General features: G+C 43.6%; 29 protein-coding genes, 1 non-coding gene and 3 pseudogenes across 38 annotated transcripts in view; 17 read left to right on the forward strand and 16 right to left on the reverse strand.

The window, feature by feature from the left end:
• Positions 1–5,943: 5,943 nt before the first annotated feature.
• LOC133901139 (cysteine-rich and transmembrane domain-containing protein WIH2-like) lies at positions 5,944–9,221 on the reverse strand. The gene is made up of 3 exons (XM_062342404.1): positions 9,067–9,221; positions 8,621–8,852; positions 5,944–6,171 (listed from the first exon to the last, which is right to left on the reverse strand). The coding sequence occupies exons 1-3, from the start codon at positions 9,104–9,106 to the stop codon at positions 6,111–6,113; spliced, it is 333 nt and encodes a 110-aa protein (XP_062198388.1). The 5' UTR covers positions 9,107–9,221; the 3' UTR covers positions 5,944–6,110.
• A 222-nt stretch (positions 9,222–9,443) lies between these two features.
• On the forward strand, positions 9,444–9,517 carry TRNAN-GUU (transfer RNA asparagine (anticodon GUU)). Its single transcript has one exon. It is a non-coding gene; the product is annotated as a tRNA-Asn (tRNA).
• Positions 9,518–19,691: 10,174 nt separating this feature from the next.
• LOC133902038 (phytyl ester synthase 1, chloroplastic-like) lies at positions 19,692–25,445 on the forward strand. The gene is made up of 14 exons (XM_062343611.1): positions 19,692–20,187; positions 21,290–21,341; positions 21,422–21,477; positions 21,694–21,852; positions 21,946–22,050; positions 22,335–22,441; positions 22,657–22,778; positions 22,984–23,092; positions 23,394–23,524; positions 23,789–24,158; positions 24,282–24,395; positions 24,581–24,666; positions 24,770–24,879; positions 25,079–25,445. The coding sequence occupies exons 1-14, from the start codon at positions 19,896–19,898 to the stop codon at positions 25,264–25,266; spliced, it is 2,001 nt and encodes a 666-aa protein (XP_062199595.1). The 5' UTR covers positions 19,692–19,895; the 3' UTR covers positions 25,267–25,445.
• Positions 25,446–25,698: 253 nt separating this feature from the next.
• Positions 25,699–31,181, reverse strand: LOC133901176 (uncharacterized). The gene is made up of 7 exons (XM_062342453.1): positions 31,096–31,181; positions 28,944–30,518; positions 28,599–28,850; positions 27,751–27,831; positions 26,865–27,006; positions 26,347–26,786; positions 25,699–26,001 (listed from the first exon to the last, which is right to left on the reverse strand). Exons 2-7 carry the CDS (start codon positions 30,180–30,182, stop codon positions 25,945–25,947), a joined length of 2,211 nt encoding a protein of 736 aa, XP_062198437.1. The 5' UTR covers positions 30,183–30,518; positions 31,096–31,181; the 3' UTR covers positions 25,699–25,944.
• Positions 31,182–36,736: 5,555 nt separating this feature from the next.
• Positions 36,737–37,856, forward strand: LOC133902106 (uncharacterized). The gene is made up of 3 exons (XM_062343690.1): positions 36,737–36,793; positions 36,872–37,276; positions 37,352–37,856. Exons 2-3 carry the CDS (start codon positions 36,913–36,915, stop codon positions 37,459–37,461), a joined length of 474 nt encoding a protein of 157 aa, XP_062199674.1. The 5' UTR covers positions 36,737–36,793; positions 36,872–36,912; the 3' UTR covers positions 37,462–37,856.
• Positions 37,857–38,003: 147 nt separating this feature from the next.
• On the reverse strand, positions 38,004–50,169 carry LOC133902428 (uncharacterized). 4 transcript variants are annotated; one of them, XM_062344012.1, is made up of 9 exons: positions 49,802–50,169; positions 48,887–49,065; positions 48,727–48,801; positions 48,452–48,514; positions 40,911–41,002; positions 40,771–40,817; positions 40,640–40,695; positions 38,866–39,205; positions 38,004–38,733 (listed from the first exon to the last, which is right to left on the reverse strand). In XM_062344012.1, the coding sequence occupies exons 1-8, from the start codon at positions 49,818–49,820 to the stop codon at positions 38,885–38,887; spliced, it is 852 nt and encodes a 283-aa protein (XP_062199996.1). In that variant the 5' UTR covers positions 49,821–50,169; the 3' UTR covers positions 38,004–38,733; positions 38,866–38,884. The 4 variants fall into 4 exon arrangements, with proteins under 4 accessions (XP_062199996.1, XP_062199998.1, XP_062199997.1 ...); XM_062344014.1 differs by lacking the exon at positions 38,004–38,733 and adding an exon at positions 49,533–49,662 and having other exon boundaries at positions 38,746–39,205; positions 49,805–50,169; XM_062344013.1 differs by lacking the exon at positions 38,004–38,733 and having other exon boundaries at positions 38,746–39,205; positions 49,805–50,169.
• A 121-nt stretch (positions 50,170–50,290) lies between these two features.
• Positions 50,291–58,787, reverse strand: LOC133902426 (uncharacterized protein At2g33490-like). Of its 3 annotated transcripts, none has more exons than XM_062344008.1 (10): positions 58,404–58,787; positions 57,403–57,475; positions 56,784–56,858; positions 53,670–53,731; positions 53,517–53,585; positions 52,893–52,921; positions 52,606–52,813; positions 52,268–52,504; positions 50,877–51,882; positions 50,291–50,693 (listed from the first exon to the last, which is right to left on the reverse strand). In XM_062344008.1, the coding sequence occupies exons 1-9, from the start codon at positions 58,533–58,535 to the stop codon at positions 50,878–50,880; spliced, it is 1,890 nt and encodes a 629-aa protein (XP_062199992.1). In that variant the 5' UTR covers positions 58,536–58,787; the 3' UTR covers positions 50,291–50,693; position 50,877. The 3 variants fall into 3 exon arrangements, with proteins under 3 accessions (XP_062199992.1, XP_062199993.1, XP_062199994.1); XM_062344009.1 differs by lacking the exon at positions 58,404–58,787 and adding an exon at positions 58,075–58,301; XM_062344010.1 differs by lacking the exons at positions 53,670–53,731; positions 57,403–57,475; positions 58,404–58,787 and having other exon boundaries at positions 56,784–56,846.
• Positions 58,788–60,652: 1,865 nt separating this feature from the next.
• LOC133901325 (pyruvate dehydrogenase E1 component subunit beta-1, mitochondrial) lies at positions 60,653–71,437 on the reverse strand. Of its 3 annotated transcripts, XM_062342651.1 has the most exons (14): positions 71,185–71,437; positions 70,986–71,066; positions 68,546–68,626; positions 68,429–68,455; positions 68,256–68,318; positions 68,071–68,157; positions 63,836–63,961; positions 63,245–63,378; positions 63,092–63,164; positions 62,780–62,845; positions 62,402–62,440; positions 62,151–62,275; positions 61,908–62,022; positions 60,653–61,037 (listed from the first exon to the last, which is right to left on the reverse strand). In XM_062342651.1, exons 1-14 carry the CDS (start codon positions 71,221–71,223, stop codon positions 60,969–60,971), a joined length of 1,125 nt encoding a protein of 374 aa, XP_062198635.1. In that variant the 5' UTR covers positions 71,224–71,437; the 3' UTR covers positions 60,653–60,968. The 3 variants fall into 3 exon arrangements, with proteins under 3 accessions (XP_062198635.1, XP_062198633.1, XP_062198634.1); XM_062342649.1 differs by lacking the exons at positions 68,071–68,157; positions 68,256–68,318; positions 68,429–68,455; ... (1 more) ...; positions 70,986–71,066; positions 71,185–71,437 and adding exons at positions 65,147–65,233; positions 65,332–65,394; positions 65,505–65,531; positions 65,622–65,702; positions 67,453–67,479; XM_062342650.1 differs by lacking the exons at positions 68,071–68,157; positions 68,256–68,318; positions 68,429–68,455; ... (1 more) ...; positions 70,986–71,066; positions 71,185–71,437 and adding exons at positions 65,147–65,233; positions 65,332–65,394; positions 65,505–65,531; positions 65,622–65,998.
• An 887-nt stretch (positions 71,438–72,324) lies between these two features.
• LOC133901326 (NAC domain-containing protein 83-like) lies at positions 72,325–74,341 on the reverse strand. The gene is made up of 3 exons (XM_062342653.1): positions 73,823–74,341; positions 73,391–73,686; positions 72,325–72,846 (listed from the first exon to the last, which is right to left on the reverse strand). The coding sequence occupies exons 1-3, from the start codon at positions 73,995–73,997 to the stop codon at positions 72,553–72,555; spliced, it is 765 nt and encodes a 254-aa protein (XP_062198637.1). The 5' UTR covers positions 73,998–74,341; the 3' UTR covers positions 72,325–72,552.
• Positions 74,342–86,300: 11,959 nt separating this feature from the next.
• On the forward strand, positions 86,301–89,500 carry LOC133902464 (multiple organellar RNA editing factor 8, chloroplastic/mitochondrial-like; annotated as a pseudogene).
• Positions 89,501–93,927: 4,427 nt separating this feature from the next.
• On the reverse strand, positions 93,928–95,555 carry LOC133902156 (double-stranded RNA-binding protein 3-like). The gene is made up of 3 exons (XM_062343757.1): positions 95,012–95,555; positions 94,709–94,928; positions 93,928–94,621 (listed from the first exon to the last, which is right to left on the reverse strand). Exons 1-3 carry the CDS (start codon positions 95,255–95,257, stop codon positions 94,068–94,070), a joined length of 1,020 nt encoding a protein of 339 aa, XP_062199741.1. The 5' UTR covers positions 95,258–95,555; the 3' UTR covers positions 93,928–94,067.
• A 4,206-nt stretch (positions 95,556–99,761) lies between these two features.
• LOC133901621 (probable protein S-acyltransferase 7) lies at positions 99,762–105,083 on the forward strand. The gene is made up of 5 exons (XM_062343042.1): positions 99,762–100,180; positions 102,294–102,476; positions 103,409–103,708; positions 103,872–104,105; positions 104,187–105,083. Exons 1-5 carry the CDS (start codon positions 100,094–100,096, stop codon positions 104,712–104,714), a joined length of 1,332 nt encoding a protein of 443 aa, XP_062199026.1. The 5' UTR covers positions 99,762–100,093; the 3' UTR covers positions 104,715–105,083.
• Positions 105,084–108,306: 3,223 nt separating this feature from the next.
• Positions 108,307–114,084, forward strand: LOC133902053 (uncharacterized). Its single transcript, XM_062343632.1, has 2 exons — positions 108,307–108,638; positions 112,369–114,084. Exons 1-2 carry the CDS (start codon positions 108,461–108,463, stop codon positions 112,983–112,985), a joined length of 795 nt encoding a protein of 264 aa, XP_062199616.1. The 5' UTR covers positions 108,307–108,460; the 3' UTR covers positions 112,986–114,084.
• Positions 114,085–114,468: 384 nt separating this feature from the next.
• LOC133901982 (protein SMALL AUXIN UP-REGULATED RNA 51-like) lies at positions 114,469–115,373 on the forward strand. Its single transcript, XM_062343546.1, has one exon. The coding sequence runs from the start codon at positions 114,578–114,580 to the stop codon at positions 114,959–114,961; it is 384 nt and encodes a 127-aa protein (XP_062199530.1). The 5' UTR covers positions 114,469–114,577; the 3' UTR covers positions 114,962–115,373.
• A 2,560-nt stretch (positions 115,374–117,933) lies between these two features.
• On the forward strand, positions 117,934–120,278 carry LOC133902205 (large ribosomal subunit protein eL8y-like). Its single transcript, XM_062343802.1, has 7 exons — positions 117,934–118,040; positions 118,287–118,334; positions 118,421–118,622; positions 119,302–119,471; positions 119,577–119,705; positions 119,801–119,893; positions 119,960–120,278. The coding sequence occupies exons 1-7, from the start codon at positions 118,038–118,040 to the stop codon at positions 120,089–120,091; spliced, it is 777 nt and encodes a 258-aa protein (XP_062199786.1). The 5' UTR covers positions 117,934–118,037; the 3' UTR covers positions 120,092–120,278.
• Positions 120,279–126,502: 6,224 nt separating this feature from the next.
• On the forward strand, positions 126,503–129,140 carry LOC133902350 (transmembrane emp24 domain-containing protein p24beta2-like; the record flags this gene model as incomplete). Its single annotated transcript, XM_062343942.1, has 5 exons — positions 126,503–126,695; positions 126,849–127,081; positions 127,856–128,042; positions 128,125–128,232; positions 128,802–129,140. Coding segments are annotated over 5 exons (855 nt in total), but the record flags the coding sequence as incomplete, so codon positions are not given.
• Positions 129,141–130,288: 1,148 nt separating this feature from the next.
• On the forward strand, positions 130,289–132,361 carry LOC133901871 (peroxidase 73-like). Its single transcript, XM_062343406.1, has 3 exons — positions 130,289–130,640; positions 131,373–131,564; positions 131,641–132,361. Exons 1-3 carry the CDS (start codon positions 130,413–130,415, stop codon positions 132,217–132,219), a joined length of 999 nt encoding a protein of 332 aa, XP_062199390.1. The 5' UTR covers positions 130,289–130,412; the 3' UTR covers positions 132,220–132,361.
• Positions 132,362–133,326: 965 nt separating this feature from the next.
• LOC133901892 (uncharacterized) lies at positions 133,327–135,583 on the reverse strand. Its single transcript, XM_062343427.1, has 2 exons — positions 135,035–135,583; positions 133,327–133,739 (listed from the first exon to the last, which is right to left on the reverse strand). The coding sequence occupies exons 1-2, from the start codon at positions 135,390–135,392 to the stop codon at positions 133,702–133,704; spliced, it is 396 nt and encodes a 131-aa protein (XP_062199411.1). The 5' UTR covers positions 135,393–135,583; the 3' UTR covers positions 133,327–133,701.
• Positions 135,584–139,208: 3,625 nt separating this feature from the next.
• On the reverse strand, positions 139,209–145,396 carry LOC133901890 (MADS-box transcription factor 8). The gene is made up of 8 exons (XM_062343426.1): positions 145,212–145,396; positions 142,302–142,380; positions 141,448–141,509; positions 140,896–140,995; positions 140,535–140,576; positions 140,394–140,435; positions 139,701–139,855; positions 139,209–139,257 (listed from the first exon to the last, which is right to left on the reverse strand). The coding sequence occupies exons 1-8, from the start codon at positions 145,394–145,396 to the stop codon at positions 139,209–139,211; spliced, it is 714 nt and encodes a 237-aa protein (XP_062199410.1).
• Positions 145,397–149,314: 3,918 nt separating this feature from the next.
• LOC133902413 (squamosa promoter-binding-like protein 18) lies at positions 149,315–154,214 on the reverse strand. 2 transcript variants are annotated; one of them, XM_062343997.1, is made up of 3 exons: positions 153,157–154,214; positions 150,468–150,598; positions 149,315–150,184 (listed from the first exon to the last, which is right to left on the reverse strand). In XM_062343997.1, the coding sequence occupies exons 1-3, from the start codon at positions 153,654–153,656 to the stop codon at positions 149,529–149,531; spliced, it is 1,287 nt and encodes a 428-aa protein (XP_062199981.1). In that variant the 5' UTR covers positions 153,657–154,214; the 3' UTR covers positions 149,315–149,528. The 2 variants fall into 2 exon arrangements, with proteins under 2 accessions (XP_062199981.1, XP_062199980.1); XM_062343996.1 differs by having other exon boundaries at positions 149,315–150,202.
• A 10,781-nt stretch (positions 154,215–164,995) lies between these two features.
• Positions 164,996–180,194, reverse strand: LOC133901735 (meiosis-specific protein PAIR2-like). The gene is made up of 29 exons (XM_062343202.1): positions 180,132–180,194; positions 179,980–180,036; positions 177,988–178,084; positions 177,825–177,893; positions 177,423–177,515; positions 177,195–177,318; positions 176,691–176,760; positions 176,566–176,607; positions 176,307–176,435; positions 176,117–176,224; positions 175,913–175,955; positions 175,803–175,844; positions 175,496–175,620; positions 175,328–175,340; positions 175,144–175,214; positions 174,944–175,045; positions 174,721–174,871; positions 173,976–174,061; positions 173,797–173,851; positions 173,529–173,698; positions 173,302–173,424; positions 173,137–173,160; positions 168,255–168,445; positions 167,867–167,993; positions 167,299–167,683; positions 167,147–167,205; positions 166,119–166,140; positions 165,571–165,941; positions 164,996–165,217 (listed from the first exon to the last, which is right to left on the reverse strand). The coding sequence occupies exons 1-29, from the start codon at positions 180,132–180,134 to the stop codon at positions 165,170–165,172; spliced, it is 3,000 nt and encodes a 999-aa protein (XP_062199186.1). The 5' UTR covers positions 180,135–180,194; the 3' UTR covers positions 164,996–165,169.
• Positions 180,195–182,494: 2,300 nt separating this feature from the next.
• On the reverse strand, positions 182,495–185,831 carry LOC133902047 (probable inactive purple acid phosphatase 27). Its single transcript, XM_062343623.1, has 10 exons — positions 185,486–185,831; positions 185,292–185,383; positions 185,112–185,196; positions 184,892–185,011; positions 184,681–184,773; positions 184,429–184,561; positions 183,956–184,037; positions 183,735–183,867; positions 183,432–183,637; positions 182,495–183,331 (listed from the first exon to the last, which is right to left on the reverse strand). Exons 1-10 carry the CDS (start codon positions 185,681–185,683, stop codon positions 182,584–182,586), a joined length of 1,890 nt encoding a protein of 629 aa, XP_062199607.1. The 5' UTR covers positions 185,684–185,831; the 3' UTR covers positions 182,495–182,583.
• Positions 185,832–186,742: 911 nt separating this feature from the next.
• On the reverse strand, positions 186,743–195,701 carry LOC133901229 (probable auxin efflux carrier component 5b; annotated as a pseudogene).
• Positions 195,702–199,154: 3,453 nt separating this feature from the next.
• LOC133902253 (proteasome subunit beta type-1) lies at positions 199,155–202,046 on the forward strand. Its single transcript, XM_062343867.1, has 7 exons — positions 199,155–199,350; positions 199,449–199,556; positions 200,815–200,896; positions 201,054–201,183; positions 201,269–201,411; positions 201,582–201,668; positions 201,756–202,046. Exons 1-7 carry the CDS (start codon positions 199,310–199,312, stop codon positions 201,828–201,830), a joined length of 666 nt encoding a protein of 221 aa, XP_062199851.1. The 5' UTR covers positions 199,155–199,309; the 3' UTR covers positions 201,831–202,046.
• Positions 202,047–202,518: 472 nt separating this feature from the next.
• LOC133902361 (ribulose-phosphate 3-epimerase, cytoplasmic isoform) lies at positions 202,519–206,116 on the forward strand. The gene is made up of 8 exons (XM_062343950.1): positions 202,519–202,761; positions 203,399–203,403; positions 204,354–204,416; positions 204,504–204,610; positions 204,678–204,775; positions 205,441–205,533; positions 205,631–205,672; positions 205,785–206,116. The coding sequence occupies exons 1-8, from the start codon at positions 202,642–202,644 to the stop codon at positions 205,938–205,940; spliced, it is 684 nt and encodes a 227-aa protein (XP_062199934.1). The 5' UTR covers positions 202,519–202,641; the 3' UTR covers positions 205,941–206,116.
• A 1,261-nt stretch (positions 206,117–207,377) lies between these two features.
• Positions 207,378–212,494, forward strand: LOC133902359 (uridine/cytidine kinase UKL1, chloroplastic-like). The gene is made up of 14 exons (XM_062343948.1): positions 207,378–207,767; positions 207,874–207,965; positions 208,392–208,461; positions 208,586–208,704; positions 209,337–209,433; positions 209,547–209,626; positions 209,785–209,979; positions 210,071–210,154; positions 210,253–210,313; positions 210,634–210,694; positions 211,210–211,303; positions 211,404–211,476; positions 211,889–211,971; positions 212,057–212,494. Exons 1-14 carry the CDS (start codon positions 207,536–207,538, stop codon positions 212,201–212,203), a joined length of 1,488 nt encoding a protein of 495 aa, XP_062199932.1. The 5' UTR covers positions 207,378–207,535; the 3' UTR covers positions 212,204–212,494.
• Positions 212,495–212,714: 220 nt separating this feature from the next.
• Positions 212,715–214,341, reverse strand: LOC133902360 (uncharacterized protein At4g15970-like). Its single transcript, XM_062343949.1, has 3 exons — positions 213,877–214,341; positions 213,401–213,772; positions 212,715–213,252 (listed from the first exon to the last, which is right to left on the reverse strand). Exons 1-3 carry the CDS (start codon positions 214,060–214,062, stop codon positions 212,815–212,817), a joined length of 996 nt encoding a protein of 331 aa, XP_062199933.1. The 5' UTR covers positions 214,063–214,341; the 3' UTR covers positions 212,715–212,814.
• A 17,625-nt stretch (positions 214,342–231,966) lies between these two features.
• LOC133902351 (uncharacterized) lies at positions 231,967–232,356 on the forward strand. Its single transcript, XM_062343943.1, has one exon. It carries the CDS (start codon positions 231,967–231,969, stop codon positions 232,354–232,356), a length of 390 nt encoding a protein of 129 aa, XP_062199927.1.
• Positions 232,357–232,997: 641 nt separating this feature from the next.
• Positions 232,998–233,375, forward strand: LOC133902352 (uncharacterized). Its single transcript, XM_062343944.1, has one exon. It carries the CDS (start codon positions 232,998–233,000, stop codon positions 233,373–233,375), a length of 378 nt encoding a protein of 125 aa, XP_062199928.1.
• A 3,627-nt stretch (positions 233,376–237,002) lies between these two features.
• Positions 237,003–238,573, reverse strand: LOC133902065 (uncharacterized protein At4g15970-like). The gene is made up of 2 exons (XM_062343641.1): positions 238,087–238,573; positions 237,003–237,983 (listed from the first exon to the last, which is right to left on the reverse strand). Exons 1-2 carry the CDS (start codon positions 238,264–238,266, stop codon positions 237,162–237,164), a joined length of 1,002 nt encoding a protein of 333 aa, XP_062199625.1. The 5' UTR covers positions 238,267–238,573; the 3' UTR covers positions 237,003–237,161.
• An 8,143-nt stretch (positions 238,574–246,716) lies between these two features.
• On the reverse strand, positions 246,717–247,684 carry LOC133902354 (uncharacterized protein At4g15970-like; annotated as a pseudogene).
• Positions 247,685–268,902: 21,218 nt separating this feature from the next.
• On the forward strand, positions 268,903–272,341 carry LOC133901864 (probable auxin efflux carrier component 5b). The gene is made up of 5 exons (XM_062343400.1): positions 268,903–269,676; positions 270,629–270,714; positions 270,798–270,955; positions 271,065–271,141; positions 271,268–272,341. The coding sequence occupies exons 1-5, from the start codon at positions 268,994–268,996 to the stop codon at positions 271,341–271,343; spliced, it is 1,080 nt and encodes a 359-aa protein (XP_062199384.1). The 5' UTR covers positions 268,903–268,993; the 3' UTR covers positions 271,344–272,341.
• A 5,394-nt stretch (positions 272,342–277,735) lies between these two features.
• Positions 277,736–280,488, forward strand: part of LOC133902007 (oleoyl-acyl carrier protein thioesterase 1, chloroplastic-like) — a 3,684-nt gene continuing 931 nt past the window's right edge. Inside the window, exons 1-5 of the mRNA XM_062343575.1 lie at positions 277,736–278,281; positions 279,190–279,323; positions 279,415–279,528; positions 280,047–280,142; positions 280,486–280,488. The exon at positions 280,486–280,488 is cut by the window's right edge and continues 85 nt beyond it. Of these exons, the coding sequence (XP_062199559.1) occupies positions 277,964–278,281; positions 279,190–279,323; positions 279,415–279,528; positions 280,047–280,142; positions 280,486–280,488 (665 nt within the window). The 5' untranslated portion in view covers positions 277,736–277,963. The remainder of the gene's footprint in view (positions 278,282–279,189; positions 279,324–279,414; positions 279,529–280,046; positions 280,143–280,485) is intronic.

Below are 280,488 nucleotides of genomic sequence, written 5' to 3' on the forward strand. Positions count from 1 at the left end.
TTCTCCCTGAACTTGTTGGGTTCAGAGAATTTTTCGAGGCCAAAAACGCCTTGAAAGATTGAGTTCTCACCCCCGGAAGTTTCTGCACAATTTTCGGAACGTGCGCATGTGTCCGTAGCCGCCACCCCTTACATCAAAATTGAGCAAAATTGTACACTAATTCCTATTCTAGTGCTGCTGAGTTGAGAAAAAATAAGAGACAAATAAAATAAAAATAAAAAATATTTGTGAACAACTCAAGGTCAGAAAAAAAATGTTGATTTTCCTTCTTTTTTGTTGTTGTTGTGTTTTCGTGTCCACTGTGTTCCGTAAATGCCATTAAAAATATGAAATGATGATACATGAAACTATCAGGCTAAACATTAGCAAACAGGAACAAAGTGGTACAATACTAGGCATACTTGATCTTACACACATCCAAAGTACATAGGGAGATAATTATACAAACTTGCTGGTTCAAAGGCATACATATTCGACATTACTAAATACTACATTACTAAATACTATATTACAATACAATAGTTGGTAGCTTCAATAATAGTACATGGCATGTGGTAGCTGGTAGTAGTATATCCGGGAGGAGATTATTAGAATAGTACAAGGCCTCAGAAGCACTTCCCCCATATGTTCTAACACAAGTTGCCTTGAGTGATTGGATTCTTGCAATATATTTAATTAAAACATTGCATTAAAAAGTAAATAACGAATGTCATTCAATTGAACGGAATATAGCAACTATGCATACCATTCAATCACTAATTGGATTTCCATTAGGGCTGTTCTCTTGCATGATGTTGAATAATTCTCGAGCAAACTGTTCATGTCGTGTCTCCGGTGGCTTTGCTCTAGTGTACATGACTGGTTCAACATATATGCTTGCTGGATGTGTTGTTGGAGCACAGGACACTAAGGGAAGGATGTCACCATAGCTTGCATAAATGGAACTCAGACGATTCAAAAGTCTCTTGTGAGCATTGAATAGCCCGTTCTTCTCTATACGCATCATGCCATATTTGATATGAAGAATTTGGGACCAACTTATATAATGGTGTAACTGCCCATACGTTTGTAGGAATGAAGTATAATTCACGTCATTAACATGGATATTCATCTGGGATATGAAATGGCCAATTGCTATTTCAGAAACATTTTCTTGTGCTTCAAAATCATTCATGCAAGGGATGCTTTAGAAAGTCTCAACTTCCACGATGCCATTGGTGCCCTTTTTAGGAGGAATTTCAACTGTGAACCAGGCTACCCTTTTTGTCTTATCTAGCTTCACCACCCCTTCGGTACAAATAGTTGCACCTATCTTGCTAACGATTTGTCTTAGGATGCTCTTGCGTGAGATGTCAACTACAATTGGATCCTACAAAAAAAAACAAATAAGAATAGTTAGACCAAGCATTTATAGATACACAAATTCAAGAAAATAATCACTAACAAGAATGGATACCATGGCAGGGACAATATCGAACAACACGATAATGAAGACATATATGAGCTACTATCATTCTTGATTAAAACTACAGGAATACCTTGGCCAGGGAGTCATCTGCCTGTGAACTCTTGAAAGCATGTGAGGCTTGTTCCTCGAGAATGTTTTTTTCCTTGTCAATGTTACTTCCATTTAATCAAGAATGAATTACAATAATGAATCAGTGTTCTTTTATCCCGTATGACAACAATGAATTATAAGATCTTTGGAAGGTTGAATTAGCTAGTGTTGGTCAGTGCTCGAGTGCAAGTAGCAAGCTAGAGATGCATGGCCTGAAAGTTAGTGTATAAATAGGCAGGCACACTCATCATGCCTATATGGAGATGTGGCTAGATCCATTTACACACAGCAGGACGATGCGACCTCACACTTACACGCAGCAGAACTACTGAGCAGGCCATTTACACATAGCAGGACATTTTAAAACTGAGAAGGACTCCACGTCCCTGCTTTTCTCAATATCTGTGACCCATGAGATAGACGACAAGGACGATGCGACCTCACACTGACACGCAGCATGCCTAAATTGTGGTACGACTTCACATTTACACACAGCAGGACTATTGAGCAGGTCATTTACACACAGCAGGACATTTTAAAACTGAGAAGGACTCCACGTCCCTGCTTTTCTCAATATCTGTAACCCATGAGATAGATGACAAGGACGATGCGACCTCACACTGACACGCAGCATGCCTAAATTGTGGTGCGACTTCACATTTACAGACAGCAGGACTACTGAACAGGCCATTTACACACAGCAGGACATTTTAAAACTGAGAAGGAATCCACGTCCCTGCTTTTCTCAATATCTGTGACCCATGAGATAGACGATAAGGACGATGCGACCTCACACTGACACGCAGCATGCCTAAATTGTGGTGCGACTTCACATTTACAGACAGCAAGACTATTGAGCAGACTATTTACACACAACAGGATATTTTAAAACTGAGAAGGAATCCACATAGTGGATTCTTACTTTTCTCAATATCTGTAACACATGATATAGACGATAAGGACAATGCGATCTCATAAGCACCAGGCCGGTCCTATCTGGAACGTGGGATCTTTTTGCTGGGATTGAACTACATTCGGTGCTCAAAGTGAAATCCCTGGGAGACCTACAAACTTCTTCGTGTGTAGTGTATAATTGTACTTGTTGCTTTTTTGACACGCACTTCATCGTACAATTTAATTTAGAGCTCAGGTCTCGTTTGATAACCGGGAAAAGAGGGATGGAATAGTAAAAGAGAAATGAATAGTAAGTTAGAATAGGGAAAAGAAAATGAATACAAGGTTAAGATAGAAAGATGGAAATGAGTGGATGATTAGGATTAAATTTTAAGTGTTTATTTATCTTTCCCAACTCTTATATCTCAAAATCCGAACGAGGTGTCAAGGTAGATGGACGACCGTCGAGAACAACTTGTCCAATTGGTCCACCACACGCTGCGTGTAGGCCGGTTATTCAGAGCTTGACACCATCCACCTACGGTGCCATGCGGCCATGCCACGGTGATCCATCCGCCATTTATGATCTGGACCCGGCCGTGAGCCAGTCCCGTTCCCGTACCGTGAGGGCGCGCGCACATACCGGCCACAACGGCAAGCAACTGACCGGCACCGGCCACTCAATGCGACGCCAGCTTTTGGCGTCACGGCCGTGACCGACCGCAGCGCCGCGGACGCCGGCCCGCGCGCCCGGCGCATGCATCCGCTCTCCTGGCCGCTGCGGTCCGCACAGGCGCGGACGTGGTCCGTCCCCGTGGTGGGGGCGCGCGCGGCGGTGACCCAGGGCCTGGCACATGGCTACATGAGCCCGCGCCGCCGGCTGTCCGGTGGGTGGGGCACGGGATCACTGCTCGCCGCACCTGCGTGGCTTACGGCGCATGCTGCGCGCGCGGCGCTTATTGCTCGTTTCGCCCCGCTTGGCGCTTGCTTAGTTGCTTGCTTGCCCTGCGGCCCTGCCTCTCCCGTCTCAGCGCCGTGTACCAGGCGGCAGGGCTGGGCCGCTGCTGGTGGTCACCGCGCGGCGCTCGCCTCTTCGCCTGGTCCCCTGCTGGAACCCGCGCACCTGTTGCCTAACAATTGGCTCGTCAACTTGAATACCACTATACCATTTGTGTATAACATAAGATTTAACACTTTAGCTGGAAGTGTTCCACGAGTCCACGACGTCCTAGCACACTAAGCAACCAGAAATCCATGCCCCAGGTATGAGTCCAAGCCCAAAAAATTATGCAATTTTTTTTCATGTTTTATAGGTGTGCATGTGGCCCTTGTCCACGACAGCCTAAACCTATCTCATCACGATCCGACGGATGTTGACACGGCCACAGCTTACAACCTATAGCCTCCACGGTCACGCATAGTGGTCTAGATGAACTCGAGGTACAGGTGACAACTATGTGTATGAGTGTGTTGGTTCCTAAGAAATTGAGACTATGTACGTGAGGGTTTATACCTGACTCGCACTACACTCGACCCGTCACCCGTGAGATGGAGGGTAGTGACGTGGGCATGAACAAGGTTAGGCCATGGGGCGGGGTACGAGAGCGGCTGCGGCGCTGGTGCGAGCCGGAAGGGCGGTGATGGTGGCTACTGCACTTCTACTGATGATCCAAGTCGAAATGCCTGCTCCAAGCTCTACGGTTTCTGAAGCTCACATAAGAGGATATATTAGATAGGTAAGCAGCAAAGAAATTTATTATAATGAAATACAGACATCATGGAGTTCTCACTTGAATTGGAAGGTAGAGCTTGAATTCAGGTGGCAGCTCCCCATCTGAGTAAAGGCTATCAAAGAAATAAATTCTGCGAAGTCGGCAATTTGCATGAACTTGCACTCGGATAAAGGTAAGAAAGGCCACGATCAGAAAACAGATAATGCTTTCGCAATCGACAGATCGACTACAAACCAAATGAAACAATGCTCTTATTATGTGTCAATAAAACTAAGGGAACAAAGAAGAGAAGTGTTTACAACATAAAAGAACAGAAGAATAAATAGAATCAAGTGTGAACATCACGCACCTTCCTTGTCCCATATCTGCAATGGCTTGGTCCTGACCAAATCACAACAGAAAAGTATGAGATATACAAGAAAATGAAGAGTATGAAATTGCATGAGAACATACAGAAACTAATACGAGATAACCACACTACATACCCGAGACTACAAATAATGGACAGGAATCCAGACTGAAACGTATTCTTGAACATCTTTCTAAGCTTGTATTACCAACTAAACTGCAAAATAGAGGAACAAAAATCAGAACACCTTCATTATGCAATCCAAAGCCATGTCTGTATCAGTAGGGAACTTAGCACGTAAACAACTTGCATTTAGAAACATTACAATGTTTACGGTTTCATTCTGCAGATCATGTAGCATTCATTAATATGCCCTTTGGTTAACTTGGAAGATAATATGTCATATCACAGTATCACACACTCCAACAGCTGAAATAAAACAGCGTAAAGCTAACTGTACCAGATCATATCCTCACTAAGCCATAATAATGATCTTTAGCAGCGGACTTAACGTCAGTTATAGATCATTGTAATTTCGAGACAACTATAGGTAGAATTGTAGAAATGCGTCAGGTAGGAGCAAATTGAGCGATGAAATCACACAACCAACGTGACTAGCCTCCTAACTCCGACTCTCGCAGGTTGCTACATGGGTATCCAAGAACTATAAAATTGGTATCCAATCGAACAGTTTGCAAGCCCTAGTACCACAGTATTGAGAATCCATGGGGGCTATCAATAACAGTACATAAAAACGGTCTACGTAATCGCTGATTGAACTTATCTCATACTTCCCCTCTGCTCATCCTGTCAACCTTCAATGCAGTGGCGGAGCTTTGCACAGGCCAGAGGGGGCCATGGCCCCTCCAACACTTGGCTCAAGTGTTAAACATCTCAGGGAAATTAGAGTGAAGTCATCTACTTCTATGCAGGAGCGAGGTTGGGCATGTGTGTTTAGTTGAACACCCATTTTTTTCATTTTGGAAAATTTGGATTTGATTGGTTATAGAAGCAGATAAAAGAGATCTATCTCCCAGAACAAATAAGTCTTAGAAAAAAAGAGGAAAATGTGCATCTAGTTAGGGTTTCTTACCAACGAAAGGGGAAAAACCTATAAGTTAGGCGGAGATGAGCGGGGCATACAACGCTCGGGGGCAGCAGAGACTCTAATTTAATGTGGTTCTATAGATAACAAAATAGATAATCATTCCAATGAACTAGTTATACCGTTTTCTTCTAATTTAATGCGAGCCCATATGTAATAGTATATTAAGTCTGAATATGTCTTAGAATACGCTATAGACAGACTACATATTAGTAGCTAGCTTTTCTCTTTACTCACATTAACTCTTCTCCACATAAACAAAAATATAACATGGACATCCATATAGTTGATTGTTGGAGACCCCTTATTAACACATGTAATTATGTAAGTAAAGTCTCTTATTTACGAATAATAACAAGCTTTAGATTTACAAATTATTGTCCAGATTCCAGAAATCATAGCATGTCAAATACACAGCTAAAACTTTGCCGTTCCAGGATGCCATAAACAATTAGCTTCGATGCATGAATGTCAGAAGCAGCAGCAGCAACAACACTCGTCCAGGATGCAGCAGCAGCAGAGAGCGGCCAACCTGCAAAATGAAACACGGATCGGTTACGCAATTAAGGTAGGAAGGAACCCTTTTTTTTTTTGCGACAAATGAAATGACAATCGCAGCAGTCTTCTCAAATGTTTCACCCGATAAAGCTTGTGAACATAAATAATCAAGACATAGGCCAGTACCAGTATTAACTTACTATCAGTAACGTTGTGCATCCAAAACCCAAAACATAACTTGACTAAGGTGTCATCTTTTACCATGTTACGACAAACCTTGCGTCAGCAAATAAGTTTTAACGCTTCTTTGGGGGTGTTTGGATAAGGGGATTGCTCTTGGAACTTTCAGGTGTTGGGGAATGGTCTCACGCGCCCCTTCGGATGGTGAGTCGAAGTCCACTGGTGGCCGTACACTGACGAATAATGTTGTTGTGTTTCTGGAAGTGCAGGCGAAGCCTCTAGCGGGCCTTCAGACGAAGACCGAAGGTCGACCCGTGACGCCGGACAACAATGTAGGCGAAGCCTCTGGCGAGCCTTCGAACGAAGACCGAAGATTAACCCGCGACACCGGGTGGCAGCACAGGTGAAGTCTCTGGCGGGCCTTCAGACGGAGACCGAAGGGTGACTCGGGATCGCATCGCCAAGACTGGTCGAAGGTGCCCCGAAGGCCCGTCTGCGACTGGCCTTATGGGGGCTCGAGCGAAGACGCAGCGTCCGTCGAAGCCCATGCAGCGATCCAGGGTATAATTGTAAATGCGTAAATGTACTTAATGGTACCAAAATACCCCCGAATATGCCGGGAATGTGGCAGTTAGGGGGTGATGCTGTAAATTATGGCGTGGAGTGGTTGAGTACGGGTTATAAATAGGCCGGTACTGTAACTGATGTGACCCAATGAATGAGAATATATATTTCCCCATAAGCACGTCTCGAGTACCGCTACCTTCGTCTCTCTCTCTCTCTCTCTCAGCCGAAGACTTCTCCTGGTTTGGTGATTTAGGCCCCAACATCAGGATTTTAATTCACCAAATCCCAAGGCTTGGCGTTATTCTGCATACTTTGCATGGGATGTACACTTTGATTGACTGATTCACAAATTTGGGGTAAAGGTACACGTATGAAAGAATTTGTTACGAACGTGCTTCAAACAAGCCACCTGCCTGATCTTGGCTGGTAGTTATCTATCTACTCAACTGCTTGAACATGCGCAAACCAGTGAATGAGTGACATGTGGTGTTTGTAAAAAAATTACATACGTATACCAGCGCTCTTTAGTTTGTCATGGGCTCATGGCCAAAGATGACATTAGTTACCATCAGTCCCTTACAAGTGCTTCCATAACATAGCGGGTATTGGCTATGTGTAATGTATTCTAAGCCCTTATCAAATGATGAACCATTTGGTGGACATAAGTGATTGATGCAAATATGAGAGAGCATCTACCAGTTATATGAGAGTGCTACTGTCAAAGGTGATCTACTGCCTGCATCAGAAAAAAGTACACTATGCACAACTCTAGCAGACTTTTATAAATTACTTTGAGTTCAGAGAATAATGGGTAATAGTCCACTAAGCTCAGCAGTTAGCAATACTTATGTGTGAACAGTGAGACAGTTAATTATGCTAGTGAATACAGTTAACAGGCAAGGGAGCATGAATAAATCAAATGTCACTATGCTTTCATGCTATAATGTGGTGTTTCCAATAGTTTAGCACTCTCTTTGTTGCTACTATAGGGCCCAGAAGCACAATGGGATTTTACTCGGTGTCAATTAGGTGGGCTGTGGTGAAGCTATCCATCATTTCAAATTTTCAATATGGAGATAAATGCACATTAGTACAAGCACACATTATGCCAAGAACATGGCTTTCTTTCGTAAGACCTCCGTACAAACTACAAACCAAACCATGCAGCTTTTTTCCAATAGTATATGGAAAACTATCATAACCAGGTTCCACGGTCTACCTTTGTTTCAGATATTGCTAGATTGGATTTTTCTTTGTAAAAAGAATTACTAAAGACAGCAACATTTACTGAACTTCCTATTACATAAATTTGATCAGCACAAGAGTAATTTTTAGGGAATAAATGGACGGCAAATCGCATCAGCACAAGAGTATTAATCCCTGAATAATATAAATGACTATGATTTTCTGTAGGTTTCATATACATCGACAATTTCATTGGGAACCAGCTCAGCCCCTCTGGGGGGGGGGGGGATCAAAGAGCTTAGTTGAGACCAAACTAAGCATTGCCCGACGGTTTCAACAATCAGCTCCTAAAATTCCCCTACCCATAACTACCGTAAGGCCATAACAACCATGAACATAAAGCAGATATTTAACACAACCAAGAACCCTCTGCACCTCAAGCCCAAATAAACTACGAAAATAACAAAGTAATCCTACTTGACTGCACCCAAGCACTAATAAATAGAGAAAATACACAGGAGGTGATCATGTAAGAGCAAGGTCTGCATTACCATCCTTTGAGGAAGCCAAGGCAGCAGTCATCCTCGTGGTGGTCGTGACCATGTCCATGATGATGATGGTGGCCGCCGTGCGGTGGCGGGTAGCCGTAGGTCTGCTGCCCCTCGCTGAAGTAGCCCTGGTACCCTGGAGGGGGCTGCTGCGGCGGCGGGTAGTAAGGTCCCTGCGGCGGAGTTTGGGGAGGCGGGTACTGCCCTCCCGGTGGCGGGTACGGCGGCGAGTACCCTGCAAAAACAGATCAAGACGCCGGATCAGATGAGGCGTGAATCTTCGAAACTGCATTCAATCCAGCGAAGATTGCCGTTCTAAAAAGGCGATGCCTCGATCCGAGCTGACGGGTTAGGCAGGAGGGGATCCGGATCAAACACCAGACCCTAGTAGCCTAGTGAGAGAGATGGGCGAGGAGGAGGTGGAGGAGACGGAGAGATGGGGGACTTGCCTGGCGGCGGGTAGGACTCCGGGACCTTCTGGTAGCTCATGGCGCCGTCGCCTCGCCCTGCCGTGCCGTGCCTTGCTCCGATCTCTTCTCCTGCCGGTCTGCCTCAACCGGCGTTCGCGTCGCGTGCCTGTTGATGCTGACTCGGCGGAGGCGCAGCGGGTCGCGGCACGAGACGAGGCCACGGGCGCGGTGGGCTCGCAGATCGTGCACGGCCTGTTTCTGTTACGGGCTCGGCCTCTAGAATGGGCTGGCCTTCGGATCCCTACTTTATTCGCGACCCGTTTCCGTGTGGTCTGGGCCTGGTCTCGCGAGGAAGGGAGAGTCTAGACCCATGTCTAACGGGTTATCTAGATGAAGAGAAAACATGGGTGCGGCCAGCTGGAGTAGCTCAGTTGGTTAGAGCGTGTGGCTGTTAACCACAAGGTCGGAGGTTCAAGCCCTCCCTCTAGCGATTTATTTTTCGCTTTCGCTGTTTGTGCTTCCAAAACTGCAGTTTTGCGGTAGTAAACTGAACTTACCAATAACAACATAAACTCAACCTAAAGAACTACCGTCTGATTCAAGCTAACCTTTTGGCATGGATGACATTGAAGCGAGCTACAACATGCCTCAATTAGACCGTGGTATGAACCGTTCTGCTAGCAAATTACGCTAACTCATACGCATAGCGAATTGTGCTCTTGCTTGACCATCGGCTCCGACATAGCGAATTGTGGTTAATCGATGTAAAACCAGAACAACTATTTGTTTAAAGGTGTTTCCAAGGCCAGTCTAGCATGCACTATTTTCATGCGTTTCATCTATATTTTACACACGTGAGCGTCAAAATTTTGAATCTTTAGTCGCAAAAACAGACTACATACAATTAACCTACTTTATATGTATAGGGAGCGAGCCCGGGAGCATTTCAGACTTTCAGTTATGTACTTATTACACTGATGTAAGGTCCAATCCAGCAGCTCATGCATTTTGGTACCCATTGGATACATTTTTGGTCTTGGGTGCAGAAGTAGGAACAATACCAGATAAAGATGGGGTGTTGTCTTTTAGAGACTATGGAGATGAAGATTTTCGCAAGCATGGGTGGAAGTTTATTTCGTTATGGCTTTGTTCTCCAAGGATTATTTAGTGCCTTGTGGTCAAGGGCGGAGCCAGAATTTAAACATAGGGGGATAAAATGCCAAGCCGTAATTGAGGAGTTCTCATAAGATATGTGCCGTAGGAATATATTGAGGCTCTAGTATAGCATAAACTATAAGAATTTTGTAAAAATATATCTACTGGACCATATATTCGTCCGGATATACGGAATGGGTGCCCCTTACCGTATAATAGTGTTAAGGCTATATAATTGCCTGAATACACCCTGATTAGAACAAATAAGCATTCCTAGTTGTGGTCATTCAACGAGTACCGATTACCAATTTTTTGAAACTTAGATACCAAAGCATAGGGATATATGTTTGGTGATACAGAAGAAAACTACACATTAGGTTTTCCCCCCCTTCAAAATAGCATGGAATACAAAACATGAAAAAAAAAAAAGCTTGGGCAGTTAGGCTTCACCTTCACGTTATTCAGATATCGGGCTTGATTGGCTGCGGGCTCGGTTCCGAGTAGTAGGGCCCGTGTGCTACCAAACTACTGGCAGATTAGCTGATCCCTTGCCCCATGTGTGTTGGCATTTGGCTATGACGTTATAATAATGAATGGCTATATGCATTTTCTATGTAGAGGTTAGAATAAATATATTTCATTACCTAAAAAAAGATACATCGAGGAGAAGACTCTAAATTGTAAATTGATGTGCCAATTACATTGACTATACAGAATACATGTGTGCGCAATAAAGAGATGACTGCTGCAATAGTGCAATACTGCAATATGTGCTATCAGTGTATGCATATGAAATTATGAAGTACTCCGTATGAATTACAGATAAGAGCCGCCCGGATTAGCCAAGGAGACTGCCTGTAAACCACACGAAGAACGAGCATGCACAAGGCTAAGCTCAGGCTTACTCCAAGAGGCCACAGGCAAGTCATCCTTGCCTATATCTGGACAGACTCTTATCGCCACCTCTCTCTCTCTCTCTCTCTCTCTCTCTCTCTCTCTCTCTCTCTGGTGTGAGGATTGTATGCAAATGCAGTGCATGCCCAATTGGCTATTTATACTAACAGAAATGAGTCAGGATGAGGACATGGAAGAATCGAAGCTACCAAAGCTTTTTTCTCGACCGAGGACGACCCTAGAAATATGCAGCACCGACCATATCCTCCTCCTTTCCCTAGAAATATGCAGATCTATCCGGAATGGATACGTTCCTGTAGACGATTCGGTTATGCACCTTATCACTTGCCGAAACTGGAAACCGGGACCGGGAATATATGCCGTCGCGTTCTTGCAACCCGTGCCTGTATATCTCGGCAAAGATCACGTTGACCTTCAAAAGGTTGGATCATTTGTTGACCTTCCTAAAGTTGTTAGGATAGGTGTGGATTCGATCCGTTGTGTAGCTGTACTAGATAGGGCAAAGAACAATGTTTTTACACCATTCTTGTGGTTTCCATGGACAAGTGAATGTTGAACTGTCTGACAAATTACTGAATTGTGATATTGCTGAGTGATTGCGTTCCGTCATGTCAATCAAACAACTGCTGTTAATTGTTCAGTTAGCTAGGCAGATAGCTGGATCGCATATATATTGGCCTATCAAATTTGTCCCTTGTATTCCACTACTTTAACAAAAATTTCTCATGAATCCACATTTCTACTACGAGGCACTCAAAAAAATATTTTGAACCTCTGAAATAGTGCTTTTGCCTTTCTTGACTACAGAAGGATGTCTAAACAGACGTGCTAGGCTTAAAGAAAAACAAAAAGAGCAGAGGAAGAAATAAAAGCAGGCTACTGTTCCAAAACCGACAAACGAGGGGAAACCGTGCAGGAGCTGCAAGATGAGCAACTACAGGACCAGTAATGAGTGGATCTTATCGCCCTATTCTCCAGAATAGTACTTGCACTGCAACTGCAGCAGATCCATTTCTGTTCAAGGAGAAGGCCCGAATAGTAAATTCAATTTTGTCAACAAGGGATCGATTTCCTTGCAAAAAAAAAAAAAAAAACGGATCGACCAGAGGTAATATTGGATGAAACATGTAGCAACAGTTTATTGATCTTTTTTTTTTTAGAATAGTTCCCGGCTACAGAGTCACTACGCTTTTAAATAGATGTTGTTCTAGAAAACATATAGTCAAACTTTTAAAAGTTTAGCGACTAACATGCACAAGAGAGTATATAGATTATATCGTTCAATTTTTCAGACATTTTGCATTGTCATTTGCTAATGATATCATCACAAAGTTTCTCCATACAAAATTACTCTGGTATCGTTACATTTTTTTCACAACATTTTACAAATAAATGGATAGAAGAACAATGTTCCTTTCTGATCCTACAAATTGTGTCACGATCGAGAATAATGTGGGGAGAAAAGATTCCCGATCAGAACATAAATTTCAGTTTCCATCGGGTCATAGGTATGTAGTTCAAGCATAGCGTTCATACTTTATACACCCAAATTTCTCCTAACTGCATATCAACTGCTGGGATGGAAAGTGGTGCTCATGATCCGTGCTGGACGTATGATTTTGGTGCAGGTAGTGCTAACTTCGATGTCCGTCTACCATGCCATTGCAATGGACCTACCGGCATGGGTGATCAAAGCAATTGACAAGATCTGTTGTGCTTTTCTTTGGAGAGGGGAAGAATGGGCAAATGGTGGTCATTGTTTCATTGCTTGGCCTAATGTGTGCCGGCCGCGGAAGCTTGGAGGCCTTGGCATTCACGATCTCACAACCCTCGGATGGACACTGAGGATGAGATGGCTGTGACTACAGAAAACACCGCCTGACAAGCCATGGGCGACATTCACTATACCGGTCCACGCCAACGTCAAGGCTCTCTTTTTTGTTGCAATGGTTAGCACGGTGGATAATGGCAGCATTACCTTATACTGGACAGACCGATGGCTTCATGGGCAAGCAATCGCTAATCTCGCCCCTCATCTTTATGCTCTTGTCCCAAAACGGCTGGCCAATAGGCACATGGTGCAAGAGGCTGAGCGCTATCTATTGTTGCACTCTCGGAATACCTTGATGTATGGGATTTGGTGACTGAGTTGGAACTACAACCGGAGGCACAAGATGAACATTGATGGAGATTGTCAGAGTCTAGACAGTATTCGGCTAAATCGGCATACATCGCCCACTTCAATGGAGCCACTCGCTTTGAACCATGGAAGCACATCTGTAAGTCATGGGCTCCAAGGCGATGTCAGTTCTTCCTTTGGTTGGCTACAAACAACTAGTGCTGGACAGCAGATCCTTTGGCTCAAAAGGGTCTGCCACATACAAAGTGTTGTCCGTTGTGTGATCAAGCTGACGAGACCATCCAACACATTCTAACCTCACGTGCGTTTGCAAGACAGGTTTGGTTCTTCCTGTTTCGGCAGTTCGACCTACTAGACGTCTCACTGCAGTCTGATGATCTTGTCTTCTGTGATTGGTGGGTGAGGACAAGCAACACGATGGCCAAACCATTGAAGTGTGGTTTAGATTCTCTAGTGATTCTTGGGGCTTGGCTGATTTGGAAACACTATAATGATTGTGTGTTCAACCATGTGACACCAAGCATTCAAAGGGAGTTTGGTCAGAGATGAGGCCCGACTATGGTGTGATGCAGGGGCTATCACAGCTTGCTGTGGGTTGAGCATAGTGCTTATTGTTGTCTATGCAGTCGTTTTTGCTATCCCGTGGCGCATATGTAACATTTTTTTTTTGGTGTTTTGTTTGTGTGTGTATTGTATTTGAACTCTTCTTTCTTAATGTAATGACGTATAACTCTCCTACGTGTTTCAAAAAAAAATCTCTAGACAAAGAGGTAATCTTCCAAATAATTTCCTTGTTAACTAGGAACAACCAACATTAATAATTGCATAACCACCTATCTAGCTTGACTCTGCCTGCAGCTGAAGGAAATGAATAGGATCAGGGCAAATAATTGCCGTGAGCTCATGACTTGGTCTATCCATCTCCCTCCTTTTCGTGTTCCTTGTTCACTTCGGTGTCCTTCAACAAGAGCCCCTGTCCCTTGCTTCGGAATTCGGACGATTGAAAGCAGTACACTACTGCATTTCGTCAGGTCCATCCGTCCATGCATACTTGGTCCAAGAGTACGCATGCTTCTGCTGCACACACCAAGCAAAGCAAAATTATCGAGTTACATGCTGGAAAGAAGCAAGACGAACAATGTGTCAAGTGCTATGTAGCCATTGATCTGTCACAGTTTGCAAAGCCATTTACACAACTGAACATGCATTGAAGATATATATTTTTCGGCGAGTATGAGTGCAACAACTGATTAACTGAAGAAGAGATGAGGCTGGCATGAAGGATGAAAGCCCCTCGGGCTAGCCAAGGAGACTGCCTGCGAGACCACACGCAGCAGAACACAGCCGTTCATGCACACGAAGCCTCCTGCAGGAGGCCACAGGCAAGTCATCCTTGGCTACCAGAGCGGAGCTCTCATCGCCATGCGAGGCCTCCTCTCCTGCTCTGCTGCTTCACTGCCACTGTTACTACCACACCTCCCTAGCTCACACACCTACACTTTCCTGATTTGGGTTGGCCGATGGTTTGAACGCCACCTCGCCGCCTCCATTTATAGCAGGCGCAGATCAAGTTGATGCTGATGGGAACCAAAAAAAGGAGGGTCAAATTAAAGCAGCCCATGCTGTTCAACAAATCTCTTTCCGTTATCGGAAAATGTACAAGAATATGTTCTTCGCCATCCACAATGATTTGTGCGGTGCGGTCCAGCTGCCCATGCTCATCTTGCCGGCTTGCCCCCACCATTTGGTTCGGTCGAGTACTCGAGTGACATGACACGTTGTGGGATCTTTGAAAGTTGCAAGGAGATCGATTCGTTGGCCTTGGGAAAGTAAACATCACAGACCCCGAAAATTGAAACATCGTGCCGTGAGAATTTGTTTGGAGTGCAGAAGTTTCATGGCAAACAATTCGATTCTTGCGGGTGTCTATATACACCATAATACTCAACAGGGCCTGAGTTGAAAATATGGTTCTATGCAGGATTGAAGCTATTGCTTCAATTGATGCTCATTATTCTGCTCGCAACTAAATCTGGAGAAGCTTTTTGGTTCCGCTCGGTCGCTCCCGAGGGGCAACACGGGTGGCTCCCCAACCTCCGATGCCACCACCACCCACCCAACCCCTCTCCCCCACCCTGCTGCCACTGCTAGAGCTGATTGCTAGAAGTCCACGCAGCAGCCAGTAAAAGAATAATGATATCGTTTAGAAAGGGTGAATATATATTTTAACAAAACTTAGTCTCTTTTATTGTTCGGTCTAAATTTGTAGCGAAAATAAACTAACGGATTTTACATAAGTGAAAAACCTAAATATATTAGACTCAACTAGTGCATAATCACCTTGAATAAATGTAAAACTTACAATCCTAAGGTGTGATAAATATTATTCAAATCTAGCAAGATATGCTAGAAACTCTAATCTAAAATTCTGATATCACTGTTCATCGGTCTGTTACTGTTTACCAGAATTTCTGATTTTACTGTTCCTCAAAAGTTCCGATCAATTCAACACATCAGATTTCAAAATTACGAAATTAACTCTATGCATATACAAGTAAGTATACAAATATGGGTATCAAAGTAATACATAAGAGTAAGAAAATACAGAGACAAATGATTTGTTAACGAAGTTCGGATATCCACCGATATCTTACGTCTCTAATTCGGTCACACCCGGATCTTTTTCAACATTTTTTCTCACAAGGTTGCACACATGCACTTCTCGCCTCACAAGTCTTTTTTTTTTATCGTGAGCATCGTTGTTATTTTATGTCTTAGTTATAGCAGTTATTGTTTCGTTGCTTAACCCTTTTTAGGTCATTGTTTTGCTATTGTAGATCTTCTTCTTTATCAATACAATCGGTAGCTCTCATATCAGGATAGTTTAAAAAAAATCTGCTTAGGAAAAGCTGCTAGTGATGGGATTTACTCAATTTTATAAGGTTTTACAATTTGGTGTGGCCGTCAGGGCGTCACGAGTGACCTCAATTTGCTCCAACTTTAAATCAAGCCCATGATAACTTGTCGCTCGTAGTTACAAATTTAGGCCAATCATTGGAATCTTTTTCACAACCATTGGTTTCTGCTTGCACCTTTTCTGCTATGGATATAATTTCTGCAAAACTCTTGTACCTTTTGGACTTAGGAACAGCGTGTCAAAACTCTAAACTGTACTGAAACATGCTTCAAGATGTGTACCGATGCCTGTTTTCGTGCCGCTGTTCTTGGTCTTACAATATGGTTAGCCATAGCCATCACCTTGTTTGATGATACTATATAGCAACAGAACCTTGGCTAGGGATGGAAGTTCCGTGCGAGGACACCGACCGCAAGCTTTTCGCAGCGGCAACAAGAATCACCCTTGGGGACGGGGGAAAGGCCCTGTGTTTGGCACAGTGCATGGCTATGCACAACTCCGAAGGACTTTGTGCCTGTTTGGATTGAGCCCAGCGCGCCTGTCAATCCGTCGGCGTGCCAATTGATTGGCGAAAGATTCGACCACCGCAGAATCGGCTGCGCGTGGGCGCGAAATTGCACTGATGCGGGTGCGTATGCTGCAGGGAGGCACGGGCGCGGCAACGCTCCGGCGTTGAACCAAGCAGCGGCCCTCGCGTCTGTGGGCGCGCCTTGCCAACCCCAACCCTCTTCCAAATATCTAAGAAGAAAAACAAAACGGTCCACCGAGCCCTCACAGACAACTTATGGATCCGGGATTTAGGTGTGTTTGGTTTGGCTTTCTGCTTTCCATTAAGCTGAACCAAACAATTCAGCTATTAAGTTGATTTTAGAAAACTGAAAAGTTGATTTCTGAGAAAATAAATTAAAAGTTGAGAAACTCATTAAGACGAGCTTTTCTGTTTTAATATGCTGAGAAGCTAAAATTTCGTTACAAAAGCTAATAGTAAAAAACCAATACCTAGAAGTCAAAAACTAGAAAAATAGCTTTTAAAAAAAAGCCTCAACCCAACCAAATAGACATTTATACTTGACGCCCATAACCTCACCACAACACTAAGCGGAGTTCATCGCTCGACCGTACCAGACAAGGCCAAACACCCCAAATTAGATTTTGTGGAAACTAAACGCAAATGGTGAATACTTGGCAAAGTCTGCATACCTCGCACAGTTTCTTGGCTCCAATACCGAGAGTGAGGTCGTCTCCAGCAGCTACCATAAAATCTACTACTCTATAATACTATTACATTATCCATTATCACTATCACAACATTTCCTTTTCCAACCATCTTCAGCAAATACTCTATACATACTCTTTATCTTCTCTCTCCTATAACTGGCCCTCGGTCCTCATGCACGTCGCACCTAGCAGCTTCCTCGCTCGCCATCGCTCTGGCCTATCGCCTCATCCCCGCCTCCCTTCTCCGCTCTAGCCCACCGCCTCGCCGTTGCCTCTCTCCTTTGCTCCGGCACCTTATGCCGTCACGGCCAGATCCAGCGCCTTGCACAGCCATGGACACCAAATCAGGCGCCCTCGACATCGCCACCGCCTCCCTCCTCTGCTCTGCTCTGCTCTGCCTTGCCGTCACCTTCCTCCTCCGGTATGCCCCGCCGGTCCTCTCGCTTGCGCCTTCACCGTGCTCCGCCTCCCTCCCACACCAGCCACTAGATTCTGCTTGGCCTCACCGCGCTCCGCCTCCCTCCCACCGTCGGCCCACCAGATCTTGCTCGACCTCTTCAAGTTCGCAGCCTCTACCTCCTTGGCCGAGCGTGATGGTGGGTCGGAACTTTCCCCCCTTTCACGGGAAAGGCGAGGCGGTTGGGGAAGAGGACAGCCGAACAGTGTTGCGGTCGTCTCTTGTTGCCCGCAAAGTTACGATCGTCTGGAGCTATTTTACGGGGCTCCGCTTCACTGTAGAGGTGGATACGGACTCCGCTGGAGCCGTTTTGCACGACGATGTCGAGCAGCATCCGTCCTGTAGCACCGGAAGTCAACTCTACTGAAGATAGCCTGACCAGTGGACGTCCTAGTAGCGAAAATCAAAGAAGCTCAAGCTTGGTGTTTAGCCGGAGCAAAGAGACTCAACGAAATCATTCCGGGAGAGTTTTTTTTTTTTATTCCTTGCTTTTGCTTCTTTGCTCCGGCCACCCTTCTCGGCCTTATGTACATTTGATCAACTCCTCTATTAATACAATCAGATGTAGTTGGGTACTTAATAGGTAGTTTTGGATAAGTATTTAATTTATTTTTTCTTAACTTAATTTTTTAAGTTTTTGGTCGACCTAATGATTAAAAAAATACAAAACAACCAGCGGACCTCCTGACTCTTTCAAAAAAGAAATATATAGCAACAGAACTGCTGGTGTTGATGCAAAGCTTGCTGAATTTTGACAAAGTATAGGTCATGTGCTCCCATTTGGTCCGACTATTAGTAGCTGGATCGGGATGACTACTGATGAGTACCATACTTCATTGATGATGTTGGCAATGGCGGTTGAAGATGGTGCAGGCGTGCAGCTGAAGTTCTGAAACACGTTTGAATAACTCAACTGAACTGAACTGAGCTTGCTTTGCCCCTCTTTGTCATCCCACTTCCTCCTCTCCACCCTTCCTCGCCCTCCGGCCGCCTCCTCTCCGGCGAGCTCTACTCCGCGTCCCCCCTGAGCTCTACGCCCTCGAGGTACTAACCTCGCCTATTTATTCGAGGTACGCCGAGCTCGACGCCCTCGAGGCCCGTACCGGCGCGGCGCGGCCCGCGCACCACCTCGGCACCTTCTGAAGCCAGCCATGGTGCAGGCCTACCGGGCCGTGAGGAGGAGGAGGAGGAGGCGCTGGCTAGAAGGGTGCAGCGAGCGCGCGTACGTGCGGGGACTTCGCCGCGCACCGGACTACCTGAGGGAGCTCTTGGGCGTCTTCGCCAACGAAGTGGCCGAGCGGATCATGCTCGCCATGCGCGCTCTGGCGGCGAGGGGTGGTCGTCCGTGCATGCAGAAATTTCTCGTTTTTGTTTCTCCCTCTAGAGATCAAATAAGATTCTGAGATTCTGTATGATGTTCCGTCGCTGCATTCCCCATCTCCAAGAATTTCAGAGGGATTTTTGCGCGTCTTTGCCGCCGTCAAATTGGGATCTGCAGGTGGACGTGGCGGTCGTCATTTCATTCCCCGACCGCCCCCTCCATGCGTTTCCACCTCCTGTGCTCACCTCTGAACAGTGTTCCATCGTTTTGGAGCATGGGCGGTGGCGTGCGGCTACAGCACGCGAGCGTTTGCTTCTTGGCTAGCTCGTGCTCGTGCGCCACGCACGTCACCAGTACTGTGGCGTTTGATCCGGTACAGAATTGGAGCGTGCGCCGATCCGTCCGAATCTCGGCTAGTTCGTGGTCGTGGACGTCGACCGCCAGTAGCGTCTTGTCTTGTCTCTCGCCTTGGACTTCGAAGCCTGCCGAACTAGAGTACCTTACCTTTCTATAAAACTTTTTTTTTTTAATGAAACGGTCTACAAAACTATTGTCTCTCGCTGGCAGAGTAGCCCACGTTTGCGAGCTCTTTCTTCTTTCTTTCTTTCTTTTTTTTTTTCTAGCTCTGGCCAATCACGCGGCGATACATACTCGCGCGCAAGCAAGCCCGCTCTGGTGATCAGCGGCCGAGCGCGGTAAGCTCGAGTGGTCAACCTCCTCGCCTAGCTCCCAGCCACCGCCACCCATGCCGGCCGGCGCCACGGTAGCGGCCGTCGCGCCGCCTCGGCCGCTCCCCGTCCGCGCGGCGCGGCGCAGGCGGGCCCCGACGCGGTGTCTCGCGTCCGCCGAGACCGGAGCGCCGTGGCCGCGCGGCGCGGCGTCGCTGGAGGCAAGGAAAAGAGGGGTGAGGGAGTACGTTGAGGCGGCGCGGGAGATGGCGTGGCGGCGGGGCGGCGGGCCGCCGCGGTGGTTCTCGCCGCTCGAGTGTGCCGGCGGCGGGCGCGTCCCCGGCGCGCCCACGCTGCTCTACCTGCCCGGTATGGGCATTCTTTCTTGTTTTTTTCTTTTCTTTTTGCAGTCCAAGTGCGCTGTTTGAATATTCTTTTGCTTCTGAACTCTGACAAAGCACAGCTGATGAGTCTGACACTTCAACTTGAATATTCCCTTGTGGTGCTATTGCGATATTGCTCTTTCTCATGTCCTTTTCAGTACTATGCAGTAGCATCTACCATTCAAGCATTGAGTTGTTCGGACTTCAAAGTATACTGAGAACAGGGTGGTAACTTTATTAACTTCGCTCATCAAAATTCTAACGATACTTAGATTAGACATGTAAAAAAACTCGACAATGTGGATAGACGTCCGCCCTAGCATTAATATGTAGGAGGCAACGTATGAAAACGATACTTATTCTAATAGATTCACTTGTCCTGTCTCTAATCTTGCTGTATGCAAGGATCGATATAGCATTGTTCAGGCACTAACAAAATACTAAGCTTACAGCTAAAAAGATGGGCCATACAATAATTAAGACCAACAGGAATATTTAAGCACATCATGAACAATGCACAACAACACTAAAAATATCGACAAATTGCCGGCGTTTCGGTGACTTGCCTGGTCACGCCACCCAATTTTCTTGACTTGCTTGCTCACCTCCAAATCCTGCCGGTAACATAAACGACAAAACCGGTTGAAAAACTCGTAGGAGTCTCTGTGGACCATGTGATGCTTTCTCACTGTTAGCATGGGGAAACCGGCTATCCTGAAAACAGTTTTTACTGTGTAGCATGGTTACTGGAAGTAGCATTATTAATGGTCAGAGACATCTTTCTTAATAAAATTCAGACAACTTCTTTCAAATAAGAAAAAGAAGCAGAAGAAAAAGGATGGGGATATCTGTGCTGTTTACCTGTTGGGTGGTCCGAAACATCAGATGTGGTATCACTGAATGGGAGCTTTGGTTTTTTGCCAGATTCAGACATAGTACTGGAAATACGGTCCTCCTCTGATGTTTTTGCTATCTCAGTGAAACTGCACTGTGCGATGTATTAATTGTTAGAACATATAAACGATTATAGCGTTCGTTACTTTAGTTTCTGAAAAAATCATCAGTTTTTAGTTTTTGGATCCTTGCAGGAATTGACGGAGTTGGTTTAGGACTTATCCGACACCATGAGAGTTTGGCAAAGTAAGAGCAATTTTAGATGGAATTCATGACTTTTTTCCTTTTCTTTCTTCAATGCGACTGATGATTGTTTCGTGCCGCAGGATGTTTGAGTTGTGGTGCTTGCATATACCAGTTGAAGATCGCACGCCCTTCGAAGGTGCGTTTTTTTCGTATGGATTTTTCAGAATGAAGTAAACAAGTGCCATTCCTTTTTCTTCAATTGTTGAGAGAAATGCGAATGCACTTGTAAGTTAGACGGTTTCTTGCTAAAATTATTGCAATTTTAGTAGTTGCATCATATGCCGCAACAAAACTGTACTATAAGTTCAATTTTCCACTGGTAGAATATCTGAAACTTTATCAATGAATACAGGACTAGTTGAGTATGTGGAGAGGACGGTGAAATCAGAGAGCTCATGGGCACCAGACAGACCAGTCTATCTTGTTGGAGAGTCAGTAGGAGCATGCATTGCTCTAGCCGTGGCAGCGCGAAACCCAGACATTGATCTGGTACTGATCCTAGTCAACCCAGGTCTGGCTGCCATTGACAATGGTTTTTGTGTTGCTCTGTTCTTTCAGTGTTATGAAGTGTTTTCTAACCCATGGATTTAATCTCATCTTGCAGGGACATCATTCCATAAGTCACAGCTGCAGACTTTCTCAGCCTTCTTGGATTTGGTCCCTGAACCCTTCCACTTGACCACTCCACAGCTGCTAAATTTTCTGACAGGTTTTCATCAACTTCTCTACACTAAAATTTTGACTTGTTAGATGGATGGCATGCTTTGTTGGCTTCACTCAGAAGGCAAGTACTTTTGCATTTTTTTTTTAGATGGATGGGATGCAGGCATCATCTGTATCCTGTAGAATGCACTCGCTGTGCCTTCACGTATTTGCTTCGTATAGTTTTTGACTTCACATCTCACAATGGGCAGATACAGTTGACAATAGTATGAAAAGCGTGATCATTTGATTTGGATCAACTGAGTACTGATCATAGTTCAATGCTTTTAGGAAACTTTCTGAAGATGCCATCAAATGTTGTTGGACGTGGTCTTTCTCTTGAAGAAGCTGGTCAGACATTATCAGAGATCACCTCCAGTTTGTTGCCTACCCTTATGGTGAGTTGCAAAGCATCAAAATGCGGAGATATTTCTATTACCAGTTTATTTCCAAAGCTGCTGCCAATTAATTATGCCATGTATGAACATTCTAGCAGATGATACTTTTTTCAGTTCATATTTGAATGGATTTGGCATTCTGTTGGACATATGGTAATCCATGTTTCTTTCTATGCCGTGATCTTAATTCTTCTTTTATGTGCTTTTTCTTGCAGTTTTTGGTTGATATTTTGACCAAGGAATCTATTGTTTGGAAGTTGAAAATGTTGAGAACAGCATCATCATTTGTCAATTCCCGTTTACATGCAGTCAAAGCCCAGACTTTGGTACTTGCCAGGTAAGACCTGCAGCAGGCCACTACGAATTAGAGAAGAATGTTCACATTGAATATATAGCATATTTGCCCTTATTCTTAAAAGGTAGAGAAGAACAATCGGCAACATGCTTTTCATGGAATATACGCATCAAAAATTTAATTTTGAAATATATTGTCCGACTTCAGATTGTATCTGAACATTATAAAGTTGATATTACTTTGCCAGTGGAAATGATGAACTGCTGCCAAGCAGCGAAGAGGCTGAGCGGCTACGTGGCACTCTAGAGAAATGCAGAACACGTCTTTTCAGAGATAATGGCCACAAAATCTTACTGGTATATCAGATGAATATTTCTTTCTCTTCTACATGATTATATTGCACCATATGTTCTCAAATATTAATCATCTGGGAGGCCTTCCAAAAGGCATCTTCCCGCTATCTTATTCAGTTGAAGGATCCCTGTTGAAACGCAGGACTTTTGTTGCCCCAAAATAGAGTTTCCCTTATTCCTGGACCAAATTACCCAAGTTTTGATTTGCATCTTCATGTAATCATGTTCCTTGGTTATGGCCACTGCTAGCTCCTGTTCACAAGAATTTCTAAGTTTTGATCAACAATTTCACAATGCCTGACAGGAAGCTGAATTTGATCTCGCGACAACCATCAAAGGAGCTGGGTACTATCGCCGCTCCAGGAAGACGGACTTCGTTTCGGACTATTTACCGCCAACTCCTGATGAGCTCCAACAGGTTATCAATCGCTACAGGTACCCTTTTTCTTGCAACTTCAGCATGAACATTGCTTACGTGCTCCTCTAAGTCCTCTAAAAGAAAAACTACATAAAGCTCCGTTTAGAACACAGAAATTTTACAAGAAACACTATCAATTCCCAAAGGAATCCTATGAAATTGCTGTGTTCGGAACAGTCCTAAAGGTTAAACGCGTACACTTTAAAGGGCAATTTCCTGTTACTGGAGTAATCTCTTGTTGCATGAGGCTGAACTGCTACTGAACTTCTCAAAACTTGCAGGATCCTAAACTTTGTCACCGACCCAGTGATGCTATCAACACTGCCTGATGGGAAGATAGTGAGGGGCCTGGCAGGGCTGCCAAGGGAGGGTCCTGCCGTGCTGGTTGGGTACCACATGCTCCTGGGGTTTGAGCTTGGACCCATGGTCACAGGGGTGCTGAGCAGTACAGGAATCCACATCCGGGGCCTGGCTCACCCCTTCATGTTCGACAAGAACACCGAGCGGCTCATGCCGGACCCAGCGCACTTTGATCTGCACCGGATCATGGGCATTGTGCCGGTCACGGGGACCAATTTTTACAAGCTCCTGGCAGAGAAGCAGTTTGTGCTCCTGTACCCAGGAGGCGCCCGGGAAGCGCTTCACAGGAAGGTGAGGGTTGGGCATGTTGAGCTTGTGGTCATTTGATTTGTTTTTGTCGTAAGTTATATCTTGGAGACCATCAAAAGTCAAAGTCGTAAGTGGAGTGGATCAATGAGGATTGGTTGTTTTCAGGGAGAGGAGTACAAGTTGTTCTGGCCTGAGCAGCCTGAATTCGTGAGAATGGCATCAAGGTTTGGAGCAACAATCATACCATTTGGAGTAGTTGGAGAAGATGATATATGCGATGTAAGTGCTATCCTACCAGCTAATCTGCTCAGGCAAAAGATGACCGCAACTGTGCGGTATTCCTTTGTTATCCTCTTGGTTTATGAAATTTATAAAAACAATGAAAATTAAGATCCCTGAAGTTTGCTGATAGTGTTATCTGGTTATTTCACATGACTTAGTTAATGATCAGTTTACCATCTCAGTTGTTGTTAGACTACAATGATCTTCTGAAGCTTCCCTTCTATGACATCCTCGATAAGGCGCTAAATCAAGATGGCCTGAAGCTAAGGTATGCTGCCCAAATTCAAAACAGTCTCATTTTGTCTGTTTGAGTTCTATTTGATGTCTCCAGAAAGACTACTCAGGTGTTGACTTACCTTGTGGTTTCAAAGGACTGATTCGACGGGGGAGCTAAAAGATCAAGGAATGCACCCCATAGCGGTTGCGCCAAAGGTACCAGGGAGGTTTTATTTCATCTTTGGAAAGCCTATTGAAACAAGAGGTACAATTCAAAAAACATTCTAATGATTTCCTCTTAACTCTTATTATTTCTTTAGGCATTCTATAATGACAAGTTATCATGATTACTCTGTTTGGCTACCAAATGATGAGGCAGATGAAATGTAAATGTGTTTCTGGAACCTGATGTTTGATTATATTTTCGCCAAGTTCTCATTTGATTTGCTTGCTTGCTTGCATAGGGAGAGAGGAGCTAAGGGGCAAAGAGAAGGCACGTGACCTCTATTTGCATGTCAAATCTGAAGTGGAGACCTGCATCAGCTATCTGAAGGAGAAAAGAGAAGAGGACCCCTACAGGAGTATACTGCCCAGGCTTCTCTATCAGGCAGTTCATGGTCCCAATGCAGAAGTACCCACATTTGAACCATGAGATGCTCACTTCGAGAATACCATTAGTTAGAATCCACATCAAATGTTTATATTATTCTTATATTGTTTTTATTTACAAAATTGTTTGTTACCATCACCCTCAAAAGAATTCTGTTCACCGATTTTCTTGTAGTTTATTTATACCATGGAGGTCAATAAAATTCAGTTCATAATTGTAAATTTGTGTCAATTACAGCTGCAGAAGTATATATTTAATCAGGAGCTATGACCCAAACTGTGGAAAGTGGAAAAGTATTCTCGGTTCTTATTTTTAGAAAAAAGGAAGAAAAGAAGCAGCATTTCACTCTTTAATAGTTTAAAAATATATATTTTGTTGATATATACACCTACACTTGTGCTAATATTCAACAAAAAAAAAAACTAAGGACAGTTGCTGCAAGGCTGCAAGCTTAATGTGGCTTAGCGGTGGTCATAATTTCAGGTGAAGAAAAACCACACGTTCTTGAAAGAGATGGCATATACACCCAGTCATAAGGCCAAAGATCTACTTTGAGATCATACATAAAAGTATAATGAAATGAGGCATTTCATTGGAAGGTTAGTACTGTACATATGGATAATGGCAATAAAAGAAAAGCCTAATAAGGAAGTTAGTATGGTATGTACAGATTTTATGTGCAGCTACACACAGCTACACATGGGAGTTTGCAAGGAGGTGTTAGTTGCTTATATCAAAGTACTTGGGATCTGCAGGCAAGTTGTGCTCAACACGCAGCTGCCAGGGAAAAATATCCATTAGACTATAGAATAAATGGAACGACATGAGCGGTAATCACTCTTAATAATGTAATGTTGTCATGTGCTAAGTTGATGTAACGTATTTAAATGTGATCAAAGTGATGTATCCAGTAATGCAATATATTGGAGTGTGGAGGTCGAAAAAGCAACAACATAACAGCCTATAATTTTAGAATCCCAATCAGTAGTTTTGTGGATCCTGGAGTGCTTTCTGTGTTAGAGGTTGAAATTATTCAGTCTCACTTGTGCATACAGAATTAAAATTAAAGTAGTGTTAGAAGAGAGAAGTACACGGGCATGAGGTATCTCAATTGCCACATACCTCTCCTTCGTCTGAGTCTGAGTGCCTTTGAGGGAAGACAACTCTAATATCATTGTAGAGATAAAATCTTCTCTCTTCCTCAGTCTCAGTATTGTGACTGTGCTGTTCTGATGACAGATCAGATTTGCACTGCTGCCTTGATCTTGGTAACTTCTTGGAAAAGGGTCTCAGAAAGCGCATGTGCAAAGCATAACGGAGAACACCTCCAGCTGAACTAACATTGACCTTGGACGATCCGTGGCAAGATTTCTTTTCACCTAACTGACATGTGTCTACTTGACAGCAGCAACCATCAGCATTAGTGTCATTTTCTGAATTCCCTAGAGAGGTAGATTCATTTGATATTCTGATGTCACATTCCATTGAGCAAAAGACAGTATTTGCATAACGCTCCTTTTCTGACTCATCAGTTGAGTAGCAGTTCTGCCCCTGTTCACGGCCTGTAAAGTCAAAACAATTTGTCAGCAACTTGAACGCTGCAATTTCGATTTATCTATCGGTGGTATTGGCTTCATTACATTCAGAAATTAGAGTCCCGCGTTCTCTAAGTTCACTTCCATATTGGACTGGCTCAACCTTTATGTCACTGGCTGTGCTTCCTTCTTTGGTCGGATTAGAGGGAGAAGCAGAAGATAGAGTGATCTTTTGCCGCATGAAAGTCTGTCCCATTTTACAATATCAAAAGATGGACTTGAGAAAAGAAGTAAAGAAATAAAACTAAATAATAATTGTGAGTCCTAAAGGAAGACATCGAACATCCATTTCATCAGAAAAGGCAAACATCATTCCAACACCTGGCAATACTTGCAAAATGGCACCAGGTTATTAAGTATTTGCAACTTGTGATACATTTCAATTTACTATTTTCCTCCCACCCTGTATACCAGAATAAATTGCAAGTAGCAATATTTGGCAGACATTAGCATACTGGCTTGGTAGCAACGGCTATTGGCTAGACTACAACCAGAGCTATTAAAGACTTAAAGGAAGCCCTGCTTCAATATGAGGTGCCCCACGGAACCAAAAAAAATGAAAATGAATTTAGGAGGCTTCTATTATCATCTCAGCATAAAATCACTGAGATGGAATACCAAAACCTTTTGCTTTGTCTATCTACCAAGAAAAGAGATTGTGAATTGCATCAAACCACATCTGTGTCCAATATAAAGTATATCCGAGCCAACAACATTGAGTTTCAACATAGAAGCTAAGAAATAAAAAAGAATGCCGTAGTAAGAACGAAATCAAGAATCACAACAGAGTATGTCAACGCAATGCATATTTTCTGCCGCATCATGTGAAAATAAGAAAATCTGAGCCATAAGAGATAACAAGGGGAATCTGCAATTATACCGAATGTATTCACAATAGTAGAAAGTTATAACAACTCCGGATTTCTCATACCTTGGTTCCAGCAGGCATGTCACTCAAATCATAGCTACAGAAGAAAGTGTGGAGTGGTGTCTTCTCTGGGTTACTGACCACCTGCCAAGGACCACAGTTTTGCTTTAAGTGAATAGATAATTCAAAAGAAATATGACAATTTAATAGAACTTTTTGAAAGACTGCCCAAAGAAAAATTTGAGGGTAGTGGCGCACACTATATAAGTCTCAAAGTTAGTCCAAATATTGACATTAACATAGCATCATGAACTCAGTGTCCCATATTACAAGTTTACAATGTGACACTGAACTCCAAATAGTAATAACACAATAGCAATCCCTTTTTGCCCACAGCAATGGGTGGGATACTATAATTTCCTTCTAGATGTGGTCACCAATTGAACTACACAAGTTTTGTCCTGATACACAAAGGAATGCAGACTTCAACCTCAAGGAAGGGGAGACGATCGGCCTCATCCACAATATGTGCCATCATGTCTAACAAAAGTGCTCCAAACATGTGATTTTATCAAACTAAATGTTATTTACATATTTTACGCACACACATTTTAAAACGTGAAATTCAAACTGTAAGATGTTTCATTTCTCAAGTGATAGAATATAGCAAAAGGATGCTTAATCACCTGCCTAAAGAAGCAAAAGATACAGATACTAGTAAGGATAGGTAGATAAGCTCACAGAAAGCTTTCCATGACAATAGGTCCTAAAATGATCATGCTAGTTTCTGTGTTATTATCATTAACTGAATAAATGGCTAGGCATCAGAAACCAATTCATAGGATTTAATACAGCAGAAATACACAGTAAATCACAATAAAATATTATTATAAAGTCAAGCAATTCAGTACCAGTTGTATGCGGCCTTTAACAGGGATGCGTAACCGACTTTTTGCTGACCGTGAATCATTGTTACTGAGGCTTCTTTTGAGTTTTGGGCTTTTGCTATTGTTTGTAGGCATCCTCCCCGCAAGATCAATAGACGAATAGTACAGCAAGGAGCTATCTTCATCAATGCTGGTTACTGTAAATGGAAGCTTCTGAGTTGGGGGAGAGAAGTTACCACCAGTCACATTAAGGATGGCCAGAAAACCATCAATACTCTGCATTAGGAGAAGATGGAATAAAGACCAACAACATGTCCGGTATCCTCATCAAAGGCTGAGCAATTAGGTGTACTAAAAAACTCGGCGGACCTGTCTGTCTTTTCCACATGAATATCGACCAGATAAGAGGGACTCCTCAAAGGAGCCAACTAGCGACCTCCTTACAGGAAGAAGGCTCAAACTCCTAATACATCCTATGTGGGGAGATACAGGGGTAGATTCTGGGCCCCAATTTCGATGTCTTCTATCTAAATTCCTCTTAGGGGTCATTGTATCAAATCCATCATGATAAATACTAGTTTTTTCTAACATATCCCTCATCCTTATTCTACCACCATATTCTGAATAATCTTCACCATTTGATCTTTCCATTTCCTTCAAGTTCAGGAAATCATTTTCAGTTACCCCTGTTGAATTTTCGTGAGCTCTTGCAGTCTTCATTCTATGCATCCATTTTGGACCAAGAGGAAACAGAGTGAGTGGAGGAGAATGTGATAATCTTGCAGGTGGTATAGAAACCCTTGCAAGATTCATAATCGTTTCGGCTCCTAGGTGATCTGAGCAAGAAAAGGATTTCCTGCCCTCAAGCAAAGGACCATCGGTGAAAATATTAGAGCTAAACTTACTGACCCCCTGCCCTGTACTCTGATTGGAGTACCTCAACGCTGGCGAAGTAGGTGACCCAAAGGAATCAAGAGTTCCAGTGTTTGCCTTTTTACTGTCATGCAAGCCAGAAGAAAAGAGTTGCCTACCACAATGAATGTGCTGATATTTGGCATCACCGGAACCAATATTCAGCGCATCACCGTGAAACTGTTCATCAGGAAGCACATTGTTTAATGGTGACAACACCCTTTTCCTTGCCTGAGGTCCATGCTGTTCAACTGATGAATCACAGTTATCAATGACCAAAGATGAATGCATCTTGTCAGCTACCATCATATCAGAACCTCCGATGGAACTAGCAAAACCTGAATCAAACCCAACGACCCTCCTTGCAGGCATCTGGACAGTAGGTCCGAATTTAGGGCATGATTGACAACTTGGATGTCTCGAATCAGGACTAAGGCCTTGGAAGACTGCAGGACCATCAATGGAACGGCTGGTTCCGAAATGACTATCAAATCCATCCAAAGCATCCAATGCAGATTTTCTCTTGAAATCACAGATGGATGGGTATGGAAACGCCCTGCTGCTTGAGGTTCCTGCGTGAAGTTTACCTGAATCACAGGCACCACCACCACCACCACTGAAACGAGGACTAATGATAGATGCACTCAATGTAGTAGGTGCTTCCTCCTTGATCGCAGGAACTTGAGGCAAACCCATCTCAATATAGTTGCTTCAATAAAAGGACAAAAGTACTTGCTCTTACTTCTGAAATGTATTTATTCAGATGCTGCGATGACCCCCTTCAGTTTCTTACGTCACGCTCCAAAACTCCAACAACTGTTCCAATTTCCACTCTATCAACATGCGAAAGTTAAAACTTAAAACTACATTGCGATTTCTGATTCACACCCATCAGTAGTAAGGATGCCGCCGCCACCCCACCACCAATCATGCTCCGATAGTTACTGCGACAATTGGAGATGAAGCACAACTTGGAGCCTGAACAAGCAACAAGAAACCTGGAACGAACCATACCAAGATCAGATCATAGCCCTGCAGACACAATCAAAGCTGTCACTGCACTGATATTAAATAAGCTAGCTCATGATCATCTTCTTCAGACTTGATCACAAGAGGATTCTGAATCACCAGTAGTAATTAACTTGTAAAGTTATCCTTGGCACATCAATAAAAAAAACAGTGAAGTATCAATAATGCTAACACGATGTGATGCAGCAAAATTAGCAAAACCCCGAGAATTTTGGAAGGAAAAACAAATCACCGACATTAACTGGTACGTGCTCCACCACGCAGTAAACAAATCCAATCCAGTCCACAACAAATTAGATGGATTGGTTTGCATTTCCAAAACAAATGCCCATCAAGGACTCACAGCAAAGAAAAGAGGATATTCTACAGTAGAACCAATCCCTCCAAGCAAGCTAACCAGAGCGTCCTAACCAACAAAAGAATGAGATCACGGATCTGGATCGAGGCGTGATCGGCCGACGAGGAGGGAGGAGGAATCCGCCGCAGCACCACGATCGGGCCCAAATTGGATCGTATTTTCTGCAACTGGGCTAATTCGCTCGGAGTCATTGAAAATATAAGCAAAATCGCAGCGAATTACCGAGGAATAGATACGGCATTTCTTCGAGTTTCCCCTCCCGGTTTTTCTTCTCCCAAGTCCCAACCTCCCTTTGCGGTGAATGTTTGGGTTCTTCTCTCTCCTCTCTCCTCCGAGAAATTTCGGTATTTGCCACCTAACTCACGTGCCTCTCTAGAATTATCATCCAATTCACATATCTTTCAGAATATAACACCGAGCATACAAATTTCTTCAGAATACGACATCCGCGCCAACACCTTTGGCGCGGAGGTGACTATTTCTCAATTTGTACCTGGTCCGCGCCGACGCCATTGGCGCGGAACCTCTATCTGTTCGGGATAAATCTGTCGATCCCCAACCATCCAACCGCTCGAAACAAAAACCCCCGACCTCTTTCTGTAGTTTGAGCTAGGGTTCTTGAGGGCTGCTCCAAGGGAAGTCTCGGTTGCTTAGCAAGGGCGGATCTCGGTGGCTTCCGTGATTCCCAGCGAGGTTCCTCCCGGGTAAGCCCTAATCTCCATCCTTGTAGCTCGGGTTAGGGAAGAAACCGGTGGGAACACGAATGATTTGGGCAGGAAGGTAAATAATTTTGTGTGTTGTTTTCTTTTTCGTATTCGGTAGGATAGATCCCGATGCCGCTTTTAGCCTCTGTGTTTCGTTTGGTGATTATTGTGCTAAGTTGGATGATGGAACTTGTGAGCCGGTGTCGCGCAAATATGACGAGTGGGTTGTGGACTATCGATGCTGCTCATTGTAGAGTTTGCAAAAGGATTTTGCATCACGGGTGAAGTGGGGTAGCAGCCAAGAGGCAGTGGTGAGTGGATTTGACAAGAGCACAGGAATGGAAACAAAAATTGAGGACAATATGGCTTTATTGCGCGCATTCTCTGAGAGGTGTGGTGAGAAGAGGTTATTTTTTATTGTCGATGTTGTCGACAAACCTGGTCAGTTGGTTAGTACCTCAACTGTTACAACGCTAAATGATGTTGCCATCAGTAATGTTGTGACGGAGAAAGTAATTGCACGAGAAGGGTCAAGCAATGAAGTAGGCAACCTATCTAATGTGCAAGTTCCGACTGTTGTTGATTGGGATAGTTTGAAGATTGTTCCAATTCCAGAAGAGCAGATAGGGTGTGCATTAGCAGTGATGGGGGAAGATGAAATGTATTCATATCTGGGTTTGAGAGATGAGGATGATAGAGCAGAGCAAGCTAGGCTTGCAGCTGAGAAGGAGAAAGAATCTGTTGTTGTGGATGGGGACTTTGAAGGTGCAGAGCTATCGGTGAATGACTTTGTTCCTGGCGAGGGAGCTATTTTTTATGATAGGGAGGACCCCTCAATGACAGTTGGAAGCACATATTCTTCAATGAATGAATTCAGGTCAGCAGTGAGACAGCATGCTATAAAGGGACAATTTGAGTTAGGAACAGAGAAATCTGATTCAGATAGGTTCAGGGGTTATTGCACAACTAAGGGTTGTCTATAGGCTATTGTAGCGCGGTAGCTGCGTGGTGTTGGAGAAGGAAAGTCAGTGAGGGTACTAACTTTTAACTTTGCATATTGGTGTAACCTATCAAATTTATGTTAGTAACCAATTGTACTAACTAATTTCTCCTATTGTGGTAGGTTACAGTGAACAATTTTGAGCACACATGTGCATCAACTGGCAGAGTGAAGACGAAGATAACAACATTTCATTGGGTGGCAGAGAAGGCAATCCCCTTTCTAAAGAAGGATCCAAATATGGGTGAAAAAAACTGCAAGAAGAGTTAGAGGACAAGTACAATGTCACACTGGGATATTCTACAGTGTGGGCTGGTAGGCAAAAGGCTATTGATCAGATTTTTGGGTCATGGGAAGAAAGCTTTGGATACTTGTACAGATTCAAGGCAGAGGTTGAGGACAAAATGCCTGGAAGTGTTGTAGAGATAGATGTAAAGGTTGATTGTGATGAGGTTTATTTCCACTGATTCTTCTGTTGCTTCAAACCAAGCATTGATGGTTTCCTAAATGGTTGTAGACCATACTTGAGCATAGATGCCACAAAACTTAATGGAAGGTGGAATGAGAATCTAGCTTCAGCTAGAGCCTGTGAAGTTGCCTGTGAAAGCTATGCCACAAAACTATGAAACTCGATGAATCTGTATGAGCCTGTGAAGTTGCTTGTGAAGTTGCTGTGAAAGCAAACTGGCACTACCAGGAATTCAGGGGGTTCACGCCAAAGAAATTGGCGCGGATATGCAGATGTTCAGCGCCAAATACTATGGTGTGGAGAAATGTACTTTACACACCAAAGTATTTGGCGTGGAAGTGACGACCAGCCAGCCTCCCCATACTCTCTGTATTGCTGGCGCTGGACTGCTAAACCTCCGCGCCAAATTATTTGGCGCTGACATGGCAGGTCCGCGCCAATGGGTAGTGAACAGTACACAAGGGCATAATGGTCCGGCCCGGTGGAGAGAAAATACGAAATTGAGAAATAGGCACCTCCGCGCCAAAGGTGTTGACGTAGATGTCGTATTCTGAAGAAATTCGTGTGCTCGGTGTTATATTCTGAAAGGCACGTGAATTGGATGGCAATTCCAGAGAGGCACGCGAATTGGGTGACAAATACCGAAATTTCTCCTCTCCTCTCCCCCTTTTCTCCTCCATGGTTAAATGGATTCCAAAGACAAGGATTCTTTCTTATTGGTTCCTGTACATTTTATCCCGTAATTTTTATTCCCAGTTACAACCTGCAAGAGACACACCCCTGCATACATCCGTCACATTTCACATCTAAGGTTGTCAAAATCCCCCGATAGTGGTGCGAGCCACCGGCCATGGGCGAGGGGGAGTTGGGAGGAGGAGGCGCTGCACAGGAGCTACAAAGGGGAGTGGAGAGTGACCGTTCAGGATCTGACTCGAATCAGGGTTCATAGGTATTTACGGGTGCAAATTAAATTTCAATATCAGATCCGACGTGATAATTTCAGGAGATAATTTTTACACCTGAACTTATCCCTACCAGATTTGAAACTCGTAGGGTCCCGACCCAACCTGATCCACTGCCATCCTAATTCACATCTCAAACACATGTGACCTATATTACAAATTATTTGCTAAAAAATGTTATGCATTAGGACGTGACTTGTGAGATCGTAGATTGAATTTTGTTAATATCTCTGGTTAATTCTGATTTAAGCCCAAAAATTATGGGGGGCTGAACCGCTAAAGCCATAATATTTGAACATCAGGTTCACTTAAAGATACATATCTCTTCTTGATTTTTTTCTTCTTAGCTCTATTTTATAGCCTCGCCTCAATCTTTATATTGCCTCTTGCTAATCAGTAGCCAATGACGATTCCCTTTGATCCTATCAAGATCGTCCACATTGTATTGTTGCATATCTTCTCACATCACCACACGCATTCTCATAACATTTACTAAAGATTGAAGATGGAGAACTTATATGGTTACAATGTTCTTCCACGACGCGGTAGCTGCACCACTTGATTAGCACGATACGATAAAAATCCGACTTAACACCAAATACCCTGCACATGCATGGTAACAGAGAGCAAGGTTAGTCCGACACATTGCTATGTGGTGCTGTGCCCGTGAACTATAGATTAGCAACTTCTGCTTTCCACTACGAACAATGAACTAAGAATAAATCGCTTGCAATGGAGCTTGCACGTACCAAAGTTAGAGGGGGATGACATCGCAGATAATGGATAATGGAAACTCACCCTATGTTTTGCTAATTGACTCGGCAGATGCTCACAATGGCTGACTGGCTCCGTGAGGAAGCACATCATCCCGTACACGTAGTAGTGGGTGCAGTGAACATTCTTGGAAGATCGTTAGCCATTGTATCTGCCGAATCAGTCAGCAAAACATAGGGTGAGTTTCCATTATCTAGTATCTGCGATGTCATCCCCCCATTTTCTAAGTTCGGTACGTGAAACCGTGTCCAATCACTTGGAGCCGTACCTGCTCTGGCGTACACACAGTCGTGGGTGCCGTGAACATGACCCAACCGAACCGCCAGAGCAGGTACGCCTCCAAGTGATTGGACATGGTTGCGTCGTTGGCCTCGGTGGATGTAATCCGCCTATTAGTACAAACAAAATGCAAAGTATCAACTTCATACATTACAACTATCCTTGAACTACAACATCGAATACCTGCATGACACAAAAAAGTTTCCAATATAACAAGTGTGTAAAAAAATTAAATAAACAATGCATTTCATACATGACAATTATCTCGGATCTACAACAACAAATGAAACATTAATGTCAATAAATAGTACATTACACGACACATATAAGTAGAATATACACCTTGCAGTACAATACACCACAAATATAAGTAAACAATAAACTCATAGTACGTTACACGTCAAATATAAGTAGAACATTCAACTTACAATACATTACACCGCAAATATAAGTACTACATACATCACGAAATGACAACTACGACTTAGATGGTAGCATCATTCGCCAGCTGTGCATCGTTCGTGTCATTATCCTTTGTGTTCTTAGGATAATACCTATATGTGTGTCCCATTTCATCGCACTTGCTGCACCACTTGACATGACGACATGCTACAGACTCATCCATGTCATTCCGAATGCGTCTTGTCTTGCGGCGGCTTGCCTTTTGCTTCATCGTGTCGCCATCTGGGATGAATCGTTTCTCCGTACCTAGATTTTCCGTGAACATTACCGAACCCATAAAGCTTATGGTTCCAGTGGCCATGATAGCTTCCTTCATGAAATACTCGAACATATATAAACGAGGCACCAACCGAGTCTCAGCATAAGCAGCAATCACATATGAGCATGGCTTGTGAAGTAGCTTTGGTTTCTAGCATGAAGATATGCATGCATCATTCTTCAGAACGCACTCCTGCACATTCCTCTCACGATTGCCATCCCACCAACCTTTGTCCCTACAAAGAATTTCAAAAAGGTGCTCCACGGTGCCCATGTCCTTTGCCCGATGCATATGTGCCTTCTTTGTCGCTTTTGCTATGTATTCAGTGACCTTGGAACCATATATCAACTAATTGTCAGCCATTGCCGCAGAAGGTGCAGCATACTGGTCCCTGAAGCAGTTGCACATCCCATGCAGAATAAATTCCATAATTGCAACAAGTGGGAACCCCTTGCACCACGCATGACCCAGTTATACACCTCAGCCAAGTTTGTCGTCATGATACCATATCTAGTCCCCTCACTATCATCCAACAAAGCCCACTTCTCCTTCAGCTCATGCTCAATCCACTCTAAGAAGTTCTTAACTGATGGTCCTATCCTCCTCTGTAGGTTCAGATGATCTAGTGGGATCCAACCAAGAGCCACAGGGAGGTTCTCCTCTTCCCGCACTGAATTCCTTGCTACCTCTTGAGTATGCTTCGTCAGCTCCAAGCCTTTGCCAAAGAGCATTGAACTTTCGCTGCTGATTTTGACTGCAAAGTCTCTTGAAAAGATTCATAAGATGCTTGTTCTTGAATTGGCTAAACAAGTTTGCACCCAAATGCCTCATGCACCACCTGCTCTTCAGGCCCAGCCACATGGTTGTGACTCCACGATGTACTGATCCATGCTACATATCAAGGATTGCATGAAGGATCCATGCATGCCCATCATGTATAAGACAAATGTGGGGAGGCTTTGTTCAAAATTTCCCAAGCACCAGAGGCAAACAGTATAATCAATAACTTTGGTACATTCTCTTTCTTTAATATGCTATCTTTTGTGTTTGATATTATTTTCTTCAAATTGATATAGAATTTATGTACAGTGTTTAGAGACTACAAGAAAAAGGCAGAGAGCAAATATTTTATGGCAGTTAATGACCATAATAAGATCGATGCCCTCATCCGAATAACAGAAGCATTACAACCTAGCGAAATATGTGTGGCTATTGACCGATTTGAGGAGAAGTCACATGAATTTCAAAAGTGGATACAAGAGATACCTCGCCATCATATTCTTGTCATGGAGGAGTGTACAATAGTACATTTTACCACTAAACATGAGGGTGGTAGAAGTTTGCTAGTTGTATTTGATGCTACATTGCCCAAAGATATCTGCAACGACTTTGTTGACTCGTTTATCGTTGTCCTTGTGGCTCCCCGGGAGCGGGCATTACTGGATAAGGGAATCAAGGAATTAAATGCGCTGACTTATGTTTATTTTCATGGTGGTAAGTAGCATGTTGCTCTGCTGAACAAAATTGATATATTATCAGCATTCAATGATTCAATTACCTGTTGTGCAGTGAGAGAAGTAAAGATCGATCAGAACAAGAAGGGTGAAGGAAATATCAGTACGGAGAACAAGCAGCTGAAGTGGAAAGAATGGAAGAAGCATGTGTCCAAGGGACAGTGACTTTTTTCTTTTGCTTTTTTTCTTGGTTCTCAGTTGGATGGATAATTGGATTAGGTGTAGTGAGGAGAATTGTTGGGTGAAGAGATGTGAGAGCTGGAGTTTTCTGTAGACTATGGTGTAGGGTCTGTTTAAACGGAGTCAGGCTGTAGTACGAAGACAGTTTTTTGGTTAGTTTTGCGTAGTAGTTCTGGTTGTGATCAGTCTGCAAAACTGGTGTGCAGCTGTAAGCGGCAGCCTAATCTTCTTTTTTATTCTTTTTATTTCCTGGAATGTTGGATACTTTGCTGTTTGTTAGAACGTACTTATTTTGTTTTTTTTGTAAGAACGCCAAATTTGGGTGCTCACTTATTTAACTAAAGTGACATTTTCTTTTGCTATGCCTTGGTGCTTGATTTGATAACACTTCCAATTAGTTTAGTGCCCGTTTTTGCTATGGCTAAATATTAGTAGCATCAGGCCTATGTGTTTTTTTTTTCCTTTTCTTTTTGAGATCGAAATGCCAAGTAATGCCTTGTCCTAGTTCGGTAAGATAATGTGCTTCCCTATTTTTAGGACCATTCCCCATATCATAGGGCTTATATTTAAAATGCATTTAAATTACTAGTTTGTAACTGAAATAATAAATATTGGATCTAAATAAATATTATTAAGTGAAGGGCCTTCTTTTCTTTGGCTCACCCTAAGGTTCTCCTGGGCCCGATATACCTGCAAGGCAACCAGTGCGCTCAGGTTCCAACTTCCCATTCCATGGCTAGATTCATTCCACCTAACAAAATGCGTGCAGTAGTAGCAAGTTGATGCTTCGTCCAAAAAGAAAAAAGAAAAAAGTTGATGCTTCGGTTACGGGCTTTTGAGCGCGAGACACCGCATCCGTTTGTGTTTAGTAAAAACATTCACTCGCTCTCTGAATGCTGTTCTATAGCGATGCGCTTGGATCAGTTATTTGGTCTTTAATTACTTGTTGATGCAAGCTCTAGATGACCGTAATCAATCGTGCTAGAAACGTCATTTCCCTTGGATTAAAACAGCGTCTACTGTCATTGATCCGTAATCAATCGTGCTAGAAATCCTCACATTTCCAGAGTGACCAATATTTCAATGGACACTTATCTGCAATGCATTTCTCGTGTTCGTCCGTTGGATACCGGCCGGCCGGCTGTGTCGTGCAATGTCGATGCTGCATTTCATCTGACACAAGCCATGAGAGTCACTTGGATGATGCATGCAACAACTGTGACATCCACATTGCTTCCCAACCGTATAACTGCTAGCCTGAACAAACTAGGCAAACCTTGATGAATTCAATAGACAAAAATTCTATTGGGGTATAATCTATTCAACCCCCCATGTGTTTCATGTTATGTTCAGAAACTTCAAATAGAGAAAACAGAACTCACGTCATACCTTTCTAGTCATGCATTCTCTACTTCCTCAGCACCTTCTTCAAGAGTGTGAATGCAGCAGTACCAAAGGGCCTTATTGATTGATGATTACTTGCTGGTCGCTGAATTTTTACCAACACACCAAGATTACGTTTTGGTTTTTGAGAAGATCCATTGCCCGTTGAGTCAGCCCAATAGTTACGGAGCTCTTTAATATCAAACCCACAAAAAGCAGCATCTGATGGTGCATAGGATGGATACACCTTCACGTGACATTTAGCTCCTAGCACTGATCTCCAATATGGGTAAAACATTCTCCTCGAATACTCTGGATCCCATCCTCTTGGTAGTTTCTTTCTCACCTGTCTCATAGTTCAATAACGATTAAAACTTCGCAAAACCAAAACACATCCCTATTTCAACATTGTACTTAACTCACAGTATTTGCATTACTAATCGAAAATGTTATTAGCATTACCAATGGAAAATGATCACTTATGCTGCTCACAATTATGTTACTTGCATTACACTGGATACTACTTAAGCAGCTCACAATAACGTTTTTTAGTTCAATATATGATGTTACTGAAGTGTAGTGGTTGAGTACCATGCTTAAGCAACATGATAAAGCTGTTGAAACAGTAAGTTGCATGGCAGAAACATAGCAAGCGAAACATGCTTTTGCTACTGCCTCTAGAGATTATATATCACTCCACAATTTCCTTCATCAGAATCTTTCTCACAAGCACCAAGTGATTTTAAGATGGAACAAATTAATCAATTAACACTAAGGAGAGTCGAAGATCATGCTAGTTGAAATAATGGTGCCAGGCTTATTTGCAAAGTTACAATAGATGTTTTGGCAATCCACACAGTTCAGCCTGTTATTGAGCCATTTCCCCATAAGGATTGTGACTGAGAGCTGATTATCTGCATTCTTTTCGTTTAATATTTTATCATATTCCCCCCTTTTTCTTTGGTCAAGTGCCTGGCAGGAAACACTCTAGCCACCATCAAACTAGTGTGACAGGGAACAAGGTGAAATTTTTTATGTAAAACATAAGTGTTTTCAAACAGAAAAAACACAAAATTTTAACATCTTTCTTTTCAATCAACAGCAATATGATTAATCGTACCGAGCTCCAAAATACTAATAGCTTTCACCAAAATTATGGTCAAAACAACCAAACAAGACCATTGCACACCTAAAGTTATCACAAGACCATGCACACACAAATTAAAAAAGGAAGAAGAAAAAAAAAAACAGATCCCGCCACAAGATAATTAAAGAACATTTTATCACTAGCTAACAAAACTACTTTCAGATTTGTTCACGGGGAACTAAGTTCTAGGATGATACCTAAGTTTCGAGTTCTCCATTGATATTTCGCACATGCAAAAGAAGTGAAGAAATTGTAGCACGTAGACACAGAATTTGAGGCATGTAAATCGGTACAGGGTAAAACCTGCCAAGAAGACAGGGAGAGAAAGGAGACTAGGGATGAGAATGACTTTCTATTCTTATAGCTTTCCAGCTAAGATAGGTGTAGCTTCTATATGCCAGCCTGTGACAATGGATAATTAAGATATTAATGCAACTAAGAAATGACAACTGACAACCAAATCTAACTTGGAAGATAAGAAATCAATCATGAATGCGACTTATCCTGCTGATATGTGCTGTCCCCTGCGTGCTGCGGTACTACGGGATACTGTCTGTGTACATAACAAGGCACTTTGCAAAACTAACAAAAAGTAAAGATAGAAACACTACAGTAACATTTGAACATCTTTACCTTTTCCCCTGCAGCATGAGCCGTTTCTGTGACTGCCTTGGCTGCATTTACATGCCCTGTTTTCCATGAACCAAAAATCAGGGCTCATTTTGTGAAATTTGGAAATAATTACTTAAATAATCAACACAAACCTTTGTTATATAACTCTCTGTCAGACAATTTGCAGTTATAGGGGCGGCTTCAAGAACAAGAGGAAGAATAATTAAATCAACAAACTAACAATGTTACATAGAAAATTATTATATTTGAAGCAATGCGAAAAGAGTAGTACAGGTTTCTAACGTCAATGCCTTCTCCAGTGGGGCAAAATCCATGATCCTTAAGAATTGATGAAACATGCTCGAGGACCTCCACATGGGGCTTCTGCATGACATTTATGCTGTTGTATAAGATAGAGAAATAGGGAAAAGAAAAGGCAATATATAGATAACACATATTGATATGATATATCATACAGTTAACATATAACTAATAGTGGCAAAGAGATTATCAGCAGAATGGTTCGGAAGAGAAAATTGTAACAATACCGATGGTGGAAATATAACAGTTTGCAAACATAGTTACATGCTTACAGTCACATTGAATACAAGCGTATTTGGTTTCATAAAGTATATATTTTGTCTTGGTTATCTTAAAGTTGAATCTCAGTTGTTTCAGGCTTTGTAACTGTCACATCCTCACTTTGCATTTACATGGCATTGAGCAATCATACATATCATTGTGTATCATGTTTAATTTTTTTAGCATTGTCTAAGTGCATTTGAATTTGAATTCAAATTGTCAAATTAGATGGAATATGGCGCATTGTATAGCAACTCAAATTTTTCCTATACAACTTAGGGTTGAAACAAATTTTATAAATTATTCCACTGTTTAAGACAAATATTGGTGATTTTTACCAATTTTTTTGTGATTAAATTGAACCCCTAAAAATTCGGGAAGATTTTAAAACAATCACCTTTGAGGAATTTTAATTAAAAATCTACAAGAGCTCTTCATAAGAATCCAGTTAAAATGGGTTGCTCTTGATTTAATATATTACCAAAAAATAGGTGTGATTTTTTGAACCCATTTAGGCTATTTTGTTTTCATATAGAAAGAGAGGGGAGAGAAAAAGGAAGATGGAACACTGTTTGCCGTGGCCCACATGTCATTCCCCTCCTTTCCTCGTCTCCTCCCTCTGTTGACCGTGCGCAGACGTGTGGCGACACGAGGCCGCACGTGGCCAACCATGCCTTGACGCTGTCGCCTCTCTCTGCTCTCCCACTCCCTCGCTCTTCCTCTCACCCGCCCGAGCCACAAAGCAGTAGCAGCAGCGCCCCTACCTCGCCCTCTCCGCCGTCACCTAGGGCCACATGCCGTCGGCCACCCTCCTCTTGCTCACCGTTGCCGCCACCTCTTCTTCCTCTACGGCCGAGCCGCCCCCACCACTTCGCCGTCGAGCTCCCACATCCGACCCTACTCCAACCTCGCTGGCCACCTCCCGCGCTTCACCGCCTCTCGGTGAGCCTACTCCGCTGCCCTTCTTCCTCCCTCTCCTTCTCGTGCGGCTGCCGCCACCTTGCGTCGCCGAGTCACCATTGACGCTGCCGCCCTTGCTCCGGCCACAATTGGTGAATGCATATCATACCATGATGTTCAGCATGACGAGACGAAGCTCTAAGTGCCAGCAACCGCTGCCAACCAAGTCCCAGCGGTCTGACCGTGGGAAACCCCCATTTGACCGCTGGAACGCAATCGTTTTGTGTTCAACCGAGTTCCCAGCGGTCTGACCACCGTAGCTCACAGTCTGACTACTGGAACATGTTAGTTCTATGTTGGGAGGATGCTCCCAGCAGTCTGACCACCACACCCAGGTCTAACCGCTGGTGCACCCTCTGAAATACCGATACTTCCAAATGCCCACGTATCCGTATCGGATACCATATCCGATACCGATACGCGTCGGATACTTGGCGGATACGCATCCGCCGAGTATCCGAATAAAAAAAAATATTGAAAATTCGGATACTCCTTGATACTTGCGGGATACATTTAGGATACGGTCTAGTCCAGTCTGGCTCAGTCGCATCTCCCAAGAGCATAACCTAATGACATTGCATCTCCTGGCTGCATCTTTCACTCCCAACCGCACCTCCCACCCCTCCCTCTCGCCCGTCACCACTACACTCGCAGCGTCGGCGGCGACAACCTCCACCACCTGTCGGCAATGAGTTCCTCTCCTCCCCAGCTCCCCTTTTCCTCATTCTTTCTTCCTATCTACATTATTCTGATTTTTTACCGTCGATGACTGAGTGACCGTGTGCGGGTGGTGGCAGGCAAGCAATACTGTGGGGGTCGTGGTTGCGAGACGGTGTTTGGGGCTGTGGTTGTCGTCAAAGCAGCCTCCCTCGCTGGCTTGCCCAACCCCAACGGCATGAGGATGATGGTGAAGCCTAGGCCGCCGCCGCAGCGCGTCGATCTATTAGGTATTGGCTACTGGCCATGCCTAACCAAATACAAGTTGGAGACTCGGAGTTGGAGACTCGGAGTTGGAGACTCGGAGTTGGAGACTTGGAGTATAACATGGGAGTAGCTTATTACTGTTTTTTTTAATAGTAAAACAATGTTTGGATGCAAGAAATCCATCTAGAATTTCTCGGCCCTAGGTGTAAGGGTGTGGGCGTGCCAGTGTACCTAAGTACACAAAATAAATAGACAAAAGACAAAAGGTAGGGAACATATTTTATTCATATTAGATAATACAAATATAAGTTCCCATATATGTGCGCGTGCTCCATAGCCTGCTGACGGTAATCTGACTTGGGCGACGTTATCCTCTAGTTCCCAGGGCCTCGAAAGGCTCCTAGTTAATTGCATCCGCGAGTCGAGCTCACAGAACACCTCTGATTAAGCTGTGTACGTGGTCGTCTTCTTCAGTCTTCGCTTTGCGTTCTCCATGCATGTGATGATGTGGTTGGTGTAGATGAGGGCGTCAGCGTCATCCATGGCCTCGTAGGTCCATGAGCTGATGGTAGCGCAGCTAATGCGTTAGCTGCACCCGCCTTGGTCGTCTGGACTCGTCGGTCGCGAACGGCACGTAGTCATTGTAGTAGATGGGAGAACATGCATGGGGATGCTTGGCTTGTCCGATTCGATGACTTGGTAGTGTCATCGGGATGAGAAGATAAGAGAGGCAATTAGTAAAGATGAACATCCGGGGAACACCATCTGGGAAAGCGGCAATTAGTAAAGATGAACATCCGGGGAACACCATCCGGGAAAGCCTACGGACTCCACTGCTTGACTGTGTGATCTGGTAGCAATACGTGCATGCATGCATGCACTAATACATGTGTATTTGTATATACACATGCACTAGTGTATCTAAATACTGGGCCGGCCTTTAGGTCGTGCGCGATGCCTCCGGCGGCCAGCGTGGTGATGTTGGGGTCTCGCCAAACGGTGCAACATCTTGCTAGCCTCAGTATCGTCCCTGACGGTTCACTGGCAGCCTTGGTAGCGCCGGCGGCTCCATGACCTGTATAGTCTTGGCGGGATCTTCAACTTCACCTCGGAAGCTGCTCCGCCAGATGGCGCCATCTTAAACTTGACAACTTGGACGGCGAGCCTCGGCGGATCGCGGACGGGTCATCGTGACGGAGCGCTTCTCTCCGGGCGGCGTGAGGGCGAACTCCATTAGCGTCAGTGGAGGTTGCGAGCATGACAACGTCCTTCTCTAGGAGGGTGGCCTGCGGCTCGGAGTCTCGACGGCGTCCTCCGCGGCAGGCTCAGCGTCCTCAGCTGCAGCATCCACGGCACCATATGGGCAGGCTACATGCGCTCCCATGCATGGATGCGATATGCGAGAGAGAGAGAAAGGAAGAACAGATCATGGGTTGTGCTCACCCATAGTCGACGTGAACATCATCTTCCTCCTTGACTTCACGTGTGCTTCTTGTAGATGGATTTCTCGCCTTCCAGTCCTCGTTGGCCCAACCTCCAAGCTCTGGCCGATGGCTCCTCTATGTGCTCGTAAGGCTGATGTAGATGGAGGCTGAGCAGGGAGGCGTCGCTACGTCACTTGGTGCAAATGTGAGTCTCTGAGCTCCCGGCGGTGCTACGGTGTTTGCGTCTAGATGTGAATGGATCGGTGTATAGAAAAATAGATGTCCTAGGTTGCTGTGGAGTCGATGGCCTTTTATAGGCAGGTGGCAGGGCAGTAGATGGGAAGGAGCACGCATGGGAAGCGCCGCTGCCGCTACTGTTTTACTCACCGTGATCCCCGGGTGCAGTTCAGCAGCTCTGTTGGATGAGCGCACCCCTTGCGGAATGGATATGCATGCTGCTCCTCTGGCTGCATGTTTGCGCTGGCCCATGCTCACTGAAGTGTGGGGTTACTCCGATGCAGCTCACCAGTCAGTTTGCTCTACACGTGAAGGAGAAAATACCGTCGAACGTTCCGCGTGTGACAAGTAGCCGTGCTCTGCGAACTGCTTCGTGCTTATCCGTACTCGAAGCATCATGGAAGGTATTCTGCAGCTCAATCAAACTATATGTATACATGTGCGTATTTGAGAGAGAGAGAAAGAAAGGAAAATGAATGGCTTGTGAGTGCATATGCAGGCACGTGCTCCTGTTTGGCTTATAATACATGTACGTGAAGGCTTATGCTTGCTTTTCTTTCTTGCCTCGTGAATAGCACATATGAGCTCATATCAAAATATATGATTATACTTTCGTCGAGCGCTCCGTATATCGGATCCGTCAATCCCATATTGCATGTACGCGCAGCCGCGCGGCGGCTAACTTGCGTGTGAAGAACAGGTGCCATCCCACATCTATCGCCGAGCTATACACATAAGAGTACGTATTTTGGAGAGCCTTTCGTGAGTGCATGTACATGCATGCACTCTAGATTTATTTGGCATGTGTACGTGCATGTCCCATGTATGAAGTTGCCTTGCTTTCTTTTTTTTCCTTCTCCTTGCTTCCTGAGTAGCATGTATGAGCTCATATCAAAATATATGATTATACTTTCGTCGAGCGCTCCGTATATCGACGAGTTGATAGGTTCGTCGATCCTGTATTATACGTACGTGCAATCGTGCGCAGGCTAACTTGTGCTTCGGCCGCGCTGTACGTATTCATGTACGTATTTTGGAGAGAGAGAAAGAAAAAAAAGAACATGGTTTGTGAATGCATGCACTCTTTATCATGCATGTACGTGAATGCCCATGCAGGTGCTTGATTTCTTGCTTTCTTTTTCCTTGCTTCTTGAATAGCACACATGTGAATATGCATATCATCTTTGACATATACTGATGATAGAATATATCCCAAGGTTATGAACAAAATATCATCAAACAAACATATCCACGTATTGGGTTTCTTGAGAAAATGGTGTATCTCAGTATTCGTATCGGTCTGATACCGATACAAGTATCCGTATCGATGCTGCCTAGGGTGCACCAGCACTTACTGAGAAAATGCAAAACATCTGTGTATACATTGTTTAAATAGGCTGACACTTTGTAAAATGCGTAGAAAATGGTATACAACTCCAAAAATCATGAAACTTGTCTTGTAAATCAGATGTACCATACTTTACCTAATAAAAATGATGTTGCTCATGAGAATTATTTCTGGAATTTATTTAATGGGATAAATGCTATAAACTTGATTAATTCACCATTAATCCATATGATATCCAACAATTGTGAAACCAATTTTGATAATCTTGTCCTGATCCCCACTATCTAGGAAAAATATGAGATCACATGAAATATCTGTCTTACCTGCCTTCACCTATATATATTGAAGAAGCTATGTAAACTTGTAAAATTTATACAGAGAATAATACAACTTCAAATCAAATATTTCTTTGTATTATGTTCCTAGTACTGAGCATTTCATCATCATCATCATTCTTCATGCATTTTGTGTCGGTTGTATGTTGTCGAGCTGTGATGGGTAGATCCTATTTGTGTGCATGAGTTATCCTTGTTTAATTGATGTATCCACCCCTTGTAACCTGAGATAATGGGTCATAGAGTCGAATTCTCCGGTGTATGCTTGGCCATGCTTAGATGATCGGTAGAAGTCGTGCGACGAAAGGTCATTGTTGCTCGCGCGATTTAGGATGTCACTTGGTATGTGGTCATATTCAGTTCGGAGATGTTGTATGAGTTTGCGAGACTTAGGTGAAGGGTAGGAGTGACCGGGAACGGAGTCCCGGGGCACTATAGCTTCGCTTGGGTCGATTAAGCACCGATCGTTGATGCCGATTGTCTTAAGCACTTTCCGTACTATCATGCCATACCGGCGTTTGGCCCATGACCCCATGGTGAGTGTGGGTATGAGTGTTGTGTGTGGTTGAGTGATATGGCGAGTGACCTAGCGTGCGTCTACAGGGCCTAGGTACTTGGCATCATCGGGTTGGCCAACCGTGCGGGAATGAATGTGGAAAAGGCTTTGCTCTGCTGACTTACAACAGAAACAATAGAGGTTTGTTGTATCTCTAATATATGCTTACTACATTAAACAAAAGTGACAGTTTTGATAAATAGTTTATAGATAATTTATGTAAATAATGTTCATCAGTATCAGTGAGACTACCTCAAAATAATAACCGGAAAAGAGGTTGCAGCAAAAGCTTAAAACAGAACTAATGCAATATCTAATGCAAGGTTGCATGAAATGCAAAACTTCCATACTCTGAATTACAGACCCATTTCCTAAAAATGTGTGAGAATCTTATTACTATCTGAGACTTGACTTTCAAATAAATACACCAACTCCAGAATTCAGATATCAGAGCGCATATCAGCAACTGATACCAACTACCCTAAAAGCCTTGTTCAGGGAGGGCCAGCTACAGAGCTTCCTCAGGAATCTGTCTTCTCCGGGAAGCTAGCTGTTATGAGCGCTAGTACATAACGGAGGCGACCATAGGAAACGGGGTACTAGAGTAGTGAGAGCTGGAACATGGGTGAGGGAGAAGAGTGACATGGGGATTGCTTACATGGTGCACTGATCTCCTTATATCAATGAAGTTAGACCCAAAGTCCCAAACAATAGTATATAATCGTATAACTAATGAAACCCTATCTCAGAGCAGCTAGTATACCTTCTCTAATCTATTTTAAAGATAACCACTGTAATTGGAGCCAGCCCTAGGAAGGTACGGCAACTCCTGCTACGTGATAAGCCCACATCTAGTGAAGAGGGGCTCCAGCTTCTCAAAACAATGAAGGCTCTTCAGTTTAAGCTGTACTATGAATCTCGAGAAGCCACACCACTTTTAGGGAAGCTTAATCATGTGATGGTTTTAAACAAAGTTGAAGCTACACCAAACAGGACAAATTAGATTATTTTATGCTGGCTATGCTATCCCATGCAAACCAGATTAGTACAGGTTACATAAAGTGTTGGTTTTTTAAAACTCGACCGACCTAAGAGGAACTAGGTGATATTATATTAATAAGAAATAGACACCCAAATTCGAGTTGAAGAGGACTCGAACCTGGGTGGTGGGGTGTACATCTAGTTCCTCACCCATGTTCCACCAACTGAGCTAGGCTCAGTTCCTAAAGTGTTGGTTTTTTCACCAAAGGAAACATTTCTATATAGATTTGTTATAAGTGTTTAACAAACGAGAACATGTTATTCCTTTTATCTCAATCAGCGTGAGAATTACAAGCACCCTTGCTCAGATTAGGGCATGGAAAATTAAAAGCCAGCGCTTATATAATAAAATACTAATGTAAAAATACTTACTGAAAGGAAGAGATCAGAGGCAGTGTAACTGCAATATACAAAAAAATGTGGTACCTCAGAGTGTGCCTGAATGTATTTATTAAGATCTTCACCAGCTTCGGAAATTATATTAACAAGCTGAAATGCTTCACTAGACATATGGTTAGTTACCATATATTGTTAACAAAGCCAAACAAAACAAACAAAGTCTTGCTGATGGCATTTTATGACAACAAAATATATTGTTTCAGTAGACAATTTAAGTTATCTAAAAATCTACAGGATTAAAAAGAAATAAATAAATGGAACAATTCGTCAATTGAATTTCATAAATGAAGATAACAAAACACCTGGGGAGTAGGGTCTGGGATGATTATATCGTTTGGTATAGACTTGGCAAGAAACTCAGATCTTAAACGATCCCACTGGAATAAAGAATGTCAAGAGTCAGTACTAATGGAATATAATAGAATTCAAGAGAAAGATCATACATATGGTTAGTTACCATACCTCATCGATCTTTTTCAAATCGAATTTCTCGAGAACTAGAAAAGGACGGGAAGGATCCATATTATCTGCGGTTGCACCTTCTTCACCTTCATTATATCCGTAATAAGCAGCAAGCGCTGCCTCTCTTTTCGCCATTGGTGCAGAACTGGCCTGAATATTCAATTCCGTTGTTCGTTTGTCTGAAACAAGGAAGTTCAATCTAGAATTACATTTCAATCAATATTAGAATTTTGTGTTGTTACTAATATACTGTAAGACATACAAATGGTTGAGCAATGATCCTGAAGACCTATGAAAACAAAATGGGGCCTTGTATTTAAAATGGTGTATGCATCACTGAAACAAACATATCAGGATTTGGTAACAATGCTATACGTGAAATTAGCAACCAAATAAGTTTCTCACATACTAGTTGAACCGAATGTATTATGGAAATCGAACAACCAACAGCTAATTTTGATGTTTCAGTTCAACAACAAAAAGTGAGAATTGAACGTGTGATTTATAAAAGACTTCACTTGTTACTGATTTTCATCAATAATTTGCTCTTTGTGATGCCGGTAGTAACACCATGTGAGATTTTAAGGCTCGGCACCAAACCAACGGAAGAAAGACGAAGTAATTGAATTTCGAAATATCATATTACCTTGCATAGAAAAAAGAACACATGACGACCCTCGTGGTTCTATATACAACTCGCAGAGTATATTTCGACGTCCTGCTGTGGCGATAAAACGCACCGAGGAAATTGTGGCGTGGCTAGGTAACAACTGAGACTAAAGAGTAAAAGACTGCTGCCTTACCAATGATTTTCACAAATGATTTTCAAGATAAAAAAAGGCAACAGCGTACAGATTCCCATGGTAATTAAAAAAAAGGAACTGGTGATAAAAAAATCACAAATTGCTGCCTTACCACAGTCCGATTCCGACATGCTCTTCTGAATATGAAAAATATCGAATTTTTCCCGGATCTTCTGAAAAAGATCTCCAAATGAGGGGCTAAATGGAGCTGGGAGTGGTGGAAGGGGGTTGTCGGATGGGGGCTCGCCGGAGAGCAGCGAGGAGGGCGAGGCAGAGCGTGAGTACCTAGGGTTTTAAAGGGAGCGGAAGGGGGCCGCAAAAGGATAGCCCAGGCCTTCCTCTCGCGGCCCACAAGCGTCTGCACCTGGCCGGGGCCACATATATTTCACTATTTTAAGGGCAACGAGCCCAGGCCCGACAGACTTTTAGACGTCTGAAAACGCCACTTGATCAACGAGAAACGAGCATCATCTGTTCTTGTTTGTGTTAGCTTCCATCCACATGGCTCACCTGGTGAAAAAGAAGAGAAAAAACTGCTCCTTGTACTGTATGCTGTAACATGTTGATAGAATCAAGATGTTATGAATTGTGGAGAAGCAAATGCACAACTACCTCTTCCTCTTGTTTTTTTCTGTCCAAAGCCATTCAGCCAATATCCTCCATACACATTGGGATTTGGGAACTAGAAATTCCCCACCCTTCCTTAGAGATTGTTTGGTCAGGGATGATTACATAAGCTGCGGATACCTGATGGCACACAAAGCCTTGCTTCAAAGGGAAAACAAACAGATCTTACAACAATTAATCCGAGAGGAAAAATGGGGATTTTGTTCCACAGCCCGTTATTTGCACAACATCTTTGACCAAATGGCACACCAAACACCAACTACTCTCCAATATTGGCTGAGTTCACATGCTAATATGTACAATGTTCTTCCACAACGAGGTAGCTGCGCCACTTGATTAGAACGATATGATAAAAATCCGACTTGACACCAAATACCCTGCACATGAATGGTAACAGAGAGCAAGGTTAGTCCAACATTGCTATGTGGTGCTGTGCACGTGAACTATAGATTAGCAGGTTCTGCTTTCCCTATACTACTACGAACAATGAACTAAGGATAAATCGTTTGTAATAGAGCTTGCACGGTAGAAATTGGGGGGGGAGGGGGGGGGGAACCCACCCTATGTTTTGCTAACTGACTCGGCAACTGCTGACAATGGCTGATGATCTTCCAAGAATGTTTGCGTTGAAGGAAGAGAAGAGAGGCTCATTCTGGCCGTTCCTTTATCATGATGGTCTTCTGCTTCTTTACTATCTGAAATCCCAGGTGTTCTCATGCCCCTAGAAGGTATAGAAAAACTACGGGCTATAGGCCCAGACGGTGGCGTTGGTAAAGGTGATGCGGTTTGTGGAGCACTTGGTGGTGTTTGTCTTGCCCTAAAATGATCTTGGACTTTGGGTGCTAAAGAGGCAGAATTTGGTACCAGTGGGGCAGAATGAGCTACTAAGCTGGAAAATGTTGTATTTTTTGATGAATTAACAGGCGGTCGAGGAAGCTCATGAAGTTCCTTGATTTTGGGTGAGGATATGGGTGGCGGGGAGTTGCTGGGAGAAACTCTGACATGAATTTCTGGCTGATGTGCAGAGCTGTGCCTAGGCGGTGCAGAAACAACATCAATGTTCTCTGTTGACCTTGGTCTGGAAGCTATTGGACCAGAAAAGGACCCTCTCTTCACCTTTTTGTTGTCAAAAGTCTTCGAGTCATAATAGCCTGGTAAGGCCAAATCACCCACCGGGAGCATTTTCCTTGTTTCTGCAGTATTGGTATTGCTCTCTTTCAGCACGGACTGTGCAGCAGATAATCTTGTAGGACTAGGTAGCTTATTGTCTCTCAAATCTCCCATATCTGCAGATGCGTGGAGCGGAGATGAATATATTGCACCTTTGCTCTCGAGAAGAGATCCAGAAGTGGGATTTCCTGAAACTATCTGAGAGGTGGCTTGAACATCATTTGGAGTAGGCAAAACATAAGTATTTAACTTCCTTGTTGCAGAACGCCGCAGCTCTTTTATTCTCTCTTCCGTTTCGACCTTTTTCTCAGGAAAAAGGGGGGCTGACTGACTTACAGCTCTTTGTCTTTCACGGGGAACAGAGGAATACTCATCTCTGCTTCTATTAAAAAAATCCTGCAACAATCATAAAATCGGATGGACTCTGAATACAGGAGAAGAAACAGTAAATAACAAAATATATTTTGGACGGGAAAAAGAAAACAAAATTAAATAAAACATATACTTGCATCAAATTCATTTTGAACCTTCCCATCTAGCATTCTCTATTAGCTAAAAATAATCAGCGAACTTACCTAAGCTTTTCAAATACTATGGGCTACATTCATCATCTAGTTATTACATTGCAGGTGTTACATCTACGGTATAGCATGATATATAGCAGGATTAAACTAGAGCAACTAAGGGAAATGTTGGCAGTGACATTTAACCAGATCAAGCAGCATTCCAACAATATCATGCAGTGACATTTAACCATGCTTTAAAAAAGCTATGTTAGTACCTCTGTATGACTTCTGGAAGCATTATCGGTTTCTTCAGCTTCCTTAGTATCTCCATAATCAAAAGACAGCTCTCCGTCATGACTGTCATTGTAATCGTCATCATTTTCATCCTCAACATAGTAATCCTCCTCTTCAAGTGCACTGAACTGATGATCAATGTGCTGTTGCTCAGCAGCGAGCCTAACATGTGGCTCTACAGCCTCAAGAGACTTGAGCCCCTTTCTGAACAAATTTAGCTGGTTGGCATAATATGTCAATTAAGTTACACAAAATTAGTTTCTGCACATATTGCCAGAAAGAAGGAAATAGGACAATTTATAAGTTATCAAATATGCACCTGAGCAGCATGGTGCCGAGCAGCTTGTGTGAAAAGACTCCGGAACTGTCCTTGCTTCAATGACTTTAATCGGAATAGAAAAAGGGCTGCTTCCTCTTGATAATCTTCCCGAGCTTGTCTCAATTGCTCTGATGCGCCCATATCACCTTTAGTATTCTTAGATCTTCCCTTTTCTTTCTGCGCATTTAGCATGAATTCGAACAATTCTCTGAAAGGAGTATTGGAAACTCAAAAACTCATGGCAAAAGCGCAATAAATGTGAGACACATGCTGTACAAACACCATACCTTTTTTCATCACACTGACGCTTCATTTCCTGTAACAAAAAGGCTTGACTAATTAGCTGTCACCACCAGAACAGACACATAGTTGTCTGATGGATGTACGACTAAAAAGCTCTTTAAACAAAACTTACAACAATGAATAATTTAGCTAGAGAAGCAATAAATCATCAACCAGCATCGCAGAGAAATAAATTGGGTGCAAATTTTAAACTTGATCATGAACATAAAGTATCAAGCATTACCATGTTTGCATGACACGTCTTATAAAACATTGGCAAGACCATGAGCTATACTGGAAAATTGTGAGCCTCCTCATAAACACAAATCAATATTTCATTCGGCAAAAATATTTTTTTAGCTCAGAGACCATGTTATAGATATAAGTATTTGACCACATGAAGTGCATATTAATACTTGGTTGTGCAAGTTAATATGGCCTAAAGTGCTACCTTTTCCTACTCTTGGGAAAGCAGAGTTGATTTCTATATTTATATGCTCAGAAGACCACAAGCAGGATAAAAGCTGGGAAAACAGCGAAGGTATGATACTGTGCAGGGATAGACCAAAGGGATAAGAAAATAAAGATCTGCTCATAATGCCTAACAGCATCAGATTGAAAGATTATACCTCCACAGTTTGAAGCTCATTAAGAAGGGACTGTGATGGAGTGGTTATGGTATTAAGAACATGCACACGCTGCGGAAAAGATATTTGCACAGGTCAGCAGTAGTAGATTATAGTAAAGCTGCAAGCTAAACAAATAAGCAACTAGAAACTTACATAACTATCTACAAGTTTCCGAAGTTCAAATTGTGCTTTCCCGAGCAACAGCAAAACCTTATCTGGGGGATATGTAAAATGCAAGAATTAAACAGCAAAATGTGCAGTAGTTGAAAGTTACATGTCATGCTCAAATAACATTAGGAGGGACACATTGTCCTTTTCAATTGTACCTCTTCTTTCTTTTTGTTAATGAGATAGAACTATAGACTAGAAAGGGAAGATGGGTAGTACCAATAATTTGTGTCAACTCACTCTCGTCTTTCCTTGAAAAGCCTAATCGCATTTGTTAAAAGAGAGGTTCTTTAGATTGGGGAGTGGAGACCCGACTCCTTTTCTTATCCTAAATGCTACCATGACAATTGGCAAATAAAATTGTTTGACGTGAATTTTGACACCACATTTCGATTTTTTTAGGATTTAAGCACATTGATCTTAAAAAGCACTTTTTTCTTAGTAGCAAAGTAATCCATAATCATATCAATAATGATGGCAATGAAAGATCAAACATGCAGCCTGTTTCAATCTTTAATAGATTAAGATCTTGTTAAAGAAATACACACTTTTAGATTTTAATCAGCAAAACCCAGAGTCTACAACATTTTTTAGTTAAAAAAACAAAATATAGGTTAAGGTGATATAGCGTGGCAATTTTTGTGCCCACCATAGGAGAAGCAGCATCATTCAAACAAGCATGCATCTTTTGGGGATAATTGCACTACTTATACCAAAAAAATTGAACAGGAATTTACACAAGAGATTCCAAAACTTCTAAATATGAGATTCTGCGTGCATATTGGTACATGATTTTCTGAAGGTCAAGTTGGTAGCTTTGAGAGCCTCAGAATAATGAGTTAATGATGATAACCTATCAGCATTATGAATATCCATCTATTATATTAGTAGAGTTAAAAGAAGACACCTTCGCTCTCATTTCTCGAAGAGACAGTCTGGGTGAAGGGCTAGAAATTACCACGTTAATCGTAAGAAAAACAGAATAATCTGCGTCATTGATTTTGGTAGGTCCAGATTATAACAGTGTAGATTTAATCTAAAGAAGTTCATATTAAAGTTGAAATATCACGTAACCAACTAATATTAGGACTCTACACTCCTATTTGGATAGGAATCTTTTCAAGACATAATGAATAATACAAATCGTCTCCTTACTGGACACCCAAAAAAAGCTACCTGAGAGACGTATGATAGTTGGAAATGTTAGTTTATTCACCATAAAGTGCCAAAGCAATCCATTGGGTAACAGGTAATGTGAGGAGCAAACAAGTTTCGTTCTCCCAGGCGGCAGCATTGAGCGAGCACGATACAACCATGAGCAAGCAGGAAGATGGTGGCAGGTGTAGCAGGAATCACGAAAATTGTGATCTACTTTCAGCACACGCAAACGGTTTCTCCTTCGATCGATCAGATGAATTCTTGGGAAAGCATGGCAAATACAAGAAATAGATGTATGCATGTTGCATACAGACGTCCAAACAAGTGATGTCACAACGTGGACGTCGGGTGTCTTGCCACGAGCCCAAGAGCGACATGCTAATTATATTGATCGCAGAAAGCAAGCTCTGTCACAATGTAGACCCCTGGATGCCTCGAGCTCAAGCCTTGTGGATGTGCAGCAACAAACCAGCCATAACTAGCTAGCTGCGGCTTTGCTACAGCAGGATCTATAGTCTTGGAGGAGAAGCTTGGAGAGAGGGACAGACAACGGAAGGCATGGTGGTGTGTGCAATGTTGGATTGTTGAGTAAGGAGGTGGAGCTCCGATGGAAGATTAAGGAGGCAGTAGCTTGATTGCTGCACATTGGAGCTCTATAGTACTAATCATCAGTGAACTTCTTAACAAGGCAGCAGGAAGCACTCGAACGTGACAATGCAATTACTAACGAGGCCTCGATGACCAGATCGGCACCGAAGAAGACAAGCATGACAAGCAATCTGATTTGGAGCTAATAGTATGATTTCAGTATGTTCATCACAAATTTCACTTCAATCCATCTATGGCGTGGTGTCTGCATGTTCTCATACATTACCAAAAGCTCCTATGATCAACTACTACGTTTGATTAAATTTGTTAGGGAAATTCAGAACTTAGAAAGTAGATTTGTTATTGTGCAACAAGAGGTCATGGTGACAGGGTTCGAAGTGGCAGGGCAAGGCACTGCTCGCAGACCGCAGATGGTGGAGCCGCGACCTCTGACGGTGACAAGGAACAAACCAACAAAGCCGTGGATGGGGAGAACACGAAAGCCAGGCTTGGGCCGCGCACCTCGTGGTTGCAACAACAGGCTGATGTGGAGCTATATTTGATTGAATTCGTTAGAAAAATTAGGAAATCATATGAAAGATTTGTTGTGCTACACGAGGTTGTGTGTTAGGTAAGCAGTAGGGCAAGGCACGACCCTCAGACCACAGATAGTTGACCGCGACCTCCGGCAACAAGGAACACCAACGAAACAGTGGATCGGCAGGACAGGGCTTGTGACGTGCAGTTAGAGGTCGTGGTAGAAGACTGATGACAAGCTATGCTTTGACTGAATCTGTTAGGCAAATTAAAAAAAAAACAGATAAAATATTTGTTGCCAAGCTACAGGGGGTTGTGGCATTAGGTATGCGATGGCAAGGCACAACCAATGTGGTGCAGATGGTGGATGGACGACTAGGAGCACCGACAAAGCCATGGATTGACAGGTCAAGATGCAGCCTGCTAGAGCCGGACTTGGTCTGGGCAACTTGCGACCACGGCGGCAAGCAAGCGAAGATCATGGTTCATGTCTTTGTATGAGCACCTGACATGCCTATGCAACTATGTTTGACTAAATCCATTAGGGAAAATCGGTAATCAGACAATAGATTTATTGACTGATGGTGTATACATTAATTTAGGTTGTAAAGCCATTTAAAAATAATGACTGTACATATAAAATCTTTGTTGGAAAGAGATGAAAGAAATATAAGTCCAATGCTAAAACAATATTATAATGAATTTAGCCGCACTATTGTGCGGGCCACCTTGCTAGTTATAATGATAGCCATGTATTGCCATACATTACCAAAAGAAACATGTTCACGTGGAAAAAAGAACAATCGGCATAATTACCATTTATTCCGTCCTTATTTGGCGTGACTCTTTTAAGTAGACAAGTTCCCATTTCCTGTAGTGCTTCAGAGAACTCTGCATTCATGCATCAACTAATTATTGACAACCAATCAACATGACTTGCATCTGCTACAACCTTATAAAAGAATAACCCATAAATCAATATATATATATATATATATATATATATCTGTGTGTGTGTGTGTGTGTGTGTAACATTTTGGCTGGAAAATGAAAAAGGAAATAAGGCTACACGATGCCAGCATGGTGAAAATCAAGTGTGCCCTGCGTAGTCAATCGCCCGAAATACCGGTCCTAATTCCTAAATGTAGCTCATTTTCATCTCTAGCCTACCCCAACTTGCTTGGGAGTAAAGGCTTTGTTGTTGTTGACTTGTTGTTAAAAGCTGATGGCTATCTAATCACAAAACAATGTGCAAATCTAAGTAACTAACAGAAAGAAAACTTAATTGATCGCTATATATATTTCAATAAGGTATTGTTGGAAATCTGTATGTTGAAATGAACTTGATGAAGAAAACAGAAAAAGGTGTTAGAACTTAGAACCTATAACTGATTCAGAGAGAGAGAGAGAGAGAACTTTTAGACAAGAAATATACCATATGCACTATTTGCAATTGCTGCGGCAACAGAAAACAAATTATCATAACAGCTCCTCATATCTGCCATATCCTGCCAAAGAAAGCAGAAGTTTGAAGCAAAATTAGCAGGATGCTGAACCAAAACTTCTTAATACGACAAAAAGTTATGCAGCTTGTACGGAATTTTGATGAAGCTCTACAGTTGGTAAAAAGCAATACAACATTACTTCATAACTGCTTTTGTTATTCAGGATACCCCCCACTAAGTAGATATAATTTGAATTAAGCACTTCTGAACAAAACTGAAAACTGGGAATGGATGAATGGGCCTCCCTCTTGTCAGACCCAACTAGGTTTGATAATATCCTAATTTAGAAAAATGCCACCCTCATTTACTGCAAGGGATTCAGCTTAATCAGGAGGCCAGCTGGCTGCCACACCAGTGCAGATAAACCTTACAGACAAATGCTTAGATAATTCTCGCTCCACAGTGACACAGCATACAAGCATCATGATTACCCGATTAGGCGATTACCACCTCATTGGACAAAAGAATAAACATTCCGACCAAAACCAAATCAAACATGACTAATCCAGGAGAAGCGAAAAAGTTCAGTTGAAATTTGCCAATCCATGACACCAGTAGCAGTCTAGCAGATCAAAGGAAATTATCTCAAAATTACATGAAACCTTGCTCATAACGAAGAGAATGTGAGCAGACGATTATCCAAAATCTTAGTCTCCTCCCTTTCGAAATGGAGCACAGATCCGAACACTAGAATTCCGACGCAATTACCACGGCAGACCAGGCTCCAGCCCCACACACCAACTCCGAACTACCAATCAGCAGACCAAGTCCCAGTTATCTCCAACACCAGACGGTTCACGCATGCATCCGAAAATATCAGACCCGAAACCACTCCCCCCCCCCCCCCCCCCGCAAGATCTCCCCACCCTACTATCTCACACACCCACCTAATCACTCACTGGAGAAAGGAGGGGTTAACTTAGCTCCGCACCTGGGCAGCGGCGAGGAGCTCGTCCGCCGCCACCCCGGCGGCCGTGGAGTGGCCCCGGCCGCGGTCGCGGTCCACCCGCTGCTCGTGGCGCTGCAGCGCGAAGCCGCGCAGCTTCCGCAGCGACGACTTCATCTCCTCCCCACTCCGCCCCCGAACTCGAATCAGGCCGCCGCCGCCGCAGCCGCCGCCGGATAGAGGAGCCCCCCAGATCGCCCGCAGGTCGCCGGCAAGGGCTCGCGGAAACCCTAGCTGCTAGCCCAGCACACTCTCACTGACGGACGAGCGAGCGAGAGAGAGAGAGCTGAGTGTGGAGATGGGGAATTTTTTTCTTCTTCTTTCCGGAGCTCGAGTGCGAGTGGTGCAGTGGTGCGCTTTCTTTAGGTGTTTGCGCACTTTTTTAATGTGCCCCTGTTATTATTTTATTTTTCTCGGTTGCTTCTCTCTCGTGAAGCTTTGTTTCCTCCTCTGGTCTTTGTTTGGTCAAAGGGAGCCGTCGGCGTGGCTTATGCTTTCCGCTACTCTACTACTCCTTCGTATTCCGGTATGGTACTATTTTTTTGGGAGCACAAGGTTGGTGTTGCCTCTCTACTCTGTGTTTTTTTTCTAAGAAAGATTGGGCTTTTTCTTCTTAGTCTTCGTTCTTTCGTTGGTTGTTGCTTGCTGCAGCCTTTTGGTCCGGTCAAAGAGAGCGTTTGCGGAAAGCAGACAATGTGACGCAAATGTTGCATGGGTGTGAATCACTCAACTCATCCGATACTAAAATCAGCAGCGTCCTCGTCTCACGGGTTCCGGTAGGCTAGGGCTGGACCAAAAGCAGGAACCTCGTGAGCTAGTTTAGCTTATATCAGTTTGGCTCAGCTCTACCCGTTCTAAAATCTAACGAGTCAAAGTTAGAATTTTAGCTCGTTTACATAACGAGTCAGTTCACGAGTCAGTATCATCATCTACATTATATCGCTCTTTTTCAATGTGATCATCAGTTTACTTATTAATTATCTTTATTTTCGATGGAGAGATTACTCACCAATCTAATTAGCTTTCTATTGATCAGCTCTTCATTACATGCAACTCTTATCTTTTTTTTCTTCTCCCACCGATCATTCCTTCATGTTTTATATGTATAGACGGATGTGTGGTAAATATTATTTTACATTTTTTTTAGGAATATTTTGTTCAAGTTGCAGAACATATATAGGTGGATATGTTTGCTGATGTGCTGCATGTGGGTTTGAAAAACATTCAGAAAAGATTCAGCTTGCAGCAATTATACCTCTGAACAAACCATGCAAAAAGTATTATACTTGTAGATATCATTGTTATTGTTATATGATTTTATCGATATATTTTTAATAGATTCTTTTCATCCTAATAACGAGCTCCTCTCTTAAAAAAGAGTAACAAACTGCTCACGGACCAAACGAGTCGAGCCAACTCTTTTACTCGTTATATTAAACGAGCCAAACGAACTGAGCTGCCTCGTTATCCAGTCCTATGATAGATATAGTTTTCTTATAATTTTAAGGGCATGTGAAATGGGTATTAGATTGAGTGTTTATAAAAAAAAATCAAGATTTTTTTTCTCAACTACAGTAGCATAGGTGTTTAGACGGTGAACGAAGTTCTTACTTAAGCACCGGTATTTATATTAGTGCTAACAAGTTAGTTAATTATATTTAAACATATGTGATTTTTATTAATATTGGAAATTATAATTTTTATATAGATACTTAGCACTCTCTTTTTTTAAATATCTAATCATAAAACATTTAGCATTGTTGATGTCCTAAGTGCGTTCCTGTAGCGTTTGGTGATGAGGGTGTTATTATTATGCATCGCTTACCGGCACAGGATCCGTGCTGAACTAAGGACGGTCCTTTGACGAAATCATAATTTAGGTATTCGTAATTAGCGGTACCGTACGACGATCTGACGACGGTTGCCGTCACTCGCGTACTGCGTACCCAACATGTCGGTGGGGGGTCGTTGTCACGACAAACGTAGCGGCAAGTAAATCCAAGGACTGGTTGGGCTTCTGCAATTTCACAACGAATTTCAAAGAAACCTTACAAGAAACAATTTGATTCATAAAGAAAACAGAAGAAGTTCTCGCATTCGCCATGGTAGTGAATTGCCTATTTTCCTCCAAGGATTATAACGTGCACTTGAATTTGAGGCAGATTAAATTTGAATTTGAGACAGATTACAAGAAACACTGCTGTGAATTTGAGGCAGATTAAAAAGAGGAGGCATGCACAAACGTTATGATTAGTTTTATTAACATCGACTGACCTCGTGGTCCAAGTAGCAAAAGATGCGACGGAAATGACCACTCTTCAGGACAAAGTTTTCCGTTTGTATGCGAAACATGATTAGGCCGTGTGAATAAATGACAGAAATGGAATTGGGGCTTGAAAGAATGCAATCATCCAGCTGCAACTAACGAAATAACACGCTATGGCAGATCTACAAAATCGCTTGGAGTTTGGGCAATTCCCCGCACCTTATGAATACTACATGTTTCTGGCACGAGAGGGAAAGCAAAGGAAAAAAATGCTTCTCAACCGGTCAGGCAGTTGCTGCCATTGGTACTGCTCTGTAGCAGGCCCGCTTCGCTGCCCGCACAATATCGTCAACCTGCAAGCACAGCAGCATGATTTTGTTAGGCAGCAGAACAAAGAAATAATTAATGGGGTCTAAAAGAGTTTAAAGAAAAGGTACACGAGAAAAGGCTTCCTGCTAATTTGAGCTAATGGTAACATATCAGGGAATTTTGCAATTTATGTGCATATACGTTCAGTGCAATGTTTAAAAAGCAAATTCCAGTGTCCACTCTTCTGCAAAGCATCAAGCAGTACAGCCAAAAAATAATACTGATGCTATGCTGTGACCACTTTGACTACTATGTCCACCTGGTATCCACAACTAGACAATAGGACAAGAAATCACCAAATTATTATTTATACATATAGAAATCACCAAATTATGACAAGCACCTCCAGGCATATCCAGGTGGCAGACAACATTCTACAGAAAGATTCACTGGTCTACGGTATGGAAATGTAGGAGCTGACAACACTGTTTGTGTCACATGAGTGGGGGCATACGTTTCCCAACTTCTAGTCAAATGATCATGCACATCCAATGTTTGAGGGGGAAAGGGGAACCCAGGAGATATTTTTATGACTATTCTAATAAATAAACACTACCCTGTCTCAAACTCCCACTGCAAAATAGTAAAGTGTGTTTAGTTACTCTCTAGTAGTCTAGATTCACCGCATGTATACTCCCCAAAGACAGCATTGAAAGGTTTGGACGTAACTACCTATTGATCATTGCCGTCAAAGAAAAAATATGGATGAACCTGCGTAAACAAGCAGTTGTGCAACAACTCTACTAATGAAAGTCCAAGCCATAAAGAGTATGGAAGAGAGAGTCATGTTGAGGGTTGTGTATAAAACCCAGTAGAAAATATTGGATGGAAGCCAAAGAAGAAGTAAAGAGGACCTGTGGAACAGCCATTCTCTCAAGGTTGGCAGCATAGGGCATAGGTACATCAGCTCCAGCAATCCTCTCAACTGGTGCATCAAGATACTCAAAGCTTTCTTCCACAACAGACATGCTGCAAAGAACATGTTGTTAGAACACCACACAGGTGTGGGTTGGTGGGAGGAGATTTACACACACACACACACACACACACACAGACACACACACACACACACACACAGAGAGAGAGAGAGAGAGAACCATATCTCAGCACCAATCCCGTGCTGAGGGAACCCTTCTTCGACAGTCACCAATCTATTGGTTTTCCTAACAGATGCATTGATAGCAGCTCTGTCAAGTGGTCTAATTGATCGAAGGTTGATCACCTGTAAACAAATATCAGTAGAAAGTAAGGTACTACTGATGGCATGTAGAGAAAAGAAGATACCATGTTGAATTGTTGATTAGTTATACTGAGCAAGTGAACAAATATATTCTACAGAAGGAATTACCTCAGCGCTAATTCCTTCCTTGGACAGTATCTCTGCAGCCTGAAGACAAACTAAGCATGAGAATGTACCAAAACAACAGGGCGGTATGAAAAAAAAAATGCAGAAATATAAGTGGCATCAATACTACTGAAAACATCTGTCAAAAAGCAACCCTCCTAGAACAAAAAAAACAATTTTCAAAAGGACACCTTTGCAGATCAGTTTACAAGTAACAAAAATGTTATTGATGCAGTATATCTTAACTTCTTACAGAAATAAACATATACCACATCATAGGAAAACACGTGCTGATGATTTGTCAAACCTACAGGACGATGAACTAATGATTTAACCATCTCATCCTCCTACACATTGTTTACCAAGTACATCATTACATACCTGAAGAGCATAGCCAACCATCTTGGAGAACGCAGTAATTGTAACATCTTTACCCTCACGCTCTATCTACAGAAAGAAGAGACCCACAGGTAAGTGCGTAGAATTTCATCAAGTATTATTCCAGAAATAGATATCTGCAAGCCTGTATCTGATCTCTACACCCAAGGTGGTTCATCAACAGGAACTCCTCAGTCGAACCATCAAGGTAATAGAACTCTAAAAACCATCAAGGTAATTTTATGCAAATAGTCCTAACTAAACCAATCTACTTCCATACACCCATACACAAGCACACAAGACATAACAACATACCTTAGCTTTGCCAATCGGCAGGCAGAAACTAGAATCGAGCACTTCAGCAGACACAGGAAATGATTCTCCATAACTGCAGAAAATAACATGATAGCATCTCAACAAAATGACAACTAGTTAGCAAAATAATTAAACAAGATCAGACTGACATACAGCAATTCATTTTCCAGGAAAATAACAGGATCGGAATCTCTAATAGCAGCTTTTAGCAAGCCACGAGCATCTTCTGCAGAATATGGTGTCAGAACCTTAAGTCCTGGAACATGTGCATACCACGCTGCATAACACTGCATAACAGTTGAGTTAGTAATTTCATGATAGTAGAGTTATAACCTCATTATCAAAGTGCTAGCAACAAGATGTATTGAAACAGATACTGTGCATCTTAAAAGCTCCTAGGGGCTCATAGCAAACTAATTATACACTTACTGCTAAGCTACCTACAGTATGACAGCAGACATAATAAAGAACTCCCACAACACATTTTTTCTGTTTCTTTGCTCAAAACTAATCATTTTAATTTACACTGTTAGTTTTTTTAAAGAATACTTCAGTTCCCTCAACACTTTATGTATAAGTATTAGCAAATAGGTTCACAGGGCATCAACAAGATTGGCAGGTGGCAAAATATCTTATAGAAACAAACACAGAAAAGGATGGCAACAACACCACAACAAAAAAAATTAGGAAGCAATAGGATGACAATCAGACAAATGACTACAAGAGACATTCCCTCTGACAAACCTGTGAGTGTTGAGCACCAACTCCAGCGGCAGCTCCATTGGGTCCTCTAAAAACAATAGGAACAGATATCTGACCAGCTGACATGTAGTTTGACTTGGCAGCTGAATTGATGATATGATCAATAGCCTGAATATGCAGTAATAGACAATTAGGGATTTTTTTACAAACTATAAAATAATGAATTCAGCGGATGGTGAAAAAATAGAAAAGAACATGAGGAGTTCCTCATATTGGGTGGACCTGTGCACAAACTACAATATATATATATATATATATATATATATATATATATATATATATAGGACACCTATTCTATACTCCTAGGAGTATGTACTCCCACATGCAATATACCACCTAAACAAACACTTTATACTCTTTTATCATTTTTAGTATACTCTAATACTAATTCTAAGATACTCCAAATATGAGTTGTATGAAAAAAAATTCAATGTTAGCCTTTCATTTTTGCTATATACTCTTTTTTATACATAAAAGAAGTATATACGTAAATTATGATAAAAATCATGGAATTTCATAAAAATTTTCGTGGGATTTGTATTGTAGTATCTTATAATTACTAATGAAGTATATTTAAAGTGATAAAGAAGTATAACACACGTGTAAAAGTGGTATATGAGAGGTGGGAGTACATACACCCAGGAGTACATACTAGTTTTCCTATATATATATATATATATATCAGATGAAAAAACATATGTGATAAGCTGCTTGTCTAAGTCACATGAGTAAAGATTGTGCAGATGTTTGCTTTTAACAGTAATTCAGGGAAGATAAGCATGGGGAGTTAAACTAGCAGGAACCATTAAATTTCTCTATAACCATGGAGCATTTGCAATCAATGTGGGAAGAAAAAATATGCTTGTAATATAAAACTATGTGATAAATAGTTTTTCATACAACAATTCTGTAAATATTATCTGGAAGTTAGAAAAGACAAGAAAAGTGTCACGCAACATCAGAACCATTTCTTATTAAATAAAGGCCTCAGGCAAAATATGCAGTGACCAACCAAAACCAATTGTTTTACACATTAAAAACCAAAAGTGCAAGCTTGTTAAATAAATTGTTTTACTTGCTTGAGAAACTCAAACATAAAAATAGGGGTGGAAGTGGAAGCTACCATAGTCACATCAAGGTACTAAAATGTATGTAACTAAATGCTTCTTGCATTCTGAAGAAGCAAGTGAAAATTGCATTGCCACCGCCGACCACAACTCTATGCTTACACATTTAAGGATATCCGAAACAAGGAAGTAAAAATCTGCTTATTAGTATCAGAAAATCACTGACCTGCATTGAGAAATTAAATGTCATAAATTCTACAATGGGCCGAAGGCCTTGATAAGCTGCACCAACACCAATGCCAGTAAATCCAGCCTGAGAGTACAAAGAGAAGTGGGTAAGTGCGTGCTCATGTTTGCACAGTCTGAAAATAGACAACAAAAATGGGTTGTTTCAAGATTTTAAGAGTGCACCTCTGTGATAGGTGTGTCAAGAACCCTATCAGGACCATATTTGTCAAGCAAACCCTTTGAAATCTGCAACATAACACCCATGAATGAGATCAATAATGGTAAGAGTTCAGAAATAGATTTTTAGTTACCAATGGACTGAAAGTTAAACATCAATCGTTAGAAGCTTTGCACACCTTGTATGCACCTTGATACTCTCCAACCTACCACAAATGAACAGGTATTACAAAAATAAGCGACTGAACAGGAGAAATAAAAGAACAGAACAAGACTGAATTTATTCCAAGTGATACCTCTTCGCCCATCAGAAAAACAGAAGGATCAGCAGACATCTCTTCATCAAGTGCAGAGTTCAACGCATCACGGACAGTCATCTGAACAATGTAAAATAATACTGTATATGACTTGACACATCAAGATGTTACACCTACTTCACGGGGACGAAGCACTAGCAGGTGCTCAGGTAGAGAAGACGCAAATAAGGTGAAAAGAAAGAAGAAAAAGGATCATAAAGTGGATTAAAATTGAGCTAAATAAAGAAAATGTGATCACACACCCGTATGCACCCCTAGCACAATTCTAAATTTCATACAGCCCAAAGACGCTTCATCTCTATGGACAATAAACGACAATCAAAGGTATGAAATACTAGGATCAAACAGGCTCAAAATTTCCCCACATAGTCAAATATACAGGTAGCCAGGAATCTCATCATAGAAAACTAGGTTGATTGACGCGCCTACGCGCGTCCGTTGGATTTTAATATCTGGTCAGAGCAGAGAGATAATACCTAGGTAGTACGTTTACGGTAATGTTGTCTGACAAAATAAGATTTAAAAATAGGGACGGAAGGCGCGCTATACCGCGCCCGTCGTGCATTTGATGATTGAACCTTTTTTTTTCTCCTGTACAGAGCATGAAAAAAGAAATATAAAAAAATTGTGTTCACTAATTTTGGATATCTCAGGATTTAGATATGAATTTTTCAATATTTAATACATTCAGTTAATTATAGGAAAAGCAGTATCAATTTCATACATGCACATAATTTTGAAATGTAGACGACAGAAATTCAAACCCAACAAAATTAGTTTAATTTTTTTTAGTTCTAGATGTTTTTTTATGGATTTTAGATTATTTCATTCAATTTATCAATATAACTAATATTTCTTTAGGCATTTACTGGGATTTCTCAAACATCAAAATACTCTAAAATACTTTTTTTTCTCATGATCCACCTAGTTACAGTCTGAATTGATGGGTTCAGGACCCATTGGATCAGGTCAATATGTTTGTTCTAATCAAACTGTAGTGTTTGGGATGTTTTTTAAACAGTAGAAAATATTATATGTAACGAAATCAAAGGTTAAAACATAAGACGCATATTATTTTTGTTATCTAACTATGCAATTTTGCATGAAACGGGGGGCCTTATGTAAACTTGGAGCAACCTGCCTCCACGTGCCGAATGGGTCAAGGCAACCTGGGCTTAGGCTGTTATACTTTGTTCAATTTGTTTGATCGGTTGTGGATGTAAGATCTTATAGTGTATTATACGACTATGTATATGTGTTGTAATTGTATGTATGTAATTTTGTTTATATGTTGTAAACTTATCATAGGTTAGGGAGAGTCCAATATTTATGCTATATCTCATAAAATCCCCTTTGATATGGTGCTGCACATATGCCACACAAAACAACGACCTCTTTTGTTAGCGAGTTAGTGACTCGCGGATGGTACGCAAACAGTACGTTGATGTCCGAGAATATCATATGAAATGATAAAAATGTATATAAATAATGCATTACAAAGGAAGTCATTTTTTCAGCAAATAACCTAGGATTGAAAATATTTTTAAAAAATAGTATATCACATGTGAAGAATATTAGTGAATTTTCCAAAAATATTGGAATTATTTGAGGCATTAAAAATAGCCAGAAGTTATAAAAATAGATTTCTTTAGAGAATTTTAATTAAATATTAGCGTATGTTTTTTGGATCAAACTAATTAAAATGAGTTGTCAATGAGATCTAATTAGCTCATGAAAACGTTTAGAATTTTTAGATCACTCCTATACCCGTAAATAAAATCAAGAGGTAAATAAAAAAACATGAACGTACATGTATTCTCATCGGCCTCTCTTGCTAGCTAGTGAACCACTGTCCAGACGTGCGCCACGCGCCGCACTGCGAGACGTTAGTGGCCGGTCGGAAGGCAAGAACCACCAATCGGCAGGGGCCATGCGGTGTGCAACGTGGAAGCACGAGGACTCTGGCGCACGGATTCCATTGGATCGGTATTGGACGGTGGAGCTTCGTCGCTACAGTAGCTACAGTGATCTGGTGCCCTCAGCGTTCGCCGATTCTTGGCCCTTAGAAAAGACAAGAAAAGTGTCACGCAACATCAGAACCATTTCTTATTAAATAAAGGCCTCAGGCAAAATATGCAGTGACCAACCAAAACCAATTGTTTTACACATTAAAAACCAAAAGTGCAAGCTTGTTAAATAAATTGTTTTACTTGCTTGAGAAACTCAAACATAAAAATAGGGGTGGAAGTGGAAGCTACCATAGTCACATCAAGGTACTAAAATGTATGTAACTAAATGCTTCTTGCATTCTGAAGAAGCAAGTGAAAATTGCATTGCCACCGCCGACCACAACTCTATGCTTACACATTTAAGGATATCCGAAACAAGGAAGTAAAAATCTGCTTATTAGTATCAGAAAATCACTGACCTGCATTGAGAAATTAAATGTCATAAATTCTACAATGGGCCGAAGGCCTTGATAAGCTGCACCAACACCAATGCCAGTAAATCCAGCCTGAGAGTACAAAGAGAAGTGGGTAAGTGCGTGCTCATGTTTGCACAGTCTGAAAATAGACAACAAAAATGGGTTGTTTCAAGATTTTAAGAGTGCACCTCTGTGATAGGTGTGTCAAGAACCCTATCAGGACCATATTTGTCAAGCAAACCCTTTGAAATCTGCAACATAACACCCATGAATGAGATCAATAATGGTAAGAGTTCAGAAATAGATTTTTAGTTACCAATGGACTGAAAGTTAAACATCAATCGTTAGAAGCTTTGCACACCTTGTATGCACCTTGATACTCTCCAACCTACCACAAATGAACAGGTATTACAAAAATAAGCGACTGAACAGGAGAAATAAAAGAACAGAACAAGACTGAATTTATTCCAAGTGATACCTCTTCGCCCATCAGAAAAACAGAAGGATCAGCAGACATCTCTTCATCAAGTGCAGAGTTCAACGCATCACGGACAGTCATCTGAACAATGTAAAATAATACTGTATATGACTTGACACATCAAGATGTTACACCTACTTCACGGGGACGAAGCACTAGCAGGTGCTCAGGTAGAGAAGACGCAAATAAGGTGAAAAGAAAGAAGAAAAAGGATCATAAAGTGGATTAAAATTGAGCTAAATAAAGAAAATGTGATCACACACCCGTATGCACCCCTAGCACAATTCTAAATTTCATACAGCCCAAAGACGCTTCATCTCTATGGACAATAAACGACAATCAAAGGTATGAAATACTAGGATCAAACAGGCTCAAAATTTCCCCACATAGTCAAATATACAGGTAGCCAGGAATCTCATCATAGAAAACTAGGTTGATTGACGCGCCTACGCGCGTCCGTTGGATTTTAATATCTGGTCAGAGCAGAGAGATAATACCTAGGTAGTACGTTTACGGTAATGTTGTCTGACAAAATAAGATTTAAAAATAGGGACGGAAGGCGCGCTATACCGCGCCCGTCGTGCATTTGATGATTGAACCTTTTTTTTTCTCCTGTACAGAGCATGAAAAAAGAAATATAAAAAAATTGTGTTCACTAATTTTGGATATCTCAGGATTTAGATATGAATTTTTCAATATTTAATACATTCAGTTAATTATAGGAAAAGCAGTATCAATTTCATACATGCACATAATTTTGAAATGTAGACGACAGAAATTCAAACCCAACAAAATTAGTTTAATTTTTTTTAGTTCTAGATGTTTTTTTATGGATTTTAGATTATTTCATTCAATTTATCAATATAACTAATATTTCTTTAGGCATTTACTGGGATTTCTCAAACATCAAAATACTCTAAAATACTTTTTTTTCTCATGATCCACCTAGTTACAGTCTGAATTGATGGGTTCAGGACCCATTGGATCAGGTCAATATGTTTGTTCTAATCAAACTGTAGTGTTTGGGATGTTTTTTAAACAGTAGAAAATATTATATGTAACGAAATCAAAGGTTAAAACATAAGACGCATATTATTTTTGTTATCTAACTATGCAATTTTGCATGAAACGGGGGGCCTTATGTAAACTTGGAGCAACCTGCCTCCACGTGCCGAATGGGTCAAGGCAACCTGGGCTTAGGCTGTTATACTTTGTTCAATTTGTTTGATCGGTTGTGGATGTAAGATCTTATAGTGTATTATACGACTATGTATATGTGTTGTAATTGTATGTATGTAATTTTGTTTATATGTTGTAAACTTATCATAGGTTAGGGAGAGTCCAATATTTATGCTATATCTCATAAAATCCCCTTTGATATGGTGCTGCACATATGCCACACAAAACAACGACCTCTTTTGTTAGCGAGTTAGTGACTCGCGGATGGTACGCAAACAGTACGTTGATGTCCGAGAATATCATATGAAATGATAAAAATGTATATAAATAATGCATTACAAAGGAAGTCATTTTTTCAGCAAATAACCTAGGATTGAAAATATTTTTAAAAAATAGTATATCACATGTGAAGAATATTAGTGAATTTTCCAAAAATATTGGAATTATTTGAGGCATTAAAAATAGCCAGAAGTTATAAAAATAGATTTCTTTAGAGAATTTTAATTAAATATTAGCGTATGTTTTTTGGATCAAACTAATTAAAATGAGTTGTCAATGAGATCTAATTAGCTCATGAAAACGTTTAGAATTTTTAGATCACTCCTATACCCGTAAATAAAATCAAGAGGTAAATAAAAAAACATGAACGTACATGTATTCTCATCGGCCTCTCTTGCTAGCTAGTGAACCACTGTCCAGACGTGCGCCACGCGCCGCACTGCGAGACGTTAGTGGCCGGTCGGAAGGCAAGAACCACCAATCGGCAGGGGCCATGCGGTGTGCAACGTGGAAGCACGAGGACTCTGGCGCACGGATTCCATTGGATCGGTATTGGACGGTGGAGCTTCGTCGCTACAGTAGCTACAGTGATCTGGTGCCCTCAGCGTTCGCCGATTCTTGGCCCGTTAATATATAGTATTGATACACTTAACAAAGATATACAGTACCAGTTCGCCAATTAACAAACACTCTGCAAAACCAAAGTTCATCCCACTAAGACGAAAGCCACAAATTAAAATATCGAATCATTTCTGTTACCCACCAACCACTTCCATAACAAACCAACCAACCCAACACCAAACTAGAAACGATTCAGTTCGCTACAACCACTACAACTAAACTTGCAACCGCGCGTCGCCACAGATTAAACCAACCACCAGCCAATCGCCAATCGACAAACGAAGCAGCGCATTGACATGACAACATCTGACGCAATGCTGCGAGCACGAATAGAAAAACTAGGGTTCAGCCAGACCCTCACCTCCTTCGACGCGGAGGAGTACCCCTTCGCCGCCTCAGCCGCCGCGGCCGGGCGGAGCCGCCGCAGCAACTGCCCCAGCATCTGCACGCATGGAGGTGGGAAAAACAATCAACAACGCCGTCGCAGATCCAAGCCAAGCCAAACAAAGCCTCCGCGAGACGATCGGCGAGCGCGGCGGGCGGTGGTGTTCGGGACTCACGGGTCCGGATCCGAGCTGCCTCCTCGCGGCGCCCAGCATCTTCGTCCTCCTCCTCCCTCCCTGGCGATCGGCGGCGGGGCGGGTGGAGGAATCCGAGCGGGGATCGGCGACGCGACGCGGGGTTGGTCGCTGGGTCGGAAAATGGAGAAGGCGGGAGCAGCGGGGGAAGGGACGAGACGACGCGTCGGAATTAGCGAACGGAAGGGAGGGCGAGGAGGGTTTTTTTTTTTTTTGGAGAAAGACAAGGAGTGATTTGTCTCTCTCTCTGTGAGATTTTTATTAGCGCGCTTTTTGCAGGAAAGCCCCCGCGTGGTGCGAGTTTACAATTTACTGGTACAGCGAGATCACGATAGGCCTGCTCATGGGCAGGCCGACCCGAAAAAGCCCGACCCGGCCCCGCTCAACCAGTGTACAGGTTCAGTCTCGGGCCTAAGTTATCAGCCTGTAGATTTTTTGGGCCGATCTTGGGCTTAAAAATAGACATAAAAATTGAAAAAACCCGGGAAAGAAAAAGCCCAGCCCGAAAAACTATTGTCAGATTGGGCTCGGTCCTAGAACCGGCCCGGCGTCGGGCTTGGGCTTGTTATTTTCCCATCGAGCTTTTCAAAGCTCGGCCCGAAGCCCGGTACGGCCTTTGAACAGGGCTAGATCATGACGGCCCGGCCAAGGTTAGTCGTGCAAGTGGGCCGGGTCCGTTAAAGACAGACTAACGTGACGTAGAGATGGGCTCGGAGGTAACAGCCTTTGTAGCAATAGGCCTTTTCAGCTGCAGCCCATAAGATTTTCAGAAACTAAGTTCATAGTTAAACTCTGTTTGGCGAGAGGTCGTGGAATTTTTTTATTTTTATATTTTTTAAATAAAAATTTGTACAAATATACATTTATTTTGAAAAATTGCAATCTAAGACTCCCATCGCCGGTTGACAAGGTGACAAAAAATAAATAAAATATTGCATTATAATACCCTCAAAATTCAAAACACTATCGAAGTAGTCATCAAACACTCTGAAAAAATTATATAGTGTAAAAGATGCTATCATCTAACTCTCCAAAAAATTTCAGCCGGAGAAACACAAGAGGAAAGCCAATTGCTGTAGAAACTATAAAGTGCAACTGAACGGTAGCAACTGCTGCTCCTGATTAATTCAATTTCCGTTTCTTAATAAGTGTTTAGGGAATCTTACAAGTTATAATTGATACATATGGCGCAGCCGTTTGATAATCTTAAGACCATTCTTGAACTGGACTTGCAGTCCTTAAACCTGATTACTTGATGCTTAACTCATCATTATATGGTACCAGGAAAAGTACAGGCAACGGAGCAAGAAAGGGAGAAAAGAACTTAAAAATTCAGCATGCCTAGGCCTCTCATTGAGGAGAGGCAGCTGGAGCATCCCTGTTGCTGCTGCTGCTCACTTCTTCTTGGTCTGAAGTGTCGGTAACACCTGTAACACAGCTTGAGAACGACGGCTGCGGCGAAGATGACAGCAACGGCCGCTGCTGACCAGCAGCATCCTCCCGGCGCCGATGCAGCTCCGTGCGGTGAAAAACAGAGGGACGGTTGCCCGGCGTTTGGCCGTCGGCATCCCGGTTCGGCCTTCCTGATTTGTTCTTCAGAAAGATCCGGCACACGACCCACTCTCCAAGCTGCACCACGCGATCCTGCGAGTCATTGGAAGGAAATACAACTTTATATGTCCTTATTCACACACAGATTATCTGGATTGTTCATACCTCTTACCTAAAATTCAGCAATCCCTCTCAACCACCTTATGATTTTTTTTCACCTACCTTCAACATAAATCTCAACGCAAATGAATAATCCTAATAAACTATATATTTGCATACCCTAACAGAATTTTCGTAAAGCAATATCCTTCGCCTCGTATCTGTATGATTGCTGAGTTCTGCTGTGCTGTGCAGTGTGAAAGGAGATAGGAGTAGCAGGCGTACGAGCTTAAACCAATTTTGCACAACATTTATTTTTTTGTGTTTGGTGGCATGCTGAGTATGAACAGTATAATTAACTGACCTGCAAAACGACAGTGGCATGTGCTGCTTAATTACAGCAGGGAAATGAAGTGAACGGCCCGGTAATTTAATAGCAGTTTGACAGCGATGACTGCTAGAATTAAGCTTAAGATTGGAACTTTGAAACTGCAGACGTTCTGGAAAAAACTTTGAAAGTGCAGGTATGAATTCTCACATGGCTTGCATTATTCTTCGTCTGCTCGGGCACGGCGAGACGGTACTCGTGCATGACCCAGCCGGTCCGCGGCGACGCTCGCGACGGCTTCCCGTGGTGGAAGGTGAGCGCCGTCTTGACGCCCACTAGCAGCTGCCGCTTGACGCCGCCACCAACGCCACCGCCGCACTGCAGGAACACCGGCTTCTCCTTCCCCGTGGCCTTCCAGTACCCGCTGCCGGCTCTCCTCCTGCGGCCACCGCCGGTCGCCGGCGCTCGCCGCTGGTTAAAGAAATACCCTTCCCCATCACTTGCTCCTGTATATACCAATTCAATCGAAAAACAGCAAAAGTCCGCCTCAAGCTTCCATTTCCATTAACCTTGACATGCATGTGTTGCTGCAGCTGCACGCACGGGCATGGCAGCTCGAATCAAGAAAGCGTGCGCACGCACCTGGGAGGTCCCACGGGTCCCGCCTGGCGACGTCGTGGACGACGGGGATGACGGCGGCCGGCAGCGGGCAGGACAGGGCCTTCCGGCGGAGGTACTGCACCACCAGCTCCTCGTCGGTGGGGTGGAACCGGAACCCCGGCGGCAGCTGCCTGGGCGCCTGGACAGGCCTCTCCATTGCAGCTGCTGCCCAGTGCTCTGCTTACACGTGGACTCTGCTTCAGCTAGTGCACAGTAGCACTGATGCAGTACAGTCTAGAGAGAGAGAGAGAGAGAGATGGGCTTGATGAGCGGAGTGGGGAAGAAAAGGTGGGGAGTTTCTTATAGGATGCCGTGTGGCGTGGAGCGGACTCCATCCTGCCTCTTAAATAGTATGATTCCTTCTTCGATTTGACAAGATCCTTTCTTAATTCACTGATTTTTCTTCTTCAATTTTGCCAAATTCAAGCTGGAGAATACGCAAACTGGAGAACGGAAACACAAGGAGAGAAAAAACAAAGTGCTAAATTGTAAAGAATTTAATTCAAGCACACTTGGCTGCGACCGCAGACTGCTTCTTACTCTTCTTCAGATACTCGCAGATTTGTTTATAAGTTGTTAATTCAAATCGTACTGGTGCGGGGTTAATCAGCAGAGCAGGCAAATGTATGAATCTTGACCTGGCTAACAGGATTCATGGCTGATTACTAAAAAAAATGTTTCAAAAAAAAAGGGTTGCTGAAAATGAAGAATTGAATCAGATGCCTTCTCATTGCATGTGAAGATTCTATTCTATCGATGGGTATCTTCCATGTCAATTAACATAGTCGAGAGTTCAGTTGATTATACCATGTGTTGTACGTGATACATGACGATCTGTGTACTTTAAATACTCCTTAATTTGGATAGGAAGGAATCATTAGGGACTCGTCCTTGCGTCTGATTATAACTAATCATGCAACCCCACGGTCGTTTCTACTTTCTTGCAACTCTCTTGAGCCTTGCTTAACGCATAGTTGGCCAGCTGCTTCTGCCTCCTCCTTCCAAGCAACCAAGCACCACCCACCGTTGCCTGAATCTTGAGGGCTCTTGGGTCCACTCATGGTCAGATATTTCTAAGGGGCACTGTCAAAAAGTATTTAACTCGAATGAAGTTATCAAATTCTGACTTTTCACTTTCCCATGCTCCAATACTTTCGTTTTTCTTTGCGTCCGTTCTGAAGAAACGAAACATTCTTTGCGTGATTGTACATACCATTCTGATTATTTGACCTTTTTCTTTAGACTTTAGGGTACTAAACTACTTTTTCCCCCTCTCAAATCACCGGCATCAGCAGAACAAAAGCTACACGGAATAACGGGATAGTTCTTGAGGTAGTTATTAAAGAACTGCAAACCAAATGTAAGAGCAGTATTAGCCAGCAAAGTAATGACGTCAAAGCATATTTCTTTCCGTAAAGAAGATGACGTCAAAGCATGGATCATCCAGCAAGCAAAGCCAAGCAACAAAGGTAGCATTGGTCGTCCTGTCACCGTTGGCATGACAAATACTTGCTTGGATCGGAATAACTCCAACAAGATACTTGTGGACTTGCTTGCCTTGCTCCAATCGAATTGAGTGGCCGTTTGGTGAGCACAAGGACCATTTTGCCTTGCAAGGGTAACTTGTTCCGTGTTACCACTTACTACCCAGCGTAAGACCAACTTCAGCAGTGCTCCAAATGTAACACTGTAGTAACTACTGCAGCAGTACTGTTTACATAGTCTGACAGTGGGCCCGGAACAAGAAAACACGGTCGGAGTTACTGTAGCCAGAGGCTGATTGGGGGATCGGAGAGAGAAAAAGAGTAGTAGAAGGTAGGAAATGGGGTAGCTGCTGGAGATGAAAAAAATAAAAGATGCTGTAATAGTATTTTTGAGGATAAAAATTTAGGATAACTGCTGGAGATAGCCTAACTTCTGAACCTGCACTTCTTCTGGCACAAGTGCGGTGCTCTGCATAACATTTTTCAGGTTTACATCTTTAACTTGTGGAGAATCCTAATGAGGAACAGAAACTATTAACGTGCATGTTTTCAGGATTAGACTTGAGCAGTGGGGACAGGGTTAGGCCAAAGTTGGTCTGCCCAAGCAACAGGCCCCCTTCAACTCTCCAAGCAAAAGCACCATATGCAATCATGCAAATTTTGACAGGATCCCCCGCATAAACACATGGTTGGCATCAGGAGACAGGCAATGCCGGACTAGAAATAGGAACCTCAAAGCCGCCGATTCCCTGCTCATTTTTTCGTCAATTTGCTGTCGCTTGTCGGCTCGACTGAATTCCGTGAAACACTGAGCATGTTCAGAGGGTGCCTTCAGGCCTAGTTGTCAGCAAATGGATCCGGAGAGCATGCATCTGCCTCACAAAGTCCAATCCAATAAGGCTGTCACCTGTCAGCTCACTTGATGGCATGTCTATTCCTTAAACAAACAGCAAGAGTTCAGAGATGACTGCAGAGAACAAGCAAAAGAAAGCTATCTATCAGCAGTAGGTAAAGATTAATCATAATAGGAGGGGAGAGAGAGAGAGAAGTTATTAGCTAGGACGTCCTACATTTCCTCAAACACAAGCTAGCCAATACTGACGTAGGAGCTCAGAAACCCATGATCCATCGATCGATCATGTGCAGATGTGAACACTGTTGTGATCACCATTACTGAAAAGTAAAGACTAGATCCTAATTACTACACTTTTCCTTTCAGACTGTTGCGTCTCTGAATAATTGCTCAATCATTAGCCATTGCAGCACATCGCTAGCTCTTGGCCGGCCGGCCGTCTGGGTTGCTTTCGCCGGCCGGCCGGCCAGGCCCCAAGGTGTAGCGCATCGTCAATGCCTTTGGAGTGCGGGTGCCTCTGACTTGTGCGTGCGTGGTGAGACCTTGCCCATGGAACGAAGCAACTCCGGCCGCATTGATAATCTTCGGTAAATTATTGCGAGGGAGAAGGAAGCCCTTGATTAAAGCAATAGAAAAAGGAAGGTTAGGTTGATGCCTTCTGTCCCCCCGGATAAGCAGCTGGACCAGGGAACTGACCAATGATTTCGCTTTTTACCGGACATGACTTCTGAACATATTTTAGCCGGATCGAGCTCGACTTGGTTGATTAGGACGTGCTAGTATGATCAAAATATACGAATTTTGTAAAGTAAAGCTGAAATTTTGACTGTGACCAAAGTTCTGAACCTAAGTTAGGCAGGCTTTGCCGGGCCGATACAGCTGGGACTTCTCTTAGCTCCTAGCTTTGGCCAAAAGCATGTACTTGCTCACTCCTATGTCTTGGTATGTGTCAGTGCAACAGGTATGCATGTAGCTCTTAAATCTACCCAAGGTTAAGGCCATGTTTGGACAGCAGAAATCGTCTCCCAGACCTATGGGAATGAACTGCTTCCTACGAAATTCTTGTAAAATTTCTTAACGAACTGCTTCCGACAAAATTCTGTAAAATTTCTGTGTTCGAAACACACCCCGAACAGGTGAGGACATGAATATTTCAAGGTCCTGCCCTGAAACACAGCACTGCTACTAATGCTTGTAACCGGGCAATCAGGCACGCATTTGACGATGTGAAGTGTCTCGCTTTCGGAGGAACGGCTTGCTTCCGATGGATTGGTAGGTCAGGTCACATGCACGAGGCAGGCATGGACGACTTTGATGATGCATCAGGACTAGCTTTTCGTATAAGCAGGTGCGGGGCGGAACTATGATTTGGTCACGTCTCATGCTGAACTTTAACAGCATAGAATTAATGTAAAATATGACTGTAGTTAGGCTTTTACTATATGTGCTATTATAACTTTGCGAAATTGCTACACCCAGACTGAAGCCCACCGTGCTTAGTTCGCCCCTGAGCCGATGGATTGCTTGCTTGGCAGGAGGGGCAATGAACAGTGACTGCCTGCCTCTATGTGCATGCCCTGGAGGTCGTAGCTAGACCGCAGTGTGTGCAATAGTCGGAGTTGCAGAACAGTAATTGCTTGGATCTAAAGAGTACTAGCCATAGGTTCCAGGTGGAGATGGAAAATGGTAGCGTACGCTAATGACATCTGTTGTATATAGGTATTGGGGCACGTGTTCTGCAGTTGCGTATTTACCTAAAGTCATGCATGGGTAATATGAATGAGATTGACTATTAGAGCGAGATAAATAAGTGTTTCGATAAATTTTTTACAAAATCGATGATCTTTTATTTGAATCATCTAACGCATCTTAAAACTCAAGTGGAAGTGAAAATAGAGAGAAATTTTAACAAGAGAAAATCGAGTCAACACGAGTCCATAGATAATATATAAACCATATGTTCCACGTAAGATCAATCTATATGTCTTAGCACTCGAAAGATCACAAACTTGCAAAGAAACAAGAAAAGATGAACACCGTGCAACAAAACCCTCCAAGTTGATTGTCTAGAGGCAAGGGAAGACCCCATCATATAAGCATGTGTAAATGAATTTTATGTCTCTAGCAACAAGAAGAATGATCTCACAAGATGCTAAAATTTCAGCCAAAAACCAAAACAAAAATCAAATCCTGAAACCGAAAAACTTGCAAACTTGCAATGAAACCAATAGAGGAAAACTAAAAGTATATGAACACAATAACGTGAAGAAAAATAAACTTCATTACAGTAGAGGTCAATCTTATTTTAATCAGATTACAAAGATTTTTTCTCACAAACATCTCACCTAATACATAGGCTAAACTCTCATCTTTCTCTTATCTAAAACTCTAGCACAAGGCACTTATATAGATGGCACAAGGGGCTCAAAACGGCTAGTTTATCTCCTTCCATTGTCCTACCTCTCTATTTATAGGTTTAAAAAATTTGACCTCTAAATTTTCTAACTTTTTTTCCAAAATACCCCTCTCTTGTAATACACTCCTACGTACCACTGAGGGTATTTTGATCCATTTTCTTCTCTATTCATCGAACGCCCATGACACTTTCATGACTTAGTTTCGCCTCGACGCAAGCTTCGCGATGGTGTCATGTACTCCTTCAGTCCTCCTACAGTTTTGAGGTCAAACTGCGAAACTCTAGCATGCTTATCAAAGCGTGACTCTCCACTTTCTTACCCCTTAAGCGAGCGCTCCGATGTCGATGAGTGTACTCTATCTTGCGATCCTGACTGCCGGTAAGTCTCTCCCACTCCCGATCCATCGGGTCTCCTTGTCACTTGCACCGGCATCCCCTTCGCTTGACTTTGTCAACACATCGTCTCCGTCCATCTTCCATATTTTGCTTGACCTCTATGTGTTCAGCTAGGATCACCCTTGACTCCGTCCGACCTCCTTGATTATCCGGTACCAAGCACTCCACTTGACCCCTATTATCTCACCATCGACTGTCAAGTTACATCCATCACATGCACACTATGAGACAGGTAAACACATATCTCCAACTCAAATTCTAGTTAGTCATTAATCAATATGCTCAAATAAAATTCCAAATCAATTCAAAGCACATCAAAGCTCATGCAACATCAAATCAATTAAATACTAATGTCAATCACTCATCACAAGTAAACCAATGCACATTTCAACTTGGTTTCTCAATCTCTCTCTTAATGAATGCATTGATAACCCTCAAAGTACAAAGATTTTGGTTTGAAAAAAAATAAACAAGATAAACTCATCCAAGTGACTAAAAACTCAAGAAAGAGTAAAATATGTCACTTGTCATAAGAAAGGTTGCAAAAGCACTAAGAGAGACAAAGACGAGCCAAAAACCTCGAAAGAGTAAGAAAAACTCAAAAACCTAAAAACACATGCTCCTCCTTGATGATTGCAGATTTTTCATTTTCTCCCTTTCATTTCTAGATAAATGCAATTTTTCTCCTTTATTAAATATTTATGTATAATATCTTTGGGTATATTTTCTTCCCCTTTGACAATACAAACATCAAGGATACAACACAATGCCAAAGATGTACAAATAAAATACAAACCTATAAAGCTTCACATATAGATCACAAAGCACTTACAAGGACTAGGGATGTTAAAGCACCATAAGGAGTAAATAATATAACTCAAAAGCGCAAAGTCGTGAAGTGAGTTTATGTCACAAGCACCAGGAGTGAAGCAAGTTTTGATCATGTTGTTCAATTATCCAAAAGATGTCACCACAAAAGCATCAACAATTTCATGATCAGTGCAAAGATTAGAGAAACTAGTGCTATGTCAAGTTCAAACTAGACAACCAAGTTCAACCCGATGGGCTATGCAAACACCCATATATCAATCCAAACCTTAGTTTGACAACATGAAAAATATCATTCTTATCACATTAAAAACACAAGTTAACTTTCTCATTTGATAATTTAATTATCCTTAAGTGAGCTTTAAGCGACCATGGGTTCACTTCTTTAGTAAACCACATGAAGCCTTAAGCCACCGTATTGGATTCGATTTTAGCTCAAAACTTGATCATTCATTTTATTAACTCAACATAAGATTTAAGATATGTAATTTTCCATAAAACCAAAACAAGTTATGCCTTTGCGACACAAAAGAGCGCATGCTCTCCCAAAGGTTAATTATAGGCTAAACATTTACATAAACAAAGGTTAAAGACCCATAATCCGCTAAACTGGATAAAGCGGCCTAGCACAAGTTTTTCATAGAACTAACCCTAATTTAAGCACTGATCAAGTTAAAGCAAATACTCAAATGAGACAAGAGATTATGTTCACATTTCAAGTTCATTCTTAGAAAAGAGAAGCTTGCTTAACAGATTTTATGCATGTTTCAATAAGAGCCTAAACCTGCATAAATTGTTATACATCCATTACACTTAGCACAAATTTACAAGTAGTACAAGAAAGTGCAAAGAACATATAAGTGAAGCTTGCTAACATAATTATCTTACAAAAATGCTACGTAATGCAAATACAACAAAAATAAGATAAAGTATGTACAAAGATAATTCCTCCTCAGACAATATCATATGGATGACACACACCAAGCTCTCCTTTTATAAAAGCAAATCTTGTTGCATTTAGAGGCTTGGTAAAGATATCGACTAGTTGGTGTTGAATATCTAGGTAGATCAACTCAATATCTCTCTTCTCATTGTGATCTCTCAGGAAGTGGAATCTCACATCTATATATTTAGTTCTGAAGTGTTGAATTGAGTTATTGGCTAAGTTTATGGCACTGGTGTTGTCAAACAAAAGTGACACACTCCTGAAATCTAATCCAAAGTCCCTTAAGGTAGCAACCACCCATAAATCTGCGAGCAACAGCTACATATTCAGCTTCAACAGTAGACTGCTTGTGAGAAGACTAACACACAAGAGAAGTACCTAAGAAATAACAACTACTAGATGTATTCTTCCTGTCAATTCTACAACCAGCAAAATCCGCATCCAAAAAGCCATGAAGAGAAAGCGAAGATGATGCAGAAAACCAAATGCTATACTCGAGAGTGTGCTTGAGATACCTCATTATACGTTTCACTACTTGGCGGTGAGGCATCCTCGGTGAAGCCTGGAAACAAGCACACAAGCAGATGACGAAGTGGATGTTGGGTCTTGTCGCCGTCAAGTACAGGAGGGAGCCGATCATGCTCATGTACTCCCACTGGTCCATCTCCTCGTTATCTTCATCTGGATCAAGTATGGTCGAGGTAGATGTGAGGAACTGTCAAAATAGTATTCTAATTAATCATTAAGTCGATCATTTTATTAATCACGACTTCAATGATTAAGCATAATACCGCTTCGGTAGTCCCGGCACGAATTTTGTGCGAGATCGGAACACATGCCTCACCAACATAACACATCACAACAAAACTTAATAAAGAGCAAAGAATTAAAGTTATATTACAAGTATTTAGCCATGCAACCATTTACATCAATTTACAACAAAAGAAGCAACTAAGCAGCGGAAGATTAAACCTATTAACAACAAAAGAGAGCGGCGCTACATGCCCTTAGGCACCGCCTCAAAAGCCTCGCCAACAGAGTAGGATGAACTACTCTTGCCCGTCGCTATCACCGGCGGGCACGAAGTAGCCAAACACCGCCTCTTCCTCACCAGCAGCACCTGAAAGAGCAGTGTGAGTACGAAGGTATTCACAAGACTTAATCTATATAGAGCAAGTATAATTAATCCGACTCCAAGGATTATGCATTGGGCCATTAGCAAGAAAAAACCACAAGGTTAAGTAAATTATATGCGACCGCAACATAGACATCTATGTGTGAGTATTCTAAACTTAACCAAACTACCATCAACCCTGTAACCAACCACCTACATATGTATGAAACTAGAACAATAACAAACATAACTATAGGACGGAATCATCTCGACCAACTCCCACATATCCAACCACAATCCACAACTCATGACTGTACAACCAATGCGGATGAACAGAAGCATGCTCATGACCGAGAACGCGATATTTTGAAATATTTTTACACCCTGTAGGGGATACTCCTGGACTCACACGACTCGATGACCATATGACTCACGTGTTCACATAGACCCATGCAAGGGGACTCATGTCAACCTTTCCCAGTAAGCCCCAACTATTTTGGATCTTACATCACTCGTTGCAGAGGTATCTAGAACTACTCCCGGAGCAAACTAAATACCTCTAAAAGCTCGCTCGCTCACACCATCGATATTCAGATCCAAATGATCACAGCTACAAAGGTATTTGGCTTGCCTTACTATTAGATCGGCTAGGGTTCCGACGTTTGAAACCGTCACCTCAAACAGGATCGCTAATCGACTAGGGTTTCGACGTTTGAAAACCCGGATAAGCTAACCTAAGTGTACCTAGCCTCAACAGGCTGGTGGTCAGATCGGCCTTAGGGTGGTGGTCAGACCACCGACTTGCAGTAGGATGTGGCCTCTGGCAGTCTGACCGAAGTTGAGCTAGCGGTCAGATCATCCACCAACGGTCAGATCGGCCCTAGTGGTGGTCTGACTTTGACTCTGGTGGTTGTCTGATCTTTTCCACCGACCTACTAGCGATCAGACCGGCCTGAGCAGCGGTCATATAGCCAGACCTGCTGGTAGAACCTTTGTGAGATCGTTAGCGAGGATTTTGACGAAGCCTTCGGCAACGAAGGGTACCAATGTACTCCCTAGGGCTAGGTGAACATTTTACGTGGTCATTCAGACATCATGCATGGCTTGAACACGTAAAACCTTAAAAAGTATATCTACATCTAGGGTTCAAAACGGGTTTCTCGGCAAAAATCGAAATGACAATCGGATCGAGCTAGGAAATGACAGGAGAAGGGTATATGGAGGTTCACCTTGGCGTGGGTGAACTTTCTAGTGAATTGGAATCCTCCGGGGAAGCTTCGATTTCCGTATATGCCTTTCGGAAGGTGACGAAGCTCGCGGAGGGAGAAAAGGCCGGGAAAGCTAATCCGGCGGGGAGAAGAGGGGGGAGACTTGGGTTAGGTTCTATATGAAGATTGACAATATGCATGAAGGCTAATAAGTTACGTGTGGAGATCAAGTAACTTAAGGTACAAAAGTTGTCAATTAGATTTTATGGACTAACCCATATATTTTGTGCTTGAGAGTGAGTTGGGGTTAGGATCTAAAAGAAAGCATAAGTCGAATTGAAATCATATATGCTAAGAGTGAAGAACAAGAGTGGACTCTATATTTGATAAAATGAATTCCTTGAAGATTTCGAATACAAAGTGGTTTTCTACGGCAAGACGGTGAAGGGCAAGCAAGACTCGGCTGCAATGGATTATCCGTGGTGAAAAGCAAGCAAATGGCTTGGCGTCGAAGGACCAAAGCGGTGGTGAAGAGCGAGTGAAGGCTTTGCGCCAATGAACCGTATGAGGCCAGGGAAACCTATGAATGTTTCGCATCAATCATATGAAGAAATCAAGAATAGATGAAGTAAAGATTATATGGAAGTTGGCAACCCTCAAAGTTTGAATGAAAGAAGCAGTATTTAAAAGTTATTCGAAGGCTCAAAGTGGTTCAAACGAGTTTTATCTTTGAAATTGAGTATGGGTATACCGCACTATTAAAAGAGATGCAATGTATAGCTAATTGTCGTGTCTTAGTGTTCAAGAGTTTCTAACCAAACCCAAGTGAGAGTTCTTTTTAGAAATCCCGGTGTAGAAAGTGTGGAAGTGTCCGAATTAGGTTTCAAAGTGTTACTAATTTGATCCAATGTGTTTGAGGTCATAAATTTAGTTGGGATGTGTACCTCTCTGAATAAGCTTTCCATAGGGTCCAAAATCGTCAAAATCGGACTTCGGGATCAAAAGTTATCGCCATTTTTCGAAGGTCAGCTGTGCTGAATCCGGATATTCCGGGTTAACCGGGATTATCCGGGTTGTTCGGAGTCTCCGGGTGAGGTTCCGGGGAGAGGTCTCGGTTTGGGTCTTTTTAGTTGATCCGAATATTCCGGGTGAGGTTCCGAGTCTGGGTGCTCAGTTTTGTCTTCTTTAACTTACCCGGATACTCTGGGTTGACCTGGAGACTCCGGATTAGTAAAAAAAGACTGTAACAGCTAGTTTTTTTAGGTGGGCCCTATACTTTGGGGCTGCTGAAAGGGTACGAAAGAAACATCCTCTAAAGCCAAAAGAACTCCCTCTCACTCCAATCTATTGTGTGATTTGAGAAGAAAAATGAGTTGGATTGAGAGATTGAAAGATTGAGTGCAAATGAGCTAAATCTTATTTTTGAGCACTCGAGTTCATCGGGAAGAAGTTTGATTGCGTTTGTTACTCTTGTAGCTTTGAGCTCCTAGCCGGTTAGGTGTCACCGGTGAGCTCCCGTGCTTGTGGTGAGCCGCGAGAAAGTTTGTGAAGGTTTCGATTTCGCCTCCTTAAGTGAAGAAATCAAGAGTGGAAGCCAAGCTCAAGTGTGACCGAGCTTGGAGAAGAAAGTGGTCGAAAGAGACCCGGCTCATTGGAGCTTCCTCAACAGGGACGTAGGATTCACAGTGGTGAATTCGAACTTCAAGAAACAAATCTTGTGTCTCATCTCTTGTTCCCTTTCATTTGAGTTCTTGCTTAATATTTATGCATTTTGCTCGATCTACTTGTTCGCGTGTATTTGATTAGAGGTTCTCCGTGGATCTACTCGAAATCATCACTTGGAACACATGACATCACTTGGTTTGAGCTAGAACTCTTTATGCGTACTTTAAATTCAGTTTCGAGCTCAGTTCTGTACAGAACCCGGAGAATCTGGATTTACCCGGAGGTTCCGAAACTGTACAACACGGAGACTCCGGGTTGACCCGAAGCCGGAAACTCCAGGTTGACCCGGAGTATCCGGGTGAACAATATTTTCAACCTTTTTCAATTAGTGCTTTCTTGCATATTTTTTTGCTAGAATTGAGTAATTCTTGTCACCTTAGAATTGTAACTTTCACATTAATTTAGGGTGATTGTGCACTAGTTGAGTCTAACATATTTATGTTTTTCACTTGTATTGTTCGCGGCCCATGGCAGGCCTCCAGCGGGGAGTTTTCTTATTTTTATATTTTCTAAAAAATAATTAAAAAATTATATCCAGATGAAAAGATTTACGGGACTAGACGTCTATCGTCATCTAAAAAACTACAGCGTTTTCAAAGAGCGGTTAGTCAGCTACCCGTACCTCCGTGGCGTCCAATATGCCTTATACTCATCTGAGGAGACGGTTAGATCCCTTGTCACCCTTTGAGGTAAGGGTAGGGCCTAATCGCCCTTTCAAGGGGCAATAAGATGGGTGTATCTATGCATGGATCTAATCGCTTTATGAGAATACGTTAAGGGTCATAATGGTATGGGTGGTTAGCTTATCATTTTCTAAAAGGATTATAACTTTTTGAAAGGATGATAGGCATCTAGTCTTGTAAATTTTTTCATTTAAATATATTTTTTTTATTAATTTTTAGTAAAAATATTAAAATACTCTCGAGCGAGTTCGGCACAAATGACGTGACCTCTTGCTTAGGGCCTCCTTTGAAGCTCATCTCACCGTCACTGGATCCGATCACTATTGACGGAACTTTTCAGAGACTTACGTCTGAAATTTTTATCTTTTCTGAAAACTATTAGTTTTTATAATAAATTTTGAACTTTTCAGTATATAATTTTTTTAAAAAAACTACTTTTAATTAGCTTTTTCATAAATTATTTTTCAATAATCCTGTTTGTTTGACTTTTTAATTTTTAGCTTCCAACACCAGAGAAACTATAAACAGAAGCAACAAATAAACAATTTCTTAGGTACTATTTGTTTACTATTTTTCTTCTGCCTTCTCTGGTAGCGGAAGTTAGAACCCAGAAGTCTAAATAAATAGAATTGTTGAAAATTAATTTTGAAAACATAAATTCGAAACTGAGAAACTAGTTGAAAGTAGTTTTTCTAAAAAAAATTAAAAATTTATAAGTAAAAACAAACACTAAAATCCAAAAATAATTAAAAACAGAAATATAATTTTTCAAAAAATCAAAAACAACAAACAAACATGCAGAGAGGTCGTGGAGATATTTCCCACGCTCCCCTTCGTCTTAAACCCTCGCCGTCTTTCCCATTCGCCTCTAGGATTTTCCCCGATGGCGTCGGCGTCGCGCGCGCTCCGCCTCGCCAGGCTCTCCTCGTCCCTCTGCAGCGGCGCCGCCGCCTCTCCCGCCCGCTCGCCGCCGCAGCGGGGAGCCTCCTCCCGGCGGCGCTGCGTCCCGCCTCCGCCGCCGCCAGGTTCTTCGCGACGTAGCCCACCACGTCCTCGCTGAGGGACCCGTCGCCCAACTGGAGCAACTGGCCGCCCAAGGAGACTATCCTCCTCGACGGCTGCGACTTCGAGCACTGGCTCGTCGTCATGGAGTTGAGAAAGGGGGAATGGAATTGGCCAGTTTGGCTATTCTCTTTCTAAATTTATGGCAGAAAGATCATCTCAGTTCGATATGTGATACACAAAGTTGGAGAGATATGAGAGAATTGTGATATCATCATGTTTTTGTATCAATTTTGACAAAATGGGCCAGGAGATTTGGGCACGATAGTCACTCCTAGGACTCGATCTCAGTTGGGTGGCGAGGTCAAATAGCCTCCTCACCACCAGACTATTGGTCTGATTCCTAGTACTATGGAGTTATTATCATTGGCATGATGCCTCTTGTGTGGGTTGGTTCAGAACATTGTATTTTTCACTTTGTCAATTGTGATTCTGATGACTATGCTGGGTTTTATTTTTTGAACCATAGTACCTATTAACCTGTTACGGACTTGATCAGACATCCTTTTGCATTTGTATCACATGTTAATATTTTTAGTTTATCTCTTAGAACCATAGCAGGTCGTCAGTTTGATACAGTAACATCCAATTATATGCTTAATATTTTTGTTATGTTTACATGTAACTGTATTAGTCATTTTTTATGTTGTCCAGAACTTCTTTTATCTGAATTCTATTTTTTTTTTTCCAGCAAGGAAGAAGCAAGGCAGAAGATCTATTCAGTATCAACTCGGCATTACTTCGCTTTTGGAGCCCTTGTCTCTGAGGAACTTTCCTACAAACTAAAAGGTATTGCAAAATGATATTCTTTGTAGGCAATTTTTTATGAAGTTGAATCGATAACCTTGTGCCAAAAAATATTTGTAGAGTTGCCCAAGGTTCGCTGGGTTCTTCCTGATTCATACTTGGATGTCAAGAACAAGGACTATGGAGGTAACAACTATATTCTTCCTATCTGACTGGGCCCTGTACTATTTTGAAGTAGTTATCGATTCCTGGTTGGCTGGTTATATATGTACCCTTCTTAATGGTGCTGGCTGCCTATGTTATGTTATGCTCATCGTAACTATATGCCCAAGATTGTGGAATTCAGATGCCCCTATATAATGTCTAATGTATTTGTGGTTGTATATTTTACTCTTGGTTTTATTTTTTACTTGTTAGTTATTGATTGTATCAAATTTCTGCTGCTGATTATTTCTTTTTCTTTTTGTACTTAAGTATTTCTGCTGCTGATTGTCCCAGGGAACCTGTTGATTCCACGAGAACTTATTCAACTAAACTTGAATGCAGACAACTTGATTAATTGCTACATGCAAACTTGGAGTTTATGTTGGCTGCATTTACTTCAGTGGTGTTTGTACTTAGTTGTTGCAACCTATGTTAGTTATGTAATTTGAAGAACGCAGATTGCCTGTGTTCATTGAGGTTTGCCAGTTATCTGCTTCTGTGGTTGCTAACTGCTTCTAAAGATAATTGTGTTTTCTAGTGGGCTTCAATGTTTGCTCGTCTGTCTTTTGCATTCTTTTTGTTCAAGAAATGGACTAAAATCTAAGACAATTGTGAAACTATATGATTCCCTGACCTGTCAAGTTTCATAGCCAGTGCTTTAAAATATGTCCGATGACTGAACTTTTGCCTTGCTTTAGATGGAAACCTGAACGATCAATGCTGTAACTTCTGACCTTTCTGCCTTAGGCTTTTGAGCCCCTCAGATGGCAGTTTTAATAAATTTAAACTATGCCCTTCTGATGGCCCAACTGTAGATGCCATCTGTTAGCTTGCTTTGGTTTACTGTGTTTGAACGGAGCTAATTTACATGTGCTAACGCTAGATGAGTATGCATTAGAAGAAGCTGATGATCCACATTTATACATTCTTTTTCATCTGTTTTGACTTTTGAGTTATTTGTGCCTATGTGATAGAAGTGGAGAACTTGAGATCTCTGATCAGTTAAGATCTGAGCATATATGTGTCTGATACCCTTTTCCTTGTATTGCAGGAGAACCTTTTATAAATGGAGAAGCTGTTCCTTATGACTCTAAGTACCATGAGGAGTGGGTAAGAAACAATGCTCGTGCCAATGAAAGATCTCGGCGCAATGATAGACCTCGTAACTTTGATAGGTCAAGGAACTTTGAGAGGCGAAGAGACAATATGCAGAATTTCCAGAACAGAGATGTGCCCCCTGGGCAGGGATTCAACAATCCTCCCCCACCTGGGCAGAACCCTATGCCACCCCGTGATGCTCCTCCAATGCACCATGCTCAGGGCAATATGCCACCACCTCCACCACCAAATGCTGGTGCTCCGGCAACCTACCAGCCCCATGCACCAAACCCACAAGCAGGGTATGCACCAGGAGGTGGACAAAACTATCAGCAAGGTGGTGCTCCTGGCTACCAAGGTGGCGCTCCTGGCTATCAAGCTGGCAACCAAGGCTACCAAGGTAACCCTGGTGGAAACATGCACGGTGGCCCCGGCCCTGCTTATCAGAGCAACAACCCTAGGTATCAAGGTTACAACCCACCTCCTTTCCAAGGTAGCGGCCAACCCTCTTACCAAGGTGGCAACCCTAGCTATGGTGGCGGCGCACAAGGCTACCAAGGCCAAGCAGGCAACCCAAGCTACCAACAATGCGGGGGTAACTACAACGCAGGTGCACCAGCCTATGAGGGGCGGGACGGACCTGGGAAGAATTACCAGTAGAACACTACTAGATTAGACGATGTGTAGAAGCTAGTACGTGCTCAGGTCTAGTTGTTTTCGTGGAGTCTATGCATATATACCTAAGCTATGCCTTGAGAACTCGGTTTCGAATGTGTCGAGCAAGTATGTCGATGTGTCTGAAACTGGTGATCGCTGGCTGCACTGTTTTCAATTCGTCCTTTACTTGTCTGCTTAAGAAGTGTCTTCTGTTCAAATAAGTACGCTGCTTTGCTTACTGCGCTAAAATTGATTCGTGTGATACCATAGCTTGTTCGTTCTATTTTGCATATTGAATCTGTTGCTCGGTTGTGGTTAAACATACTTGTCTGACCTTCTTGCTTCTTTGAAGCATTCGTGCCCTGCATATTCCTGTAGGAAGGGTTGGAGGGGTATAGCTCGTGATTCTCGAGCTTGTTTGCGAGTGTTGGGAGATATCCCTAAGTTGTGCAGTGGGTATGGTACGTGCACCACCTGTATATACATGCACAACACTAGAGTGCCACCTGAACATTCTTTGCGGCTCATTATCGAGAGGGTGCAAGCACATCGAAGCAATCAATCCATGGCGGAGCATCATGACTACACTTGTCAGTGTTTGATCATCAGCTACTCCAAATGTTCAGTACCTTGAGATGTTGCTTTCCGAGAGAGACTTTGCAGGAACGCGACACAGCCAATGCAGAAGCAGACTACCTTTTGTTATCCCTGCGTGTCAAACATGGCTCGTTGGTTACACTTGATCATCGATGCTTTCCTCGCCTTCGCCACGTCCCGGATCCATTCCCGGCAGATTGACAGGTTGTGACGAAGATAGTGACGCTGTGCTTGTCTACTACTGTACCGTGCTACAGTAAGAAGAAGCAGCTGTGCAAACTCACCTGAAGCTACTGAAGGCTCTGTAACCGTCCTATTGAAAGAAATCTCGGTCAATTTTTCAGGCAGCTGGGCCATCCGCGTCGCCATAGACACCTCCACGTCCATGTGGTCGGGGGAACAGGAGGATGCAGAATTGCAGGTAGGAGGGGAGGGGCTGAGAGCGTTTTCGTGTCCATTGCCTGGCCAAAAGGCCCTCTTAACTGCCAACCTGAAACGGAACTCTCCACTGTACAACAAAATTTATGTGGGTCCGGTTTAGGATTTATTTAGTCACGTTATCACATAGTTTCTGAAGCTGATTTCATTGACATAACAATGTGGCACCGTCCGTACTATTTGATGCAATCAGCCCCTCGCTGTCACTTGGCACAGAAAGTGTTTTGTGGTCTCATGTGCAAGGTCCGCTACTCCGCTGCATGTATGGACCGACGGTTGTGGTTTGGCTGGTCGTACAACTGCCATGATGCAGGAACCTCCCTGCTTCAGGTAGACAGACTCGAAGATCTCTACAGCTTTTTTCTGCCACGTAAAAATTAGTGCTGCCATGGCCGTATACTGCGTTGGAGCGCATCATCAATTCGAGGATCGCCTGCACCAGGTGCGACTGGAGGAGGTGGGAGGGGGCAAAATGGCGGAGGACCTTTGAACGACCCTCCTGTCCTGACCTTGAGCTGCTCTTCGTCTCGCAGTCAAAGCGTGGCTTTAAACCGGCGAAGCTAGTACGTACGTGCAGCTGCAGCAGGAGAGAAAGATTCAAAGTTCAGAGATGGTGTGCCACAGTGCCATTGTCCATTACTCCCACATCAGATCACAAGCAGGGAATCGGCAGAGTCTATTACATATATGCACCGGTTGAGGTGACGGTGCAGGAAGAGGATAAGTAATTGCTTTGGTTGCAAGTTTGTGAGTACACGGGAAAGGAGAGGCAGCGCAGGTAATGCCCATTAAGGCAGTGCTGTTTCACGGTTTCAGCGAGCTTTGTCTAGGGCCCATCAGTTCGGCCTGTTGCGATACCTGACGAATATGTGTATACGATTAGTTACATGTAGAGATTAGTAATAGAGTTATAATCAGACTCAAATTATATAGAGGGACATAGTTATGCTTTAGAATATAGATAAGATGATAAATCTTGTTAAAAATATTATATCTCGTGTGTTGATCTTATATAGAAGAAGACGAGATGCTACGTTTCCTGCCTCTTCCATGGCAGATGTCCAGCATGCATGGCTTTGCCGGTTCATGGAACCTTACCTACCTGCGTCGTAACTGCCGTAACGGCAGAGGACACGGCCGGTTCATCAAGTACGCGGTGACTGTTGATCAGAAACACCTTCTTCACCGTGTGCGACACGCACGCCTGTATATGTACGCGCACGCACGCTGACGAGACCAGCCGCGGTTACGGTAATCCGAAACGTGCGTGCGCCTACGGAGCAGCCGCGTCTACCTCCTGTCCTGTCCACACGCACCATGAGCCGCCGGCATGTGAGCCGAGGTTACCAACACCCACTGCACCCACTGCACGGATCACCCCACCCTCTCTAGATGTAAGAACTGGGTGTGTTTAGTTCATCGAACAACATTTATTAGAGTTGTATTGTACAACTAATTTGAGCGGTGTTATATTTATTAAAAAAAGATTATTTGGTTGAAGTTTCTATTTAATTGATTCAAGTTGAAGTTTCTATTTAATTGACTGAATTAGAAATACAAGAGTTGAGATTGTAATCGAGTATTTACATAAAGATTTTATGATACTAGATATTTATATCCACCAAATCAGACTGTAAAGTGAACCTTCGCTACTTAGATCAGAATAATACTATATATTTACTCGGATTAAACTATAATAATAAATATAGACAATCAAACAGACTACTATTTATGATTCGTCTCAGCCGCTAGTGTAGGAGAGGAGAGATCCAAATAACTAAACACACTACACACCCCGCCCTTGCGTTTCTCCCGTGATTGCACGAACCACAACTGCCCTGTCCGTCGGCGGCCACCCACCTGCCTCGTCCGTCGCGCCCGCCCGTCGTCGCCGTCGTCCGCGACCACCCCGATCATTCGATCGATCCACCCGCGCGCGCACGGCACGCAGGCCGCGAGGCAGGTCAAACCCGCCTCGAACACGGCGCGGGTCGCCACCCCAGGAACCGAAACAAGACGATCGATGACGAGCAGTTATTAATGGTAGCCGGCGCGTCGGACTAACACGGGCCCGTCGGCGCGACGCCAGCGTAAACGAGGCTTAAACGGCGCGCGGATCCCGTAGCGCGCATGTGCGTACGCATCGTCGGCTCCGCTCATCGTCGGCTGTGCAGCTGCGCGGTGCGTGGGGTGGGGCACTAGATGACGAGCGCGCATCGTTCCAGAGTGGGGCTCCGGCTACGAGGTCGAGGAGCGCTCGAGGCCGGCGTGGAGCCAGTCGCTGCACGCACGAGCAGCCAGTCGGGCGGGCATCTCATCCGGGGAGCGAGCGCGACCGTCGAAGCGTGGACCGTCGGCGCGCGGGCGGGCGGGCGGGCTCGCGCGATTGCCATGCCAAGATGGATCTCCGATGTCGGAGCGGTTAGCTGATCGATGCGTCCACCCGCCGGCGGTTTCAGGCGATGGAAATTTCGCAAAGCTGAATGCGCAATGCATCTAGCGCTCTTCTCGTTTCCCGCCACCGCTGCCACGGCCTCCTGGCTCCTGCTCTGCCCCATCCCCATGCTTGTGTTGCTCTTGCTCCTTGATGGTAGACTAGCGTGCCGATGGGAGCATTGATGGGACGAAGACACAAGACAGTGCCCAGTAAATGGCCACTGACCGCCATTAAAGCACGCCTGCCATCTCGCCCTTCTCTCTCCCCTCTGGTGAGGCAATAAATGCCTGTGCTACGCCATTAATGTCTCCAGATGGAGAGAGGGTGACCACACATCCGTCTCTCTCCTCATCTCCAACCTCTGATCTCTCTCGCTCTCTTCCGGTCTTCTCCTTTCTTCTTCCCAGTGTCCTGCCATTCCATCGTAATGCCATGCCCTGTGGTGCGCGAAAGAAGCGAGCAGGAGTGATAAGTTTGGTCTTGGAATGGTAACGACGCGTTTCTCCGGCGATTTAGACGCCTCCCCCTGGTTCCATGTGCCGTTTGTTCAGCAGTCAAGATCACCATAAAACTCTGGATCTGAAACGCGTACCCATTTGGTTTCCTTGAATGATTCCTCATGTGTACCATCCGGAGCCAATTGCATGAATCAATTCGCTGTGTGGTTCTTGTGGATGATACGTAGATACGGTTGCTCCATTTACACGCAGTCAAGTTGCGACTGATGATAACGATGTACTCCTAATCAGTGACGAAGGCAAGCAAAGGTGGTGCACAATCACCATGGTAGAATTTTTTTTAGCAATAAGTTGTTTATTTGATCAACTAAAACATTAAAATTGATAATATTGCTTTAAAATTATACATGTCTGCCTCACCATCAATTTGCTTCTAGCTTCGCCACTGCTCCCAATGGACAATGGAGCATTTCATCTAATGTATGGTAGGTCTAATGTTTCAATTGCAGTGAAACGATTTTGATTTTTGAAGCGAACAGAAAATCACACCATGTACGCAGAAGCCGAAGAGATGATACGCTGGTTAACACGGGAGCAAGGCTTCTACCGAAGCCCTAGAACAGTACAGCTATATTCATATGTCCATCAATCTCAAGCCCTTCATGGCCGTGGCTGCCTTTCTGAGGATCTCACCATCCGGATCATGGTCAGACGAACCAGCGCAGAGAGAGAGAGAGATGCGTAGTTGACCTCGTACATAACTTTTGGTACAGAAAAAGTTGCGATCAAAATTCCCCTGCAAGAACCAAGATCCAGACTCGTATATAGCTACTAATTTCTTCGCCTCTTCTTGCACTTCAAAGGCTGCCATGAGGCTCACACTCTCTTTCCAGCTTCTGCTCCTGTTGCTGGTCCATTCCGTTCCAACTTCTTGGCCGCCGGAGGCGGCGGCGGCGGCGGAGCGGCGCACACGGGGATCACTGACCGCACGCTCACTGCCGGTGCGTGGAACCCGCCCGCGGCGAAGGATCTCGGCGCGCCGCCGTGGTGGTACGCCGAGGCAGGCGCGTAGTAGCACGGTGACGGCGGCATTGCCTCCGCGGCCCTGTCTCTCAACATGGCCCTCTCCAGCAGCCGCACCAGCTCGACGGCCGCGGCGTCCCTGGAGCTCGACGCCTGTTGCTGAAGCAGGTGCAGGGGAGGCAGTATCTTGGGGCCGGCCGGCTGCATGGGGACCGCCCGCGGCTGAGCAGGGGTGTTCCGAGGCCGCCATTGGTGTCTGTACAGCGACGGGTTCGGAAGCGCAGAGGGAGAAGAGCCCTTGCCGTCGCTGTCGACACGTGGCTTCAGCGCGGCGAGCACTCTGGCGACGACCACGTGCTCCTGCTCCTCGCCGGTGCCGGCGCCTGGCTCCTTGCGCGCCTCCGGCACTGCAAGAATCATGGTGTGAACTGTCACGGCTCTGACCCTCCTAAAGATCTATGCAAAATTTGGCTTTTGGGGGGTTGGTTCCTTACTCTGCTTGAGGGAGGACCAGGCGGCCATGGCGGCGTTCTTCTCAGCCTGCTTCTTGGTCCTGGCGGGGTCGCCCGCGAAGCTCATCCCGGCGAGCTCGACGGTGGAGGCGAACACAGGCGAGTGGCCCGGGCCCGACCGCACCGTGGTGTACGCCGGCAGCTTCAGCCCCGCCCGGTGCGCGGTCTCCTGCAGCAGGTTCTTGTACACCCCCGTCTCATCCTACAGGCATCCAACGAGTCGGCGTCATGCCCAAGAAGTAAGAATAGCGAGCAGCAGAGCACGTGAAGATCAAGAGGACTTACGAGGACCCGGGCGGCGAGGGAGGTGGAGGGCCCGCGGAGGGAGAGGCGGGCGAGGGCGACCTCGGCGGCGGCGTGCTCGGCCTGGCGGAGCGTGGTGCAGCCGCTGGGGCCCTCGAAGGTCTCGCCGTTGAAGGTGACGGCTGCCCGGAAGCGCGGCGCGTGGTCGGGCCCCTCGCGCGTGCACACGTACGACGGCAGGCTGAAGCAGCTCCTCTGCGCCAGCTCCTGCAGCTGGTTCTTGTACATCCCTACTGCCGCCCCTGCTGCTGCTCCGCTACTTCCTACCTAGCTCCTATGTATCCTACCAAACTATCTATCTCCCCTTCTTCTTGCCGTTCATGGGATCATGGCGAGGGTCCTGGTGGTGCACGCACTAGAGAGAGATGGCTGTGGTTATGGTGTTGGTGGGAGGGAGGGGAGGAAGAGGGGAGAGGTGAGAGCGTTTAAGCGAGGGCGCAGAGCTCCCAAATGGTGCACTGTTCTTTATCTGCATGCCCCTCCCTCTCTCCCTGTCCTCCTTCCCTCCCTCTCTACCTTGCTCTGTTTCTCTCTCTCCCTCCCTCTATATTTTTTAAAAATCAAACTTTTTTACTTTAATTAATATTTAATTAAATTATAAAAATATTTAGTGCATATAAATTATGTAATTAGATTCATAATTTAAAATAGTTTCACACTATATATGCTCTACAGCTATAAATAATATATTTTAAAATAATCTTAGTCAAAATATAACTTCAAAGATCGAGTCGAAAAAATATATCTAATATTTATTATATATGTTTTATAACTATAAAAAATATATTTTTAAAAATCTTAATCAAAATATAATTTTAAAGATCAAGTAAAAAATACATCTAATATTTTTGAAGGAATATGATATTAGAGTAAGCTGCTTCTCTCTATAGAGAGGAGAGGGACCGAGGGAGGGAGAGAGGTGGGTGGAGGGAGATGGGTACAGACACCTTCTGGTATTAATTGGCATTTATGGTGCTTTGTAAGCATGCTGGATCGATCAGACTAACCCAGAGCCGGTCAGACGGTCAGAGGTTGCGTCCCTCCCCACTCCGGTATCCACCACCGCCACACGCATGTTAAAACACCACGCCTCATGAACTTGGCTGGATAGTGTAGGCCGCCGTCCGATCGATCACTGCCAATCGATATCCGTAAAAATCAGACCATCCATAACGTGATGGCTTTTTGCTCGGAAAAAGAAAATGCTTGCGAGCTCAGCGCATCATCAACAATAACGGCCATATGACCACTTGAGCCTGATCAAATGAGCATTTCTTCTGTGGATTTTGATAGGGTGAGATTTCGACAGGGTCGTGCGTGGTGGACGGCATGGCTTTGTAGTGTAGTTTGTACCTAGTGGTGTAGTGAAATGCCACAAATGCGAACCGGCACGATTGCCTGCTGAGAGCTGCCAAAGATCATCGTAGGAGATGGGTTTGTCACTGGTCACTCTTCTTTTTCTTATGGACGATGCACACACGTACTCACGGCTCAGCCCACACACACGCCCACCCCATACTACGGATGCATCCTAATGCACGTTTGATCAAAACATTTACACGGCTCCTTAATTCAGTGCCTTAAAACGCCGCAGATTTCATTCGACGCCGCCACCGCGACATATGTCATGGCCGACAAGGTATAGGATTCGAGAAGGGGATTTTCGGGGTTGTTGGTATGCTTTTCTAGGTTTAAAGGGATGCCTGAAGATATAGGACGGCCCGGCGATGGTGGTGGCTACTGGCCGTGAGCAGCGGAGGACGGTCGATGGGTGAAGTCAGCGGCAGGAGAGGCAAGGATGTGACCTAATGAAGCCGGATTAGAGCAGTAGCGAGCAGTGAAGGACGATCGATGAGTGTGAATCCGGTGGCAAGAAATTCGCCGAAGATGGAGGAGGCTAGGAGCAGGGTGAGGGCAAGGACAAGGGCGAGCAAGGGGATGAAGAAGACGATGTTCTAGCCTAATGAGGGAGAAGCGAGAGGGGTTTCTCACTACAAAATGTGGGAGCACCAAACGATTAGTGGTGTGGTGGTTGTGAACTACAAACGTCTGATCTTGATGAAGATCTAGTGTTTTCCAATGGCTCTGCGATGACTTCCGTTCAAATTATCACTGCCGATTCTCAAAAAGACGTGCTATTAATAATCAGCAGTGGTAATATTTATCTTAACCGGTTCGTATTTCAAAACGATAATGATAAATATTTGTCACTGACGGTTTTTAAAAATACAGGTATAAAAAGACATGCATTTAATAACTAACAGTGATAATGTTTATCTCTGCTAGTTAGTATTACAAACCGACAGTAAAAATATTTATCATTGCCGTTTTGTATTCTCAACTGATAGTGATAATATTTCTATAAATTGAACACGTCTTCCTCAGCCGCACCCACCTATCATTTCTCGCTCTCGTAGAAGCCGTTCTTGATGGGTAGTGGCGGTAGAAGTGGAGTAGTTGTCACCAACTATCTCCACTGCGTGCATCTCTAGCCCTCGTGCCCAGTTTCAACACCACTTACATGCGCTTCTTGTCGTAGCCACCATTCGTCAAGGTTGATTTTCGTCGTGCCCGCCATCTATCGAGTCAAAGCGTGCCTTTTCCTGCGGTCTCCTCTCATGGTCTCCTTATCTCCTCATGACATTCGCTAAGCTCATCGTCTCCTGAGCCAACGCGCGGTCACGTGCCTTCTCCGTCTCCTCATCTCTTGTCTTTACGTCTCCACTGTGCATTTATTATGTGAAGATGATTATGACAATAGATAGATCTAAAAGAATGAAAAAAAGCACATCAACTTATCCGTTTGACTGTTAAAGATATATTGTGCTTTTGTTGTTCGCTTAGACTTATTATTGTCACTATCTTGGGTAGTAAATTCAGTTAAAACGTCTGAAGAGCACGCAAGATGTATAACGGATGGGGCAGAGCTGCTGTTTCAGAAGCTATTCGATGTGGAACGTCTAAAGAACTTCTAGTATAACAGTTTCGTAACATTTGTTTCTATTTTTAGATATAGGTATAAAATACTCTATCTCGAACAACAAACTTAAGACAAATTATAATACTGAAGAGTTTACAGTAGATGATTTTTTACATACGAAAAGATTATCGCTGTTCATATTATTAACCGACAGTGATAATATAGTTATCATTACTGGTTCAAGACTTACACCGAAAGCGATACTTACTATCACTTACATGTTAAATACTTAAACAGACAGTAATACTTACTATCACTATCAGTCCATAAACCAATAATACTAATTTTGAAACGACAATAATAACCTTTTTTTTTTATAACAGTGTATGTTGTCATGCAACTACAACAATGGCTATCTTCCTTATAATAGTCTAATGAGAAAAATGACTATTTCTAGGATGATGGTACGGCTATTTAGCTATCCGACTTACTATTAATAGTAGACAAATGATTAAACTTGACTTTTATCGGCTTTCCTAGACGAAGTATATCCTTCCAAAAAATATCGCTCATCCTATCACACGCTAAAAGTCTCCGTTTCTCTTGCCCAAGGTTCACATGGTAAATGAAAACTAGCAAGCTGTTTTATTCTAATAGGTGGTTAGTTTTGATTTAATATTTTATTATAATATTTTGTAATAAAAAATTAATCTATTATTATTATTAATTTTATTTTATTTAGACTCTTTATTTATATATTTTGTTTTCTAAACCGTATGAAAATCGAACTACTAATTGTCTATAATTTTTAATTTTGAGTTTAGCTATTTATTAATCAATTTTAATATGAATTTATTGGTTAAATCCAGATCGGTAAAGGTTCATAACAATAAACTGTTTAGATACTTTTCTCATTCACCTTAAAATAACAATATAATAGATAAAAGCAAAAAACTAGTATCCGTATGTCATACCGGTTAGTTGGTTTAGGATGAAATAAAAACAATGTTTACGATGAAGCCCCCATTTACTAAAATTCTCATCTAATTAAACCTAATAAAAGCTATGAAGTTTATTACGTTAACCTTATCACGTTATTTTGCGATTGCATTGACCAATAAAGTTGAGTCTTAATTTATAAAATCTAATAAAAAATAAGTAGAGTCTAATTACATGTGATAGAAAACGTCATGCCACAAGTTTTATATTATACATTCGATGCTCAGTTGGTTATAATATTTATAGCGAAACCTATCCAGATGTTTCTATTTTTTATTAAATTCTGAGAGAAATAAAATATATACATGTACGTGCGTTTAATGATTAAAGCCCATATCTACACTACGTGAGGTCATATCTCCAATCTTATTCAGATATATGTTAAAATACCTTCACGTATTTATAAACACGTACATCCAACTTATACTCTCACGATTTTTTTAAATTAATCATATCTCCTGTCAACTACTTTTTGTCTGCTAAAACCCAGTCAAAGAGTTGAACCGTGCCGGGTCGTTCAGCCGTTCACCAACTCGACATGCACAATCAGCGGTTTCTCTCGTTGCCAAACCGGACCTGGAAAAGTCAAAGCAGCGCTCCACCTTTTCATCTCCAATTCTCCTCTGCTCTCACCAGAAAAAAAAATTGTTTTGAAACCTGACTCGATTAACGGACGCGTGCGGCCCCACGAAGCATCTGCGGCTGCCAGGTGGGCCCCACGAGACAAAATAAATCGCGCGGCCCCACCGCCGGCGGCACGGTGGCACCCTGGCTGTTGCTACGCGCACGCCAGCGTGTACTCCCCCCAGTGTGTGTATGTGCGCCCAGGCGCATTTCTCTTTTCCCTCACGCCCACCCTCCGCCGTTTTGCTGCCTCGCCATTCCGCCCGCGCCTTCGCGTCGGCCGCCGCGGCCGCGCTCCCTTCTCTCCCGCGGTGGTGGGCGCTGGAGGTGCCCGCTCCGAGGCAGCAGGTGGTGCGGTGGGTGCGCTCGGCTTCTGGAGATCTCGGGCTTTGCTGCTTGCGCGGTGGTAGGAGAGGGGGGTGGGGGAGGAGGTAGCTGTGTGCCTGTGTGGGGGTGAGGTGGACTAGGGTTACGGGCTCTGCGGACGGGCAGGAGGAGGGGGCGGCGACGGGTGGCCGAGGATGTACGTCCCGCCGTCCCGCCACGGCGGGGGAGCCGGCGCCGCCGGCGAGCAGCCTAGGGTTTACCAGGTTTGGAGGGGAAGCAACGTAAGCGCTCGTTATCTCTCTTTCCCTCTAGCTCTTAATTTGGATTTTGTGTGCTCGTGAACAGTGGATCTGGATCTGGGCGTACGGTGATTAGCGAGGGTTTTGTGAGGAGACGGTAGGCTCCCTGATGCGATTCTGCATGATTGGTTGGGACATTAGATGTTATCTTGCCGTGTTTGGTTCATGTGGTTGCGATTCTTGTGATCCTAGGCTTCTAATGTGGGGTTTAGAGCATACAATCGCGGAAGTTTTGAGTATATTGCTGCCACTGTTGTGTTGTAGTGGTTACATAATTGTGGAAGTGTCTATCTGGATGATAGCAACACCGGTATACGTTGGAGCTTTCTATGCCTCCGTAATTACGAAATGTGTGTTGGAGTTAGGAATCTAATTTCTATTATTCTCATAGGGGAGTTCTGCTTGTTTAGATAGACTCCAAGACCAATCTATTTGTCTTCCTTTCCTTGTAGTCTAGCCCTTGAACCGTGGGCATGCTTATGTTGTCTCAAGCTTGGTAGAAGTCTAGCAAAAGTGCGCGCTTTCTTTAGATTGGGCACCATTACGGGAATGTGTAGTACAACATGGTCTTATATCTGTAGTTTATTGATCAGGTTGAGGGGAATACTAGTTTGCATGATGGCAAAATCCTCCAGTTCGAAATGTTCGAACTTTTCATAGCTTTTACACTGTTCTGGAATGAATTATGAAATATGGAGCAAGTGCTTTCTTTTAATTGAACATTATTCTGAGAACATTACGTACAAATGGTTGCCTTTTATATTTGTAGTGTATTGATCAGGTTGGGCGGGAAATACTAGTTTGGGCGATGACAAAATACTTTACTTGGTCTAGCTGTTGAACTGTCTTGGAGTGAAATATGAAACATGTATTGAAACTAGAAAGAGCAAATTCTTTCTTTTCATTGGACATTATTCGTAGCTCATTCGGTATAGAAGGGTTCTATATTTGTAGCATGTCGATCAAGTTTGGCAGGAAAATATTAGTTTGAGCACGACTGCAAAATACTTCAGTTGGAAATGTGCGAGCCTATTTTTTCTGGAAACTCTTAGGGGAGTGATGATGCTGGTCTAATTAATAGAAAGTCCCTTTTATCCATTTAGGGGGAAAAAGGATACTTTATATTCATGTATAGGGAAACGGGATCTGTTTATAGTAAAACATGTACCTTACTAAATGGAAGCAGCTTCTGTTTACTGTCCACTGAACATAATGTTCGCAGGCCACTTGGGCCCACCATCTGTTAAATAAGCGGATAATCCTTGAGGGGAGCATATTGTTTTGAGCAAAATTTCCTTTTCCCCATCCCTTTCCTTTCCTGTTTTCTCCTCCCTTCTGCCACTCTAAATTAGTCGACTGGGTGCAAGCTGACATCCCTGACCAATGATTTATACCAGCACCTTTTGTCTTTGACAGCTGATAGACTTTGCATACGAGCTAATGGGGCTTCTTTCGAGATGCGCTAGAACTGGCACACAGCTCCTGCACAAGCAGTATGTTGGGTTTCATGGTCAGGGACTTACAGTTGCTGTTGACTGCACACATGGCATGTGTTTATTCATGCTTTTCTTATGAAGAACTCAGAATTTTAATTTCTTTCCAAGGGTTAGGCAAACTTCTAGCAGAAGTATAAGATGAAACGATGAGGTAGACTGGCTGTGGTCCATATTGCTTGGCTTTTAGATAGAGTTGTAGAAATTGCCTTTTAGTTTATAAAAGATTAGAGAAGTTACCTGGCTAACTTTCCAGAAAGCATGATAGGGTCGGTCATATTATTTGCACAGGGGCCTACACGGGACTCACAAATTCACAATTCACACAAGTACATGTTTGAATACTTCTGTAGTTTCTGATAATTGCTTGCTTTGTACGATGTTGTCTACATTTTCGAATAGCATACATTACCGTTGAAGTGTTGAATGGATATTTGTGTTGTTTATTACCTATTGGACCTAGTGTTTGCAAAATCAACACTCAACATTCTTCATATATTACATGCTGTTTTCTTTTTGATACAGCTGTTTCACAATTACAATTCTCACGTTAAGTTTCATGTATTGGTTTTGTTGGTAACAGTTACAGATATTCTTTTCAGGAGTTTTTCTTGCAAGGCCGGTTCATATTTGGGCCTGATGTGAGATCCTTATTTCTCACTATATTCCTTATTCTTGCACCAGTAGTGGTTTTCTGTATATTTGTGGCCAGACATCTTATCAATGACTTTCCTGATCATTGGGGGATTTCAGTTATGGTGGTAGCGATTGTCTTCACAATATATGTAAGTGTTGTTACTACTTTGTCCCTTCTAAACCATTTATGGCATTCTTAACCAGCTTGTCAGGAGTTGGTTAATTCATATTGGCAGTTAAGCCTTGCTGTCTTGCATGATAATTGGATCTTCTGGACAAATAGGAAATGTGGTTGTGGACAGAAAGCAAATTGTCATACACAGGGTGATTCCAATGTTTTCATGTTAGTTTGTTGAATTGATAAAATTTTGGATAAATCTTTCAGAAATAGTGCACACATTGAATATGGGCCTACAAATTTGCTAATACCTTGAGATGGGTATTGATTATTATATCACATTTGAAAATTTTAGAAGAACCACCCTTTCGTCCCCTATTACAAATAGTTTGTTTCGCAACTAAGTTAAAAATAATGGACAGAAATGAAGCTGCAACTGTAACCACCATTGGAGCAATAGTTGTTTTGTGTCCCAATATAATGGAGTGGTGTGGCTGCACCCTATGTGAATGAATTTCTTTTTGAACACCAGTACCATGTTTTCTTTGTAACTGAATGTTGGCAGATAAATATCTGCGATATCGAACAGCTCTCTCTGTTTAAACTTCAAACTCACTAGGCAAAACCTGTAAAACCTTGAATTTTTGTTTGGACGATGACGCCAGAACCCTTGGATACGAAATCCAGACTCTTATGCAAATGAAAGCCCTGAGAAACACGTCAGGTTGTGATTAGCAAGGGGGAAATTGGAGTTTCTGGCAGATAGCATTTACTGATCTGTGTGAAAGGAAATTGTGCCTAATTGAATAAATTACTTAATTGACAATGAATAGGATTTTTTATGCTTTAGGATTATCTTTGAAGGTAGTTGCTTTGTGAGTAAATTACTCCAATGACAATGTAAGTTAGTGTGCTTGCTGTACTTCTTTCTTTGACTGAACCATGTTCCTTTTTGTTTTCCAGGATTTGACACTGCTGCTTCTTACCTCCGGTAGAGATCCTGGTATAGTGCCTCGTAACACCCATCCTCCTGAACCTGAAACCATTGATATGAACAATGATGTTGGAAATGGTCAGACACCACAACAATTGCGTTTGCCACGGACAAAGGATGTATTCGTAAATGGAGTCATTGTGAAGGTCAAGTACTGTGACACCTGCATGCTGTACCGACCACCTCGATGCTCGCATTGTTCCATCTGTAATAACTGTGTGGAGCGTTTTGATCACCACTGTCCTTGGGTTGGGCAATGCATAGGATTGGTAAGTTTCATAATACCTCAAATCGTTTAATATCGTTATTGCGAGAGTATTACAGTTTAGCATTGCATGCAATATTTCTATCTGAAGATTGCTTAGTCGATTTCTCTAGACATTAAGGACAAGTTTTGTGATTCAGTGCTAACTACAAGTTTATCTGCTGCAGCGCAATTATCGATTTTTCTATATGTTTGTATTCTCAACGACATTACTCTGCCTCTATGTGTTTGGCTTCTGCTGGGTGTACATAGTCAAGATCAGAGGCGCAGAACATTCATCGATTTGGAAAGCAATGTTGAAGACACCGGCTTCGATCGTTCTGATCATCTACTGCTTCATCTGTGTGTGGTTTGTGGGTGGTCTGTCTGTCTTCCATTTCTACCTGATGAGCACCAACCAGGTTGGTACCTTTTCAGCTTTTAATATAGTTGGTTTTAAGCACAGTGGTATAACTTGGTAATCACCTTTACCCCCTTTGCAGACAACCTATGAGAACTTTAGGTATCGCTATGATCAGCGGGCGAATCCATACAACAGAGGAATCGTGAACAACTTTCTGGAGATCTTCTGCACTGCAGTCCCTCCTTCCAAGAACAATTTCCGAGCTAGGGTCCCAATAGAGCAAGGTGTACAGCAAGCACGCGCACCAGCAAGGGGGTTCATGAGCCCAAATATGGGCAAACCTGTTGGAGATTTTGAACTGGGTAGGAAGCCAATATCATGGGATGAACCTCGGTCAGCAGCTGATATCAGAGATTTGGAAGTTGGTCTAGGGGGCTTGTTGGATGAGAAAGAAGGCAGAATAGCCCATGCATCCCCAGATTTGAGCAGAGAAGCCTTTCCGGAGCTTATGGAAGGTAGGGCTGGTATGCATTCAAGGCGATCAAGTTGGGGTCACAGAAGTGGGACCTCAGAGTCAATGGACAGCATTGCCGTGCAGATGGGAACCGTAGAATCTCATTGGGGCTCCATAAGCAGTGTCCATGGTGCCACCAGTGGAACTCAGTAGCCAACTGCACCATGTTTTGACGTTGCTTTTCGTGAACCCGTCTGATACCAGCAATGAAGAAGCAGCCTTGTGTGTACTCTGTGCGCTTGTGCTTTCACCTAGGATATACATCAGTGCTTTCTTTTGTCCCTGTTGTTTCATACCGGAAGCGCATCAGTTCTGATGTTCTTCCCGTCTGGTGTTCTAAGCAAAAATAACAGAAGAGCTCAACTCCTAGTGCTAGTGGTTTGGATTATCCATCTGTATATATTATTGGAACTGTCTGCGAGAAAGGTTGTCTTGTTTGGTTTGCGGACCATGCTGCTCGAAAGAAACTTCAGGAATATTTGCCTGCCAAATCTTCTTTTACCTGATGTTTCTTTATTCATATACTCACAATGTCATGCATGGAAGTTAATTCGAAGATTGGCATGCTTTATTCGTTATGGAATTCGTTTTGCGCGGACAAATACACCTTACAAAAGGAGGAACCATACTTACGTAGGTTTTGTAGCTATAAATAATATATTTTGTAAGAAAATTTTTGTTAAAATTTAATTTTAAAGACTGAGTCTAAAAGAAATATGTTTATTATTTTGTAACGGAGAGAGTATCGTGGAGTTGAGACATGGCACCCAATCAATATTGTTCCAGTCATTAACTAGGTGTAACTTAAACAAAAAGGATCAGTTTGAACATTTAAACAAGGACAAGCAATGGAATATTTGTTCCCCCGCCCGGAACCCTGGATGCAAGTTGAAGAGGTGGGCGAAAGAAACACAGTGGCCTCCAGCTCGAGCAGCACTGCAAAAAAGCAAAGAACAAAAAGGAAAAAAATCATCCCGATAAACTCACGCTCCATGCATTGTATATTCATTCATGCCAGCCCAGGATCTCCTATATACGTGCAGGCAATGATACTAGAGGATCCACGCAGCCAGGGCTGGTTACGGTAAGTGGCAAAACGAGTGTACGGTCGCGTGTGAGTTAGATGGTACGAGGAGAAGCACCGTGTTGCCTCTGCAGCAACAGTGAGCAACAGCTAGCCGTGCCGGTACGCTGCAGCTTGCTGCTGCTGCTAGGCCCCCGGTGCATGCTGATTCCCTTGGCAAGTGAAAAGGAGTTGAACACTGGACTCGTTACATCACAACAGCGTTAATGGTTAAGTGCTAACATGTTTGTTGTGATCAGGACGAAGAGCTCGGAGTTCATGCCCTTCTCCCCGCCCTTCTTCCTCACCCTCAGCGCCGTCGCCTGGTTCTTCTACGGCCTCCTCACCAAGGACCTCTACGTCGCGGTAAGAGATCGACCGATCGTCACCTTCTTGACGACGCATGCATGCTTGCTTGCATGCGCTCATTTTGATTCATGAATAACCATGCAGCCGGCGCGCGGCAGGGGACGCAGGCCGGTTGGCAGGCAGGAGACACCAGAGAGCCGCGCGCCATCGGCGCTGGGCATGATCTTCCGGCGATCCAAAGGGCACAGCCCAGAGTCTTCCGAATGATGCCTCATTGCGCTACAAGCACAAGGACCCTCGTGAATGCAACTCTTGACACTGAGTACAGTTAACGTGCGCGTGCATGCTCCTTTTTTATTACCCAAATCATCAGGTTGCCCAACACAAACTCAAGAACTAACACACAAACAAACAACTGAAAGATGATACATGCATATCTCTAGTGGCGGTTTGCCATGCTGCGTCTACCAAGCCAGCAAGCAAATTGATCGAGCACGCATCGCGTTTCAGGCCCCTGATCGAGTGAGCCATGCATGCACACACGGTCCGTCAGATGGCCTTGACGCCGCCCTTGCGCGGCGACCCGACCACCTCCTGCTCCATCTTCTGCAGCTCGACCAGTACCGGGACCGTGCACGCCGGCAGCACGGCCACCGCGTGGGGCAGCTCCATCTCCCACCGACTGCGCCACGGTGGCGGCCGTCGTCGGCAGCACCGCCGACGCCTTGGGCTTGCGGTAGCAGAAGTAGAGCACCATCTGGATGCAGCTGAAGAAGAAGCCACGCCCACGTTCGGAAGCTGCAGAGGCAAACCTCAGCACGTGTGTCAAGTCAGTAAGCAAGTGTGTTTCCGGTCTTCACTAGGGGCTGCGTGAGTGTGTACGTGTGGTGGGTAAGCCCGGGTGGATTTGTTGAGAACCGGCCAAAAATCGCAGGATTTGTGCTGAAATCACCCAGTTTCGGCTGGCTTCTCGACGCAACTCGCTTAAAAGTGGACGGATCCAAAACCGTGCAGCCTCTTCCGGTCTTCCCTTAGCCGTACTGGCCGACTGTGGAAGCCCATTCTCCTACGCCCAGCCGGCACTCAAACGTTACACGTTTCAGCCCATCTAGCGGTGGGCAGCGCAGCCTAGAAGATAATTTGGCCCATCCACACAATTCAGCCACAACTTGCACATTGATTTTTCCTCCATTTTTTTTAGTAAATTACACAGAACTGCAAGTATCGTGTCATTTATAACATAAAATTATAAGTATTATATAGAGTAAAACAAAACTACAAGTATTGTACACTAATTTCACACAAAACCAGATTTTAATTAGAGTCACTAAAAAAAAGGTCTTATATTTCTCCAAAAACCCTAGAATTTTTTATACGTGTATAATCCATGTGCAACTAATTTTAATTAGATTTATCCAAAAAGTCTATGTAAATTTAAACTAAAATTTTCCAAAAGACTACTTTTGTAACACCTAACAATTGTTAGGGCCTCAAATAAAATCTCAAAAATATAGGAAAATCCACTAATATTCTTCTTATATGATGGACTAATTCTAATATTATGTTCAATCATGTGCTATATGTGAAAAAAATATGTTCTTTGTAATGTTCCATTTATATACTTACAAAGGAACTCACTTTTTCACTATATAAGCTAGGGCTAAAAATAATTTTAGAAATTAATGCATCATACAAGAAGAATATTGGTGATTTTTTTTCATATTTTTGGGATTTTATTTGAGGCATTAACAATTATTAGGAGTTATAAAAATAGTCTTTTTAGATAATTTTAGTTTAACTTCTACACAGGATTTTTGGATGAATCTAATTAAAATAGATTGTACATAGATTATAGAACACGTACAAAAAGTTCTGAGATTTTTGGAGAAACATAAGACTATTTTTTGGATGAATCTAATTAAAATCGGGTTTTATGTGAAATTAGTGCACAATACTTATAGTTTTGTGTTATAAATGACACAATACTTGTAGTTTTGTACGATTCACTCTTTTTCTTTCTTCTGTTTATGTGGAAACATGTTTACAGATTTTAGGGACACTTAGTAGACCTTCTGAATTCCAAGTTTACATTCTTGCAAGTCACATTTGATATGGAGATCTAACAGGTGAAAAAAAAATAGATTATGAGCACACACCCTAGTTAGTGCAATTACAAGTGAAGAAGCACTCCAGTGATCTTGCAGTGAACCAATTACCATTCCACAATACAATAGCATAATGGAGAACCCTACGAGGCCACAGAAACCCAATCACATGCACCATTTACCCATCTACCTTCACTGGCCAGAAAAGAAAAATGGAAAAAAAAGAAAAAGAAAGAGGAGACCACGGGCCAGAGGCTAGTGCTTGACCAAAAGCTTTTCCATGTCTCCACACCAGTCCAAGCCGAGTCACATGCGTTTGTTCTGTTGCATGTAAGCTTCCTCCTCCCCTCGCTCATCAGCTCATCTCCTTCTCTCTCCAATCTAGCCTCCATTGCCCCCTCCCTTCCAAGCTCGCTGCACCCATGGCCGCGACGGCGAGCAGCTTGACGGCTCCCGTTGCCGTGTTCTTGGCGCTGGTGTTGCTGATGTTCAGTGGCACGGAGGCCAAGTTCCTGTCCAACAACATCACCGTGGTTGGCTCTGTATACTGCGATGCCTGCTCCAACAATACCTTCTCCAAGCATAGCTTCTTCTTGAAAGGTGAGGTGAATTGCTATGTATTATAGAAGTTCTGCATTGCCATTGACTTTGATCATTGCCTCACCCTGCATTGCAGTAGTTGCCAAGTTAGTTCTGAAATGTGCAGTATAAATAGCATGTATTTTTACATCAAGTTGTTCCGTGCTGCTCTTTGTGGTAGATTTACATGTAGTTCCATACTGCTCGATCCACATTGCTACCTTTAAGATGTTTTAGGATGATTAGTTTTTTTCTCTTGTCCGCTTATTTTTGTTTAGCTTTATGTCATATCTAATTTCAAAAGAACAAATCAAATGTATTCTACATGTATATTAGGATCAAATTTCATACATACGGTGACTTAATAAATGATAACATAACAGTGTCATTACATAACGATAAGATTCATTACAAAAATACCTGTAGGTCTTTAAAAAAACACTAAGATAACTTTCAGCGGTAGCAGGACTTCTATTCATCCACATGTGTTGTCCGAGGGAGCACCGGCCTAGAACATGATCTTCAGTTCGAAAACCTCCTTCGCCTAGGACTCAACTCCATCGGCCGGGATGTTCTCGAAGTCCTCATCTTCTGAGCAGCATCAAGAGGTTAGAAGAAGGCAAATGTGAGTACATAGAGTACTCACCAAGTATGAAAAAATACGACATGAAGGCTTAAGGCGAGAAAGACTTGACTCAGATTTACTGCATCTATGCAATCCTAATTTAGGACTAAAAAATGACTTACCAATTCTATTTATTATGTGTGACAATACCAACATTAAAGGGATAGCTCATCGGATTCCATTCGACTACCAGACTCATCAGATATCTCATATTCGGCTACTAACTCATCGGGGTACCACCATCCGACTACCCAAAACCAACCATCTAAGATCCCCATTAATCATGAAGAAGTCTAAGCTCACTCTTGACCGTGAGCACGGCTGATCAATCAGTTTTATACTTTGCAGAGTCTGCACACTTTACCCACATGTCGTGATCAACTCTTTTACCGGTACCCGTCGGTACCTTACACACTTCTGAGGTGTGCGCCAAGAGATCACTACAAGGCTTTTACAAGGTGCCTCCAAATCCATAAACACTCACTAAGGTTTCATCACTAACAGGGATTCTATCCACTACAGAGGCCCCCTCTTGTGCCACTCAACCGTCCACTGGTGCGTGTACAGGATAAGAGGATATCCAATTAATCGGCCAGGCTGTACCATATAAATCTCGTAGTTGCGCTATTATGCCGGGTTACATGTCCATGAACCGGTCCTTAGGATCTAAAGCAGGTACTTGCATATTACCCTAATGCGCACACAACAGCCATACCAAACTAACATACCTACCTAGATCCATATGTTCCACGTTGTTACAAAAGATTATCCAAACTGGTTCATGTTCCATAGACCATTAATCAAATTAATATTTACCCCACACGACTTGACAGCACAACTAAGCATTTATACCTTTGACACCTAGCCACAACACCGGCGACAAGGATAATCATGAAAAATACTAATAAACCCTAAACACGGGATTCATATTGACAAAAGCATGCAATTAGAAAGTAAAAGACACACTTTTCTACAAATGAATCAATGTGACAAGGACACTTGCCTTCAGCATCGGGATGCTCAAACTCTTCAAAGATCTGGTCCTGCAAGTTCACGTACTACTCATCTCCTATTGCAATCACACACACCGAAAACAAGCAAGCACAAACATCTAAGAACAATACACTAAACAGAAGCAAAGAGTTATGAAAAGCCTACTAACGGATGATACTCGTTGCTACGATCGCAAGAGCACAAGAATCGCCTAAAACTGAGCTATAATGGAAAAGTTATAAGGGTTTGAAGCTTTAGGGGCCTTTCTGAAAAAGAACAAGAGCTAAATTGTAGAAACAGAAAGTTTTAAGGACTTATTTGTAAATTTTTAGGGACCTATATGCAATTAAATAAAACTACATGGGGCTAGAAGTAAAATTACAAGGGCTGAAAAGGGTCTTTTTTGAAAACAGAAAAGTTTGGGGCCTATATGTAAAATTACCTAATTTAAGAGATTTAAGGATTTATTTTTGAATTGAAAATCCTAATTATTGCGTCATGCTGACATCACTAGCTTACTAGGTTGCTTACCGTGCTTAGGTGCGTTGGCGCAGCTTGCCACATAGGACAGGGTGGCTGATGTGGCTGCGACACATGGCACCGAAGTGGCAAGGCTGATTGGGATTTGGTTATTTAAATCTAGGGTGCACGATCTAGATCGGATGGCTGAGATTTAAAACGCGAAAAGGTATTCGGGCTTCTAATCTCGATCGTGCACCTACGATCGGACGACCGAGTTCATTGAGGGAGGATTGACGGCCGGCGGCGACAGAGAGACAGTGGCGCCGCCGCGGGCTTGGCCAGAGCATCACCAGCGACGCTCGATCTAGCGCGACGGGCTACCAAACGCGATGAGAAATGGTGCAATCGAAAGAGGAGGCGACGGAGGTCCTCACCGAAGGCTTCAAGGAGGCTGGAGATGGCTCGGAGGTGGCTGGCGATGGAGAGAAGCGGGCGGCGGGATGACGGTCTCGACGGCGGAGAGACAAAATTGAAGGTCGGTGAAACTCCCTCTGGGTCCTGCGATGCCGAAGAGGCGGTCAGCGAGCTTCAAGGCGCAACGAGAAGGGCTCGCGACGGAGGGAAGGGTTGTGCAGCGACAGAACAACGTCGAGGGGAGGCGGAGAAGACTCCTCGCGTTCCTGTGAAGCCGATGAGGACCTCAGAAGTGCCAGAGAGGTCTCGGCTGCAGCGGACGGCGCTCGGCGGAGCTCTGCGGCCGGCAATGGCGCTCGGCAAAGGTGAGTGGCGGTGATGTTGGGTGCGAATGGGAGAGCGAGGGGGGTTAGGGGCGGCTAAATAGGCGCGAGAGAGAGCGGGGTGATTACAAGATCGTGGGTGCGAGCACGTAGATGGGGGCGACGTGGGCGGCGGTTGCGCGCGGTGCGGGCAAAGCGGAGGGACGGGAATGATAGGCGGACCTGAGCTGTCAGAGAGAGAGAGCTCGGGAGTGGGCTGGACTGCATTGCGCGAGGTGACGGGCCGGGCCGGGCCGGTAAGAAAACGAGCGTCACACTTTACGTGTTTAAGCTGCAACTGAAAACTGATACGCACACATGGCGAGTTGTTCAGGTGTTTACACAGTTCTCAGCATTGCCACTAGAAGTTTAAATTTGACATGGACTGGGGAGGTAATTAGCATTTTACATAGATCTGCTATGTAGCAAATCAGGACAAAACTTAGATGACATACATGTGACCTGTTCTTGGTTTGGCTCATTTCTGTCCCCTAAACCGCAATTGCAGTTCAGCTTTGACTCATGCTGGAGGGGGTGTTTCCCTAGCTGAAGTTTTCTATGGGGCCCACTAAAAGCTCGGCAACATGTGTCACAGACAAATTGTCGAATTTACACTGATTTTAGCTGCATAAATATTTGGGTGTTGCGATTCCGAGCAAAAATTGAGTTCTATTCAGATTTTCGGCATATGCTTAAGGGTAAAGTCTATTTTGCAACCCTGAACTGTTGAGAAAGTCTGAAAAACAACTCTAAATTTAAAAACCAGACACTATTCAACTTTTAACTATCAAAACCGTTCACGTTTCAATCCTTTCGCCTTTTACTAAAGAGTGTTGCTATTTTTGACTAGTGCTCAAATGATGAATCCACTAATGGCCACACTCTGTCTCTGCAGGAGCCAGGGTGCTGATCCAGTGCAACTTCAAGGTGAACTCGACGTCGTCGGAGGAGCTCTCCCTGGAGGCGGAGCGCACTACCGACCAGAACGGCGTGTACAAGCTCGACGTGCCCCCCGTGGACGGCTTCGCGTGCCGCGAGGGACACGAGCTCCGCTCGGCGTGCCGCGCCACGCTCGTCCGGAGCTCCTCCGCCGCCTGCAACGTCCCGGGCCTCAGGGGGTCCACGCAGCACATCGCGCTCCGCTCCCGCGCCACCAACGCCTGCTTCCTCAACCTCAACGCGCTCAACTTCCGCCCCGCCAAGCGGGACGGCGCGCTCTGCCACGGCGGCGGCGGCGGAGGCAGCGGCGCCGGGCCCGCGTTCGGCTCGTCGCTCTTATTTTGGCCGTTCTTGCCGCTCTTCTGGCCGCCGTTCCGGCTCCCGTTCCCCGCGCCGGGCGGCGTCGGCGGAACGGTGTCGTTCCCGTGGCCGTTCCCGGTGCCGAACTGGCTCGTGCCCTTCCTGCGGCCGCCGTTCTTGCCCTTCCCGCTCTACGTGCCGGCGCCGGAGTCGTCGGTGCCGCCGCCGTCCTACCGTTTCCTGCCTTCCCAAGAAGCGACCTCTCGGCCTTAGACCGGCCACCGGGTTCAGAAGAAGCTTGTCAAGATCTGAGATTTTAGCCTTCTTGCCAAGATCAACTTCAGAATCCGTGTGTTAGTGGTGAGAGACTGAGAGGCTGTGTGCTATTTGATCTCATGTTAGGTGACCTCTGTTCCATGCACCATGCTCATGCATGTAATTGGAGCTAGTGCTGGTGTTTCCATGGTGTTCATTGAGCTGATGGACATCGGGATTGTGATATTCTGTAGTGACCATGGTTACTGGTGTTGTTGACCTTCCGATGAACGTTGAGCGAAAAATGAGTAGACCAATTGATCCGTGCACCATACTCAACACGAACAAGGCGTCAGGAGACATCCTGTGTGCTCAAAACCTGTCTCGCCTGTTTGGAGCTCATGGCAGAGCTGTGATCGAGTGTACACGTAAAGCTGGGTGTGATTGGTATGAGTTCTGCAATGGAATTGCGTCGTCATCGCTGCACCAGAAACGCGTTACCCAATGTGCATATGACAGGAAGGAGTAGGCACAAATGTCTGTAACTGATTGCTGAACATAGAGTTTATCAGGATTGTTGCTTTGTCTTTTCTCTCGGACCCTTCCAAACTGATTGCAATCCTTTTTCAGTGGAAATGTACTTCAAGTGTTTGATAAACACAGGAACCTAGCAGAAGACAGGCAGACACAGGTACACGAAGCCAAGTTCCATGTTGAAGGATGCTAGAATCATGGGTGGTTCTTGGTTCCAGATGTCAAATTCCGGGGTGTTCATGACACACACGGACTGAAACCACAAAACAAATCTGCGAGATGCAGCTGACGTTTTGGAGCGTCGCATTGGACAGGAAACAGACGCTGCTAGATAAGCTAAACAACCCTTGTGGTCGGGGCGTTTGACACCTCCAAACACAGGTCAGAGAAGACTTGTAGCTATTGGTGCATTATTTCCATGACGCCATTAACCGGCCTTTCAAGTTGCATGCATGGATTTTTGGCTCCTGGTTTTGGTTATTAACCCTCCGAAACAGCCAAATCGTATTCTAACAGCCAAATACTATATGCATGTAATGCAGGTGTATGATATTATATGTGCAACTATCGTGTAAGAAAATTGCAGGGCCTCTCTCAAGTCTCATCAGCTCCTAATCTTATATAAACACAGCCTCTTGATCAAGACCCTTTCTCTAGAAAAACTAGTATGTACTCCAAAAATATATACATTTTTAGCTTAGATTCATAATTGATCTTGTTATAACTAAAGTATATATTATTTTATAAGATACATATATCTTACTTTCTGAGATATATATACTATTTTCTAATATGTATATACTTCTTTATAAGTGATTTTTTTTTCTAAGATGTGTATATTATTTTTTAAGATGTACATATTTATTTCTAAACATCTATTAGAGGAGAATTATGTACACCAAGAATACAGAACATCCTTTCATTTTCTATATATCCCTCTCTCTCGTCTTCTCATTCTTGGCTAGCAAAGGTTGATTTCACCACAAGCCTCTGCCAATAAGTTGCTCATACTGTCACACACCTTTTGCAAATTTGCAAGAAGCTAGCTAGGTAGCCAAGTCTTGGGAGAGCTGGCCATGGCCATGGAGAAAGGGAGGAAGACGGGGCTGATCATGAAGACACTGGACCGGTGCCGGAGCGTGCGGAGGAAGGCCGCGCCGGAGGGGTGCTTCACGGTGTGCGTCGGCGCGGGGCGGCAGCGGTTCGTGGTCCGGACGGAATGCGTGAACCACCCGCTGTTCCGGGCGCTGCTGGAGGAGGCCGAGGAGGAGTTCGGGTACGCGGCCGCGGGCCCGCTCGCGCTGCCGTGCGACGCCCACGCTTTCGTGCAGGTGCTGGAGCAGATCGAAGAGGAGAAGGCGGCGGCGGCGGCGGCCGTTGCGAGGTGCGGTCTCGTCAGGGGGCACTCCGCGTACCGGCTGCTCGATCCCGGCCGGCCGCTCCTCCTCGGCCGGTCGTAGCGCTTGGACGGCGACGCCGGCGTGCTCTTGCCAATCTGCACCCGAGCTTCCTCTGTGTCTGTATTGCATCCTAATATAAATCGTGAGCAAATCGTGTAGATGCCAACCGCCAATAACGGTTAGTGCGTCCTAGTAGTTGATGAGTTCTTGAGCTCGAGTTTTTGTCGAGCAAATTCTAAATCTGAAACGGTAAAACTATTTGAGTGGTGAAAATCCAACCTAGACTATTTGAATGGAAAATTTTGCTGCGTTTCTGATATAAGCGATTCATACAAATGGAATTTCTCTAAAGAGCATTCTGGAACTTGAGTTTGTAGCCAAAAAAAGAGGATAGTTCAAGAGAAAAACTATAGCATCCACATATACCTGCTGGTCTGGTCCTAACAGACCACTGACACATCCTTCTTTGGAGTAGAGGTGACACAGAATTTCTTGGGCTTGCAGCCTCCCAGGATTCAGCATCCAGTGATGCAGCGTGTGCACTAGCATTTTCACCAGCACTTGAGGCGGCCCTTTGTAAAAGACATTTAACTCCAGAGCCAGTTTACACGCAGCCACAATTGATTCGGGAAGAAGCTGATCTGGGTTGCTGCACTCTGGCATGCTTATCAATTCTGTTTTCTTTGATTCCTTCTGCATCCTGAACAAAAGCAAAATCCTTAAGCAGCAGTTGAGTTGAAATCAGTTCATTGATATTTAAGAAAAAAGACAGACTGATTCTTCTAAAAAAATTAGACTTATTCCTATAATTACAACTTGCAACCAAGTTGTTGAACCCGTCACTGTACCATATCGACATGATTCAAAAATCATCGGTGAAATTCTTCGAACATCAAAAGACAAGGCAGAAAAGCATATACTTGTCATTTCGATAAACTATCTTTGAAACATTTACTACATGTAACACAACCTAGTTTGCCAAATTTCTGGCTTGATCTTGTAACATGGAGAAGCTACAGACATTAGGTTTACAGATGGACAACCCACTATTTTCCAAAACGGTAACCAGTAAGGGACATGTTTTGACTACATCTGACACAGGAGAATACTACGCAGATATGGAAACATTGATATAATATTGCTTTAAACATAAAATAATTACCCATTGTTAACTTTTGGAACACTTGGAGCGCCAAGAAAGCATCCATCAACTACGAAAATGATAGGCTCCACGTCAATTTAATTTATTGACTCCTCTGGAGTCAAAAGTTGGATGCTTGTTTTGTTAGCTCCAGTGACATCTGAAGAGGTGAAGGAATATGTCGGTATGTAAAAACGATTTTGGTAAAAAGCGCAGGACATATCCAACTGGTGATTGCAATTAGGGTTGGCTCAGCAACTTCACAAACAAAGCGCTTATGTTGCGAACGTTTTGGAAATAGTTGCACAAACTGAGAAGGCAATTGAAAACAGGATAGTTTGAGAGATTTTATTATGTACAGAAGAATGCACAATGCAGAATGAAATAATATTGCTTTTAAGTTGTAATTTTAATGAAGTAAAAAAATATATCTGTTTGTAGCGATTGAACCGGAAAGTCAACATTTATAAGCCTAAAGCCTAAAGGAGATTAACAGAGCCATTCAGGTCATAAGAAAAACTAGAGGCTCCCTGTGATATTTAGCAAGCTTCACAATAAGAAGAACTAGAGGCTCCCTGTGACGGTTATTTAGTATAAAAATGGTGAAATGTGAAAAAAAACCAGCTTTACAGCATCAAGCAATGGACAGGGGTGTTTGAACCTATTGAGAAATTTGAACTACAAAATGTGGTAGGGCAGCAGCTCTGTGATTCTTTTGTTGTGATATGTTGCCAACAGACAGACATTGTCGAAGGGTTTATCTTTCTCTGAAAAACATACATTTTTTACTGTTGAGAGTTTCCAATGTTAATGCCCACTAAACCCAATCTTGCAACTTTTTTTATTCAGATTTTGGAGATTTCAATCTTTCATCTGAAGTCTGCAGAATAATAGAAACGAATATTCGCAGAATCAGCAAGTCTCAGTTTACCTAACAGACTGTTCATCACTGCCGCTAAACCACAATTCGCGGGCACAATAACACCGCTGGTAATTCAATAATCAATACTAGTCGCCTAAAAAGTGAATTCTCCCGCGAAGTAAGACCCTAATCGCAAGTTACAAACGAACCTAATTCCAAGGAGATCGATTAGCTCTCCATCACCACAAACCTTTGAACCCTCGCCAGAAGCATCATACATACCACACACATCCAAGCTTCATCCGCGCTGATGGAAGTTCTTAAGAACATGAACTCAGACGTGCAAGCCTAGATGACGAGAACTGTAAAGAGCAAGAGCAGAGGGTCAAATTCACCTAAAAAGTGGGAAGCACGGTAAACGGCGGCGAGCCGGCGATTCGCCCTCCCCTCTGCGAAGTCCGGCCCTCCGCCCGCGCTGCTTCGCTCCGCCGCCTCAGTAGCGGGGTACGGGGCTGTTTGGATGTAGGTTGGAGTTTCCAAGCCAAATATTAGTCATGTTAAAATCGAGGCAATACCAAAATTTAATAAATGGTTCATGATCAAATCAATATTTAATAGTTTGGTCAAAATACGGACGGCTAAATTAGTCATCTAAAACTTATCCCCGTTGCTAATTAAATTTTCAGACGCGATCAAATTTTAGCTTCTAACCAAATACTAGCCAAATCACAAGACGTGACTCCGGATGTCACAAACCAAACATGATCAATATGTAATATTCGAATGCGCGAGGGATTCATATGGAAATATACCAAACAATTGGGCTAGAACAAAAAATCACCGGAACAAACGGCCCAGCCCACCTAGGCCCACTCACCTCTCTCTCGGCTGCGGCCCAAGTGCCATCGCTTAAACCCTAATCCTTGCGCTGGACGGCCGAGACAACCCAGCTCCCTTCTCCACCCCGCATCCGACGCCCAGGAAGCGTCCACCTCGGCGCGACGCGTCCTTTATAGAACCACCTCTCCGCTTCGGAGCGCCACTCGCCGCCGCCTCCTCCCCCTCTTCCTCCGCATCACCGTCGTCTCCCGTTCGGAACGCCGATCCCCCCCGCCCCCCCCCCCCCCGGCGAAATGGTGCGTACGGTCTTGCCGCCGGTCTGCCGCTTCTACTTTTAGGCTCCAACTGTTTCAATATCTCCTCCGAAGAAATCCTGGATTTTTCGTTTTTGTTTGGTGTTGTTTCAATCTGGCTTCGTGGATCTTGGGTGCTCGGGCTTATGTTCTTGCAGTTTTAGGATGATAACTAATCTTTCTAGGAGTTGCTGAGAATTTGCGTATGATTCATTTAATGTGCTAAGAGTTGGAATCACAAATCTGCAGGCCCCGAAGCGAGGTGGCAAGGCGCCGGTGCCGGCGAAGAAGAAAACGGTATGTGCTGCTCTCTGCCACGTTCTTGCTCGAGATGCCATGTCTGGAGTGTGTAGTCTGATTGTGTTGGATTTGGCTGGGTGCAGGAGAAGGTGACGAACCCGCTGTTCGAGAAGAGGCCGAAGCAGTTCGGCATCGGCGGCGCTCTGCCGCCCAAGAAGGACCTGCACCGATTCGTGAAGTGGCCCAAGGTCGTGCGCATCCAGCGCCAACGCCGCATCCTCAAGCAGCGCCTCAAGGTGCCGCCGGCGCTCAACCAGTTCACCCGCACTCTCGACAAGAACCTCGGTATGCCCATTACTCACCCGAGAGCTAGCACTGAACATAGAAATCGCAATGCCCTGAATTCGCTAGGAGAAGTATCCCCGTTTTGCCTGCTGAGTCTGGAATCGATGCGGGAACCAGTTCTGACTATGTCGTTTGCACATTGGATTGACAACGAACCGACTTGTGTGCATTATAAGTTTTCTCACATAATGATGGCTATATAGTGGCGTGGTGTGTTTAATTTTTGTTATCAATTTTCATGTTTGGGTACCTGGATTAGCACAGGAGGCGTGGATTGAGCTTATGTAGCCTCTCATTAGTGTTTGTTTATGTGTTTTTCAGTAGTGTTGCGATATTTTTTAACTTAAGATTGGATAGTAGAGTATCTAATCGTGACTGCTGTATTCACCTGTAAATATGGTAAAGCATCATGCTTCTATTAGGAGCTGATATGTGCTCATAGAAGCTACTGAAAATTGAAGAATGACTGGCATCAGCATCTTACCTCTGGGGGTGCAATCAATGGAAGATGAATATTCACTTGTGTTGTTAGTTGACTATGTAGCTGCTATGCTTGTACTATGACTAGTCCTGGAACCACACCTCTATTTGCCTTCGTTGACGATGATGTTTGCTTTTTGGGTTCTGTATAATTTGTTTGTTTAGTTTTCCAAATTGCTTATGTGAGTCATGTTTGCAGCAACCAACCTGTTTAAGATGCTTCTCAAGTACCGCCCCGAGGACAAGGCTGCCAAGAAGGAGAGGCTTTTGAAGAGGGCTCAGGCTGAGAATGAAGGAAAAACTGTGGAGGCCAAGAAACCAATCGTTGTGAAGTATGGCCTTAACCATGTGACTTACCTCATTGAGCAGGTAAGGCTTCATCACTTCTTTGTTTCACTTAGTTACTTGGTAATCAAGGGGTACCATTTTCATTGAACAAGTGATGATGTTGCATTGATCGAATGTTTTGTCCAGAGCAAGGCCCAGCTTGTTGTCATATCTCATGATGTGGATCCGATTGAGTTGGTTGTGTGGCTTCCAGCCCTGTGCAGGAAGATGGAGGTCCCTTACTGCATCGTTAAAGGAAAGGCCCGCCTTGGATTGGTATGTTTCTCCTATCCTACTGCTTTGAGCAAGTTGATTATCTCAAAGCTAGTTGATGAAACAATGGCTCATCATTTGAAAACAATCATATGTAGATTGTTCACAAGAAGACCGCATCCGTCCTGTGCCTGACCACTGTCAAGAATGAGGACAAGCTTGAGTTCAGCAAGATCTTGGAGGCTATTAAGGTATGAAACAATGAAATCAGTGATCTGTCTTTGCTCCTTCGCTCTGACTCAACTTGTATTCTCCAGGCAAACTTCAACGACAAGTTCGATGAGGTTAGGAAGAAGTGGGGAGGCGGCATCATGGGCTCCAAGTCGCAGGCGAAGACCAAGGCCAGGGAAAAGCTGCTCGCCAAGGAGGCTGCGCAGCGGATGACCTAGATTGTCCTCTGCTGAATCCGTCTCTAGTTTCCTTGTTATGACGGGAAAAACCAATGATGAGCATTATGCACTCGTACTGTGGTTTTCTGAATCTAGTTTCACATCTTTTCGTTCACCAGACCATGTTTAGAAACTTTGCAAGACAAGAGTTTACAGTGTTTATGCGATGTGTTGAGCCTTCTAAATCTCACGTCATGTGTACCAGTCCCTTTTCTTTGCCAATGCATGGGATACACGTTTTGCTGATAATTTTGCAGTGGTGAAGTTACACTGATGGCAATTCATGCTGATGCGGTGGTATTGTTTCATGCTCCTGCCACTTATTTGACTTGCTTGCAAAATTGCATGTCATAAGAAGATGTCAATTTTAGTTTTAATCTTCAAACTGGTAACAAAGGCTGAGACTTTGAAAGTAGCGGACTAGATATTGGGTCTGGCCTATTGGAATGTCTGGTCAGTTATAACTCGAAATACTGTGAGTTACAACTTGTTATTATAACTCGAAACACTGTGAGAACTTGTTAGGTAGATTAGTTACAACTTTACGTTCAGTAATGTATAATTGTAACATGAGAAGTTAATACTGTAAGTTACAACTTGTTATGCGCATTGCGTATATCTTCTAGTTATAACCGGAAATACTATGAGTTATAACTTGTTAGGTATATCAGTTATAATTTTACGTTCAGAAATATATAATTGCAACATGAGAAACTAACACTGTAAGTTACAATTTGTTATTCATATTGCGTACATCCCCCAGTTACAACTTGAAACATAATGAGTTACAACTTGGTAGATCAGTTACAACTTCACGTCCATAAATACATAAGTGCAACACGAGAAGCTAACACTGTGAGTTATAACTTGTTATTCGCATTGCACACATCTTTCAGTTACAACCCGAAACACTATGAGTTACAACTTGTAGGGTGTGCGTATATATGAACTACAGTGAGCATACCTGCAGAATACACACACACACACACACACATATATATATATATATATGTGTGTGTGTGTGTGTGTTCTATTCTACTGTTGAACAAAATTTTAGAAGTAAAATGCGATTAAGTAGTTACTACTAAAATTTTATTTAGTATGTGTAGAATAATATATTACATTATAGATATAAAATATCACTACCGTATGCAATTTTCTCCAACTCATTTCTTGTTTGGTAGACATACGATAGTGCTATTTTAGATTCATTCAAGTAGTATATATACTTTTTTAGGTAGTTTGTATATTTTTTTAGTATATTAAATTTTATGTACGAATATGAATGTATTATCAAAATCTATTAAAGTTGAAGGATTTTTTTTCAATTTTTTCATGTAATTCACACCGAAGTATCTTAGAATGAGTATATAAGTATACTTATTGCGATAAAAGAGTATATTCGATTCATTTATGTACTCCTGAGAGTACATACTCACTACTATGATATACCACATGAATGAGTATATATGTACTCCCGAGAGTACATACTCCATACTATGATATACCATATAAATGAACTGGATATACTCATTTGTCACTATAAGTATACTTATATACTCATTCTAAGATACTCCAATTTGAACTACATAAAAAAATAGAAAAGAAGTCCATCAATTTTATTAGATTTTAATAATACATTTGTATTTGTACATAAAATGTAATACACTAAAGAAAATATATGCAAACCACCTTAAAAAACTATACATACCACTTGGATGATCTTATATACTCACATGCTCCATGTACATACCATTTATCATATAAGATACTTCCTATATAATGAGATACGTATGTGGGAGTATATACTTCCAAAAATACCAAATATGTTTCATATATATATATATATATATATATATATATATATATATGTGGTAAGCGGGCCCACTGTATGTAACTACATGGGGCCTATTGCCATGCTCACACAACGAATTTTTTATGCCCACTGTATGTAACTACATGGGGCCTATTGCCATGCTCACACAACGAATTTTTTTATATATATTTTAATATTTGTAAAATTATATGTCTGTTTTAAAATTTAGCAAGAATAGGCTACCGTCACCTATTCATCGGGCGATAGCAAAATCTCGTCCTATGAACGGACGACACCTTGACGTGGTTGGCCGCTGATGTGGCATAAAGACCTTATTCTCGTCCGATGAATGGGTGACACCTTGATCTTAGCCAATCACATGATAGTAGCAAGGTGTTGTCCAATGAACTGGAGATACTTGCTTTGTCCGAATTTTAATTGTGCCATAATACGCGTTAGATGTTTGTGCAATATTTTGGATACCCAGAGTTGACAGAAACAGAAGGTTGAACACGGTGATTTTAATGGGAGCTGTGATTACACTATTATATCAATTGAAAATGTTACTTCTAAAAAGCCTACATATGAAAAGCTTACTTCTGAAAAGCCTACATCTAAAAAGTCTATTTCTGAAAAGCCTACTTCTGAAAATACTATTTTTGAAAATGCTAGGTTTGAAAAGATTAATGATGAGAAGGCTAATCTGGAAAAGACTACTTATGAAAAAGGCAGGTCTCAAAAGGCTATGTCCCAAATAGCTAAGTCTGAAAATAGAGTATATGTTTACTAATGTGATCAGTTCTAGTACAAATCGTTAATTTTATTATCATAGTTGCATGTCTATGGGTAACACAAAATTGACTGTAATATTACATTGATGCAGATAGGAAAATACTTCTACTAGATGGATCGGGGATGTCTCTCCCTTCGTTGATGCGCTGCTTCGCACTTAGCCTCTTCTTGCAAGCGCATGAGTGCTTCACGCCTTTCTAGGTCTTCCTCATTCCTTTGAAGTTTGGCCTCATGCCTCCTTAGAATGTCCTATCGGAGACAATATTACTCCTCACGCATCTGAAGTTCCTCGGTCTATCGCTTACGTTCTTATTCTCGACAATGACATTCTTATTAGCACTCGTGACGTGCCTCCTACTGCAGCCATGCTTACTTCATCCTAATCTTGTACTTAGGTTTTGTTTCAGGCTCTTTGATGTAGCCCCCACTGTATGGTGGCCTGATAAGGCCGATCTATTCCTTAAAATGACAAAGTTTAGGATAATAAATCCGAAGTTAGTAGTAATATACTCAATGTATAGTTGGGAGGTGTGGATGAAGGCAAAGAGAGAAACAAACCAGGAAATCGTTGTCAAGCTCCGGACACATGTACAACCTCCTACCAAAAGTCTCGACCTCGAAGGACGTCGACATTCGAGCTCAATTGCCACACCTACACAGTCCCATCTGGTGGTTCCTCTAGGAATCCATGACGACCTGTTTGAGGCGACAAGATTAGATAAGTGAAAAGATAGACTGTGCGATACCAAAAATAGTTGCAGTTTGTGAAGTACTTTCAGGCGAAAGACAAGTTTTATATGGCCCATTGAAAATAATTACGTCGCAATAAAAGGAGCTATGGTGCTACCATGCATCTATAAAAGGCTCATGTATCTTCAAACTGATGCCATAGCGATCAATGAAGGCTAGGGCGGGAGGGGAACTGATGCCATAGCGATCAATGAAGGCTAGGGCGGGAGGGGAACTGATGCCATAGCGATCAATGAAGGCTAGGGCGGGAGGGATAAGGTAGAAGGGGTGGGGTGGGGCGGCCGGCGTTAAGATGGGAGGGTTCGTTTGGTCTAACTGAGTACGCCAAGTCTCTCTACAACTTCCTTTTGTAGGATAGGAGCGATTTTCATCCTTCAAGTCACCTAAAGATTTACGAGAACCTGAATGAGCACCGGCCCAAGTGTTTCCATAGCTACGACTACATCGATCAGATGTACGATGGGAGCATTCACGAGGGGTGTCAATTATTTCGATGTCCTCTTGGGAGGATGAGAACTAGATCATCATGATTGTTTGTATCATTTTTTTTAAAAACATTATACATTGTGGCCTTCACATTTCTGCAGGCTTTCGATGACCACCCTGACAATTGTTAATACACGAGATGGGTTGATCCTTCTGTTCTGCAGCATATCCAAGATTACATCCACCATCCGCGAGATCAAATCTTCGACTTGCAGAGGGAGATGGAGAATATGCTAAGTCCTCCTGTCATACACTGGAGGACCCTTCTGTATACATCAATCCATGGTGCCTCTGCCCCTGCCCATGCCACAATAGGGATGCTCCTCCTCCACCTCGTCCTCCTCCTCCATCAACTCAATATGGTGGTAGAGATTATTGGGACACAAAAGCCTCCTCGTAGTTAACTCTAAGTCAATACGATTAGAACCACTATTAAGACATCGTTGTTATTTGTGTATCGTACAATCGATCTTCGCCCTTTACATTTTCTAAGGCATGTTAGGCGAAACTTTGGTACACCACTAGAGCTATCGTACATGCCATTGTACATTTGGTCAACGTATTTATTATGATTGTTATGGAATGCTTGTGGTACAAGTCTATGGTCCGAATAGAATCATAAAACAAAAACACGGTACATGAAAAATATTATGACACTGATAATAACATAGTAGCATGAAAATAGTAGCATTACACTGATAATAACATAATAACATAACACTAACAATAACATAGCACCATAAAACTAATAATAACCTAGTATCCTATATGTTATCTCTCCTCTTGGGGATGACCCCCTGGTCTCACCCGCCCTCAGGACCCTACAACTTCCCGAACTGCCATATTACGTGATACGGTGAGTACTCCTCGACGTAGATGACGCATACGAGTGCGCATCGCGTGAGCCAATATTCTTAGTCCTGTAAGCATAGCAACAAAAGTCCAATAGGAGCACGTTGAAATACCTCCTCCTTTGTGTACGGCCTCCATCGAGGATTACAACATTAATCGAACTCAATGAGTCGACAAAGCCGACGATCGATGAGCACGAGGACGTATCCAATCTGGAACTGAGCCGGAAGGACCAACTTCCGCATGGTTGGCACTTGGCACACCAACAGTGTATTTGTTGTAAGTGTGCCCTGTTCCGTTGTACTTGCTGCACCATTTCACACGATGGCTGGCTTCTGCTTCGTCCATGCCATTACAGAGCCTCTTCTGCAGAATACCCTTGTCCATTGGCTCACAGACCGATAATACTATCTCTTTCAGATCATATAATATTTCACTGTCCCCATAAAAAATAATAAATTGCCACTTATCCGACATACATGCCAACTATCGACATAAAGCCCTAACATTATTCTGACGAAACATAAAAAATACGTAAAACTATATCTATAATAATACAACATTCATTAAAAACATAGCCCAACAGTTAATCTATATTGCAACAAAATATCTTCAGATGTTACATCAAACACATCTAAATCATACATATATATTATATCTAAATCCTACATCTAATACCTAATATATATCTAAATAGTACATCTAATTTCTAAAATATACGCACAAACAGAATCTAAGTGCTAAACTTTGTCTAACCCTATTTCTAGACCTAGATTTACATTCCAACCTACGCCTAGTGACTATCCTACCGGGTTGCAAAAAAACCTTAGATCTAACCTATAACCTATATCAAAACCTAGCACTGGTGGCTATCATACCAGGTTTGTAAAAAAAAAGATTAAAAAACATACATTTTTCCTTCAATAGAGATTCACCTCCAATTTCTCCTCCCTCCCCTCCCCTTTTCTCCTCTCCTCCCTCTCTCAATGCTCTCCTCCCTCCCCCCCTCTCTCTCTCGGCTCGGCTAAGCGAAAATGTGACGCTGACGTCGATCAGGATGGCGCAAACACATTTTATATCCAAAAGATCACATTCGAATAGGGGGCAACACCTTTTGGGTGGGCCTGTTGAGGGGCGTTGCAAGGGAGATCTCACCTGTTCACCAGGCGAGAGCAACGTCTCGCACAGTGAACAGGGAACACATACACGTGGACGTCAGGTCATTGCCATTATTCAATTATGATCAGATATTCTGTGGGACTCACAAGGTGTTATTTGTTCACGAGACGAGACTTTGCTCTCGTCTGATGAATAGACGATGATAATTTATTTTAGCTAAGTTTTAAAAGAGCATGTAATTTATAAATATTAAAAAAACATATATATAAAAAAATCCTCGCACAATGGCCCGAAAGCAATCAAACCCGCCAGCCTTACTTATAAGGAGGAGCTTAAGAGGTCATCCAGATCAGAGAATGAGACACATGATAAGGATATGGAAGAAGCGACAAGAATGATCAATTTGAAGATAATTATATTGTGGATGCTTTAGCGAAAAATGTCTCTTCAGTAAATTTGGCAACTCTAATTTTAGTTGTTCTAATTACAACCATGACAATGGTGGCTCCTGAAAGAAAAATTATATACTTAAGTTTTATATGATAAACCTATAAGTTTCATACTTATGAATGAATTGTCCTTTCAATACGTAATTCCTTAAAAAAAGAAAAAGAGGAGGAGCTCCGCGAAGGAGACGGACAAAGATTGATTTCGGGGAATGCGTCCAAGGCCAGCTCCGAACGCGCCCCCGTCCAGATCCAGGCTTACTTCCACCGCAGCAGCACCTCTTGCAGTCTCCGTCGTATCCGTCCTCCGTCCGAACTCATTGGCTTCCTTTTTCTTTCGTTGGTAAGGAGAGTGTCCGTTCTGTTCTGTTCTCCAGAATCTTTTCATTGCCAATTAGCGTAATTTCTTTGCCCCCTGCGTGTAGCTAGACTGGTTCGGCAATGTTGAACTTTGACCAGACATGGTCTAATTTCCATCGCCTTGTGGTTCTGGCAGAGAGGCAGCAGGGTGCCAGGGTGATGGGGGTGAGGAGTCTCGGATTGGGGGTGTTCTTGGTCCTGTGTCTCATCCCTTTCTTCCGCAATACTGCGGCCATCCGCTTCGTGATCGACAGGGAGGAGTGCTTCTCCCATAACGTTGATTACGAAGGGGATACGGTTCATGCATCCTTCGTTGTCATCAAGGCGGACACCCCGTGGCATTATACCGAGGATGGCGTGGATCTTGTGGTATGGCCTCACTTCCTCTCTTTCATTCCTAGTCTCTGTACCCAGTTTTGGGTAGTGCGGTGAAACTGTTGCTTGCTTTCTTGGTAAGGAACAATAGCTGGTCAAGGCCAACTACCGTCATGTTTGACAATTGAAACACTGGGCATAGATCAGAAGGAACGAGGCGGGCGCATTATGTATTTGGAATCTAACCGCTGATTCGATGTCCGCTGTTCAACTTACTAGCTCGACTCATTTTGCTTCTTTGTTGTGATCTTCCTTTGCTTTTGGAGAGAGTAGTTGTATCTTGTTAAATAGCTCTGTATTTAGATTTTTTTTCTCTCTCTTCATAGAAATCTACCTTTTCTTCTGTGGATGGAATCAGTTACCCAGTTGGAATTGGTTGGTTATCGATTAGTGTGCTCTTACTCTGTAGTAAGGATTTTTTTTCTGTCCAGAAAAATGAATTGCTTTTGTACGCTAGCCCATGTATATCTAATCGACCTCATGATTTGCATTATAGCACCACCCATCTTTTCCAGAATTTCATTACACAAAGGCAACGAAATTACAACCTGTTTCTTCCTCCGGACCGAGACATATACAGCAACCATCTGTTGATGCATGATGAGTCGTTCCTGATTTTCTTTATTAATTTATAATATTTATAATAGTGATTCATTCAGATAGGTTGTTCTGAGAGCCTCGCAGAAGCAATTCAGTATTTCTGGCTAATTAAGATATTATCATTATAAGTCACCCACTACAAAGCTGATTCAATCTGATTTATGGCAGGTTAAAGATCCTAAAGGCGATCAAATCCATGATTCTCGTGACAAGATTAGCGATAAGTTCGAATTCATAGTTCAAAAGAGAGGTGTCCATCGCTTCTGCTTCACTAATAAGTCACCATATCATGAAACTGTGGACTTCGATGTGCATGTTGGCCACTTTTCATATTTTGATCAGCATGCCAAAGATGGTATGACTTGAGTTTCCATAGTCTCCTTTCAGTTGTCTAACAAGCAACATATTTTTTATTACTTCTCTTCCAAAAAATGCAGAGCACTTCGGCCCCTTGTTCGATCAAATTGCGAAGTTGGATGAAGCCCTCTACAACATTCAGTTCGAACAGCACTGGTTAGAGGCCCAAACAGACCGCCAAGCAATATGTAAGTCCCTCCTGTCATGCTCTCTCATTTAAATACTAATGAGTTGTAATATGTAAAGGCTTCCCTTTTATCCTCTTCGTCTTTCTTTCTAAATACTAGTTCAGAGTTGTAGGCATGTAGCCAATATTTCATTAAAAAAGATTTAATTCATCAACAAAAAAAGAGTTGCAGCCAATATCCGACTTGTTACTCTCAGTCGTTCGCCCTGCATTAAGAGGTTCCGCCTGCTATTTAAGCATAAGGTGCCAACACAACCATGTTCAGCTAGAGTTGCTACAAATCAACAGCTTGGGGAGGGATGTCAGGTTTCGAATTTTTAGAACTATCATGTACTCAGCTAATAAGCAACATGAGAATGCATGCCCAGTCATATTTTGTGTAAACCTCATGGTTGGTCAGAGCCCTTCCTTTGCATAGTCTTGTGCCCTCATGTCTAACCTACCAGCATTTTGCATCTACTATTTTCCATGACTTCTCAGCTATGAATCTTCTGGTGCAAATTTGGCATTACCAGCTAAGCATGTATTTTTGCTAAAAGCTCAATGCCTTCCTTCAAAATTCTCATGCAGTAAACGAGAGCATGGGCAGGAGGGCAGTTCACAAGGCACTCTTTGAATCAGCTGCCCTAGTCGCAGCCAGTGTTGTGCAGGTCTACCTATTGCGTCGTCTCTTCGAGCGTAAGCTGGGTACTTCTAGGGTCTAATTCTGTGATAGTAGGTTTTCTTATACTCAGGAGCCCAACAGGATTTCGATACTGCATAATATTGTTGCAAGATTCGCTACATCCTGTTCAGGTGTTCATGATTTTTCATTCCAGAATTTTGTAATTCAGTTGACACAGTGCTGTGCAGCATTGATTTGCCTTGTACAATCTTTCCACGTCCAGTTTCAAACCAATTTTTATATCTGTCTTTGTACCTGCATAATCTGGTTAGGTGCTTCCATGGTAAGTCGTGAGTACAATCTTCAAATCCTTTGAGCCATCAATGTACAAGAGTACTGATCTTGGTAAGATTGAAGCAAGAACATGCGAATAAAGGACAGTGCAAGAAAACACACAAAAAAAAGAGATAGTTTCCTGAAAAATAAAATTGGCCAGCCCGAACCTTCTACCTTTGTATGGCAATCACAAACCATATTTTCCGTGTTAAGAAATTGTTGGTCAGAATTACTTAAGCTTCTTTGATGCTGCTATTATTCCTTGATTTGACTATCTGGAGTTTGAAAAGCTCAGGTGATAACAAATCCAAGTAGATGATACCCACTGGCTTGTTGCTGAATGCTAGCACCTCACCATCCGATTATTATACAGTTGGAACCATGTGCAGACTCATTGCTTGCAATTCTCACTGGACTAGATTTGATTGGGTTTTGGATAAATGATTTTTTTGAACTATATTCGGATAAACACTTAACCAATGATTGCCAATATGCATGATTGCCATGGCCTCTCGATGACATCGAGTGAGGAATCTATGACCAATCTTTCTCTCAGCCGCCCGTGACTTACCAATGTCATGAACTCATGATTCACGAATCGTGATCATAATCTGGTATACTATTGGAATGGCCAATTATTTGGTAGCCTATGCTTTTGCAGTGCTGTTGCTGATACAAGAAGCCAGGTACTACTTTGGAGCAATTTTACTTGTGAAAGGTTTCAAGAGGTTGTGAGCTGCACCAGAGCACACCTAATTATCTATCCTGATGAGAGTTAATAATTGAGAGTTAATAATTGTATTCTAGCTCAAATCTCGATGCATGTGATGAAAACCGGGTCAAATTTGGTCTCAGCTTCCCAAAGAAATTCCAGAATACATACGCTGATATTTTATACCTGTGCATGCAACTTACTGTTATCAAATCAAGTATTATACTAGTAAATTGTACAGATTCTAGTACAACATTAGGTTCAGCCTTTTGTTCTTCAACTAAGCAACTTCATCATATTGCAATTTTCAATTCAATTATCAACTCAATCCCTCTCCTTTTCACTTACCCCAGTGCACACTGTATACATAGGCCCACCCTTCCTGTCTCCATTTGTAGAGCCTTCCAAGCTAGTCACTCGTCTGTCTCCATTTATAGAGCCTTCCAAGCTACTCACTTGTCACTAGTCAGTGTCTTCTTCCCATTGGAAGCACTCACACTGACACACATTGAGCTTGAGCTCCAAGGCCATGGAGCAGTGGAGAAGATGCGGGCACTTGCTCGCCGTAGTAGCGGTGGCCCTGGTGGCCGCAATGCTGCCGTCGTCCGGCGAGGCAAAGCTATCACCGGACTACTACCGGTCGACGTGCCCGGACGTCGAGGCGATCGTGCGGGCGGTGGTGGCCAGGAAGGTCAAGGAGACCTTCGTCACGATCCCGGCCACGCTCAGGCTCTTCTTCCACGACTGCTTCGTCGAGGTGAGCGACATCGATCAGCACCTGCGCATTCGTGTAATCCGAGGTTCCTTTTAGAGGGCGAAATTAAAGGATCCATTTAGAACGTTATAGCAAATTCAGCGGCAATTGAACTGATTCCTGTGAAACTCCTGCTTTCCAAACATTGACTTGCATTCGGTTTGCCTATGAAGTTTCTTGGTTTGCAATTTGATAGAGAGAGGTATAGTTAGATCAGCCCTTGTAAAGTTTGCAGCTTTCAGCTGCCTTTCAGGCTTGCAGCTTACTGCTCATTTCATTTGATTTCAGATCAGAATGAATTGGGTTTGTCTCAGCAAGATATAGGAGTGATAGTCTTGTTTCGGAATGATAGATTGATAGTAGCATGATTGATCAGGCAGTAGATTATTGGTACGAACGGCAGCTCGATTGACTCCAAATCACGCACTCGTCGGCTCTGCCATGTGACTGCACGACCTTTTCTGCCAACTGGGCTGAATTTTTCAAATATTAAGGCCAGATGTGTCGGACGTCCCCGGTGGCAAATCAGGCACTCATTTGTCATTTCCGACGTGGTGGATGCGCAATTTCATGCGGTCCACGTCATCATTCCGCACTCTCACGATTTTTTTGAATTCCGGATTGAAGACGCAATTTACCTCACTTTGAATGTATTGTTGATCGATGTGCGTTGTAGTTTGTACTGAGTGAAATTGAAATTTTAAATTGACATGTTTCTGGTGAATTTACTTGCAGGGCTGTGACGCATCGGTCATCATCGCGTCCCGCGACAACGACGCCGAGAAGGACGCGCCGGACAACTTGTCCCTTGCCGGCGACGGTTTCGACACCGTGGTGCGTGCCAAGGCCGAGGTCGAGAAGAAGTGCTCCGGCGTGGTCTCCTGCGCCGACATCCTCGCCATCGCCGCCAGGGACGTAGTCAGCATGGTAACTCATCATGCACCACTAGCTAGCTCTCTCTTTGTCAGTGTCTGACTCGGTGGTTCTGCCAATGGCACGGCAGTCGTCCGGCCCCCACTGGGCCGTCGAGCTCGGCCGGCTGGACGGGCTCGTCTCCAAGGCCGGCAACGTCGCGGGTAGGCTTCCCGGGCCGGACATGCGCGTCAAGGACCTCGCCGCCATGTTCGCCAAGCACAAACTCACCACGCTGGACATGGTCGCGCTCTCGGGCGCGCACACCGTCGGGTTCGCGCACTGCACCCGCTTCACAGACCGCCTGTACCGGCACGGCGGCGGCGCGGCAAAAGTGGACCCGTCGTACGACCCGGCGTACGCGCGGCAGCTCATGGAGGCGTGCCCGCCGGACGTCGGCCCGACCATCGCCGTCAACATGGACCCGATCACCCCGATCGCCTTCGACAACGCCTACTACTCCAACCTCGCCGGCGGCCTGGGCCTGTTCACCTCCGACCAAGCGCTGTACAGCAACGGCGCGTCGCGGCCGGCGGTGAAGGACTTCGCCAAGAACCAGACACGCTTCTTCGAGGCGTTCAAGGACGCCATGGTCAAGCTGGGAAGACTCGGGGTGAAGACCGGCAGGCATGGGGAGATCAGGAGAGACTGCACTGCCTTCAACAAGTAGATCGAGGAGGCTGCACACTACAATACCTGTAACTGAGATCAATGTTGACATTACTTTTCAAAGATTGACGGCTGAATTTTTCAAAAATGCACATGCAAATAGTTCTAAATATACACTATTCTCAAAGTACTTTTGATGGCAAGGCTAACAATACTATTTTCATTAAATTTAACTATCTATAAATTATCATTATGCAAAGTTTAAGTTATAAAGTCATTGTTGTTAAGGAAAAAGTTCATTTTGCAGATTTAACATGTTGCCAAAGCCGAAATTTAACCTCGAACTATAATACTAGACATCCAACACCACTCGACTATTGAAAACACCACCCAACTATTTAAATCGGACAAATTCCTCTTCCTACCTCTCAAGACCTCTGAAGGTGGTTTTGATGTGAATAGCTGAGGTAGCAATAGCTTTGACACATCCTCTGTCAGAAGCGCCTACCGCCGCCTTGAGCATCGCCGCCGAGTGATGCACCTACCACAATGTATATGCAAGATGTGCCTGAATTATATATCTGATCGAATCAGGTGATGTATGTTTTTCTCCTGGTCGTCTTGCTTTCCTTCCCGTCTCTTCGCTCCTGCACTCGTACACGGGCAAGCTTCACTGTTGCCGGCGGTTGCAAAGCAGCGCGGCCAACAAGACACGGAGCCGGTGCCGGTGCCGGTGCAACACAAGCTACGGAACGCCCTTCGATGCCAGTTGCTTGACGGGCATGCCTGTATGAGCACGTGCTCACGTCGAGCTTTCTTGTAGCTGGGCATTACTTCTTCAGGTTGCCCTCGTCCTGCTTTCGTGGCTTTGACCAAATCGGCCAGCCTTTTCTTTCGTGGGGTCTTCGCTTTCTAGCAGATTTGGGACTTGGGAGCACGAGCGAACTATTTATCGATTGGGCCTACCCAACGCTCCCAGCAGGGGCAGTCATCTGTTGCAATCTGTTTGGTGCCCAGGAAAGTGCATTTTCACGAAGGTCAGTTATGCTTGCCGGTTTAGGCAAAGATTGAGTGATGTTTAAGTAGGAAAGACAGAGGTAACGCAAACGAGAACTACAGTTTCTGAATTTCTTCAGGGTTTGTGTAGCATCACTAGAACAGAAGCGAAGAAAAGCACCCTTTCTTCTCATTTTCAGTTTAGGATGCAGTACACAAGGCATACAAATTCAACTGCTGGTGGCACCTCAATTGTACAAGAAATGGGAGTTTGCAGTCCCTCCTCTTGAACATGAGAGAAGGAACTTAAATAAAACATTTCTGAAACAATTATAAGCCCGCCACGTAACAATTAGACCAGAGCTTTCTTTCCGTATGTACAAAGAAGTATCCTCCTAGTCATAGTATAAAACCATTTAAAAACTTGTTGCGGTATTACATGGTAAAAAGTTGTCCAGGAAGGAAAATATAGGTTGGCAACGACAACAGTCTGCTCAAACTTCCCTGCTTCTATACACCTCCGTGGGAGCCCACTTGGCGTTAGGCTTCACATCGGCATGAATGGAGGCTTGGAAAATATATGCCCTGCAAGAAGATGACAACCGAAAGGTCTAGTTACAGTGTTGCGTTGGATAGCTAAACAAGCAAAACAGGTACAAGGTCTCCGTAGAATGATAATGACATAGGCTTAGCGCTATTAGGAATAATAAAGAAAAGGGAATTTCACTGACGTAAACTGGTTCTAGATGGTAATATCAGTTCATGAAGACATACTTAATCCATCTGTTTTGTTCAGTGCAGAAAGATTACAGTATGATTCGACTGAAATAACACTTTTCTAGAGATAATCGAGGTTGGTGATGAAACTGAGGCTAAACTCTACCCTTATGTCACCCTTGTATCTCTAATATTCTGTTCCTGATTTCCTGTGGGAAATAAAAGGAAGGGTGATAGTGAAATGCTGAAAGGAATAGCCAGGTCAAGCCCCACTTGTCTACTGCACTTCCGTTATTTAGCTAAGAGCCCACAAAAGCTCTTGTTCTCCAAGATCACGAACCTAATGTTGTCTTCATTGCAAGCATATTTCTTAGGAAGTTCTCCCTGTCCCCCATCAACTTGAATCAATATACAAATGTTTGTTCCCTGGTCTCCAACTTGGCAAGAACTAAGCCCTCAGACAATTAAATTCATATCTCATCGTTACATGATTCCTTTTGACTTCACATGTTTATTCTTTAACACCATGCTCTTTTCCGCTATCATAATTCATCAACTACAGTAATCAAGAGTCTTTTCAAATCTAACTTACAGAACTGAAAATCTAAAAGAAAATCTGAATGAACTTGCACTGGCTTGCAGCAACCGGCAACAGCCATCCCTTCCTTTTCCCTTTTCCCTTTACCCTTTTCCCTTTGCTTTGGGACGGGTGGTGCCAGTCCTTAAATCCTAAGCTAATTTCGTCAACCAAGCAATAGAGCTGCAAAAGGCAGAGGCAAACTGTGCTGCTAAATAACTCCGGCAGGCTGTCTGCATTTTGTATAAACCATGCCTATGATGTCTTCCTGAACTAAATTGACAGACACATCCTAAATTCCCAAGTTGCATCAAGAATCTACTCTGGTTTCAACATTCACAACCTTTTAAAGCGCCTAAAGACCACGGATGCTCCTAATTAGGGAAGAATCTAAGCGAAGAACGCCCGATTCCGCGCATTGAACCCTGATCAAGCATTGGAACTCCACCAATTCTCGTATTCATCCCCGATTACGCCATAATTCACACTGAATTCCGATATTGACCACCCCAATCATACAAAAGAAGGACCTTTGACCCTTCACAAACATGTAACCCTAAACGGCCAAACCGGCGAGATCACGTACATGGGGAGGCCTCATGGGGCGAGGAGGAGCACGCGGCGGTGGGCCAGAGGAGGATGGCCCTCCAGATCCCGGAGAGGTTGGTGACGAAGCCGACGAAGAGGAACAGGCAGCCGAACCCGACGACCCAGGGCATGAGGAAGAATCCCAGCATGAAGGCCACCGACCCGCAGAGCATGAGCGCCATGGACGCGCCCAGCAGCATGGACGCCACCCCGGCCGCCGACACCTGCCGCGGCAGCAGCGGCCGCGGCCTCGCCCCCTCCCCGTCCTCCTGGGACGACCGGAGGATGGTCAGCAGGAGCGCGCAGAGCTCGTAGAGCAGCCGCGACTGGTGCGCCTCCGCCGCCGCCGGCCTCATCCCGCTGGGCAGCGCCGCCGTCGCTGGACTCTTTGGAGGAGATGGAGGGGGTCGAGGAGGAGGGGATGGGGACGCCGAAATGGCTTGGCTTTGCGAATCGGCGTTGCGTTGCTTGTGGCCTTTTTGCGCCTTTATTTTTAGCCGAAAGCAAGCAAGCAAGCAAGCAGGGAGAGCTGGAGCATGGAGAAGGGGACATGGGCGCTGTTGAAATAGGACTATAGGAGGATGCAGCGGCGTAGCATTGCGGTGGTTAAGGTGACTGCGACCGTTCCATAAATTTTCTGTATTTTATATTTAATCTTTTATATTTTATTGATTTGACCTCTTATGATTTAATTGGTGTCTATTTGACTTCATCGTATCTTCTAAATTTCGACCTAAGCTCTGCCACTAGAAGCATAGGTCTCTCATCCACGGAAGGAATAACCACGAATGCAATATTTTTTATTAGATGGTGATCGCCGGTACAACTTATTGATTCCTCCTCAGGATTTTAAATATGTGAAGCAAGGTTCATAAATAGTATTCTCTCCGTTAAAAATGTAAGACAGATTTTGTTTTGAAAAAAACATCAAAAGTAAATTTTGGCTGGTAATTTATCTTATGTTATCGATTACTATAAAATCAACCTCATATTAAAAGTACTTTAAATACAAATATATTGAAGCAAAATTTTATACTAAATATACGTATAATTTGACTAATAATCAGCTAAATTTTATAAAATTTGGTTTTTTCAAAACAAAATACTCCCTATATCCTTGAATGGAAAGAGTTCTACTACTCGCTAGCAGGTGAATCTTTTGAATTACAGTTGATTTTCGTGGCACTAGGAGGGGATAAATGGCAGAGATGACAGGATCAATCGAACCCATATACTTTTTCCAAATGAAGGACGGGAGCTTTAACATTCACTAGAGAAACTAGGCGGTTGATTTACTCCCTAATTCTATTATTACATCAGCACCGGCAAACTTAGTAACACTAGTTGGCATTTCTTTTTCTCGTTTTATGTATTTTGTACCTGGGTACTGCTATACGTACATCTACAGCGTACGACTAGACATTCCCTTTTTACCTTGTGTTTGCTTGTGATGTAGTGGTACCAAGTTGGAATAGTTCTTGAGTTTTTAACCACCGACACGGATAGATCACGAAGCAAGAGATGGGAACAGCTCGAAAGATATTTAAAAAAATGCGAGTGTGCTCGGAAGCAAATTTCCCCGATGTCACATTATCCAAGAATGAATGGAGGTAGTTGGCTGTTTCTTTAATAAATTTGAAGGTTGTACATGCGAGGAAATCATGCGATGGCAACCTACTCGTGGAATGATAATCGCATTCACGTTCTAAATATTAGAAGCAATGTGTTCTTCGTTGTCTGGCCGAGTTAAAACCTACGGTTGAGCCATCCCAAAAATCAGGTCATTCATTTTGCTGGTAGGAAAATGCACTGTAGAAAAACTTCACGACTTCAGAGAAAAACTTTTCGACTCAAGTTTTTCCAATGCACAAAAAGTGAAACAAGTTACACATCAATATCTGATCATACAGGTAGAAGATCTGATAAAGTTAGAGTTCATTAGATATATGGTATGGTAGCTACAGTCTTTTAGAGTTGTGTTTAATTGGAGGGATATTTTTGGATAGTAGATAGTCATTCAATTTTTTTAGTGTTTGGTTAGAGGTTAAGGTGCATGTGATAAACATCTATGGAGAATTTTTTTCTCGGAAACTTGATAAATTCATTGGTCAAAAACTGCTAGGCGAAGCTATCTATGTTCTAGATGAGTTTTATCTTTATTGATATGGTATATTTTGGTTACTTAGAATAAATATATTTATTTGTCAGCACGCTTTAAATAATATTATCTTCTAAACCATTTATTTGATTTACGATTTGATATTTAATTATTGATTTAATTGTATTATTGTATTCATTGCAATTAAATCAATAAAACAAGATCCCACATGATTAAATTTTAATGAAAAACTAAATATATAATAAACAGGTCCCATAAAAATTTATCTAACCTAATTCAAATCCTATCTGTTCAAATAAATAAAAAATTAGATCGTATTTTTCATACTAGCAAAGAAAAAAATTAAATCGTCTCATCCAACAAAATATAAATAACCATATCTCATCCAACTTATCCCCAAACAAACGCACCTGTGCAGATTCATTTAGGAAACAAATCGTTTGTACTCAAATCCATCCGATCCGAACCGTCGCCTCACGGCTCCTACTCGGTCAGCTTCAGCGCCTCCCCGTGCTCCTGCTAGCTAGAGTAGTACAGTAGTAGCTTGGCGACGGAACACCAGCTCGACGCAAATCTATGGTAACACGGTGCTCGATTGGTAGCGGTACAGATCACACTATCCACACACGCAGGCATTCTCACTTGTAGCCTTCATCCACGGGAGGACAGGTTCGCCCTCTGCATCGCTCAAGGCAACCTGTGGCACTGCAAGTGAAGAATGTGAGATCCGGTCAGTTTCTACAGCGGCCGTTACTTGTTTGCGCGCGACGTTCTCGACGAACTCCGGCGTGCCTGTTGAGCGCGCTGCGTGTGGATCGTGGATGGAGACGGCCGGACGGGCGAGTCTGTAGCCGGCCGCAGGCGACGCCGTTCTCGAGGGCCGAGGCTGATAGCGCGGGCGGAGAGCGACCACGGGGACGTAGCCCGGGGTCGGGAGGGCAGGTGTAACAACGGCGGGTTTCGGACGCGGACTGGTTCTGGGCTAACGGCCTTGTGAACGGCACGGGCGGACAAGACAGTGGTACGGGCCCGTTCAGCGTCAGCGCGGGCGGGTTGGACGCTGGAAAACGAGCCCAGGCTGGTTTGCGAGGCGCAGTGGGAGGATCAGGCCAGGCCGCGGTACCATCAGCCCATGGCGTGCCAATCTGCTGCAACGCGGCCGACACTACGCCGCAAGCATGGAAACTGTTTGGTTCATACCTAATTGTGACACAATTAATCTTAATTAAATATTAGTTGTCATAAAAATATGACAAATAAATTTTTAATTATAATTATTATAAAATTAATTAAAAAACTAAATGTATGGTATGCGAATTAAGAGATTGAAGTGTGACTTGTTTGTTAATCAAACAATTACCTTAAAAAATTTAGTCGGCCGCGCGACTCACCGTCGATGGCCACGGCCAGTTCCTCGAATCAGACGGGGAGCTTGAGCCGGCCGGTACGCACAGGACGCCGGCCCCATGCATGTGCGGCGGCTGGCTTTGGTTGCCGTTCCCCGGTCAGAACGCCAGCGAGCCGAGGCAGACGTGGAGAACGACACAAGTGGTGGCAATTATCCTTCTTTGCAACAAGGCGTGCCAAACGTCGGAGGTGTGCAGTGCAAGAAAAATAAAGGTAACTAGTAGTACTATTTTACGTACTGTCAATTGGTCAACACAATGGAGTTAATAGGCAATAGCTACGTACTGAATTTCTACATGCATGCACGGTGAAACAGAATGCATGTGCCACACTCAATATAACAGCATAGGATAAACGCACAGTACTCAAGCATGTACTAGAAATGTACAGCCATTACACCGTACTTTTATGCAGCAAGCAGTCGTACGTATAGGATGTGACGTACGGCATTTATACCGGGTACATTTGGACATCAATCAAACGACTAGTCTTGCACGGTTTAACGTGCGTTACATCACAAAATCACAAACGTTTTTCACACATCGACACACACGCAGAACTATGCATGAGTGTAAGTCACCCTTGCAGTAGAATATAATGCGACTGCCATCGGCGCATTTTTATTTGCTTCGCATCTGATCCATCTTCAGGGTAACCATGTCGGCATGAAGTTATTGATCTGCTCAGGAGCGAACCTGCAAACATGCCAAACACACACGCAACAGAAAGAAACGATCAGATGGCCATACACTGACTGTATAGTATAGCTGATTGCTAGTTCCTATAATGAAACTATTTAACGACATTTTGCGTTTTCAAACTGAAAAACACACTGATAAATCTGTAGACAAAACACTAGGGAAGCTGAACTCTTGTTATCTCACGTAATAACAATCCATCTTAAGCATAAAAAGCTAATAGTTTTTGAGATAAACCTAAATGCGCAAGGGTGAGTCAGAGATTTCCTCTCGCTAGGGCATCAAATTATATCTAGATAGCAGGTGATAGTCTTGCTACATGGATCTCAAACCCAACTTTTTCCATGTGCCAAGATCGTCGAAGCAAACCATTACGATATATAGCGCACACAGAGAGCGGATCTAGCGAACGATATATATGAGGCATCTGGTACACATACCCAATCTGCAGGGTTGGCTCCGCGGCAGCGTCCAGGGGATGAAAGAATCCATTGCCGCCATGTGGTGGCGCCTGCTGTGGGGACTGCCGCTCGTAGCCAAGTAAGTTGGCACCGTGCTCCCACACTTGCCCATGCACTTGGTTGGTCTCTTCCAGCTTTTCCTCGCAAAACAATGGTAATAAAGCTCATTAATCTCGAAATTCATTTATTTCCCACGCATTTGAAATTTCCCCTTAACGTTGGTTCAGAGTATCAAGTACGGTAATACTATATAGGAGTCTAACAATAATGTGCAATTACATCGATAAGACTCATAAGAGGTTATTGTTTTACAAATGTACTGTCATAGTTAAACTATAGTATTCGTCACGGAAAACCTTATCAGATGCAAATTTTCCTGGAGTATATATGGAATTCACAGCTTTATTAAGATGTATAAGCACCATAATAGTGATGTACATGAAAGTTGGTTCAGTCAGAAGAATTAGTGTGTATTTGTATGCTCATGAAAACTCGATGAGTCGATGACAAGCATATGTATGTGTATAGAGAGCACAGTGATAGATACAAGTGTGAACTAGAAGAAAAATGGAAAACTTTAGATGAGCATCTGGCCCAAGATAACAAGATGCTTTCTGGAGTCTTTAAATAAGACCGGGTAGATTAATGTAAGGCCGGTAAATTGAAACGTACCTTTCTTCTAAGGCACTTATTTGCTTCACACAGCATCTGTTCCTGGAAAATGGTTTAGCGACATCATTATTAGTTGGATCAGCCCATTCTCTTATTGGAGCAGAAATTAACTAAGAATATTTCAGTGGCTAGAAATCATACCCTCCTCTGGAGGTCAGTGAGCTGATCAAGCATATGCTGTGTCTGCAAGAACAGAGAACTTGATCAGCATTTATTAAATATATACGATACTGCATCAATCAGGCCTAATTAATTAAAGCTATACATAGCCAATTCCAGGCTGACATAATTCAGGAACATTAGTTCTAGGACATACGTGAGATGAATGGCAATATATTGTGGAATAAAATGTCTTATTGTGTGTAGCAGTTCCCAGTACTATCAAATGATCACAATTATACTCAAAGGGGTCCATTAAAAGTATGAAGACTTGTGCAATCCTAGCTTATTTCATCCAAGAATATCTTACTGCATGAGAAAATTGGTCTATTCAATCAATTACCCTTGTGGATCTTATGTGCCTTAAGGATGAATCAAGTTGCTTCTCAAGCTGATCAAGCTCTTTGATGCCAAGTGACCCGAGATCTTCACCAAGCAAATTCCTGTATGTAATTGCCAATAAAAAGGCAATTATCAGTCCTGTACATTATAACTAATTATTACAAATTAATTAAGCTACCTTCTTTTAACTTCATTACAATTTATGACTTCTACATTTATTTAGCCTCCATAAATTGATGACCATCTTCAGGGGGATATGAATTCTGAAAATTGTTTCAGAGACTACAGGTGTGGATATATGCTTAAGAGTTAAGACCCAGTGCATTAGCCATGCGATAATCTATGTTTCTTTTACACTAGTTAACCACCAAATTATGGCAAAACATACATGCATAAATATTTCTACCTCAAATACATAACCGTTTACAACTGTTACTTTATATACACTTTGAAAATGAAAGTTGCCAAGTTATAGCACTTCTCACAAAAACTGTCAACCATGCATAGCATTCGTCATCAAACAAAAGATTATTCAAGAATAGAACTAACTTGCCTTTGAGTTCTCTGTAAATTTTCCACCCTTGCTTTCAGTTTGAGGTACTCATTGCGGCTGCTCTGCACTAACTGAAAAATAAGAGCTACTCAGTACGATCTATAAGGAAACAAGCACATTAAGTACTTCTTGAGAAAATTACAAACGTGGGCAATAGGGATGAAATACATTTTCTGCATGACAATAAAAGATCACTTCACATGCAATGATATTTGGAGAGCAAACAACTAAGCAAGAGAGGATCCATGACTTTCGTCTTTGATAACTCAACAAGTCAATGTAAACTTACCTTTTCTACATAATTTTTTAAGGTAAAACGGCAGGAGCACTGCCAAGCATTAAGGTAGAAAAGCAAAGATATAAACCACACTTTTCAGGTTCAGACCCTGGCAGCCTCAAAAAACATCACCAGAAGCGTACTACTGATAAGCAACAGTTTAACACAACAGGTTAAAAACTGCAGGAACCAAATCAAGACCCCTGGGGATTTGCCGTCTCCTCTGCAGGTGTCTGGTTCGCCGTGTTTTCTGTTCAGGTTGCAAGCCTGAACATGTCAATCTCCTCCTTTGCTCGCATGGCAACTTTTTCTACATCGTTATCTCAATGATTGTAACTCATACTTGGTTAGCACATGCGATCAGAGAAAGAAATGGCCATCTGGTATTTATGAAGGTATCATGCAGGAACTGTTACAGAATGAGATGTTCACTGAAACTAAACAAAGATAGCTTCTCTATTTACTGTATTTTTCAAATCACTATGTTTACCCATGAAGCTAATTTGTTAAAGATATTAGAACTTGAAGAGCACACTTATCAGAAATTGATTTAGATAAAAAAATGCATCAAACTTACCTCGTTTTCCTTGTTCTGTACTGCAGTATCTGGCACCCCATAACTGCATTTTTGGTATCGATCAAGTGTTTTCGTGATGCTGCAAGTTCAAACACGAATAGTTAGAGGAGCAGAGAAAATATGGTGCTTGGAGAAGATAAAAATGCAAATGCAACTAAAATTTCACTCTAAAAGATTTTTGATGGCATATTAGCTGGATACAGGTTTTTTTTATCAACAATTAAGCTTTTGTGTGCTTATCTTTATCTTGGTATTGATAGTTCAAGCTCATATAAGTATTGTTCCAATGGTATATATCACAAAAACTGCCTGAAGCTTATTAGACATTCAAACAAACAAAACATGAGAAAAAAAATCATATGGCTTCACCCAGCTACCCTAGAATATTTAATTCTCCCCTATACCACGGGAATGTCAGTTGTTCTGCCATGTTTCAGACTTCAGAGAGGAACACGATGCGAATCCAGTTTCCTGAACAAAATCTACAGTGTACGTTGAAGATATATCTGTCAGCATAAAATACTGGAGCACTAGGTATCAATTGCATAGGCCTCTGAAGGGACATCTGATAAAGCCTTTCCTTTGGAGAGTTTTGCGGGCAAGGATATTAAAAAACCAGTGAAATGAAAAAAAAACCAGTGAAATGAAAGGACAATTCGGTCAGAGAGCTGAGGAGACACAACGAGAATGACTATTGAAAGCTGTCACTGATTGTACCCTAGTTATACTTCCAGGTCAGTCCTAGGAATCTCATATTCCTTTTCCTTGCCCTGGAACCAATTCGGAGGACCCAAGGACTGGTGTTCAGTCATATATACACTTCAATAAAAATACAAGCCCCCATAACATAGTAATTAGTTTCCTCTCTAAATGAAGTTAGACATGTAGATGGATTTGATGTAAAACAACATCAGATTTTACATTTAAAAGCTAGTGTAGCTTCAAAGAAACTAAGTCCTTTTGATCTTACAACAGAAATTATGAGGGCAAAAGATGAGCATGCTCGTTGGCTTCTTAATTTGGTAATTAACCAACTTTAATAGAAGAATGTACTCCCTCTAATTGCAAATATAGGTCGTTTTAGCCCCCTCAACTATTCTTTAAATATAAGTCATTCTAGAATTTCTATGCATTTTTTCTCTTTTATTCCTTTCTTGCTCTTGTTTAATAAATGCTACCACTCTCATCAATAAATGAGTTATCTTTTCTAATACAGAATAAATAAAGAGCAATAAGGTCATTTGATCTACTTTCTTAATCCTTGTGTATAAGTCTAAATCGAATTACATTTGCAATCGGAAGGAGTAACTAGTAAAATACTATCATTCTTACAGAACAAATCAGATGCAGAAAATGCATATTTTGATTTCATCGATCTTGACATTTACATCAGACAAAATTACGTTTTTTTTTTCAGATTTGTAACCAAAATATTGATTGCTTGCAGTTGCCAGATCTTGGAAGAGTGTACAGAATTTATTGGCATCTCAGCTATGGTTAGGAAACACAATGCTGCTTGTCTAGATTTTTCAGTATATTGACGAGCCAATGTTAAAATTAAAAGGTTTTCCAAAGGAGGACGAAAATTTTGAAACAGTTGGGTGTGTCCATCAACAAACCGCCCATATAGTTTGATTTTAATTTTCATAATTCAAAGTACAGGTGTGCATATTTTCTGTCTGCAAAAATAAAAAGGTGTACATTTCGGAGTCAATAACATAAAATGTTAGCCAAAAGTTACCTAAAATTTGGTACATACTGAAATTCATTCGTGTGCTGACTTTATTTTACACAATGGTAATTGGTTAATTATGATTGTATGTTGGATCATTCTAACAAGGCAGAAACTGACCTCAAGCCCTTTTCAGAACATGACAAAAAACTATAAAGAAAGAGAATTGCCATTGAAAATTTTGTATCGTGGCATCTTTAAAAGTTTTTTTTCCTTTCTTTGTCAGAAAAAGAGAACTTTAGAAGGTATCGATCTCCATTATTTGAGGGTAACCATATGAAAATCCTTTTTTTTCAATATGAAGTGAAAACCCTAAATCAATTTTTGCAAGAGACACTCTCTCTATATATATTAGAACAGAAGCCACCCAGCAACACGACGTCCATGAAATAAACGCCTTTGCAATAAACTAGGGGATTAAGAACCCGTCAGTGCCCATGCAGCACACCAGAATGCTACCTCGGTGCCCGAACTAATAAGATGTTTCTCAGAAAAACTTGTCAAATACACACCGAATTAACAGACCAAAATTAAGTCTGACCAAAAAATGACCGTATCCACGGAGGAAACGTGTGCACGCATTAGAAGAAACAGTGAATCCTCCCTCAAATCTTGTCAAATATCACACCAAACTAAAATACTAAAATCTGAGAAAAACGATTGAATCCCCGAAGGATGCACGCAGGAGTAGAAAGGGAATCGTCAACTTATCCTTATTTAACCCAGCTTAAATTCTCCACTAAACAATAAGCCAGCTTAAATTCTCTCGCTCTCACTCATGCAAATACGTGATTAATTTGACTGGGACGCGCGCCATGTCTAGACCAATCGATTTCCTACGATCCCGGGAGGCACAAACCACCAGATCTACGAAGATCAACACACCCCACAAGCCACGAACTATCCAAAACCCTAATTCCGCAAGAAATCCACCACCTTTCTACTCCAAAACCCTCCAGAACGCATCACACATCACCAGCTCAGACCACGAGCTTCGCCTCTCAGAGATCCACCCGGATCACCCAGATCCCCGCCGAACCACACCTCTCCTATGCTCAGAAACCCCCATGCTCTCACACCGCCACCCTACGCCCCGGATCTGGAACTCTGGACCCTCCGGCCACTGATCGTACATATTTTCATGCAAGTGCGCCGTGCTCGCTTGTGCGTAAGTATACCTCTGTCCGCTGCAGAACTCGTAGAGCTTGCCGCGGTTGGAGAAGATGATGAGCGCGACCTCCGCGTCGCAGAGCACGGAGAGCTCGTACGCCTTCTTGAGCAGGCCGTTGCGGCGCTTGGCGAAGGTCACCTGCCGGTTGATCTTGTTCTCGATCCGCTTCAGCTCCACTCGTCCCCTCCCCATGGCTCCCAAAACCTTCCACGCCCTTGCTACGACTCCCACAACCTCCGATCACTACCACACCGGAGCAATTAAGCTCCTTCGGCCCGATCTCCCCGAGCTAAGCGAAGCGAAAACGGAAGGGGAAAGGCGAGAGGGGGGGGGGGGGTCAGGCGAGAGGGGCAGGAGAGGCGAGGAGGAGGTGGGTTAAAAAGCGTAGCGAAAGGGGTGGTGAGTGATTGGGGCGCGTCCCACATTGCCATTTTCGGCAAGGTTGGAGGCGCGGAGCCCTAGAGCAGCTGCGCAGAAGGCAAGTCCCATCTCGTGATCAGCTCGGCTCGTACGTACACGCCACCTTTGCATTAATCAAATTCAGATTCAGATTCAGCTAGCTTAACATCCGGCCATGTGTCAGTAGCTCAATTGGCCCCTCTCTTTCATCCGGGGAGTTTGACTTCTGTCCCGCATAATTTATTATTTTGACGGGTTTTATTGTCTATAGATCATACTGATAGAACCATATCGTTTATAGAGTATAAGATTTTATGGATCTTTTTAATAGATATGTACATGTTATAAGTTTAATGTGCTCATTTTAAAGTGTGTACAGGTGTACGTGTGTATGATATAATAATATTATAGATTGTATTGTGTTGAGGCTTAAAAAGATAACGGTGAGGAAAGAGAGAAGAACGGGAGAGAAAAGGCGCGTACTTTTCCAGATGGAACCTGGGAGTGTCGCGTTTTTGGGCAAGACCCCTTTTTCCTCTTTCCATGAGCTCGATCGTTTCCGGCTTCTTCCAACCTGCCGACGATCTGGTTCAGTTCTCGGAGGAGAAGGTTGCCATAGTTCGTGCAGACAGGATGGAGCTCTTCAGCTCGGATGAGGTGAGAGCTTCTCCATTTCGCTAGCTTTTCCAGAAAGAAGTTCCGCTGTTTTTCGCCGCCTTGGGATCTGGGGTGGCTGCTGTTTTGTTTCGGTATGTGTACACTTGTATGCAAGATCATACTTCCATATTGGATGTGCTTCTAAAATGATAGATCTAGTTTCATGCATCTGAACTTGATCTTTTAGCATTGGAATAACCATCACTAATGTGGTAACTGGCAACATGCATGCCCTAATTAATTTGTTCCCTATTGCAAATTGACTAATGCATTGCTTGTTGCTAGAAGCTGGACATGCTAAATGGTTGGCTAGATATTCTGCATGCATGCGTAGCAGCAACTGGAGACCAGAAAATAGTTTACTTAACTGTATTTTATCCATGTATAGTGCATGGGATATATGTCTAACTTGTTAGATAAATAAATTCATGCAGTGATTAGAAATTGTACTGATAGGATAGTAAGCATGGATCGTACAAATAAAAATGGTACTCCACATGGATTTATGGGCAGTGGCATCGACAAGATATGAGTTTTATCAGTGGCGGATCGGGGATAAAAGTTTTAATCAATGACATATAAGAAATTATCCCTAATAAAAATAGTACTCCACATGGTTACATGTATTGTTAAAAAGCGCTAGTTATTTTAAATGCTAGCTAGTGTCTTCACATGGCCATTTCTCTTAATTTAACCATTTTTAATAAATGGGGAATGGGAATTTGACTACAATTTTAATCTTCTGTTACTTTTGGCGTGCATAACGCCCCTGTTGTTGCTTACAAAATATGCCTCACCTTCAAATATATATCAATATCACTGGTGGATTTGTGTATTCAAGCTATGGAATTCTGTCATGCCTGTGCTGAACCAGGCATAATAGGCACAACTTAATTCTCAACTACCATCTGTATTGGAATCCTGAGGTAATGGGCACAACTTAATTGACCGCATCGACGCAATGCTTTACGAGAGATTATTCTTCTGGAGATCGCTTTCGGTAGAGAGAGAGAGATAGCCCGCCGGGGTGTCGTACCTCCCCGATTAAAGCCTTGAAGGCTCTGGTAACGAGGCCAGTTTTTTTAAAATTTTAGAGAGAGAGATAGCCAATGCAAGTACAAGGAGGTACATAGCCAGCCTAATCCTGCAATACCCGAATACCCAAAGGGGCTAAGCGGTAAAACACCCACCCCGCCCTGACCAAACCCGAGCCCACGCCGGGTCGACGCAAGCGCAACCTGCAGCCCCCCAGGCCGCAACCCTACCGCCGCCCGCACAGGCACGCAAGAGGCGCACGCCGTCGTCCGCCGTCCGAAACCAGCCCAGCGGTCCGCATGGGGCACCGGAGGAGGGGGGGGGGGGGGCAACGCGGGAGCACCCAACGGACCGCGCGCGAGCTGGAGCCTGATGGGGGGCGGGCCGGCCGGCCGGCCGTCCGATCCGAGCGATATTCGGCTGGCACGCCCAGCCTGGTGGCAGTGGTGAGCGCGACGGGACCGGCCGTCTGTCTAGGCATTATGGAATATGGATGCCCCACACCCTCACCACGTGTCGACCGCCGGGCCGGCTGCCGGTGCCGATCGGACGGCCGCGGAGGTCGTCGTCGATCGCCGTGCGCGCGACGTGACGTTACCTTGGACTTGGACACCGCCGGCCGGTTGCTCCTTCCACATGCGATGCGCGCGAGTATACGGGGCGGGAGAGAGGGGGCTGGCTTCGAACGGACCGGGAGGCACGAGGGTGGCGCATCGATCGCACAGGCGTCGTACGCGCTTTATCGGCACGTCCCGTCCCGTCCGCCCCGGTGCTGGCCACCAATGCTGGGTGGTGGCGGTGGGAGCCGGAAGGGGGCCGGGTTACGTGCGTGTCTCTTCCAATGCATGTTTCGGTGATGCCGGACGTCAGTCACTGCCCCCACCGCGCGCGTCCGTGCAGGCCCTTGGCCGCTGGTGCTGTACGCTGGGTGCAGCCGTGGACCTCAGCTCCAGTTTACCCTGCGACGGTGTCCTCAATGTGAAACCCTAGGTGCGCACCACCCCCCGCGAGTTCCCTCCTCGCCATGCTCATCGATCCGCTCGCCGTTGCGCCGAGCTCACGATGGATGCGGAGAGATGCATTCAAGGTGTTTGTCGATTTGCTCGAGAGAGCGTCCAAGGTGCTCGGTTTGGTGCCCAGCAGCCGCGCCGAATGCACTGCACTCACCCACCTTTGGACAACACCGACTTCCTAGTACCTCTGATAGCTTCTAGACGTATACGAGCCATTGGAGCAATCCGGCCGTTTGCCTGAAGCAAACGTCTTTCAAGCTACCAACCTGCCTACTCCATCAGTCTTTCTCGACTCCCAGTCTCTCGGAGGAGCATATAGTGGGGTCAAATGACGTCAGCACCCCAGAAACAATTTCGTCGAAGACACCCGTCGCCATCCTCGAACGATTCCGTCGAAGATACCGGTCATACTTGGCAGCGGCAGGTCCGAAATTACACCGTCGCTGCAACAGCATGTGAAGGCGCCACTCACTCTCGAACCGTCGTTTGAGCCCGGCACGACATTGGAGCTTTCATTCTGCAGTAGGCAATAAACCCATCTTCCAGGTGCCCATATCGACAGAGCAGCAGCTGACGAGAAGACGACGCGTCCCCATCCGGGCCAGTGCCTTGCACGTCCAACTTTCCTGCCGGCCCCATCCGGCCCGAGCCATGTACAGGCCACAGCGATTCCACGCCATGAGAGGCCTATTTTGCACAGGGCCAGCATTCGCCCTGCAAGGCTGCACTGTCCAGCCTAATCCCACACTTCCATTTTCAGTCAGTGCCAGCAAAAATGTTGCACTCGCGAGTCCTCCTTGGAAAGAGCAATGTCAGGATTAGGAAACACGCAATGCAACATAATGCCGAACAGGGGTGGATCACCTTGTGTCCACAAAGTGCATGGAACACAATTTTCGTTTTTCAATTATTCATCACATATAGCAACCTAAGTAAAACATCTGACCCTGTTAAGATAGCCCGGAACACTTCTATTTTTGTTCTAGATCCGCCAAAGACAAAAAAATATTAAGGAGACCTCGTGAAATTTGCACTAACTTTACGCAAGTTTTTTCAAGCCGATGGAGACAGGCGAAATGAAGAAACGAACAAAGGACGTGGAGGAAAAAAGGAGGGAGCAGAGAATGAACACGGATTACAGAAAGAACAGAAACTGATCGCTCAAGAAGAACACAGCTACACGACGGAACACAGGAGCAGCTCTACTGGTCACTGAGAAACTACTGCCACGAGAAGGGGAGGGACGGGGACGTCCCGTCCGAGGAGCCCTCGCCGCCGACATGGAAGATGCCGTGGTAGTTCATCTCGTTGCCGTCGGAGCTCGGGACCAGGACGGTGTTCAGCTGCTCGCTCTCCATGCTGGGGCAGGTGAACCCCGCCGCGCCACCGCTGGAGACCTGGGAGCAGGCGAACCAGCTCGGCGTGCTGCCGAAGTGCTGCAGGTTGGGGACGAGGGGCTGGGCCATGGGGATGTGCTCGGTCGGCTGGACAATCCGACTCACGTCGACGCTGGAGGAGTTGGCTGGGGATGACAGAAGAGAGAGAGCACAATCCGAGTCGAGCACGGGGGTGAGCCCGTCGGAGAAGATCTTGTTGCTGCTGCTGCTCTCGGGCGGGGGGGCCACGGTCTTGACGAGGGGCTGGCACACCGTTGTGGCCGCCTCGAGCGTCGCCACGCCTGTGCTGAAGCTTACTTGGTCACCATCCTGGAGGAAGGGGAAGCGCCGGCCTTCTTTGGAGTAAGTCGACGTGGAGCCGGCGAAATGCGGCCTGTTGCTGAGGATCTGGTGTGTGTAGTATGAACTGTCCTCGGATTTGATGACTCCGGACCAACTTGGCTCTGGTCTTGGAGCAGGGAACGACGAGAACCTTGTCCCTGCACTCGAAAACAAGCCTAAACGGCCGTCATGAAACAAGCGCGAAACTGTTACTCAAACTTTGACAATGTAAACGATTAAAAATGCAGGCCAGATTTGATGAACAATCAGGGTTAAAAATATATAGAAGCTTTTGTGTGTGTTTAGGTATGCATTAATATAGTCTATAGTTCAAATTCCAGTTTCTGAATTTGTCGTATAATCACATATTTCAACTATATCATAGTAGCATACGACGGACTAACAGAAAAAAGGTATTCACCGGACAAAAACGCAAAATACCTTGTTGACTTGTCATAAAGCTCCCAGAGTTCATGGTATCAGACTGTGGCTTCCTGCGACGTCTGTTGTGCCCATCAAGCCGCTTTCTACAGCTACGCTTAGCCTCATCAAACTCCGCAAGTAAGTGAAACCTAAAGAAACAAAATTTATGATAAGAAATCCAAAAAATAGGCAAAAAAAGATAACATACATGAAAGGAGGAGCCGCATACTCTTTAAGCATTATATTTAGGAATATTAATAATGGACACACTGACACTGGGTATGCAAAAAGGAATAGCGTAAAACTGCTATATCAGGAAGTGGAAAGAAAATCAGAGCATGCATGAAGCACTATAATGGTATGATACTGAAATGTTATACAGCAATGACATACAGCACTGAGGATCAGAGAATTTCCCTGAAAGTCAGCATATTTATGAATAAAGTATCACGGGAATTTCAAGGAGAAACAAAGAGATTGATCTCTCAGGAGTCTGGACCATCACCATAGATGTTGATGTATTTAACTTTCTGAACAAATGATATACTGCAAGTTCATGCACATAAATAATTCAAAGTGGGGCCGAAATGCTACTCATAGCCAGAAAAGAAAGAAACATGTGTTTCATCGCTCAATATTCAATAGTAGCACTCAGTTTCCTTCAAAAATTAAAGTACACAGCTGGACCACTCAGATTTTTGAGTGTCACTTAACAAATTGGTTGCATGGGGCTTCATTTTAGATAAAAGCTTCACATTCAGGACAGAAAAGTAGTACAACTCCTGGTGGACACCTGGACCACAGTATAATGGTTCCATCAGATATATGTCAGTACGGCGCCCTACCAGAATGTTGGGACACTGAGGAGCACTTGATAAAGTCTGCCAAGCAGTATGGTGATCTCATTTTGCTCTAGTAGGCAAGGTAATCAATCATTGGAAAAGCGGGTTGTGCGGGCCAACTGAATATAAAAATTTCAGAAGATATAGGGCAAATGACTCGAGGATAATATTTGCATTGATGAAAGGTACCAGACACAGAGGTAGTTGCTCAATATAGATCAGACATATAAAAGGTGCCATCACAACTGAATTATAGGTGAGCAGCATGAGACAAGGATTTAGCTAGTATAGTATTATTGAGATGTCAATTTGGGCGCATCTCAGGTGTCCCATGCGATGGATTCACATCAATTGAATTTATATAACTTATCTAACTGTGAGCCAACCTTTTTTTGACGGAAGAATTGTGAGCCAACCTTAAGTGCGAGTTACACATATAGTTTAACCAAAACCAGTTAAAATTTCAGAAACAACTCACACAATAGCATTTAGGGAAAAAATACAAAAACTATATATACCGCCATTGGTGGGGTAAACTGATAAGGTATTATAATTGCTCCATTTTATGTAAAGGCGACATTTATTGGGACCAACTTTTGAAATTTTACAGGTTATCTAGTTGGTTACTATGAAATGGCTCCACCAAAAAGATCCACTAACTGTCTCACAAATAGCAAATTTCTAGGTTGACATATATATTGCCTTTCTGCATATAAAGAGCATAGTTCGTGGCCAGAAGCAAGCAAGGCAGATGTGGTAGGCCAGTTTCTGCCAAAAATTAAATAAACCAGGCCTTATGTTCAACAGCATCTTTAAGCATCAAGTGCCCCCACACAAAAAATACTATTGGACACAAGAATCCACGAGAAAAACGTGAAAACCATATAGATCTCATTACTAATTCAGCATGGAAAGGTCCTCAGAAGGAGATAGGCAATAATGTCAAAGATGGGGCTTAGTATCATGCAGGGCATTGCTTGCAGATTCTAGAGTTCTTCTCAAAGCAAAAACTGCACAGACATAAAGCATGTATGGTAAATAAATCAGCTGGAAATATCAGCTTCTCAGCTCCATGTATGCTGCAATATTTGTGCACATTTCTTTTGTACTAGAACATAGAAGCATTTCCATTTCCCAACTTTATGATACAATGAATTTCTCTGTCAATGATATTCAAAATACACAAGTTCCAGTTCATGAATTTTAATCCAAACATTAAAAAAGAAAGCTATCCAGGGTTCAGGTGAAGATGCAGCAACTACCACAAGAAAGATGACTCCACCTGATCTTCAACACATGAAGTGCTTCCTAACTTTTCCCGGGCAATAATTCTTACTGATGGGTTAGAAAGTTAGTATGCAGAAGTAGAAAAAGAGAAGGTGATAATTCAGGAAATACGGGTTGCCAAGCTAAAGGGAAGCATGGAAAAACTTGGGGTACATTCATATGAAAAGGCTGAAAAGGTGGAGCCAGGAAAGGTAAAGCTGTGCTGTGTATCCTTGAAACAAGACAGGCAGATATATTCTCTCCTCACCTCACCCTTACTGATTCCGCCATCTGTTATTGGAATGGCAACAATTGGGCCAAAGAAAGAGAGAGCCAGGGCCAAGGAACTAACTGATTTGGAATTTTCACTTTTAACAAAGGGAATAATCAGCAGTAAAAAGGAAAATATGTGAAAAGAAATGACTTGACGTTAATCAGTCGGTTCTTGATTTCGACAAATTTCCATTGCAACAATTCAAGCAATGATCTTTTCACCAAAGTGAGGTTCATGCTATTGCGGTGATGTCGTGGATGAATTGAATTGAGAATGGTAAGAATTGACGTCAATAGAAATCGCATAGCCTTGTATTATTCTATACCTGCTGCACTGTTGGCAGAAGCGCATTTCGCGGCCGGCGACGACGACGACGGGCGTCTTGGAGTGCGCCTCGCAGACCTTGTGCCTCCGGTGGTAGTCGCGGCACTTGCTCAGGTCGGCCTTGCAGCCGTCCACCGCGCACGACGGGCACTGGGCCACTCCCGCGCCGCCAGGTCCCAAGCGCGGGCGCTTCATCGGGTTCGCCGACGGCGCCGCCGCCGCCGCCGCCGCCGCAGCCGCAGCCGACACCGGAACCGACGGGCCCTTCGCCGCTGGCTCCTTCAGCCCGTCCGCCGCACTGAAGTCGCCCAGCCCGCCGAGCTTGAGGTCAACCGAGCACTCCGGCCGGCTCGGCGTCCCACGCGCCGCCGCGGCAGCATCAGCAATGCCCGACGCTGCCACCGCGGCGGCGGGCGCGGCGGTGGCGGCGATGGCCGGCACCGCGTCGTGCTCGAGCTCGGCCAGGTCCCAAGACATCGGCATCTTGAGATCCCAATCCATGAAAAGCTCAAGCTCCACTGTTTCTCGGCACGCTGCAGAGCTAGCCGCCGTCTGCCTGTGCCCGTGCTCGAGCTGGAGCTCTCTCTTTCACGGTCAGGCTACTGGCTCCGCCGTTTTGTTCTCTTCCCCAGTCCCGCTCATCCTATACGCCCTGCCGCGAGGAGGGTGGCAACAAGCCACCAAGAATTATTGCCCGGGCACCACAGCGCAGAACAGAACAAATCAAGCACGAGAACAGAGCAAACGCCACAGATCAGCAGGAAGCTAGCGGATAGGGAGCTTATCCTGATAGGGAGGAGAGAGAAAGGGATGAGCTGATGAAGAAGCGAGCGAGATGGACGATGCGCAGAGGCAGAGCTTGCTGCAAGCTACGGGGATGGAACAAGCGAGAGAGCACACAACAACAACACACAAGGGGACAGCACAACAGCGACAACACCAGGGAGGCCACGGCCAGGCAGCCAGGAACTGGGGGGCGGTCCGTACTTGCTTGCAGAGGCAAGTGCAGGTGCGTATGTTTGTGTGCGGAGAGCTATCAACTATGGTGTGGGGAGATCACTGAGGCAGCAGGCCTTACTTGAGGGGGTGGATATAGGGTCTGCTTATTCTCTAAGTTTCCAGAGAAAAATATTAAGTGTGATTTGTTTTAAAAAGTTTGGTTAAAAAATTTTAGTCACAAGTGTAAGTAAAGTTAGTTATAAAACTAAAAATGCATCATATGACGTGTGGACTAAGGAGTCAAAAAAATATTGTTTGCTATAGTAATATTAGCCAATCAAACAGCCGCAAACTATGTATAGCGTAATTAATTTTAAACGTGATAAATTTAGACGCGAACGACCTACTTAGATATATACTCATATTATATATTTTTCTTTTTACTTATCAGATTGTTTGTTGCATTGCAATATTGCATAGCTTGGAGCCATTCATCAGGTCATCAATCCCTGACAGGGATTCTGAAGGAGGGGCAATGAATGGGGTGAAGGGGGAAGGGCCCGCAGCAGCACCAGAGCCATGTTCATCCTTTAACACCAGCATGGAACCCTTGTGCTGCAATAATTGGGGAGGGGTTGGTTTGGTTGGGGTGGGGTGGGGAGGCGACGACATCGTATGACGTAACTGTATCGTGTTAGGGCCGCTGACACGTGGACTAAATATCAGTAGGCACTGTGTCAGTTACGATACGATAGTGTATAGTTAGCCTTGGCATTTGAGGAGACATTACTTTGCTTGGCTTCTCGTTAGCAAGGTTTGGTGAGTGGGGGAGGGGTTTATTTATTCATCAAAATATCATTGAGGAGGAGCTGCACTGAGCTGGAGTAGTGAAACTAAAACGGCTGTCTGCTAATGATGCAAACTCTTGCCTGCTAATGAAGATACCAATCCACAAAAGTAATGTGGATTGTCTGAAAAGTGGTCTTAGTTTTTCCAAGAAAAATAGTCGCATGTTCACACGCAGATTGCGATTAGACATATGCATATATTTTCCTCAAACATCGAACTTGCGCGTAGCTGGTCTGTTTTATGTTTATGATCGTAAAGCATGCAAAAATATGCCGATGTTATTTTGCAGGTTGCTGTATTGAGCACTGAATCTACTGTATGGTGCATGGAAGATTAGAAATGCGTCAGATTCGCCCAACTCTTGCTTCGTTTTGGAATACCCCAGGGGATCGTTACTGTTTCCAATGAAAGAATTTCACCGAGAAAGGTCAATTTCATAGAATAGTCAGAAAAAATAATTTCCAAATTTTAAATGAGGCTTAATTATACTGTTTCCTGAAATATTCTTGTATTCCAAATATGCCTTTACCGTGCATCTGTTATTTTAGAAAAAAGTTTTAGTTTCACTCAGGTCCGAAGTTCCAAGCACCATATATAATGCTGGTTCATGTCTAATAGCTAGTTTCATGACAAATGCATGTGCTTGATCTCAAGACAATATTTTGTGAGAACTATTGGACGTGCATGGACAAGAAATATTCAATTGCCTTGACACATCCCCTCTTGTCAGAGAAAAGAACAGTTTTAGAGTATCTTGTGGACAAAGCTCACAAAACCAACTACGTGTACATGAGTAGACCACGTAATCTGACTCCATAAAAAAACTCTGAGCAAACTTGCACTTGGACACTAGTTTAACAATGCTTTAATCTCCCTGTTCAAGATGCTAACATGCTCCAAGTTCCAAATGCATCTCTCCAGATCCCTGATCCATTAAGAAAATGGAGAGTTGGTCCATGGTCCATTTCTCCATCACAAACAAGTACACATTTTTTAGACCAATCTTATTTACATATCATCAGCTTGTCTCCACTGGTGGCACCACAACTTCATGAGAATGAAGTGGTTTTGTGCACTAAAAAAGTTTTGTGTGTGCAATTGGGGGGGGGGGGGGATTTGTTTGTTCAGAAGGGAATCTATGGCATCCTGACCTGTGTGGCCTCAAGGGCATGGGGCTGGCCGGTTTGTTTGTTTGCTCCTTTTAGGAGTTCACTTCTTGTATATGTAGGATCAATGGCTCTATAAAAAGAAACGAATGTAGGGATGATAGGTGAAAGATTGCACTATCATGATAGGGCACTTTGTGGCCTTTATTTTGCAAAACATGTAGGAGGGAAGGGAATGATTGATTGGCTATACCATGTTTCCTCCTTTGCTCCTTTGTCCTCTTGTTTTAGTTCGCGTTGTGCATTATTAAGTATTAAACGGTATGTCACCGTAGCGAGATATATTGGAAAAAGATATCATTAAAAAGTCATTAGTGTTTTAAATATATTGTAGTCTAATAGGTAAAAATGTATTATAGTCTAATGGATAAATAAACTACGCACATTCATTAGGTTGCACTTTCGGATGTCTTCACAGACACTGATCCCTTCCCCCTATTTTACCATCATTCATTCGGTTGCACTTTAGGATTTCTTCACGGACACTGGCCCCTTCCCCTTTTATGACACTGGCCTCATATTCACTGCGGTTGTGCACTTCCGCTGACCATTTACTAGCCCTGCCGACATATATTTTATCAAGACCATTTATTTATGTTAAGATTCATATTGAAAATATAGATGAAAAAAAATCATAGAGCGGGTGGAAGAATCAGCATGTTGATATGTATTATATGAGAGATGAATAGTCGAGACAGATCATAAATGCGTAAGAGGATGCAAAGTTGTATTTCCCGCCGACCACCTGTCAATTCCACGGATCTGTGGTCGCAATTCAAATAAAAAGAACACCAATAATGACACAGGAGGGGTTGCTTTAGAAACTTTAAGATTTCCCGTGTCCCAGACCGTAAAACACATGCCTAAAAATTTACGAGCGTTTGGAACCACAGTAACATGTGGGGATGCAAAGTCTTAGAATTCAACTCATGCAGTGTTCTCCAAAGCTCCAAGTTAACCGTGCTGACTGCTGAGGCTTTGGAGCATGAGTTACTACCAAGTCCACCATGTGAAGTACCAGTTTCCTTCCTGCTCAATCAAACACGAAGTCATGCATGTTTCACAAAAGTCTTTCTGAATTGACGAATGTCGCTCCCAAATGACCAGTTTGTGCTTTCGACGTTTTAAACTGGTAGGATTTTGGCGCATCGTGGTGTGGTCACACGGTTGCGATTTTATACGCCTATATATGGCCCAACCAAACAAGTACAGCATGTTTTGTCCATCGATTTTTCTATGCGTGTGAATCTGATGCCAATTGTCAGGAACATAGGTGTGACCAACATCAACTGTTAACTGTTAGACCATCGATTCGAAGCCATATTGAGTCAGGTGATGCACAGTTGCTAGGCTATATTTTTTAAAGCATTAAGCAGCTTATTTTGACCACCTAAAATAGTTAAAATTGACAATATCACTTTAAAATTATATATGTGTATTATCATCAATTTCTTTATAGCTTCGCCCCGTGTGATTGTAATTATTGCGGATTGGACAAGCAAGCAACTTAATGTACAGTACCAATGCAGTTATAAAAAAAGACATCACGCAGGTGCCAATGAAGAACAAACCAGCTAAGGCTTGTACGAAATGGAAATCTTTATCCACGTACCTCACGGTTGGTGCCTAAAGCCCTAAACCGCGGGCATCATAGAGATTAGACAACAGTACTGCTTAAGTACTCTCGCGCCAAAATTGAACTAACTTGCTCCAACTCATTTCTTGTTTGGTAGATAGACCAGTACTGGAAATATATATATATATATATATATATATATATATATATATAATGTTTCTAGATTCAACCCCAGTTACTATTGCATCATCTTTAGTTATAATTAAAAAATAGTAGAGTTACGATTAGAAGTAAATAAAAAAACATTAAGCTGTCATTGCGTTATGGATGAATATAACTCCTAATGAATTTATTGTCTAATGATGTACAACCTAAAGAACACGATTATAATCGTAGTACAATCTAAACGTAATTTGTTAGCTTATCGTGTTGCAATTATACACTTATACACTTCTAGACGTGCGGTTGTAACTGGTTTACCTAGCATATTGTAATTTATAGTTGTAACTAGAAAATGACACAATAGCAAAATTACAGTGCATCTAGACGTATAATAGACTATATATATATCTAGGCGTACTGTAGTTTCGTTACTCCGTAGTTATGATAAAAAATGGTATAGTTACAACTCACAAGATATGTCAGTTACTACAAATATATATTGTAGTAACTGTGTACCTTATCTAGTCGTAATTATGTACTTTTTGTCATATGGTTACAACTAGATCACCTCTACGCACACCTCCAGTTACGATCCAAAAAGTAGTATAGTTGCTATCGTAACTGACTTTTTTGTCATGTGATCGTAACTTAACTATTTGTGCTGTCGTAATTGACTATTTTCTTAGTTGTAACTGTGATCGCAACTGGATCACCTCTGCGCACACCCAGTTACGATCCAAAAAGCAGTATAGTTGCTATCGTAACTGACTTTTTGTCATATGATCGTAACTCAACTATATGTGCTGTCGTAACTGACTATTTTCTTAGTCATAACTAGGGGTAATACAGGAGTAAATTACAATATTTCTCATAATTATACACTTTTTATCATGTGATCGTAACTCACATATATGTGTCATCGTAACTGACTAGTTTCTTAGCCATAACTGGGGTGGTGCGAAGGTAGCTACAACAACTGAGGATAGCGCAACGTAGTTCACTGTTACAGCTAGGCGTAGAATAGACTCTTTGTGTGTGTGTATACACACACATCATTACAATTCAATTTTAAACTTTTTTTTGCATGCATGCCGCTAATATTTATATTTTTTGGGTAATGAGGGAACTCATTTCCATTACTTTTGATAATAGAATATTTGTGCCTTACATCCAGAGTGCATAGATCGAAAGACTGAGGATCTGTTTGTTTGTGTTTCTGCTTCTGTTTTTTTCTACTGCCAGAAGTCTAAACAAACAGAATTGCTAAAAAAAATGATTTATGAGAAATCCTAAGCAGGGTTCTAAGGAAATGAATCAGAAGCTGAAAAACTAGTTAAGAATAGTTTTTCTATGAAGTGGTGTGCTAAGAAGTTAAAAAATTATTATAAAAACTAATAATTAAAATCTAAAGGTAGTTTTTTTTAAAAAAAACTAAAAGCATAATTTTTGAGAAAAGCCAAAAGTAAAAGTTTAAATAAACATGTCTCAACAACAAAGGACAAAAAAAAAGAGAGAAGTTCACTGCCAGTAGCCATAGGGACTAGCACACCCATAGCCTAACAGTTCTTAAGACTTCATCAGCCAGACTCATCAAACATAGCAAGGAAAGAAGAACTAGGTTCAAAACAAGTTTTCATCCGGCCAAAAGAAGCACATCAGACGAATACTGAAAGGTCAACCAGCCATCTCATCCTTCAGTCTTCACGTTCCTATGTCTGCTGCTGGTCATCATCATCGTGGGGTGGGCTGGGAAGCATCAGCAGCTGGCCTTCAGATTGGGATTGAGCCTGACGCCTCGCAGACAAGAGTTGGTTCACAGTTTTCAGCAACCCCTGGGCACTCGCATAAGCTCCTTCTCCTTTACTCATATCATTTAATAGGTCAGCTCATGTTTTCAGAAGAAGAAAAAAACAGCATAGAAAATAATATCACTTGGATCATGTGGGAGTTTTTGTTATATCAAAGTAAGTCTTATGGATGAAAGCTAAACCAATCGTGGCAAAAGGCTTCCCATTCACAAATTTTTCATCAATCCATCTGTAATATTGCTACAGTGAGTTATAAATGGTGTTGCCCCAACAAAAGTAGAGATAACACCCCCAAGCAACCTTGGCAAGAGGACATAAAAAGAAGAGATGTTGATAGGTCTCATTTTGTGTACAAAAGTAGCTCCATTTCCTTCTCATCAAGTTATCCTTAGTGAGCACATCATTTTGCTTTATTAACCACATAAAGATTTAAACTTTCAAGGAGATTTTGGCTTTCCAAACATAGGTAATATTTACGAGTAGTGCTGTACTGCTGTCCCCTCGTGAGCATGGAGTTTGTATGATGCCATTTTGACGTACACTTGCACCCTCATACGAATATACACACTCATATACATAAAAAAAGAAAAAAAAAGAAAAAAAGAAAAAAAAAGGGGAGAAAGCCTGGCCGGCCCCTTTTGTTTCGACCGGCCCGGCCTTTTTCTTCTCCTCCGGCCCGTCTTCTCCTCCCCTGCCCCTCTCCTTATCCACTCGGGCGAGCCAAGAGAGGGAGCCGCTCCCTTGCATCCGCCGCCACCCTCCTCGCACGCGCCGTCGCCTCCTCTTGCGCCGCGCTCCCGAGCAGCGCCGCCACGCATGCGCCCGGCCACGCCGGCCCAGCCGCAACCTGCCCCCCTCTCCTTATCCTCTCCCGCACCAAGCTGTTGTGCCGCACCGCTTTGCCCCCTGGTCCACGGGCCGCGCCGCTGCTCTCTTCCTCGGCCATGCCCCTGGGCTCGAGCCCGCCCGAGCTGCGCTGCCCCTAAGCCAAGCCTCACCCTCTGATCCTCAACGGATTGAGGCGAGTTCGGTTGGACTCTATCTCTATCTCTTCCCCCGATTTCAAATCGGTTTGGGGATTGCTTCGGATGAGCTCGGCCGCCGCGATTTCTGCGAGTTTGGGCCAGCTACATGCTCTTATCTCCTCCCGTGGGAACCCCGGGCCACATCTATAAAAGGCAGGGAGGGGGTGCCCGGGAAGGGGGATCAATTTTTGGAGTTCAGCGGAAGCCCTGCCGCGCCAAGGTTTTGCCGTCATTGGTGTTCGCCGAACCACCGTGCGAAATCATCGCCAGGGGTCGCCGTCGCCAGATTCGTGTTGCCGTCGCACTGGCCCATCGCTGCCACCGTCGAGTTCGGCATCATCGGCCTTCATCCTGCTCTCCATCAACCATGTTGACTGGCCGGAGGCCTGTGGCCGATGCCTCCCTCTCTGGTGAGCCTTAACCTCAATCCTCTCTTCGGTCCGTTTGCTTTGTGGTGCGCCGACTGGCCATCGTGCCGTCCTGATGAGCTTTCAGTTTATGCCGGATCCGTGTGCTTGTGCCATGCGCCGGACCGCGTTGCAGTCGTGCTTGCGCTTGTCCCCGGCCATCGTGCTGTGGTACTACCGCCCGTCGCCGGCCGATTGCTGCACCATGCTTAGCCTGACCCCTTGTTTGCCCCTTGGGCAGTAAAGCAAAGTCGGGGAGCCTCTGACAGTGCTGCCATCGTGCCGCTATGATCATGATTTAGATTTGGACGCCGTTGTGCTCGTCCTGAAGCCCGGCCTTCGAGCCGTCGTGCCCCTCGCCGTGGTGTCCTGCTTATGCCCGGCCGGTTGACTCTCTGTGTGCTCAGCCTTCGTGCTAATGCCTCACTTGTGCCTCACCTTGGCCCGGCTGCTGCTGCAATTACGCTTGTCCCCGGCCTTCGCGTCGGCGTGCTCCTGCTTTTGGTGCTCACTGATGTGATGCTGCGGGTCCGATTGGCCGGTGATGAAAACCTGAGGCCCGGCCGCTATGCTTCATGCTGATGTTCTGTGATAGCTCGGCCTTCGTGCCGTCGTGCTCGGAGACCGCCAATGATGCTAAAACTGAGGCTCTCCTTTCCTCCTCCTGTTCTTAGCCGAGTGGTGGTGGCCTGGTGCTACCCTTCTCTATGATGGTGATGCTATGCACTGATGTCTGGCCGTCGTGCCATGAGGCTTGCGTTCATATGACTACTGCTTGTCAGTGATCGTGTGTTGCAGAAAATTCAGAGTGTGGGTATTCTTTTGGTTGCCCCAATACTGATTTATGCTATTGCCAGAAACCTAATCCTTTTATAGGATGTTCGGTGATATGGCTGCTGCCTCGTGATAATCATGTAATGCAAAAGAATACGAAAGGAGGGCTTTGTTTGGTTGCCCCAGTATAAAATTATTGCCAGAGACCTAATCCTTTTTAAGGATGTTCGGTGCTATGGCTTTCGCCTTTGCGGCATGTTGCCTTCGGAACGGCCGATGAGGACAAGTCCGAGGCTCAAAGAGGAGCTAGTGAGTCAAGCACGGCGTCGGAGCTCCCGGCTGTGGCCATGCTGCTGCTTTCGGTCGAAGCTACGCGTCGTGCCGCGCTCCTAGCCCACCTCTTCATAAAAACATAATTCTGAGGCCTACGTGGCCGATGATGATTCGGGATACATAAATAGTCCAAAAAGCTTATGCCAGACTGTTGTCCCGTATTTTACCGTATTTTATTGCTAACGCTTACTTTGCTTGGTCTTTGTTGCGTGTGACTACAGCCTTGTAGACTCGAAGACGACCTGAATACAACGACCGTCAGCGCAGCTTAATCGGAGGTAGCCCGAAGATGGGCGTAATTAACCGGAGACTTCGCGAAGCTCCAGGAACCAAAGATGAAACGATCACCGAGGAATATAAGAAGTCAGATAGCGTGTGCGTTTGAGGAGTAAAATAATTGTAATCGAAAGATGTACTTTATGAATTCGATATGAATGAATAAAGTTACAATTCTATTACATTGTATCCTATCTTTTGTATACTCTGTATACTGACACGCCCGCAATATTATATACACAGTTTCAAATACAATTCAAACGTGAGACGTTTCGAATCCGCGAAACAGAGTTAATTGCCAAATATTAGAACTTCTCGTGCAACAAGCAACCTCTCCAATTTTACCATGGAGGTAAATAACATACCGGTAGTAATTTGAGATCGAGTAGGTTCTTTTTCTGGCGTGAGAGTAATATCACCTATGTTCTCTTTTAGATGTTGTTTTAGTATTCGCTATATAAAACAAGATTACAATAATTTTATTTATTTATAATATATTTATTTCTCTCGATTTTTCAATATTTAATCAATAACACATAAGTCATTAATCCACCACACTCATTTAATTAAAACTCCACTTTTTAAGTTTTTAATATGGTTACTCTAATAAAATACCACTTAAAAACCTAAAACGATATTTATTTAAGAAAAAAATTAAATTCTTATAATGATATCTATTTAAAAATAAAGTTAGTAGTAAAAAGCATGGTGGTAGCTAGAGCTACCGCTACGGCGCCATACGAGTTAGTGACCGCGGGGCGAAATGAATACGGAACGGCACACACATGCACGCGTCCAGTGAGGGGAGGCGATCGAAATATGATGGCGCGCAAGTGGGCTCCCGACTCATCAATGGACAGTTGGATTGCTTCCCACTGTTGCAGGAGACAGACGGCTCCTGTTTGCCTTCAATGTACCGATGGACGGATGGATGGCGGGGGAGAGGACCACGAGATGACAGGAACTAGCTCTATGCTAGTAGCATGGACGATGGCAGTGCAGACGATGAGAGAGTACTGGAGAAGGATTGCGATATGACTGCCATGTTTTCCTAAACCCTTCGCCTTCGAGAAGAAAATGAGAGAGGAGAGGAACGACGTGTGGGCGTACAGGCTCGCTGTAGCGAAGGAGCATTCTCATCACGTCTCACCCATGGGAAGTGTGCCACAGCACGGCGTCTCTCGCGTTCTCGTGGCTCTGCATGCATTTTTCACCTTGCGGTTGCCAGTGACGGCGATCGACCAAATCGATTGATCGTTTTCGTTAGCATCGGGGGCATCTCGCGTCGCCGTCTTTTACAGCCGGGACCGCATCGCAGCTTCGTTTTAGTCCCCCGTGCGCAGCGGTGGATGCAGAGGTGGATGCAGAGGAGCCAGGACGAGAGGCTCATTAATCACCTCTCTCCCTCTTCTTCCTCGTCTTTCTGGAAGACATTTCTTCTCTCCCTCTCTCTCTCTCTCTCTCTTCTTCTTTGTGTCTGCCATCCATGGTAAAAAATTGTTATGGTCCGTTTGAGGGTTGGAGCCCCTTCCCAGCCGTTACGTTTTTAGCTTGGCAGTGAGAGCTTCCTCTCCTACTGTACAGGGAGGATTGTGCTTGGCAGAGGAGCAAGCACTGGTGTACTTCGCCAGCAGCTTCAGTGACGAAATCTCTGCAAAGAAAGGTGTCGTCAAGTTCGTGCACCGCACAGAGCTATAGCACGCAGCATGGTTTCCGTTTTGGATGTTTTGTGCAGCAGCATCTTTCCTTCCGTGCACGTCCAAAACCAGGGCAGGAATGATTGTTTTATTTTTTTGTTGAAGAAAAATACTTCGTGGGTGCATTCTTCGTGTGACCTTGTGAGACTTGGGCTCTTTTACGATTACAGCCAACATTAACATCATGAAGAAAGGGGATAACTATTCACCAAGATGATGCTTGCTGGTGATCCTTGACGTTCGGGTTGCTTGCAATGGTTTCTCTCGTTCGGTCAAAAGGCTATATAGGCCACTGATAGTCAGGTCAGCAAAAAAAAAAAAAAAGCATTTCACCGCATGAAAAAAGCGCGCCGCCACACATCATCTGGCAAGCAAGCAAATCCAGGAAAATCCAATCACTTTGCTCCAATCGTGCCCAACGGGAACAGGCTATCGAAGTCAAACTTTCGGTACCGATCAGACACAGTCACTTGTCCAAGCTGCCGGCTTCTTCTGTTAGTGAAGCCATGCATAATTGTTCGGATCGGAAGGCAGGAACGGCCTAGCAGCCACATTGTTGGACGCACCAAGCCGCCAACCAATGTTCTGCAAAGACTTCACAGGACAAAACTTCTTGCCGAGAAAATACTAGCCATCTTCTCGAGACTTGCTTGGCATTCCGCAAATTATCAGCTTAAAAATGATCTTCCAGACGTGCTGCCATGGTGCAAGCAATGAGCGGCGCAACAGCTGCTCGTCTACAGAGAACCATGACCTCCACATGCTGCCATGCAAAGCCAAACAGTAAACAAAAGTCAGGAACAGCTGTTCTATAGTGCTCCAACAAAATAAACAGACCCAAGAGGTGCAATCATTCCAAAAGTTCAGGGGCTAGTAGTACCAATACCCAATATCACATTGATTGCTGATGACATTGAATTGCGTGTGCAAAGTTTGCTGTAACGTTTCTATTATTGGAAAGCTAGAAAAATTAAACATCTGGCAATCGGTCTTTACATCTGTTTACTGCTCCAGAAGGTTAGGTTGTTCAGCTTTATCAGAACCTACACGCTGCAAGAGAAAAGGTAAAGAATTATATATAATACATTCAAATGCATAATCTGAAAGCAGTAAATAAAGAAACATAAATAACTATAGCATATGCATATTGAAGGCTGACATCCCTACAGTAACAGGAAATATCACTATTTCCAGCTGTAAACAGAACTAAGTTATCTCAATGATATAAAAGGTGGTAGAACACAAAAACACAATACATAGCCTCAATGATATAAAAGGCTGAAAAATGACACAGTTAGTCAGAAACAATTGGCTCAAAAGGTGGTAGAACACAAAAACGTGGTAGAACACAAAAACGCAAAATTGAGGTTAAGTTAGTATGGAGAATTGAGAATCACATTTACCATCCGTTTGCTGACATAAGGTTTTATCTCCAAGGATAACTCATGATTGCTTTTCTTGTCATGAAGCTTATGGTTCTTCTCAAATTCTTTCCTCGATTCCTTCCTTGTGCCAGATTGCCAGACACCACCGAAATTAGGGAGCCAACTAGAGTCAGATATTTCTGGAACAAGTTCACCTCGCTTCTCCATTTCCATTTCAGCTCTCCTTCTTTCTGCCCATGCAGCACCAACCCGCTTTGGGTTAAGTTTCCTCGATTTTCCTTTCTTAGAAGACGAATGAGGGGAGCTGCTGAGCGTCAATTTTTTTGGATCATTCTCGCTAGCTTCTAACCAAGGAGGAGGAGCACCAGTATGCACATTTGCTTTTGAGCCTATAAAGGAATGATATTGCGTCAATGCAAGGAGCAAAAGGGAATTAAAAGAAATTGCTTCCATTTGATAAAAATGCAATTATTTTTCACATTCAGACTAGTAAGTATTTTTGACAAAATTCACAGCAAGAAAATGTATATACTAGCAAATGCATCTGATACTTTTATTGAAATTACCTCCAGAGTGGATTTGTTGAACCTGCAAAGAATAAACATAAAAAGCAGAGCATTAGGCTACACAGACTTCTGTATCAAAAGACTTAGGCATATATTGCTTCCTTTAGGATACAAGAACTTCCCAAAACTAACAAAAGAAAGACCTTCCCCAAAACTTACAAAAGAAAAACCTTTCTTCGTAAACCACAACACTATGCAAGTTTTGCTAACATAACGACAGCATTTCCGATGGGCAATTTCATAGAGACCTGGAATATAGTGGACCAACTATGCATCACAGAGCTAATTCATGAGCCAACTGAGATGGTAATCTGTAACTTAGGAAGGTAAAATCATATTTTCAGAACTCAAATAATGAGACCATACCATAATGAAAACAAATTAGAAATTATACACTACAACAGTAACTAACTGACATAACTAGACCAGAAACAGTACACTGCAAAAAGTGCAAATTGAGCAAAACCTACAAGGATGAGAAACTCAAATTAGATGCTAAAGAAGGCGTGGCTTAGGCCCTGTTTGTTTCAGCTAGAGCTTGTGGATTGTGATTCACAATCTGCAAGCTGAAACAAACATGCACTCATTGTAATCCAGCTTGTAACAATCTAGCCTCCAGATTGTAAAAATCCAACAATCCAAATTCCACCAGCTTCTGCAGATTGTACAATCCAATTTCTTACAATCCAAAATCTATAAGCTGTTTTTCACAATCTCCAGCTGAAACAAACAGGCCCTTAACTGCTTAAAATTTATGACATATTCCCTTTGTTTAGCTTTCCTGCCATTGAGATTTGATATACCTAAACTCCTGCTTCTCACAAAATTTAGTCATTTACTAGGATTACCTTTTCTTTAGTGTAAATGGAAAAAACTCATTTCAGTTGTTATCAGTATTTCAAATATCTAATCAGAGAGCCACAGTAATGTAGAAGCATCGCAAGATTATTTGTCATCTTTTCACAGAATTATTTCTTGCTTGTCGCATGGACATGTGTGTGCAGTGTGCACACGTGATAGATACTTACATGTACAGAACAAGAAATTGATGGGTTTGGTCCATTTCTGAGGATAGTAGATTGATGACCTGCATAAGGAAATAGAATTAGTCAAGTACCAGCCAAGCAACAATATCATACAAATAATAGGTCAACAATTGTACAAGAATTTTAACACTTACTCCTACATTTCATTTCAGGACCAGTACTGTAAAACAAGTTTGTAGTCAGCACATCCTGCTGCTCATTTGTTTTGGCCGATCCCCAAGGTGTGATGGGCACACCAACAGTTCCGTATGGAGCAGAATAAAGAACACTTCCAGAAGCAGAAGCTCCATGACACACTGTACTAATAGGGTGGTACGCCCCATTGGTAGGACTTTGTAAAGGCATAACAACATAAGATGGAGTATTACTAAAAGATAGGATATCGGTTTGTGCAAAACTATGCAAATTGTCAGTGGTAGATTCATTTCGGATATCTTTCATCGGCCCCAGAGTTCGTCCAATCAGCCCTTCAGTCACAGTCTTTGCTCCTGTACTCAAGGATTCACATCCTTTTTCCCACTGAAATTGGAAAAAAAAATGAAAGATCAGCATAAGCAGGAACCATAACATTCTGCCAGGGCACACACTAATACACTCAACAGCATACCTAAATAGACCTTTTGACATGACTAAATTGACAAGAAAAATACAGCATCTGATTCCTAAATCCTACCACAGAAAGATGAATGTATAGAGACGCACCTTACCAACCTCGTCCTCTGAAATCCTAAGCGAATCCACCTGATCCATCCCTCCCCCGTGCTTCCGCAGGAAATCCTTCACACCCTTCAGGTGTCCCTCGCTTGCGAGATGGTGAATCGCATTGCTACTGCGATAGAACAAAACTGAACTAAACCTCTCTTTTTTCCCCACAAACTCATCACTCATCAGTATGTCTACATTGTTCCGAAAATCTTACTACAATTTCAACACAGCAATAACCTAATGTACCAAAGTTCAAACCACTGGTGTAACATTACATGTTATATCGGTATCGGGCGATCCAAACTGTAACTAGAACCAGCACATCCAAATCCAAATCGAAAACCTAGGCATGCGGGTACGAGAAGCAGCAGGTAGCAGCAAGTACCAAGCGGAGCCGGTGTCGAGGCCGACTAAGTCGGTGGAGCAGAAGGGGCACCAAAGGCGAGGCCGCGGCGGGGAGGGGGAGGAGGCGGGGTGGAGGAGGGCTTGGCGGAGGTCGGAGAGCTTGGAGCGGAAGCGGGAGAGAGCGGCCGCAAGCGCGGAGCGGTGCGCTGGGAAGTAGCGGTGGCGCCGGCCCTGGTCGTGGTTGCGGCGGCACAGCTCGCAGAACTCGAACTCGGTAGCGGCGGCGGCGGGCGGCGGGTTGGCCGCCGGCTTCGGCGGCATCGTCGGCTCGCACACCTGCGTGCTTGGTCGTCAGGCTCGAGCCGCCGATTTGTGAGGTCGGCTGGGTCGCTCGGGCGAGCCGCTTGGACGCGGGCAGAATTGGACTAGGACAAATCGGAGGGCGGCCAGTTGTCCAGTTCTATACAGGTTCTAATCTGCGCTTTTTTTTTTCCATCAGAAATCATACCTGTTTGAACTTTGAACGCAAAGTTCCACAGGATTTTCAAAAAGCCAAATCAATTTGAACAGAAATCAAGAAATCTCATGGGTTCAAAACAGATCCGTAGTACGTACATTGCAGCATTGTGCAGACCAACTCGGTCATTGGAAGGATCCTTACGTTATTTATTTGCTTGTTCATACAGGGCGTGTTTGGATTTGGAAATTAGATCCTCTGACAAGCCTCGCCTCGCCTCGCCTCGCCCTTTCCCTTGTTATGAAGAAGCAAACAAATTTGGCTAGCTGGCAAACAAAGCTAGGCTCAAAGACTAAGAGATGGCAGCTGAGACAATGAACTCCCGCATTTTTTTTTTTTTTGGGCAATGATAAGAGTTCTGTCTAAATGAAGTAAGAGAAGGGGAACAAAAATTTAATTAGACAACCTCTATAGCTTTAAAACCTACCATTCAGAGGGCATAAATAGAGCAGTAAGATGTGTTGTAATATGTGCGAGAATATGAGCATATAAATACATATCCAGAATAATAAAACCAGCAAGAACCATATAACAAAAACATGATCATAATTGATAAGGCTGCAGAAAGCAATAGCAGAAATTATGATACAAATAACTAAGACAGTACTGATCAGCTTGATACAGAATATATGGCTCTCAGATCATTTACAACAGTTGGCCCCAAATCTAAGAAGATTTGCCCCCAAACTGTTCAGCTAAATATATCACTAATTGAATTAGAATATGAGATAACACCTAGTGAAGATCCTGGTATTCAATGCTCTAAAGGCTACAAATACCTGAACAGAGCTATCAAAACAGAAATCTCATTCGAAAATGAACTCAGTACAGCCAGATTTCTCTAAACAGAGGCTAGCAAAGCTTCTAAATATCAGACAAGTCTGAGAAACAAACAGACTCAGGAATCTGAAGTACTGAGTTCAACCAACAATCAACATGTCCAGGTATTTGTTAGCTGTCGACAGTGATGTATCAAAGGATTCAGTTTCAACAAAAGTTTACTGAAATCCACTCAACAAAGATCAGCTCACAGCACTGTCTACCATTCTACTCAGAGCACTAAGATCAACCCTATTGTACTCATAATTCTAACACAATTTCAATATAATAGATCATCACAGAGCATGTATATCAGGGATCCATACAGTCAAAACAGAAGGAGAAGTGTCAGCTCACAGTGCAAGTCGATGAAGACAACTGAAGATCGAGGTAAGGCACGGCTCAAGTGCCGCTGACCCAGAAATCCAACCACCTGCCTTCTGCGCCGATGTGAGGGAAGTCGGAGATACAAGACCTCAACCGCACGGCCACTGCAGTGCGGACGAACCTCGACAGTGTAGCACCAAAGCGCCAACCAGATTTTCCTCAGGACCGAGCACCGGCTTATAAGAACGAGTTGAACTCGAGCTCGATTTCGCCAATACACCAGAGAGGAAAACACAGGGGAGACAAGAAAGGAGATCAAAATCTTCTGAAAAACATGTGAGAGAGAGGGGCAGAAATATATAAGCCAGTTCGGCCCCAAGGCAATCACTCGGCCGAAGCCATACCTCCGAATCCCCCGCAGCCTCCTGCTAACCGACGGCATCCAGAACCAACCCACTTGGCAACAGCCGCCCAAACCCTATCCGCCCACGAGGAGCGAAGGATCCGGCCTCCGTCGTTCAGCCGCCGCCAGAAGCCAAGAGGAGAAGGAAAGACAGCTCTGGAGTCTCCGCCCGCAACCCTAGCAGCCGGCTTATATCCAACCGTGACATGGGCCTGGGCCGAAACCAAAGAGCCAGCCCGGTCCAGCAATTCCATACCGGCCCACACATTAGAATTTCCAGAAAATACACAACAAGATGAACATCTTATCCCTCCGAAAACATCGTGCACGACCTTGTCTTGACGTCATCTATAATGAGTCGGGTTACCTCATTTTCTTGTTTGGACGAATTTGAAAAATGCGTCGATTTCATTCTTTCTAAACGTTCCACATTATATATATCAAAACCCAATTGAGATCTCTTCAGCGTATTATTAGCATGGCTTACAATGTCTCGAGCCACCAATCTCGTAACATGAGGAATTTGACGGATGTAACATGTGATGGTAAATGGAGGCGGAGCATGGAGAGCACTTGCGATCGAACTTAGATGGTGAAGGGGCACTCAAGGCACAGGTGAGCCACCATCTCAGACCAGGTTTGGCACAAGACACATTGAGACTGGTGTGGCCACCATTTAATGGCAAGGTTATCTACCGTGAGAATTTTATTTTGAATCAGTATCCATACAAAGAATTTATACTTATTTTCTATCTTGGCCTTCCAAATAATATTCTATGTGAAAGACACTAATAAGCCTTTGAATTATACTAGATAGGCCGACTTTACTGAGTAGGAGTTATTTGTCGTTCACCTCTAAGTGATGATGCCAGCAATATTCAGAGAGAGATTAAAATGTTGAAGTTGTGACCACAAATCTACTAACTCAGCAATATAGGTAGATGTTGTTATTTTTTTATGTACTGTTTTAATCCCTATGTCATTAGCTAGTTTTGTGCTACTGAGTTGTTTTTTCCTCTTGATGAGGTGGTACAATGGATTTTAGCGTTGCTCCATGAAGCCATCTGTCTTGCCAAAATTTGATCTTGTTATCATCACCGGATTCAAACACAGGACAACCGGTACAAAGAACAGAATGAATCCATCTTGCTTCCCAGACATGCAAAGCAGATGCTCAGCTCAAAACGAGCCTCCAGCTCCGGTAAAAGTAATGGCAGTGAAACGCAAGACTCCCAATCTACCAGCGACTCTGCAACAAAGGGATCAGCGCCAGCCAACATCCCATTACTTCGGGACTCTAGGAGGTGTGAACACCGCAACGGCAATAACTAGGATACGGACAAGGAGCCATAACCATCCATCCAATCATTCAACACAACCGTAGCTGGAGCAATTAGCACAGGTGTACCGCAACAGAAAAGCACGTGGGGAACTTAAAGGCCTGAGCACGATCCATGACAGCCGTATCGATTTCCGAATATTGAGAGAGAGCCAGAGCCTGGAAGCAAATTTTATACAATTAATCCTATAAAAAATCTTCTCATTTATAATGATATATATTCACTTTCTCCTTCTCAATTCAATCATTAGATAAAAAATAAACAATATAAATAAAATATTATGAAAATCTTTCTAGACAGATTATATAAAATTAGCTTCCCGGAGCCGGTCCTGCAGAAAGTTTTCACCATACGGCAGACAACAAGTACGTGCCTGCCTGCCTCCACGCGTGAACAGTATTCCGGGAGTGGGTTCTCTCCTCACTGTCACAGCTCACAAAAGGGCAAGTCTAGCTGCATTGTGAAGTTAAACAGATCCAACAAACAAAAGGGCCTCATTACAAACAAAAATCCAGTGAGTGCATGACCACATCTCATTTCAAGCTATCAACGGGTGTGTTTTTCGGTTGTCAAAGGCAGCCTCATCTGAAACAACAGCATAATTTCTCACAGAGGAACATGACTCTCTCCTTCACCAAGCACAGGAAGAACCTAAAAGCACCCGAACTAGGATATCTACTTCTTCGACTGAACAGCGGCGTAGCTAAACATGGCCAAATGGGCCGTTCGTGCCGGCCCGGCACGGGCCCGACTCGGCACGGCCCGGCTACGGCACGGCCCAAACGGCCCATCTACAGTAACGGGCCGTGCCGTGCCGGCCCGCGTGCCTTCCCCTCGGCCCACGGCACGGCCCGTCGGTGACCGGGCCGTGCCGTGCCGGCCCGGGCACGATTTCGGCCCGACGGCCCGACGGGCCGAAATAGATAAAAAATATTAAAAAAATAAAAAAATACATAAAAAATATATAAAAATAGATAAAAATATAAAAAATAGATAAAAATATTTAAAAATAGATAAAAAAATATTTAAAAATAGCTAAAAAATTAAAAATATAAATAAAAAAATAGAAAATAGTGCTGGGCCGGACCGTGCCGGGCCGTGCCGGCCCGGGCTGGGCCGTGCCCGTGCCGGCCCGACTTGACCGGGCCGTGCCGTGCCGGCCCGTCGTGCCGCGCGCTCGGCCCAGGCACGGCCCGTGGCGTCGTGCCGTGCCGGCCCGGCCCGTCAGTAATCGGGCCGTGCCGTGCCTGGGCCGTGCCTACAGTGCCGTGCCTCGGGCCGGCCCAGTAGGCACGGCCCATTTGGACATCTTTAGGCGTAGCCGAACCACACGGACAAAACTCTCTACCTTACGAACCATAGGAACAAGGATCTGAATCTGCTGTGAGTGTTCTATCTATCTGCACAAGTCTAAGCACCTGAACTAGGATATGTACTTCTTCGCCTGGGCAGCGAGCTCAGCTGCTCCTGTGACTTCCACCCCACCTCACTGAGCTTGAATCTTTTGCCGCTTCACGTACTGGAGTATCGGCTCCTTCACCTGCGGCATTTTCATGGAAAATTACAGTTCGTAAGCCATGCAGTAGTACCCAACGTAGGATATAAGATGAACATGTAGATATTGACAGGCTTGATATATGCATGATGTAAGTTCATTTCAGTGAAAAAACGACGAGTTTACCATGCTAGCCTTCCTGCCGGATCTCTTGTCCTGGGTAGATTGCATCTCAGCGGCACCGGTTAGCGACTTTCTGATTCTCTGTCCAAGCACTCCACTCTCCAGGGAACAAACAGGTTCAACCGGCTGCAAGGAAGTATCAGTCAATCACCTTCACTCTATGACCAGGACCGTCAAGGCTCTCAGCTGTAACAATTATTGACTACTGGGAGATCATGCTGTGGCTATACCTCGCGCAAACTTGTGGGAGTCCTGCTTGGATCCTTTTCCATGGCCGAAGCGTCTTGCCCGCTCTGCATGGATACATTCTGCTGCAGCTCTGGTAGCTCCCGAGTACGGGTAAGGTCAGATCCGATTGAGTGGAGACAACCCATTGTGGAGCCATCTCTCAATTCATGGCCTGTAAAAAGATCATTAGACAACAGCATAATGTCGCCAAAGAAATGCCAAATCTGTTGGTAAAGTAACATGGAGATGTGTATTACTGTTACCACTTACCACTCAGAACATCTTTGCGCTCAAACTCAGCATGCTCTGCATTGGTGTCGATGGCCTGCATAGTGTAACAAGACTTTAACTTCATCATGAATACATTGCTGAATGGTAGAATGATGCCGCAAGGAATAGTTGGTGCTTCAAGCCGTAAGGAAATCTTATAGAAATAAATGATGTGATACCATTTGTTCGCCTCCATTGCCTTCCAGTTTCTTTTTTATCTCAAGGAGCTTTCTGTTGGTGGCTTCAGAATGAATAACAGCTTTGCCTATAGCATACAGCAATATGTTAAATTAAAATTAGATGATTTCACATGTTGTTAATGGGTATTACAGTACAATAACGTAGCAGTAGCATATACCATTTTGCTAATTGATTTTAAGCGATTAGTATTGCTTTTATCAAAGTGTATGGGGGACTACAAAATGGTAAGATCAGCCATCGTAACAGTCATTAGCTTCCAATAGATCAAGTTGCAACTCCTGAAGCATGCGATGAATAAGGGATGTATATTTCTTAAGTTCCACATACAAGTCTGCTTCAGATAATCTCTGTTCAAACATATATCCTACTCCTACCTCAAGGGAATTTGTTCAGCAATTCTTCAAATAATGTAAGTGATTACCGTGCATAAAGTGATTATTTGAGTTCTCATTCTATACCTTTGGAGAAAATGGGACTAAGGTAAGCAGTTATAAGGCTATCTGTGGTTAATCTTAGCATGTGTAGAAACTAGAAAGACATTTTTGCGAAGGTAATCGCATTGATTAATAGCACTGATGAGTTCCGACTTCCTGGAACTCAAGTCATTTCCAATGCCACTGGCTGCATAACTTCACCAGTAAACAACATATATGAAACACATAGAGAAAGACTAGAAGTCAAAAAAGCATTTCAGACTTTCTGAGTATAGATTCAGTAAGTTACCCAATCTTCGGTTGGTTGAATTCTTCACATATCCGTCTTGCACCATTTTGTCAATTAACTTTCGGACCGTATTCTGACTGGCTTCTCCATCCAGCTTGCCTTGAAGTTTGGATATTGTTACATAATCCATGGGAAGTGCATGGTACAATGCCTGTATATAATATTATATCAGAAGTTGGCATACATAAACAAGTAAAGAAGACAAGGGTAAAAGAATTTTCACCTTCATATACATTAAATCACCACCGCTGGTTTTGGTTCCTTCAGCAGGTGACATAATTTGCATGACCTCTTTCTTTATATGTGGTGTTCTGAGATCAGCAGTCTGAAAACGTTCAAATATATTGTTAGTGAGTAGCTTTTTTGCAATCGAGGGAGGAACAGTATAGCATATTGATAAACAAAGCAGTTCATCAGGTTGACCTTGTTAACAGTATAACCATCCTTGCCTGCCCTGGACAATAGACCACCTTTAAGTAGCTTCTCCATAATATCTGAAAAGTGAGCCATTAGTCTAGTATTTCAAGACTTAATGAGAGTAATGAAGGAATGCCTGAATTTTATAAGATCAATCCGATGAGCTGACAGAACTCGTTTCCTTAATTACCTTCAACCATTTCCTGCAAAATATTCAGAAAGCAGCTGTCAATAACAGGCCATACAACTCGTGTAGTGCATCAAGGCATGGTTTGTTTTATATGCAATGGTGCACTATAACAAATTTGTCTGTCGCTTAGAAATATGTCGCAGTATATGGATTAGCAGCAAGAATTACCATTGATATATCAGGGAAGTTAGAAAGAACATCTGAAACATTAATAGTTCCAGTGTCTCTTGAGCATATCCATTCTCTTACTTGGGCAGTTAGCTCTTCCTCATGAGCAACATCTTGAGTATCATCTGCAAGCATACAAAGCCAGAAGAGCAAATATGTACATATACTTCAAGAAAAGAACAAATGCAATACAGAATTGCCCAAGACATCTGAAATTCTGAATAAATTAGTAAATTTATGTAATCTGGCTCTCTATGCAAAGAGTAAATATATGCACTGGCAAATGAAGCTCCATGAACAAATATACCTTCTGAGATTGTACCAGTATTTTGTCCTTTGCCATGTCCATCTACAAGAATAGTTATATGAGCTCCAGAAACAGCAAACACAACAAGAACATCGTTGAAGAAATGTTACCATTAGGAGCAACAATGTAACGTTCTGCTTCAGATGGGTGAACCTAGTACAATTAACGACTATGTCAGGCATCACTTTGGGTAAGAATATGAAAGTTGTGTAGATACCAAGTAGTGTGTCTTAACAGTAGCAACACACTAGAGTGCATATTAAGGCCATGCTACTAAAACTGATCCTAAATTATATAATCTGTTTGGTCTTTACCTCAGTGTCAGAAAAGTCATCATCTTGATCAGACTCATTATCCAAGCTCATGCCATCATCTCCACTATTAATATTGTTATCATCACATGGGTCAAGGACACTCTTCACCTGCATAAAAGAACAAACTGTGAGAAGCAACATCTTAAATGAGAAACCATATTGAAAATCTTTCTGGTTCAATCTCCTTTACCTTCAAAGCTAGCACAAGATGCTTGCTGTTGACATTCCCTACTTCCATCTTCAAGGGGTTCTTGTTCCATATATTTATGGCCTCATTGTCAGCACAACACTTGAAATAAGGAGGCTCATAATCCTCAGGCTGCCAACATGGAAAAACTGTGTTAACTTCTACCAACAAATTAAAATAAAACAAGACAATTTCTTTCCTTATATGTTGAGAACAAAAGAAGATAGTTAAATAAATAAACAGAACAAAAGGCGCTACTCACTGTGACATCATCATAGTACAGCAGCTTCATTAGAATGGTTCGCTGAACACAAACAAACCACAGCATAAGCTCAGCACAATCCAATAGTAAGTTTGTACACAAATTACAGAATGGGTATAAAATACCTCATCTGGCATTTGGTCCAAGGTCCTCATAAGTGAAACAAGTGTTCTGATCATCTTACAAGCAGAGCTCCTGAAAGAAAACCATGGACATGTCAGGATATGACCATCATAGGTAGCAATGGTTACTTTCCACCTAACAGGCACATTGTACAAACAAACAGGAAACCATGAAGTGGTCTGCGGGGTGTATGAAAGAACCATTCTACAAGGATTACAACCTCAACCTTCAATATTGCAATTTTGTAGCCAAGTCAAAGTATAAATCCATCCATGTTTGTAAAGACTTGCGAACTTTTATCATAGCCAACAGATGGATACTTAAACCTATGTAGATAGCAATTTTCAGCCTGCTCTTACACAAAGAAAAACAGAATACTGAATTGTTTTGAGTCCTAAGTTTGTGTTGCCAACTTCTTTCAATCATAACATTCTGAATGCAACACTACTTTTGTACGAAGACTGCAACGTCATGTAAGAAAATCGGCATCCAAGGTAAGAAAGCACCTCATCTGATCAGGAGTCACTTCTGCAGCATTTGACTTGAATGTAGTGCTACTCTTTTTGCTCCCTGTGCGACTCATGTTCATCACAACTTCCTCCATGCTGGTGTTGGGGTAGCTAAATGAGACTGCAGGGAAACATTGACACTTAATAAGCAAATTTTGTGACACATGATCCGCAATCCAACTTAATATTCTACGAGTTAACCAAATTACCCAAAATGAAACTTACAGGCATACTCCTCAATCATCGGGCCTTCCTCCTTCTCACAGATACAAAAGACAAGGGTCTTGAGATACTTTTTCTGTAATGCGTCATAGACACCTAAAAATTTGATTCCAATAGTTGATCAAATAAACAAATCAGAAAATAGTTTCACACATACTACCTATGTTCTAAAATAGATCTGTTCTAGAACACAAGTCAGTAGAATTTTCATCAAAGGTACTTCGATTTTCTTATTGTAATTTGCTCATGTACAGTTAGAAAAATAATGGTCAAAGATGTGTGTCAGGGACCATGTTGATATCCAAAACAAGTAAAATACAACAAAGAGTTTTTTTAGAACGCAAAAGAGATAGGTAGTAATCATAAAACAGTGAACTCATTGAATGAGCTCAGGACATGTTTCACCTTTCTCCATCCAATCAATCAGCCTCCTCGACTCGGCATCCATCGGCATCAGCTTCTTAATCTTCATCTCTGCAGCAGTGAAAGGGCGTTTGAGGTAATAAATTCACATCAGCTGTAGATTTTGGATGTACAAACTAGGTTTGACGTTATAGCCAACTCTGACCTAGTGCTGGAACCGACTTATCATTGAAGTACTTCTCAGGGAATAGGCCTCTGATGTAGCTGATGTTGTATATGGCAATCCGGAGCAAGTTCCTTGTCTGTTGATATAGGTAACACAACTGTTATAAAAAAATATCCATACAAAAATCGGGCTATGTAATGATTTCATCAAACCGGATAGAAAGTGGAAGAAATAGTTTGATGCTTTAGCAATTGAAGACCCATCAACTAACCACAAATTGGGGGCACTGGCAAAACAATACTCAGAATGAACCAAATGTTGACCAAAAACATCACATGAGTTGTGTCTTTCAATAGTGAAACACAGATTGAGCCAAGTACAAGGGACTTGTTTTGTTCAAACAGATATGTATACCATAGATAAATTCAACATATAAAGGTGAACTAATGCACTAATTCATGCGAGTAAATTGTGTTCTAATGATCCAGAGCATTATGTAATTGCAAGTCATAGCATCACACCAAAATTAGATCAAGTAACAGAAAGCAAAACATTCTAGGCAAAATGCAACGAATTGCATATACAAAGAGGTATAGGAGAAGGCAAGAAAGAGTTATCTAATTGGAAATAAACCACCCAGATATTTTAAGAAACTACTGTAACAAACCAAGAGTCCTGCAAATTACTTATATGATTGTGGTCCTGAAAATAAGTCCCTCTGATTTTTCAAAAGCACGCTAAAAAAGGCTTCATAAGCTCATAAAATACACACAGGCACAACACAGAATTCAAGATCTGTAGAATAGCACAAGGCAACAACCGATTAGAAACTATAGAAGAAGTGTTTCTGATCCCAAAAACTAATGCAGAATTACGTACTGCTTGCATGCTTGGTCGGAACCCAAAGTATAATTTAAAGCATAGATATCAACTGGAACCATGGGAACTGGTACTGTCCAACTAAAATTCAAATAAAAGTCGTGTTGCTGTTCAAAGCAAATTCGGAAATAGCCAAGCCAATAGACATCAATGTGTCTCCATTCTACATGCAGCCAGCATTAAGAAGGTGGAAAGGCTACATACCAAACCTGCTACAAAATTTTCAGAAGTTAAGCACAATGGGAGACTAAATTAATCAACAACAGCTGAGTGAGAATTCAATTAAATGACAATTTCGAGATGCTCCTACAGAAATGGTTTGTGGCACTGGAAGGAGTAATTTATCCAAAGCTTGTATGCAAAACAATCTGATAGAGACTTAGGACGTAGTATCCACGCTCAAGCCTGATCAAATCTAAACGCAAATCAACCGTTCCGTATGCATTCGCAACAACCAAATCGATGCAATGACCGACTCCCAATGTTGGAAATTGCAGAAATCAACCAGACGAGTAGAAAAACAACGCGATGTGATCGGTTCAAGAGCTAGAAATGTTGGAAACCGCAGAAATCAGACCACAAATCAGGAGAAATTCCGCACTAATTCTACGCGGAATCGAGTGAATCTAGTAGATAACACTCCCCGGAGTGATGCTTTCGAATCAGCTTAGGAAATCGAGCGAGCGAGCAACGCCTGTGTAATTGTGAAGCAATCCATCTGAACAGAAAAAACTTACCCATATTCGAGAGTGCTTCGTGTAGAGAATTAGGTGCCAACTCGATTGAGCGATCCAAAAGCTACTGATGATTCGAACCGACAATTAGAAACATCGGAAGCAGAAACTAGCAAAGAGACCCCAAAATCCCACCGCCCAAGCACCAAATGCGCTCCAATCCACACGCGAAACGGGTAAAACCGAGACAAAATCCACCAAAAAACGCGCAAATGGAAAACAACTCGATACGCTAGCACGACGATGTTCGAACCAACCCCAAATCGAACCAACAAGCTCGCGATCAGACCCTCGGGCAAACGCCGCTCAAAAATCTCAGCGGAACGTCTCGACCTAAACGACGATGCGCTCGGCGGGGAGCCGCCCGAACCCAGCCAAATCGCACGGAATCGAAGCGGGGAAGGGCGAGGAGACTTACTAGAAGCAACGAATCCTGCTCCGTGATCTCCGCCTCCTTCGTCTTCTGAGCCATCACCTGCATCGGAACGGCAGAACCACGCTCAGGGCGCTCGCTCAAACACACACCCACAAGCGCAGGCTTGCGAAGCACGTAATAGATTGAGAGCTCACCATTTTGCCTCCGCGTTGTGTGCGCGAGGGGGAGAGGAGAGGGTGGCGGTAACGATGCGGGATTTGTGGCTACTTAAAGAAGAGGTGGGCTAATGAGCTGACGGCCGCAGGAGTGGGTGAGAAACCACGAATGGGGGGTGTCCTTTTTCGTTTGTCAATTTGAAATTCGAATTTTGTGAACATGCGTGTTTTGAAAATTTCGAGCCTGTGGCGGGACCGTCAGATCCTTTGGTTAACTCATGTTACCCGTTAATGCATAATTATGGGACCGTCCTAAACATTCGGTTAACCGGCTTTTATCCATCAATTGATGATGCATAACCCACTTTCTACATCAATTCATCACTAGTTACACATTTTCATTCTTGACCAATGAAATATCCCCTACTCAAAGACATGTACTCCTTTTGTTTAAGAATGTAGACGTATTTTATTTTAAAAAAATCATCAAAAGTAAACTTTAACCGTTATTTTCTCTTATAACATACTGTCAATTGCTATAAAATCAGTATCATATTTGTTGGGACTTATTTACCGAACACAGGGGTGGGCCTTCGACCCTTTAGAGGGAGCCGAAGGTTTGTTACGGTGGCGCACGCTTATGAAAAATTGTGCAATATCATTAATGTCAATTATCATTTTAAGTACAGTGACGGTCTATTTATAGTCTGTACTTAACAACTTTCTGTTATAATTTACAACATTTCTTCTCTAACTGCTATATTCTTGATATATTCGAAGGCAATTCAGTACATTACTAAGTTCATTGACATTTTTACAATTTCACTCTTCACCATCCTCAGATTCCGATAAACGTCACCCCTTCGGTCTGGCCCCCGAAAGTCTATCGCAGACGGGACCTTTAGCACACCCTCGACCGGCTTCGGTTGACCTCCGAAGGGCCCTCAAAGGCTCTACATGCAGTGACGGCTTAGGCGCTCCCTTCAGGGGATTTTCTAGTTGAGGAGCAAGCAACATTAATTGAAATACCTCCTTCGTCCACGGGACCAAACAATAGAAGATCTAAAAAAAATTGCAAGGAGGAAGATAAGATGTTAGTGCCAACATGGCTAAATATAAGTATGGATGCAGTCCAAGAGACCTAAGTGTATTGTGAGAACTTTTTAGAGAAAATTCCTTGTGTGCCATTACAAAAGATCAAAATCCCTTCTCAACCACCAAAAATGTACTTGTCCCATATGTGCCACTGGATAATATTTTGCTACCCTCACATATCACCACCGTGAACTCCATTACGTCAAACGGCTATTATGCGTGTACTCGTTGTAGCCATGTCATAGGTTAGTCGTTTGTGGCAAATGTTTAGCAAAAATTTGTGGTAGTATTTCTTCTCTGCACAAAATAGGAGTCATGTGCTTCTACGGCTTGGGAAATGCGCAAAAACAAAGGCTGTGACATTTCAAACCTGTGGTGAAAAGAAAAATGAGCGCAGGAGGTTCAGCAAACAAGGTGAACAAAACTATATGGATAGATTGCAAACCTGCGACGGAAGAACGTTGGGCCGTAGGTTGAATTATCTAAAAAATAATCTTGGTATAGTCTTGCATACCCTCAACTCTATCATGTTGAAGTTCCTGCCATCCTGGCACGAAACCTCCATGGCGTCCAGCATTACCGTGCTAGTGTTAACAATGGGCTAGCTGCCTTGTAACAAGAAGCACTTCATCGTCATCATCCGATGACAACGAATACAACACGCATTGCATGCCTAATCCGCAACGACTCATTCTGAATCGATGTAGGAGGAGTAGCAGAGAAGAGGAGAAATAATGGTGTGAAGGAGGAGCAACCGAATGGCTGCCCATATATAGAGCAGAGATATAGCTGTTGAGAAGCCGTTCGAAAAAACTAGCTGTTGAAATATAGCCGTTGGAATGAAGCCGTTGCAAGAAACAACCGTTACGAATAAAATATACTATATGAGATATGGAGAGTGTGATTTGGCTAGTCTGCTAGAGTGTGTAGAAATATGAAGAATAAATCTTTTAGAGTGGATAGCTAAATGGAGATATAGACAGTTAAATTTGACTAGTGTACTGGAGTTACTCTTAGTATGGATAGAAGTTTTGTATTTTTTTAGTTATTAGATTGACCTAAAACTTAAAAAACAAACTAGAGATTTACTCCCACCTAATTAAATTAAAAAAACTAAATAACGATCCAAAACTATCTAACTAAATAATGATCCAAAACTATCTATTAAATACTCATTTGCATTCCTCCTCGTTAGTAATGACCACAAAAGCATGCAGATGTCAGCGCTAACATAGTCATCGTAAATGTGTAACAAATCAAATTTTCTTTGGGTTAAAATATTTGTGTACGACTGATTACCACGTAGCAGCACTACGAAATTGAAGACACCAGGGGTCCCATTTGGAACGCATGATCTGAACAGAAAACACTAACTCTCTGCCTAATTCTCTACAGATCAGTTGGCCAAAGTGTGGGGCGCGCAGCTGTCGACCGTGCACGCCAGGACGTCCTTGTAGTCCCTGCTGATGTTGAACGCGTCGTGCGCGGCGCCGTCGTCGCTGTGGATGAACTCCACCCGCAGCGTCGAGTGGTCGCTCGCCGTGAGCTTCACGTACCCGAAGCTCTCGTCCCGGACCACGCTCCACTGCGGCCACGGACCGGCGGAGTAGTTCCTCAGCTTGGCGCCGCCTGTGCCGGCCACGACGTGGATCGTCCCGCCCATCGCGCCGGAGTAGCTTCCCTTGTCCTTCTTCCCGTCCATGCACGTGTTCTCGTACACCGGGCAGGTGCGCTCGTAGTTGTGGACGTGGCCGTAGATGGCGAGGTCGACGCGGTGCTTCTGCCACAGGCCCTGCAGGGTCCGCCCCATGGGCTCCGAGAAGGATCCCTCCGTCGCGTAGTAGTCGTTGGAGGAGTAGCCCAGCGGGCGGTGCGCCGCGAAGACCAGCCACGGCTGGTGCTTCCGGTCCGCCGACGCGAAGCACCGCTCCAGGAACGCGTACTGCTCCGACCCCGGCCGCCAGTCGTGCTCCGTGTCGCCGACGCAGAACCGGAACATGCCGTAGTCCGCCGCGTACCAGAACTTGCCCCGGTTCTCGGCGGGCACGTAGAAGTAGGTCTCCGCCGGCACGCCGCACTCGCCGTGGGAGTCGTTGCCGTTGTAGAAGCCTCCCGTGTCCTGGTAAGTCCTCTCATGGTTGCCGCTGCATTGAGGAGAACGCATGTGTAACAACTGCACGCTTAGCTTCAAAGATTCAGGAAGTGATCGAACAGTGGCTGGAAAATTGGTAGGATCCGACGAACCTTGCCACCATGTACGGCACCTTTGAGGCTATCGGCTCGATCTGCGCGGTGAACTGATCCCACTGCGCGACGAAGCCATTGGCGTAGGAGAGGTCTCCGATGTGGAACACGGCGTCGTAGTTCTGCAGGTCCTTGATCAGCCGGTCGGTGGTCACCTGCGCCCCGGGCTGGAACCCGGCGAGCTCATTGCTCCCATCAGTTTGCCCCTGCCAAAGTGAAAATGTGTTGTCATGTAGTATGCATTTCGCATTGTCATGCTCCAGGAGACACAAATCTGCACAAAACTTTGGTCAAAATTCTTACCAGGCCCATGTCACCGAAGACCACAACTCGCTGGAGCGAGTCCTGGCCAGGGAAAGGCGATGCACGGAAGGCGGAGGACTTGCCCCATACCACGGTTCCATTTGGTAGTTCATGCCCAATCTGATAAGAATACCTGAAGAACAGTGTATGGATAGCATGATTATAACGAGCAAAATTACGGACTGCAAAGTGAACGCCTATTCTGTTAGTGTTCGTCATACTCTCTGTTCGGCCACAAGTCCTTCAAGAAGGCTGTGTGGATGAAACCGGGGTCTCTGTATCCTTCCGCATTCGCTGGTTTACCTGCAATTATTTTTCAGTAAAATGATCACAACGTAAAACCTAACCATTCAATATTGAATCTGAATGTAAAACATGCATGTACGTCTGGTGTTACTAGTAGGGTGCATTTAGTTTGAACACAAAAATCCCACTAGAGCATGCAGTGATGTGGATGCATAGTAAGTTTATTTGCGTTGAGATTTATATTGTAAGGGTAAATAAAAAAATATAGGATAAACGATTAAATCAATGGATAGATGAGTATTATGTGAGAGAGATGAATAATTAAGATAGATCGTGCGTACGCAAGGATATGAGGAGTTGCATTTTCAGTTTAGTTTGTGCGGGATCTTTTTTGTTCACACAATTTGAATGTTTTTGGTTGTAAAAATAAAATTGTCTCGAGCTATACCACACAAATGCCTCTGCGTGTAGGTGAGGGTGCCGGCCGGCGTCCGTTTGGAACTCTCCTCTCCCTTCATTCTCCACTCCACAAAGGGGTAGGCTTCGTTGATGTTGTACCCGCTTGTCCATGTTACAGCCATCTGCGCAGAACAACAGCATGAAAGAACATGTCATTATGCTCAGCAGCATTGTGCTTCAATTGGTAGCATGTACAAAATAAGTTTTGAACGCTGTACTTTGATATGCTATGTAAGCTCACCTCATTCCATTCTTTCCCCTGAGATAGGCGTGGGAAGACAGGAGCTTTCGGGTTCGCGAAGGAGATCTTGTTTGAAACCGCGATAAGTTTAGGCTGCAAAATCATCGTAAAACTAGATTTTAGTACCATCATCACACGCATAATCCTAAATTCCAACGCACGGATAGAGTGTCCTAATTCCAAACTCAGTGTATTTCAGAACTGAACTTACGTTGTCCTTGCCGCCGGAAAACAGCCCAAACGCGTAGTCGGACCGTTGGTTGATCACCAGAAATCTCATGTTGCCGCCGCCGGTGCTCATGAAGCTCGGTGAGATATTGGCAAACATGTACTGAAACAAACACACCGAATCAACCAAGGTCAGTGAGGTCTGCACATGATTAAGCTCCGTCAGTATATGCAAAATCTTTCTTAGCCTTTTGATTGCCGACCTTAATGGGCGCCCTGGGTAACCCTGCAGGCCCCTCTTCCCCTGCTGCTGCTGCATTGGCACTTGCGCTGCCTCCAACGCTCAAACTGCAAGTCGAGATCGAAAGCGGCAACTAGGTAGAAGTAAAATTTTCTTCTTGACGACCAAATAACGATCGATCTTGAGATGAGCATGAGCGTACCTGAAATCGGCAGGCGAGAAGAGCGCGACCCAGTGGTCCGCGGACGGCGCCGGCGCAGTGAAGTTGACGGTCACCCAGGCGAAATCCTCCCCCTGCCGGCCGTCGAGGAGAAAGATGAGGAGGTTTCAGGTGTCAACGCACGTACGTCTACAAGTAGTGATCACGTGACGCGCGGTGGGCGTGTGTGTACTCACGTTCTCGCCAAGCACGTCGGGCGAGGCGTGGACGACAGCGGCCGAGTCCATCGCGACCCGCGCGGCCTGCATCTTCAGCGTCGACAGCGGCTGGACGTTGTCCGTCGTCGAGTCCTCCACGGCGACGGCCGCCGCGGTGGCCATCAGCGCGGCGACCACTGTCGCCATGAACAGCGACGGCGGCACGCCTGCCCCCATCGATCGATCCTCTCTACCGAGGATGGTGCACAAGGCAGCAGGGGAAGATCGCACGACAGGAAAGAAGCGGTTGCGAGTATATAGCAAGTTCGTTTGACTCGTGAGTCGTGACCGCGGGAGATTGTTAGGTGTTTCGTCTCTCTAACTCTCTATCTCTATCTCGATGTTGACATGTGGGGCCAAGCAATCAGTGTCCTCCTATTTTCTTTACGGAAATCCTGAAGATTAAGACTTTAATTCGGTTAATTAAATTCATTAGTTTCTTGGTGAGTTATCGTCCTAGAGAATGTAATAAAGTTGCTCATGCTATGGCAGCATTGGGATGTAAGAGTCCAACGTGTACACTCATGGGATGGTATCCCGCCGTCTGTGAAGGACTTGGTGACCATAATTGTATGAATTAGGTACTGATTCTTAACCTAAATACTAAGCGCATCATTAAACAACAGAATTGCTTAACTAACATTGATTAGGAGAAGCCATTAGTTGAGGTCTTCACGGAGGATGTAGAGCCACGAACACACCGGAATCCTCCTCCAACGGTGACGGCCTTCAAACTGGTGATTGGGACCAAAGCCATCAAACTGGTTTCGCCACCGATCATGACGCGCACGTGGGCCTCGGTCCTCTTTAGACTCGGCCAAGTTAGTTAGGATACCAGACGATCACAGCTAACATAATATTGTTGTGTCTATTGGTTAATGAAATTTCTATTCCACTAAAAAAATGAACATTGGGATTGCAGGGGAGATTAACCATGCAAAGATCGAGTTGGTTTATTGATCCAAGTTGTAGGATTGAAGCTGTACGAATTCTCGTATAAGCAACAGAAAGTGAAGAACAGAAGTACAGAACAGATGGTACAAAAAGAGAGCAGAACAGAGACGCTGTGCCGTGCGGATTGGTGGTGAACTGATGATAGGTTCTGTCTGATCTACGTACAAAGCAACGTTCCATTCCAGTGAGGCACTGGGCACTAATGGGTTTAGGGCATTCCTAATGTTGGTTCTTTACACAATAATTAGATGTCCACCTAAGCAAAAAAGATGACATGACAAGTAATTTAAAGAGGAGAGAATGAACTTGTTTCTTAGAAACTAGCTCTTTGACCAATCCTAAATGAGTGTGAAATAATAAATTATCTTAGAAGTACTAAAACTAACAACATATGTATATATTGAAAACTTATTTCTTAACATTAATGTTTACTCTATCTCTCCTGTTAAACATCGTATAGGAAACAAGATATTAGAAGTAGCCTTAGTACATAACAGACGATTAACACCGGCAGCGATGCCAACGTCCCGACTATAATCCTGCAAAATCCCAACCAGATTTCAGGGTTAATCTTCTCAAGTAAGAAATAAACAGGCCCAGAAATATAAACGACGGTTTGCTTACGCAGTGCTGAGCACGTCAGCGTGCAGATCATACTCCCTTGCAAAGTTGAACGTTGCGACAGATTGAGGCAGCGCCGCCTGTCAACAAGAAGGGGAAGAGTAACTGGTTCGTTCAACATTCTCGTTCGGTAGCAAACAGAGACGCTCGATGTGACCACTGTACTTTGAACGCAGCCGTTACCTGCACAATCGCGAAGCGCAGAAGGTCGCCGCGGAGCCCCAGAGCGGCGGCTCCGACGGCGGCGGCCGCCGGTCCGGCGACGAACCTCAGCGCCAAGCTGAGCGCCGTCAAGCGTGCGCCGCACATGGTGAACTTCTGCAGCGCGATGAACAAACCTGCAACCAGCAGAACGTACGCACGCTATGTACTTAATTATGTAGCAATTTGTTTGCTTATATAGCTAGTTATCTAGCTGATTACCCATGCTAAACATCCCCAGTCCGATCCCGAACTTGGACACGATCAAGACCGAGCCATCGACGATGCTTGGAAGCTCCAAGAGTGCCACCTGCATGTACGTATGAGACACCGGCCACAACTTAGCATCCGCTCAACAAGCATATAGAGGGAGGAATCAAATGCCGTAAGTATTTGGCGGGAACAAGCCAGTGTATGTGACCACTATTTGGTGGAGAAGCTGCCGCTTAATCTCGCATCGTGCAAGTGACCACTTTTTACTCTTTATACCGTTGAATTGTCTCTGAGATTGATATTGGAGCTTTGTGAGCTGTTGGAAGTGAGCTTTACTCCTGCGCGAATCTCAAAGCTATTCCGTTGGCAAGAATAGCAAAAGTGGTGGTTCAGTATTTCTTATTGGGAAATACAAGTCCACGTCTTATTGGGAAGTATAAGTCATGACTTATCTCACATGTTTATATATTCTATATTTCTACCATGCAAAGATCGAGTTGGTTTATTGATCCAAGTTGTAGGATTGAAGCTGTACGAATTCTCGTATAAGCAACAGAAAGTGAAGAACAGAAGTACAGAACAGATGGTACAAAAAGAGAGCAGAACAGAGACGCTGTGCCGTGCGGATTGGTGGTGAACTGGTGATAGGTTCTGTCTGATCTACGTACAAAGCAACGTTCCATTCCAGTGAGGCACTGGGCACTAATGGGTTTAGGGCATTCCTAATGTTGGTTTTTTACGACAATAATTGGATATCCACCTAAGCAAAAAAGATGACATGGCAAGCAATTTAAAGATGAGAGAATGTGTTGTAAAATAGGCGATAAATAGAGCATAAATATTATTTCATAGAGGCAAATACCATAATAGTAATTCGAACTATCTATATACATAATAAAGTAATTGCACAACTGAAAAGGGACAGCAACAACATTATTCAACATGTGTACTTAAATAGCCGAATTGCTGAGCAGAGCATATGAGCAATTATTCCAAAAGACTGACAGCAGAATAATAGGAGGTAAAAAATTGCTCTCAGATTTCCAAATAACAATTGGCCTCAAGACTCAAATGTCTTGCTCCCAAATTGTTCTACAAATTTCATCATTGATTGGGCTATTGCAAAGATCTCAACTAGCAAACAGAGTTTGGACATTATATCAAAATAAACCACTGGACAGTGAGCTGCAAAATCACAGAGTGCCTCTAACTGAATGTATTCTGTAATTTCAGAACTAACAAAAGCATACAGGTAGTGAAGCCTACAAAGGATTGCCATCACCATATTCATCTAGTAAAGACAAGAACTTGCCATCTCTGTATAGCTACAGACAAACATCAGAATACCATCAGCAGCCCACAAGTCCAGTGCATCACAGCAGCTCATAAATCCAGAGCACCACAACCCTATTGCTATTGTTCTTGACTAATAGCCCAATCTCAGACTATACCAATCATCACAGAGCAGAAATCAGACAGAGGGATTAGGGAGGATATTACTCACAGCGAAATTCGACCAAAATCGAAAAGAAGTGAGGCTAGGAACGACTCATATGCCGCTGTCCCAGAAAACCTAGCACCCGCCGTTGCCGACGGCGTGAAGGAAATCGGAGATACAAAGCCTCTCCACACTGCCACTGCACGCGTGGATGAACTTCAGCCGTGCAGCTCCGGCCACCAACAAGTTCCTCTTCCCGGCCCCAAGAAATCAGATCGAGCACCCAATAAATCAGGACTCAATCTCCCCAGTACAGGCCGGAAAGGAACCAGGGAAAAAGGTGAGAAAAATCACTCCAAATCAGGTATCCCAGAGGAGAGGAGGAAGCACATAAGAAGGGGAGGCTCACGCAGCACATCCTGGCCGACGAATCTGCCCCAGAACCGCATACCCGAGGGAAACGGATATGGCAGTTTCGCCGCCGCCGCCGCAATTTCCCCAGCCAGCCTCATGCTTATCCACCTGAGGATCCCTGGCTGTGCAACCCTAGAGCTGGCTGCTGCTTTTGCAGCACGACAAAAGGGCCAGGGCCAAAACAAGCGAGAAGAAAAGGCCGGCCCAACCAGCTACCTGGAGACAGTCCAATAGTAAAATTTCTGAAAAAATACAACAGAATGAACTTATTTGTTATAAAAGAAACTAACTTTTTGAGCAATCCTAAATGAGTGTGAAACGATAAATTATCTTAGAAGTCCTCGAAAAACTAACAACACATGTATATATTAAAAACTTATTTCTTAACATTAATGTTTACTCTATCTCTCGTGTTCGGATAGGAAACAAGATATTGGAAGTGGCCTTAGTTTACCTATCTTATGAGGCCAAGAACAACATAACAGACGATTAACACCGGCAGCGATGCCAACGTCCCGACTATAACCCTGCAAAATCCCAACCAGATTTCAGGGTTAATCTTCTCAAGTATGAAATAAACAGGCCCAGAAATATAAACGACGGTTTGCTTATGCAGTGCTGAGCACGTCAGCGTGCAGATCATGCTCCCTTGCAAAGTTGAACGTTGCGACAGATTGAGGCAGCGCCGCCTGTCAACAAGAAGGGGAAGAGTAACTGGTTCGTTCAACATTCTCTTTCGGTAGCAAACAGAGATGCTCGATGTGACTACTGTACTTTGAGCGCAGCCGTTACCTGCACAATCGCGAAGCGCAGAAGGTCGCCGCGGAGCCCCAGAGCGGCGGCTCCGACGGAGGCGGCCGCCGGTCCGGCGATGAACCTCAGCGCCAAGCTGAGCGCCGTCAAGCGTGCGCCGCACATGGTGAACTTCTCCTGCAGCGCGATGAACAAACCTGCAACCAGCAGAACGTACGCACGCAGGGCCGGCCCTTGGGGGGGGCGGGCAGTGCGGCCGCGCCGGGGCCCCAACTCGCAGGGGCCCCCAACGGCCCGACTGCAGCCTGCAAATCCCAGGCCATTATCCCATAGCGCCGAGCCGCCGACGCGTGACGCCGCAACAGTCAACACCGAGCCGCCGAAGCCGCCGAACGCCCGAAGAAAGATCGAAGTCCCGTCCCGATTCCCGAACCGTCGTCCGCCGACTCGCCGAGGCCGAGGCGCCGAAGGAGAAGGAGTGAAGGACCGCCTGAGTGGCTGAGTCCGCTGACCGCCGTCCGCCGTCCGCTCCGCCCGGTGGCCGGTCACCGGTGCCCGTGAGTCCGCCGAACGCCCGAAGATTCCCGATTCCGAACCGTCGTCCGCAGTCCGCTGAGGCGCCGAACTGCCGAAGGTCGAAGGAGAAGGACGGACCGCCTGAGTCCGCCGTCCGCCCGGTGCCCACATGCCACAGCCCACTCACTCTGGCCTCTGGTCCGCCGTCCGCCCGGGCCCCGTCCGCCGTCCGCCGTGGCGCCGTCCAACTGACAACTGTCCAAGTCCGCCCGGTGGCCTGTGCGGCAGTGCGGCTGTGCCCTTGAGACTTGAGTCCGCGGCGTCCGCCGTCCGCCGTCTGCCGACTGCCGTCTGGCTGCGGTCTGCGGTCCGCCGTCCGCGCCCTGGTCTGGTCGGCTACTCAGCTCATCGGCTGGTCCGTCCGCCGTCCGCCCAGGCCTGCGTGTGCGGGTGGCCGGGTGCGTCCGTGCGTGCCACTGTGCCAGATTGCAGTGCAGATTGCAGACTTGCAGAGTTGCAGACTTGCAGTTGCAGTGCTGGTGGTCGGTCCGTCGGTGGAGTCAGCCACTCAGGCCTCAGCCCTCAGGTGGTCAGGCCTGCTGCCTGCAGCCACAGAGCCATAGCCACTTCGTTCGGTTCAATCGTTCCTCACGTCAGCAGATTTAAGGTTAATTTCAATTAAACTCATTTTTTTATATTGTAACTTTGTAATTTATATGAGTTCAACCACTAACATGTTACTTTTTTTAATTATCAGTTCGTCTAGGTATCATGTCATTGAGAAAGTACGCATCGGGTAGCGAAAAAAGGAAAAAGAGAAAACAAGTGGATGAGTTAATAGAATCACAGAAGGGGGCAATGGACAAATTCTTAAGGAGTAATACGGGCAGTTCACGAAACTCAGATGAGTGGGCGATAGTTGCTGTGGAGGAACAAACTAATGTGAACGATGATGACCAAGGTCCTACCCCTACAGAAGACAATGTTGACATCAATGAGGATGATAACAATGTAAGTGGTCATGACAATATATTTAATTCATCTGCTACAAAATCTGCTAGTGTTGATGACTAGCCGGTTTTTACTACGGATATTTATGATCCAAGAAATTGGGATAATCTTGATAACAAAGCTAGGGATATATTAGTGGAGAAGGGGCCTATAAGAGAAGAAAATATTGTATTCCCTTTAGATGACAACTCAAGACATTTTTCGTATACTCATTTCTCTAGAAAAATGAGCAATGGGGAGGTTCATGACAGAAAATGGTTAGTGTATTCGAAGCATGTTGATAGAGTGTTTTGCTTTAGTTGTAAGATTTTCAATTCTAGAAATTGCAAGAGTTCATTGGGGCGTGATGGATTTAGAGATTGGAGGCATATTAGTGAGAGGCTTAAAGAACATGAAGTTAGTGTCGAGCATATTACCAACATGACCTCTTGGAATGAATTGAGAGCTAGATTGAGGAAAAGTGAAACAATTGACAAAGATTTACAACAGCAAATCACAAAGGAGAAAGAACGTATAAGACAAGTTTTACTAAGAATAATTGCCATTGTCAAATTTCTTGGTAAACGTAATTTGGCTTTTAGAGGATCCAATGAGCAACTCTATAATGATCATAATGGCAATTTCTTAGCTTGTGTTGAGATGGTTGCAGAATTTGACTTGGTGATGCAAGACCATCTTAGACGTATTCAAAATAATGAGATTCATTATCATTATCTTAGTCATAAAATTCAGAATGAGTTGGTCTCTCTTTTGGCTTCTGATATTACAAATTCTATCGTAAAGATCGTGAAAGAGGCAAAATATTTCTCCATTATCCTAGATTGTACACCAGATGTGAGTCATCAAGAGCAAATGAGTTTGTTGGTTCGATGTGTTAATATGTCCGATGGCAAAATAAAATTAGAGGAGTTTTTTTTGGGTTTCTTGATGGTGGATGATACATCTGGTTCAGGACTTTTCAATGTATTGATTGATTCTATCAAGTCTTTTGGTCTTAATATTGATGATATTAGGGGTCAAGGTTATGATAACGGTTCTAACATGAAAGGAAAATACAAGGGGGTGCAAAGACGATTGCTTGATATTAATCGAAGAGCTTTGTATATGCCATGTGCTTGCCACAGTCTTAATCTTACTCTTTGTGACATGGCTAAATCATGTGCTAAAGCTATTTCATTTTTTGGAATTGTGCAACGGATATATGTATTGTTTTCTGGTTCTACCAAAAGATGGAAAGTTTTGCTCGAGCATATTCCAAGTTTAACTGTGAAATCGTTGTGCAATACTCGTTGGGAGAGTCGAATCAAAAGTGTAAAACCAATTAGGTATCAAGCTCCTGAGCTAAGGTCAGCTTTGTTAAATTTAAGGGAAGCTGATGATACTGATCCCAAGGATAAGAGCGATGCAAAAAATTTATTTGAAGTGCTTGGTAGCTTTGAATTTATACTTGGTATGGTTATTTGGCATGACATTTTATTTGCTGTTAACACTGTGAGTAAGAAGTTGCAATCACCGTCCATGTGCATTGAGTCTACCTTACAGCAAATTGAAGGCATAATGAATTACTTTCACAGCTATAGAAATGAAGGATTTGCTTCTAGTCTGATCATAGCCAAAGATATTGCATCTGAAATGGGTGTAGATGCATCATTTCCAGTAAAGCGTCGTTCTATTAGGAAGAAACAGTTTGATGAAACTGATTATAATGAAGCAAATTTGCAAGCTGAGAGGGCTTTTGAAGTTGATTACTTTTTTGTTATGGTTGATGTGGCAATCACTTCATTGAAAACTAGATTTGAAGAACTCCAAGAATTCAAAAGTATATTTGGGTTTTTAATGAGCTCAACAATCTTGAAGTCATTGGATGGTATTGAACTAAAAGACCGTTGTACTAAATTTGCAGAAACTTTCTCTCTAAAGGGTTCATCTGATGTTGAGTTAAATGATCTCATTTCTGAGTTAAGTGTTATGCAGTTGACTTTACCAGATAGACCAATGTCTGCCATGGAGATTTTTGAGTTTGTCAGAAATGCAGATTGTTATCCTAATATTTCTGTTGCTTATCGGATCTTATTTACTGTACCAGTGACTGTGGCATCTGCCGAAAGAAGCTTTTCAAAGTTGAAATTATTGAAGAACCATTTGAGGTCTACAATGTCACAAGAAAGATTAAACGGTCTGGCAACTTTATGCATTGAGAAGAAATTATTGGATGAGATTGATATTGATACAATCATCAATGACTTCGCATCTAGAAATATCCGAAGAAATTTTTAAGGTAATATGTTTGAAGTATTCCATATAAATATTGTTTTTATTCTATTTAAGTTTTTTTCGGTAACAACTCAAATATATTTAGGGCCCTATGTTTAATTTCGCACCGGGCCCAAAAATTCTCAGGACCGGCCCTGTACGCACGCTATGTACTTAATTATGTAGCAATGTGTTTGCTTATATAGCTAGTTATCTAGCTGATTACCCATGCTAAACATCCCCAGTCCGATCCCGGACTTGGACACGATCAAGACCGAGCCATCGACGATGCTTGGAAGCTCCAAGAGTGCCACCTGCATGTACGTATGAGACACCGGCCACAACTTAGCATCCGCTCAACCAGCATATCGAGGGGGGAATCAAATGCCGTAAGTATTTGGCGGGAACAAGTCAGTGTATGTGACCACTATTTGGTGGAGAAGCTGCCGCTTAATCTCGCATCGTGCAAGCGACCACTTTTTACTCTTTATACCGTTGAATTGTCTCTGAGGTTGATATTGGAGCTTTGTGAGCTGTTGGAAGTGAGCTTTACTCCGGCGCGAATCTCAAAGCTATTCTGTTGGCAAGAATAGCAAAAGTGGTGGTTCAGTTTTTTTTATTGGGAAATACAAGTCCACATCTTATTGGGAAGTACAAGTCATGACTTATCTTACATGTTTATATATTCTATATTTCTACCTAATCTTAATCTATCATTTATCTCATTTATTCTATGATTTTTTTTACCTACCACTCTCACACGAATCTCAATATAAATAAATGATTATGATAAACCATATGTATGCAAGGGTTAATAAAAATTTCCATACTATCTTATTTGACCTCTCTGGTCTCCGCCCATGAGGGTTCGAGTCAACCGGCTTGGGTGTATCTAAGTGAGCTTCTAGCCAATTTTGAGGAGGATAATGGGTACACACCCTCTAAACTTGTCAGATGTGGTCAAGTAGGTTTCTAAAACAGTAAAATGCTCAAACTGTACACTCACACCCTTGAACTTGTTTTAAAAAACAGAAAAACATCATGTAATTTATTAATCACCGTGTCCTTTATTAAGTACATGTTTGCAATTGAAGACCACACTACCCCAAGAAGGCTTTCATAGACATTAGGGTTGTAAGCAAGCTTGAGCCCAACGGTCCTCGACAGCGGCGCCTAGAACGACCACCCGGTCGTCTTCCGGTCATCTCCTGGCTGACAGACGTTGTTGCTCTCTAGACTGGCGGATGAGCAGCTGTCTTCCCCACAAGCGCCGTCGTCGGGAAGCGGCATTAGCCAGGCCTTCCTCACCTCGAACACGACCAACATCAGCGGGAACCACACGACGATCTGCATCATCGACATCTGCACGGCGATGTCGTGCGCCCACTTGCCGTACATGGCGTCCAGCAACGGGATGCCCATAAGGAGCGCGTTGTTGAGCGCAACGAGCAAGAAGCTGATGATGCACAACGCGTAGGAGCACCCTCCGCCACCACCGGCGCCGTCGTCGTTGCCGCCTCTGCGCCTCCTGCCCGTGGACCAATGGCACGCAGCCGCCCAGCCAGTGATGGCCAGCACAAGGAGCTTGGAGACGATGTCGGCGGCCAGGACGCGGTAGCTCGCGGTGAACGTGCCAGCGCGGGCGATGAGGTCAAAGCCGGAGAATGGGAATGCGAAGTAGATCACAAGGCGGTTGACGGCGCCGCACTGGTCCGGTGTGAAGAGCTTCCACCACAGCATTGATCCGTAGCCGAGGGCAAGAGCGAAGTAGAGTGGCGCCATGGCCACTACCACCTTGTACACGTCATCCCACCCTGTCATCATCGCCCTCTCTCTCTCTCGGATTTGGTTTAGTGAGAAGTTCTCAAAGTCTGAGAGATGTGCCATGTGCGTCGAGCATGCTTTTTTTTCTTACCTTTGGACCAATCGGGCCAATTAAGTTGTAGATTAGGATGATGCTCAGTCAGGTCACTCGCTAGGTCAATTAGTAATATGGTTACTAGTTGACCTAAACAAAAAATAATATTGTTACTAGTTGATGCTTCATCGGATTCTTTTTGCGCAGACTCGAGCGAAACAATTCAACCACATGTGTGAACCTATTGGCCATCGACTTCAGCAGGCAAGTTTGTAAACGACTTCAACATCGCCTCCGTACTGTCCGTCGCTGACTTCAATGCCAAGCTCCATGCCCACGGAACCGAGCTACTACACAGTCTGGACTACATCTCCAGCGTCCTCCATACCGCCATCCCCAACCACGCATCTGATGCCACGACAACAACTCCATCTCTTATGGTGTTGATAGATTGAGATGCTATGACATGGAGGATGAGAGAGCTGGGCAAATCGCACAACAATCATGGATAAAGCCGTTCATGGTATTTAACGTTGGCCTTCTGAGCCTGTCATCGGCAACCTTGCCGACGTGCTCCAATTAATGCCCCCTGATTTCTCCTTGTGCCTTTTAATTTTTTAGACATAAGGGTACCAACCTGACTTTATACAGAAAGCCAAAGTCTTATAGAAAGGGGAGGAAAAGGAAAGGCCGAAGATCGGCAGCAACTTTACAGAACACGTACACTACCAGGGGAGGCACCATCCTGTAACATAGCACCAAAACATATGACACAAAGTAAAGTCCCGCAACCGAGACTAAACTGAAGCAACAAGTTGCTGAGAGTGGCTGCACCAGCAGAGAGAGACCCCCCTTCTCAGGCACGAGCTAAGCAGAGAGTAGCAGCACTAAGCCAAAAGACCAAAAGTGTTCCCAAGACATCCTTCACAGCAGGAAACTTGGCTGGTAAAGAGGACCAGGCTCAACTCTCTACGCTTGCCTGAGATGCTGAGCCACCTCCCTGAGTCTCCCAAGCTCCACCTTTGATCTTTCCTGAGCATGTAGCAAGATCTTCTACTACTGTAAAGAGGAAATAATTTTAAAAAGAATGCCAGATGGTTTAGAAAGCATCTTTTTCTCAATTGCCATTTTATTCCTCACCCTCCATAGAGTCCAGCATACTACCCCAAACTAAAAACAAAAAACTTATTTAGTTCTTTAGAGCTTCCTCCTAACCAGTTAACAGAGAAACCCCCAACGAAGAAGGGATACTGTCCCAACCCAAAGCTTCTTGTAGAACACACCACACAAACAAAACTATAGGGTAGAAAAACATAATATGGTTGCAATCCTCCACTTGCCCACACAAAGAGCAGGCAATGTCTCCAGGCCAACTCCTTTTTTTTTCAGTTGTACAACAGATTGCAGCTTATCATGGTGTGCATTTGACGGAGAAAGACCTTCACCTTGATAGGTAATTTGGAAGCCCACACCTCCTCCATTCTTCTACTAACCACCCCTCCAAAATATACCTGCTTGTAGAGAGATTTTGTTATGTAAGTACCATGTTTCTCCAAAGCCTAAGATACCTGATTGGCTGATCATCATTCATATCCAGTGTCACTTCATCAAGCAAGGACATCAAAACCTGCCCGCTTCTGTCCTGATTTGCAGATAAAGTCTTTCTAAAGTGTATATGCCAACCCTCCTCCGTTTTAATATCAGCCACCTTACCTTCAGGCACCACAAAACACAAACTGATACTTGATTCAGAAAGATAGATCATACCGTCATCTTATCATCATTGAATTAATCAAAAGATATAGAAGAGATTACATTACATCAGACAACCAAGTGTTGTAATCTACCAACATGACTCGTCGATGGTTTTACTTTAGCATGGAGCTTCAACAGACAGATAGTTGTTTACTGCACCAGGTCTAGGTCCTCACCATCACCAAAATCTGAACCTGCCATGTTGACACTAGTACATCCTGAAACACAAAAAGGAATGACACAAAAATTTCTTCAGCAATCACGCAGTATCACGGGCATAAGATCTAAAGGGGGTCACGAATGTCTCGCACACGTCGGCAAAGGAGGTGGCGGCGAAGGCGTTATGTGCATGCACGGAGCAGGAGGAGCAGGTAGACGCTTTCTCCCAACTCCGGCACCTGAGGAGGAGTCGACGAGTAGAGGAGGCGGTCACGATGGTGGCGGTAGCGCTAGGTTGTGAGAGTCGCGAGGCGAGACGGTGAGAAAACGAAGTTGCGGGCTCTTGCGGGTCATTGCGGACTTGTGCTTTTGTCCAATGGGCTTGGCATGCCGACAGCGTTAGACTGCAAAGAAATTGTAGGGACAGCTATGCGGGCTTGTAGAAGAACCCACCCTGTCTGCAAGCCTAACTAGACCCGTATCCAGATCCGATACGAAGCCATGCGCATGAAGAAATCTAGTCCATCTCAATTAGGGATGACCACAGATCGGGTGCGGACGAAGTAGATCTATACCGAATCTGAGATCCAAACCGGGTTATTTTGACCCATGCCCGTAAAGAGCTACGGACAGAATATTATATTCATGCCCGTCAAGTACCTGATACGAAGAAATGAACACAATTTAAACTATTAGAGAGATCATGTTTTGAAATTCATTAGCTTTGCACATAGTAGCTGCATGTTCTTCTCATCATCATTCGTGCACAAAACCTTGAGCAAGTGTGTCATTGGAAGCTTTCTCTCAACAATATGACAAGCAAAATGATAATATATAACAATATTGATGATTAGTTGTTTTAAGTTCATAGTCTGATAGAGGGAGGCAAAATCATAACACAGTCGTAGATCAAATAAACATTATAATCAGAACTTTTCTCTACAAAAAATTAGACCGTCATAAAAAAAAGGAAAAAATTATTAAGAAAAATCAAGCTGTTGGGATGTGCTTCAGAGCTATAATGTGAGTACCTCTGGACGGATCGTAAAACCCACCTCTGGATAGATTGTAAAACCCATATCTAATATGTAGTTTCATAGGTATCCGACCCACCATACTTGGGGATGAAATATTAAACCTGTGTCTACACCTATCAGGCATAATACCCGGTTAAGATTGCCGTCCCTGTCGGTGTCGGCCCAAGGAGAAGTTTCTAATCAGCGCGCGAGCGTGCGTTGAGTTGCTTGCGCCTCCGATAGGACAGCAACTTTTCATTTTTGAAATTTTTTTCAGAAATTTGATTGCAAAATTTTTCTGAGCAAATTTTTTATTAACTTTTTAAAAAACTTTTCTTATTAACTTTCTTAAATAACTTTTTCGAAAAACTTTTTAAAAACAAAACGACACCAAAACAAAAAAGTTTCTAAAACTAAAAGCGAAGGAAGCTGTCTGAAAAGTTACTGGTTCCCTTCTCGCGCGCGTGCGTGAAATAGCCACGTCCGGCCCAAGGCCCGCAAAGCTTCGCATCACACTGAGATTAAGGTGGGAGAAACAGAACGCAAGAGGCGTCTACTGCTGCACTCCGCAATTCCGGCGACTCCACCACCACCACCACCACCACCACAACCCGAGCAGCCAGTCCACACCGACCACCGCGATGTCGAGGCGCGGGGACTGGGTCTACGAGAACAACGGCGGGTAGGTGCACTTTCCCCTCCTCCCCCGCCCCTCGGTCACTCGCCCGTCCGCCCGCCCGTCTTCCCCGCTCTCTGACGATGGTCTGTTTGCTTCCGCAGGACCTGCGTGGCCATCGCCGGGGCCGACTACTGCGTCGTCGCCGCAGACACCCGCCTCTCCGTTGGATACAGCATCCTCACGCGCGACCACTCCAAGATCTGCGAGCTGTGAGTCCCCTAACCCTCCTGGGCTTAGGGTTTGTCGATTGGGAGACTCGCGTGGGCCTTTGATGAGGTGCGCAGTCGGATTGTTGGGTGGGAAGGTGTGATTCTTAGCAGGGTTTGGTGCAGCCATTGTTTGATTTAGCTAGGGTTTGGTGTTTGGAGGATTGGGGTTGAATTGGGGAAAAGACCGTACTTTATGGATTCTTTTCTTTTGCGGCAATTACTGGTTAACTTGGTATGATTTCTGTAAATGATATTGTTTGATGAGGTCGCTTTTGTTCTGCGATCTGCAGCCAATCAATTTCCTGACCTAAGCAAGGCTGAGCAGATTGGGTCTTGTGCATAATTCCTAGTGTAAGGTTACCTTATGTTCCTGTGTTTACTCCTGCATTTGTCTTGGAACAGTAATATTAAACACTGCTTTCTGCATCACAAGGGAAATATGCCTTGCTGAAAGAAACTGTCAGTTCCAGCAATTCATTAAGATGCTGTCGTAGGCCAGGAGATGTAAGCATAGCATTTAGGTTTACTCCAATATTGGCCCGCTTTCTGTCCTGAATCTTTTTGTTTTTGGTATTTACAACGAGCTTTGACTTCTTCACCTTTTAAACCACTAACTATTGATCATCTCATAGGGTTGTCTCAGTTGGCTTCCTGTTAACATATTTCACCATGCAAGGCGATTTAGGTCTAGTTGTGTTAAAATCTTTTCAGCAGGCATTGGTGCATAGTTGTGTTTTTGTTGATACACCACGCTAATGTGTCAATATTGGTGGTGTACTTACTTACTGGTTTCTCTTGAGCTGTTTTTGTATTGCTACTAATGTACGCATGGGTTACTGGTTTCCCTTAAGATGGTTGGGGCTCTTTTTATGTGTGCTCAATTCTAATGTGAATTTGTTCCATTTCAACTTTAATGGTGTGAAATATCTTTGTGATGGCTACTGGTTGTTTTTTTACTCTATACTTATTGAATTCGAGAGGTGGTTCTGCAATGTTATCTTGTTGTTTGCCTGAATTCCCATACACACTTACGAAAAACTTAAGGAAGTATAGACAGTGGCAACGGAGTAATTCATTCTGTTTTGTTTGCCAGTCAAGTTATTATCATTATTGCATTGAGGTTCCTATTCCTCAGTGTTCTTTAATCATGCTCTATGACAAAGATTGGTTCTGAGCTGACATTTTTATGCTATTTTTATTTCAGCATGCTGCTCATTCTTAGTGTCCAAACTTAAAAACACTCTCTTCATGTGTATAGGGCTGACAAATGTGTACTAGCTTCCTCTGGCTTTCAAGGTGATATTAAGGCTCTGCACAAGAACCTAGCTGCCAGAGAACTGGTAAACTTCACAACTCCTCTCATCATTACCAACATTCAAATGTTTCTTGTATTCGTATGCAATCCTTCTATTTGTCGATGTCAAGTGGTTATTTGATATCACGCACAATAAACCGCATCAGAACTAATATGTTAAGTTGTCCTTATGTTGTTTATAGCTATACCAGCACCAGCACAATAAAAGGATGAGTTGCCCCGCCATGGCACAGCTCCTCTCCAATACCCTGTACTACAAGCGATTCTTCCCATATTACGCCTTCAATGTGCTTGGCGGGCTTGACAGTGAAGGTGAGATATGGTTTTGCTTTCTTAATTTCATTTCTTGTTTACTGTTGTTGGAGTACTCCAATAAGGATGCCCTGCACTTGCACAGGGAAAGGATGCGTTTTCACTTATGATGCAGTTGGTTCCTATGAGAGGACTGGATACAGTGCGCAAGGAACAGGATCTACTTTGATCATGCCAGTCTTGGACAACCAACTAAAATCACCTAGTCCGCTATTACTCCCTGCAAGAGTAAGCCCTGCACAATTCTACATCCTTTGTGTGTTTCTGACAGATGTTATTGATTGGTTTTGTTCATCGAGCACCTATTTGACCAAATTTGCACTCACACACATAAATGAATGGTGATCAGAAAATAACAATAGCTCCAGAGAACCTAAGAATCTTCTCGATATGTGCAGGATGCTGTCACACCTTTGTCGGAGTCAGAGGCCGTCGATCTAGTTAAGGATGTTTTTGCATCTGCAACTGAGAGAGACATCTACACTGTACGTTGCACTCACCCAGTGCCAAAATTTGACGGTTTGTTTCTTTTTATTCACTGTGCTGATCCACTAAACATGCAAATGATGCAGGGTGATAAGTTGGAGATCGTGATCATTAACAAGGCTGGGACTAAGCGTGAGTACATCGACCTGAGGAAGGACTAAGCCGACGCTTCAGTTGTGCTGCAGCTGCCATTTGCTTCGAACGCCCCTTCTCTGGGAATTTATGTCTAAAGCTGTTACTTCATAGAAACACTCGTGTTTGCTTGCTTCTGTGCTGTACCAGGATTCAGTGAGCTTGTTTTGTTACAACAATTTGCTACTTTGATACTGAGGAGATATTTATTGGCAGAAAGGCTAATTGTTTGAGGTGCACCATAATCAAGCGCTTGATCTGAAATGTCAAGCTTCTGTAGATCTCTTCTGCACGTTAAGGGAAAAAGAAATGCCAATCTAGCCCGACGCATCGTCTCAGAGATTTTTTTTTTCACCATTCTGTAACATCAACAGACAAAAAGTACCAAAGTGACAGAATATGTTTCACATTGGTGGGCTATGTCTGCATTTTTACTAGGGCTAGTTTAAGCTAAAGTTTGAATTAGTTTCTCCTGAAGGAAGTTTTCAAGTAAGTTTAGACTGCTTAGTTCCTGTGGAAAGGGTGACCTTTTCCATTTTCAAACCGGAAAAAAACCACACACAATCGTGCTCTTTACCTCACGCCTGTAGTTGAGTAGAGAAGGGAAAAAAATTCATAGTTAGCCGCCTTGGATTAGCTTTCCTTGCAATTGATAACCCAATGCTGGTTTCTGACATGTGGGCCATAGGCACGACCAGGCCCACCTACCTCCCCCTCTCCCGCACACAGGCGTGAACCAAGCCGCCGACCCGAACAAAACATCGTGTTCCCAGTTCCCACCTCAACTACTGCCACCGAACCTTCACCACCATCGGAGGAAGCAACCAGCGGGGACCGGCCATGGCGGCTGCGGCTGCGAAGATAGCGCCGTCGATGCTGTCGTCGGACTTCGCCAACCTCGCCTCGGAGGCCGAGCGCATGCTCCGCCTCGGCGCCGATTGGCTCCACATGGACATCATGGTACGATCCCCTTCCCCCCTCCAGCCAATCCCATCCCGCCCTTGTCCCTCGCGGGCGCACCAGCGCTGTTTCGAATACGACACTGGCCTCTGATCTGAACAATAGTTTGCTTGGTGCCTAGGGTTGCACTGTATCTGTACGCTATGTGAGGGCAGAATTGAGCTATCGTTGAGTGACTTGCTGTTGGGTTAATTACTATGCGAATTCGGTTCTATGCACTACTATGGCATGTATAATGTCACCGATTTTGTAGGATTTGTTCAGAATTGGTCTTTTGTTGCGTTGATCCTATCCTCAAGTTTACTAGTATATGTTTGCATGAAAAGTTAGCTGAATATAGACGTTCAGAGCAGAAAATCATGCTTGCCTTAATTTCACTTTCCTCCTCATGCTGTCCTCAAGTGTACTAGTGTGCTTACTGCAAGACTGCAAGCCATCCTTTTGTTCATGGTAACCTAGCAACCTAGCAGTTGTGTGCTTGTGTCTTCACTTTAGCTGAATCCTGCTGCCTCTGCTGACGGGCGTTATTTCCCTTTTCTTTTGTACACGGTTTGTAGGAATTCATGATAACATGTATTCATAATTTAAAGGTTATCTTATGCTGACCTCTCCTTTTCTTTTTCATATTTTCATGCAGGATGGGTGAGTTGGTCTCTACTTTCCAATGTGTATAGGATACATCTGTTGTGGTTTGCTACTGAAGTGTCTGATGGTGATAAAGTCCTAGTTGTTCTCGAATCTCTTTCCCCCTTTTAATCTGTTAGCATGATAGTAAGGTCGCTTACCCCAGTTTACATGCCTGAGAGCTACATCTCCTGCCAGATTGTAACTGTTCTTACACCCACGCAGATCCTTCTTGTTCAATTTTTGCCTTCTTCTTGATTACTCTAGATACCTTTCGTATCAGAACATTTTATATGTGCAGAATTTTGCGAGATCTTACTGTGGATTTTCCCTAGAATTAAATGGAGACCTGCACGTCCAAAAGGACATGGACAAGAACCCTGAATGTTATATGGACCAAACTGAAAAAGGAAACACCAGACATTTACTTTTTCTTTCAGCATACTTTTTGGAACGTAGTCCTGTCACTGATAAAAGCATAAGGAGATTTGCAAGTTGCGAATAATGAAAATGAGAGTTTCAGTAAGCATCAATAGTGGACAATTGCCAAGCACTATGATGTTAGCTCAATTGTTGGATTGAGATCAACAACCAACATTCCCTGAGCGTAAAATAGAGAAAACAGGCACCTTTTAGAAGATGGTGAAAAGTTATTTCTTAACATAGTTTGTTCTATGGATGGGACTACACTAGAGCAATTTATTACAAACAAGTGTCACTTCTTCGCCATGCCTCTAGAATCTTTCTTTCTTCACTAGGGAACGTTTTTTTAAAAGTTCTCAAATATCATGTCAAAATTAAGCTATGTCGATGTCTGTCAAAAAGGATTAATTCTCTTTATAAATTTGTTTGAAGGACAAACCTCTTTTTTTTAAAAAAAAAATGATGATAGATCAGTTTTGACATTTATAAAAATAGCTATCTTATAAGGATTTTATTTTAACTTCGCTGGCTGTTTGCAAATGCAGGCACTTCGTTCCTAATCTGACTATTGGGGCTCCAGTGATCCAGAGCTTGAGGAAACACACCAAGTATGGTGGCTTTTCTTGCCTCTATTTTATATGGACGACTTCTGTTTTTATATGCACCCAATGATGCTAACTCTTGTTGGTTTCTAGAGCATATTTGGACTGCCATCTTATGGTCACAAACCCTTCAGATTATGTAGAACAACTAGGAAAGGCTGGCGCCTCAGGGTTCACATTCCATATAGAAGTAGCCAGAGGTAAACACACATCTGTTGGCAAATGGTTTATTATTTTCAGTTTTGCTCATGGAAAAGCTTGACGCAGACAACTGGCAAGAGCTCATCCAAAGCATTAAATCAAAGGGTATGCGGCCTGGTGTATCATTGAGACCAGGTACTGCGGTGGAGGAAGTTTTTCCCCTGGTAACTTCATGCACTCGATACAACTTTTGAAGTTATCATGTTACACGTAGAAAAATAAACCTTTCATACTAGGTCTGGAGTATGAACTATATGGTTTTATTTTCCACATACCATTATTGATAACTGCTCACAGTTGAAGTAGGCTTATATTCATCTACTCTCAGCTTGTACAATTCTTGAGTTTCTGGTCGTCATCTGGGTTTCATAATATTTAGGGTGTAGTTCTAAACTTATGAACCCTTGAAAGTTGTTTTGTGCAATGGTGTTTGTTGATGTATGTGCTGTACGCCTGTACCATTCAAGCGATTATGCCCTTTGCCAACATCTAAACTCTGTTGATCAAATGACCGCTTGACAAGTACATCCTTTTTCCCTTGTTCGGATGTTCATTCATCATTTGTTATGATCAGCAATTCAGCATTGAAAGTAATTGTACTGTGCGGTGCATCTTCAGTCCACACCAACGATCTTTCCCGTGATAAGTGATGTGCTGCTCAAACATGTTTTAATTGATCTTCCTCTACCCTTGTTCGTGCTGACTTTTAATTGCTGATCCTTCTTCACTTATCTTCTCCTGTTTCTCTGAATGTGTAAAACTTATAGACATTTGTTGCCATGGGGTTTTGTGAAGCCATCAGCAGTTTTTTTAATAAGAAATTTTACAGGTGGAAGCGGAAAATCCGGTAGAATTGGTTCTTGTGATGACAGTTGAGCCTGGCTTTGGTGGCCAGAAGTTCATGCCAGAAATGATGGATAAGGTACTTTTGTCACAGTGCCATTTAGTTCTCCTGGTTGTTTATTCAAATTTCCGCTAGAGGACAGTTCTACTCACTTTCTGAAACCTGGATATACTAGGTCCGTACACTGAGAAAGAAGTACCCTTCCCTTGACATCGAGGTACAGTACCATCCATGCTCACGTATTCTGCTTTGTATCCGCTGGCGCCCTTGGGCACTTCTTTTCATCATTTTCTGTTCCATGAAAACAGTTTACGATTTTGTGCTTTCAGGTCGATGGTGGTCTAGGTCCTTCAACCATCGATGTCGCCGCATCTGCCGGGGCCAACTGCATCGTCGCTGGAAGCTCCATATTTGGCGCCGCTGACCCAGGAGATGTCATATCGGTGCTAAGGAAGAGCGTTGAAGGATCTCAGAACAAAAGCTGAATTGTATGCTCTCAGCTGTTTCTGCTGTAAACACTGCACGTCATTCATACGAATCCCCGGATTGCACCAAAAACTGTTGAGCGAGAATAAAATTTGCTCTTGGCACTGTTGCTACTGTCATGTAACTGCATTCCCTTTTGAAAGAAGACGTAAAGCTGAAGTTTCCCTTTTGTAAACAGTCATGTTTTTCTTAACATGCTTTGCTGTGCCGTCAAGAAACGACGAAAGATCTTGCTGGTGCTTGGGCAAGCGGTATGACTGTTTACAATTCCTTCTGGCTATTGTATGTTCCACTATGGAGTTTGGGCCATCTTTTCTTCCTCGATAGCAAACACGAGGGCACCATGAGTGTCAACTATACTTACCACGAATAAGCTTAGTCAAATCAATGTCAGTTTAGAACCTTGATACTATATGTATGTTTGATTGTAATTATATTTGTCACGTTTAAGCTTAGTTAAATTTTTAGCTACATGAGTGGCAAAATTAATAAAAAAAACTGAATGTATGACATGTGAGCTAAGTTAATAAAGTATGATTATAGCAGTTATGATTATCCATTAAACAATTATAAAAAAATATAGCTTGACTTATCATGTTTGGTCATCTCTAATCTATTCCTTTTGTGATTCTCGTTCCCTTTACGAAGGGATTTTCATTCTCTTCATCATTCTAACGGTTTCACTTTGCGGTTCCCGTCATGAAAGGATTTTCAACTCTATTATCTTTAGACCCTCTCTAACGGTTTCCCTTCAGATTCCAGAATCCCTTCACAATAAGATTTTCGTTCCCTTCAGCGCTCCAACGGTTTCCATTCACAGTTCCCGTCACGAAGAGATTCCCAAGGTCATTCCTTCCAGGACGGTATTCTTTCTCCTTTCCCTTTCGTGATTTTCTTCGAAGTAAAGTTGTTGGAGATGAGAGGAAATAAAAGAAATGAGAACGGAAAAAAGAATCGGTAAGGGAATGAAATGAAGAGAATATAGCTGGAGATGATCTTATCCAAGGATTTTTTTTTCATTAATCTTTTGAAGAGAAATCGTTGAAGATAAGGTGAAAATAAAAGAAAAAAAACAGGACGAAAATCAGAAAATAAAATAAAATAAAAATATCTGAAGATGGTCTTAGACTCGTACGTCCGATGTCTCATAGACTAAAGTACCGACCATCTGATGCCTTGTGAATGCTGACAGATACAGGCATGCAGGACACAGAACATAGATGGTGACAATGCTCGTCCTGATCCAGTCTGCAAGGGACCAAGCGAAACGGAGCACTTGCAGACAGACGTGGCGAACCAAGCATCTGCATGTGGCCGTGCGCCTCACGTTCCCCGTCCACACCGAAAAAACGTGCACTTCCCCAGTCACCCGCCCCAGCCCCTCCGTACGCCCAGGCTTCCTGCACCGTTGCTCCCATCGGACCGCGGGCCCACCTGTCACTGTCACAGGCCGCATCCACCCAAGCCCCGCCTCCGCCAAAAGGAAAACGCTGGCGAGAGCGCGTTCGGGTGTGGGTTGATCGAAGGAAGCAGCCCGACCGACCGACCCCAACCCGCGAATCCCGAATCCCGATCGATCGGCCGGCGGCGCGGGATGCCGGAGAAGGCGGTGGACGACGTCATGGAGGCGGCGGTGGGGGCCCACTTCAGCGGCCTCCGCCTCGAGGCGCTCCGCCTCTCCTCCCCCTCCGCCCCCTCCTCCCCTTCCTCCGCCAAGGCCGCCACCGCCGCACACTCCAACGGCGCCGTCTACGCCAACGGGACTGTCGCCGCCGCCGCGGCCGAGCTCGCCTCTCCCTCCGCCGCCCGGCAGCCCTTCGTCATCGGTAGGTCATTCCAGCCCAACCCCCCTCCCCGCTCGCGCGCGCACGGCTCGAGTGTCCGGCTCGGCACCTTCACCTGATTTGAGGATTCTGGTTTGTTTTTCTCAAGGGGTTTCGGGAGGGACGGCGTCCGGTAAGACGACGGTTTGCGACATGATCATCCAGCAGCTGCACGACCACCGCGTCGTGCTCGTCAATCAGGTGTGTGTGGTCACTGTTGCGGCTTCCGCGGTTGGAGTGTTTTGGGTTGAGAGCTTCACCTGCTACTATCTTCTGTTGTTAAATTTTGTTTTGTAATTTACTACTTTTGTATAGTGTGTCCAATTTTTGCAGATCGTCGAAGTTGAAGGTCTGTGATACCAGCCTAGTCATTACTTGGCTAGGGACAGCTACAGTTTGCTGTGAATCTCTATAGGAATGCTAGCAAGTTGATTTTGGTGCACAGTCTTGCATGTTAACTAGCTTATGTAGTCATCATGGTCTGAATTAGTGAATTTCGGTAGCTTTGAAGAGTCCTTAAAACATCAGTTTCCTAACCCGTTTTTTGGGGGCAAATCATTTGTGCAAGCACCTAATGTGGACTTTTGAAGAACCAGTCGAATTCATTTTGCACTTGCGATTTTGCAGGATTCATTCTACCGTGGCCTAACTGCTGAAGAATCTGCACGTGCCCAAGACTACAATTTTGATCACCCTGGTACATGATTTGCCATTTTGATGAAAATGGAAGTACGCTACATCTGTTAGTGATCAGAACTTGAATTAGCGTTTCTTCGTTTCTTCTGCTGAAATGTGAGATGAAATGCTTTCTTTGCTTGCAGATGCATTTGACACCGAACAACTTCTCGAATGCATGGAACAGATGAAACGTGCGCAACCAGTGAATGTACCTATATATGATTTCAAGAAGCACCGACGGTGTTCTGAAACTTTTAGGAAGGTAGTAATCACTTGTCAAGCATGAAAATATTTCCTTCTCTTTTGTGATTTAGAGCTCAAATGATCGGTCCTTTTGAATAACTCTGAAGGACCTCTCTCTCTCTCTCTCTCGTGTTATCTCTGTGTGATTAGATGACCATTTGGCATATTATAATCCACTCGCCAACCATGTTCCTTTGTGTGTTTTTAGCTAGATCCCTTATTATATGCTTCAGAGGGACAATCTGCACTCTGCAGGAAGGCCATGGACTGGTGTCTGGTGGTCTGATTTTTGTTGTTGACATTTTGTGGTTTGTAATTTCCTATCACAGACATTGATATGAATGGACACAATTGCTTCTGAAAGTATAAATTAATAATATTCTGAATTATGAACTAAATAGCTTTAAGTTAGCTGGCATATATAATTAAACTCTTGGACGATCGCGCTATATGTTTCGCTAGATTTATCTTATTTATAATTGTTATATGCCAGTGTTCTGTGTACTAGTTTTGGTTTATATGAGTACCAGTATGCCTCAACAAAGACTTGATTGTTATCTGGAGTGCTGGAAAGTAGAAAACCCGTGTAAGCTGATAAACTTTGCAACCTATTTTCCTAACTAATTGTCTTGTCTAACTTCATTTTGCTAGGTCAATGCATCAGATGTCATCATTTTGGAGGGCATTTTAGTCTTCCATGATCAGAGAGTTCGCAATATGATGGATATGAAAATTTTTGTGGACACAGGTTTCTCATTTTACTGTTACAATAGGGTTGGTTATAACAGTTATGAATTACTTTTTCAAGCTATTAGCTGAAATTTTGTTCACTTCTTTTGGGGCTCATGATGCACCAATAAGATGCTGATATTAGGCTTGCTCGACGAATAAGGCGTGATACAGTTGAAAGAGGTAGAGATATTAGCTCAGTGCTTGACCAGGTAGTTCTACTATTCCGTTTTTTCCTTGTTCCTTTTGTTTTACCTTATGCTCTTATCTGTGTGCTTTACAAAAAGATTCTGTCGTTATGCCCTCTTCACGTTTCCTTTTTCATATAGTTCTGCCCGTATGTAATATGAAATTCTGTTGTCATATGTAGTATGGGAGGTTTGTGAAGCCAGCATTTGATGATTTTGTTCTGCCTTCAAAGAAGTATGCTGATGTGATCATACCACGAGGTGGTGATAACCATGTTGCAGTTGATCTGATTGTTCAACATATCCGTACAAAGCTTGGCCAGCATGACTTGTGCAAAATCTATCCAAATGTTCATGTAGTTCAATCAACTTTTCAGGTAAAGCTAATTATCTTTGTTGATCTTTAAGCTTTATACTGTTATTTTCTGGATTCAGGATTCCTTTTGTCTTTCATGATGAATTTGACAGATCCGTGGAATGCATACTCTGATTCGTGATAGGGACATCACTACACCTGACTTTGTCTTTTATTCTGATCGGTTGATCCGTTTGGTACTACAATTTTTCATATCCTCTATTCCCTTCTTTAACATTGTGGCCAGATTAATTGGTTTAACTGATTTGCTATTATACTGAAACTGCAATGTTAGGTAGTTGAGCATGGTCTGGGGTATTTGCCATTTACAGAAAAGCAGGTTATTACTCCAACAGGTATTTTGCAAATGGCACTGTATGTCTTGTTTCCTCTTAGTTGTTCACCTTTTGATTTATCTTTTCCATGTTAAAGACATTCAGGTTTAGGCTTCCCCGGAATATCTGTTGTAACTGTCTAGAATAGTTTTATGCCATCTTAGCTACAAAAAATTGATTTGGTTAGTATTGCAACCCAAACTAAAAAGCGTGTCGCTGGATGATCCTTTTCATTCCTTATAACGCTGTGTTTTCTGTTAAAAAATTCATTTGGTTTATCCGTCCTTTGAGGAAATATTTTGTGCTGAACATCATCTCATGCCTTATTTGTTTGGGTCCAGGATCGGTTTATATGGGAGTCGACTTCTGCAAGAAGCTCTGTGGAGTGTCTATTGTGCGGAGGTAGCTTTGGAACAAAGTTACTGTCAAGCCCAAAAAGCACTAGCACTAATTTTTCCAGAAGTAATGTATTTTAAGGATGAACGCACTCTGAATTAACTATGGGACATAATAGATAACAACTGAGGATGCACAAGAGTATTTATTATGAGTAGAGTTTTGCATTATGTCTCCTGTTGTTTTTGTCTTGGCATGTAGAGCCTTTGCTTTCTGCATTTGCCCAACCTCTTGCAACATAGTTTTGTAGACCAAACATACTCTTCTTTGCTAGTACTTCATTCCATGTAGGTTTCATACTTTATTACCATGAATCATTATGACTGCGTAGTACTCAATACAGTCATGCCTTGCATGGACAAGCAACCTTTAAGGAATTTCATGGTACCATGCATTATGTCCCTATTTTCCCCATTGGATGTATTATTTTTTTTCGCAGTCAATCCTGTGAACATGTTTTCATATAATTAGTAGCTGTATGGATAAATTTTCAGCAACGCTTATATATCATTTGATTGCAGTGGTGAGAGTATGGAGAACGCGTTGCGTGCTTGCTGTAAAGGAATAAAAATTGGGAAAATTCTAATACATCGTGTTGGAGACAATGGACAGCAGGTAAGCTTCCAGATCTTGTGATAAATGATTTCTTGAAAACTATCTTTATAATGATTGAATTTGACTCCATGACTGACTATGATACACTTTCTGCATCTAGCTCATATATCACAAACTCCCCATGGATATTGCTGAACGACATGTTCTACTTTTGGATCCGGTGCTTGGTACAGGTCGGTTTCGCTTGCTATTCTATTTCTGCTCATTCATTTGTTGGAACTTATGTTAGTTTGTGATGGTAAAAAACATTCCCTTGGAACTATGCATGTGCATCCACAAATCATTTGGACATCATATGAGACATCCTGATACCAAATATCATTCAAGGATAATTAGTCTCCTTTATTGATGTACAATCAAAATGAATCAAGAAACTTGTTCACTGGCTTGTCTGATACTGATAGGAAATACTCTGAATTTTGTAACACCTGACACAATTATGAAGTAACTGGTCGTTCTTTATGCGTTCAAATTAATAATTAAAGTTTGGCGCTACAACTTTTTATGGCCTGAGAAGAAATGTTGTTCGCACAAGTATTTCTCATTTTGCTCGCAATTGACGTGTTTTACCTTATTGTTTTGTAGGTAACTCAGCGAATCAAGCTATTGATCTTCTTATAAGAAAAGGTGTTCCGGAGGACCGAATCATTTTCCTCAATCTCATCTCGGTATATCTCTTTGCGTACTGAACAGTTCAAATTCCCTTTGTCTCTTTATTATAGTTACATAATTCTTGCAACTTTTTGTGTACAGGCTCCTGAAGGGATTCAGTGTGTTTGCAAGCGATTTCCTTTGTTGAAGATTGTAACGTCAGAGATCGATTCTGGGTTGAATGAGGAATTCAGGGTCATTCCAGGACTGGGGGAGTATGGTGATCGCTACTTCGGCACAGACAATTGATCGCGCGTACCTCCCGCTGTTGACGGCTGTGCCATATCTCACTTAATCCCTGGAGAGGGATCGATGATAAATTGGAAGTAACATTTATCTCACTTAATCCCTGGAGAGGGATCGTACAACCTTCGGCCGGAAGTTGGACCGAGGGGGAATGTCGAGAGAAATCGATGTGAACGCAGAGAGCGTGGTGTACATGTGTACACATTTAGCCTTTTTCGAGGCATTAGAAGCTTGTTCAGTACGTGATCGAAGCTTGTCCAGTACCGTGCTGTTATGAAGGTATTTGTTTCTATATTTCTGTTGCTGCGCCCCGGATGAACGCGCTCTCGTCGCGTAGGAAAAGGAACAACCAAACGTGAGTAAGGTGCCATGCAGCTACGTACTTGCGTGACAAAAGTTGTTCTAAACAAACAAACTCAGCTAGGTGCAAGTGATCTAATCAGACACCAGATATCATATATAATGGCGAGTTCGTAAACTCGGAATCTACCTTTTGTACCCAGTTTTCCAGAGATTTCTAGTTAGGGCTTAAAGTAGTGACTTGCATTAAAATGAACACGCCACGTCCTCTGGAAAGGACATAACCGTGCTCTTACATCGACACTGATCGATGCTCAGTCCGTAAGCGCGGCCTTGAACCGCTTCCACTTGTCGAGGACGCCGCGGAGCTTCTTCAGCTTCGTCTTGAGCCCGACGAGGCAGTTGGCGTGGAACGTGCACAGCTTGCGGAAGTCCTTCCGGGGCTGGCAGAACCCGCCGAGGTAGGCCGTGTCCACGAACTGCACCCGCACGCCGTGCCGCGCCGCCAGCGCGCGCTTCACCTGGTCGAACACGAACTGCTCGTGCTGGCCCGGGTACGCCTTCCGCGCCTCGTACCAGCCCCCGTAGAACGCGACCGTCCTCGCGCTCGCCTTGGCGTACACGAACCCGCCGTTGGCCCGCTTGTCCAGGTCGTACGGGTTGTTGCCGTAGAACTTGTCGCAGGACATGGCGAAGTCCGCGCCCACCGGGATGCGCAGCAGCGGGTTGCGGAACCAGACGATGTCCACGTCCTACGTGTATATCAATCCCAAGTTCCCAACACCATGCATCAGTTTTAGTGACTTTTTTCTCTCTCGAAAAGAAAAAAAAGATTTAGTATTTTTCATCTCGGTTAATTTGGCTCATCAGACGATCAAAAGAAAAGCGCGCTCTGCTCACCGTGAAGACGAAGGTGTAGCCGAGCTCCAGGACCCGGACCTGGAACCTGTTTCTGAGCCACATCATGTCTAGGTAGTCCTTGGCCATGTACGGCTGCTCCGACGCGAAGTTGCTGCCGTCTACGGCGAGGGAGTAGCAGAGCGGGTGCACGAGTTGGCACCGCTCGAACGCCTTGGCGTCGATGGCGACGATGACCAGATGCTTCAGCAGGGGCTCCGTCCTTATGCCTATACGGAAGCTCTCCAGGAAGAGGTCCAGGAGCGAGCCGGGAGCCGCCCACGCTTCGTTCGTGAGGGTCATTATGACGGTCTTGTTCTCCATGGCTGCTCTCCCCAGCAGCTCCGGGAGGTTGTCTTCAGCTGAAGTACCGGCCTGCGAATTAAACACACGTACACAGAGTTCAAATTAAAGGCATGCAAATCAAAGTGATTACAGATGGACGTCGTAATCTGTGCGGTTACGCAGCATGCATGTACCACGTAAAGCTTCTTGATGCTGCCGGGGTCAGTTTGAGTCCCATTACCCAAGCTTGTCAGCTCTTGATTCGCCGGCAGCGCGACGCCGCACGGGCACGGAGAAGGCGGCAGTAGCAGCACAGTACACGCCGCGGCGGCGGCTGCTCCGATCAGGAAACCCAAGAGATCTCTCATGGTAGCGTACATCTCGAAGAAGAATACTACTAGAATGGCTCGCAGGCAGGTCGAATAGAGATTCAGCACACCCCAAGACTCAGCTAGCACACTGTAGCGGCAGTGCGGACCTGGACTAGAGGTAACGGAACGCTTGCATTTGCAGGGTATTGACCTAGCTGCTGACGCCGGCCAGTGCAGGGTAAATTTATGTGACTCAGAAACAGGTTAAATTATGTGGCTGCCACATGTTAAATCTATGTGGCTCAGGACCCGATCGACCTGGAACCTGTTTCTGAGCCACATCATGTCTAGCCGAGCCATTACATTATGCGTGGCGCCTTATGAACTACACTATAATTATGAAAACTATCACAAACTATACTTTTATAAAACTGTTGCACATAACTACAATTTTCTTCTCTCTCTCTCTCTCTTTTTTACATAGAACTACACTTTGAAGTGTCAATTTCACAAAACTATTTGGTATCACAAAACTACGCTTCTATTGACCCATATATTGTATTGTAAAACTACACTGCATTGTCACTTTATATTGCAAAACTACACTTTCAAAAGTGTAGTTTTATGATATACGATGCCATTTTGTCGTATATTTGCACCCATACACTTGCACATGTACATAAAAAAAGAGAAAAAAAGAAAAGAAAAGAAAAAAAGGGGCTCAGCCGGCCTCTTCCTTTTGGCCAGCCTGGCCTGGCTCCCCTCTCTCCTCTCCTTCTCCCAGCTGGCCCGGCCCATGGCCCGATTCCCCGCCTCCTTTTTTTTCTCTGCACCCTTGCTGAAGCCAACGAGATTTTGTTCTCCGAGGAAGATAAGATGGTCGAGACCAATAATCATAATCGTCCACTCTACATCGAAGGCAATATTGGCAGTGCACATCTTCGCGTGTGCTCATAGACCCTGGCTCGGCAATCAACCTTCTTCCTATTTGCAATTTGACACGAATCGGGTATACGATGGATGATCTTGAGCCGACTAGCATGGTCATATGTGGCTACGATAGTAACTGGATCAAGGCATTGAGCTCCTTCACTATGAAATTGCAGATGTCCACCTTCAGCTTTAAGGTGAAATTCTTCGTCATTGAGTTTGTGACGTCATACTCGGCGCTGTTGGGTAGACCCTGGATACACAAATACCAGGTTGTCTCATCTACATTGCATCAATGCTTCAAGTTCATGGATAACAAGGGAGAGCAACACCGAATCATCGTTAACCTCTTCCCGTATGCGGTGCAAGAGGTGCACAATGCAGATGCCAAGTATTTCTTCCCAAGTGTCGGTGGAGAGGAACGTTTGGGTCATTCCACCCCAACAATGGATGTTGTGATTACACCCGACCAGATGTCCACCAGTTCTGAGATGGAGTTTCTAATCACACCATGCTCCATGCAAAGAGGCTCATTCCCTCGCGTTCATGGCAGTAGGGACCGAGGAAGGCCTCGATCGCACGTGTCTCGACGACAACAAGGACCAGGGGCGATCAAAGAAGACAGTTCAGGCACGTTCTGGAGTTGGAACTACGCGTCACCTCCCTCCACGACGCCTCTGATTGTGGGGAACCTGGAGGCCTCTTCGTCAACATCATCAACGACTACTACTATGATGAGGTCAGAAGTTAGGCCCTTGATAGAGGTGCCTTCTACTAAAGATGAGGTGAGCACATCTTCCCCATTACTTTTCGAGTATAATGCTAATACAGAAAAGCCTATTGTGACAGCGCATGAGGGCCCAACAGGTGCCCCTCCAGTCGACACACAAACTGTGACATACTAAGTTTAACATATTAATTAAATAGCAAAATCTAGTGCAAATTTATTTATTTTTAAATCAAAGCCACATAAAATCATGAAAGTATGTGTGTGAGTATAGATACTGGTATTAGTTGTCTAAGTATTCCAAAATGCTCCAAATTTATACTAAGGTAATCCCTACCTTAAGTTGATTCGTTCATGTTCGGTTTTTGGTTTTGAGGCATTTTGAGTGGTGGTTTGAATTGGATATCTCTCGACTTTGAATCCATCTTAAAGTTCTTTCCATCCCAAGTCCAAATTCAAATTCAAATCATGTTCCCAAATCTCGAAATTCTACCTCTAACTCATAATTCAGGAAATTCCATTTGGTTTGATCCTAATCAAAAGTCAAATTCAAATTCTCCTTTGAAATTAATTCCTAATCCTTTTCCTTTTTCTTTTTCACTCCCGGGCCGATTTCTCCCTCTCTCCGCTTTCCCCGAAGCGTGCCGTCGCGAGATTTCTCGCTGCCGGCCGCTCCTACCCCTCCCCTCCACCGCTCGCGCCGTGCCAATCGTCGTCGCGGCCCACACGCTGGTGGGCCGCGATACGGCCAATACCACGGCTCGGCCCGAGTGCCGTCAGCCTGCCAGGCCGGCCCAGCCATTTATGGGCCGCACCCTAGCGAGCCAGCCCAACGCTGTACAGCCAAGTACTATGCAGCCTGGCCCGGACTCGGCCCAATCTGGGCCCATCTCAGCCCAACTAGTATTGTTCATATGGGACTGGGTACTGTTTAGTGGGTCCCACTCATGAACAGTGCTGTTTAGTATTTTTCCAATTTAAATTGGATTAAAACTTCTGGGAGCTGTAACTTCTCCGTTCTGACTCCGATTTCGGCGATTATTTTGCTGAAATTTATCTAAAATCGAGATCTACTCATCTGTCACATTGTTGTACATTATGGCTCATTTAGTTTTCCATTTGGTATTAATTGATTCTTTTCTAGTATAGCCATTATTGATCGTAGTTGTAATTGCAAAACAACCAGAGTTCTGCGGGTGCTGCGCAGGAAGCATCAGGAGCGAAGAGAATCCAGACTACAACCAAGACTCTGAAGAGAACTTCGGAGAAGGCAAGTCCTATCTCCTTGATCATACTGAACCTATGATTTTCAAATAATATACATGATCAACTAAAACCGGACTTATTATCGCATGTGCTATATATTGCGTTTTCTTTCAAACTTCTTGTAGTAGTTAATCGTATCAATACTGCCATGCCTTACATGTCATTATCCAGAATATATATCACCCTAGGAATACCTGTTGTTAAATATATTAACGATGGACGACGTCTTGATATCTAGCATGCTTAGGATGGAATAGGTCTCCTCGGAGACGTCTCTTTTGAAAACACTTCTCCTTAGAGATAATATTTACTGTTATTAATGATAACTCATATACCATGAATCCTTGATGGTTATGAATTCCGTGATGGATGTGAAATCCTTGACATCGTGTGGGATATGGTGGGAGATGTGCCAAAATAGGTGAAAACTATTTTGGTGGGGGCATGTGGAGTAGTACTCTGGACGAGGATGCTCCTGGGGGCTTGAGTCACCTTTGTGGTGTTCATTACCAGAAGATACCTGCTCTGGCCAGTTAAGGACCGAGTCATTGCGCCGTCATGCTTAGCCAGCCCCGTGCAACCATGCGTCTTGAATGGGCAGGACTTGACTCATCTATCACCGGACTGGGTTGGGCATAATACTAGGAAGCCTCATAGGCAACGTTGAGCCAAGTGTCTTCAGGTTCTGCGCGAAGGAGTTTTCACCCCAGTTGATCATTGGGAGTCTGCCCTCTATACGAGACCTGAAGAGCTTGATGGATTATGTAGAAAAACTCGGCAGGAAAGGTGTTTGGAGGATCTCGATATGATTCGCTCCTCCGCTTGCAATGGTTGGAGGCTGAGCATATCGCATGGTTTAAGTTGTACAACCTCTGCAGAGTGTAAATCTATTCGAATAGCCGTGTCCACGGTCATAGACATGCGAAGGTAGTAACCCTGATGACTAGACTCCGGGTGTGTGCGTCTTAATGAGTGAGTGCATGGGCTAGATGTCCGTGTGATAAGGTTCCTGGCTCATTCCGCCAGAAGCTGTATGATACTAGAGGTACACCAGATATGATAATAGGGACTGCGGAGTGAGGTGTAGCCCCTCCCAGGACCGAAAAATCCCATATAAAGTTTGTTAGCCGGATTTAAACTAAGTAATATTAATAATATGTGACACAATAGAATACCTGCATAAACCGCTTTGCGCATAAAGCTACCGTAAAGCCTTATCCTTGAATTACCCATTTATGCATCTATCAACAACTTTAAATAGTATAGGGCTTGCTGAGTGCCATCTGTGCTCACTCTTGCTGTCATTCAGATGAAGAGGCGGATCCCGCCAATGTCAGAGGCGAAGATAGAGTTGAAGAGTAGTCTCGAAAGTCGCGTTTGCACCCTAGCTACCTGTGGTTTGGGTTCTGTTTTCCGCTGTGCTTTTGTTGGCCATTAGGCCAGGTTTGTAATGTATACACTATGGTTTGTAACATTTTGTTCTCTATAACCTTAATACTTATGTTTGAGTTTGACTGTGATATTACAACTGTTATACTGTGCGTATCAGCTACTTGATCCAGGAACTTATACAGGAGGCACAAGAGATCCCGAGAAAGGGTCTTACACAAACACTCCAGGTGCCCAGCGAAATAGCTGACTCTACACCCCTTGAACATAAAGAAGAGAGAGTGAAGAAGATAGTCTCCAAGATTGAGAAGGTGACCTCGAGCTCCCCTCTTCTTCCGCTTCCATCACTTTACACTTCAGTTGCTACACCATTAGAAGTCTGGGTTGTTCCCGATCCCCAGGGATACTCAAGTCCGACCCTTTTCTATAAGGTTCCACATACTCAGTATTGTAACCTCGTGCTGAATTTTCCAGAACCTGAAGAGAGATAAAGAGGAAGTTATCAGGACTTTGAGGGTTACACCAAGCATGTTCCCCTTACTCAAGAAGTCCGAAATCAAGTTGCAAAGGAACCAGCGATTGCCATCACCGCCCAACCAGTGTGAAGAATGGTGGAGCCAGTCAGAAAGACTCGTAAAGAAGGGTCGTCTCCCTCGTACTAGGTATGGACTCGGCTAACGTCCCTTCACCTCGTGTGAGAGCGATGGAGAGGATGATGATGATCCCAAATTTGTCACATGTAATGCTATTTGTGTAGGTGGAGAATGGGGGCATGAGGATGATGATGAGGCGTCGTCTGATGAAGAGGACTTGATCGAGATATATGAAGTCCCTCATCAGCCCCGATCGTTCTGCGCTGTGGCTAACGCTCGACATGGCTTGAGAGACGAGCAATACCTCTTGGCCAAGATACATGAAGCAACGCCAGATCATCATTGAGAAATCCTCAATGCTGCCTCGACTCCTTATCAATTGGAGGATGGCGGGCACCAGACTGTAGATGAGCTTGTAGAAATTAATCTCGGGAGTGAGGATGATCCTCGCCCCACTTTTGTAAGTGCTACGCTCTTAACCGAAGAGCGTAAAGATTATAAACAATTTTTAATAAATTATCGAGATTGTTTTGCATGGTCATACAAAGAAATGTTGAGTCTCGATCCACGTGTCGCTACTCATAAGTTAGCGATTGACCCGCAGTTTCGTCCCATTAAACAACATCTACGGTGTTTTCACCCGGAGTTACAAGATGATATTATTGCCGAGGTTGATAAGTTGATTAAAGCGGGGTTCATCAAAGAGGTGCAATATCCTCGATGGCTTGCTAATATCGTACCAGTAATGAAGAAGAGCAGGCATGTTCGGGTCTGTGTAGACTTTCGTGACCTGAATCGCACTTGCTCGAAGGACGACTTCCTTATTCCGATCACCGAGTTGGTGATTGATGCTACTACAGGTTTTGGAGTTCTCTCTTTCATGGACGAGTTCTCCAGCTATAACCATATCAGGATTGATCCACATGATGCCATTGACACGACATGCAGGATCCCGAAGGGCAATTTTTACTATACAGTAATGCCCTTTGGTTTGAAAAATGCAGGTGCTACGTACCAACGTGCTATGACGATCATCTTTGATGACCTCATCCACCAGTCCGTAGAATGCTACATCGACGACTTGGTGGTCAAGACCCAAGAGCGTGAGAATCATCAAGAAGATTTGCGCGTCGAATTTGAGAGACTGTGCAAGTACCAACTCAAGATGAACTTGCTCAAGTGTGTCTTTGCCGTACAATCTGACGTTTTCCTAGTCTTCATTGTGCGCTACCGAGGCATTGAGATCGAGCCCAAAAAGATAAAGGCGATCCTTAAGATGCCTTCGCCAGAGAATTTAAAAGAGCTCAAGTCTTTGCAGGAAAGCTAGCGTACATCAGACGCTTTATTTCCAATTTATCCAGAGGAATTCAGCCCTTCTCCAAGCTCATGAAGAAAGGTGTGCCATTCATTTGGGACGAGCAATGTCAAAACGCCTTCTACAACATTAAGCAGTATTTGCTTCATCCACTTGTGCCGATGGCCCCCATCAAAGGGAAACCTCTTATCTTGTACATCGCAGCACAACACGCTTCCGTCGGTGCCCTTCTTGGGCAGATTAATGACGAAGGGAAAGAAGTCGCATGCTACTATCTCAGTAGAACCATGGTGGGAGTTGGATGTAATTACTTCCCCATTGAAAAGCTTTGTTTAGCGCTAATCTTTGCGCTCAATAAGATACTTCACTACTTGCTAGCACATGAGGTCCAGCTCATTGCACGAGCGGACCCTGTGAAGTATGTTCTTAGCCAACCCGCCCTTATAGGCAGGGTCAGAAAATGAGCATTATTGATGATGGACTATGATATCACATACGTTCCTCAGAAAGCCGTCAAAGGGCAAGCTTTAGCTGACTTCCTAGCGGTGCATCCCGTTCTGGATGATTCGCCCTTAGTCAAAGAATTACCCGATGAAGAAGTATTCGCATTCGACATGGAGGCTCCATGGGAACTATATTTTGATGGTGCTTCACGCACGGAGTCTGACCCCGACGGACTCCTCGTAGGAGAGCCGGTGCTGGGATAGTGTTCAAGAGCCCCAAAGGAGAAACATTATATCGTTCCTTTTCCTTGCTTAAGGAAGAATGTTCCAACAATGAAGCCGAGTATGAGGTCCTCATCTTCGGGCTGATTCTTGCACTCTCCATAGAGATACGCCTTCTTCACGTGTACGGAGATTCCTAACTCATTGTGAGACAGGTTAATGGAGTCTACGAAGTGCGCAAGCCTAAGTTGGTTCCATATTGGGAAGCCACTCGCAAGCTCATGGAGAAATTCAAGCTTATACAGATTAGGCACGTCCCTCGAAGCAAGAACGCTTCAGCGGATGCTCTTGCAAAGATAGGCGCATCCCTCGTGTTACCCCATGGGCAAGCAGAAGTGAAGGTCGAAGAGAGATGGCTTCTACCAGCCGTACTTGATCTCATCCCCGAGGACCACGAAGTGAACACCGTGGTGGCTATTGAAGTTGATGAGCAAGATTAGCATAAGCATTTCTTAGATTATTTCAAGCATGGTGGTCTACCAAGTGGCCCCGCCACAAGCCGTCAGTTGCAAAGGCAACTCCTCTCATACATATACAAAGCGGGAGTCCTGTATCGACAATCTTACGGGCATGAGATGCCGCTTCGATGCCTGTCCCGATGCGAGGCTGATAAAGCCCTAAAAGAAGTACACACAGGAGTTTGCAGTGGTCATCAGAGCGGGTCAAAGATGTACCATATCCTAAAGTTTTCAGGAGGCTATTGGCCCCGTATGATGACTGATTGTATTCAAGTGGAACGGTCTTGCTACGACTGCCAAATACATGGGGACTTCAAGCATCGTCCCCCAATTCCGCTACACCCTACTGTACCCTCTTGGCCCTTCGACACCTGGGGTATCGACATAATTGGAAAAATTGAGCCGCCCTCTTCTAAAGGGTAGCAGTTCATTCTTGCAACCATTGATTACTTCTCCAGGTGGGTGGAAGCAATTCCTTTGAGGGAGGTGAAATCCGACAACGTCATCAACTTCCTCGAGCGTAATATCATCTACCGTTTCGGAGTTCCTCACCACATCACCTCCGACAATGGGCTATCTTTCAAGTTGAGTAAGATCTACAAGTTCGCTGAAAAATACAAGATTCAGTGAAACTATTCCACAGGGTAATACCCTCAGGCCAATGGGTTGGCTGAAGCTTTTAATAAGATCCTTGTGGACATTTTAAAAAAGACAGTCACAAAGCACAAGAGGGACTGGCATGACCGTATCTTTGAAGCATTATGGGCGTATCGGGTTATCGTTCGTACCCCTACACAGTTAACGCCCTACTCACTTGTCTTCGGCACAGAAGCCGTTTTACCACTTGAAATGGAGCTTCCTGCGCTCCAGATTGCCGTGCATAATGAGATCATGCGAGATGAGCGGGTCTATTTTCGGCTCCAAGAATTGGATGCCCTTGAAGAAGAGCGCCTCAACGCCCTCGAAAATCTTCAGTTCTATCGACAGAACATGATCCGAGCATATGACAAGTTTGTCAAACCTCGTGTATTCAGGAAGGGCGAATTAGTACTCGTTTTGAGGCGCTCGATCATTCTCGGCAAAAGCAAAGATAAATTGAGCCGAAGTGGGAGGGGCCCTATGTTGTAGAATAGGTCTATGACAAAGGCGCCTATCAGCTCATCAACCAAGAGGGCGTTCGTCCAATGCCCCCTATTAATGGTGTTTTCTCAAAAAGTTTTTCGCTTAAAGCCATCCTCCGTTCCCCTTGGATCAACATTGAAAAGGGAGAACTCCGAGGCTTGTTGCATGTTTTTCATAAATAAAGGGTGTCGATCCACCCAACAGTAATCATAGCCTTTCTACCCATCACCAAGTTGTGATCTCAGGGTATGGATACTTGCATGACTCATCTGCAGAGGTGTATGAAGTGTTGTGGCAGTCTTAAGCTGTGATAATGAACACACACTGCACAGAAGGCACATGTTCCTCTGTCTATGCTTAGACGTCGAGGCAGACTCATTCTACCTCCGAAGCGACCAACCATTGTTAATCATGTACTCTCCCACCCCATCATCAATTCACCCGGGGATGACTATAGGAAAAGATCAAGAGAGGGCTACCTTCCCGACATAAGTTGTGGGTATGTGTGCAGCTTCTTACCACCCCAGTGTGATAGAAACAAGGGCCTAGTTACACAAAAGTTGCCCGTGAGGTTTAGTACCACAGAGCGTGGATGGCAGAATCTCAAAGGCATTCGTAATCTCAAGAGCAAGATCAAGTTCAAGAAAATTCAAAGACCCGATGAAGGTCAATCAAGTTCGAAACACCCAATCGAAGGTGTCGCCAAGTCAAAGCCCTCCCAACATTAAGGGAGAAGTACAAAAAAATGTGCAAGAAAGTCACTATCAAAAGGTGGCAGGAAGATTGCGAACGCCGGAGAGTGACCATCGTTCACCACCCTCGCAGAAAATGGAGGCAACAATGCCACAACTGGCTTCCTACCCATTTTTGATCCATGCCACTTACAAATACAACTCCCATGGAGTACGGGATTGTCAGCATGCTCTAGCTGAGGAGGCAGTTTTGGGGAACTCCCACCGTTTTCAGAAGTAATTTCAGACATGTGTTCTTCACACGTACACTGGTGTGCGGTACAATTAAATGCAACTGTCATGACTCTTCGTCGTCTCCGAAGGAAAGAGTCTCTTGTGGTCATGTCTTGGGGTCATCTCATAGCTCGGTGACACAAGAAATGCCAATATTTGAAAACATCAAATGCATCAAACAGGACTGTTAGTATGCATTTCCCCTTTTATTATCATTTAACCATGTTTTCATAGCTATTGTAGCTTGATGAAGCAGAGAAGTATGTCATGTTTGTGTTTACGGATCTGTGAATACTTCAATTTCATTGGATGACACCTCCCAAGGTCCCAGTGGAATCTTTAATCATTCTTCATCTTCACTGGCTGGCACCTTCCAAGGTCGCAGTGGAGTCTTTATTTATGCTATGTCTTCACTGGCTAGCATCTCCCAAGGTCGCAGTGGAGCCTTTAATCATTCTTTTGACAACACTGGTTGGCACATCCCAAGGTCGCAGTGAAATTGAGGCACCTCAGAAGTGGCACTGAGTTTTGCCGCAACTGAGGATTATCGGGAGCAGTGAAGCGTGCTAGTGCGGTTCACGTGGAGCTATAAAACCCTTCAACCCTATTGGCTAGCACCGTGGCTGCTACATGGTCGCAATAGAGTTGATAAAATCTCTCTTGAGAGGTCTTCGGTGGCTGTCACCTCCCAAGGTCGCAGTTGAGTCCTCTTTCTTTTATGACAATGTTGGCTGGCACCTCCCAAGGTCGCAGCGGAGTCAAATCCTTTTCAACGATGCTAGCTGGCACCTCTCAAGGTCGCAGTAGAGTTGATATGTTTCCTTTGAGGAGTGGTGTGTCTTTCTGCCACAAGTCAAAAAATGATCATCACTGGCTGGCTCTACAAAGCAGACGCAGCGAAAAGCTCCGGGGTGATACTCGGCAGCTGTTTTATTACTTCAAGTGTGTGAGCACCAAGTCAAGCCCTCGCTCCGTTTCCTCGCACGAGCCCAACTTGGTGGGGGGAATTTGTACGATGCCATTTTGTCGTATATTTGCACCCGTGCACTTGCACATATACATAAAAAAGAAAAAATAAAAGAAAAAAGGGGCTCAGCCGGCCCCTTCCTTTTGGCCAACCTGGCCCGGCTCCCCTCTCTCCTCTCCTTCTCCCAGTCGGCCCGACCCATGGCCTGGTTCCCCGCCTCCTTTTTCCCCACGCTCTTATCCACTCGACCGGCGCCCTGTTCTTCTTCTCGCACGCGCCGCCACCAGCTCGCCCCTCTCCTGCTCACACCCCAAATCAAGCTAGCCCTATATCACATCCCAATTTCTTAATCACGCATTTAAGAAAAATTATGTCTCTTAAGCATTATGCTTAAATTTTGCATAATGGTAATCCATAGCGCTAATGCACTTCATTAACAATCATTTGGATAAGAGAGAAAGTTGAGGGAGAAAATAATAGAAAATGCATTGGAAATACCTATTCTCTATAACATGTGGGCCCCACATGTGGCCCCACTCCTCACCCACTCCCTCTCTCAAGTGGGTAGCAGCCCACCTGCTCTCTCTCTCCCCTCCATTACTCCACCACGTCATCACCAAGTGCAGCATAGCTGCATCTCTCCCTCCCCCTCTCACTCAAGCTCAAGCACTCACTCTCTCTTTTCCTCCAAAATCCGAGCTCAAGTGGAGGATTCAAGGTATGCATGTGGTACCATTGCATTCTCTAGCTCATAAGCTACTCATCCATCCAATCCATTTTCGTTTTCATGGAGGAATTGAGTAGTTCTTGAAGTTCTTAGCATTCTTGAGCTTTTTGGAGCAAAAATAGAGTTTTGGTCGAATCTAAGCTCTAGAGTAGTGTTGGTAGTTGATGAACAAGTTCTAGTACCCTTAGACTATCCCTAACATGTTCCCTTTAGGCTTAGAAAAGATCGCAACTCGAATCGACCAAAATCCACTCGAGAACAGCTTTTCTAGCTGACTCGGATACTCCAGATCCGGGTTCAGCAGATTTTGTCCAATGAATTGTGTTCACAATTGGTTAGGATTTAGGGTGTGAGTTTGGTTTAGGATCCTTTGGATATTGCATGTACACGTTTGTGTAGCACAGATTTATAAAATGAGTCAAAACACCGAAGTGGAAAAATCGTGAAGAAACCAAGTCTGTATAGCTCGGATTATCCGAACAAGCCTGGAGACTCCGGGTAGTTATGTGATCGCGTAGCCGAGAGCTCCGTTCGGAACCTCACTCGGGGTGTCCGGTATATCCCGGATAGTCCGGACCAACCTGGAAGTTCCGAGTCAAGTTAAAAATAATGCTAACCGAAAGTTTTTCCCAGAGGATGGCCCGGATACTCCGGGCCAGTCAAATAAAAAAATAGTAACCGAGCACCTCTCCCGGAGGGTCACCTGGAGGGTCCGAGCCCGGATACTCCGAACCAGTCCGGATACTCCGGATGACTGTTATTTTCCAGTTTTCGTTTAGATCGTTTAGCATTGCATTGACTCTTATATCTTATACTTCTAGCATGTTGTTAAGCATTGTGGCATGCATTATTGCACTTTATTCATACTCATGTCATTGCACGCGTTATTCTTTTTAGAGAATGTCGAGCCGGTGATCCAGGGGAGCGAGGTAAACTTTGGGCAGCTACCTGAACAGCAAGGCAAGCATCTATCATATTGAACCCTTTCAGTTGAAATGAATGAAGTCTAAATATTGATAAATTATGCTTATGTATAGATTTGCATGTATAGGGAGTCGATGTCGGGAAGAAATGGGTAGAACCTATGCCAATTGCATTCTTCTACCTTGATGACTTGTTCATCCACGTTCCTTATAACCTTGAGATGATGTTATGACTAGGTACAAGATTGACTTATATGCTTAGCCATGCTTTTGTCTTTCGGTAGAAGTCGAACGACGGCTTTTTCCGTTGTCCACGAGCATAGGATTTACTTTGGTCGCACAAATACATGGTTGAGGTTGTTATGATTGGTTGAGTGATGAGTATGAGACGAGATGTGGATGGTGTTAGGGGTGTCATCTTCCCTCAAGAAAAGTCCGGGGGTAGTTTGAGAAGGGAATCCGGACACTGTAGGCCGCTTGCATTGTTTAAGGTCGAACGTCGGGGTAGTTGGCTTTAGCACTTACCTTACTCACCACATGCCGATCTAATGGTAAGGCGAGCCGAATACCTTCGCAGCTGTGGCTTTGTGTGGCCTGAACATCGACGGTGTGAGCGGACGGGCTTGTAAGTGGCACTAGTTTGCTCCGGGAGTAGTTCTAGTACCGTCGCGCCGAGCGATGCATACTGCATACGGTTGGGGTTGGTTGGAAAAGGTTGACACGGGTACTCCTTGTGTGCACTTTAGCGGTTGGCACAAGCCGTATGGTCCTCGAGTCATGTGGGTTCAAGAGTATCCCCCTGCAGGGTGTAAAAACAGTTCGAACTACCGCGCTCTCGATCATGAGCATGCTATTGTTTCATCTGCACCCGGTCGTAGAGTTCTCATGGTTGGTTCGGTTATATGGTTCGGATATGTAGTTTGTGGTTTGGATATGTGGGAGGTGGTCGAGATGGCACTTGTTATACTTTGATACTATTGTGGTTACAGTTTCATATGATCAGTTGGTAGTTGTAGGGTAATTTCATATATGTTGGTTAAGTTAGTTGCTCACACATATGTCTAGGTTGCTTACCTCTTAAATTAACTTAACCGTATGTTTATATTCTTGCTAACAGCTCAATGCATAATCCTTGGAGTCGGGAAATTATATACCCATATTGTGTAAGTCTTGCGAGTACCTTCGTACTCAGAGTGCTGCCTTTAAGTTGATGCAGGTACCCCAGTTGCTGAGGAAGGGGCGGTCTTCGGCTACTTTGTGCCTGCCGATCAGGGTGGCGGGCAGGAGTAGTGCATCCTACTCAGAAGCTTGAGCTTTTGGAGTGGAGCCTAGGGCATGTGGCTTCACTCTCTTTTGTTGTCTGGTTTATTCTTTCCGCTGCGTAGATCTTTGGGTAGTTAGGAGTTGAGGAGTTTTGTCTCCTCCTAGCTCGCTTTTATTATAAATTGTTGGAATCAGTTGCATACTTAATTTTTGTAATATAAATATTTATTACTTGATCTTTATTAAGCTATGTTTTGATGTACTATGTTGGAGGCATATGTTCCAATCCTTAGGCACAAAACACGTGTCGGGACTATCGGAACAGGATTCTGGTTAATCGTCAAGGTTGGATTATGAATAATGATCCTCCTGATGATTAATTAGAATACTGTTTTGACGGTTCCTTACAATGAGGTATCAGAGCTTGATTTAATTAAGTAGCCTAAACACAATTAGAACGTTGTTTAGTAAGTGTGTCAAACCCACTAAGCAACCAACTAAAGTTTACTTATGCATTTTCCTGTCAATATGTATGAATCTGCTATATTATGCCCCTAAGTATAACATATGTGGATGTGATGCTTGATGGGGTGAGATGTATTGGAGAAAGATACGTGTAGTTTCAGAAGCGAGCATACTTTCATGTTTCATTGCTCATTTGCATCATGCCTTTGGACATACATTTTCATCAGTATATAGTATACGGATCCAAGTAAGCGAGATTTGACATAGCAAAATAGCATTAGTTGGAGTTTGATTTTTCACCTATGTCGGAAATTAACCTTCGCCTCTCTTTCTGCTCATCGTCACGATAGGATGAGAACCCGTGACAGTTTGGGAGATTTTCCTGAGGGTTTTAATGGGAACAACCCTCCGCCGCCTCCACCGCCGAGCATGGCGGAAGTACTCATGCGAATTGAGCAGAATCACCAGACAAATCAAACGCTCCTTGAGGCCCTTGTGCGCAACAAGGCTCCTCATGGAGGTGGAGCCGGGCGTCGAGATGACTTCTCGAATTTTCTAACGGGCGCCGAGATGACTTCTCAGATTTTCTAAGGACTCAGCCGCCTACCTTCACGCGTGCTGAGGACCTGCTCGACGCCGACAATTGACTTCGCACCATCGAGCAGAAGTTCGCTCTCCTTCGATGCGAGGACCACGAAAGGACGCTCTTTTTCGCTCATCAGCTTCAAGGTTCGGCGGGCGCGTGGTGGTCCAACTACTTGGTCATGCACCCCGCCAATCACTGGGTGTCTTGGGCGGAGTTCCGCCAGGCATTTAGGGATTTCCATATTCCTAAGGGCCTTATGGAGATCAAAAGAAGGGAATTCATGGACCTCAAGCAAGGAGGTAGATCAGTGATGGAATACGTGCAGGTGTTCAACCACCTTGCACAATATGCTCAAGATGAAGTGAGCACCGACGAGCGAAAATAATACCACTTCGTTAACGGCCTCAATTCGAAGATGCAAGACTGGTTGTCAGTGCACGAGTTCACCGATTTCAACAAACATGTGAGCACGTCGCTCACGGTGGAATTCAAGTTGAAGAACCACCAAGAGGAGAAGAAGCGCAAGAGGGGTCCGTCGCCTTCCGTGTGCAGGAGTTCTCAACGTGCCCGCTCGGAGAGTCAACCTCCACCATCTCACGTGTCAGCACCGACTGCTCCACGACCGATGTGGTTGGTGCAGTGTCCCGCTTTCTTCGCTCCACATGGCAGCCTGCAAGACCTGTCGGCTCTCAAGTGAGTGTGACAGGTGGTCCTAGCGGCCGGTGCTACAACTACGGCCGTGTTGACCACTATGCGCGGGATTGCCCGTACCCGCGGCCGGGAGCCGTGGTGACCGCTTCCAGGCCACCGCCGGCTCAGTCTGTGCCACAGTCCTCTCAGGCGACCCACGTCCCTAAGCGTGGCCGAGCACACCACACCAATGCCGACGAGGTTCAGGAGGGTGATACCGTCCTGATGGGTATGTTGAGTATGAGTTTCAAATCTGTCGTCATTCCTGCATTGGTTCTGTTTACTGTCACCTTGATAGTGAGACCACTGACATGAAAAAATGTGGTATTTATACGTTTCGTGCCCACGACCAAATGTACCACAACATACGATCTTTTGGTAGAGATGGTTCGGAATCCAAGCATCTGGAACTTTACTTCATAATGACGATCCCAGTCTAGAGCACCGGTATCATCGTTGCCGCCAAGAGCAGTACTAGCAAGACAAGGAAATCATTGCAATGCTGGTTGGCATACTTCATGGAAACCCATACTCTGAACACCTTAGGACTATAGGACAGGTTGAGGACCTCGAGAACTACCATGTGACACTGAACTTTGACCATAGGTTGGACTAGAGAACATATAACATGCCAGCCACTTCAGAGGTGGATGCTGTGTGGGTTGAGGGGAGCAAACTACGAAAGAACTTCAAGAATAGCGTTATCTTGCAGGGGAAGAATAAGCAAATATATGGCATCTGGTCGTATCATGGATGCTATGATGCTATGTCATACCCTCTCTTCTTCCCCAGAGGTGAACTCGGTTGGCATCCCGATATCCCAAAGGTTGGTGTGTCCATGGATGCAGTGAGGGTGGCTCGTGCGGCTTGTCAGGCTCGTGCGGCTCGTGGTGATAATCAGGGGGACCCAGGTTAGTGTTTTTTTTACATGATATTTGCAATGTCAATTGTTGTCATTGTATTTGTTTAGTTTTGGCACTAACTTTTAACGTCATATGCCAAGTGCAGATTTGAATGGGAGTCTCTGCGTGTCCGTGAGGGATTACTACTGCTACAAGTTCTAGATACGGTCAGGGATATTCAACCCAATATTGTTTGGTAAGCATCTTTTCCAGCAATTCACGGTCGATACATACATCAAGATTGAGAGCTCGCGGCTGGACTACATATGGGCTCATCAGAAGGAGTTAAGGGCGGACTTGTACCAAGGCTTGGTAGACAACATCCATGCCGAGGAGGGTAGAGCGGACGCAGTTGGCAAACGGACCATGCTGGTTACATCATTTATTGGAGGACCTCGGGATAAGAGGTGTCGGTACATGGATGCTATGGCTTTAGTGCGGAAGTATGGGAAGCCGTATGTCTTCCTCACAATGATATGCAACCCAATCTGGGAAGAGATCACACGCGAGTTCTACCCTGGATAGATACCCCAAGATCGTTTGGATCTCGTCGTGCGTGTGTTCAGGGCGAAGCTAGAGGAATTAAAGAAGCAGATGCTTAATAAGCACATGCTTGGCAAGGTGAAGGCTTATGTCTATGTGGTAGAGTTTCAAAAGAGGGGTCTACTGCATGCCCACTACATGCTCATCATACAGGGGCGGTACAAGCTCACATGTCCGAAGTAGTATGATTGTATCATCTCTGTCGAGCTTCCAGACAAGCATAAGTACCCAGAGCTATACAAGATTTTCGTCAAGCATATGGTGCATGTCCCTTGTGGTGTGCTAAACTGTGATTGCTCATGCACGAAGGACCGTCCATAATGCAAGAATCATTATCCGCGACATTTCAACGTGACTACCTTACAAGGCAAGGACTCCTACCCGGTGTATAGGAGACGTGATGATGGCCATCATGCAATGGTTCAAAAACACGAGCTAGATAATAGGTGGGTCGTCCCATACAAACCTTACCTCCTGCGGCTGTTCAACTGCCATATCAATGTTGAGGTATGATAGAGCATAAAGGTCGTTAAATACCTATTCAAGTACATATACAAGGGCCACGACCGAGTATCTGTGACTGTGAACGGGCTGACAAGGCTGACAGCAACGACAACATCAATGAGATCAGACGGTATAGGGACGCGAGATGGGTGACCCCTTTGGAAGACTTGTGGAGGATATACGGCTTTGACCTGAGCAAGAAATCACCACATGTGATGCAACTACAACTTCATCTCCCGAATATGCATATGGTTTTGTTTCAAGAGGGGCAAAATATCCAAGAAGTGCTCAATCGGGAAGATGCTGAGAAGTCAATGTTGACAGAGTATTTTGCGGCAAACAAAGTACATGAGCATCCTTGAGGTATCTTGTATCGGGATTTTCCCGAGTGGTATACTTGGCAGAAAGGCAAAAATAAAAAATTCTGGCAACGAAGGAGATGAGAAGGTGGACAGGTTGGTAGAATCGTGTTAGCTCATCCAGCCGAGGGGAAACGCTACTATCCGCGAGTTCTCCTAAATCACGTGACTGGCGCCACCTCCTTTGATGACCTAAGGATGGTTGGCGGCGAGATCTTACCTACGTTTCATGAAGCTGCAGAGAGAAGGGGCCTGATTGAGGCAGACAACACACTGGACGAGTGTCTTACGGAAGCTGAGTTATTCCAGATGCCACCATCGCTCTGAAGGCTCTTTGCAACAATACTAGTATTCTGTGAGCCCAACGACATGCGTGGACTCTGGAACAAGCACCAGGAGGCAATGTTGGAAGACTATCGCCGCATCAATACATGCACACTCACGGTCTAACAAATGGTTCTAATAGATATCAGAAACATGCTACAGTCAATGGGTAAAGATATACGGTCGTTCCCTCCCCCCGTGATCGACGAGGCGTGATCTTTGAGGAGTCCATGATCGAGCTTGACCATGACGATGCAACTCTGTCGGACTCCCTCAATGCCGAGCAGAGGGCCGCCTATGATAAGATTCTATCTGCTGTTGACAGTGACGAGGGCGGCATGTTTTTCGTGGATGGACCAGGAGGGACAGGGAAGACTTTCTTGTACAAGGCGTTGCTCGCAACAATACACATGCAGCAGAAGATTGTCGTGGCAACAACTACATCCAGTGTTGCAGCTTCCATAATGCCTGGAGGAAGAACCGCGCACTCGCGCTTCAAGATACCACTCAGTGTTGACGATGGTGCGTTCTGTAGCTTCACAAAACAGAGTGGAACTGCCAAGCTTCTGCGGATGGCTTCACTCATTATTTGGGACGAAGCCTCCATAACTAAGAGATAGGCGGTGGAGGCACTGGACAACAGCATGCGTGGCATAATGAGCCAACTAGAACTATCATTCGGTGGGAAGACGGTTGTGTTTGGTGGAGATTTCAGGAAGGTCCTCCTTGTTGTCCGAAAGGGGTCAAGGGCATAGATAATCGATGCGTCGCTGCGTAGGTCGTACCTATGGGATTGCATGCGTCACCTAAAGCTTGTACGCAACATGAGGGCACAGAGCGACCCCTGGTTTATGGAATACCTACTACGCATCGGTGGTGGCACCGAGGAGGCCAGGGGTGATGGTGATGTACGTCTTCTTGATAATATATGTGTGATGTATATAGGGAAGGACACGGATCTTGATAAACTGATAGACAATGTTTTTCCAATGATTGATGATAATATGTCGGATCCAAACAACATCACCTCGAGAGCCATCTTGTCCACACAGAATGATTGTGTGAACCAGATTAATATGAAGATGATCGGTCGCTTCTGAGGGGATGAGGTGGTGTATCATAGCTTTGATCATGCAGAAGATGATCCCCATAACTACTACCCCCTGAGTTTCTTAACTCGTTGACACCTAACGGGTTGCCTCCACACGTTCTGAAGCTCAAGATGAACTGCTCTATCATATTACTCAGGAACATTGACCCCATGAACGGACTTTGCAATGGGACGAGGTTGGTGGTCCTGGGGTTCCAAAGAAATGCCATTGATGCAGAGATTGTGCTGGGGCAGCATGTTGGAAAGAGGGTTTTTCTGCCTCGGATCCCCTTGTGCTCCTCTGATGATGAGATATTCCCTTTCCAGTTTAAGAGAAAGCAATTTCCTGTCAGGCTCAGCTTCGCCATGACAATCAACAAGGCACAGGGGCAGACCATCCCCAACGTCGGCATTTACCTGCCCGAGCTGGTGTTCTCTCACGATCAGTTATATGTTGCGCTATCTAGAGCCATTGCCAGAGTGAACATCAAGATCCTCGCCGTCCCAGCTGATGATAAAAAAGAAGAAGAAGTGCTCAAAGCAAAGTGATATATACACGAGGAACATCGTCTACAGAGAGGTCCTTATGGCATAGGCGAGGTATTCCTTACTTATTTGTCAATTACTCTACACTAATAATTATATATTCATCTAATACACGATATGCCACTGTTACACCTTTTTGTTAAATGCTTAGTGGCATTTGTTGGTCGAGATAATCTTATTGCTTCTTGCTCCTTGCTCCTTGCTCTTATGCAAATATTTGTGGCTGAAAAGAATTTAATTGAATGATAACCTACATGTTTCTATTTTCTTGACAACTCTCTAAATTGACCATGTATTCCCATGAGGTTTTTGTTTTCTCATCCATTTAATATGGCATGGAGTTCGTTTGATTAGATTATTCTGCATAGAATAACTTAATTACTTCATTTGTGGTAAATTGCTTCTTCATGGTGCAGATAATGTAGACAAATATGAGCTGGTGGGCTCTAAGGCTGATCCAATAGTAGTAGTTTTTTTTTTATTATTGTGCTCGTGGCTGAATTTTGGTTTGGTTTGCATAAAAGCGAGGGGGTGACAAGGTGAGAAGGTGACGATGTATTTTAACAACCTGGTGAAACAATAGGTACCTTTGCGCAGATTGATAGACTTACCATTAGAGCATGATGGATGATCTACTTCTCGGAAATCTGCTCATGAGATTAAAATGTGCTTTTCTGTTGAGTTTAGTTGGCTCTGTTGGTCTGTAATCTAAAGTCTTATTGCAACTGAGGACTTAGCTATATGGCATGGGGTTGTCTGGCTATGTCATGCCTCATAATCTTTGCCGTTCATCTAGATTACACTGTGTTTGTAATGAACAAGTATGTTTGACTTCTTATTCTTTCTGCTGATGTATACAGAGTGGGATGATCGACTGACGGGTTGCTCTACACTTGGTTCAATAGGCCGCTCTTGATGTCATATGTTGCCAATCTATATTATTGTTCCATAATATTTGTTTATTTGTGCTAAAATATGATTTTTGTTACAAAGCACGGGCACTTGACTAGCATTCGTATAATAATTGAATCCTCTAAAATGGCCGGAGAGCCAGACTAGTGCGTTCATGACCCTTTACTTAGACCCTGTCACGTGTCTCCGACGCCACGATGGATCCTAGCGCGCGGGGCGGATCAGACGGCAGCAAGTGCCCGTAAGTGCCGGCCGGTATACGCGACATGTAATTTGGGCCGAGTTTAGTTTACGCGAGAGGTCGTAGGTTTCTTTTCACCTTTGATTATTGCATCGGCGTCTGTGATCCTAATTAAGATTTCAGTTTTAATTACCATTTACCAAATCGGGAATAACTCCGGTGGAACCGGCAGTCGAGTCCGGTTTTTCGTATGCTTCCACCTCACACTACGACTCACTTCTCTTCCTCGCCTCCGGCCGCCGCACCCCGCACGGAGGAGCAGCAACAGCATGACGCATATCAAAACGGTAGAGACATTTCAATTGTACGGCCCATCATAACTAGGGGCAAAAATTCTATGAAGTGGTGTTGTAGGAGGAGTATGCAGCATCACCTGAATGATCGTTATATGTCCTTAATGTGAATCTCAAAATGGTGGACGAGATCAACTTTATACTAATCATATATGTTAAGTAATAAGTATACATGATAATTTTTTCTATTTAGACAAGATTTACCGCATCCCATTGAAAATATGTGGCAGCTATCCAAACAATACTGCAGAAGGAGACTTCTGTACAATTTTTTTTCCATCAGAACAGCCCAAATGCCGACAATTCTCTGTGCTCCCTGGAATCCTCTCCGGCCCTCACCTCACCGAAGGCTGTAGTTGTTTAGCAGTTCGATCTGGAACCCCGGGGATAAATTGGACCGAGGAGGAATGTTTAGCTTTATAATTACGGGAGCAGTTGAAGCTTTGTTAGCCACCGTACGTGATGGTTTTATGCGTTTTGATCTGTTTCAAAATATGTTTGCTGCATGCTGCGCTCCTGATGAGAGTGAGGTAGGACAGGGTTGAGATTAAAGTGTACAGACTACGTACAGAGTTCATGCATGCCTTAGTCTAGATAATCTTTGCCGATTAACAACTGTTGCAAGCTGCCGACTGCCTATGCGTGTACTTCGGATTCGTTGACCACTTTACGGGCCAAAGAAAATTGTGCTGTACGCCAAGCTTGGCGTGTGCTCGGCGAGTTGCTTCTGCGCGTGGAGGTGGTCGAGCAGCTCGATCACTGCTCAGAGTAACCAATATCGAAAGCTGCATTTGATTTTCTCGCCGTCTTCGTGTCCTCAGCACGATTCACAAATGCATCGGTAACCGTCCAAAAATCACGGTTACCGACCTTCTCGATCCGGTCCGGTTTCAGAAACCGAACGGTAACCAAAATTTAAATTCAAAAAATTCGAAGAAATAATAAAAAATTCAAAAACAAATCTTAAAAAAAACTAGACATAATTAAAAGACCTTCTGTGAATTTTTTTTTTCAAAAATAATATCGTTTGCATCAAAAAATGAAAAAAAAAATTGAAACGTACGGCTCAGTTATTAACTCATGTTAAGAAAAAGTGTAACATGCAAACACATATTTTTCTTATGTAAAAAGTATTTTAAGAGAATCTTTAAAATTTATTTCACTTTATTTAGAGTTTTATTAAATTCTCTATGATTTTTACAAAGTTCACAAGCATAAAGTGAATATGTTAAGAAACAGCACTGTAATTAACTTTTTCATGTCTACTATTATTTTTCCTACGTAAAGCATAGTATAAATAAGCTAATGAAAGTGGTTTCACTAATTTTTGAGGTGTGATGGGTCAGTTATGAATTAATCTAGTCGCAACACATTTACACAATCATGCATGTTAAAATAACTAATTCATGAGTTCATGTATTTTTAAAAGACATAGGATCATGTAAGAAGACTGACAAAATTAGTTTCATGATTTTTGGATTAGCAAAGAATAAACTATGCATTTAACTTGGTTTAACAAATACAATTTCTCACAAAAATTTTGAACTTTTTTATGAGTATAAATACTTTTATCATGTAGATCATGTTACAAGGAAACCAAAAAAATTTATTTCACTTGATTTGAATCTCAGATGAATTAGTTATTGATTTTACAAGGTTGAGCTATTTTTGGGGTTTTTTGTTGAACTGCGCTGAAATTCGATAAAACCGCTCGATAAATCGAGAAAACCGAGCGGTTACCGACCCAAAACGCTCGGTAACCGACCAATTCAAAAATGCGAGAAAATCGCTCGGTAACCGACCCAAACCGCTCGGTAACCGACCAAAACCGAGCGGTTACCGTTTTCAAATTCTCGTCGAATTCTCTCCAAATTTCAAAATTTTGCCGAGTGAATTTTGAGCGAATTCTCGTCGAATATTCTCTGGTTACCGTGATAACCGCGGTTTTGTCGGTAACCGCCGACGAGCGGTTACCAATACCAAAACGGTTTTGTTAACCTTGGTCCTCAACAGTTGGCCTCGCTGACATGGATGGCAGTCTCCCCTTGAAGGTGAAGCTCACTACAGCATCTCAAAGCAGTCAACCGTATTGCACTCACACTCGTTCAAAAATAGAACACTATTCGATAATGCAGTAGCGCTCACACTTGTGGTAACCAGCTTGAAGCTATATTACTGCTGTCCTTTGGATTGAGTTTTTATATATAACGGGAAAGGGAAACGAAATTCGAAGTAGCTCCTGGCTACATCTTCTACTCATGAATGTTATATGGGAAATAATCTGTTAGAAAACGAGAAAACACGATCGATCGCATCGTCCGATCGATGATGACATTGATTGATTTAGTCCGTCAGGATGGTGCCGTTGCTGGCCTTGAACCGCTTCCACTCGTCGAGGACGCCGCGGAGCTTCTCCAGCTTGCTCTTGATCCCGACGAGGCAGTTGCCGTGGAACGTGCACAGCTTGTTGAAGTCCCGGATATTCTTCCGCCGCTCGCAGAACCCGCCGAGGTAGGCCGTGTCCACGAACTGCGCCGCCACGCCGTGCGCCGCCGACAGCTCGCGCTTCAGCTTGTCGAACAGGTCCTGCTCGTTCTTGCCCGGGTACGCCTTCCGCGCCTCGTACCAGCCCCCGTAGAACGCGACCGTCCTCGCGCTCGCCTTGGAGTACACGAACCCGCCGTTGGCCCGCTTGTTCAGGTCGTACGGGTTGTCGCCGTAGAAGGAGTCGGACGACATGGCGAAGTCCACGCCCACCGGGATGCGCAGCAGCGGGTTCCGGAACCAGACGATGTCCACGTCCGTGAAGACGAAGCTGTAGCCGAGCTCCAGGACCCGGGCCTGGAACCTGTTGCGGCGCCACATCATGTCCAGGTAGTCCCCGACCATGAACACCTGCTCCGACGTGAAGTTGGCGCCGCCCACGGGGAGCGCGTAGCAGAGCGGGTGCACGAGTTGGCACCGCTCGAACGCCTTGGCGTCAGCGGCGACGATGATCAGGTGCTTCAGCAGGGGCTCCGTCCTCACGCCCGTGCGGAAGCTCTCAAGGAAGAGGTCCATGAGAGATCCTGGAGCCGCGAACGCTTCGTTCGTGAAGGTCATTATGATGGTCTTGTCCTCCATGGCTGCTCTCCTCAGCACTTCCGGAAGCTTGTCTTCATCGGCCTGTTGCTTGTTCATCGAGTTCATAAGCAAATTGATTGACGAAAGAGCGATATATACACAAAGACAAATCAACCAAGGTAATTGAGGATCGACTACGTACTACCATGCCGGGCTTCTTCATGCTGGGATCAACGACTCGACTTCCATTAGTACCCAAGGCCAGTTCTTTATGTGCCGGCACGTCGTCGCGGCACGGGCACGGAGAGCGCTGCAGGACGAGCACCGCAATACAGGCTATGGAACTGATGAGGAAGAAACGCAAGAGATTTCTCACGGTGTTCATCTTGAAGCAGAACACTGAATGGCCTAGACCGCAGGCAGATCGAACATAAATTCACAGGTCTCAGCAGTACACAGTGCAGTGGACTAGTCGTATGGTAATACAGCAAACTGAAATTCCTAGGACGGGAACCCTACTATTCAACGGTCCATGAACACATAAGGAGTAGTGGTCACACATATGTATATATCCCGAATTCCCGATGTCATCAATCCTTTGGTTGCTTCCAAATTGGAAAGTGTTCTACTTTTTTCAAGTCACGGCTCGCTATATACTCTCAGAAGTCAGAACTGAACATGGTTGTTGAAGAAATCCTTGGCACAACTACATCAAATAATCTACGCATCCCTCTTGAAGTTTTTCCACTGATGGAAGGAATTCAGTTGACTAGGTCCAGGTACCACTTGATTTGCCTTAATTAGTCGCTCTGCACACACACACGCGACAGAGAGAGATGATCACAGGCCCGGTGCCGGTTTATCTAGGTAAACAGGGAGGGATACATTGACGGAGGAAATGAACGCATGGATCCAGACAAGGTTGGAGACTAGTTGCCAAGATGGCAACGTGGCCTAAACAAGATTAGAAGCATAACTCTACGTAGCGTTTTGATCATTTAACACATTGACATATACATGCACTACTCGTCTTAGAATTAAATCTTAAAAAAATGCGAGCACCCATATCAAGTCTAGAACTCAAATCGGTAGACAAGTTTCACCACAAGAGCCTAACCAACTAAACTATCTTTGCTATTTTTTTTAGAGGTCTGACAAACATACCCTAAATAACAAAGGCTATTTTTTTAAGGTCTGACAAACAGACCCTAAATAGCAAAGATAGACCCTCTCAAACAAACAGGTCAAACAAACGGAATTGCTAAAAAGTAACTTCTAGAAAAACCAAAAAACTGATTTTGAGAAAATAATCTTGAAGCTGAGAAATTGGTTAAGAGGAGCTTTTTTTAAAGTAGGCTGAGAAGTTAAAAATTTATTGTAAAAATCAACAGCTAAAATCTAAAAATTAATTTTAAAAAAACCAAAAACAGTTTTTCAACTAAAAACAAAAACAAAAACCGAGTTGGTGCCGATGGTCGTCCGCTTTAAGCTACTGTGCCACTATGCCGTATCAGCCCTGCACTCTAATATGGCCCATTAGTTTTTTTAAGAAGATATGGCCCATTAGTTTTTTTAAGAAGATATGGCCCATTTATTTGTTTTAGAAGATATGGCCCATCGAATTAAATCTGCAATGATTTGAGGAATTTTATTTATTTTTATATTTTTTTATTAAAATTTTAAATAAATAGATTCCTTATCGAAAAATTACAAAAATAAACGCCTGCAGCTCTCTCAGAGGACGGTTAGGCCTCCTTACCGCATCTGAGAAGGCGGGTGACCGTCAGGGGTGGTAAGGAGGCCTAACCGCCCCCTCAAAGGGCGGGTACGGACTTTCCGCTCGTGCCCTGCAGCTTACCGCCCCCTGAGAGGGCGGTTAGGACCCGCAAGGAGGCTGCTCGCCCACCACCCCACCTCCTCCTCTTCTCTGTAAAAAGCTGAAAAATGAGGGAAAATTCTCATTTTAATCCAAAAAAAGAGAAAGCTTCTGAAGAGGGAAGAGAGGAGAAGAGAGGAGAGGAGAGGAAGAGAGCGCGGCGAAGCCCTGTTACATTTGATACGCGAATTTGAAGAGCACTTTCTGGTAATTTTTTGTATACTTTTATTATTGTTAATAAGTATAGTAGCACAGTATGACATAGGGTTTAGACATGTATGACCTAGGGTTTAGAAAATATTGTATTTAGTATAATATTGTCAATATTAATTACAATATAGTGGGATAGCAATTAAATACAGAATATTATTTGTAGTATGGTAGTTTTGAATATGTAGATTGTACAGAGTAATAATTGTAGGGTAGCATTGTGTGATATAGAAATTAGCACTGTATGACCTAGGGTTTAACGGTATGACCTAGGATTTAGGGTTTAGAAAATACTAGTATACTATCAATATTAATTCCGATATGGTAGAATAGCTATTAAATGTAGATTGTATAGAGTAATATTTGTAGGTTAGTTTGGTTAGGGGTATTATTAAAGAACCTATTGTTAGGCATGAATCGGTGTCGGTAAATTTTTTAATTCTGATACTCAGAAATATAATTCGTCGATCTTAACATTGGTTATATTTGCGGATGTTTTCAGGGATGACAGATAAATTAATTTTTCAGATATATTATGGCGAGGATTAAATTAGGTATGGTCCTAATGATGTAGATCTACCTGGATTTCGTTATATCATGAAGAGTCTTAGTAAAGCTAATGAGAGGACCATTGCGGGTGTGTGCAAGTGGCTGATGCGTTTTTTTCCAACTGGATCCGTAGCAACATGATCTTAAGTTGAAAGCTGTCATCAGCCGTGCTAGTCAGGGATACTTTGGCGAGCTTATTCCGATCGAAGCCACATCAACTTGGAGGCAGTATATAGATATATGTTGTGAACGTGGTATGCCTCTGATTTTGTTAGCTGAGGCGTACTAGAAAGATGAAACAGAGGTAAACTCTGCGGAAGCAGTAGCGGGACCAAATGAGGCAGTGAAAGATGAATGTTGGGACCAGGTCAGATGTTGGGGATATTTCTGAGATGCAACCGATGGGTATAGCTGATGAGGAGGGGCACATCCCTAGCATAATTAAAGAGATGGACTTAGAGGATCAAGAGCTGGAGGCTACAGGTAAATATAAAGAATTGAATAATTCGTAATATTCGTCTTACTGTCAATTATATTTAACATGGTTCACTTGCAAGTATACACGCAAAGGCCAGCCAGCCGGCAACCTGTGGACAGATCACTTGGCCCCATATGTCTCAGCATGGGCCCAAGCCCTTCAGGATGTCGTGGAGGAGGCACGACCCTTCGACGAGCGGAGCTTCGAGGACTACCTACGGTGGTACGTGCCACGTACACGTACACGTACATGGGTCACCTACACCCCAGAGTGTGTTCGGCCCCACGTCGCATCGACTACAGAGGCGTACCTGGTCTATTGGGACGAGGACGCTGCATTGGCGGTATGTGTAATTTACATCTCATTTCAGTACTCCATACTCGTGTAACAATGACTATAAATTGAAAATGTTATTTCTTGTTTGTTTCCACATGCTGATATCATTTATGATATCCATAGGGACGCAGCTGGTACCATGGACCGTCTCAGGCAAGGGGTGCACCTCAGTGTGTCGGATGTAGCGGGGTTTGTCAAGTGGGTTTTCGACAAGACCGCGCGGACCTTGAAGCTTACCTCTTGCCGGTCCACTAGAGACGTCGCAGGAGCGCCTCCCAGATCGATTGGGGTCCACGCCGAGTCATCCAGGAGGTCTGATGTGCGCCGTCGTTCATCGGTGTTGGCACCCACACGACCGCTTTTACCACACCATGCAAGCCCAGACCCAATAGGTATGGATATTTTATTCGCACGGCGTTTAAATACATTAGTTCCTTATTGGTGCATTGATTTTAAACAAATATTAGGTGCACCTACACACGCCTCGACGCAACCACGTACACTGAGCCCTATGCCTCCCCCTCAGGTACTAGGCGATACTACATTCCCGTATTCAATATATTCAGCAGTATATCTAATATCGTCCATAGGTTATTTCGGTGATGAGGTCGGTCCATCTTCAGTTGCCCCGCGACCGATCCCACCACCACCGTTCGAGCCCACTACGGCACGCCTACCTGGCCATCTTCTTCTGCACCGGCATACCACACAGGTACAATAGTGCATTTTGTACAACTACTTTCATTTCCACATTTTCCATATGTAATACATTTATTTGTTCGTAGGCCCCTCCAGCTAGTACACATGGACGCACGCGGATCCTTCGCAGTCTTCGTACCCTAGTCAGGAGGATGAGCCTGGGCCGGACCTCGCGTACAATCTCGTGCTGGACTTCTTCGGGGGCACACTAGACTATGATGTCCTCCAGCGGTCCTAGGTACTCAGTGCTCCACTTCGGACACAACACACGCAGGAGGAGGCCTCGACACCGGTGCGCCCTACTAGTCCTACCAGGCAGGTCTGTCCACCCGACCCGCTCACCTACTCTAGGGGCCACGTGAGGGTCAACCAGCGGCAGCGGCAGCGGGACCATGATGTGGGGAACGGCTAACGGCAACGAGGGAGACAGCACTAGGATTGTACATTTGTTTTTTTAACTTACATATGCATATTCGATTCGCGATGTATTCTTATGTATTCGGACGCGTGTAATCTTTATGGTCCACTTACCATGTCGTAACTGCATTTCTTATTCCAATGTGATCGCACGCTAGTTGCATTTCTTAATCCAACGTGACCACACGCTACTTTCTATCGTCCTCAGCCATGTATGAACCGTTCACGACAGACCTAGAAAAGTATATCTTACAAAGATACTTATACACGAAGTGACCGCTCGATAACTCTATCGGGAGTCTAACTTTACTCACGAAGTGACCACACTACTGAACTTTAACCATTAAACGGCATCACCTCTTTCCTAGCGTAATCTGCAGAAATGATATGACCGCTCAACTTTAACTATGAAATGACAACGCATATCTCATTGCGCAGGCTTTAGACAAGAAGTGACAACACGGGAAAGCTTTTACCAAAAAATTACTGAAAATACATGTATCAATACACATAGAATCTCTGTCCAACATCAATGCCATAACTTTTCCATTTTTCAAGATGGAATCAAATGCTCCTACCACCCTCTAAGCCCTTCCACCCACTCCTTTCTTCAAGAGGGAATCCAATGCTCTTGCCTTCCCCCACCATAAATAGCACAACCTCCATATATTGATGCACCACTCATTTCTCAGTTCTCTCAACTGCAATGTCTTCCTCAGCTCCACCAAACCTACCCAAGAAACATTGGGGATTTTCATCCCTCAAGGGATTGAACCACCGATGTGCTTCTGTGATGACCGTTGCAGGCTTTGCGAGTCACAGGACATCTCATACACCTATAAGCTGCGCTTCTTCATGTGTGCCAACTACCAATACGACAAGCTTCAACATAGACCATATGAGTATCCACCGGTATAGCAATAAATATCAGCCACATCTTTGCCGATTTCACACCATGTTTTACTAACCTCTCATCTTGTTCTATTTATTCAGTCCCCTCCACCGATCTGTGATTTTATTCAATGGCTCGACATTGAGCAAAATAAGGACCAGAAGCGGTGGGTCGACATGACCATGAGGTGGAGAAGGGAAGCTTACGCATGTCGGAAGTACGAGCAACAGCAAGAGGAACTACGTCTGAAGCTGCAGGAAGAAGAGTGCATGAGGAAGAAAATGCAGGACCATAGCGCGACTCAAGCTCGGGAGGCTGAGAGGGCAAGGAAGCGGTAGAGGGCCCGTCGCGCTAAGACAACAGGTCCCGATGCCCTGCGAAAGGGAAAATATCCTAGGTGTACTCAGTAGAGAGTATCTAATGTAACCCGACATATTTCTACTCCCTAAGACATGTTATGATTAGGAGCAGCACACTAATAAATAGGTCTTTATACGAATCGTATATGCCACCTTTTTTTTCTCGTCGTGTCGTCGTGGTTACAGTCTCATGTAATATTTTTCACTATATGTTTATCTTATGTTTGTCGCCGTTCGCAACTTTATTCTCGCGTAATATGCTGCGAGTGCTTCACATATACAATTTGTTCATAGATATTGATTTTTTATCCTCCAAATAATACATAAACTACTCCAAATTTTCGCTTCCCAATATACCGTTTTCAGTACTCTTCAACCATTTTAATTCTAAATTTTGCAAAATACCTATTTCAAATTTTGAGCAACATTATACACTAAATTTTGCAACTTTTAAAAAATAAAATATTATAACCGCCTCCTGGCAGGACGGCAAAGCTGCTAACCGCACTCCCACTGGGCGGCAGGCCCTACCCGCCTCCTCAGAGGGCGGGACTGCCCTATCAGGGGGCGGTAAGACTTCCTAACCATCCTCTGAGTTCAGGGGGCTGCAGGCGCCTATTTATGCAATTATTGCGACGAGGAATCTATTTATTTAAATTTTTAATCGGAAAAATATAAAAATAAAAAAAACTCATGATTTGAGATACTTCAAATTCGCATTGGACGCCCTGAACAACAATGGTGCGGCCCATATAATTCAGCCCAATTTCCCAAATGAAGCGGATCCAATTGAACTTACAGCCCAACTTCAATACGAGTTCATTTCAACTCCTTTTTGAAAAATCCAACAAAAATGAAGCGGTTTCAACAGATTCTTTGAGAAACGTTAAACATGTTATCTCAGAAAATAGGTATAAAAATGTGATTTAAATGTTGAATTAGGTCTTCACAATTGTTGAACTAGGTTTCACAAATTGTTGGATCATGCGTATGAATGGAAAAAAAAAAATACATCCAATGCACATGGATCAAATTGTACATTAAATAGAAAAAACCCAAAAGGAAGAAATAAAATTCTTAAAAGGTTGTTTAATGGGTCTAATGAGCTGGTCTACACCCTAAACCCTATTTTCGGAGAAAAATGGGCTGACCTATATGTTGCCGACTGCCTATATATGCGTGACTGCGGATTCCTTGGTCACTCTACCAGCCAAAGAAATATTACTATGCGCCAAGTTTTTCGTGTTTGTTTCTGTTGTGCTGTCCATATTTTCCTTTTGGCGCGTGCTGAGTATGCGTGTACTATATATACTTCGGGATCCGTTGACCATTTAACGAGCCAAAGAGGTAGGAGCAGCACTAAACGCCATGCAAGTTTGGCAGGGCCGTTTCTGAAAATTCCGGGGACTGTGCCAAACTTTAAACTGGGATTTAAATTTAAGTGATAAAATAAAATAATAACAATATATACTATAATGTATTATATAGCAACATGATAGATCAATGATTGTACCTTTTACTTGAACATACTCTTGACTGTTGTATAATCTTCACTTGAAAAGCATCATTCTTTTAGTGTTCTTTGAAATGAAATCTTCAATGATATACTCTTGACGGTTGCATAACTCTTAACTGCTGATTATCGGAAGGAACTTGTAATTCTTTTCTAATAAACATATCCATGCTCCTTTCTGAGATTGAGTTGGATCCTCTATTTTTTTTTTGTTTCTTTTTACATTTTTGATGAGCAGAATCATATTTTTTAACCCGATTTGCAGAAGATATGGCTTACAAGTTGGAACAATAGATCAATTGATGCACATGTATCTGACACCACTGTTTTTCTTTTAAAATATTTTTCCCTAACTTTACCTGCAAAATAATCAAGAATCTGACTAAGTGTTCATGCATGAAACATCCTAGCAATCACCATTATCACTTGTATGTATACTTACTTGAAAATGAAGATTTGTGGTGGCTTGCATCAGTCACAGGACACCAAAATTGAGAATTGGGATTACAAGAAAAAGTCCCAAAATTTGGAGTTGAATGTCACACACAATAAGCTTGTGAGATTCAGAGATAGATTGATATGATTTTAACATGGCAAATACCAGGACATCTGGATAGAAAAACAAGTAGATGAACATGAATTTAGAACTAATATATACAATTTACAAAATCCTAAAACTATGCATCTAAAATGTACTTACCTTGTAAAAGCTTGGTATCAATTTGGGGATGTGGCTGCTGCATTGTGATGCTTGCTAGCTACTGTGATGAAATTGACCAACCGATGAGGCGGCAAGGCAAGCGGTGGCCTGCGATAGCCAAGCAGATGAACAATCGAACCTCCTGGCCGCAACGATGCTTCTCTTTCTTTTTTGACTGTGATACTGCTTTGTTTCCTTTATTAGGCCTTAGCTAACAATACTTGTATGGTTGAGTCAATCAGTCAGCAATATGCTATTTAGGCTCAAGGAACAAGGAGAGCAGTGGATAAGCTGGACCTTCAAGAGAATAAGGGAGAATATACCCAGGATTTTTGGCCCAGCTTGGGGGCCCTTGGGATTTGGGGCCCCGTGCGGTCACACAGGCTGCACATGCCTAGGGACGGCCCTGAAGTTTGGCATGCTAGGTGAGTTGCTTCGGTGTTGTAGTGTACTCCCGAGAATACATATTTCTGATTAGATATATAGTGATCCTGTTATAAATAAATTATATATTACTTTATAAGATGTACATAATACTTTTTTTTGATATGCATATTTCTTAAGTGAAATATGTACACACCTTGCGCGTTCTGCACCTGCACGTACGCTCTCTGAGCAAGATCACATACGAGACCCTTTACTGCGGTAAGCTTTGCTGCTGTCCTTTGATTAAGCTGTATAACGGGGAAATGAAATGAAATGAAATTCAAAGTGTGCATGGCTACACATGAATATAATGTTGTATCGCAAATTTGTTCAACAAACCAGAAATCACGTACGATCACATCGTTCGGTGCAGCTGAAGTTCAGTCCGTAAGCGCGGTGCTGTTGTTGCCCAGCTGCGCAGCCTTGAACTGCTTCCACTGGTCGAGGACGCCGCGGAGCTTCTCCAGCTTCGTCTTGAGCCCGACGAGGCAGTTGGCGTGGAAGTCCCGGATATTCTTCCCGCGCTCGCAGAACCCGCCGAGGTACGCCGTGTCCACGAACTGCGCCGCCAGCGCGTGCTTCACCTTGTCGAACACGAACTGCTCGTGCTGGCCCCGGCACGCCTTCCGCGACTCGTACCAGTCCCCGTAGAACGCCAGCACCCTGGCGCAAGGCCTCGCGTACACGAACCCGCCGTTGGCCCTCTTGTCCAGGTCGTACGGGCTGTCGCCGTAGTACGAGTCGCAGGACATGGCGAAGTCCGCGCCCACCGGGATGCGCATGCAGTAGCGGGTTGCGGAACCAGACGATGTCCACGTCCGTGAAGACGAAGCTGTAGCCGAGCTCCAGGACCCGGGCCTGGAACCTGTTCCTGCGCCACAGCATGTCGATGTAGTCCCTGGCCATGTACGACTGCTCTGGCTCGAAGTTGACGCCCTCGACGGGGAGCGCGTAGCAGAGCGGGTGCACCTGCTGGCACCGCTCGAACGCCTTGGCGTCGATGGCGACGACGACCAGGTGCTTCAGCAGGGGCTCCGTCCTCACGCCTATACGGAAGCTCTCCAGGAAGAGGTCCAGGAGCGAGCCGGGAGCCGTACGTCCATGCTTCGTTCGTGAAGACCATTATGATGGTCTTGCTGTGTCCTCCATGGCTGCTCTCCTCAGCAGCTCCGGAAGCTTGTCTTCAGCTGGAGTAGCGGCCTGGTCGATATAGACATATATTGAGCTCCGTAAGCAAATCAACCAAGTAACACATATAAAGGAAAATTAACCAATGTAATTATTGAAGATCTATCTACTTAGTAATAACTTGCATGCACGCATGCACCTTGCTAACAATTTTCTGCATGCTGGGACGATCAACCTGAGTCCCATTACCCAAGGGCGCCACTTCTTTATGTACCGGCCGGCACGACGCTGCACGTGCACGGGCACGGGAACGCTGCAGGAGGAGCACAACACAGGCCAGCTACGGCGCTGATGGCTGCTGCGAGAAGGAAACGCGAGCGGTGTTCATCTTGAAAAAAAAAGAAACACAGCAAGTAGACTGCTGCTGAATGGATGGATCGCAGGCAGATCAAACATACATATATAAGTTCCCAGCAGGTCGATCTCAGCAAACTGAACTAGACGAAGGTAGCGGAGAGCACTTGAATATATAATGGCTGAATCTGCACACCTCCCAAGGGAGAGCCGGGGCTCGGATCGCTCTCTCCGGAGCTACCTCCAAAAAACAGTTGGTTCGGTAACTCTCTTATGGCTAGTGTTGCCTAGAGGGAGGCCGAGACTCCTACTTACTAGTTACTACTCAATGGTCTTGATACGCTCTCGTTCATGAACAAACTGTATATGTGTGTATATACCTAAGAAGCATATTTGTTACTTTCGAGAGGATGTACTCTCACATATTATCTCATAATATAGGGAGTATCTTATGTGATAAATAATATATAGATGTAGCATATGAGTATATAAGATCATTCAAGTGGTGTGTATACTTTTTAATGGTTTATACATATTTTTTGAGTATATTATATTTTATGTATAAATATGAAGGTATTATCAAAATCTATTAAAATTGATAGACTTCTTTTCAATTTTTTCATATAATTCACATTGGAGTATTTTAAAATAAGTATATAAATATACTGATAGTGATAAATGAGTATATACAGTTCATTTATATGATATATCATAGCATATATAGTGGATGTACGAACTCGGCTGTGATTCTCCTTCGATTGCTTCCAGATTAGAAAGTAGAAACTTTTTCCAAACCACGGCTCCCTCTGGACGCTAGCTTTGTTAAAAGAGAGAGATAAAAAATGCACAGATCCGATCGCATGGGGGTTTATCTAGACGATCAGGGAAGGGGATACGTGCATGCATGATCCAGACAAGTAGAAGACCTCGTGACGTCGCTGATGTCGTTTTTACGACTAGATGATTTTCTGCCTGATACTATTTTCCATGCCGGTTTGTTTTTACGTTTTTGGGCAGATCTCCTCAGAGGACTGAGCAAAGATGACCTGGTGCGTGGCGTTTAAGGACTGATACAGACAGTATATATCGCACAGCATGGAAGAGGGAACACTGCGGCACATTCTGGGCAACTGACGCTCTTATATAATGGTGAAATCTGCACGATAACGACGGGTTCCATGCATGAAGAAGAGCCCCGGAATGAATCACAGGGCTGAAGTCTTGCGATAAAAGCATCCAAATGGAGATCTTTCCTCATTGCAACCTCTATCTTTCTGTTGTTGTCGTTTTCTTTTGTTTATCGCTATTGTCTTTCTGTTGGTAGATCTTCAGTCAGCTTCTGTCCGGTTCTAGCTAAATGGTCAGGCAAAACTTGTCCGTAAAAACCTGGATGTTGTCGTTCTCTCTTTCTGGTTCTTCTTTACCTTTTCTGGTTGTATGAAAATGTGTTCCGTCATTCCTGATTATGGAAAATGGGGTTTCCCCATTTTGAAAAAAAGGTCGCCGATATCATTGGCTGCCTGAAGGATGTTCTCCTCGATTCACGATTTGTGGCCCATTCTTTTTTTTTTTCTGAAGGTGTGGCCCATAAACAAATTTGAATTTTTTATTTAATATTTTTTTATTAATTTAACATAATTAGGTGACCGTTTTAAAAAATAACAAAACTAGACGCTTATCACCCATTGGTTGGGCGCCATATAAATATTGTCCAATGAAAAGGCGACAAGGTGGAGTCCACCACTTAGAGCAATTTAGATGATCTGTCACCTGGTAAATGAGCGATTTTTAGGACTGTCGGCTATTCATCGGGCAAAAGGACTACCTCACTGCATAACACATCTTTCAAAGATCATAAATTTTACATACGTTTTCGGATGGAGATGAATTTTATATGAAAATTGTAGCATTCGAAGAGATCTACAACTTTATGATTCATCATTTTTTCATTTGAACCCCAAAAAAGTTGCTACAATTTTCATATCTGATAAATTGTAGATCTGAACGTTCTATCAATTTTTTTGCTATTCAATAGCTTCAAATAAAAAATGTTCAATTACAAAAAAGTTGTAGATCTTATTTAGGACTACAATTTTCATACAAAAATCATCTCCATCCGAATTCATATAGAAAATTTATAACTTTTTGAATATGTGTTGCATAGTGAGGTAACCCTATCATGCCTAAATATTGCCAGGTCACCTAAACCACTGCAAGTGGTGGACTTCACCTTGTCCCCCTTCCATTGAGCGAATTTTATAAAAATCACCTAGTGAATGATGATTTTTCCTTTTTGCTTGATGAACGAACGACAGGTTCCTAGTTTTGTCATTTTTTGAAACGGTTACATAATTTTGTTACTTAATAAAAAAATATTTTTAATAAGAACTTAACAAATTTTCACTTGATGGTGGACGCCTCGAACAACAATTGTGCGGCCCATATGATGTAAGCCCCAATGTTCAAATCACGCAAACACAATTAAATCCATGGCCCAACTTGGGCCACTTCACTTCCTCCTCGCCCTTTCCTCGTCCCCGGCCGTCGCACGAGTAGCAGTAGCCAGCCATGCAGATTGTCGTCGCCTTGCGTGCTCGGCAGCCTCTGGACTCCCCGGCATCCTCTCCTCCCCGCACGTCAGATGCCGAGGGGGCTCTCCTCCTCTTCCCGACCTCAATGGCCTCGCCACGTCGCCATCCTTCCCCCGTCGTGGCTGGGGCATTTTTTTTTTACGGTAAATAAAATGTACCAGAGGTCACCGGTAAACATGATTTATCAGATATACCGAATAAAATTTAAACAAATTTAAACATGATTTAAATAAAAGACTGGTAAGCATAATAAATTTTTTCTACCGGTGACCTAGTAAACTGGTTATATCAGATGTACCGGGCCAAAAAAAAAAATTCCCCTGGGCAGGGGCTTGTCCTCATCCCGTGAGTCTTCTGACATCGAATCCCGCACTTTGTTTCATCTGCTTGTGATGATCGTTGATTGCAGTGCCGTTGCTTGCCGGCTTGGCCTAAACCATGTATTTTGGTTTGAGGACTTCGGTGGAAGAATGAATTTTCGGTCGTTTCGGCCTTCATGTCCATATTTTCTGATACACCTACAACTGCTTAATCAACACAACTTGCTGTCATTTAAGCATAAGAAGTCCTGAGACTTAGTAGTTCGAGGGTGCAAATTGGGTATCTCCTGATGAACACCTGTGACTGAACAACAGGTTGGGTTGTGATTCCCAGCGGCACTCTTGCAAGGGTGTGTTTGGTTTGCAACCAGCATTTGCCAATACTCACTGTTTATTAATTCTTTTGGATAATATTCCTTGTACGAGCCGCATGATGTTACTAATGTTACTGTGGCGTGTTTGGCATGTACGAAACGAGGTGATTCATCAAAAGCTGGCACCGCCTGTGGAAGTATCCAGGCGATTCCTGGAGAGCTATGTCCAATCACTATTATTAATCAAACAGCACCCGAACAGTGATGTGACGAGAGGCAAGCAAGTCATTGGCGTCTCCTTAGAGGAAATGCGGTTGCAGCGGCGGTCCAGCATGCCTGTGTCTAGGGTGATTAAGCAATGGACACGACCACCTCCGGAATGGCACAAATTAAACATAGATGGCTCCTTCTCTTTAAAAGATGGGAGGGCGGGCATCGGCATGATATTACAGGATAATTCCGGCAATGGAGTCTTCACATCCTGCAGATCACTTCTACATTGTGATGATGCGTTAGAGGCTGAACTGATTGCTTGCAAGGAAGGAATTGAGATGGCGCTCCAATACACGTCTAAGCCGATTATGGTAGAATCGGATTGTGCTTCGGTTGTTCTCCTTGCTACAACACATGAGGAGGACCGCTCGGCTCTTGCCCATACGGTGAGAGATGTGAGACGTTTGTTCACCGGACAAAGGGTGTTGGGGATCAAAAAAGTAGATCGTAGCCAGAATACTGTTAGCCACAAACTAGCTAATCATGCCCGTATCCATGACATTTCTGGGATCTGGATGGGGCAAGAAGAAAATTTTGTAACTAGGTTAGTTTGTGACGATTGTATTGCTTCCGTCTAATATATTCCCTTTCCCTCGCAAAAAAAAAAAAAACATTTGCCAATACTCATTACTGAAAGTCGGCTAGCATTTGCTTTGCCGCAAAACTTTGGTAAGATTCTCTTCTCCTTTGCCAATGCTAGTTCATTTCTTGCCAATGTTTGACCAAACCATAGGTGAACAAATTGGTGATCAAAATTTGGTAATGCCAAACTTTGGCGGCAAACCAAACAGCTCGAAAGACGATCCGTCGTCGGTTTCTCCTACGTTCTCGCGGCGGCGCCCCACCGGCATGTCATCACTCGACCGCCGTGATCAACGGCGGGGCACTCTTCAGTCTCCACTCCACCGTGCTCTGCGTGCAGACAGAGATGCATGCGTCGTGGATGCCGCATGTAGGCGATCCGGTCGGGGCCGAGGCTGGTTGGCACCATGGAAGCAAGATGGGGCTTCGTTCCGAGCTGAGCTGTGTGAGATCCGATTTTTTATATATTTTATTTCTTTAATATTTTCAAAATACACGGATGTTTTAAAAATCGCAGGTCTAATCTACTGTTGTCCGTTTAACAGACGAAAACAAGGTCTCACCTGTTGAACGGAGGAGATTTTATGGACCCCGATGGTCAGCGAATTAAATAATCAGAAAGAGGAAGATCTCAGCCGCTGAACGGGCGAGATCAGCGACCGAGATTAAGTTCTCGCCTGCTGAACGGGTGAGGCCGTCACGTTGCTTGTTCAGCGGGCGACATGTTATACTTGCCTACTGAACATGTGATATGTGAATATATAAAATTTTATTTTTAATTTAACTTTTTTATACGGTAATTTAAAAAATAGTGCACATTTATTTGCCGAGAAATGTTAGTTATGCAAATAGTTATCGATAATGGTTATTGTTTTGAAAATTTTGGTTTGATGTAAATTTATCGATATTTGTTTATTTATTTGATGTAAAATTGTATGAGTAGTTTTTTATGAAGTAATGTTGAGATGATACAAAATCTATTTTTCCAAACAACTGTAGTTGTGAAGCACTATTAGCATTATATACGCTGATAAATATTATATAGGACATGGATTTATCGTCATTGAGCGAAAGAATCATAACCATAAAAAGATAACGACAACAAATATTGACATATACGATACATCTAAAAACTAACCTAATAGCGTACCACTACTAATCCTAACATGCATTAGGGAATAAAAAATTACTGGGTTACAATAGATGTTATCTACTAAGTGCACCTAGGATATTTACCCTTTCGCAGGGCTTCGGGGCCCTGCGCATTAGAGCGACGGTCTTATCTCGCTTCCTTCCCCTCTCTGATTCACGTGCTTCAGTCGTTGTGCGCTCCTTCGCTGTCTTCCTCATGAGCTGCTTCTCCGAACGCTTAAGTCATAGTTCCTCCTGTTGTACCTTGTACTCCTGGCGTTCGTATGCTTCTCTCTTCCACTATATGCTTATATTGGGTTAGAATGGATGCTCTCTACTAAGTGCACCTAGGATATTTATCCTTTTTCAGGGTTTCGGGCCCTGCACATTAGCTCGACGGCTCTCTCTCGCTTCATTTCCTTCTCTGATTCACGTGCTTCAGCCGTGACACACTCCTTCGTTGTCTTCCTCATGAACTGCTCTTCCTGACGCTTTAGCCGTAGTTCCTCCTCCTGTTCCTCTTACTCCTGATGTTCATACGCTTCTCTCCTCCACCGCATGCTCATGTCGACTCATCACTTCTGGTGCTCATTTTACTCCATATCGAGACTGGACAAATGGAAAAAGATAAGAGATTAGTAAGACACTGTATGAAATCAAATGAAAAGTATCACATGAGTGATTTATGTTGCTATACCGGTGGGTACTCGTATGATCCATATCGAGGCTTATCGTACTGATAGTTGGCATACATGAAGAAGCATAGACCATATATATAGGTGATGTCCTATGACTTGTTAAGCCTACAAAGATTACCACAGAAGCACATCGACGGTTCAACCTTCTAGGAGATAAAAATCTCTCAATATCTCTCAATATTTTTTGGATGGATTTGGTGGAGCTAAGGAAGATATTGTAGTTGAGAGAGCTGAGGAAGGAGCGGTGTATCAATGGATGAGGGTGGAGTTATTTATAGTGGCTGATGGCTAATGCATTGACTGAGTGTATGGGTTTGCATAGGGGCTGGAGCATAGGATTTATTGTGAAAGCTAGAAAAATTATGGCATTAATACTTGATAGAGATTCTCTATAATAAATTATTGGTTGATGTGATCATTTCACTCTACAAAAATTCAGTAAGAAGTTAGCTACACACCAAAACGTATACCATACCGTATGCATGAAGACACGCTCATATACACCAGAAGGAATACGACAAGCCACACACTGATACACACATATGTATCCAATGATCCACACACACATTCAGTTCAGACATTAAAAAGACTAAAATGCATCATCAAGATACCGGTGCTTGCGTAGAATCACAACTCACAGGCGTCCATTGGACTCCATAGATAAGAACTTACAACCTGTAGCCGTTGGCATTAATACCTGATCTACCCAAGTCCCATACATGCAAATCATAAATATTGGTGCCTAAATATTGTTAGAACATCCATCAACAAGTTCATAGTTAGACGATAGGTTAATACGAGAATAGACGTAAAGCTCATGCGCCAGATTGCGACTGCACAATAATTCAATAGAAACATGAAGCAAGCCCGATTCTCAATGAAGTTGATGGGTGATGAAGCATGCCCCCCATGAGATGATCCAATCCGCTGCATCAACTAACCATTTCACCCTATACAATGGAATGTATAATATAGGCTATAGATTCTATTTAAGATCAATTTATGTGTCTTAGCACTCAAAAAATTACAATTAGTAAAAAAAAGATGAACACCGAGCAATGAAACTCTTCAAATTAATTATCTAGAGGAAAGAGAATTCAATACCTCATCACATAAGCATGTGTATGTGAATTTTATGCCTCTAGCAACAAGAAAAATAACCTTATAAAGTGCTAAAATTTCAACCAAAAACCCAAACGAAAATCAAAATTGAAAAGGAAAAACTTGTATATAAGGCAAGAGAACTAATAGAGAAAAATTAGAATGAGGGGAATTTAAACATATGAAACAAAATAAACTTCATTACTCAAAGAGATCAACTCTATTTTAGATGGATTACAAAGATTTTTCTCTTAAAACTCTCACATATTACATAGGTTAAGCATTCATCCTCCTCTCCATTAAAACCCTAGCACAATGCTCTCATATAAGTGGTACTGTCGGAGGGATCCCAAGAGACCCCTTTTTAGAGATTCGGCCGGGGGGATGATCCTGAATAAGTTCGTCAGAGCAATAAATGAAAGTGAACGTAAATGTGACGGCCGATGGTGGGGGATGATTGACCTAGTGCAAAGAGAAATAAATGCACCGGGGTTTAGACAGGTTCGGGTCGCACGGGAGCGTAATACCCTACTCCTGTATGGATGCAATAACTGTCCTGAGGGATGTCCCCTGAGGATGTATCTGGTTACAAGAATATAGTGTCTAACTAAGAGCTTGAGACTCCTTGTTCTTCGGCAGGAGCTCCGCTCAGGCTTGCTTGCAATGTCTTCGTCTGTTGGCTTGGTTCGTTGTGGGGTTCGTCTTCTTCGTCGGGGTTTTTTCTTCTATTTTTTTCTTCTTCCCCTGTGTGCCGATCCTTTTATGCACCCGCCGACCGCGACATACCCCGAACGGGAAGGAAGGGGCACAAGTTCCAAGACGCCCTGACTGAGAAAGACGTCATCATCTCCTCTGGGCGAAGTGACTGGGGCGGTGGAAAAACACGGCGCGTATCCGGTCACCTGTCACTGTGGACGCCCTGGCAACGGGCGCCATTGAGAGGGCCCACCGGGCAGCCACCAAGCCACCCGGCGTGCCCGCCCTGTCTTGTTCCTCTGCCACGGCAGGGCGGCAAGCGGAATGCCTTGATCCTGGCGATGTTATCCCGAGACACACCGAATGATACGGGACTGGACCCGTGCAATTAATAGCCCCACGCCCCCTGCCAAAGCATGGCAGGGACTGACACTGCGGCGGGAGCAGTTGGATGTGTCAGACCACGCACGCTCATTGAATGCGGCTTTGGCCTCTGACTGGCGGACACCTCATCGATGGGCCCCTCGGGAGCCCTTCTGGGTCATCGGGGAACCGAGTGCTCGGGGGGTACTGTTCACCTCCCCGAGCACTCTCTCCCGAGCACTCTTGCCCGATCCTTCGGGGAACCGAACGCTCGGGGGCCGCCACGCGCAACCCCGAGCATTCTCTCCCGAGCACTCTTTGTGTGGAACCTTCAGGGAACCGAGCGCTCGGGGACTGCCGCTCGCAGCCCCGAGCACTCTCTCCCGGAACTTTAGCTCTTCTGGTCATCGGGGAACTAGGGCGCTCGGGGATGACCTGGCACCGGCCCGAGCACTTTTCTTCCCGGTACATAGACTCTGCGGATCGTCGGGGAACTGGGGTGCTCGGAAACCAAAGACTGTGGCCCCGAGCACCTTCTCTCGGAACTTGGACTTTCCTCACCCCGCAGGAGGGACCTTGCGGGATAGTGACACGTGGCGGATGGCTGGCCTGGCCTCGGGACCCCCGGTTCCTGATACACCGACAGGTACAATAGGCTCAAATGGCTGGTTCTCTCATAGTCCTATCTCTCTATTTATAGACCTAGTAAACGTGACCCTAAGTTAGTTTTTTCCTAAAATACTATTCTCTTGTAATACACTTCTATCTACAACCGAGGGTATTTTAGTCTATTTTCTTCTCCATTCATCGGACGGCCGTGACATCTTTATGACTTAGCTTCATCTTGACGCAAGCTTCGCGATGATGCTACGTACTCCAACAGTCCTCTCATAGTTTTGAGGCCAAACCGTGAAACCCTAGAACACTTCTCAAAGAGTAACTAGCGGTCATTTGCTTCAACCTGAAGCAAGCGCTCCCATGATGACACGTGTTCTCTATCTTGCGATAATGACCGCTGGCAAATCTCTCCCGCTCCTAATCCCTTGGGGCGTCTTGTCACTTGCACCGGAATCCCCTTCGCTTGACTTTGTCAACATGCCGTCTTCATCATTCGTTTCATACTTTGTTTGACCTTCATGTGTACAGCTAGAATCACCCTTGACTCCGTCTGACCCTCATTAATCGTCCGGCACCAAGCACCCGCTTAGCCCCGATCACCCGTCGTCGATCGCTAAGTTGCATCCGTCGTCTGCACACCTTGAAACAAGCAAACACATTTCTCCACACTCCAAAATATCTTCAAGTTAGCACAAAATCAAAAATTTCAACTCAGAGGACATCCTGCAAAAAAACGCGAACACCGGATGTTCCGGTGTGTTCTGATCCTGAACACCGGACCATTCGATGAGTGTAAAACTGTCTGTTTTAGAAAAATTTTGCTCTCTGCAAGAAAAGGTTCGGTGAAAACTTATAGTGATCTCATGTCCACCCTTTTACAACCTCTCTACAACAAAAGGTCCGGCGCATTATTCAGTGTTCACAATCTCAGCACCGAACTATCCAGCGTACATAATCAAACTTGACGCTAAAAATTTTCTCTCGCAGAAAATACTCCGACGCTCTTAAAATCTATCGCCGGATAATCCGGTGTTTGCTTTCATTTCTATTTCAAAACTGAAAATGCTCTGGTGATACCCTTCGGTGTAGCCATCATAATCACCGAATCTTCTGATGCATTGATCTTCAATTTCGTCTAAAAAATTACTCTCTGCAAGAAATAGTCTGACGAATACACATTGCTCACACAAGAACTTCCCGTATATGTAATTTTTCTACGTATAGAGAAGAATTCACCAATTATAAACACCGTCAACCCGAGTTAGATATGAATAAGATCAAGCACCCACAAACACATACTAACTAAATTCAAAACATATCAACTGTTGTTAATATTTTATCATATGTGAACTGAATTGAGCTTGCAAAGCATCCATGGTTAGACTTGAATTCGTGTTTCGGTGGTGTTCGAGTGCTTGATCCACTGATATTTGTGACAATTGATATCAGAGCCGCTTCCTGCCATAGCTACCACCGAGTTCGTTCTGGAGTAACCGCCATGGGTCTGGCGGAGCAGTTAACACTGTGCATGGAGATGATGGCCGAGGAACGTGTCCGGACTCCGGAGAGCCAAGCATTATGTTGAGATGATGACGATGATGAACAGCATGGCGGCCAAGATGGATGGCATGGCACTGTGGTTTTCGTCTTCGACCTCTCCCTCCTTGACCGCATCCCGTCCTGCATCGTCATCGACAACAGCGACATCCTCCACCTCTGTGCGCACCGCCGAAGTCGCCCAGGCTGCTTCTGCCACCCCTACAACCGCAGTGACGTCAACGTCGAGATCGACCTTGCTACGCCCGGGGGGGGGGGGGACCGTGAACAGGAAATTAATGGCTTCCAACAGTAAAAAGATCAAGAGAACTGAAGTTAGCAACCAGAAAGAAAAGGAACTAATAAGGGGTCAGTGATGAAACAGCTTCAAATCTAACAGCTCTTGCACAGAACACAATTTTGTTCTGTAAAAAATGGAATGCTTCACAGCTCTTACACACTTGAAAATTTTGACGCTCAAAATCTCCTGCGAACATTCTTATCGTCCAAAACTTGGATCTCGAATTTGAAGTACTTCTTAAGATTTTTCACTATAATGGCCAAAAACGGAAGCTTGATTCCTAGAGTAGCATAAGCTTAATTTCAAGTATATTAAACAGACATTACTACAGAAAAGATCATCCGCTATCCCCTTTTATTGCTGGTTCAAAATAACTGACAGTAGTAAAATATCACTGCCGATTCTTAAAAAAAAAACAGTAATAATTCATCCGGTAAAAAACTGGTCAATTAAAAAACCGATAGTGATACTTAATTATCGTTGACAGTTCTGGGCATGGATCGATAGTGATAATAAATGCATTATCACTGTCGATTTGTTAGATTAACCGACAGTGATAATAAAATATAGCTCATCTTTATAAATTCATAACTTTTCATTCAAAGTCAGATCAGGACTTTATATAAAAATTATATCTATCGATGAGATTGTAGTTGATAACTTTTTTTATTTGAAGCCATATAGATGCTCAAATGAGTGTATAAAGACTGTCAAAGAAAAACCATGTACTGAACCGTAAAATAAATTGCTGGATCCAGTGTAAGACTAATAGGAATGATTGAAAAAGCCACACACATAACAACAAAGTTAAAAACTACAATTTCAAATATTTCTATCGCAAGTTTGGTAACTCGGATGGATGAAACATCTATTCAGCACTGACTTTTACATGTAACACTATGTCTAAAAAAAATTTAACCAAATTGGATAGGTAAATTTTTGACCGAAAACTTTAGAGATCCTGTCAATAATCTTCTGAGTCTTTTTGGATCAAGAAAGATACCAATGTAAACATATATGGGTTTTTTCAGATGCGCCTCCTCGTTAGCTTCACAAGTAGAGATTGAACGTTGAAATCGAACTCCGTATGCAAACGTTGTGGCTGTTTTACCGAACAAGACACGGATTAAAGACAAACTTTTTCATACGGGGAGCCAGATGGAGACAAATTTTATATAAAAAATTATAGATCTCGACGATATGTATAACTTTGTAGTTGACAACCGTTTCATTTGAAGCAATCTAGATACCCGAATAATCATCCAAAGATTTAATCAGAAAAGGTCAAAGCAATAAATTACTATATAGCCATCATGTAAGATTACGAGGTGAGATGGTAAGAAGCTTTGTGTGAAAAGTGAGATCATACGTTCAACTCTCACAAATTTTATAGGTGCGTAATTTTCTATATTAGAGTGAGAGTGACCACAGGAGTTGTGAGGGTTCGTCACAAGTCAAATAAGCCGTGGGGTTCGTTCCTCGAGTGGAAAAAAAATTGGTCTAAAAAACTATTACACAAATCGATAATGATAACTCTATTACTCTCGATTTCAAAACCGATAATAATACTATCGAGTATCACTGCCGGTTCAAAACCGATAATAATACTATCGAGTATCACTGCCGGTTCAAAAATGATATCACAACTGCATACGGAAAAAGCATTAAGCAACATAATAGCATTCCTCACCGAGGGAAAATAACAAAGTAAGTACATTTGATAACACAAACTTGCAGTAAATAAGAATGAAGCTTATACGTATTTAAGTTGCAACAGCACAAGTTAACACTTACAACTCATGTACTGCTCCATTATTGAATGCCAAAAACGCTAGCATCATAATATTTAAGGTCACTGCCCTTACCTGGCCAGTATACACTATAACAGGATATCACAGCTATTTAGGAAAACTTGTACCGGCATAGTCAGAGCCCTAAGATACACATTTTTATGTTAAAAATTTCACAGAGTTTTAATTTATTGTTCAGTGATAATGTCAGATCTCACACAGGTACCTGGAAGGCTGGAGCACATTTTACTCTAAACAGTAAGGTCAAGGTGTTCACCCAAAAGAAAATATGTAAAGTAAACCTTTATCATCTTCTCTGAAGCCTTGCGGCTCAGTGCGGCAGCTCTGCGGTATCTCTTTCGTGTCACTCTTCCTTCCATCATTTGTCTCTTATTGTTGTCGCATCCGTAATTAAACTGCTTGTTAGAGATTTAGTGATGCTCCTGCTCAAATATAAAACTTGGTTGTGCTGCTATGTTTGTTTGTAAATGACAGAGTGCGTGGAAAACTGATGATGTGGCGGGAATCTAGTGCTGCTGTTTGAGAAAGATTAGGATCGATTTAAAACTGCTTTAAGATTTTCTAGACAAAGCAGCCATTAAATTTCCAAACACCACAGAGGCTCTCTGTCTCAGCTGAATGCTCTGGACATATGCCTATGTTTTGACTGAGAATTGTTGTTTTACTGGGAAATGCATGACCTGTTCTTGTGTGGTTCTAAGAACAAGCAAACAGCAAACTTATATGCATGCATGAACTTTTTTCCATTTAGTGCCATCCATGCTCTTATTTTTATGCTAGCATGGTTCAAACTCTTGCATCAGAGCTTTTTAGCGTAGAGATAGAGAAAAATTTATTCACCGAAAGGTCCGATGTAGGTGAGAGTGAGCACCGGATTAATTTTTCTAGAGAAAGGTGCAAATGTGAAAGTCTGGTGCAGTAGTCTCACCAGATGGTCCGATGTATGCACAGATGATCCCCAAAGGTTTCATCGGACAAAGATTTTTAGAGAGGTTGAAAAACTAAGTTCCAGTGATGATGTACTCACCGTATGATCTGGTGATAGGAGTGTGAACACCGGAGAGTATCAACGGAGCCTTTCAGTTTTGAGGTAAATGTTGAGGTGTTCACCGAATTGTTCGGTGTTGGGATTTTATGATCACCAGACTAATTTTTTCATAGAGGAATGCAAACCAGGTTCTAGTGGAGTTGTACTCATCGGATGGTCCGGTATTGCACTGGTGTGAACGTCGGACTATTCGGTGTTCATATTTTTGTTACGTCCGATCTTTTTCAACTTGATTTTGACTTGGCCTAATATGTGATGATGTTATATGGTTCTTGAGATGCATGTTTGCTGGTCTCATGGTGTGCAGGTGACGGATGCAACTTGGCGGTCGATGGCGGGTGATCGAGGCTAAGCAAGGTGCTTGGTGCCAGACGATCAAAGAGGCTGGACAGAGTCAAGGATAATCCTAGCGGTACACGTGGAGATCAAGAAAGACAAAAGATGAAGGTTGATGAATGCGGCGTGTTGACAAAGTCAAGCGAAGGGGGTGTCGATGCAAGTGACAAGGCGGCTTGAGGGATCGAGAGCGGGAGAGACTTGTCAGCGGTCAATATCGCAAGACGTAGGACATGCGTCAACATCGGAAGACTTGCTTGAGGTCAAAGCAAGCAGATGTGAGTCACACCTTAAGAAGCGTGCGAGTCGGTTTCCTGGTTTAGCCATAAAACCGCGGACGGATGGAGTGCACGTGGCATTATCGTGAACTTTCCATCCATATGAGAGCTTTGTGTTAGGGTGTTAGAGGAGAAGGAGTGGAGTGCTTAGCCTATGTAATAGGTGAGAGTTTTGAGAAATAAATCTTCGTAATCCGCTTAAAATAGGACTGATCTCTTTGAGTAATGAAGTTTAAGTTTTTGCATATACTTGAATTCTCATCATTCTAGTTTCTTTCTATTGTTTTCCTTGCAAGTTTGCAAGTTTTTGATTTTTTTTGTTGATTTTATTTTTCTTTTTGAGCTAAAATTTCAACACCTTGGGAAGTTGTTTTTCTTGATGCTAGAGGCATAGAATTCACATACATATGAAATAATTTTGAATGGAACTTATGGTTCATATTCCATCTGTAGAGTCATATTGCCTTAAAACTTTCCATCTTGTTTTGTCTCTCTGAGTATTTTGCTTCCACCCAAGGTATCTAGTGCTGGCTAATGATGGGTTGCGGACAATTATTGACAGTTGAAAGGAGAAAGCTTTGATCATTTTTTTTCCTTCTGAAGCACCTGCACGTACCACTCAACACAACTCTGTGGTATCTTGATACGCTTGGTATGGAATTCTGAAAATTGTACACTATAACAAGAGATCTTGGAAAAGCTGCACTTTCAAAGCACGGATTTTTTGAATGTTTATTGGCAAATCCTAAGTAGAGAACTTATATCATATGGCATGAGATTAATGATGCTCCTGCTCAAAATAAACTCTTAGTTGTGTTGCGATGTTTCTTGGTAAATGCTGAGTGTAAGACTTGATGATGTGGAAGGAACTCAGTGTTGCTGCTCAAGAGAGGTTAGGATTAATTTAAAACTGTTTCAAGTTTTTTAGCCAAACTATCCCTAGAATTCCATATTCTACAGAGCATAGTCGTTGTAGTGGGAAATGCATCATTTGTTCTTGTGTGCTTCTAGGTACAATGAAACAATAAACTTAGATGCATGTATGAACATTTTCTTATTTAGTGACACCCATGTTCTTATTTTGTGCTGGTATGGTTCTAACTCTTGCGTCTGATCAGAATTCATAATTCTCTAAAGAGAAATACATGTACTTCTTGAGGCAATCAACAAGTACTAAAATTGTTATTCACATATGAAATAAGTCTAGTTAAATAGATATTTTGTATTAATCTCTGTTGAAATGAGAAGTAATACAAACTTCTAGAATCCTCTCCATATCTCATGACTCAAGATATTTTCTATAAAGCGACTAGATATTGTTGTTATGAGAAAATTAGAATAATGTAGAACCAAGATATTTTGCTTGTAAGACTTAGAAAGGGGACACTTGTCACCGCTGGCATGAACCCCCTGGGCCTATAAGAAGAGGTGTCATGCACCTTACCATGACACATAAGGGAGAGCATGGTAGTGAGAGTGCTAGAGCGAGTAGAAGAGAGAAGGGTGAGAGTTATGATAGCTACCCCAAAAAAAAAGTTATGTATGTCTTGTATAATAATTGTGCTGTTGAAATAAAGAGTGTATTCTTGTAAGTAGTAGTCTTCTAGTTAGGCTATTAGTTTCTAAGTACTTGGTGTATATTAAGTTGTGATCTATCTGAAGGTGGGCTCTGCCACTTGAAATCATTGATCCATCTGAAGGTTGGCTCTGCCACCTGGGATCATAAGGGTCTGAGCTTTATCTGAAGTTTGGCACTACCACGCAAAAGCCAGCTTCATGTGAAGGTAGGCTTTGCCACTCGGAAATAAGAGCTAAGACCTAGTCCATAAAGTAATTAGAAATTAAAAATTACTAACTAACTCATGTGAGTTAAGCGTGAGTTGGTTATTAGGATCACCTCGATTGCCCAACAATCACTCTGGGAGTTTTTTGTGATCCTTGTGGTAGCAGTTCTCGATGCTAGTTCTCAATTGCCTTCGTGAAAGATGGTCATCCCAGCAGTTGCGTTTAACTTTTGTTATTTGTAATTCATGTTGAGACATCTATAGCAAACTCTCTTGCTATCGTAGTGCATCAAGGCTTAAATGTCATTTATCTTTAAAGGATGTCTGCATCAAATAGTTGGTCAGAAGTGCAGCTGATGCGTGTATGTTTACATTGTACAAATTTTATTAAACTCGGTGATAACTGATGATATTCAGACACTTATATCTATTGTTTATACTTCCAGCACAATAGTAGATTTTTAGTCATATGGATACACCTCTGAACAATAAAGGAAATATGAAGGATGCTCTTCATCTTATCACAGACACATCAACTACAAAAATGAGCAACCGGTAAGCGCATAAGAAGAGCTTGAAATATGTACTTCGGTTCTCCTTTTATTTTCCTAATAACATGAATTTGTACATCATATTTGTCAATTCACTCTAGCTTGTGTGTGATGATAGACGGAGGGGGTGCTTTGGTGGAGAAGCTTGAGTGGTGAGGTGTGGAGAGGGGTTTGCTGAGCTTTTATAGTTGGAGTAAGATAGTTTGCTCAAAAAAATCCCCAGCGAGGTTAATGGTAGTTCAGCCTGTCAATGGCGATGAAGAGTTTTGACCGAGAGGGATGGGCGACTCGGCATGTCTTGTGGAGCAAGGGAAGGAAGATGACATGGGGTGATGGGACGCCACGGCACAGGCTCACGTGCACTTTCGGTGGCCAGAGCGGTTTGATGAGAGAGGGAGAGATCGAGACCGGGAGAGATGACGAGACAAGAGATATGATGAGAGGAGGGAGATGATGGGTGGGGCCCATTCATCAGCGGTGGCCTAGTGCCGGGCCTATCGCTGTGCAGTTGGAGGGACGCGGCCACAGTATTAGGCTGTGGAGTTGGGCCAATAGGCCGAAAGCGGATGATAAGAGGGTTGCTGCCTCACTGGCGGGCCAAGAAGGAGGGAGGAAAAGGATTCAGCCTGTTTCAAAAAATGAAGAAGATAAAAAGAGAGGGTCGGATGGGCTGTTGCCGGGTTGAGAAATATTGGCTTGGAAGTTGATAAAGAGCGGGACTTCAATCTAAGAAGGATTTTGGAGAAATAATATATTTGAATGAATTTCAAATTTGAACTTACACGTAAAAATTCAAATAAATGCAGCATGAATAATTTTGTGCATGCTTTCAAAATTTAAATTTAAATTTCAAGTGTTTTAGGGGTAAATTTTCCCTTATTTCATTCCACAAATTTGAATTTGTTGTAAATTTGAAAATGTTCAAATTTTTAGTGGTTTTTATGAAATGCCCATAACACATGGTGTTACATAGTGGAGGAAAGAGATGGTGTTGACCGATTTTGGAGCAACACGAAGCGCTCGAAAAGTGGTTCGGCTATCGCTACTTCAGTGAACACGACCAATTGTAGGCCATGGAAGTTGCAGGGTGGAACCGATGGATGCGATGATCGTGTTTCTAAAGTAGAAGGTGTGCAATTTAGGCTCGCAAATGAGCCAGATCGTTTGCAACATGGATTTTACCATGTGACTTGTTGATCTACACCCACCACTCGCTACCCAAACCGACTATGGCACCCTTGTCCGAGTTGTAAGATGATGATCAACTAGTGGAACTCGATGACTAGGATCACATGTCATATGGCCATTGCAAGTGTTTCACTCACCTGATGAAGGGGAATGGAGTGGTTACCACTCTATTGCCACCTCCGATCAAGGTTACGATCTATATAAGTGAATTACCGAATTCCCCGTTAGAGATGGTTGACTCAAATATTTGTTCATAATATATTGTCCTTCCATGCTCTTTTTGTCAAGTCCACCGATCTATCTCAGCTTTGCCATTATTTTTTTGGCTGATCGAGTAGGTCTTTTTTTTAATGCCCTACATACCCCATTACCCTCAAATCACCCGCAGCTCCCTTCCTAGGGCTGTTGGACATGCACTCCCCCATACCACCTCCATCCAACCCCATCGAGGCTCCCCGCCACCGCCTTCCTCGGGCTGGCGCCCTCGACATGCATGTTTCATGCGGCCGTGTACTGGATCTATTCATGTCTGGCTAAATACTACTCTATCTGGTTGCAAATGTAGGTCGTTTTAGCCTCCTTAACTATTCTCTAAATATAAGTCATTCTCGAACTTCTATGCATTATTTTCTGTTTTGGTCCCGTCTTGCCCTTGTTTAATAAATGCTACCACTCTCATAAATGAATGAGTTATCTTTTCCAAATTCAGAATAAATAAAGGGCAACAAGGTCATTAAATCTACTTTCTTAATCCTTGTACATAAGTCTAAAATGACCTATATTTACAATCGGAGGGAGTATACAAGAACTAGTAAACAAGAATAATTGAAGTGAGCTGTTTAGGCACTTAAAGGGGAAAATGCAGGAATTTGGAGATCGATAAGCACAAACGAAAATCTCCACAACCGCATGTTAGACTTATTTTAAAATTCCCATGGATTAATCCATTCTATACAAATTTTAGGAATTCATCTATTTGTTCAAAATGGTATATAGGAATTTTAGCATAGGATCCTAACCCCAAAAATACCTCTAGTTTTCCAGAGACATGCCATTGCTGCACTGTGATTTTTCTTTTGAAATACTCTTAATTGTATGTAAGCACGTGAGATCACTGCATTAGTTTCTAGACATACACCAGGATTAATATATATCTATACTCCTATATAATTCACTAGTTGTGGTAGATCCGGACAATCTCCACCGTACAGCTGAGTAATCAAACGACCATCGTGCAAAATTGGATCATATTTCTTCTTCCAAAAATACATTTAATCTCTCATTATCTACCTTCCATAAGTAGACATCTAATATTTATCTTCCATATAATTTAAAAATACATTCAATCTTCTTTTATTTACCTTCCATAATTTTTAAATTGCTATATATTAAATTGATTCTACATGTGTAGCATATATGCAGTTATAGTTTTAGATTCTTCGACTCTTATTTATACCTTCACACGCAAGGGATTGCAGAAATTGGCGAGGTAACAACAACATGGGAACCAAAGCGGCATCTTTTGCTCTCTGCATTCTCTTCCTCAAACTCTACTCAGGTTTGCCTCCTCTTGGCACACCGAACTTTACTATTTCTCCTCGCTATTGCATTATCGCATCACGTATGTTTCTCTTATTCTGATCTTATAGGGGAGGCAATGCCCAGAGGCCTCAAAGAGTACCACGCTGTTGCCAGCCCTCCACCGAACATGCGGCCGCACCCGTGTGGCTGGAACATCATAGACAGCCAGGGATTATGCGAAGTAGATCGATGTAATGATCTTTGCCAAGTGCAATTCTTGGGGCATTACCAGTACGTCAAGAGTGTCATAGGTGGTTGCCCGACAGAGGAGCCTTACAGATGCATTTGCTTTGTAGATTGCTGGAAATATTAATTAGTGCCAGGAATAATCACATGTTCATGTGATGTAAATCGGAAATAATAATATATTTGCTCTTCATGTTGGTTTTGATTTTTCTGTATGTATGACATCCGGATGATTTTTAGCCACAAACCAGCCAGATCCCCTGACCATTGGATCTTAGAAATTTGTTAAAGAAGACGGCAATCAGAACCGAATGGGGTGTTTTCTTTTTAGCAATCGGCTCTCCCTGAGTTTTTTTCGCAGAAATTTGACATGAAACAGTTCAACTCCTAGAAAGCATTCGGCCTCCATTCTTGTTGGTAACAAATTTCACAAAAATCCAAATCGAAACAGTAAAAACTCTCGATGAAATCTCGAAAAAAATCCCGTGTTTAGAACACAAAACGTTGAGCACCAAGGGGTCTAACCGCACGGTGGTGGCCTGGCTTGTGGAGAGCCCGTCCTGTGCGCGGACGGCAAGGCTGCCCAACGCCAGGCTGCATGATCGCATTGAGCGTCGACCAACGAGTAACGGAGCTGGCGAGTTGGGTGCAGGATTAAAATTTCGTTAAATTTTTACGAATTTTGGTAATTTCAGAAAAAAAATAAAATATCTAATTTTATAATTTTTTTCACTGACATGTGTAACTCACGTAACAAAGGACAAAAGAATGACCAAAATTCCGATAAAATTCTAGTCTTTTCGTCAATGAATGAAAAAAATATGTAAAGTGAAATTGAAATCCCTGGTTAAGTCGGCCTGCGATCTGCGGCGGCATCCCAGGCTCCCTGCAGCCTGCAGGGACATCGGTCAAGGCCGCGCCGCATGTAGTCATATAGCCGCCAGCAGGTTGGGTGGAGTGGAATGCATCAAGTGTGGCGACTAGTGATGAATATGTTGAAGAACTGGAAGGTCTTATGCCCAAGATCAGGATCAATCTGGAGGAGATGGAAGGAGTTACTGGCAAGCTGGATATGTACATGCACAGGCCAATCAGACTGACGAACTCGTGAGGAAGAGACTGAAGACATTGCCAGAAAGCTGGAGCCTCAAGTGCTGTGTAGAGAAGAGAGATGAAGTGTATGAGCAAGCCAGTCAGGCTGCTGAGCCAACAATGAAAACGGTTACAATGCCAGAATAATGGAGCTACAAGCGCGGGGTGAAGATGAAAGAAACTCTGATGATCAAAAAAGAAGACGAACTCAAATGGGGAGATTGCAATGGCTGTGTGAATTTTAGTAATACAGAGGCGGGCACAAACTCTTATGCGACTGTATCAGTTCAATATAACGATGAAAATTAATAAAGCTTTATTTTTCAAAAAAATAGGGAGACCGCAGTTGCTATTGATGTAAGTGGAGTGCGTTCAAGTTGTAGTTTCTAGTAGTAGAACACATGATGTGTAACTGAGCTTGAAGTAAGTCGATCAGGAAAGTCTGGTGTCGCATAGACCCAGCAAAACTGTGTTGTCAATGACACTTATATGGTCCATCCAATTTTGGAGGAGACCGGTAAATATAAAGCCCTTTAATTCTAAAAAAATGACCCATGAGCCGACAGATTCACTTTCGACGGTTGATTCTGGCCGCTCCATGTGATTGTCACCTTTGATCCATTTTCTTTTGCTCCACCACGCCTCTCCCTCTCCTCTATATAAGCACCAATGAACGGCGGCACCTGACACACACGAGCAGAGTGTGCGTGTGTAGACTGTAGATCGCTTGTGAGCTCTGCGACGTCAAGAAACGCGGCGGCGGCGCGGTGCGGCTGCGGAGGGAAAAGAGGAGGAGATGATAGGGTGGGGCGACGTGTACAAGGTGGTGGCGGCCATGGCGCCGCTCTACTTCGCGCTGGGGCTCGGCTACGGCTCGGTGCGGTGGTGGAAGCTCTTCACGCCGGACCAGTGCGACGCCGTGAACCGCCTCGTGACCTACTTCGCCGTGCCCTTCTTCTCCTTCGACTTCGCCGCGCGCATCGACCCCTTCGCGCTCAGCTATCGCGTCCTGGCCGCCGACAACCTGGCCAAGCTCGTCGTCGCACTCGCACTCGCCGCCTGGGCCGCCGCCGCCGCGACCGCGTCCGCGCGCCGCGGCGCCAGCAAGGACAGGGCCTTCTCGTGTTGCATCACCGGCTTCTCGCTGGCCGCTCTCAACAACACGCTCGTCGTTGGCGTGCCGCTGCTGGACGCCATGTACGGCAAGTGGGCGCGCGACCTCATCGTGCAGATATCCGTGGTGCAGACCATCGTGTACTTCCCGATCCTGCTGCTGGCGTTCGAGGCGAGGCGCGCCTGGGGAGCCGGGAAGCCGGCCGCGGCGGAGGAATTAGGAGACGTGGATGAAATCGGCGGCGGCGACGAGACAGCGGCGCGGTCGTTCTGGCCGCTGGTTAGAGCGGTCTGGATCAAAGTTGCGAGGAACCCGAACGTCTACGCGGGCGTTCTCGGCGTTGCGTGGGCTTGCGTCACAAACAGGTGAGCGCCGGTGCGCCACTACTGTAGCCACCAACTTTTGTTCACGCATGCATCATTTGTGTCTATTTTATCATTTTTTTTTGGCGACAAATCTGCGTTTATTTTCTAACGATGAACCACAAATTAATTAGGAGAAAGCATAACAATAACAAATGGGTGGCAAAATTTTGAGAACAACCTTGATTAAATGCTAAGGGACTGTTGGGAACCACCTTCTGCTGGGTGGTGGAAATATGAGGGTATGACTCCAACCATATTCACCATGCTCAAACCATGACGATTTACACACAGGTGAGTATATTCGGCAATTTTTATTCGTAGACGTGTGTCAAGAAAAGAAGGCTAAAGGACTGTTATAATTCAAAACCATGAGATATAAAAGAGGTAAAAATATATAGCTACACTCCAAACATGACCAAGTACAGGCACCACTGGGGAATGTTATTCTCTGAAGTGGATTACACCAAAAGTTAATCAAAGTGGAACAAACAAATACCCTTTGTTAGTGGACACACATCAATTTAGGGCCAAAGCGCATTGATTTGACTAATACCACATATTACCTCAATTGGTAGCCCAGTCAGGCATATTAGAGAACCATTTGGCATAAATTGGTTGATTCAAATTGGGAGAATGTCTTGTGCAAACCAGTAGTTGCTAAAAAGGTATAAGCTGTGCTACAACCAGTGCCGTTCTTTCCTGCTTTTCTCTTCAGAATTTGTTTTCCACTAGCCTTTGTCTCTCTGTGTTTGTTGGACGAGTTTGGACTGTGAATTTTGTGCTCTGCCACTGCTAGACAACATCCACACACGAGTAGAATAAGAACAGTGATGTTGCTGCCACTTTTTTTAGGATTTTGCTGCCACTTTTGACTTTGGATTATGAACAGTTTCAGTTTCCCTGAGCAGCTGCAACCGGCTGTTTGATTGGTCTTTTCTTGGTTCGTACACAGGTGGCACGTCGAGACGCCGAGCATCATCGAGGGCTCGGTGCTCATCATGTCCAAGACCGGCGTTGGACTCGCCATGTTTAGCATGGGTAACTAACCACATCTCTTAATCCATTGATCTCAGCAACAAGAAGTTGTTCTGAGTGTAGTATATTCATGGTCCTTGTGGCAGGACTGTTCATGGCGCTGCAGGAGAAGATCATTGCCTGCGGCGCCGGGCCGACCGTGCTCGGCATGGCGCTGCGCTTCGTCGCCGGGCCGGCGACCACCGCCGTCGGAGCAGTAGCTCTCGGGCTCCGTGGCGACGTTCTACGACTCGCTATCATACAGGTTATCTCTGATCGATTGCTAGCTAGCTTGTTCCAGATAGATCTCTGACCGATCACTCCAATAACAACTTGCTTACTCTGTTGTCGTGTCGATCACCCGGTGATCACAGGCTGCCCTTCCTCAGTCCATCACCACGTTCGTGTTCTTGAGGGAGTACGGGCTCCACGCTGACATACTCAGCACTGCGTAAGTGGCTTCTTGTTGAGTAATTCACCTGAACATATGTCTCAGCTCCTCAATACCTGAAACTGTACAGCTCCTGCCCTTGGTTCATAAAAAACACTGAAACTGTAACTTTGTGGGATCATGCAGGGTTATATTTGGGACATTGGCATCGTTGCCCGTGCTAATCGTGTATTTCATTGTTCTGGGCCTCATACGATGTTAGTCTTAATTTCTGTCTCAGAGGGATTTGTAATGCAACTAGCATGACCTTTTATGTGGATGTAGAGGAGCTACTTGTACGTCTGCTCTTCTGTAAACAAATAGAGTAGCTATTTGAGCTTGTACTTTGCTCTTCTATAACTGTAAATAATGGCCATTGTGTCTTTGATGAGGATAACAACAGTGACATCTCAAAAGAGCAGCAAAGTTAAACATTTTCTGACCACTACAGAACATTTGTTTTTGAACAATCAAGTACTTAGCCACTTAGGTCAATTATCAGGCGAGAGTGGAAGAAGAACCACATGCCGCATTTCTCCACCTGAATCCTATTGGACAGGCAGCATCTGAAGACCTTAGGCATCTAAAAAAAATTCACCCTAGATGATCGAAACTAGGCGCCAAAATCTATCGACGGATCAGCACTACAGAAGCTTCATCTCTGTTCAGATCGGGCCCGAACAGCCGATCTAGCGCAACACGCATCGTTGACGAGTGACTGACACGGCACTCGATCTCCATTTCCTCCAGATTGTCGCTGACATGGAAAAACTTTCAGCTTCAAGACATCATGAAGAAAGCAGAAAGGAACCAACCAGTGGCATCCTTCGGTTCATGCATACCAAGTGAGCAGCTTCGGCCAGGGGTGTCCGGTGAATCATCCTCCGATCTAGCCTGGACGGTCTACATTTTTCTCTTCCTGTTCCTCCATGAAACGATCCGGAACGGCCAAACAGTCCACGACGTCATGTTGAATCGTGATTGTTTGGGAACCTATCTGTCGATCACAACCCTCATCGCGTACTTGAATATATTCCTTCAAGATGGACTGATGGAGTAGATGGCCGGATTCTGTGGCGATGGACAGGGAACCTAGTGCTTCAATCTTGTTGCAGGTTGTAATCTTCGCAGGATTTTATTTTTGTATATATTAGGGTTGTCGACGTTCATCGCCGTCTGCGGTTGTCTTCTTTTCAATGACAAGCAAGGTCTGGCGAGTTCAGGAAAAAGGGAAAAGGTGTTATACATGTATACTCTGTATGACAATGTAATATTTTTCATGGTTGCAATCTACAGGCTGATCCCTGAATGATTACTACGAGCTAGAACATACTGTTTTTGTCAGGAATCACAAGAACAAATTGTTCACTCTATTGTTATTTTACCTGGTGATCATAGGTTGCATGGACTTGCTCAATCAATCACTCCAATGAGTAATTTGTGTTCGCGGCACTGAGTTAGTACTTTATGGTCAAGTAACTTTGCTGAATATGCTTTGCTTCAGCAACTGAAACTATACTGGTGTACATGGAATCTTGCAGGGTTGTATTTTGGGACACTTGTGGCGTTACCCATGTTAATCGTATGTTACATTGTTTTAGGCTTCATACGATCAGGATACTGGTCCTAATCTCGATCCGATTGCAATGTGCCACTGCCAGCATCTGAAAGGTTCATCCTAGATGGTAGAGACAGGCGGCATCCTGAATTCCTGATGGCCAGGTAGCATCTGAAAAATGCACGCGTACTATAGAAGTAAAACACGGAGCTACATACCTTTTGAATCTGACGGGAAAATATCATCTGAAAATGCTCGCTGCCAGCATCTGAAAGGTTCATCCTAGAGACAGAGGTCCTGAAACTCTATATGGACTGAAAGGTTCGTCGCAGATCAGGCCGGGCCAGGACCGCCTGCACATCTGCATGCATGGACTATGATGCACACAGCTGACGAGTGACGAGGGCTACACTTGGTTTCCGGCCCCGATTCGATCGCATCGTTTGTGCAGAACAGATGCGTTTCAGTAATAGCATTCTCGTTGTCGAAGAACAAAGTCCTTCCAGCCTCAGGACAACCTGAAGAAAGCAGAAGTGAACCAAACCAGTGGCATATCCTTCAGATCGTGGGTGCGCCTGGGAACAGGAAGCGGCGGTCAGGGGGCGAGACGCCTCACGCCTCCGCCATCCGGGATGGACGACAGGCACGCTGACGGTCGAGCGGAAGAGCTTGGCGAGTGCACCGGCGGCGGCGAAGTACGCCCTCTACACCCACAAGGACTGTACAATGATTCGAGCTTTGCACGGAGTAGATTTTCCGATTAAGCAGAAGAGAAAATTCCACAACGTGGTACGCACGCGGGCGAGACGCCTCACGCCTCCGCCATCCGGGATGGACGACAAGCACGATGACGGTCGAGCGGAAGACGGCAGAGCTCGGCGAGTGCACCGGCGGCGGCGAAGTACGCCCTCTACACACAAGGACTGTACAATAAATCGAGCTTTGCACGGAGTAGATTTTCCGATTAAGCAGAAGAGAAAATTCCTGTGCCCACGCGCGGTTTATCATAATCACTTATTTTCGTCGAGAGTATCAAGCGTACTTAATATATTGAGAAGTTGTATTTCCACTTCATATTGCATTACTATGATCATATTTGGTACAGCTTATTGCTAACTTTTGTTTCTAAGAAACTATAAACTAAAACAAACATGCTGATTTATTGTTGATTTTTCAAAAGCTGAAAAACTAGTTTCTAATGAAATAAACTGAAAACTGATAAACTTGCTGAGAGTGGTTTTTCTGAAAAATTCATCGGCTGAGAATCTAAAAATTTCTCATAAAAACCAACAATTTTTAACTTAAGTTGTAAACATCTTTTAGCAAAAATCGTTTTTATAAATACATAAATTTTAGCTATACTAAACATGACTTAGGTCACGCTATAAGCATGAACCTATATGGATTAGCACGTTGGCCACAAAGCGCTGACATTTGAGTAAAATAAATTACTACAGTACAGTACTACCCAACCCTGAAGCAGAGTGTGTGCCCTGAAAATCTGAGTGACAAATGAACCGTGTCGGTACCTGGCTTGTTCCGTGTGCACTCACACATGTACACACTTTTTTTTTAAGGAAATACAGTAAGGGAAACCATTTATATTAAATTGGTGAGAATCAGCATCGAGTTGACGTGAGCGCGAGTGGCGTGAGCGCAACGACGCGCACTGACCGACTGCACTATGTGCGACTTCTCTGCAAGTACAAACTTTGATGATGCACGCACATACTTGGCTTGTCACGTTGGTTAGCTGCAACAGTTTCTTGACTTAAACGATGTAGTGCGTCCAACTACCGTTATTAAGAAATTATTTAAGATGGACTGCCAACCACTGCAGTTGAGAAACACGTCCCTATCACGAGGACAAGTGCACGTATACATAAAAGTTTTCTCTTGCCCATACAGCGGACATGCTTATCTAATGCTCCAATTGCATCAGGTCGTAGTACGTCGAGATAATTCATTTATGCTATTGGAATTTTTTGAAACCCTTGATTTGCTATTAAAAAAGTTCTTTTCCATAATGTATTACCACTTGAAATTTTTCTTCCCTCTATGCCACGGTTGTCATAACGGAGCTAATGATAATGACATACCGGGGAATGTAATTTAGTTTTTTTTATTTCATATGTGTTACTGGCATTACCATTGTAACAACTGCAATGACATATATGAGAGAATGAAATTTGAAGTAGTGACATGAGAGATGAGGATTTTTTTTAGTGGTAGATAGAAGATTTTAATAACTTTTTCTAGGAATTACCTAGTATCTAATATATCAAGTGGTAGATCACATATGTCAACACTGAGATGGCGTTTGGATATGTAATATGTATTGGAAATGGAAACGAGGTGGGATGTATGGAGGTGGGTATGAGTTAGGGTTGTACAAATTTTCCCTATTTCCTTGTTTGATATGGATTGGGTTTGAGTGTGGATATAACAATTTTATACGACCATAATACACTTTTCCAAAAGAAGAGGACCATATGCATATGGAGGGCAGTTTTTGTAATTTCTTAATTTTTACTTTTTACTCCACCATAATCCAGCCATAACCCACATGAATGAAATATTTAGGAAATAAGGTCCTCATATCCTATTTCCAAAACCACTCATATTTCCCAACCTCATGGCCATGTTGATCAGACGGCTCCATAACAGCTATGTGCATTCAGTGCCGCTAGGTTGGATATTCTAAGAGCAGCTCCAGCAAGATTGGCATTCCGCTCGTCATCGTCAAATTTATTGAGCGGATGGAAAAAACACCGCCCCAATGGACTAGCTATCGCTCTCGCTATCCCTGTGGCACTAGCTATCTGTCCGTCTCACCGGCCAAGTATAGCGACGTGCTAAGTATCGCTATATGCACTGTAGATGAGCGTCTTATGTAAATCAAAACAGTGATCTTATGTTATTTTAAAAATCCTAGAATTTTTTTACGTATTCTATAATTCATATGCAACCCATTTTAATTGGACTTACTAAAAAGCATGTGTAAAATTTAAACTAAAATTCTCTAAAAGAATACTACTTTTATAACTTGTAACAATTGTTAGAGCCTAAAATAAATTTCCAAAAATCTAAAAAATCACTAATATTTTTCTTATGCAATGGATTAATTTCTAAAATTATTTTCAGTCCTAGGCTATTTGATGAAAAGGTGAGTTCCTTTGTAATTCTTTATTTATACGCATTTTATCATTTTATGTGATTTCTTCTTTTAATTCAAACATATACAAAATTCATCCAAATGCCCATAAATGCTTATGAAATGCATGTGAGTAAGAAGGTGTACAATTTTAAAACTGTATATATTACCATACAATATTAAAAATACATACATTACCACATAATATTAAAGCATAAATTTAATTCCAAAAAATCAGAAAAAAAAATTCATGAATATTTATCTAAACTAATGTACTAATTTATAGTCGTTAAAAGAAAAAGTAGCCATTTAAAAAACTAATCATTATGAATAAAATATAGATAAAGGGGATATAGAGAGTGAGATTTAGCTAGTCTGCTGTAGTGAGCAGAAATATAGATAAGGATTTTTTTAAGTAGATAGACAAATGTAGATATAAAAATGATAAAATTTGGCTAGTTTGCTGGAGATACTTTAACCCCTAAAAAAACTAGGATATGTTCGCTACATTTGTAAGGGTATTTAAATATTTATCACCTTTCTTAGGTGAGTGACAACAGATTTGCTACTATAACTTACTATTAGTAACTCAAATGATACTACGTATCAGCGAGAGATCGAATTAACATATAATAAAAAGAGTAAATTTTATAAACCCATCATTTTTCCCTAATAATCACAAACCTGCCACTTTTCTTGCCCATTTTACAAACCTACAAATACTTTGTGCAGAGTGTCACAAACCCACCACTTTTCTGTTTTCGGTCACTGTTCACAAGTACTGTTCACTGGTATTCTATTTCTCTAAAGATTAGTGGTCTTCTATTTCTAAAAAAATCTTAGAATTTTTTTTACGTATTCTATAATCTATATGCAACCCATTTTAATTATATTCACTTAAAAATCATGTATAGAATTTAAACTGAAATTCTTCAAAAAAGCTATTTTTATAACTTCTAATAATCGTTATGGCCTCAAATAAAATCCCAAAAATCTTGGATAATTCACTAATATTTTTATTATATAATTTAATAATTTCTAAAATTATTTTTAGCTATAGGTTATATGGTGAAAAAATGAGTTCAATATTGCATATAAATGAAGCATTACAAAAGAACTCATTTTTTTCATCATATAACCTATGGCTAAAAATAAATTTAGAAATTAGTACATCATATGAGAAAAATATTAGTGAATTTTTCCAGATTTTGAAAATTTTATTTGAAGCCTAACAATTATTAAAAGTTATAAAAATAGACTTTTTTTTTAGAGGATTTTAGTTTAAGTTCTACGTATATTTTTTGTGAATCCAGTTAAAATGGGTTTTATATGAATTATAGCGCACATAAAAAAATTAAGATTTTTGATAACAGAAGATCATTGTGATAGTAAACAGTATCAGTGAACAGTGATAGAAAACGTAAAAAGTGGGATTTGTGATCTTCTGTCCAAAGTATCGGTGGGTTTGTAAAATAGAAAAAAATGATAGGTTTATGACTATTAGAAAAAAAAAATAGGTTTATGAAATTTACTCTAATAAAAATAACAAATGGTCGCTTCTGCATATACTCATAGAACAACAGTTGCTTCCTACTGTCATACTACCTGTATCTAGGCCAGACACTGACACAGCGCAATCAAGCCGACGCGACATGCCATATGATAATTTATTTATTTTCTTGTTTTATTATACATAATTTTCAATATTTTTATATCACGATATGAATTAGATTTAGATAAAAATATATAAGTATATACGATTATTTTCTCGACATGCCGACATCTGCACCGTTACGGTGCACGTTTTCAATCGCCGCCGTAGAGGCGTAGACCGAAGCCAGCGGTGGTGCATGCACGGAGAGCAGGGAGGGCCCCCTCACCTCCTCCGCCAGCAGAGTCTAGCGCGTCGTCTCGTCTCGGCCTCGTTCCTATCGCCCCGTGCGCCCAGTCCACCGCCGCGGCCCCTCCTCCCTTCGCCCGCCCGGGACTCGATAAATCCATAATCCACGTGTGAAGTGCCCACCGCGCCACCACCCCACGCCACGCCGCCCGTGTAAACCCCACCCGGATCGGCGGCGGCCGGTGGCCGGTCCCCGAGTCTCGAAGCGAGCGACCCACCGCCCCGGCCACCATGCTGCGCTGCCACACGCCGCCGCAATGCGGCCGCGCGCCGCTCCGCGGGAGGCGGGAGCCGCGCGCGGCGTCGGCGACGGTGGTGCGGTGCTCGCGGGGCGCGCCGCAGGTGTCCGGGCTCGAGGCGGCGTCGGGCCACGCTGCTGCCTCGTTGGAGGCGGAGGTGGGTGGACAGAGGCCGAGCCTGGCGGAGCGGCTGCGGCTGGGGAGCCTCCTGGAGGACGGGCTGTCGTACAAGGAGAGCTTCATCGTGCGGTGCTACGAGGTGGGCATCAACAAGACGGCCACCGTCGAGACCATCGCCAACCTCCTCCAGGTACGCTCCCTGCAAACTGGGGACTCTGTTTCAGCTGCCAAGATTGAACTTTTTTTCGGCCGGATTCGTGCTCTCCGGGGGCTCGATTTGAGCCGGCTGCTCTTGGTTGGATTCGGGATATGTCTGGATTCATGATGTTGGTATGGATGTCTGAATCTGAATTTTGAAAGCTCCAAACTTGTGGTAGAATCGGAGCTCCTCTGCTGTGCTATAATTGGATTCTGCAAGAGGAATCTGGTGGCTGTTGTTGTTGCTCGAATCTGTGCATGCCCTTTGCATATGTTGAGCTAGGGTGTAGCTTGGTTAGTGGCTTAGTGCCTTGGTGGATTAAAAGGCTAACTGTCCTGGTCTTATTCAAGTCTGTGTTGTAGGGTGACAAATCGCCCACAGGATCTGCCCCTAGTGTCCATACATGCGTAGATAGCACCAAATTGGGCATTACATTGCTAAAAAGTACTGACTTTTCTTTGTCCGCCAGTTATGGGTTAGAAGAGATAGAGCTCTTGAATTCGTGTGCTTAAAGATCTCATAGGCAGTGCCTATATGCAATTACGAATGAAGTCGTGTGCTGGGAAGAATACGTGGAGGTTGTCACTGTCACCAATTTTCTGGATGTGCTTGCTTTGGCATCCACAAACGAAATTCATAGAGGGTAGAGATCTTTGGAGTTAGCTGTGGTGGAATTTGGTGGATTCAACGCATTTGCTGGTTTGCAATCTAAGTTTGAGAATCAGAGTCCATACCAGATGGGGCAAGAGTTATTCCAAGTGCTCCCATTTTATCAAATGGTTCTTAGTTATCGATATTGCTACTATTTATATCTAAGGTGTACTATAAATAAGTATTATTAATTTATTATCTTTGTTTCCTGTACCATTTCTTTACTGTTAGCATTCTCGTAAAAACAGGAGGTAGGATGTAACCATGCACAAAGTGTTGGGTTCTCCACCGATGGTTTCGCCACAACCACAACAATGAGAAAACTTGGACTTATTTGGGTGACGAACCGAATGCACATTGAGATCTACAAGTACCCAGCTTGGTAAATTTCCCCAGCTTACATTGAACTTTCATTTCACTCTTGTTCTTGTTTAGTAAAATTAAGTCCTGATGGGTGACTCTGTTGCGGATAGGGGTGATGTTGTTGAGATTGAGACCTGGTGCCAAGAAGATGGAAGGATTGGTACTCGCCGTGATTGGATTCTTAAGGACTTGGCTAATGATGAAGTTATTGGCAGAGCTACTAGGTACTTGCTGCTCAATTATAATGCTTGACCTTTTCTTGTTTGGAAAAAATCTGTATTTTATTCTATTAAAAGTTGTTATCATGCTTGCAATCAGATTTGGAACCATATTTATTTTTTCTGGGAAAACAGAAAAGGGGACAATTAATCATTTCATACTCACCTTTTAAATACTTCATCCTGGCCTTCTTGTTTCCACACCTTCTCCTTTCACCCTGCAAATCGAACAAAGGTGCAGACCTTCTCATGCCCAGTCCTCTGGATGTACCAGTCCTCTGGATGTACCATGCACTTGAATAAGCCGTAAATATTTTTTGCTTGTTGACTTGGAATTGAAATCAACCTTCACATTTAGGGGGAGATCAGCTAATAAGGCTTTAGCAGTGCGGCAAATGGCTACAGAACTGAAGCTTAGCACTGAGCTCGTCTGTTTCATTCTCTTTTTTCTTTTAGTGCAAAATTATATATGTTTTATCGCAGTGTACAGTACAATTAACAAATCATATCGCTTATTTGTCCAGCAAGTGGGTCATGATGAACCAAAATACACGCAGGCTTCAGCGAGTCAGTGACGAAGTGAGGGATGAGGTGTTTGTACATTGTCCAAAGACTCCAAGGTAAAGTGATTCACTTTTGTTCTTGACACACTAAAAATACATTTACTGTTGATATTTTTGTACAGCCCATGCAATGAAGTGGTCAGGTGGCTCTGTCTTTTTAGTATCTAGCTGAAGTCTATTTGATACTTTAGACTAACTGGGCTCTTTTTAAACATTCTTACCTGTATTTCATTGATAAATACTAATTAATCTGAATAACTTGAAAATAGCTTGAACATTTTTTCCTTCTAACCAGTTTCACACAACTGATGTGGTTGTCGATTTGTCGTGAATACTGTCACTGTTGTCTCACACAATTGTCTTGGTAGTGACAAGAGTTGTAACAAGTTACCATGTGCAGATT

Source organism: Phragmites australis, chromosome 20, assembly GCF_958298935.1.
Source record: "Phragmites australis chromosome 20, lpPhrAust1.1, whole genome shotgun sequence".
Classification (NCBI taxonomy): Eukaryota; Viridiplantae; Streptophyta; class Magnoliopsida; order Poales; family Poaceae; genus Phragmites; species Phragmites australis.

Excerpts from the sequence above, each read along its gene's own strand:
- LOC133902053 (XM_062343632.1), top strand. The coding sequence starts at position 108,461 with ATGGCCGCGACGGCGAGCAGCTTGACGGCTCCCGTTGCCGTGTTCTTG. Across the intron at positions 108,639-112,368 it reads GCATAGCTTCTTCTTGAAAG|GAGCCAGGGTGCTGATCCAG; the intron begins GTGAGGTGAATT and ends CTGTCTCTGCAG.
- LOC133901871 (XM_062343406.1), top strand. The coding sequence starts at position 130,413 with ATGGAGCAGTGGAGAAGATGCGGGCACTTGCTCGCCGTAGTAGCGGTG. Across the intron at positions 130,641-131,372 it reads TCCACGACTGCTTCGTCGAG|GGCTGTGACGCATCGGTCAT; the intron begins GTGAGCGACATC and ends ATTTACTTGCAG. Across the intron at positions 131,565-131,640 it reads CCAGGGACGTAGTCAGCATG|TCGTCCGGCCCCCACTGGGC; the intron begins GTAACTCATCAT and ends ATGGCACGGCAG.
- LOC133902361 (XM_062343950.1), top strand. The coding sequence starts at position 202,642 with ATGGCGGCTGCGGCTGCGAAGATAGCGCCGTCGATGCTGTCGTCGGAC. Across the intron at positions 204,417-204,503 it reads AGCTTGAGGAAACACACCAA|AGCATATTTGGACTGCCATC; the intron begins GTATGGTGGCTT and ends GTTGGTTTCTAG. Across the intron at positions 205,673-205,784 it reads ACCCTTCCCTTGACATCGAG|GTCGATGGTGGTCTAGGTCC; the intron begins GTACAGTACCAT and ends TTGTGCTTTCAG.
- LOC133902038 (XM_062343611.1), top strand. The coding sequence starts at position 19,896 with ATGCCGGCCGGCGCCACGGTAGCGGCCGTCGCGCCGCCTCGGCCGCTC. Across the intron at positions 24,159-24,281 it reads GGGAAGCGCTTCACAGGAAG|GGAGAGGAGTACAAGTTGTT; the intron begins GTGAGGGTTGGG and ends GGTTGTTTTCAG. Across the intron at positions 24,667-24,769 it reads CAAGATGGCCTGAAGCTAAG|GACTGATTCGACGGGGGAGC; the intron begins GTATGCTGCCCA and ends GTGGTTTCAAAG.
- LOC133902426 (XM_062344008.1), bottom strand. The coding sequence starts at position 58,535 with ATGAAGTCGTCGCTGCGGAAGCTGCGCGGCTTCGCGCTGCAGCGCCAC. Across the intron at positions 57,476-58,403 it reads AGCTCCTCGCCGCTGCCCAG|GATATGGCAGATATGAGGAG; the intron begins GTGCGGAGCTAA and ends TTTCTTTGGCAG. Across the intron at positions 52,922-53,516 it reads ATGAGCTTCAAACTGTGGAG|GAAATGAAGCGTCAGTGTGA; the intron begins GTATAATCTTTC and ends TTTTTGTTACAG.
- LOC133902253 (XM_062343867.1), top strand. The coding sequence starts at position 199,310 with ATGTCGAGGCGCGGGGACTGGGTCTACGAGAACAACGGCGG. Across the intron at positions 199,351-199,448 it reads GTCTACGAGAACAACGGCGG|GACCTGCGTGGCCATCGCCG; the intron begins GTAGGTGCACTT and ends TTGCTTCCGCAG. Across the intron at positions 201,184-201,268 it reads TGGCGGGCTTGACAGTGAAG|GGAAAGGATGCGTTTTCACT; the intron begins GTGAGATATGGT and ends GCACTTGCACAG.
- LOC133901139 (XM_062342404.1), bottom strand. The coding sequence starts at position 9,106 with ATGAGCTACCAGAAGGTCCCGGAGTCCTACCCGCCGCCAG. Across the intron at positions 8,853-9,066 it reads GGAGTCCTACCCGCCGCCAG|GGTACTCGCCGCCGTACCCG; the intron begins GCAAGTCCCCCA and ends CTGTTTTTGCAG. Across the intron at positions 6,172-8,620 it reads CTTGGCTTCCTCAAAGGATG|GTTGGCCGCTCTCTGCTGCT; the intron begins GTAATGCAGACC and ends TTCATTTTGCAG.
- LOC133902065 (XM_062343641.1), bottom strand. The coding sequence starts at position 238,266 with ATGAACACCGTGAGAAATCTCTTGCGTTTCTTCCTCATCAGTTCCATA. Across the intron at positions 237,984-238,086 it reads GCATGAAGAAGCCCGGCATG|GCCGATGAAGACAAGCTTCC; the intron begins GTAGTACGTAGT and ends AACAAGCAACAG.
- LOC133901176 (XM_062342453.1), bottom strand. The coding sequence starts at position 30,182 with ATGGGTTTGCCTCAAGTTCCTGCGATCAAGGAGGAAGCACCTACTACA. Across the intron at positions 27,007-27,750 it reads ACATGCCTGCTGGAACCAAG|ACTTTCATGCGGCAAAAGAT; the intron begins GTATGAGAAATC and ends AAAATGGGACAG. Across the intron at positions 26,002-26,346 it reads CAGACTCAGACGAAGGAGAG|CTGCGTGTTGAGCACAACTT; the intron begins GTATGTGGCAAT and ends TTTCCCTGGCAG.
- LOC133902156 (XM_062343757.1), bottom strand. The coding sequence starts at position 95,257 with ATGTACAAGAACCAGCTGCAGGAGCTGGCGCAGAGGAGCTGCTTCAGC. Across the intron at positions 94,929-95,011 it reads CCCTCGCCGCCCGGGTCCTC|GATGAGACGGGGGTGTACAA; the intron begins GTAAGTCCTCTT and ends GGATGCCTGTAG. Across the intron at positions 94,622-94,708 it reads CTGGTCCTCCCTCAAGCAGA|TGCCGGAGGCGCGCAAGGAG; the intron begins GTAAGGAACCAA and ends TGATTCTTGCAG.
- LOC133902360 (XM_062343949.1), bottom strand. The coding sequence starts at position 214,062 with ATGTACGCTACCATGAGAGATCTCTTGGGTTTCCTGATCGGAGCAGCC. Across the intron at positions 213,773-213,876 it reads GCATCAAGAAGCTTTACGTG|GCCGGTACTTCAGCTGAAGA; the intron begins GTACATGCATGC and ends TTTAATTCGCAG. Across the intron at positions 213,253-213,400 it reads GCTACACCTTCGTCTTCACG|GACGTGGACATCGTCTGGTT; the intron begins GTGAGCAGAGCG and ends ATATACACGTAG.
- LOC133902351 (XM_062343943.1), top strand. The coding sequence starts at position 231,967 with ATGATCGAGCTTGACCATGACGATGCAACTCTGTCGGACTCCCTCAAT.
- LOC133902106 (XM_062343690.1), top strand. The coding sequence starts at position 36,913 with ATGGCAGTTAATGACCATAATAAGATCGATGCCCTCATCCGAATAACA. Across the intron at positions 37,277-37,351 it reads TTATGTTTATTTTCATGGTG|TGAGAGAAGTAAAGATCGAT; the intron begins GTAAGTAGCATG and ends CCTGTTGTGCAG.
- LOC133902413 (XM_062343996.1), bottom strand. The coding sequence starts at position 153,656 with ATGGATTGGGATCTCAAGATGCCGATGTCTTGGGACCTGGCCGAGCTC. Across the intron at positions 150,599-153,156 it reads TTCTGCCAACAGTGCAGCAG|GTTTCACTTACTTGCGGAGT; the intron begins GTATAGAATAAT and ends TTGTTTCTTTAG. Across the intron at positions 150,203-150,467 it reads CTTTATGACAAGTCAACAAG|GCTTGTTTTCGAGTGCAGGG; the intron begins GTATTTTGCGTT and ends ACGGCCGTTTAG.
- LOC133901326 (XM_062342653.1), bottom strand. The coding sequence starts at position 73,997 with ATGGAGAGGCCTGTCCAGGCGCCCAGGCAGCTGCCGCCGGGGTTCCGG. Across the intron at positions 73,687-73,822 it reads GGACCCGTGGGACCTCCCAG|GAGCAAGTGATGGGGAAGGG; the intron begins GTGCGTGCGCAC and ends TGGTATATACAG. Across the intron at positions 72,847-73,390 it reads CGAAGAATAATGCAAGCCAT|GATCGCGTGGTGCAGCTTGG; the intron begins GTGAGAATTCAT and ends AATGACTCGCAG.
- LOC133901735 (XM_062343202.1), bottom strand. Across the intron at positions 177,516-177,824 it reads GATTGATTGGATGGAGAAAG|GTGTCTATGACGCATTACAG; the intron begins GTGAAACATGTC and ends TCAAATTTTTAG. Across the intron at positions 173,852-173,975 it reads GCAATGGAGGCGAACAAATG|GCCATCGACACCAATGCAGA; the intron begins GTATCACATCAT and ends TACACTATGCAG.
- LOC133902428 (XM_062344012.1), bottom strand. Across the intron at positions 48,515-48,726 it reads TCCCAGACCCTACTCCCCAG|CTTGTTAATATAATTTCCGA; the intron begins GTGTTTTGTTAT and ends GAAGCATTTCAG. Across the intron at positions 40,818-40,910 it reads GGCATTGACGTTAGAAACCT|CCGCCCCTATAACTGCAAAT; the intron begins GTACTACTCTTT and ends TTGTTCTTGAAG.
- LOC133902359 (XM_062343948.1), top strand. The coding sequence starts at position 207,536 with ATGCCGGAGAAGGCGGTGGACGACGTCATGGAGGCGGCGGTGGGGGCC. Across the intron at positions 208,462-208,585 it reads CTACAATTTTGATCACCCTG|ATGCATTTGACACCGAACAA; the intron begins GTACATGATTTG and ends CTTTGCTTGCAG. Across the intron at positions 208,705-209,336 it reads GTTCTGAAACTTTTAGGAAG|GTCAATGCATCAGATGTCAT; the intron begins GTAGTAATCACT and ends TCATTTTGCTAG.
- LOC133901864 (XM_062343400.1), top strand. The coding sequence starts at position 268,994 with ATGATAGGGTGGGGCGACGTGTACAAGGTGGTGGCGGCCATGGCGCCG. Across the intron at positions 269,677-270,628 it reads TGGGCTTGCGTCACAAACAG|GTGGCACGTCGAGACGCCGA; the intron begins GTGAGCGCCGGT and ends GTTCGTACACAG. Across the intron at positions 270,956-271,064 it reads TACGACTCGCTATCATACAG|GCTGCCCTTCCTCAGTCCAT; the intron begins GTTATCTCTGAT and ends CGGTGATCACAG.
- LOC133901621 (XM_062343042.1), top strand. The coding sequence starts at position 100,094 with ATGTACGTCCCGCCGTCCCGCCACGGCGGGGGAGCCGGCGCCGCCGGC. Across the intron at positions 103,709-103,871 it reads TTGGGCAATGCATAGGATTG|CGCAATTATCGATTTTTCTA; the intron begins GTAAGTTTCATA and ends TATCTGCTGCAG. Across the intron at positions 104,106-104,186 it reads ACCTGATGAGCACCAACCAG|ACAACCTATGAGAACTTTAG; the intron begins GTTGGTACCTTT and ends CCCCCTTTGCAG.
- LOC133902352 (XM_062343944.1), top strand. The coding sequence starts at position 232,998 with ATGAACGGACTTTGCAATGGGACGAGGTTGGTGGTCCTGGGGTTCCAA.
- LOC133901325 (XM_062342651.1), bottom strand. The coding sequence starts at position 71,223 with ATGCTGGGCGCCGCGAGGAGGCAGCTCGGATCCGGACCC. Across the intron at positions 63,165-63,244 it reads TTCCTGGAAAATGAATTGCT|TTATGGAGAATCATTTCCTG; the intron begins GTATGTCAGTCT and ends TATTTTCTGCAG. Across the intron at positions 62,276-62,401 it reads AGGAAGGAATTAGCGCTGAG|GTGATCAACCTTCGATCAAT; the intron begins GTAATTCCTTCT and ends ATTTGTTTACAG.
- LOC133902047 (XM_062343623.1), bottom strand. The coding sequence starts at position 185,683 with ATGGGGGCAGGCGTGCCGCCGTCGCTGTTCATGGCGACAGTGGTCGCC. Across the intron at positions 183,868-183,955 it reads GACTTGTGGCCGAACAGAGA|GTATTCTTATCAGATTGGGC; the intron begins GTATGACGAACA and ends ACTGTTCTTCAG. Across the intron at positions 183,638-183,734 it reads TCTTCGGTGACATGGGCCTG|GGGCAAACTGATGGGAGCAA; the intron begins GTAAGAATTTTG and ends TCACTTTGGCAG.
- LOC133901890 (XM_062343426.1), bottom strand. The coding sequence starts at position 145,396 with ATGGGGAGGGGACGAGTGGAGCTGAAGCGGATCGAGAACAAGATCAAC. Across the intron at positions 142,381-145,211 it reads GAGTTCTGCAGCGGACAGAG|CATCACGAAAACACTTGATC; the intron begins GTATACTTACGC and ends TTGAACTTGCAG. Across the intron at positions 140,996-141,447 it reads AATTTACAGAGAACTCAAAG|GAATTTGCTTGGTGAAGATC; the intron begins GCAAGTTAGTTC and ends AATTACATACAG.
- LOC133901892 (XM_062343427.1), bottom strand. The coding sequence starts at position 135,392 with ATGAGGCCGGCGGCGGCGGAGGCGCACCAGTCGCGGCTGCTCTACGAG. Across the intron at positions 133,740-135,034 it reads GCCCCATGAGGCCTCCCCAT|GGCATATATTTTCCAAGCCT; the intron begins GTACGTGATCTC and ends ATCTTCTTGCAG.
- LOC133901982 (XM_062343546.1), top strand. The coding sequence starts at position 114,578 with ATGGCCATGGAGAAAGGGAGGAAGACGGGGCTGATCATGAAGACACTG.
- LOC133902205 (XM_062343802.1), top strand. Across the intron at positions 118,623-119,301 it reads CACTCTCGACAAGAACCTCG|CAACCAACCTGTTTAAGATG; the intron begins GTATGCCCATTA and ends TCATGTTTGCAG. Across the intron at positions 119,894-119,959 it reads AGATCTTGGAGGCTATTAAG|GCAAACTTCAACGACAAGTT; the intron begins GTATGAAACAAT and ends TGTATTCTCCAG.